Raw genomic sequence first — 206,566 nt, 5'->3', positions numbered from 1 at the left:
TAATTTTTGTATTTTTAGTAGGGACAGGGTTTCAGCATATTGGCCAGGCTGGTCTTGAACTCCTGACCGTGTGATCTACCCGCCTCGGCCTACCAAAGTGCTGGGATTACAGGCATGAGCCACCGCGCCCAGCTGAATCTGCCCTTTTTTAAAGGCATACGAGACCCATCAGATGAGGCACCTAGCTCAACGGAAGTCATGTCCCTGGTGAGCAGAGGGAATGGAAATGTTATTCTAGCAGGAAAACTCTACAGGGGAGAAGAAAGAGGGACTCAGGCAAGTGGATGCAGGTGAGCACATCGCCTTGGATCCAGGCTTTTCGAAAGACTTGAGGAGCCGTAATGTGTTATCTATGGCTGTGTAACAAATTACTCCAAAATGACAATTACTCAAATGACAATAAACATGTATTATCTTACGTAATAAATTATCTCACATAGCTCCTGTGGGTGAGGAATTCGGGGGTAGCTTAGCTGGGTGGGTCCGGCAGGGCTCTCCTCAGGTTCTAGCGAAGGTGTCAGCTGCGGCTGCAGGATCTGAATGTTTGAACGGGGCTGGAAAGTCAGCGCTGGCTGTGGGCAGGAGGCCTCAGTTCCTGAGCTGCTTCAGTGTTCTCATGACACGGCAGCTGCTTTTCCCCAGGACGAGTGATGTGCGAGGAAACAAAATGAAAGCTGCCATGTTTTTGATGACCTCGTCTTGGAAGTCTCACACTTCTGCCACATTTTCATTAAAAGCAAGTCATTAAATATGGCCCCACGCAAAAGGGGAGAGAAAGTAGGTATCATTTTGTTTCCTTTTTTTTTATCACGGCTGCAGTTAAGGGAAGGAATCATTTTTTGAAGAAAGGTATGTCAAACAATTCATACTGTATTTATTTATTATTTCTTGCTCTGTCACCCAGACTGGAGTGCAGTGGCGTATTCATAGCTCATTGCCAGCTCAACTCCTGGACTCAAGTGATTCTCCTGATGGCAGCAGGTGGCCCATCTGGAGCGGCTACTGCCATCACGCCGGCTGCAGCAGGGAGGCATAGCCAGGGCTGCACACTCCACAGGACCGGTGGGAGCCAGAGACAGGTGGGAGCCCAGCCCCTTTCGAGTTGGTGGGGCGGGAGCTCCCCAGGTGCAGCTGCCCAAATTGTGGCTGCAGATCTGGGCCTCCCGCTCCGCGTAGCAGGCAGGAGCCCCGCCCCTCCCCACCTTGGACACAGCTGCAGCCGCTCAAACCACAGCTGCAGACCAAGGCATCCCTGCACTCTTGGGGAACCGAGAAGGCCCCGCCAGCCCTCACGGGCTCAGAAGTGCCTGCTCTTGCTGTCTGGCTTCTCCCTGCTGTTGGCACCTGCTCCAATCTCAGAGCAAAGTTGGGGCTGAGCCTGGGTGCTGTCACAGCCTGGCCAGGTGTGCACATACTCAAAGCAGTGCTGACACACCAGTCCCTGGCCGTCTCAGCCCCCTCCAGACTTTGGGTGCTGACAAGCATAAGAGGGAAGCCAATGGGAGACTGAGGGCAGCTCGCTGCCGGCCTGCAGGCACCTCTTGGCACCTACAGCCTGGGCACCATGAATGGGAACAGGAGGCAGACACATTCCTGGGTGGAAGGGGATAGGTCTCTGGTGAAGCCCCACCTTCAGGCCTGGGAGATCCTGAAGGTTGGGGGCCAGGCTGCCAGGCCCACAGACTGGAGTCGGAACTTGTGCTGCCTTTTCCGGGCCTGCCCATGCGCGTGGGGTCTGGCCACTGTGCACAGTCAGGCGTGCTGACTTTTTTTCAGTAGAGATTAGGTCTCACTATATGTGCCCAGGCTGGCCTTGAACTCCTGGCCTCAAGTGATCCTCTCACCTCAGCCTCCCAGGTGTGAGCCACCATGCCTGGTCAATAATATTTTTAAACCACCATAGCCCTGAATTGCTTTGTAAGAGGGAGTTCCTGGGGCCGGGGGCAGTGGCTCACGCCTGTAATCCCAGCACTTTGGGAGGCCGAGGCGGGCGGACCACGAAGTCAGGAGACCGAGACCATCCTGGATAACATGGTGAAACCCCGTCTCTACTAAAAATCCAAAAAATTAGCCGGGCGAGGTGACAGCACCTGTAGTCCCAGCTACTCGGGAAGCTGAGGCAGAATGGCGTGAACCCAGGAGGTGGAGCTTGCAGTGAGCTGAGATCCGGCCACTGCACTCCAGCCTGGGCCACAGAGCGAGACTCCATCTCAGAAAAAAAAAAAAGAGGGAGTTCTTTTTCTGTGGAATTAAATCTAGACAAATACCCAGATCCCATTATCATAAGGTGAGGGACTTGGATAAGAAGTAATTTCCTTTGCAATTATGCCCTATAACACAATCAGGGCCAAAGAGAAAAATGCAGGAATCCACTGGGGGGCTCTGGAAAAGCTCTTGCTTTGTCCTTCAATGTTCGTGACTTAAGCACTGGCATGATGGCTGGAGCTGCAAAAGCTTTCCCGCAGACACGAGCAAAAGGCCAAGAGTTATCGCTCTGACCTCACTGGACCAGTACCAGCCTGCCTTCTTGTTATGTAACAGAAACAGGCTGGGCGCGGTGGCTCACCCCGTAATCCCAGCACTTTGGGAGGCCGAGGCGAGTGGATCATGAGGTCAAGAGATCGAGACCAGCCTGGCCAAGATGGTAAAACCCTGTCTCTACTAAAAATACAAAAATTAGCCGGGCGTGGTGGCGGGGGCCTGTAATCCCAGCTACTTGGGAGGCTGAGGCAGGAGAATCGCTTGAATCCGGGAGGCAGAGGTTACAGTGAGCTGAGATCGCACCACTGTACTTCAGCCTGGCGACAGAGTGAGGCTCCATCTCAATAAAAAAAAAATAAAAAACAAAAACCCCAGAGAAACAGTCTTCAATCACTAAAGCCTCTGGTATTCAAACGTTCTGTTATTCGCAGCCAAAAGCATTCCTGACTAATGCCATCGACATGGTAGCAGGTTAGGGGAATGAGGGAAGAAAGGAATAAGTTGTCAGCTTTTGATTTTTTTTTTTTTTTTTTGAGAGACAAGGTCTTCACTCTAGTTCCCTTCTGAAATAAATAAATGAAAATGTTAAAAAAAAAAAAAAAAAAAAAAAGAGAGAGAGAGACAAAGCCTTGCTCTCTTGTCCAGGCTGGAGTACAGCAGTATGATCATAGTTCGCTGTAACCTCCAACTCCTGGGCTCAAGTGATCCTTCCACCTCAGCCTCCTGAGTAGCCAGGGCTACGTATGTGAACCACCCCACCTAGTCATTCTTAAAACGTTTTTGTAGAGACAAGGTCTCCTATGTTGTCCAGGCTAGTCTTGAACTCTTGGTCTCAAGGCATCCTCCGGCCTTGGCCTCCCAGAGTGATGAGATTAGAGGCGTGAGCCACAGCCACAGCTTTTGCTTTTTTTCTTTTTTTGGAGACAGGGTCTCCCTCTGTTACCGAGGCTGGAGATTATGGCTCACTGCAACCTCAACCTCCCAAGGCTCAAGCGATCCTCCTGCCTCAGCCCCCTGAGTAGCTAGGACAAGAGGTGCACACCACCATACTGGGCTAATTTTTGTATTTTTAGTAGAAACAGAGTTTTGCCATGTCGGCCAGGCTGGTCTCAGACCCCTGAGTTCAGGCAATCCACTCACCTCAGCCTCCCAAGTGCAGGGATTACTGGCTTAAGCCACCATGCCTGGCCAGCTTTTGAATTTTAAAACCTAAGCCTCAGGTGGGTCCAACAAAACTCAGGCTATAGCCAGGTGCCATGGCTTATGTGTATCTCAGTGCTTTGGGAGGCTGGGGTGGGAGAATCCCTTGAGGACAGGAGCTTGAGGCTGCAGTGAGCTATGATCATGCTACCACACTCCGGTCCAGGTGACAGAGTGAGACCCTTGTCTCAAACAACAACAACAACAACAACAACAAAAAGGCTATGGCCGATAGATTTGGTAGAATTGATGACAAGTAAACAGGCTACCCCATCCTCAGACTACATAAAGATTCCCTGGTCTGGGAATAATAACAGGTTTTTTCGGCCGGGCACGGTGGCTCAAGCCTGTAATCCCAGCACTTTGGGAGGCCGAGGCGGGTGGATCACGAGGTCAGGAGATCGAGACCATCCTGGCTAACATGGTGAAACCCCGTCTCTACTAAAAATACAAAAAAAAACTAGCCGGGCGTGGTGGCGGGCGCCTGTAGTCTCAGCTACTTGGGAGGCTGATGCGGGAGAATGGCGTGAACCCGGGAGGCGGAGCTTGCAGTGAGCCGAGATCACGCCACTGCACTCCAGCCTGGGAGACACAGAGAGACTCCGTCTCAAAAAAAAAAAAAAATAACAGGTTTTTTCGTTGTTACTTTTCCTATGGTGCTGATGGGAATAATAAAAATTAAATTGTTAAACTGAGTTATAGAAAAATACAATTATATTTCCTGTCACATGAGTTTGTGTATGAAGATACACACTTCCAATATAGCAATTCTCATTTGATTGAAAATGTTATTCCTTTCTTACCTTTTGATGTCTTACTATTACAATTTTCTCTGCATGTCCATGGGGAATTGGTTCCAGGACCTCACTTGGATATCAAAATTTGAGGATTAGCCAGGCGCGGTGGCTCACGTTTGTAATCCCAGCACTTTGGGAAGCTGAGGTGGGCGGATCACTTGATGTCAGGCGTTCGAGACCAGCCTGGCCAACATGGTGAAAACCCATCTCTACTAAAAACCCCAAGAAATTAGCTGGGGCCTGGTGCGGTGGCTCATGCCTGTAATCCCAGCACTTTGGGAGGCCAAGGTGGGCCTGAGGTGGGCTGAGGATTACCTGAGGTCAGGAGTTCGAGACCAGCCTGGCCAACATGGTGAAACTCCATCTCTAATAAAAATACAAAAATTAGCCGGCATGGTGGCGGGTGCCTGTAATCCCAGCTACTCGGGAGGCTGAGGCAGAAGAATCACTTGAACCTGGGAGGCGGAGGTTGCAGTGAGCTGAGATCATGGCACAGCACTCCAGCCTGGTTGAAACAGGGCAAGACTCTATCTAAAAAAAAAAAAAAAAAATTAGCCAGGCTTGGTGGCAATCACCTCTAATCCCAGCTACTCAGGAGGCTGAGGCAGGAGAATCGCTTGAACCCGGGAGGCAGAGGTTGCAGTGAGCAGAGATTGCGCCAGGGCACTCCAGCCTGGGACACAGAGTGAGACTCTGTCTTACAAAACACACACACACACACAGACACACACACAAACACACACCCCAAAATCTGAGGATGTTCAAACCCCTGATATAAAATGTGTACTATTTGCATATAACCTACATACACCTTCCTGTGTACTTTAAGTCATGGGTACCTAATAACAACATGCACACTGGCCGTGTGTGGTGGCTCATGCCTGTAATCCCAGCACTTTCAGAGGCCGAGATGGGTAGATCACTCGAGGTTAGAAATTCGAGACCAGCTTGGGCAACCTGGCAAAACCCTGTCTCTACAAAAAATACAAAAATCAGACCAGGTGCAGTGGCTCATGCCTGTAATCCCAACACTTTGGGAGGCCCACGTGGGCAGATCACCTGAGGTCAGGAGTTTGAGACCAGCCTGGCCAACATGGTGAAACCCCATCTCTACTAAAAATACAAAAATTAACCAAATGTGGTGGCACATGCCTGTAATCCCAGCTACTCAGAAGGCTGAGGCAGGAGAATCGCTTGAACCCAGGTGGAGGTTGCAGTGAGCTGAGATCGCACCACTGCCCTTCAGTCTGGGCGACAGAATGAGACTCTGTCTCAAAGAAGCAAAACAAAATAAAAAACATATAAATGCTATACAATAGTTGTTATACTGTATTGTTTAGTGAACAAATGACCAAAAAAAAAAAAGCTTATACATGTCCAGTACAGATAAAAACCAAAGTCGGTTGTTGTCTGAAAATTTGCTTTTCTTTCTGACCTCTTGCTAGAAACAAACTTTTTATCATTTTTTTGTTTGTTTTAATTTGTTTTTTACTTTTATTTTTTTGAAATCTTTTTTTAATCTCCTCCCAGGTTTAAAACCTTGAAGTTGCCCTTCACTTTTTCCTCTTCCTTAGCTCCTCGGTCCCTCTGCTGTCATTTCTTGACTTCTCTACCTTTTAGCTGATCTGTGGGGGAAGGTATTTGAATAGACAATGAGAATAACTGAAAAGCTGGATATTGTTTTAAAACAAACAAATATCCCTCTTAAAGTCATCACAGAGGTGGCAAGATAGTAAGGAATGAGTGGGACAAATCAAATCTTAGAAAAGAAAAGGAAGGCCGGACGCGGTGGCTCACACCTGTAATCCCAGCACTTTGGGAGGCCAAGGCAGGCGGATCACCTGAGGTCAGGAGTTTGAGACCAGCCTGGCCAACATGGTGAAACCCTGTCTGTACAAAAATTAGCAGGGCGTGGTGGCTCACGTCTGTAATCCCAGCTACTCAGGAGGCTGAAGCGGGAGAATCGCTTGAACTCGGGAGGTGGAGGTTGCAGTGAGCTGAGATCGTGCCATTGCACTCCAGCCTGGGCAAATGAGCGAGACTCCATCTCAAAAAAAAAAAAAAAAAAAGGAAAGAAAAGAAAAGGAAGTGGTGGCTGGGCACGGTGGCTCATGCCTGCAATCCCAGCACTTTGGGAGGCTGAGATGGGCGGATCACCTGAGGTCAGGAGTTTGAGACCAACCTGGTCAACATGGTGAAACCCCGTCTCTACTAAAAATACAAAAAATTAACCGGGCATGGTGGTGGTTGCCTGTAATCCCAGCTACTCAGGAGGCTGAGGCAGGAGAATCGCTTGAACCTGACAGGCGGAGGTTGCAGTGAACTAAGAATGCACCATTACACTCCAGCCTGGACGACTCAGAGTGAAACCCCAAGGGGATGTGAAATAAAAAAGTCCAAGTCCGGCCGGGCGCGGTGGCTCAAGCCTGTAATCTCAGCATTTTAGGAGGCCGAGACGGGTGGATCACGAGGTCAGGAGATCGAGACCATCCTGGCTAACATGGTGAAACCCCGTCTCTACTAAAAAAAATACAAAAAACTAGCCGGGTGAGGTGGCAGCGCCTGTAGTCCCAGCTACTTGGGAGGCTGAGGCAGGAGAATGGCGTAAACCCGGGAGGCGGAGCTTGCAGTGAGCTGAGATCCGGCCACTGCACTCCAGCCTGGGGGACAGAGCGAGACTCCATCTCAAAAAAAAAAAAAAAAAAAAAAAAAAAAAAAAAAGTCCAAGTCCAAGGCCAGCAAAGGTGGGGAATTGCATTAGTTTGCTAGGGCTGCCATGATAAAATACCATAGACTGGGGGCGCAAATAACAGAAATTTGTTTTCCCACAGTCCTAAGGCTGGAGGTCCAAGATCATGGCTGGTAGGTTTGGTTTCACCCGAAGGACCCTGTGCTTGGCTTGTGGAGGGCGAGGGCTGCCTTCTTGCTACGTGTTCCTGTGGTCTGTCCTCTGTGTGTGCTTGCTTGCCCCTGGTGTCTCTCTGTGTGTCCTAATTTCCTCTTTTTTTTTTTTAGACCGAGTTTACCTCTTGTTGCCCAGGCTGGAGTGCTATGGCGTGATCTTGGCTCACTGCAACCTCTGCCTCCCGGGTTCAAGCGATTCTCCTGCCTCAGCCTCCTGAGTAGCTGGGATTACAGGCACCCACTGCCACGCCCAGCTAATTTTTTTGTATTTTTAGTAGAGACGGGGTTTCACCATGTTGGCCAGGCTGGTCTCGAATTCCTGACCTCAGGTGATCCGCCCGCCTCAGCCTCCCAAAGTGCTGGGATTACAGGCATGAGCCACTGCGCCCGGCCACATAGTTATTATATAATCCATGTCTGAAATTCCAGTATTGAAGTATTTACAAGTCTGTTCATTCTATCTGTTGTTCATACTGCTTCTACTACATGGTACTTGGATTTTTTGTGTGTGTACTTAGGCATTTTCTCTTTTTCTGTGAGCTGCTTATTATTATTATTGTTTTTTACAAAATTATGTGGGCCGGGCGCGGTAGCTCACGCCTGTAATCCCAGCACTTTGGGAGGCCGAGGCGGCGGATCACCTGAGGTCAGGAGTTCGAGAACAGCCTGACCAACATGGTGAAACCCCGTCTCTACCAAAAATACAAAAAAAATTTAGCCAGGCGTGGTGGCGCCTCCCTGTAATCCCAGCTACTTGGGAGGCTGAGGCAGGAGAATCACTTGAACCTGGGAGGTGGAGATTGCAGTGAGCCGAAATTGTGCCATTGCACTCCAGCCTGGGCAACAGAGTGAAACTCCGTCTAGAAAAAAAAAAAAAAAGTAAGCTGCAGACATCATCTTTTACCCAAGTATGTTAGAGTGCATCTCTTAGAAATGAGAACACTCAGGCCGGGCGCGGTGGCTCATGCTTGTAATTCCAGCACTTTGGGACGCCGAGGCTGGCGGATCATCTGAGGTAGGGAGTTTGAGACCAGCCTGACTAACATGGAGAAACACCCTGTCTCTACTAAAAATAGAAAATTAGCCAGGCATGGTGGCGCATGCCTGTAATCCCAGCTATTTGGGAGGCTGAGGAAGGAGAATCGCTTGAACCTGGGAGGTGGAGGTTGTGGTGAGCCGAGATCGCACCATTGTACTCCAACCTGGGCAACAAGAGTGAAACTCTCTCTCAAAAAAAAAAAAAAAAAAAAAAAAAAAAGAAATAAGAACACTCTTTTCTATAACTATGATGTAATTAAAACATCTAAGAAAATTCTAACTTTGTAATGTTATCTCATAATATTGAGTCCCTTTAGAATTGTATTTCCCCAAAAAAGTCTTCCATAGATTTTTTTTTTTTTTTTTTTTTTTTTTTTTTTTTTTTGAGACGGAGTCTTGCTGTGTCTCCCAGGCTGGAGTGCAGTGGCGTGATCTCAGCTCACTGCAAGCTCTGCCTCCCGGGTTCACGCCATTCTCCGGCCTCAGCCTCCCAAGTAGCTGAGACTACAGGCACCCGCCACCACGCCCGGCTAGTTTTTTTTTTGTAGTTTTAGTAGAGACGGGGTTTCACCATGTTAGCCAGGATAGTCTCGATCTCCTGACCTCGTGATCCACCTGCCTCGGCCTCCCAAGATTTTTTTTTTTAAAGACCAGGATTCAATCAAAGTTTTGCATCTGCTTGTAATGTCTTTTTACTCTCTTTTCATTCATAGCAGTTCCCCTGTTTCCCTCTCTCCCCGTCTGTTTTCCACCTGTGACATTGACTTTTTGTTGCTTTGGTTTTTATTTGTTGACTTTCACTTTTTTTTTTTTTTTTTTTTTTCTTGAGGCAGAGTCTTGCTCTGCTGCCCAGGCTGGAGTGCAGTTGCAACCTCCACATCCCAGGTGCAAGCAACTGTTATGCCTCAGCCTCCCGGGTAGCTGGGATTACAGGTGCCCGCCACCATGCCTGGCTAATTTTTGTATTTTTTGTAGAGATGGGGTTTCACCATGTTGGCCAGGCTGGTCTCCAACTCCTGACCTCAGGTGATCCTCCCACCTTGGCCTCCCAAAGTGCTGCGATTATAGGCATAAGCCATTGTGCCTGGCCTTTTAAATTAAGTTAAATTTTTTTTTTTTTTTTTGAGATGGAGTCTTGGTCTGTGGCCCAGGCTGGACAGCAGTGGCACAATCTCAATCTCAGCTCACTGCAACCTCTGCCTCCCAGGTTCAAGTGATTCTCCTGCCTCAGCCTCCCTAGTGACTGGGATTACAGGCACCCCCCCTCCACGCCAGGCTAATTTTTGTATTTTTGCTAGTGATTGGGGTTTCGCCATGTTGGTCAGGCTGGTCTCGAATTCCTGACCTCAGGCGATCTGCTTGCCTTGGCCTCCCAAGGTGCTGGATGGACAGGCTGAGCCACTGAGCCCGGCTGACATTCACTTTTTGAAGGGACCAGGACAGTTATCTTATGAATGCCCGTAGCCTAGATTTGCCTGAGTGCTTCCTCGTGGCCTCCTTTAATTTGTATCTTGATCTTCCTATACATTTTGTAGTCTGGAAACTAGGCCTAGAGGCTTGATTGGTACAATTTTGCCAAGAATACATCATACTGCACATTTCCTAACACATCACATCAAAATTATCAGGTTGTCCCACTCTTATTAATGTTAAGTGGGATCACTTGGTTAAAGTCATGGTTGCTAGATAGCTTCCCCAAATTGACATTTAAGAATCACAGGCCAGGCTGGGCGCGGTGGCTCACACCTGTAATCCCAGCACTTTGGGAGGCTGAGGTGGGTGGATCACCTGAGGTCAGGTATTCGAGACCAGCCTGGCCAACATGGAGACACTCCATCTGTATTAAAAATACAAAACTTAGCCAGGAGTGGTGGCTCACACCTGTAATCCCAGCTACTTGGGAGGCTGAGGCAGGAGAATATGCTTGAACCCGGGAGACGGAGGTTGCAGTGAGCCAAGATTGTGCCATTGCACTCAAGCCTGGGTGACACAGCGAGACTCTGTCTAAAAAAGAATAAAATTAAATTAAAAATAAGGAATCACAGGACAGTTTTTCAGCTTCTTATAATGTCAAACATACACTCACAGCCTTGTGGGATGGCTCACGCCTGTAATCCCAGCACTTTGGGAGGCTGAAGCGGGCAGATCACCTGAGGTCGGGAGTTAAAGACCAGCCTGGCCAACACGGCGAAACCCCATCTCTACTAAAAATACAAAAATTAGCCGGGCGTGGTAGCGGGTGACTCTAATCCCAGCTACTCGGGAGGCTGAGGCCGGAGAATGGTGTGAACCTGGGAGGCGGAGGTTGCGTGAATTGAAATTGCGTCACTGCACTCCAGCCTGGGCGACAGAAGCGAGATTCCGTCTCAAAAAAAAAAAAAAATACACTCACTATATGAGCCAGCAATTCCTCATGTAGGTGTTTTTCGAAGAGGAATAAAAACCTATGTTCATACAGAAACTTGTACATGAGTTTATAGTAGCTTTATTCATAATTGCCCCTAACTGTAGATAACCCAAATGCTCTTCAACTGGGGAATGGATAAACAGACTGGGATGCATCCTTATGATGGAATGATACTCAGCAATGAAAAGGAAAAAAATACAGACGCAGACACCACCATGATGAATTTTAACTGCATTGTGCTAAGTGTAAGAAGCCAGACTCGAAAGACTACTGCATTCTGTTGGATTCCATTTATATAACATTCTAGAAATAGCAAAAATCAGAGGAACAGAAAACCCTAACGCTAAACCAAAATAGAAATTTTTAAGTTTAATATTGAGAGAGATGTTTTCAGTGACTGACATACTCATTCAGTACTTTCCTAGTATCAAGAAATCTGGAAAAGTTAAGTGTCAATCAGAAAGACTCTAGGCAGGCCGGGCGCGGTGGCTCAAGCCTGTAATCCCAGCACTTTGGGAGGCCGAGACGGGCGGATCACGAGGTCGGGAGATGGAGACCATCCTGGCTAACATGGTGAAACCCCGTCTCTACTAAAAAATACAAAAAACTAGCCGGGCGAGGTGGCGGGCGCCTGTAGTCCCAGCTACTCGGGAGGCTGAGGCTGGAGAATGGCGTGAACCCGGGAGGCGGAGCTTGCAGTGAGCTGAGATCCGGCAGAGCGAGACTCCGTCTCAACAAAAAAAAAAAAAAAAAAAAGACTCTAGGCAAAGGTGGAATCAGAACGAAGGGAAGTGCAGGAATGTTCCACGGTGCTCCTAGTGAAGCTTCGTGAATGGAGCGGATTTTGTTAATTGCCTAATTAACATTCATTCCCCTCCTTCTTTCTCCTTAAAAGCACCAAACTTTGGGGAGGTATCCACCTTCCTCCACAAAGCCATATGCTTTACTACACCAGTTATGTTTATCTCACATCCTTTGGCAGAGACTGGTTTAGGAACAGAATTGTGACTCAATTCAGACTCGATTCAGATGAATTTTGAAGGAATGTCTCTCCCAAGAGACTTCTAGGAACTATGTCCTTTCTCACAGAAGAGACGAGATGATGCTTCTTCTTTTGCATGTCACTGTACCTGGATGTGATGCTTCAAACTACTGCAGCTGTCCTGCTACCAGCCTAGAACAAAGCTCAGGCAGACCTGGGAAAGTCAGGAGAATCAGAGGCAGAGCTGGAGCCCTGTGGTGCCAGACATAGGCCCTACCCTATGTCCTATATTTAAGCTAGCTAAATTGGGTTTTCCCGATGTAATACCCAATACCCTAAACAACTTAATGTCCATCCCACAATATAATATGTGTTTTTGGTGGTAGCAAGATTGGCCCACCTGAGAGGTGCTGAAAAAATAACTGAAATGTTTTTATTCTTTGAACTTTCTTTTTATATAATAATTGCTATGCACATCACGTCCCCAAACTTTTCGTCAATTCATTTTGTCTGGGTTCAAATCCCAGTTTCACCTCTTACATTACACATGTTTCTTTCTGTCTGTCTGTCTTTTTTTTTTTTTTTTTTTTTGACAGTCTCACTCTGTTGCCCAGGCTGGAGTGCAGCGGTGAGATCTCAGTTCACTGCAACCTCTGCCTCCCAGGTTCTAGCGATCTTATGCCTCAGCCTCCTGAGTAGCTGGGATTACAGGTGTGTGCTACCACGCTCAGCTAGTTTTTGTATTTTTAGTAGAGATGGGGTTTCACCATGTTGGCCAGGCTGGTCTCGAACTCTGGGCCTCAAGGGATCCACCTGTCTCAGCCTCCCAAAGTGCTGGGATAACAGGAGTGAACCACCGTACCTGACCAACAGATGTTTCTAATTTTAATGAAGTCAACTTTATTAGTCATTGCCATTATGGTTTCTGATTTTATGTCTTTGTTATAAAATCTTCCCCTTCCTCAATCTGGACTTTCATGATCCACAACTTCAAGGCTGTGCAGTTTTGTCATGTTGTGTGCAGGGCATTTCCTGGGACACAGAGTGGATGACATCCCCTTTAAGTTGTGCAAAGCAATTCTATTTGAAATCACTAGAATAAGCCCCTATATTTTCTTGTGAAAGTTGTCAAGTTTTGGCCAGGTGCAGTGGCTCACGCCTGTAATCCCAGCGCTTTGGGAGGCCAAGGCGGGCAGATCACCTGAGGTCCGGAGTTTGAGACCAGCCTGGCCAACATGGAGAAAACAGTCTCTACTAAAAATACAAAATTAGCCAGGCGTAGTGCTGCATGCCTGTAATCCCAGCTACTCAGGAGGCTGAGGCAGGAGAATCACTTGAACCCGGGAGGCAGAGGTTGTGGTGAGCCGAGACTGCGCCACTGCACTCCAGCCTGGGCGACAAGAGCGAAATTCTGTCCCCCAACGCCCCCCCCAAAAGAGAAAGTTTTACATTTTGTTATTCTCATTTAAATCTTTCAGAAACATATAATTTATTTTTGTATCTGATTTGGGATTGGAATCCAATTTTACCTGGTCCCAGGGTCCTAGTGCATCCTATCCTCCACTGGTTAGGATTGCCACTTCTGCCAGTGTCTGTATATATTTGTGTCTGTTTTTGGACTCTCTATTCTGTACTCTATTTGTTTACTCCCTACCAATACCACACAGTGTGAGCAGTCTTAGTTACTACACCTTTATTTTATATATATATATATATATATATATTTTTTTTTTTTTTTTTTTGAGGCAGAGTCTTGTTTCTGTCACCCAGGCTAGAGTACAGTGGCATGATCTTGGCTCACTGCAACTTCTGCCCCCAGGCTCAAGCGATTCTCCTGCCTCTGCCTCCCAAGTAGCTGGCATTACAGGCATGTGCCACCACCCCCAGCTAATTTTTGTATTTTTAGTAGTGACGGGGTTTCACCATGTTGGCCAGGCTGGTCTTGAGCTCCTGACCTCAAGTGATCTGCCTGCCTCGGCCTCCCAAAGTGCTGGGATTACAGGTGTGAGCCACTCCGCCCGGACTATAAAAATTCTTGATATGAGGTAGGGCAAGACTTCCACATGTCCTTTTACTTCAAAAGTGTTTTGATTATTGTTGACTCTTTACTTATGAATTTAAAAATAACCTTACAAAAATGCTTGAGAAACTCTGTGGGATTTTGAGTGAAATTAAATTGAATTTGCTGACTAATATATGGAAAACTGGCATCTTTATAATATTGAGTCTTTCCATACACGAATATAGCTTTTTTTTTTTTTTTTTTTTTTTTTTTGAGATAGGGTCGCACTTCATCCCCCAGGCTGGAGTGCAGTGGTGCAGTCATGGCTCACTGTAGCTTCAACCTCCTGGGCTCAATCGATCCTCCCATCTTAGCCTTCCAGGGAGCTGGGACCACAGGCATGTGCCACCATGCCCGAATAATTAAAAAAAAAAATTTTTTTTTTGTAGTAATGAGGTCTCACTATGTTGCCTGGGCTGGTCTCGAACACCTGCGCTCCAGGCGATGCTCCCACTTAGGCCTCCCAAAATGTTGGGAGTATTGGCGTGAATCAAGGCGCCTGGCCCTGAATATAGGTTTTCACTTTACTGCCTATTCTTGTCTTACTGCCATGGTTAGGCCCTCTAGAATAATACTGAGTAGACATAATGATAGAACACATTCTTCTTAGTGACGTTAAATGTCTAATTATTAATTAGACATTTATGATGCTGTTTACTCTGCATTTTTGGTAGATACATTTTATTAGATTAAGGAAGTTTCTTTATCTAGTTTGTTAAGGTTTTTTAAAAATTTTGTGAATGGGTAGGCATTATATCAATGGTTTTCCTGTGTCTGATCAAATGAATCAAATAATTTCTCTTATTTGTTTTACTATGGTGAATTACATTGACAGAGTTTTTTCTTCTTCTTTTTTTTTTTTAATCTGGAGTCTCTGTTGTCCAGGCTGGAGTGCACAGGGTGCAATTATAGCTCATTCAGCTTCAAACTCCTAGACAGTTGGGATCCAGCGGTCCTCCTACCTCAGCCTCCTGAGTAGCTGGGATTACAGAGGTGAGCAACTGTGCCCAGTTTGAAAGAGCTTTTTACTGTAAAATTATGCTGGCATTCCTGAAGTAAACCCAATAAGAACATATGTACATGTATGTGTGAATATGTGGATTTCTAAATTCTGGTTTAATTTAAGGTATCTGTTTGAGTAGTCATGAGTGCGGATGAGTTCTCATTTATTATTTTGTTTGATTTGATATCAGGGTTATGCTACCCTTATAGAAGGAGCTATTTGTTCCCACTGTTCTTTATCTGGAAGCATTTGTATAAGTTTGGGATAATCTGTTTCTTAACTTTTTTGGTAGTGATCTCCTGTAAAATTACTGGGGTGTGGTTATTTGTGTGGCAGATTTCATTTTGTTAATGGTCGTAAGTCTACGCATAGTTGAGTCCCATTTTGTTAATTATTTCTTCTAGGAAACTGTAATTTATTTTTTAATTCATCAGCATAAAATTATTCATAATATTCTCTTATTTTTCAAGCCACGGCTCTATCTGCCATGTCTTTTTTTCATAATACTGTTTGTGTCTCTTTTTTCTTAATCTGTCAAAGGTTTTATTTTTTTTTTTATTTTTTTTTTTTGAGACGGAGTCTCGCTCTGTAGCCCAGGCTGGAGTGCAGTGGCCGGATCTCAGCTCACTGCAAGCTCCGCCTCCCGGGTTCACGCCATTCTCCGGTCTCAGCCTCCCGAGTAGCTGGGACTACAGGCGCTGCCACCTCGCCCGGCTATTTTTTGTATTTCTTAGTAGAGACGGGGTTTCACCGTGTTAGCCAGGATGGTCTCGATCTCCTGACCTCGTGATCCGCCCATCTCGGCCTCCCAAAGTGCTGGGATTACAGGCTTGAGCCACCGCGCCCGGCCCAAAGGTTTTATTTTTATTTTTTGTTTATTTTTTGAGATGGAGTCTCACTCTGTCATCCAGGGTGGAGTGCAATGGTGTAATCTCGGCTCACCGCAACCTCCACCTCCTGGGTTCAAGTGATTCTCCTGCCTCAGCCTCCTGAGTAACTACGAATACAGGCACCTGCCACCACGCCCAGCTAATTTTTGTATTTTTAGTAGAGACGAAGTTTCACCATGTCGGCCAGGCTGGGCTGGAACTCTTGACCTCAGGTGATCTGCCCACCTCGGCCTCCCAAAGTGCTAGGCCTACAGGCATGAGCTACCACGCCTGGCCTATCAAAGGTTTTCAATATTGTTATTTCAGAGAACCAGCTTTTGGTTTTAAGAGTCCTCTCTTCTGTATTTTGTATTCTATATTATCAGTTTCTGCTCTTTATTGTATTTTCTTCATATTTTTCCTGTCACATTTCCCTGTTTGCTGAGTTGTTGTTCCTTCATTAACTTCTTGATTAAGTGCTGCGCTACTTATTTTCCAGTCTTCTTCTCTAATATAACCAGTTAAGGTTATATATTTTCCTTTAGCTTCTGTTAAAACTCCACAAGTTTTGGGCCAGGTTCTGTGGCTCACCCCTGCTGTAATCCCAGCACTTTGGGAGGCCGAGACAGGTGGATCACTTGATGTCAGGAGTTCGAGACTAGCCTGGCCAACATGGTGAAACCCCTTCTCTACTAAAAATACAAAAATTAGCCGGGCATGGTGGTATGCTCCTGTAATCCCAGCTACTTGGGAGGCTGAGGCAGGAGAATCGCTTGAACCCAGGAGGCAGAGGCTGCAGTGAGCCAAGATCTTGCCACTGTACTCCAGCCTGGGTGACAGAGAGAGACTCTGTCTCAAAAAACAAAACAGGATGAAACAAAAAAGACCCAAACAAACCAGAAAGCTCCACAAGTTTTGAAATGTATTTCCATGACCATTCCGTTTTAAATCTGTGCCCATAAATTTCCTCTTTTCCATCCTGCTCTCTGCCCATGGGGCTGCCTGTGGGAACTACCAGGGGCTCCTTGCTGTGCCTTCTGTCTTCCATTTGGGTTCAGCCATTGAGGATTCCCGGCAGGAGACAGAAGAGGAGATCGAGGTCAGGGTATTTATTTCCCTGGGCTCTTCTCTGAGATTGCCTAAGCTGCTCATGTCCCTTGACAGAAGGTCATTGCTTCTTGCATGGTGGTTTGCTCTACAAAAAAATCTCATTTGGGATTTCTCTAACTTCTGTCTGTTCTCATCTCTTTGGACGTATGGGTTGTGACAGTTCTACTGTTACTAGATCCTCCACTGTTTCTTGTGATTTCCACATATCTTACCCAGGCTGGAGTGCAGTGGTGCCATCATGGTTCACTGCAGCCTGGACCACCTGGGCCCAAGTGATCCTCCCACCTCAGCCTCCAGAGTAGGTGGGACTACACGCTTGCACCACCATGCCTGGATAATTAAAATTTGTTTTTCTTTTTTCAGAGATAGGGTGGTCTCGAGCTCCTGGGCTCAAGTGATCCTCCTGCCTTGGCCTCCCAAAGTGCTGGGATTACAGGCATGAGCCACCGCACCCATCCTTCATATTCATATTCTCTTTTTCTTTTTTTGAGATGGAGTCTCACTCTGTTGCCCAGGCTGGAGTGCAGTAGTGCAATCCTGGCTCACCGCAACCTTCACCTCCTGGGCTCAAGTGATTCTCCCGCTTCAGCCACACGAGTAGCTGGGATTACAGGCGTGTGCCATCATGCCCAGCTAATTTTGTATTTTTAGTAGAGACGGTGTTTCACCATGTTGGTCAGGCCAGTTTGGAGCTCCTGACCTCAGGTGATCCCCAGCTTCGGCCTCCCAAAATGCTGGGATTACAGGTGTGAGCCACTGCACCCGGTCAGTCCTTCATATTCTTTAATAATCCAAAAAAGCTTTTCTTTTCTTTTTTTTTTTTTTTTTTGAGACGGAGTCTCGCTCTGTTGCCCAGGCTGGAGTGTGCAGTGGCGAGATCTCAGCTCACTGCAAGCTCCGCCTCCCGGGTTCACGCCATTCTCCTGCCTCAGCCTCCCGAGTGGCTCGGACTACAGGCGCCGCCACCACGCCCGGCTAGTTTTTTTTTGTATTTTTTAGTAGAAATGAGGTTTCACCGTGTTAGCCAGGATGGTTTCGATCTCCTGACCTCGTGATCCACCCACCTCGGCCTCCCAAAGTGCTGGGATTACAGGCTTGAGCCACCGCGCCCGGCCCAAAAAAGCTTTTCAAGGTTGTATTATTCATCAATTCGTTATTTATTTTTCCCTATTCCCTGGTTATCCATGGAAACTGTCTCATTTTCTTCCCTTCCTTCCCTCCCACCCCGCACCGTGGAATCTTTTTGGCCCCCTGTCTCATTTTCTTTTATCTTATTTTTTAATTTCTAAAAAAATGCCTTCTGGAGTTGTGGATGCCACAGCCTTTATCACCTTTTCTTGCACGGTTAATCTAAATCGTATCATTAAATCTGAATTATAAGACTCTGGAAATAAACCTGGTAAACCTGCAGAGCTCATTGCTGGCTTCTCCATCTGATGGAGGTACAGTAATCACTGTGTTAGTTTTTGTAGTTAATGGTGTTATACCATTTTATGTGGAGCTTGATTTTGCACGGCTGGCTAGTGACTCGGCCTTGAGGATGAAGGGTTAGGGAGACAGAGGTAACACTTTCTTGATTTGACTTTCTTCCCTTGTGTGTTTTTGCACCTCTGCATCAAATGTGAAGGAATCACCTTCTGAAATTCATGACTGGTCCAGGTCCTTCCTCGGCCCATCTAGAGAACGGCAGCAACCTGGAAGGCAGTGCCAGGACCAATCTGTCATTGAACTTAAAATACTTTTTTTTTTTTTTGAGATGGAGTCTTGCTCTGTCACCCAGGCTGGAGTGCAGTGGCATGATCTAGGTTCACTGCAACCTCCACTTCCCGGGTTCAAGTGATTCTCCTGCCTCAGCCTCCCAAGTAGCTGGGATTACAGGTGCCTGCGCCACCACAGCGGCTAATTTTTGTAATTTCAGTAGAGATGGGGTTTCGCCATGTTGGCCAGGCTGGTCTCGAACTCCTGACTTCAGGTGATCCGCCTGCCTCGGCTTCCCAAAGTGCTGGGATTACTGGAGTCTGCTTTCTTTTACAGTAATCATATCTTCCTGAAACTATAGCCCGGCCGGGTGCGATGGTTCATGCCTGTAATCCCAACACTTTGGGAGGCTGAGGCAGGCGGATCACTTGAGGTCAGCAGTTTGAGACTAGCCTGGTCAACATCGTCTCTACTAAAAATAGAAAAATTAGTCTGGCGTGGTGGTTCGTGCCTGTAATCCCAGTTACTTGGGAGGCTGAGGCAGGAGAATCGCTTGAACTGGGGAGACGGAGGTTGCAGTGAGCTGAGATTGCGCCACTGCACTCCAGCCTGGGCAACAGAGCGAGACTCCCTGTCAAACAAAACAAAACAAAACAAAAAAACTATACCCCTTGATTTGACATGGCTATTTAAATTCTCCCCAATAGCATATTTACTCTTAAGATGTGTCAATTCTTCAGATAGCTCATCCCATCTTTTATTGGGCCATTTTCCTCTGAAGATGCAAAATATGTGGGTGGAGGCTGGAAGGTAGGAGGCTAAAACAAACAGAATCGCACGGAATCTCCTTTTTTTTTTTTTGAGACGGAGTCTTGCTCAGTCGCCCAGGCTGGAGTGCAGTGGTGCGATCTCGGCTCACTGCAAGCTCCACCTCCCGGGTTGACGTCATTCTCCTGCCTCAGCCTCCCCAGCAGCTGGGACTACAGGTGCCCGCCACCTCGCCCGGCTAATTTTTTTGTATTTTTAGTAGAGACGGGGTTTCACCGTGTTAGCCAGGATGGTCTCGATCTCCTGACCTCATGATCCGCCCACCTCGGCCTCCCAAAGTGCTGGGATTACAGGCGTGAGCCACGGCACCGGGCCGCACGGAATCTCTTTTAACTTTATGGGCAAGGTGGGGAATCATTAGATTTGAGCGCACCCCACTCATGTAACTGTTTTACAAAATAAAGTTATTCAAGTAACACACGAATTTTTTTTTTTTGAGATGGATTCTTGATATATTTCCCAGTCTGGTCTCGAACTCCTTGCCTCAAGCGATTCTCCCACCTCGGCCTTCCAAAGTGCTGGGATTACAGTTATGAGCCACCGCGCCCGGCCAGTAATGCTTGTTTAAAAATAAAAAGATAAATAAGAAACTCGAAGTAAAGTCTGCTTTGACCATCGTGCCCATCGTTCTCCTCTCTGAAGGTAACCATTACCAGCGTTTTGAGCACACTTTTCCAGTCTCCTTTCTATATGTCTTCTCAACTCTATTGCATATACAGAGTTTCTTTTTATACACATGACACCTCTTGGGGTCTCACTAAGACGCTAACGGGAGACGTGATGGCCGATTTATTTAAGGAAAGCAGACTAAATAATCGCTGATGAAAACCCACTGGGTGTCAACCCTGCGCTAGGTGCTTTCTTTGGCATGAAGGGTTCTGGAATTTCACTCGCCACAGTCGGTGAGCTGAGCCATTAGTCTAGAGGCTGGGGGGCGGGGACGGGGAGAGTCGCTTCAAAGCGAGGAGGCAGGGTTTGTATTTTGATGGGACCTAACAGAGCGCGGAGCAACTGCGAAGCAGAAAAAATACCGTTACCGGAGTTGGCCCTGTCAATAAAGCTCGCGAAGCTGAAATGCGAAATATCTGCCAAGACGGAAGCTTCCTTCGGAATGTAGGAATCGACACTGCGCCTGCGAGACTAGCCTTGGAGCCCGGAGAGGAAAGCACCAGCAGTGGCAAAAACGATGCACCGGGCAGGCAGCAACCGAGCAGCCAACCGGAGAGCGGGTAGCGCTCCGGCCCGGTGGGCAAGTGCGCCTGCGCAGACCACTGGAGGGGGCCGGGAGGGGCGGGGCTTGGGGGCGGGGCTTGAGGGGCGGTCAATGCGCCTGCGCACACCGCGCGGCGAGGTGGGGGAGGGCGGTCCGTGTGTGTCTGTGTTGTTGTTCGGCGGCGGCGGCGGCGGCGGTAAGATGGCTGCCCACGGGGGCTCCGCGGCGTCCTCGGCGCTGAAGGGGTTAATTCAACAGTTCACCGCCATCACCGGTAAGAGACGCGGTTACCGGAAGGTGGAGGGGGGGGTCCGGAGCGGGCGGCGGGTCTGCCCCGGGCTTCCCCTCACCTTCAGGCATTCCTCCTTCGGGCTTTACCCACAGCTCCCGTCCTCCCTCCTGAGGAAGAGGCGACGACGGCGTCGGGGTCTCCGGGTTCAGGCGGGAGACAGCCCCCGCGCTCCCGAGACCCTCGTTCTCTGTCTCCTAGTAGTGTGGAGGGAGATCCCCCAGCCCCCCGCCAGCCCAGACCTGGGAATGGGCCGAGTCCGCCGCCCCCGCCGGCCCGGGGACCCGGGGGCGGGAGGAGTGGGGGGCCGCACCCGGGCCACCGCCCTCCTCCTCCTCCTTCATCATCTCCCTTCTCGGTGCAGCCCTGCGGGGCGGTGCGTCTCCTCACCTCCGTTTTCCTTTCTTCCCCGGCCAGGTCATCCTGCCCCGGTCCCCGGCCTGCCCTTCCCCTTTCCGGGCCCCTCGGAGCCATCGCCGTGGCCCTGGCGGGTTCGGGCCCTCCCGCCTTCACGGCGAGGCCGGTGGGTTCGGCCGTGCCCGTACACTTCCCGGGGGATAGGCCGCCAGAAGCGGGGGTGCCGAGGAGGACCCGGGGACTGCGGCTTAGAGGGAAGAATGAGGGGGACCCCGAAGCTGAATCGGGGAGGCCTGGAGGAATCCTGGGTGGCGTTTCCCACCTCCCCATAATAAAATCATAAAGACGGAGACGATGGCGCCGGGGCCTCCTGCTGATAAGATAGGGATGGCGGCAGAAACTTCTTTGAGAGAAAATCTGTTTCTCGGTGTCAGTATCCCCGAAACCCTAGGCCTAGGTTGTTCTCTCCCTTTGGACCCCTGCGAAGGGCACACGCAGATCCTCTTACCGCCTGGAGGAAAGGCCCTAAAGCCATTCTCTGAATTCTGTCTTGTTTCTCTCTGATGGTGCTGAACTTTTCTTGCATGAGTTATTAGAGGGCGGAGCAAATGATGAAGTGCTCTGTGGAGGGATTTGAGGGAAGAGTACTCCAGTGTGCCTGAGTGTAATTTTGCCGTTCTAGTTTGTCATTTTGGAAGGAGGTCAGAATGTTAGTTCCCTTTCTCAACGGATCTGTACTTTATCTCGGAATGTGTTAGATGCGGAGAATGTTTCCATGTTAATGTTCCTAGAGTTTAACGTGCAGTATCTGGTTAAGTAAAATTTTGTATTGTTTTAACTACTACAGGCTGTATACTAGTTAAAGTTTTATATTAAAGCTAGCTTTATTTTTTTGCTTTGCAGTGATAACGAGATATTTGACGCATTGTTATCTAGCTTGTGGGCATGGAACATCAGGTCAAAGTTAGTAAAGTAAAATTTGTAATGAAATTGGGGTGAGGAGTTACATGATAACTTCTCTTAATATTTTTAAACTTTGTGATTGGATTATTGAAGATATAAAGGATTGAATTATTAAATATATAAAGGATTTCGTAATGTCTAACAAATCATTGCTGTGGAGAAGATTATTGTGTATGTAAGTTAGTGTTGATGCGTTATGCTTATATAGAAAAATTTTCGCAGTGAATCTGATAGAGAAGTGAATATCACTATTAATCCTTTCTTTAGATTTCCTAGAGATAGTTTATGATGCCACTTGGGCCTGGCGCGGTGTCTCACACCTGTAATCCCAGTAGTTTGGGAGACGGAGGCTGGAGATTCACTTGAGGCAAGGAGTTGGAAACCATCCTGGGCAAAACATAGTGAGGCCCCATCTATACAGAAAAAAAAAGTGAGCTGGATGTAGTGGCACCGACATGTAGTCCCAGCTACTGGGGAGGCTGAGGTGGGAGGATTGCTTGAGCCTAGGAGTTCAAGGCTGCAGTGAGTTGATCATGCCACTGCACTCCATCCCTGGCAGGAGAGCAAGACCATTTCTCAAAAAACAAAAAGAAGGAAAAAAAGCCACATTATTATTATTATTTTGAGACAGAGTCTCGCTCTGTTGCCCAGGCTGGAGTGCAGTGGCACGATCTCGGCTCACTGCAACCTCTACCTCCCGGGTTCAAGCGATTCTCCTGTCTCAGCCTCCCTAGTAGCTGGGACTACAGGCGCCTGCCACGAGGCCCGGCTAATTTTTGTATTTTTAGTAAAGACGGGGTTTCATCATGTTGGCCTGGCTGGTCTTGAACTCCTGTCCTCAAATGATCCACTCACCTCAGCCTCCCAAAGTGCTAGGATTACAGGTGTGAGCCACCGTGCCTGGCCCTAAAAGCCACTTAATTAATTTTCAGTTTCTTATGCTAATTACTAGTCTTCCCAAACTCTGATTGGTTTAACTCCACTTTACTACTTCTGTTGCAACATTTTTATTAGGTGCACAAAAAAACCAAAGTGTGATGAGGTGAATTGACTCACTTAATTGCTTTAATTCTGTTTCTGTTAGTCTACACAGCTTGATTTCTGGATCAAGTTGGAGGCCCTCCATCAGTAGACAATGATGTCTGAAAATCTACAGAGGGAAGATACCTCAGAGTGTTCCTGAAATACTGTGAATTTCTATTGATAATTTTTGGGATTCTTCTTACAAGTTAGTGATTAACCATTAGAAACACATGATTGGTTTCTTTTTGCCTTTTTTACATGCCTTAAAAAGAATTTTTTTAGAGTTCTCTCCACATATGTTTAAATCGTAGTGTTTATGATTAAAAGGTATTTTACATTTATTAATTGCTGGATGAATTATAGTGACCTTAATCACTTATGCTCTGATTTCACAGAGGTTTTACTTGGAAGCTCAACATTCTTGTAAAAACAAATGCATCATCAAAAATGTGAGTCCTTATTCCTTAGGCAGGAGGGAAAAAAAGAAAAAGAAAAAAATTAAAATAAATGTGAGTCTTATCTTTTCTTTGGCATTTAGAAATAGAACGGAAAATTGAAAGATTTTAGAAAAGTCTTATTTCTTACTGAATAGAACAGATCTCTCTCTGATTCAGTGAGTATGACATAATGACTGAGTTTTGATTTTTTTTGTTTTTTTTTTTTAAGAGATGGAGGTCTCCTCTCTTTGTTGCCCAGGCTGTTTTCCAACTTCTGGGCTCAGCCATCCTCTTGCCTCAGCCCTCCCAGTAACTGGGGCTACAGGTGCACATCAGTGTGCCTGGTTCAGTAATGGCTGATTAAAAAAAGAGATTATTAAAAAGATAATATCATAATAACTTTTTTTGTTGTTGTTGTTTTGAGATGAATTGGGTCTTACACTGCCACACAGACTGAAGTGCAGTGGTCTGATCATGGCTCACTGCAGTCTCCTCCTCTTGGGTTCAGGCGATCCTCCCCCCTCAGCCTCCAGGGTAACTTTCTATATTTTTTGTGGAGACGGGTCTTACTTTGTTGCGCAGGCTGGTCTTGAACTCCTAGGCTCAAGCAGTCCACCCACCTTGGCCTCCCAAAGGGCTGGGATTACAGGCGTGGGCCACTGCACCTGGCTGAAATAATTTTGATAAAAGGGAAAAGAACTAATCCTCCTTCTCACAACAGCAATATTTGTTTTACATATTCCACTTCTTGTTTATATACTTATTTTTACATTGTAGATCATAGTATATACAATTTCTGAGATTTCTTTTTCTTTTCTTTTCTTTTTCTTTTTTTTTTTAAAGATGGTCTTGTTCTGTCACCCAGGCTGGAGTACTGGAGTACAGTGGCACAGTCATAGCTTGCTGCATCCTTTACTGTCTGGGCTCAAGTGATCTCCTGCCTCAGCCTTCAGAGCAAGTTAGGACTACAAGCGTGTGCTGCCATGCCCAACTAAAAGACACAGTTCTGGAATTCTCACTAACATTATGCCATAAACAGTTTTTGCATGGTCAGACTGATAAGCAGGTGGCCAAGAGAAGTTACGACCTTTGTAGTAACCATACTGAGAAGCTATATACAGCATGGTTTGCCATTTATGCTTGCTTTTTGGGTCCCCCCCCACAGAATTTCACTAAGTCACCCAGTCTGGAGCGCAGTGGCGTGATTTCAGCTCACTGCTGCCTAAGAAAACCAGTCTTGTTACTTTTATAGTCATTCCACATTTTACAATGCTACTGTTTGATCTCCTCTGATTTATCATACATGGCTTTGAATTACTGTTGAACACTTTCAGAAGTCATATCAATTCTCAAAACATGAAGGAAAAATATGCGGCTGGATCTATTCTGAAATAGCAATTTTTAAAGAATGTTTTGAAGCTGGGTGTGGTGGCTCACACCTGTAATGCCAAGCACTTTGGGAGTCCAATGCGGGTGGATCACCGGAGTTCAGGAGCTTGAGACCAGCCTGGCCAACATGGTGAAACCCTGTATCTGCTAAAAATATAAAAATTAGCTGGGCATGGTGGTGCGCGCCTGTAATCCCAGCTACTCAGGAGGCTGAGGCAGGAGAATCTCGTGAACCCAGGAGACAGAGGTTGCAGTGAGCCGAGATCGGGCCACTGCACTCCAGCCTGGGCGACAGAGCGAGACTCTGTCTCAAAAAAATAAAATAAAATAAAATAAAATAAAATAAAATAAAATAAAAGTATTTTGAGCCATGCAGTATTCCATTAGCACCAACTTTGGGCTGACATGTACCACACATATAACTAGTGCACATGTATAATCAGAATAATTCATGGAGTGAAGGTGAGGGATACATAGACACTATAGAACAGGTGCAAAATAAACTAGAAGGTAAGGACAAATGTGAGGGCATAGAAAGTAGAGGCTAAGAAGAGTACAAGAGGTTACTGGTAGAGAAATTCATAGAGCTTTGTGCATAGTGGCAATCACATACTTCAGAAAATTATAGAACCTCAGTTGTAGAAGAGGCCTTAATCTTTCAAATTGTTGAGTGAGTACATATTTATTATAAAAATTAGGAACTGTCATGTTTATAGTATTTAGCTTGATGGCCAATTTCCATTCATATTCCTTTTTTTTTTTTTTTGAGACGGAGTCTCACTCTGTGGCCCACGCTGGAGTGCAAAGGCATGATCTTAGCTCACTGCAGCCTCTGCCTTCTGGGTTCAAGCAATTCTCCTGTCTCAGCCTCCTGAGTAGCTGGGATTACAGGCATGCGCCACCGTGCCCGGCTCATTTTGTATTTTTGGTAGAGACTGGGTTTCTCCATTTTGGTCAGGTTGGTCTTGAACTCCCGAACTCAGGTGATCCTCCCGCCTTGGCCTCCCAAAGTGCTGGGATTATAGGTGTGAACCACTGTGCCCAGCCTCATTCATATTCTTTCGTACGGAACATTTCCTTTCTCTTGGGTTAATATTAAAATGTGAGGCCGGGCGCGGTGGCTCAAGCCTGTAATCCCAGCACTTTGGGAGGCCGAGACGGGTGGATCACGAGGTTAGGAGATCAAGATCATCCTGGCTAACACGGTGAAACCCCGTCTCTACTAAAAAATACAAAAAACTAGCCGGGCGATGTGGTGGGCGCCTGTAGTCCCAGCTACTCGGGAGGCTGAGGCAGGAGAATGGCGTAAACCCGGGAGGCGGAGCTCGCAGTGAGCTGAGATCCGGCCACTGCACTCCAGCCTGGGCGGCGGAGCGAGACTCTGTCTCTAAATAAATAAATTAAAAAATATTAAAATGTGATTAAGTTCTCTGTGTCTGGAAAGGTGGTCACAGTATTATAGATGTTAAGATAAAACTTCAGGAATTTTAACAATAGTTTCAATAGGTGATAATTAAGTTTCAGAATTTCTTTTTTTTTTTTTTTTTTGAGACCAAGTCTCACCCTGTCACCCAGGCTGGAGTACAGTGGTGCGATCTTGGCTCACTGCAGTCTCTGCCTCCCCAGTTCAAGTGATTCTCCTGCCTCAGCCTCCGTAGTGGCTGGGACCACAGACACGAATGCCCGGCTAAATTTTTTGTATTTTTAATGGAGATGGGGTTTCATCTTGTTGGCCAGGCTGGTCTCAAACTCTTGACCTGAGGTGATCCACCGACCTCAGCCTCCCAAAGTGCTGGGATTACAGGTGGGAGCCACCACGCCTGGCTGAAGTTTCAGAAATTTAAGGGAGGTAATTTTGAGTTGCGAATGGAATCTTATTAGTAAATTCATTATTTATTGTTAGACTGCTATGTGCCAGGCGTGGTTCATATCTTAAGGATACAATTGTGAGCAAGCCATGGCGTCTGTCCTCAGAAAGCTTAAAGGTTAACAGGAATAGAGACACATGAATAGGTATTAGAATCCAGTGAGAGAATGGTAAGGAGCTAATACGGGAGCACTAAAGAGGGAGGTCAAGAAAGGCTTCCCAGAAGAAATAATTTTTTATATAAAATCTGGAAGATGTTTCTGGTAGGAGGAACGTGCAGAGACTTGGAAGAGAATTGGGCAGACATATATACAGACAGAGATGAGAGAGGTGAGACAACAGGTTTAGGGAATTGATAATTCCAAATGAGTAAAGCACAGCTAGTGCAATAAATGGACTTCAGGAGATAAATGGGAGATTGGATTGGGCCTTGTAAGCCATGTTAAAAAAAATCTTGGCTTTATTCTGAGAATAGTGGGGAGTCAAGGGTTTTATTTAGAAGAGTGAGACTGGGCACTGTGACTTACACCTATAATTCCTGCACTTTGGGAGGCTGAGGTGGGAGGATCCCTTAAGGCCAGGAACTTGAGATCAGCCTGGGCAGCATAGTGAGACCCCATCTCTACAAAATATATTAAAAATGTATTTATTAAAAAGGAGTTACATCTGATTTGGCCTTTTTTTTTTTTTTTTTAAAGAGTTACTTGGCTGTAGTGGAGAAGAGATAGGTTCAGAGATCAGGATTGTATAATCAGTATAATACTGTTGTATTAACCCAGGAAAGATAGATAGTGGTGTCCTGAAAAAAAGTTAGTGGCAGAGAAGTGGACTCCAAAAGATAAGGGAAGAAATCAGAGTTAAAATGAAGTTTAGGATTCTGTTTTGGACACCTAGGTATGTAACAGTGCTATTTATGAAGGTATGGAATAGCAGAAAGGTGTGGGGAGAAGGTGGTTAGCTCAGTTTTGGATAAGTTAAGGTGCTGCTGATAAGACTTCCAAATGGAGCTGTTCAAGCAGGTGAATATTTGGATCTAGAAAGAAGTGTGAGAAATCTGTCATATTGATGGCAGTTAAAGTTATAAAAATGGGGCTGGGCGCGGTGGCTCACACCTGTAATCCCAGCACTTTGGGAGGCCAAGGTGGGTGGATCACCTGAGGTCAGGAGTTTGAGACTAGCCTGACCAACATGGTGAAACCCCATCTCTGCTAAAAATACAAAATTAGCCGGGCATGGTGGCGTGTGCCTGTAATCCCAGCCAATCAGGACATTGAGGCAGGAGAATTGCTTGAACCTGGGAGGCGGAGGTTGTAGTGAGCCAAAATCGCTCCATTGCTCTCCAACCTGGGCGACAGAGCGAGACTCTGTCTTTTTTTTTTTTTTTTTTTTTGAGACGGAGTCTCGCTCTGTCGCCCAGGCTGGAGTGCAGTGGCCAGATCTCAGCTCACTACAAGCTCCGCCTCCCGGGTTTACGCCATTCTCCTGCCTCAGCCTCCCGAGGAGCTGGGACTACAGGCGCCCGCCACCTCGCCCGGCTAGTTTTTTGTATTTTTTAGTAGAGACGGGGTTTCACCGTGTTAGCCAGGATGGTCTCGATCTCCTGACCTTGTGATTCGCCCGTCTCGGCCTCCCAAAGTGCTGGGATTACAGGCTTGAGCCACCGCGCCCGGCCAAGAGACTCTGTCTTAAAAAAAAAAAAAAAAAAGTTGTAAAAATGGATGAGGCAAGGCCTAGTGGCTCACACCTGTAATCCTAGCACTTTGGGATGCCAAGGTGGAAGGATTACTTGAGGTCAGAAATTCAAGAGCAGCTTGGACAACATAGCAAAGAGCCTGTCTCTACAAAAAGTAAAAAAAAATTAGCTGGGCCTGGTGGTGTGTGCCTGTAATCCTGGTTGACTTGGGAAGATTGCTTGAGCCCAGAACTTTGAGAGTACAGTGAGCTATGCTCCTGCTGCTACCCTCCAGCCTGGGTGACAGAGAGAGACCTTGTCTCTAAAAAAAAAAAAATTAGGAAAAGAGAAAGGATGGCATCTTGCAGGAGAGAGTGTAGTGTGGGAAATAGTAGACTCCAGGACACAATGCTGAAGGGACACCAACATCTGGGGGACTGCAAAGAGGAAAGTGCAGAGAAGACTCAGGAAAAACCAAAGATGTAGGAGGAAAACCAGGAGAATATCATGGCACTTAAAACATCAGGAGTGGCCACGCATGGTGGCTCACACCTGTAATCCCAGCACTTTGGGAGGCTGAGGCGGGTGGATCACACGAGGTTAGGAGTTTGAGACCAGCCTGGCCAATATGGTGAAACCCTGTCTCCACTAAATATACAAAAAATGAGCTGGGCATGGTGGTGAGTTCCTGTAATCCCAGCTACTCGGGAGGCTGAGGCAGGAGAATCGCTGGAACCTGAGAGGTGGAGCTTGCAGTGAGCCGAGATCGTGCCACTGCGTTCCAGCCTGGGCAAGATGAGAGTGTGACTCTGTCTCAAAAGAAAAAGAAAAGAAAAGTGAAAAATTATTTTGTAAACGGAATAATGATTACTCTCTTTTTTTTTTTTTTTTGAGACGGAGTCTCGCTCTGTCGCCCGGGCTGGAGTGCAGTGTCCGGATCTCAGCTCACTGCAAGCTCCGCCTCCCGGGTTTACGCCATTCTCCTGCCTCAGCCTCCGGAGTAGCTGGGACCACAGGCGCCCGCCACCTCGCCCGGCTAGTTTTTTGTATTTTTAGTAGAGACGGGGTTTCACGTTGTTAGCCAGGATGGTCTCGATCTCCTGACCTCGTGATCCGCCCGTCTCGGCCTCCCAAAGTGCTGGGATTACAGGCGTGAGCCACCGCGCCCGGCCAATAATGATTACTCTCTAATTTGTCCTTTGTTTAGCTAACACAATTAGCTTCAAGGTGGCTCTCTTCTGTCCCTGTGGCACTTCAGAATCTTAGTGTTGATACAATTCACGTAAGTGCTCCAAGGTGCTTTGGGTTTATCCACTCACCCTGTCAGGTGGATAAGTCAGATGGGGGTTGAAGGCCAGGCAGGTAAGCAACTGGTCTCCAAGACTGGGATGGTCCTGCTATGCCCCACCTTATGCTCCCTGAGGCTCTGAGCCGAGTTTCAGGCCTCTGCCATGTCCCTACTCTTCCATGCCCCAGCTCCACAGTTTCCCAAGGATACAGTGAAGCCAGCTGGCACCTGATGGTCAGGCAGGAGGGGAACAAGTACCCCAATGTCCATCACAGCCAAGAAAAGAGGCACAGTGGCCAGGCCACAATCTGGAGCGGGTGAGGGGGCCAGCTCCGCCCATCCCAGTGGGATGCCTGGCCCTGAAGCTCCAGAGAGGGTCCGCTCGCCCACACAGGCACTATCCACACGCTCCTCTCAGGGACCGGCTTGTTGGAGGGCTTGTTGCCAATGTTCTTATACATGATAGATGCTCAGTAAATGTTTGCTGGCGTGGAAACATTTACGCGTTGCGGCGGCCTGCCAGTTTAGCCCACGTGCCTGGCCTTCTGCCCTCCCTCCCCAGGGCAGCTGTACCTCAGCCCCTTGTGGTAGAGATGATCCCCAGACCAGGTGGTGACGGGCCCCGCTAGGTTGGGCTGTTGTGTCCTCTGGCTGTGGCTTGGTCAGGCTGGCGTGCAGCCAGGCGAGGACTTGGCGGGCTGGGCTGCCTATAGCCTAATCTGTTTTTAGTCTCCTGTTTTCCAGAATGTCATGTAAGTGGAATCACAATATGTAGCCTTTTGAGTCTGGCTTCTTGCTCTTAAGCTTTTGCATTTGAGATTCATTCATGTTGTCGTGGTTCGTAGTTCCTTCCTATTTATTGGGGAATAGTATACCATTGTATAGTTATACTGTGGTTTGTGTATGCATTTATCAAATGAAGGATACTTTCCAGTTTGGGGATATTATAAATAAAGCCAGAAACAGTAGTGTACAGCTGTGTGAATGTCTTTTGAAAAATACCTAGGAGTGTGTTTATTGGATCGTATAATAATAGTTATATTAACTTTCTAAGAAGCTGACAAAGAATTTGTGGCCTTCTGGTATAGTGACTTTCTAAAGTCACTTTGGAAAGTGTAGTGGCTTTGAGAGGCTGTGGGAGGATTGCTGGAGGCCAGGAGTTTGACGCCAGCCTGGACAACAAAGGAGACCCCTCCCCATCTCTATTAAAAAAATAAGAATAGGCCGGGCGCGGTGGCTCACGCCTGTAATCCCAGCACTTTGGGAGGCCGAGGCGGGCGGATCACGAGGTCAGGAGATCGAGACCATCCTGGCTAACACGGTGGAACCCTGTCCCTACTGAAAAATAGAAAAAATTAGCTGGGCGTAGCGTCAGGCGCCTGTAGTCCCAGCTACTCAGGAGGCTGAGGCAGGAGAATGGCGTGAACCTGGGAGGCGGAGCTTGCAGTGAGCCGAGATGGCACCACCGCACTCCAGCCTGGGCGACAGCGAGACTATGTCTCAAAAAAAAATTAAAAAATAAAAATAATAGTAATAATAAAAGAGAGTTCCAGTTGTTCTGCATTCTTGCCATCATTTGGTATTTTTAGTTGTCTTTTTTTTTTTCTTTTGGTACAAGATCTCACTCTCTTGCCCAGGGTGGAGTGCAGCCGTGTTGTCGTAGCTTTCTGCAGCCTCAAGCTCGTGGGGTCAAGTGATCCTCCTGCCTCAGCCTCCTATGTAGTTGGGACTACAGGCACACACCACCATGCCCAGCTAATGTTTTATTTTCTGTATAGATGAGGTCTTCCTGTGTTGCCCAGGCTGGTCTCAAACTCCTGCCTTGGTCTCCCACAGTGCTGGGGTTACCGGTGTGAGCCTCCACGCCTGGGGTTTTTTTGTTTGTTTGTTTTTTGTTTTTGAGATGGAGTCTCACCCTGTCATCCAGGCTGGAGTGCAGTGGCGTGATCTCGGTTTATTGCAACCTCTGCCTCCTGGGTTCAAGTGATTCTCCTGCCTCACCCTCCCAAGTAACTGGGACTACAGGCGCCCACAACCGCGCCCGGCTAATTTTTGTATTTTTATTAGAGACAGGGTTTCACCATGTTGGCCAATCTGGTCTTGAACTCCTGGCCTCAAGTGATCTGCCCGCCTCAGCCTCTCAAAGTGTTGGGATTACTATGAGCTACCATGCCTGGCCATTTTTTTTTTTTAAAGCTATTTCAATAAGTGTGTAATGGTATGTCATTGTGGTCTTAATTTGCATTTCTCAGATGACTAATGATACGGGGCATTTTTCATGTAATAACGTACCATCTATAAATCTTTTTTTTTTTTTTTTTTGAGATGGAGTCTCACTCTGTTGCCAGGCTGGAGTGCAGTGGTGCGATCTCGGCTCACTGCAGCTTCCACCTCCCAAGTTCAAGCTGTTCTCCTGCCTCAGCCTCCCAAGTAGCTGGGATTACAGGCGCCCGCCACCACACCCAGCTAATTTTTTGTATTTTTAGTAGAGATGGGGGTTTCATCATGTTGGCCAGGATGGTCTTGATCTCCTGACCTTGTGATCCTCCTGCCTTGGCCTCCCAAAGTGCTGGGATTACGGGTGTGAGCCAACGCGCCTGGCCACCATCCATAAATCTTTCACGCCCCAACCTTTAATTATTAGATTCAACAGACATAAAATTACTCTATCAAATTGCTGTAAATGTTTCTGAATGCTTCCACTGGAATTTGTATTTTTATCTTGTCACAGACTAGTAAGAGATAGCTGGTCTAAGGACTACCGTTTGGGTAGCACTGGCCTAGGTGATGGCAGAACAGGAACTGGAACTCGGGCATCTTGGCTTCTAGGTGCATGCATTTCCCACCATTAGCACTAGTTCCCGCACCACTGGTTCCTTTTGTGAACTGATGAATGTTTGCCTTATCTATCCCCTAACTTAATAATTCGATTTCGTGTTTTTTGGTATGCATTTAAAAATGTTTTCAATATTTGAAAACTTAAAAACTCCAGGATTAGAGGCTGAGGTTAAAATTTCAGCTTATTTCTCACAACTATCATCCACTCCCATATCCTTGGCAAGTAGTTTAGCTTACTTTGGTATCATTGCTGGGGAAAATGTGGAACAGAAAAGTAACCTCTTATCCCTGTCATTTCTGTACAGGGATGAGGATGATTGTTTTAAAAGTCTCTGTGACTGCTGTACTTTGGTTTCTGGATGGTAGTGAAGAGATGATCACTGTCCTTCTTTTGGCACTGAGAGTAGTGTAGACAGTGTGCGTAAGAATATAAACTAGAAGATAGCAGCATGAAAATGGCCATCATAAATTGTGTGCCACGGCTGGGTTAAGTAATGCCCTTTGGTGCCATTCATTAGCAAGTGTAAGACAGATGGAGAGAAGGACAGATAAAGGAAGTTTCAGAAGGGGGTTCATGTGGTGAGAAACAAAGTAGGACTCCTGTCATGGGGTATAGATGACTGGATTAGATTAAGCTACCCTGCCGCTGCCTACAATATTGGAGCCTCAAAATAAGCCCGTTTTTAATTTGTTTTTTCTTTTTTTGTTTTTGAGATGGAGTCTTGCTCTGTCACTAAGACTGGAGTCAATGGCGCAATCTTGGCTCACTGCAACCTCCACCTCCCAGGGTCAAACGGTTCTCTTGCCTCAGACTCCTGAGTAGCTGGGATTACAGGCGCGCATCACCACGACTGGCTAATTTTTTTGGTACTTACAGTAGAGATGGGGTATCACCATGTTGGCTGGTTTCTCCTGACTTCAGGTAATCTGTCCACCTTGGCCTCCCAAAGTGCTGGGATTACAGACGTGAGACACCGTGCCCAGTCCCAATAAGCCCATTTTTAACAAGTTTGCAAATAGTTTAAATCTGTAAACTTGTCAAACTTGTTTTATTAGCCCCCGCTTAAAAAACAAAAAAAAAAGTTATGTTCTTCTAACTGCAGTAAGATAGAAGTCCAAATTCTTTACAGCTGATCCATCAGTAATTGTTAAGTACCTCTCGGGTATATAGGTAAAATGTAGGTAAAATGTGTAACTTCACTAAACTTGTTTATCACTGTTCCTTGCCTTACATCATTTAGCCCTCCTTACTTTTCAGCCTCTTCCCTTTCAGTTAACCTTCACTTCTTCATATTCCTCTGTGTAGCTCAGTGATAGTGTTATTGGCAATTGCAGTAGGACAGTTCTATCCATTCCAGAAGTTGAACACTTTTAGTTGCCTTGCTGACAAATTACAGCAAATTGAGTGGTTTAACACACATTTATTCTGTCATGGTTCTGGAGGCTGGAAGTCTGAAATAAAGGTTCGAGTAGTCTTTTGGGGGACATTTTTCAGTCCACCACATCACCCCTGGCTTCTCTCCACGAAATTCCAGTAGTGTCCCCAACTCCCCAGGCATGAAACACCAAAAATGGTCTCTCATGTTACTGAATGCCTCCAGGGCTTCGACACTGAGAACCACCGGAACCTTTAATTCTCTTTCAGTTAGCTCCTGTTTCTAAAATGATTCACTAAGTGTTACGCTAAGAACAACTGATGATACAGGAACAGATGGCTTAGTTTGGCTTTATTTAAGAAAGTGAATGGTATACTTTGCTTCATGGACTTCTTTCTAGCACTACCTTTGTTCAGACTTACCAAGATTTAGCATGTGCTTCCTTTTTAAAAAATCTGCGTATGTAGTGGCACTTTTTTTGGAAAGCTCTTGCAGGTCACTGTCCTGACAGAATCCAAAGATGGAAGTCATCCTGTCACATTATTTATTTATTTATTTAGAGATAGGGTCTTGCTCTGTTGCCCAGGCTGGAGTGCAGTGGCGTGATCTTGGCTCACTGCAACCTACGCCTTCTGGGTTCAAGTGATTCTCCCACCTCGGCCTCCCTAGTAGCTGGGACTACCGACACCCACCACCAGGCCTGGCTAATTTTGGTTATTTTTAGTAGAGATGGGGTTTCGCCATGTGGGCCAGGCTGGTCTCCAACTCCTGGCCTCAAGTGATCCGCCCACCTTGGCCTCCCAAAGTGCTGGGATTACAGGCATGAGCCACCACGCCTGACCTCAGATTGTTACCAGTGGTATGGTAGCACCATCTCGGGAATATGCTCCCTAAAGGTTAGGTTCTCACGTTAAATGGTTGTGTGAAGACTGTAGAAAGGATGGCAAAATAGTCTTTCCCCATCCTCTAACTCTGGACCCTGAGTGTTGACATCATCTGCCCCAAAATATTACAGTTGTTATTTCCTTTACTATAGTTTTATTTGTTGTGCGTTGTAATGCCATTCGCTGTAGAATCCTTTTAATAAATTCTCTTGTAATGTTTAACTCTATAGACCTATGAATCTTAGAAATTTTAGAATACATACTGTACTTCTCTTTATATCAGCTTCTATATCAGCTCTCAATGCTTCTCAGTCACACTGGAGTGCTGTTACAGATTTCTTTGAAGCAGATCCCTTGCATGTATCATTTTGTTCTCTATGCATACCATTCACTTTCTAGTGTAACAGTTTTTTGCTGTCTTCATTGTACTGCTCTTAAAAAAAATGAGTGTTTAACTTGAATGAGACACATGTTCATAGCATCAGATGAGTGAGAAAAAGAAAAATGAGATGTCTTTCTCTGCCTGTTTACTGTCAAAAATGTATTTCTCCATAAGCTATATATATTCACACTTTATACGTCCATGTCATTTACATATAGAGTACTGTAAACTTGGGACTGTCTGTCCATCTCCCTCCCTCCCTCCCTCCCTCCCTCCCTCCCTCCCTCCCTCCCTCCCTCCCTCTCCCTTCCTTCCTTCCTTCCTTCCTTCCTTCCTTCCTTCCTTCCTTCCTTCCTTCCTTCCTTCCTTCCTTCTTTGTCTTGTCTTCTTTTCTTTCTTGAGACGGGGTCTTGCTCTGTCACCCAGGCTGGAGTGCAGTGGCGTGATCTCGGCTCACAGCAACCTCTGCCTCCTGGGTTCCAGCGATTCTCCCGCCCCAGCCTCCTGAGTAGCTGGGATTACAGACTCCTACCATCATGCCCAGCTAATTTTGTGTTTTTAGTAGAGACAGGGTTTCACATGCTGGTCAGGCTGGTCTTGAACTCCTGACTTCAAGGGAGCCACCGTGCCTGGCCAGTCTATTAATAGCTAACTGCTAATTGAGAGGTATCCCAAGTTCTTTAATGTGAATTTTTTTTTTTCTTTAAGAGACAGGATTTTACTCTGTCACCCAGGTTGGAGTGGTATGATCATAGCTCACAGCAGCCTCAAAACTCCTGGACTTAAGCAATCCTTCCACCTCAGCCTCCCGAGTAGCTGGGACTATAGGCACTTGCCACCACGCCTGGCTAATCTTTTTATTTTTTGTAGAGATGGGAGTTTTTTACCATGTTGCCCAGACTGGTCTCAAACTTGTGACCATGTTGCCCAGACTGGTCTCAAACTTGTGAGCTCAAGCAATCTGTCTGCCTCCACCTTCCAAAGTGTTGGGATTACAGTGTGAGCCACCACGCCCAGCTGAATTCTCTCTTTTTTTTTTTTTTTTGAGACGGAGTCTCGCTCTGTTGACCAGGCTGGAGTGCAGTGGCCGGATCTCAGCTCACTGCAAGCTCCGCCTCCCGGGTTTACGCCATTCTCCTGCCTCAGCCTCCCGAGGAGCTGGGATTACAGGCGCCCGCCACCTCGCCCAGCTAATTTTTTGTATTTTTTTGGTAGAGACAGGGTTTCACCGTGTTAGCCAGGATGGTCTCGATCTCCTGACCTCGTGATCCACCTGTCTCGGCCTCCCAAAGTGCTGGGATTACAGGCTTGAGCCACCGCGCCCGGCCTGAATTCTCTTAATTCACAGTAGCGCTTCATGAAGTTGATAAATCCTCATTTTATGACTGAGGAAACTGATGCCTAGAGAAATTAGTAACTTACTCAGAGTCACACTAGTGAATGACAGAAGTAGGAGTCAAACCCAGGTTTATCTGAGTAGTTTCCGGGCTCTTATTAACTCATGTCTATTCTGTACTCCTTAGCATGAGTACAGAAGGGAATTTGAAGAATATTTTCTCTTTGTTACTGGGCGTAAGACAGGGCAGAGGCAGGCCGGGCGCGGTGGGCTCACGCCTGTAATCCCAGCACTTTGGGAGGCCAAGGCAGGTGGATCATGAGGTCAGGAGATCGAGACCATGCTGGCTAACACAGTGAAACCCCGTCTCTACTAAAAATATGAAAAAATTAGCCAGGCGTGGTGGCGGGCGCCTATAGTCCCAGTTACTCCGGAGGCTGAGGCAGGAGAATGGCGCAAACCCGGGAGGTGGAGCTGGCAGTGAGCCGAGATCGCGCCACTGCATTCCAGTCTGGGGGACAGAGCGAGACTCCGTCTCAAAAAAAAAAAAAAAAAAAAAGGCAGGGCAGAGGCAAAGGTTTTTATACATTAATTTTAACTTCTTGCTGTGTCTGTGGCTCCAGGTGCTTAATGTCTTTTCATGCCCTAAGTTGCCCTCACGTGGTACTGCAGGCCTTTCTGACCTCGTCCCTGAAAGGCACTTGTGACACTAAAGCTACTTACATCCCTCTTCTTCTAAATCAACACCCTTTTCCTCTATGTATCAACTCTAAATTCATTGTTACTAGCTTCTAAGAGAAGGCAATATGATTGAATTAATTTAGATTATGAAATGATTGATACATCCTTAACTCTAGTAAGTCTTCATATTTTTAAATAGGATGTTTGTTTACCCAAATTAATCTCTGAATTGGAAGTATTTTAGGCAGCATAATAACATGAAAAAAAAATAGGCACTTAGGAAAAGACTTTTGGGCTCGGCAGACTAAAATGTTGACAGGCCTGCTGCTTGAGGATTGACTTCACAAGTTCTGATTCTCATCAGAACCCACAAATTCTCTAAATGGTTCCCCTGGCAGTGGCATTGGAGTTCTGGTAGGTGAAGGGTGCTGGAAAGGGTGGCAACAATATTTGTATGCAGTGGCATTTTTAAGTTGAATTTCCTTTTTTTTTTTTTTTGAGACAGTCTTGCTCAGTCGCCCAGGCTGGAGTACAATGGTGTGATCTCAGCTCACTGCAACCTCCGCCTCCTGGGTTCAAGTGATTCTCCCACCTCAGCCTCCCGAGTAGCTGGGATTATACGCTCCTACCATCGTGCCTGGCCAATTTTTGCAGAGACGGAGTTTCACCATGTTGGCCAGGCTGGTCTCGAACTCCTGACCTCAGGTGATCTGCCCCCCTCAGCCTCCCGAAGTGCTGGGATTACAGGCGTGAGCCACCATGCCTGGTATAAGTTGAATTTCCTATGACCAGATAAGTTTGTGAGTGAAAGTAGCCAGCATTGGTTGCTGTTACGGCAGAAGTGAGTTTAACTTCACCATCAACATGTTCTTTCTGCTTTTTTGTGGTGCTGTAGTGCAGTATGAGCACTTAGACAAGAGCCACAATAGTGTAAACTTGGCCACTGAGTTCTCTGAAAAGAAAGTTTGGTCCATACCTTGAGAAGCTAGTTTTAGGGTTCATTGGGAGGCAGATGTTAACAGATTGTGCATCTCTGCTAGAACAAGCAGCCAACAGTAGTCTTCCTGTAAGAAACCTTTAATTTTCAGCTGCTGTCTAAATTAAAATGGTAGAGTACAGTAGTCACTGAACTTTTTTTTTTTTTTTTCCGAGACGGAATCTCGTACTGTCTCCCAGGCTGGAGTGCAGTGGCACGATATGGGCCCACTGAAAGCTCCGCCTCCTGAGTTCACGCCATTCTCCTGCCCCAGCCTCCCGAGTAGCTGGGACTGCAGGTGCCCGCCACCATGCCTGGCTAATTTTTTGTATTTTTTTAGTGGAGACGGGGTTTCACTGTTAGCCAGGAGAGTGTCCATCTCCTGACCTCGTGATCTGCCCGCCTCGGCCTCCCAAAGTGCTGGGATTACAGATGTGAGCAACCACGCCCAGCCTTTTTTTTTTTTTTTTTTTTTTTTTTTGAGATGGGAGTCTCGTTCTGTTGCCAGGCTGGAGTGCAGTGGCGCAATCTCAGCTCACCGCAACCTCTGACTCCCTGGTTCAAGCGATTTTCCCACTTCAGACTCCCAAGTACCCGGGATTACAGGCACATGCCACCACACCCAGCTATTTTTTTTTGTATCTTTTTAGTAGAGATGGGGTTTCACCATGTTGGCCAGGATGGTCTTGATCTCCTGACCTCGTGATCCACCCGTCTTGGCCTCCCAAAGTGCTGGGATTACAGGCGTGAGCCACTGTGCCCAGCCCACTGAACTTTTATAGAGTAGCATTTAAGAAGTATGATAATATGGCCGGGCGTGGTGGCTCACGCCTGTAATCCCAGCACTTTGGGAGGCTGAGGTGGGCAGATCACAAGGTCAGGAGATCGAGACCATCCTGGCCAACACAGTGAAACCCCATCTCTACTAAAAATACAAAAATTAGTTGAGCATGGTGGTGGCGCCTGTAATCCCAGCTACTCGGGAGGCTGAGGCAGGAGAACCGCTTGAACCTGGGAGACGGAGGTTGCAGTGAGGCAAGATGGCGCCACTGCACTCCAGCCTGGGCAACAGAGCGAGACTCTGTCTCAAAAAAAAAAAAAAAAAAGAGAAGAAGAAGTATGATAATACAACACAATGTAACTGGAGACAGTGTACAAATATTAGGGAAACACTGAAAGCCTCAGGTTTTATGAATAAGAATATGGTAGCGGCCGGGCGCGGTGGCTCAAGCCTGTAATCCCAGCACTTTGGGAGGCCGAGGCGGGTGGATCACGAGGTCAGGAGATCAAGACCATCCTGGCTAACATGGTAAAACCCCGTCTCTACTAAAAGTACAAAAAAAACTAGCCGGGCGTGGTGGCGGGCGCCTGTGATCCCAGCTACTTGGAGGCTGAGGCAGGAGAATGGCATGAACCTGGGAGGCAGAGTTTGCAGTGAGCCAAGATCACGCCACTGCACTCCAGCCTGGGCGATACAGCGAGACTCCGTCTCAAAAAAAAAAAAAAGAATATGGTAGCATATGTGTCTTGAAATTGTTTATCAAATTTGTGCTGTTTTTGCCCGAAGAATTTGTATTTAGTTGCATAACATAAGGTTGGCTGTGGGGATATTAGAACTTTTCCTTTCCTTCAAAAAGTTGCATTTGTGTTTTTGTTTTGATATTTCATTTTTTAAAGTGTTTTGTGATATTTAGAATGTTAAATTTGTATATACTACAATTTAACTTTTGGTTCAGCTCCACTGAGAACTTAGGAAGAAGTAACTGGGATGACAAAAGTGAGATCTGGGCTAGTTGAGTGAGCTTTTAAAGTTTGAGAGACAGAAGAGCTAGCAGAGACAAGGGTAGAAATTATGACTTGCTGGAAAAGTATATATTTGTTCCTGCTTCAGAGTGAGGAGGGAGGGGAAATGTTCAGAACGTAACAGAAAGGTGGGTGTTTGGTTTGTTGTCCCAACTGCTATCCAAATCATGCAAAGATAGGGCTTTATAAAGTCCTACCAAGGGAACTGCCTAGATGATGCCGGTAGGTCCATGTGGCTGAGGGGATGGTACAGAGGTGAGATGAGAGTAGAGGGATATAAAATGGGAGGGGTAAGGAACAAATCTTGTATGCAGCTTGAGAGGGATTAAAACTTTTCCAATCAGTAAGACAGAACCGTTGAAATAGGAAGATAGACAATTGAACTTACATTATTTTGCTGTGTTGGAGGTACACCTGGCCCTCCATATCCGTGGGTTCTGTATTGGTGAATTTAACCTGTGTATTGAAAATATTCAGGGAAAAGACCAGGTGCAGTGCAGTGGCGCATGCCTCGTAATCCCAACACTTTGGGAGGCCAAGGTGGGCAGATCACCTGAGGTCAGGAGTTCAGGACCAGCCTGGCCAACATGGCAAAACCCTGTCTCTACTAAACATACAAAATTAGCTGGGTGTGTTGGCAGACACCTGTAATCCCAGCTACCTGGGAGGCTGAGGCAGGAGAATTGCTTGAACCTGGGAGACAGAGGTTGCAGTGATCAGAGATGGTACCACTGCACTCCAGCAAAAAGAAACAAAATATTCAGGGAAAAAGAAAACATTGTTGCATCTCTACCGAACACTTACAGACTTTTCTGTTTGTTATTATTTTCTACAGTATAACAACTGTTTACATTGTATTAGGTACAGTGTAATAGTATTTACATTGTATTAGATGCTATAAGTAATCTAGAGATGATTTAAAGTATAGATTGTTTGCAAATACTGTACCATTTTGTATGAAGAACTTGAACATTCTCAAATTTTGGTATTTGGGTGGTAATGGAACCAATGCCCCATGGATACCGGAGGGATGACATATTATATATCAAAGGGGGCCAAGAGGTGTGAGATACAGTAATTCATGTAAGAGATGTTGAGGGCTTGAGCTAAGACGGTGGCAGTGGACATAGGAAAGGCTGGATAGGAGTGGTATTAACTAGAAGGAACTATAGGCCTCTTTGGTTAACTGATGGGATGTTCACTTGGGGGAGTAAGAAGTCTAAGAATGTTTCTCAAATTTGAGTAATGTATGAAGCTCTTTGGAAAAACGTCCCTGGTCCTGTGTAACTTAAATTACCATATATGCCCCGATAAAAGGCAGACTCCAAATGAAAGGCAATTGTTTTTCTCTAATTTCCCAAAAGGGTGTTTGTTTTTTCAATTTTTAAAATTGTATTAACATATACATAACAAAATTTATCATTTTAACCTTTTTTTGAGACTGAGTTTCGCTCTTGTTGCCCAGGCTGGAGTGCAATGGAGTGACCTCAGCTCACTGCAACCTTTGCCTCCTGGGTTCAAGCGCTTCTCCTCCCTCAGCCTCCCTAGTAGCTAGAATTACAGGTGCCCACCACACCCGGCTAATTTTTGTATTTTTTAGTAGAGACGGGGTTTTACCATGTTGGCCAGACTGGTCTCAAACTCCTGACCTCAAGCGATCTGCCCACATCAGCCTCCTAAAGTGCTAGGATTACAGCTGCGAGCTACCGTGCTTGGCCCATTTTAACCATTTTTAAGGGTACAGTTCAGTGGTATTAAATACATTAATAATGTGTAACCATTACCAACGACCCTCTCTATAACTCTTTGTCTTGTAAAACTAAAACTGTATACCCATTAAACAATAACTCCCTATTCCTCATTCTACCTTCCTCCAGCCCCTGGCAACCATCATTCTACTTTCTTTTTTTTTTTTTGAGACGGAGTCTCGCTCTGTCACCCAGGCTGGAGTGCAGTGGCCGGATCTCAGCTCACTGCAAGCTCCGCCTCCCGGGTTCACGCCATTCTCCTGCCTCAGCCTCCCGAGTAGCTGGGACTACAGGCGCCTGCCACCTCGCCCGGCTAAGTTTTTGTATTTTTAGTAGAGACGGGGTTTCACTGTGTTACCCAGGATGGTCTCGATCTGACCTCGTGATCCGCCTGTCTCGGCCTCCCTAAGTGCTGGGATTACAGGCTTGAGCCACCGTGCCCGGCCATCATTCTACTTTCTGACTGTGATTTTTAGTGCTCTAAATATCTCACATAAGTGGAATCATACGGCATTTGTATTTTTGTGACTGGCTTATTTCACTTAGCATAATGTCCTCAAGGTTCATTCATGTCAGAATTTCTTTCCTTTTTAAGGCTCTATGATATTCCATTGTATGAATATACTACTTTAGTTTATCCATTCATGTGTTGGTGGGTACTTGGGTGGCTTCCATGTTTTACCTACTGTGAATAATGCTGTTATGAAAATGGGCATGTAAATACCTTTTTGAGACCCTGCTTTCAGTTCTCTGGGTATATCGCCAGAAGTGAAATTACTGGATCATATGGTAATTCTGTTGTTAGTTTTTTGAGGAATCACCATAGTTTTCCACCCTAGTTGTACCATTTTATATTCCCATCAAGAGTGCATAGTGGTTCCAGTTTCTCCACATCCTCACCCACACTTGTTATTTTTTGTTTTTTACTAGTAGCCTTTTTAATGGGTATAACCTGGTACTAAAAAAACAGTTGACTGTCAACTATGTGCGTTTTTAGAGATTTAAGTGAAATGATCAGGTGCTTTCTTGGGTAATTTTTATTGATTTAACATTATTACACACATTGTATATTCATGCTTTTTTTTTTTTTTTTTTTTTTTTTTTTTGAGATGAAGTCTCGTTCTGTCACCCAAACTGAAGTGCAGTGGTGTGATCTCAGCTTGCTGTAACCTCCGCCTGTTGGATTCAAGAGATTTTCCTGCCTCAGCCTCCCTAGTAGCTGAGATTTCAGATGCCTGCCACCATGCCTGGCTGATTTTTGTATTTCTAGTAGAAGACGGGGTTTCACCCTGTTGGCCAGGCTGGTCTGGAACTCCTGAGCTCAAATGATGCGCCTGCCTCAACCTCCCAATGTGCCAGGTTTACAGGCACGAGCCACTGCACCTGGCTGCCTTTTTTCAGTCATATTTTATGAAATGAGTTTATTCAGTTGTTTTCATTTGCACCTTAAAATATATCTTTATCAGTTTTCAGAAAAGGCTATAGCTACTCCATGTCATCTGCTAGTTTATTTGTTTTTGAGATGAAATCTTACTCTTGTGCCCCAGGCTGGAGTGCAGCGGCTCACTGCAACCTCTGCTCCCAGGCTAAGTGATTCTCCTGCCTCAGCCTCCCGAGTAGCTGGAATTACAAGCGCCTGCCACCACGTCTGGCTAATTTTTGCATTTTTAGTAGAGAAGGGGTTTCACCATGTTGGTCAGGCTGGTCTTGAACTCCTGACCTCAGCTAATCTGCCTGCCTCGGCCTCCCAAAGTGCTGGGATTACAGGTGTGTGCCACTGTGCTCGGCCATCCGCTAGTTTTTTGAAGCATGTTATTTTCACTTCTTTTTAAATCTATCTTAAATCCATTAATCCAGCGTATCCATTTGCTATTTATTTCCACAATGTAACCATACTGCTTTATAAATTAATTTTAAAACATAAGTATATGCACAAAGTACAAAATTAAATTGTTATGAAAGGGTTGCCAGTGGTTTTGACTAAGGCCTGCTCCCTCTTTCTCTAGTGTATAGCTAATGAGTTAAAGTACTATGAGATATCACTAAGTTTATCAGACACTGATCACATGCAAGCAAGCCTGATGCCAGGTGCTGGGAGATACCGAGGCAAGAAAACCAGTTCCTCTGTTCAAGAACTGTCTATTCTTTTAGGGGAGCCAGAAAATAAACCAGCATTTACTAGTAGTATATCCATGGATATAATAGAACGTTATCTCGGGGATGGGAATGGGCAGGTAGGCTAGTATACAAATGAACAAAGTAACATTTCTGTTGATTTCAGCATGCATGAACTAGATGAGGGGATGATGGGGAGGATAAGGGCATTCCAAGCAGGTAATGAATTTGACTATAGTAAACTATGTAGGATGAGGAAGAAGAAAGGCAAAGCCAGAGAAATAAGCTGAGGCCTGATCCAACAAAGGGCTTTCCAGATCATAAAGACTTGAATTTATGCTGCAGGCATCAGAAGAAAGCCGTTAAGGGATTTTTTTTGTTTTTGTTTTTGTTTTTGTTTTTTTGAAACGAGGTCTCGCTCTCTTGACCAAGCTGGAGTGAAGTGGTACAATCTCAGGTTCAAGTGATTCTCCTGCCTCAGCCTCCTGAGTAGCTGGGATTGCAAATGTGTGCCAACACACCTGGCTAATTTTTGTATTTTTGGTAGAGACAGGGTTTCACCATGTTGGTCAGGCTGGTCTCGAACTCCTAACCTCCTAACTGCCTACTTTGGCCTCCAAAAGTGCTGGGATTACAGGTGTGAGCCACCATGCCTGGTCGCCATTAAGGGATTTTAAACAGGAGGATGATACAATGAGACTTATATTTTGGAACACACCCTCTGCAGCAAGGTGGAAGATGGAATAATGATCAGTTAGGAGCCTGTTGAAGTAATTGAGGTAAGTATTAAGGATTTGCCTTAGAGACAGTAGTAGTACAGAAGAGAAAACAAATGAGAGACAGTAAGAGTAGAGTTAGCACTTCCATTTCTTGCAGTAAGGATAATGTAGAGTGATAACATGAATAACCCTGCTGCTGAGAAAAACAGTGCTGAAGAATGTATGTATTCAAAAAAATTTTTAAGGCCTAGTGTGGTGATTCACTCCTGTAATCCCTGCACTTTGGGAGGCCGAGGCGGGCGGATCACCTGATGGGCAGATCACCTGAGGTCAGGAGGTCAAGACCAGCCTGGCCAACATGGTGAAACCTTGTCTCTACTAAAAATACAAAAATTAGCCCGGCGTGGTGGCAGGCACCTGTAATCTCAGCCACTTGGGAGGCTGAGACAGGATTGTTACAGTCACATTTCCCATGTGGTCTTGAAAAACTTCCGAGTCAGAAATGTGTTTGAAGTGATCTCTGCTGGTGCCCGTGGGTGCCTTGAAAAGTCTGTCAAATCCTATCCTCTTAGGATGAAATGTGCCTTCAACCCAAGCTTCAGAATTCTGCAGGTTAAAATGTCAAGGCACATGACATCACAGTTAAAAAACACAAATCAGACAAAAACTGTGGCATAGTGAGCAAGATCCAGCAGAAACATGAGATAGTGACCTATAGAAACTGTAGAAATTTTATATTTTCCCTTAGTGATTCCAATAAGTTTGGTTAATATGCTTGAAGAAATGAAAGATTGAAATAGGAGTATGAATTAAGGATCTCCAAAACATGATCAAGCAGATGAGGAAGTAAACAAAAACAGAACTTCCAGTTATAAAAAATTAGCTGAAATCAAAAGCTCAGTGAGCAAGGGAAGAAACAGATTGGCACAGCTAAAGGGAAAATGTGTGAACTCGAAATAGCATTGAAGAGATTAGCCACAATGCACACAGAGAGCTAAAGAGACAATACGCATGTGAAAGAAAGGTTGAGACATAAAGGTTAGAGTGAAGAGTTGTAACGTACATCTAATTGGAGTTACAGAGGAAATAAGTGTGAATGGAGGGTGAGGCAGCGATCAAATAGAAATTGCTGCGACTTTTTCAGAATTGATAAAAGACAATCTTCAAGTGGTAAAAGTCCACTGAATCCCAGAGAGGATAAATAAAATCAGCCCTGACAAATCAGAGTGAAATTGCAGAAGGCTAAAGACAGAGGGTCTTAAAAGCAACTAGAAACAACAGATTGCTATAAAAACATTTTTCTGTAGTCTGGCAACTGATTTCCCAGCAGCAACAACAGAAGCCAGAGGACATTGGAATGCTGTCTTCAATATTCTGAGAGAAAATAGCTGTCAGCTTTGAAGTGGAATACCCAGTAAAACTGTCAGGAATGGCAGCGAAATAAAGACATTTTCAGGCAAAAACTTAAGAGCATTTACCATCAAGAGAAGGAGATTCTAAGGGACGTAATTCAGATAGAAGAAAAATCATCCCAAATGGAAAGCTTGAGGTGCTTTTTCGTGGCCCTAAAATGTTCAATTTACATTCTATCATTAGACATTTTTGTTGTTTCCAACTTTTCAATATAAACTGAAGCTATGCTGGACATGTGTATGAACATGTTTATGCATATAGTATTTTATGTAGATTTTATTTTATTTTGACTAGAAGCCGAAATTACTGAGTCAAAAAAGGAATGAGTATTTTTGTTTCTGGAATACATGTTGTAAAATTGTTTTCTTAAAGGACCTTACCAATTTACATTTCGTTTAGCAGAGTCCGTTAGCTTTACTTTATTTACAAATGAGTTAGTTTGTAATAGGGACATTTTTAAATGATGAAGATTGACATTTCTTACCAGATTTTGACTTAGTTATGTCTTAGACAAAAAAATGTTCCTTCTCACTTGTTTGTCATTGGTATTAAAGATGCCTTTTTTTTTTTTTTTTTTGAGACAGAGTCTCGCTTTGTTGCCCACGCTGGAGTGCAGTGGCATGACCTTGGCTCACTGCAAGCTCTGCCTCCTGGGTTCAAGCGATTCTCCTACCTCAGCCTCCCGAGTAACTGGGATTACAGGTGCATACCACCATGCTTGGCACATTTTTGTTTTTAGTAGAGACGGGGCTTCACCATGTTAGTTGGGCTGGTCTCCAACTCCTGACCTCGTGATCCAGCCGCCTCGGCCTCCCAAGGTGTTGGGATTATAGGTGTGAGCCACTGTGCCCAGCCTGACGCTTTCTTTTTAACAGAAACAGAAATGCTAACTGAAATGTATTCTTTCTAACAAAGCATTTCTAACTTTCTAGAACGTAGTCTTTCATTTTTCTTTATCTTTTTTCAGCTTATTCTCAAATATATACTTTGGTCATTTAAAATAAATGGCCAAAAAAAAAAAAAAAACCCAGAAGTGGCCAAAAAATGCTTTAATATTTAGTTTTTGTTTTATTATGAAGGATGATTACTCTTTAATGCTTCTACATTCTTTTCTAGCTCTGTGTATTTCACTTCAAGAATGTGTGCATTTTTTTTCTAGCTCGGTGTATTTCACAAGAAATTCATTCTAAAAGGGAAAATACTTTTGATTTACTTGGGAATTCTAATACGAGCTGAAAAAAGAGGCTGTCTTTTTTTTTTTTTTTTTAACGTTTTTCCTGTCTTTTTACTGTTTCAGGTGCAAGTGAAAGTGTAGGAAAACATATGCTTGAAGCGTGCAACAATAATCTGGAAATGGCAGTCACTATGTTTTTGGATGGTGGAGGAATCGCTGAAGAGCCCAGTACCAGTTCAGCAAGTGTCTCTGCTGTCAGACCACACACAGAGTACGAATCTAATGTGTATTGTCAGGAGCTATCCATTGCCTACATTAAGTAGTTGCGTTTTTATCAAAGCTAGGTCAATTCTCTGGTTTTGAAATAAATGAAAGGCTGAAAGCCTCTGAAAAAGTATGAAGTGGAAATTTTTGTAGTAACATACGTTCGATTCTTTAGATACTGTCTTGCCTTATTGAATCCTCAAAGGAACCATGTAGGCTCTGTGAAGTCGGGGAGGTGGGGTTGGTGGGAGTGTGTGGTGCTGCTCTGCTGGGATTGGCCCGTGGCCAGCAGGGCCTGTGTGCCTCATGGCAGCAACAAATAAACAAACAGAAACCTTATTGGATGGCATTATCAACATTTTACCAATAAGGAAGCAGAGGCATAGCCATTTCCCCAAGCTACACAGCATTAAGTAGCAGTAAAGCTCAGATTTCCCAATTATAGATTTTTCTACATTCACAGAAATGTTTTGAGTTGCCATGAAAAATGTTTGAAACTAGGCTGGGCATGGTGGCTCACAGTTATAATCTCGGCACTTTGGGAGGCCGAGGCAGGCTGATCATGAGGTCAGGAGTTCGAGACCAGCGTGACCAACATGGTGAAACCGTGTCTCTACTAAAAAAAAATACAAAAATTAGCCAGGCGTGGTGGCGGGTGCCTGTAATCCCAACTACTCGGGAGGCTGAGGCACAAGAATTGCTTCAGCTCAGGAGGCAGAGGTTGCAGTGACCAGAGATCATGCCGCTACACTCCAGCCTGGGTGACAGAGCAAGACTCTGTCTCAAAAAAAAAATAAATAAATAAATAAAAATAATATCGTGTAGAGTTTTTTCTGTTAATGTTGGCCATGTATTTCACTCCCAATATAGCTCAGACTTTTAACAGAAATCAGTATGAGAACCTAATACTTAAAAAAAAAAGTCCAGGTGTGGTAGTTCATGCCTGTAATTCTAGTACTTTGGGAGGCCAAGGCAGGAGGATGGCTTGAGCCCAAGAGTTTGAGACCAGCTTGGGCAATATAGCAAAAACCTGTCTCTACAAAAAATAGAAAAATTAGCCGGGTGTGGTGGTGCGCAGCTGTAGTCCCAGCTACTTGGGAGGCTGAGGTGGGAGGATCACATGAGCCTGGGAGGTTGAGGTTGCAGTGAGCCATGATTGTGCCACTGCACTCCAACCTGGTTGACACAGAGTGACCCCCTGTCTCAAAAAAAAAAAAAAAAAAAAAAAAAAAAAAAAAAAAAAAAAAAAAAAAAAAAAAAGATTAAAAACAAAATGGCAAATATTCATAGTTGATTTGGGAGAGCATATTTATCCTCATTGTATAAAACATGTTTTCTCAATTGTGTTGAAAAATAGTTTTGGTAAATGAATATCTTTTCCTAATGAATTCCCATATATATATTTTGGCTTAGATAGTTTGTATTGCTAGTTGATCAACATTCGATAATGGCTCCTAATTCCTAAAGTATGATTTTCTTTATTCACTTTTTTCTATTCCATCCTTCCATTCTTGGTAGCTGACAATCTTGGTACAGATACCCTCAGATAATGTGGTAATCAAGTCTTTTCATGTAAGGACAACTGTACTGCTTAATCCACCCCTCTAATTGATGCATTTATTCAGATTAAAGTTTGTTTATAGAACAATTCAGTTGTCTGAGATTGAGACAATTGTGTGTGTGTGTGTGTGTGTGTGTGTGTGTATATATATATATATGCTGTAAAGCGAGGTATAACAATAATGGAAGGTTTTGTTTAGGTAGAAGTTTTCTTTCTTTCTTTTTTTTTTGTTTTTTGAGACAGAGTCTCTATCGCTAGGCTGGAGTGCAGTGTGGTGATCTCGGCTCACTGCAACTTCCACCTCCTAGGTTCCAGTGATTCTCCTGCCTCAGCCTCCTAAGTAGCTGGGACTACCGGCACACACCACCGTGCCTGGCTAATTTTTGTATTTTTAGTAGAGACGGGGTTGCACCATGTTGACCAGGATGGTCCCGATCTCCTGACCTCGTGATCTGCCCATCTCGGCCTCCCAAGGTGCTGGGTTTACAGGCATGAGCCACTGTGTGCGGCCAGTTTTCTTTTTTTTTTTTTTTTTCAGGCTGGAGTGCAGTGGTGCAATCTCGGCTCACTGCAAGCTCCGCTTCCCAGGTTCACACCGTTCTCCTGCCTCAGCCTCCGGAGCAGCTGGGACTACAGGCGCCGCCACCGCACCCGGCTAATTTTTTGTATTTTTTTTTTTAGTAGAGACCGGGTTTCAGCATGTTAGCCAAGATGGTCTTGATCTCCTGACCTCGTGATCCACCGGCCTCGGCCTCCCAAAGTGCTGGGATTACAGGCGTGAGCCGCCGCGCCCAGCCAATGGCCAGTTTTCTTTTCTTTTTTTTTTTTTTGAGACGGAGTCTCGCTCTGCCGCCCAGGCTGGAGTGCAGTGGCGCGATCTCGGCTCACTGCAAGCTCCGCCTCCCTGGTTCCCGCCATTCTCCTGCCTCAGCCTCCCGAGTAGCTGGGACCACAGGCACCGCCACCTCGCCCGGCTAATTTTCTTGTATTTTTAGTAGAGACGGGGTTTCACTGTGTTAGCCAGGATGGTCTCGATCTCCTGACCTCGTGATCCGCCCGTCTCGGCCTCCCAAAGTGCTGGGATTACAGGCTTGAGCCACCGCGCCCGGCCGGCCAGTTTTCTTAAGATAATTAGCTCTTTTTTAAAAAACACAGTCTTCCTCTGTCACTCAGGCTGGAATGTAGGGGTGTGATCTCTGCTCACTGCTCTCAATTCACTGCAACCTCTGCCTCCCAGGTTCAAGCAACCTCAGCTCCTCAAGTAGCTGGGACTATAGGCACATGCCACCACACTTGGCTGATTTTTGTATTTTTTGAAAGATGGGGTTTTGCCTTGTTGCCCAGGCTGGTCTTGAACTCCTGAGCTCAAGCAATCCACCTGCCTTGGCCTCTCAAAATGCTAGGATTGCAGGTGTGAGCCACCATGGCTGGCCGGCCTGTTTCCTTTTGATGAAAGGATTGACAGAGCTTCCTCTTATAGATGTATTGTCTGTTTCTTCAGATGATTGACATTTTGTGTGTGAGCACCAGGAAAGAGTACTTAACATAATTTTGAATTATCCTTTAGTCACGTGGTTTGTTGGAAATTTCTTTAACTGGTTGTTCTTTGATTACAGGATGTTATTGTTGACAAATGAGTATTCCTACTTCGTTTCATAAAGGATGTTTTGGAGTTCCAACGCTTAAATATCAAAAACAAGGTCTTTAGTTGTTACTATTCAGAACACCTGAATGAAAACCATTAGGGCTAACATAAGTTTATATGGAATTTACATGCTTATATAATACTTATTATAAGCAGGAAGATAATGAAAATTAGGAAGTTACTATTTGCTGTGAACATTAATCAGCAAAGTTCAATACTTGAGTTACAACTATAAAACTATTTCTTTTTCTTTTTCTTTTTTTTAGAGATGGAGTCTTGCTATGTTGCCAAGGTTGGTCTCGAACTCCTGGGCTCAAGTGAGCCTCCCGCCTCCTCTCCCAAAGCACTGAGATTACAGGCATGAGCCACCATGCCCAACCTAAAATAAAGTGTTCTTTAAAGGCACACATCATTTTTACAGTGTATCTGAATGAGTTTTTTGTTACTGGAAGAGATGGATTATCAGTAAACCCTGTGAATGTAAACTTTGAAGAAAATAGGCTTTTAAAAGATGAGTAATTACTTTTTTTGTTCTGTATATTAGGATCTTTTTAGTAAATAATCCAAGATCATACCTGTTAGCCTCTTTCATAATTAGCATGAAATTCACTGCCTTTTAAAGTTTATTTTAATATGTCCTTATGATTTAATTATTCTTTGATGTAGTAGTAATGTGATATTGCTTCTATTAAGCCTATATTTTTCTATTCATTTCTGCCTGATTTTTTTGGGGAAAATTTTTTTCTTTTTTTCTGACAGAATTTAAGGTAGGAAACTTGAGAGGGAAAGGGAAATTGTTTTTATTTCTAAACCATTTGAGCTATATATTCCAGGTACTCATTTCCACTTGAGCTTTATGTGGAAACCATCTAAAACTCACTTATCAGCTGGATGCAGTAGCTCACGCCTGTAATCCTAGCACTTTGGGAGGCTGAGGTGGGTGGACTGCCTGAGCTCAGGAGTTCAAGACTGGCCTGGCCAACATGGCGCAACCCTGTCACTACTAAAAATACGAAAAAAAATTAGCCAGGTGTGATGGTGCATGCCTGTAGTCCCAGCTACTAGGGAGACCGAGGCACAAGATTTGCTTTAACTCAGGAGGTGGAGGTTGCAGTGAGTCAAGATCGTGTCAGTCCACTCCAGCCTGGGCGACAGAGTGAGACACTGTCTCCCCTGCCAAAAAAAAAAAAAACAAAATAACTTAAATTTATCATTATTACTGTACTTCTAAAAGTCACTAAGTTAATTTGAATATATTCACAGTAATTACAGAAAGCAAACAGGTAACAGAAATATTCACAGTAATTACAGGAAGCAAACAGGTAGCAGAAAATAGTTTTCATTTTTTATTTTCCCATTTTTTTTTAATAGAGAAGAAGTTCGTGCCCCAATTCCTCAAAAGCAGGAAATACTGGTGGAACCAGAACCATTATTTGGTGGTAAGTTCACTTTTTTCCCTTAGCTTTATTTGATTTTGTTCTTTAGGATTTTAATCAAACCATCAAAAGATGTGAAGGCTTCCTAGGAGACTGTTAGAAGTGTAGTGTCAATTCTTACCTTGTTTTTCTATAGTCCTGTCAAGAAAGTTGCACAGTTGACTCATAAAGAGTGAAGCAGATGTTTCAAATTGATATTTGTTGGAAAAGGCCAAAAGGAGGAACGTTAGCAAGAAGAATTGCTGCCTTGTAATGGGAATGCATAATGATAAAAGTTCTGATTATTTCCTTTTCTGGATACCTGCTTGACTGCCAAGTCCCTCCTCTCTAGACAGGCCATACCTTCTCTCTCAGTTTCTAGAAGTGCTAATCCTAATTTGAATGAAGGGCACCGTAACCCCTAATTCATGTAAAAAATTGGGATATTAGTCTGGATAGAGAATAGTGATAGAGAATGGGACATTTAATCAGATTAATTTATAGTTAAATAAGCACGTATTTCCCTTTTGTAAACCAAAGAGTTTATGTGTTATTCATGAGTTTATATAGAAAAAATACAAGATGGAATTATAATCTGGTTGGTCAGACCAAGACAGAAAACTGTATATAGTATATATTGAGAATAATTATGCAGAGAAATACTTTGTGTTGAGGTGGCTCACACCTTTAATCCCAGCACTTCGGGAGGCTGAGGTGGGCAGATCACTCAAGGCCAGGAGTCTGGCCAACATGTCAAAATCCCATCTCTACTAAAAGTACAAAAATTAGGCATGGTAGCACATGCCTGTAATCCCAGCTACTTGGGAGACTGAGGCAATGAGAATCACTTAAACCGGAAGGCTGAGGTTGCAGTGAGCCGAGATCATGCTACTGCACTGTAGTCTGGGCAGTAGAGTAAGACTCTGTCTCAAATAAATAAATACAATTGAGTACAAGAGACATAAACTTTTTTCCCTCCAACTTTTTTTTAGCTTCGGGGTACATGTGCAGGTTTGTTACATGGGTAAATTGCATGTTGCGTGGGTTTGGTGTACAGATTACCACCCAGGTAATGAGCATAGTAGCCAATAGGTAGCTTTTCTGTTTTCTTTCTTTTCTTTTCTCTTTTCTTTTCTTCCCCTCCCCTTTTCTTTTCTTTTATAGACACGGAGTCTTGCTATGTTGCTCAGGCTGGTCCCAAACTCCTGGGCTCAAGCAATCCTCTGGCCTCAACCTCCCAAAGTGCTAGGATTACAGGAGCGAGCCACCATGCCTGGCTTATAGGTATTTTTTCCAATCCTCGCCCTCCATCCTCAAGTAGGCCCTGGTGTCTGTTCCCTTCTTTGTGTCCATGTACGCTCAGTGTTTAGCTCTCTCTTGTGAGAACATGCGGTATTTGGCTTTCTGTTCCTGCATTAATTTACTTAGGATGGTACATATGTAGCCTTCATGGGTAGACTAAGACAGAGGAGGAAATACACGTTGTAACAAAAGAATGAATAAAATTATATGTATGTCTTTTGATTTGATAAAGTACTTTAGTTGAGAGTTTTTATGAGATAAACATTTTTAACTTGGGAGCTTTGGTGTTTATTATAGAAAGAAACAAAAGAATATACTGTCTAGATTCAGAAATAAAAGGCAAGAGGAAAGCTGTAAAGTCTGAGTACTGTAGTGTAATGAAGTGCTTTCTGGCTGTTCAATGCGGATAGTCATTATGCTGTTGATATACCAGATTGCTCATAATTTTACAAATATAAATGCTAGGAATAGATTTGGAGCAAAAGAGTAATGCCCTTGGAAGCTTTATCTTCTCTTTATTGCAAGGAATAATACAGGATCTTTGAGCAAGTGGAACTATAGGAAGTAAATTCTGTGCTATATTGCTTTTGAACAGAGGCAAAAGAATTCCATTTGAAAGTCCCACTTTACTCTTTTTTTTTTTCTTTTGTATTACAGAGATGGAGTCTCTGTTGCCCAGGCTGGAGTGCGGTGATGCAATCCTAGCTTACTGCAGTCTCAAACTCCTGGGCTCAAGAATTCCTCCCACCTCAGCCTTCTATAGGTGTGTGCCACCACGCCTGGCTAATTGTTTTGTTTTGTTTTGTTTTGTTTTGTTCGTGGAGACAGGGCATTGCTGTGTTGCCCTGGCTGCTGTGGAACTGATCTGAAGCAATCCTGCCACCTTGGCCTTGGCCTACCAAAGTACTGGAGTTACGGGCGTGAGCCACCGCACCTGGCCACTTTCTTCCTTTTTTATCTCTGAATTGATGTACAGTAAGGAGGATGCTAAAAATGACTTTTTACAGTTAGGAAGTCATTCTTACCTTTTGTTATTAGATGTTATAACTTGAAATGGGTCTTTAGAAACTATTTTCTTAAGGCAGTATTGATTTAAATCACCGTTCAGGTGTGGTCTCAGGTCCCTAATACCCTTTCAGGTTGGCTATAACGTTAAAACAATTTACAATAATAGTACTAAGGGTTTGTTTGTTTGTTTTTGAGATGTGGTCTTGCTGTGTTGCCCCAGGCTAGAGTGCAGTGGTTGCTCACAGGCGTGATCTCACTAATGATCGGCTCGGGAGTTTTGACCTCTGTTTCCAACCTGGGCTAGTTCACCCCTCCTTAGGCAACCTGGTGGTCCCACTACTCCCTGGAGATAATTATATTGATGCTGAGCTTAGTGTAGACACCTGACTGGCATAGCACACTACAGGCCAGAACTCTTAGGCTCAGGTGATCTTTTTTTTTTTTTTTTTTTTTGAGACGGAGTCTCGCTCTGTCGCCCAGGCTGGAGTGCAGTGGCCGGATCTCAGCTCACTGCAAGCTCCGCCTCCTGGGTTCACGCCATTCTCCTGCCTCAGCCTCCCGAGTAGCTGGGACTACAGGCGCCCGCCACCTCGCCCGGCTAGTTTTTTGTATTTTTAGTAGAGACGGGGTTTCACCGTGTTAGCCAGGATGGTCTCGATCTCCTGACCTCGTGATCCACCCGTCTCGGCCTCCCAAAGTGCTGGGATTACAGGCTTGAGCCACCGCGCCCGGCCCTGGCTCAGGTGATCTTATCTCAGCCTCCTGAGTAGCTGGGATTATAGGCATGCACCATGGTACTGGACATCAAATTATTTTCGTTGTGGTGACATTCAGACTGATAGTTCAGAAACAATGATGAGTCAGACTGTTGGCTTCTTGGTTGAATTCATGCAGTGTCTTCAGACTGTACCACTAGATAGTGAATTCTTCACTGCTACATGAAGTTTACAAAAAAATTTAAAAGGCAGGGCCAGGTGCAGTGACTCATGCCTGTAATCCCAGTCCTTTGGGAGGCAACAGTTGAAAAGATCACTTGAAACCAGGAGTTGGAGAGTAGCCCAGACAACATAGGAAGACTCTTATCTCTAAAAAAATAAAAATAAATTTGTTAGGCGTGGTGGCATGCGCCTGTAGTCCTAGTTGGGAGTCTGAGGTGGGAGGATCGCTTGAGCTTAGGAGTTCTAGGCTGCCGTGAACTATGCACTGCAGCCTGTGTGACAGAGTGAGACCCTGTCTCTAAAAGAGAAATAGGACAGGTGCAGTGGCATACACCTGTAATCTCAACACTTTGGGAGGCTGAGGCAGGAGGATTGCTTGAGCCCAGGAGTTTGAGACCAGCCTGGGCAACATATTGAGACCCCAGCTCAAAAAAAAAAAAAAAGTTAACTGATTTAAAAGCAGTTTTCTTTAATGATGTTCTTGATGAAGCAGTAAAAATGATTAATTTCATTAAATCTTGACCCTTGAGTACACAGTTTTAAAATATAGTTTGAAATAGTATGTATGCACAAAGCACTTTGGTATAATGAAGTACTATGATTACCTTAAGGAAAAGCACTTGTGTGATTGTTAGAGTAGGGAGTTTTTTTTCATGGAACATTCTTTTTACTTGAAAAATCACTGACAAACTATCAGTTTACACTTTGACAGTTGGCATTTTCTTAAAAATGTGAGCTTGTTACTTCAATGCAACTGAGAGTGTTTGTTATCAGTGATTTTAAAAAAGAGGTTTGGCTGGATGTGGAGACTCACACCTGTAGTCCCAACACTTTGGGATTACTTTGGGAGGCCGAGGCGGGAGATTTCTTGAGCCTGGGAGTTCCAGACCAGCTTGTGCTACATAGGGAGACCCCCATCTCTACAAAAAAATTAACAAAAAAATTAGCTGGGCGTGGTGGCACATGCCTGTAGTCCCAGCTATGCAGGAGGCCGAGGGGTGAGAAGATGGCTTGGGCCTTTGAGGTCAAGGCTGCAGTGAACCATTATTGCCCCACTGCACTCCAGCCTACTGGTGACAGACCTCGTCTCAAAAAAAAATGATAAAATACATTAAAAAAGAACTTTCAGGCAAAAAACAGGATTTTAGAAAAATTTTTGTACCTACCTTTGTGAGCTTGATACTTTCCCAATACTTGAAGGCTTTCTGATAAGATCAGTGGTGACATGAAACAGATCTTTTAACATTATTTTTAAAATACTGTATAATGAAACCATTAATATTTGAAATGTTTCCATTACTCAGTAAACAAGTATTTTTGAATAACCAGTGCATGATACTACAGAGTTGTGCATAGGTAAAAGATCCATTCAGACTGTGAGATGAATTGTATTAGATATTTATTGCTGAGTAAAAAGTTGTTCCAAAATTAAACTGCCTGAAAAAAAACAAAAAACAAAGGAAACAATCTCAGTTTCTTTGAGTCAGTAATCTGGGTGTGGCCTTTGGTTAGGGTCTCCTACAAGGGTGTGGTCAACATGTCAGCTAGGCTACCATTCATCTCAAAGCCTGAATGGAGGAGGATCTCCTAAACTCATTCTTGTGTCTATTGCCTGGGGGCATCCATTTTACACCGAGCAAATGAGAGCCTGAGAGGGCAGCCCAAGATGGAAGCCATTCTCTTCTTGTAATGTAATCTGGAAGTGAAATCCCATCAGTCTGCTACATTCTGTTCAATCCTGCCTGTACTCAAGGTATTCACACACAGGGTACGAATACTGGGAGACAGGGAAAATTGGGGGCTGTCTTAGAGACTGCCTACCACATAGTACAGTGGGTTATAATGAAACAGTATGAAAAGCTCATTGATAAGATTTCAGATTCCACTTTGCAGCTGTCCTCTAAGAAACTACCATTGGTTAAGTATTGGTGTACTATTAAAGAAGAATATCCACAATCATCTAAGACTTTAAAACACTCCTCGCTGCTGGGTATGGTGGCACAGGCATGTAGTCTCAGCTACTCTGGAGGCTGAGGTGGGAGTATGGCTTGAGCCCAGGAGTTCTTGGCTGTACGGCCCTATGTTGATTGGGTGTCTGCACTGAGTTCGGAATCAATATGGTGACCTGCTGGCAGTGGAGGACCACCAGATGACCTGAGGAAGAGGAAACGGAGCAGGTGCAGATCAGTAGTGGAATTGTGCCTTTGAATAGCCACTGCCCTTCAGCTTGGGCAACATAGTGAGACCCCCATCTTTTAAAACAAAAAGCCCACTCCTCCCTTTTACAGCTGCATGTCTGCATGAGAGTACATTGTAATTTTCTTTCTGTACTTGAGCTGAAAGAATAGCAGCAGATGTAAAGGAATGTAGAAGCAGATCTGAAGATCCAGATGTCTTCTCTGAAGCCAGATACGAACAGCTGTGTGGATATGTAAAACAGTGCCACTCTTCTCATGACGTTTTTTCTCTAGCTGTCCCTCCCCTATGCTGACTTTGAAGCTCCTTCTGAATCTCTTTTAGCTCTTTATAGCTTAGTCTTTTTGACTTCAGTGACCAGTACTTCTATTATGTGGGCAGTAGAGTGAGGACAGAGGACTGATGTTTGCTTGTGGCAGATGGCTTGGAAGAGCCAGGAGACCACATTGAAAAGGCAGGTAACAGTAATAGGCCTAGGGCTAGAGGTGGTGTGGTCTGAGGAGAGGTTTTTGCTTACAATAGGGTAAATGAATGGAAGACAAATGGGAAGAGGGATATTAGCCCAAGAAGTAAAAGAAATTGGGTAGAAGGATAGCAATAAGAGGAACTAGTGAGTATACCCAGATTGGTGCCTTATAGAGAAGGGGGAGGTTGGAAAGGTGATGTGAAATAATGTGGAATATTGACTAACCTACCTTTGGCAGTTTAAAGGTAGAAGAAAATTACCTTTTATGTGCTACCTTCCTAAAATAATATACTTTCTTAGGCAACTATTCTTATTCTAAGATATCCTTGGTTTCTTTCTTTTTTTTTTTTTTTTTTTTTGAGACGGAGTCTTGCTGTGTGGCCCAGGCTGGAGTGCCGTGACGTGATCTTGGCTCACTACAAGCTCTGCCTCCCAGATTCACGCCATTCTCCTGTGTCAGCCTCCCCAGTACCTGGAACTACAGACGCCGCCACCACGCCCAGCTAATTTTTTCTATTTTTTTAATAGAGACGGAGTTTCACTGTCTCAAACTCCCTACCTGGTGATCTGCCCGCCTCGGCCTCCCAAAGTGCTGGAATTACAGGCGTGAGCCACAGCGCCGCCAAGCCTCCAGCCAGTTTCTTAATTGTTAGAGTTAAAAGGTATCAGATATCCAGTTTTTTTTTTTAATTAATTAATTTTTTTTTTTTTTAAAGAGACAGGGCCTCAGTATGTTGCACAGACTGCACTCGAACTCCTTGGCTCAGGCGATCCTCTCACATCAGCCACCTGGGCAGCTGGGACTATAGGTGCATGTCTCTGCACCAGGGCCAGATAACTAGTTTTAGAGGCATTCTTTGGCAGGTTCTATTATTCCTGCTAGAAGCCATATACATTTGAAATAGGAGCTCTTGATCAAAAATAGTTCCAAGATTGAAAAGTGTGGCATTTCTTGCTTTTTCTTGAATAGAAATGAAGAAAGGAGGGAGAGAGGAAGGTAGAGAGGGACGCAGAGTGCAATATTTAAATTAAAAATAAAATTCAGGCCAGGCTCGGTGGCTCACTCCTGTAATTCCAGCACTTTTAGTGCCGAGGCAGGTGGATCACTTGCGATCAGGAGTTGGAGACCAGCCTGGCCAACATGGTGATGAAACCCCCTCTCTACTGAAAATACAAAAATTAGCCTGGCGTGGTGGCACACACCTGTTGTCTCAGCTACTAGGGAGGCTGAGGCAGGAGAATCCCTTGAACCTGGGAGGAGAATCCCATGAACCTGAGCTGAGATCATGCCACTGCACTCCAGCCTGGGCAACGGAGTGAGACTCTGTCACAATAAATTAATTAATTAACTAATTAATTAATTCAGGCTAGGCGTGGTAGCTCATGCTTGTAATCCCAGCACTTTGGGAGGCCGAGGTGGGAGGATTACTTGAGCCCAGGAGTTCCAAACTAGCCTGGGCAACATAGTGACATGCCTGTCTCTTAAAAAACAAAACAAAACAAAACTGAATGTAGTGCTGCACACTTGTAGTCCCATCTACTTGGGAGGCTAAGGTAGGAGGATGGCTTGAGCCTAGGAGGTTGGAGTCTGCAGTGAGCCATGATCACACCACTGCAATCCAGCCTGGGCAACAGAGCGAGACACTGTCTCAAAAAGTAAAAAATAAAACATGATAGTGTATTACAAAATCTCTTTTCCCAGAGATGATAATGTGATTGTTTAACATAAATACTGATACACATATACACAGGAATCATATGCATATGAATATGTTTTAAAGAAAAATGAAGTTTTTAATATGTTCGGCATTTTTTTGTTGCTCTGTTTTGCCTTTTACTCGGTAGTGCTGGATGTGAATAATTATCCTGTGTAATCACAAACACGAGTTATTGGGAAGTATGTTTTGACACAGGTTAGGGGATTCTATAGTCTCTGTCTAATCTTGATACTAATCATTTCTCAACAGAGAATTATTCTGGTTACGTGCTGGCCAGCCTTGTCATAAGCCAACTTAATAACTTACCCATATTGAGGGAATCATGAAAAGCCTTTATTTAAAGACTGGGTAATAGACACTCTACAGGGGTAGTAGAATACCTTAGGTGGATCTGTTTACTTTTCTGTCATTAAACCATTGTGTACCTGTGAAAAAAAGTTTCCAAAATTAAAAATGTTTTTTGTCTTGACGGTTCTGCGCATGTGTCCAGTCCCTAAAACACAGTCCTTAAGTCTTATGGTTTAGAGTGTAGAGTTACTATATCCAATCCCTAAGAAACAGCCCTTCAGTCTTATGGTTTAGAGTGTCGAGTTACTGCATACAGCAGGGCAGTCGGAGATCGAAGGCTGTAACCTGAACAACAGGGCAGTCGGATCCTGAAGGCTGTAACCTGAATTGGATATCTGCAGCGTGTGTGTGGCTTCATCTCTACGTGGCGGTGTCCTCAAAATCTTCTTTCTTTCTGACGTCACCACTTGGATATTAAGATAGTAAACTTTTTTGTTTTTGAGACGGAGTTTCACTGTTCTTGCCCAGGCTGGAGTACAGCGGCGTGATCTCGGCTCGCTGCAACCTCCGCCTCTCAGATTCAAGTGATTCTCCTGCCTCAGCCTCCCAAGTAGCTGGGATTACAGGTGCACGCCATAATACCCGGCTAGTTTTTTTGTATTTTTAGTAGAGACAGAGTTTCACCATGTTGGTTAGGCTGGTCTCGAACTCGACTTCAGGTGATGCACCCGCCTTGGCTTCCCAAAGTGCTAGGATTACAGGAGGCATGAGCTACAGTGCCTGGCCAGGATAGTAAAGTTTTTTTTTTTGAGATGGAGTTTCGTTCTTGTTGCCCAGGCTGGAGTGCAGTGGCACAGTGTTGACTTACTGCAACCTCTGTCTCCCAGGTTCCAGTGATTCTCCTGCCTCAGCCTGGGATTATAGGCAGGCGCTGGGATTACAGGCATGTGCCACCACGCCTGGCTAATTTTTTGTATTTAGTAGAGGTGGGCTCACCATGTTGGTCAGGCTGGTCTCAAACTCCTGACCTTAGGTGATCCACCCGCCTTGGCCTCCCAAAGTACTGGGATTACAGGCATGAGCCCCCATGCCCAGCCGATAGTAAACTTTTTACACAAGTTTGATCAAGTCTCTTTTAACTGGGCCTGAATTTTTTCATTTGTAATACAAGGTGGCTGAATGGAAGATGTTCAGATTAATTATACGTGAATGATTTGAAAGTTTTTAAACTTTTTTATTTTTTGAGGGAAGGCACCATTATGAATCTGAGTGTTTTAAAGCAAGAAATACTGCCGCTTCGGCAGCACATGTACTAAAATTGTACATGTACGAGACAGAGATTAGCATGATACAGAGATTAGCATGGCCCCTGTGCAAGGGTGACATGCAGTTCGTGAAGGGTTTCATATTTTTTATTTAAAAAAAATACTTTTAGATGAGGAAATTTTTAGAATTAAGTTTCAAAATTAATTTTAAAATTTTTCAATTCTGTTTTTTCTCCCCTAAAGCTCCTAAAAGACGACGGCCTGCACGTTCAATTTTTGATGGTTTCCGGGATTTTCAGACTGAAACTAGTAGGTATCTATGGACCAGTTTATCATCTCCCTCTTCTCTTCCTATTAAAAAGAAAAAGATGATTGCTGTTAGGCCCAATTACTTTAAGTTTTCACCTTATTTAAAAAGTGAAATTATGGATCCAGGATGTGATTAACTCACCCCTGAGCTGAACTGTTCCAAATTCTAACCTATTTGGTTATAGAAAAATAGTAAAGGAGATGGAGATAGTGTAGGAAATCTGGTAACTGATAAACTTAATTCGTTTGTGAATAAATACTTAAAATGCCTACTATAATAAAATAAACTGATTTGCCTCAGGATCCTGATTTCTGTCAATGAAAGGAATATATAATGAAAATGATTATTGTAAGAGATTGAAAAATAGGAGAAAAAGCCATACCACCCAGAGCAGCCTATTAATATTTTGGCTACAGTTGTTTGAAATATTTTTGTGTGTAAGTTAGAATGAGAATCTTGGTCTTACAGTTTTAGAGGATCTAGTATTGATTTAGCAATGGAATCCTAGAGAAAGGACAGTTATGTTAAGAGGATATATGAGAAACCCTTGGACCATGCTTGATTTTGTTGTTTATTTATAATGAGTTCATTGAGGCACAAATAGGTCTTGTAACTTTGGAGAGAATTAATGGGGAACCTGAACTGACTCAAGTCATCTGGGGAATTCTTTGTCCTCCCAGTGGAAGGTGACAACAGTGGTCATCATCTCTACTGTTAGAATCTTTTTATTATTATTTTTATTTATTTTTAAGATGGAGGCTCACTGTATCACCCAGGCTGGAGTGTAGTAGTGCAATCTCAGCTCACTGCAACCTTTACCTCCCAGGTTCAAACGATTATCTGCCCTCAGTCTCCCGAGTAGCTGGGACTACAGGCTTGTGCCACCACGCCTGGCTAATTTTTGTATTTTTAGTAGAGACGAGGTTTCACCATGTTGCTCAGGCTGGTCTTGCACTCCTGACCTCAGGTGATCCACACGTCTCAGCCTCCCATAGTGTTGGGATTACAGGCGTTAGCCACCGTGGCTGGCCCAGAGTCTTTAAAGATTGAGAACATAGCTAAAAACAGCAGATGAGGCTGGGCGCGGTGGCTCAAGCCTGTAATCCCAGCACTTTGGGAGGCTGAGACAGGCGGATCACGAGGTCAGGAGATCGAGACCATCCTGGCTAACACGGTGAAACCCCGTCTCTACTAAAAAAATACAAAAAACTAGCTGGGCGAGGTGGCGGGCGCCTGTAATCCCAGCTACTCGGGAGGCTGAGGCAGGAGAATGGCGTGAACCCAAGAGGCGGAGCTTGCAGTGAGCTGAGATCGTGCCACTGCACTCCAGCCTGGGCGACAGAGCGAGACTCCATCTCAAAAAAAAAAAAAAAAAAAAAAAAAAAAAAAACAGCAGATGAATTTACATTGCTTTCAGAACTAGATAAATGAGGATGAAAGTTTTCCCCTATGCTTTTTGTTTTGTTTTGTGTTTTTGAGATGGAGTCTCGCTCTGTTGCCCAGGCTGGAGTGCAGTGGCGCGATCTCTGCTCACTGCAACCTCTGCCTCCAGGGTTCAGGCCATTCTCCTGCCTCAGCCTCCTGAGTAGCTGGGACTACAGGTGTGCTCCACCTTGCATGACTATTTTTTGTTTGTTTGTTTGTTTGTTTTTGTACTTTTAGTTGAGACGGGGTTTCACCGTGTTAGCCAGGCTGATCTCAAACTCCTGACCTCAGGTGATCCGCCCACCCTGGCCACCCCTAGAATTATAGGCGTGAGCCACCGCACTCAGCCTCTCCCATGTTAATTAGTTTCTGAATATGTGAAGAAGTTACTTTGATTATGTGACTATTTTCAGTTAATTTTCTTTGTATCCTTGGAATAGGGAATTCCACCAAGTCTTAAGATTCCTCTTGTCTCCCTTTGCATTTTTTTTTTCAGAGTCAACATTAGATCTTTGTATTTGAGGTCAAGCCTGTTGACAGCAGTTCCTTCAATTGACAGAAGTTTTTTTTTTTTTAATGTGATTCATGATTATTTTATGGCTAACTGAAACTTTTTCATCCTTCTGTGTTATAGTTCGGCAAGAACAAGAATTAAGAAATGGAGGAGCTATTGATAAGAAATTAACTACCCTTGCAGATCTATTCCGGCCACCCATTGATTTGATGCATAAAGGCAGCTTTGAAACAGTAAGTTGTTGGAGAGTCAGTGCCTTAACTAGGAATGCTTTTGCATTTTCAATGCCTTTTTAAAAAAATTACTTGGTTTAGAGCCAGGGTCTTGCTCTGTCATCCAGGCTGGACTGCAGTGACACAATCATAGCTCACTTTAGCCTTGAACTCTTGGACTCAAGGGATCCTCCCACCTCAGCCTCCCGAGTAGCTAGGGCTACAGGCATGTGCCACCACACTCAGCTAATTAAAAAAAAATATTTTTAGTAGAGACAGGGTCTCACTGTGTTGCCCATGCTGGTCTCGAATGCCTGGGTTCAAGCAATCTTCCCGCCTCGGCCTCCCAAAGTGTTTGGATTATAGGTGTGAGCCACTGCACCTGGCCTTCAGTGACATTTTTTATTTTTATAAGAGCAAAAAAACATGGTCAGTGTATAGGGAATTGGCATCATAATAAGTATATCTACATGATATGCCTAAAGGTTACATTGATTTATATTTCTACCAGCAATATATGAAATATGTTTCTACCAGCAGTATATGAGATTGTTTGATGAAATCCTTTTATTACCCTTGTGTGGTGTCATTTTAGAATCTTTGCCGTTTTGATAGCTTTTTAAAATATCTCACTTGTTCGTATATCTTTGACTACTACTGAGAATAGTGTGTGTGGTTTGTTAGCCATTTGTAAATTGTTGATAGGTATCTTTTGCCTAAATATTTCTGTGTGGATCCTAGTGTGTTTGAAAAGAGTGTCTCTAATTGGAGAACACATTCACCTTCAGTTCTTCTTGGTTTTATCATGACTAAACCCAAAGAAACACTTTCCAAAGTAAGTTTACTTGGTTGTCCGCTAACTTACAGACTTACTGAGGGCAGAGGCAAGATAATTTTTTTTAATAATCCTTGGAACCCGTTCTCGTGCATTAGGGGGAACACATTATATGTTAAATGAAGGAGTTTAGTAAAGATTTTAGATACTCTTCTGTTGTGGTGTTCACACAGCTTGCCTTTTCGTATTGAATAGTATGTTAATGCTCTTTTGAGTTACAATAGCATTTCCATAGATGTAAATCACTTAAATTTCAGTTAAGTCTTTTTTTTTTTCCTTGAGATGGAGCCTCGCCGGAGTGCAGTGGCACGATCTCAGCTCACTGCAACTTCCGCCTCCCGGGTTCAAGTAATTCTTCTGCCTCAGCCTCCTGAGTAGCTGGGACTACAGGTGCGCGCCACCATGCCTGGCTGATTTTAGAGACAGGGTTTCACCATATTGGCCAGGCTGGTCTTAAACTCCTGACCTCGTGATCCGCCCACCTCGGCCTCCCACAGTGTGGGATTACAGGCGTGAGCCACCGCGCCTGGCCTTCAGTTAAGTCTTACCTGTTAGGATCATGTAGGCCAAAGAATAACTGCAAAATGTATATCAAGCCCAACAGGTGGCACGAACTACTACTTGGGAGGCCGAGGTGGGAGCATCTGTTGAGTCCAGGAGTTCGAGGCTGTAGTGTGTGATGATCGTGCCTATGAAAAGCCACTGCACTCCAGCCTGGGCAACATAGTGAGACCCTATCTTTCCCTTTTCTTTCTCTTTTTTTTTTTGAGACAGGTTCTCATTCTGTCACCTGGGATGGAGTGCAGTGGCAGAATCATGGCTCACTGCAGTCTCCAACTCATGGTCTCAATTGATCCCCTGGTCTTAACCTCCCAAATACGTAGGGCTACAGACACCCACCACCACACCTGGCCAATTTAAAAAGTATTTTGTGGAGAGGGGGGTCTTGTTGTGTTCCCCAAGCTGGTCTCAAATTGCTGGTGTCAAGTGATCCTTCTGCCTTGGTTCCCAAAGTGCTGGGATTACAGACATGAGCTGAGACCCCATTTCTTTTTTTTTTTTTTTTTTTTTTTTTTTTTTTGAGGCGGAGTCTTGCTCTGTCGCCCAGGCTGGAGTGCAGTGGCGCGATCTCGGCTCACTGCAAGCTCCGCCTCCCGGGTTCCCGCCATTCTCCTGCCTCAGCCTCCCGAGTAGCTGGGACTACAGGCGCCGCCACCACGCCCGGCTAATTTTTTTGTATTTTTAGTGGAGACGGGGTTTCATTGTGTTAGCCAGGATGGTCTCGATCTCCTGACCTCGTGATCCGCCTGTCTCAGCCTCCCAAAGTGCTGGGATTACAGGCTTGAGCCACCGCGCCCGGCCGAGACCCCATTTCTTAAACAACCGATGTATATCAGCTGTACATTTGAACATGTTATGATTGTATTTTTAAAAAATTTGTCCTTCGATATACTTTTACACTGTCATACATGAAGTGTTTAGGAGAAGGAATTTCATTGTTAGGTTGTGTGTTAGTTTGCTTGCATTGCCAGAAAGGAATCCCTGAGACTGGGCAATTCATAAAGAAAAAGATATTATTTTGACTGACGTTTCTACAGGCTCTATAGAAAACATGGTGCTGACATCTGCTTCTGGTGAGGCCTCAGGAAGCTTGCAGTCATGGCAGAAGGCAAAGGGGAAGCCGGTGTAACACATGGTACGAGGAGCAAGGGGTCAAGCCATTCACGAGGGGTCCGCCCCCATGACCCAGACACCACCTATGAGGCCCCACCCCTAACACTGGGGATTACATTTTAGTATGAGATTTGGAGGGGACAAATGTCCAAACCATATCAGCGTGCTCTCCAGTTTCAATTTTCTGAATCAGAAAACCATGAAAGTGGTTTGGCTGCATGGAAAAGAAAACCCGAATGATGATAATTTGACGAAACAGTGATGGGTTTTTGTCAGTAATAAGCTTAGAGTTGAAGAAATTATTGGTGTTCGTTCATAATTTCAAAGATGTCAGATTAGATGTCTCCTCAGTTTTCTTCATCTTTCCCTCATGGTCTCAACATGGCAGCTGCCTGTTCTTCCTAGTATTCTGGTGATAATACAGACATTGAGACAGAGAATAGCAGCAAGATGAAAGGCAGAAAAGGATCTTAGTTTGTTTTGGCATGTTTTCTGTTTGTATTAGCTTCTGAGTTGCTCCAGGACGTGATGCAGTAACTAAGCTTGATTTAATTTGGTCACTTTGGAGTGAAGAAGCAGTTACTCTTCTGCTTGCTCATTAAGGGAAAATAGGAATCTCTTTTGATGTTGTCCCCTGAATTGTAGGTTATATCACCTTTTTTGCCTTGTATTTCATGGCCTGTGTTTACCGCAGTCTTTTTTTTTTCACTGATAATATTATGCTTAACCATCTGCAAGATTTTAAATGAAATAAACATTCCCTTCCAAAAGCAGGTATTTCATTATGGTTAATGATGCATGTATTAGTTTTATAAAAATTAGGGAGATAACATGCAAAATTAAGTCATTGAAGTTTAGAAAGATAAATGTTAAAAATTAGAGGGATACTCTTTGGCTGACCAAGGAGGGCCCATAGGTTTGTTCCTCAATATTAGATGTGAATGTGAGCCACAGTTTTGCAAGTTTAGAAACTAGTGTAACTAGAGGTAGATCATGTTCAAGGATTCTTTCTGGCTCATGCTAACCAGATGAGAGAGAACGATTAATTCACTTGTTCACTCAATGCATATTTATTGAGTCCTTGTGTTGCAGGATCTAGTTTTAGGTGATGGAGAGTAAAGGTTTGACTGCATGTGAGAGAGACCAGGAAAAAAACAAACAGTAGCTTATTTATGTATTTATTTATTTAATTATACTTTAAGTTCTAGGGCATATGTGCACAACGTGCAGGTTTGATCCATAGGTATACATATGCCTTGTTGGTTTGCTGCCCCATCAACTCGTCATCTATATTAGGTATTTCTCCTAATGCTATCCCTCTCCCAGCCCCCCAGCCCCCAACAGGCTCCGGTGTGTGATGTTCCCTGCCCTGTGTCCAAGTGATCTCATTGTTCACTACCCACCTATGAGTGAGATCATGGCGGTGTTTGGTTTTCTGTCCTTGCAGTAGTTTCTCAGAATGATGGTTTCCAGCTTCATCCATGTCCCTGCAAAGGACATGAACTCATCCCTTTTTTATGGCTGCATAGTATTCCATGGTGTATATGTGCCACATTTTCTTAATGCAGTCTCTCATTGATGGACATTTGGGTTGGTTCCATGTCTTTGCTATTGTGAATAGTGCTGCAGTAAACATACGTGTACATGTGTCTTTATAGTAGCATGATTTATAATCCTTTGGGTATATACCCAGTAATAGGATTGCTGGGTCAAATGATAATTCTAGTTCTAGATCCTTGAGGAATCACCACACTGTCTTCCACAATGGTTGAACTAATTTACACTCCCATCAACAGTGTAAAAGTATTCCTGTTTCTCCACATCCTCTCCAGCATCTGTTGTTTCCTGACTTTTTAATGATCGCCATTCTAACTGGTGTGAGATGGTATCTCATTGTGGTTTTGATTTGCGTTCCTCTGATGACCAGTGATGATGAGCATTTTTTCATGTGTCTGTTGGCTGCATAGATGTCTTCTTTTGAGAAGTGTCTGTTCATATCCTTTGCCCACTTTTTGATGGGGTTGTTTGTTTTTTTTCTTGTAAATTCATTTTAGTTTTTTTGTAGATTCTGGATATTAGCCCTTTGTCAGATGGGTAGATTGAAAAAATTTTCTTCCATTCTATAGGTTGCCTGTTCACCCTAATGGTAGTTTCTTTTGCTGTGCAGAAGCTCTTTTGTTTAATTAGATCCCATTTGTCTATTTTGGCTTTTGTTGCCATTGCTATTGGTGTTTTAGTCATGAAGTCTTTGTCCATGCCTATGTCCTGAATGGTATTGCCTAGGTTTTCTTCTAGGGTTTTTATGGTTTTAGGTCTAACATTTAAGTCTTTAATCCATCTTGAATTAATTTTTGTATAAGGTGTAAGGAAGGGGTCTAGTTTCAGCTTTCTACCTATGGCTAGCCAGTTTTCCCAGCACCATTTATTAAATGGAATGCTTTTATTATTCAAGGGAATCCTTTCCCCATTTCTTGTTTTTGTGAGGTTTATCAAAAGATTAGATGGTTGTAGATGTGTGGTGCTATTTCCGAGGGCTCTGTTCTGTTCCACTGATCTATATAATCTGTTTTGGTACCAGTACCATGCTGTTTTGGTTACTGTAGCCTTGTCGTATGGTTTGAAGTCAGGTAGCATGATGCCTCCAGCTTTGTTCTTTTTGCTTAGGATTGTCTTGGCAATGCGGGCTCTTTTTTGGTTCCATATGAATTAAAGTAGTTTTTTCCAATTCTGTGAAGAAAGTCGTTGGTAGCTTGATGGGGATGGCATTGAATCTATAAATTATGTTGGGCAGTATGGCCATTTTCACAGTATTGATTCTTCCTATCCATGAGCATGGTGTGTCCTTCCATTTGTTTGTGTCCTCTTTTATTTCACTGAGCAGTGGTTTGTAGTTCTCCTTGAAGAGGTCCTTTACATCCCTTGTAAGTTGGATTCCTAGGTATTTTATTCTCTTTGAAGCAATTGTGAATGGGAGTTCACTCATGATTTGGCTCTTTGTTTGTCTGTTAATGGTGTATAGAATGCTTGTGATTTTTGCACATTAATTTTGTATCCTAAGACTTTGCTGAAGTTGCTTACCAGCTTAAGGAGATTTTGGGCTGAGATGATGGGGTTTTCTAAATGTACGATCATGTCATCTGCAAACAGGGACAATTTGACTTCCTCATTTCCTAATTGACTACCCTTTATAAATTTGTCTTGCCTGATTGCCCTGGCCAGAACTTCCAACACTCTGTTGAATAGGAGTGGTGAGAGAGGGCATCCTTGTCTTGTGCTGGTTTTCAAAGGGAATGCTTCCAGTTTTTGCCCATTCAGTGTGATATTGGCTGTGGGTTTGTCATAAATAGCTCTTATTATTTTGAGATACGTTCCATCTGTACCTAGTTTATTGAGAGTTTTTAGCGTGAAGGGCTGTTGAATTTTGTCAAAGGCCTTTTCTGCATCTATTGAGATGATCATATGGTTTTTGTCATTGGTTCTGTTTATGTGATGGATTATGTTTATTGATTTGCATATGTTGAACCTGCCTTGTATCCCAGAGATGAAGCCGACTTGATCATAGTGGATAAGCTTTTTGATATGCTGCTGGATTCGGTTTGCCAGTATTTTTTTGAGGATTTTCGCATCAATGTTCATCAGGGATGTTGGTCTAAAATTATCTTTTTTTGTTGTGTCTCTGCCAGGCTTTGGTATCAGGATGATGTTGGCCTCATAAAATGAGTTAGGGAGGATTCCCTCTTTTTCTGTTGATTGGAATAGTTTCAGAAGGAATGATACCAGCTCCTCCTTGTACCTCTGGTAGAGTTTGGCTATGAATCCATCCGGTCCTGGACTTTTTTTGGTTGATAGACTATTAATTATTGCCGCAATTTCAGAGCCTGTTATTGGTCTATTCAGAGATTCAGCTTCTTCTTCTAGATTTTCTAGTTTATTTGCATAGAGGTGTTTATAGTATTCTCTGATGGTAGTTTGTATTTCTGTGGGATTGGTGGTGATATCCCCTTGATCATTTTTTATTGCGTCTATTTGATTCTTCTCTCTCTTCTTTATTGGTCTATCAATTTTGTTGGTCTTTTCAAAAAACCAGCTCCTGGATTCATTGATTTTTTTTTTGCAGGGTTTTTTGTGTCTCTGTCTCTTTCAGTTCTGCTCTGATCTTAGTTATTCCTGGCCTTCTGCTAGCTTTTGAAAGTGTTTGCTCTTGCTACTCTAGTTCTTTTAATTGTGATGTTAGGGTGTCAATTTTAGATCTTTCCTCTTGTGGGCATTTAGTGCTATAAATTTCCTCTACACACTACTTTAAATGTGTCTCAGAGATTCTGGTATGTTGTTTCTTTGTTCTCATTGGTTTCAGGGAACATCTTTATTTCTGCCTTCATTTCGTTATTTACCCAGCAGTCATTTAGGAGCAGGTTGTTCAGTTTCCATGTAGTTGTGCAGTTTTGAGTGAGTTTCTTAATCCTGAGTTCTAATTTGATTGTGCTGTGGTCTGAGAGACAGTTTGTTATGATTTCTGTTCTTTTACATTTTCTGAGGAGTGCTTTACTTCCAACTATGTGGTCAATTTTGGAATAAGTGCAATGTGGTGCTGAGAAGAATGTATATTCTGTTGATTTGGGGTGGAGAGTTCTGTAGATGTCTATTAGGTCTGCTTGTTGCAGAGCTGAGTTCAGGTCCTGGATATCCTTGTTAACGTTCTGTCTCATTAATCTGTCTAATATTGACAGTGGGGTGTTAAATTCTCCCATTATTATTGTGTGGGAGTCTAAGTCTCTTTGCAGGTCTCTAAGGACTTGCTTTATGAATCTGGGTGCTCCTGTATTGGGTGCATATCTGTTTAGGATAGTCAGCTCTTTTTGTTGAATTGACCCCGTTACCATTATGTAATGGCCTTCTTTGTCTCTTTTGATCTTTGTTGGTTTAAAGTCTGTTTTATCAGAGACTAGGATTGCAACCCCTGTGTTTTTGTTTTTTTTTTTTTTTGCTTTCCATTTGCTTGGTAGATCTTCCTCCATCCCTTTATTTTGAGCCTGTTTGCGTCTTTGCACGTGAGATGGGTCTCCTGAATACAGCACACTGATGGGTCTTGACTCTATCCAATTTGCCAGTCTGTGTCTTTTAATTGGGGCCTTTAGCCCATTTACATTTAAGGTTAAGATTGTTGTGTGTGAATATGATCCTGTCATTATGACGTTAGCTGGTTATTTTGCTCGTTAGTTGATGCATTAGTGCTTCCTTTAGGAGCTCTTGTAGGGCAGGCCTGGTGGTGACAAAATTTCAGCATTTGCTTGTGTGTAACAGATTTTATTTCTCCTTCACTTATGAAGCTTAGTTTGGCTGGATATGAAATTTTGGGTTGAAAATTCTTTTCTTTAAGAATGTTGAATATTGGCCCCCACTCTCTTCTGGCTTGTAGGGTTTCTGCTGAGAGATCTGCTGTTAGTCTGATGGGCTTCCCTTTGTGGGTAACTTGACCTTTCTCTCTGGCTGCCCTTAACACTTTTTCCTTCATTTCAATCTTGGTGAATCTGACAGTTGATGTGTTTTGGGGTTGCTCTTCTCGAGGAGTATCTATGTAGTGGTCTCTGTGTTTCCTGAAATTGAATGTTGATCTGCCTTCCTAAGTTGGGGAAGTTCTCCTGGATAATATCCTGAAGAGTGTTTTCCAACTCGATTCCATTCTCCCCATCACTTTCAGATACACCAATCAAACGTAGATTTGGTCTTTTCACATAGTCTCATATTTCTTGGAGGCTTTGTTTGTTTCTTTTTACTTTTTTCTCTAACCTTGTCTCCTCACTTTATTTCAGTAATTCGATCTTCAATCACTGATACCCTTTCTTCCACTTGATCAAATCAGCTATTGAAGCTTATGCATGCGTCACGAAATTCTCATGCCATGGTTTGCAGCTCCATCAGGTCACTTAAGGCCTTCTCTACACTGTTTATTCTAGTTAGCCATTTGTCTAATCTTTTTTCAAGGTTTTTAGCTTCCTTGCAATGGGTCCGAACATCCTCCTTTAGCTCGGAGAAGCTATAACCGACCTTCTGAAGCCTACTTCTGTCAACTTGTCAAAGTCATTCTCTGTCCAGCTTTGTTCTGTTGCTGGCGAGGTGCTGCGATCCTTTGGAGGAGAAGAGGCACTCTGATTTTTAGAATTTTCAGCTTTTCTGCTCTGGCTTCTCCTCATCTTTGTGGTTTTATCTACCTTTGGCCTTTGATGTTGGTGACCTACAGATGGGGTTTTGGTGTACATGACCTTTTTTTTGATGTTGATGCTGTTCCTTTCTGTTTGTTAGTTTTCCTTTTAACAGGTCCTTGAGCTGTAGGTCTGTTGGAGTTTGCTGGAGTTCCACTCCAGACCCTGTTTGTCTGGGTATCACTAGTGGAGGCTGCAGAACAGCAAATATTGCTGCCTGATCCTACCTCTGGAAGCTTCGTCCCAGAGGGGCAGCCGCCTATATGACGTGTCTGTTGGCCCCTACTGGGAGGTGTCTCCCAGTTAGGCTACATGAGGGTCAGGGACCCACTTGAGGAGGCAGTCTGTCCTTGCTTAGCACTCAAATGTCATGCTGGGAGAACCACTGCTCTCTTCAGGGCTGTCAGACAGGGACGTTTAAGTCTGCAGAAGTTGTCTGCTGCCTTTTGTTCTGCTATGCCCTGCCCACAGAGGTGGAGTTTAGGGGCAGTAGGCCTTGTTGAGCTCTGCCCAGTTGGAGCTTCCCAGCCACTTTGTTTACCTGTTCAAACCTCAGCAATGGCGGACGCCCCTCCCCCAGCCAGGCCTCCTCCTTGCAGACTGCCACGCTAGCAGTGAGCAAGGCTCCGTGGGCGTGGGACCCACTGAGCCAGGCACAGGAGAGAATCACCTTGTCTGCCGCTTGCTAAGACCTTGGGAAAAGCACAGTGTTTGGGGGGAGTGCCCCGTTTTCAGTGTTTGGGGGGAGTGCCCCGTTTTCAGTGTTTGGGGGGAGTGCCCCGTTTTCAGTGTTTGGGGGGAGTGCTCCATTTTCAGTGTTTGGGGGGAGTGCCCCGTTTTCAGTGTTTGGGGGCAGTGCCCAGTTTTCAGTGTTTGGGGGGAGTGCCCCGTTTTCAGTGTTTGGGGGGAGTGCCCCGTTTTTCCAGGAAGTCTGTCGCAGCTTCCCTTGGCTAGGAAAGGGAAATCCTCCAACCCCCTGTGCTTCCCGGGTGAGGTGATGCCCTGCCCTGCTTCAGCTCGCCCTCTGTGGGCTGCACCCACTGGCCAACCAGTCCCAGTGAGGTGAACAGGTGCCTCAGTTGGAAATGCAGAAATCATCCGTCTCTGCGTTGATCACGCCGGGAGCTGCAGGTGGAGCAGTTCCTGTGCGGCCGTCTTGGAATGTCCCACCACAAACAGCAGCTTCAGAGCTTCAGCAGGTGGAGTCCAGACCGTCAGCAGGTGGAGTCCAGACCGTCAGCAGGACTCGCTCTGTGAAGTGATCGGAGCTGCAGAATTTTTTCTGTCTTGCTCTGCCATCCCCTGTGTCTTGCTTTCCCTTGTCTGCATGATTCAAGTTGGCCTACCACCACATTTGCTTACTAAACGGCATGGAAGGCTGCTCTGCCTGTGGAGTAACCGTTCTTCATTCCTTCACATTCTTAATAAACCTGCTTTCACTTTATAGACTCGCCCTGAATTCTTTCCTGTGCTAGGTCCAAGAACCCTGTCTTGGGATCTGGGTCTGGACCCCTTTCTGGTAACATCGTTCTGGCAACCACAGAAGGGTCAATACTGAGGAAACCCCCAACCCAAAGGCTAACTTTGATGCCACCTTCTGTTGGGACTCGAGTTACAAATGGTGCTCGCCATACGGATGCTTTCAGACTGAGGTTCTGTCTGTTCTGAATGCAAGAGGCCTAATAGGCAGGAGTATCGCCATCCCTGTCAAGCATGAAGTCACAGAGCATGAATCTTTCTCCCTCTGCAGCCCTTAGGATTAAGGTTCTCTTAAAGGGAGGGAGGAACTGTCAGAAGCGTTTAAAACAGAGTGACTCCATTTTTTTTTTTTTTTGAGACGGAGTCTCGCTCTGTTGCCCGGGCTGGAGTGCAGTGGCCGGATCTCAGCTCACTGCAAGCTCCGCCTCCCGGGTTTATGCCGTTCTCCTGCCTCAGCCTCCCGTGTAGCTGGGACTACAGGCGCCTGCCACCTCGCCCAGCTAGTTTTTTGTATATTTTAGTAGAGACGGGGTTTCGCCGTGTTAGCCAGGATGGTCTCCTTCTCCTGACCTCGTGATCCGCCCGTCTTGGCCTCCCAAAGTGCTGGGATTACAGGCGTGAGCCACCGCGCCGGGCCAGCGACTCCATTTTGAATAGGGGCTCGGTAAAATAAGGCTGAGACCTAGTGGGCTGCATTCCCAGATGGTTAGACATTCTAAGTCATGGGATGAGATAGGAGGTCAGCACAAGAAACTGATCACGAAGACAGTGCTGATGAAACGTGTTGCAGTAAAGAAGTCGGCTAAAATCCACCAAAACCAACATGGCAATGAGAGTGACCTGGTCATGCTCACTGCTCCACTCCCACCAGCGCTCTGGAAGTTTACAGATGCCATGGCAACATCAAGAAGTTGCCCTGTATCCTCTAAAAAGGGGGGGAGCCCTCAGTTCCTGGAACTGCCCAACCTTTTCCTGGAAAACTCATAAGTAATCCACTCCTTGATTAGCATATAATCAAGAAATAAACATAAAAATTGGCAACCAGCAGCCCTTGGGCTGCTCTGCCTCTGGAATAGCCCTAGTTTATTCCTTTACTTTCTTAATAAACTTGCTTCACTTAAAAAAAATAAATAAACAGCATGGAAGAGGGAAGCGCTGATAAGGGTACACATTTCCCTTTAAAGGAACAACCTATGTACACAGCATTTCTATTACATTCCATCTACTATAATTTGGCAGCATAGCTACACCCATTTGCAAGGGATACTAGGAAATCCAGATGCTTAGTTAAACATTGGAGGTTTTATAAGTAAGAGGGACAAGGGGAGAATGGGTTATAAGCAGTTTGGTACCAATAAGCAGTTTCTGCCACAGGGAGATAGTGGTAAATTATATAAAACCCTTGCCATTGTAGCGTTTATAATCTAGTAGGAGAAACAGACTATAAACAATGTAAAACAAACATACACAAACACATATATAATAACCGTGAATACATATGTGTATCTTTGATGGAGAGAGAGTGTGACATTCATTTCAAGTTATAGTAGTTGCTTGGAGAAAGAATAAGATATGCCAGGACGCAGTGACTCATGCCTGTACCAATCCTAGCAGTTTGGTGGGAGGCTGAAGGGAGTAGATCACTTGAGCCCAGGAGTTCAAGAGCAGCCTGGGCAATATGGTGGAACCCTGTCTCTACAAAAAAATAGAAAAAAATCAGCTGGACATGGTGGGTGCAGACCTGTGGTCCCAGCTATTCAGGAGGCTGAGGTGGGAGGATCGCTTGAGCCCAGGAGGCTGAGGCTGCAGTGAGCTGTGGTGGTGCCATTGCCCTCCACCCTCAGCAACACAGTGAGACCCTGTCTCAAAAGAAAAAGAAAAAGAAGGAGAATAAAATACAATAAGGGAAGGAGAGAGGGGGGCTGGTTTTTGTTTGTTCAGGGCCATTTTATGTGTGTGGTCTGAATTGAGTTAAGCATCTGGAAATTTGTAGTGTCCTTTGCAAGTAGATGTGTCCATGTTGCCAAATTCTGTGTCTTCTTACAGCCAAATTGAAAGCCAGGTTGATTTCATAGGTTCCACATGTGTTTGTAATTGTGAGGAGAAAGGACTGTATTAGGAAGATTAGAGAAGATTTCTGAAAGGATGAGATATGAATAGAAACCTTAGTGAAGCGAGGGAATACGAACGGTGGGGAGGTCTGAGGGAAGAGTAGATAATACAGTGTGGACATACTGATGTTGGAAGGAGCTGGCACAGTCAAGAAAACCAGCTGAGTGAGCTAAACACTGAGGCCAAATGGTCTGACCTGGGCAAGGGAACGTTTCCTTTGTTTTCTTTCCCCACCATCCTGTGAGCTGTGTGAACACAGGGACCTCGTTTTCTTGACTGTTATGTGTCCACAGGGCCTAAAACAGTTCAATTAGCCTTGATGAAATCGTGATTATGCCAGAAAGAATATTGTGCAGAAAGAATCAGAATAATTTCTGTAATCCTCCCTCCCTCCCTCCCTCCCTCCCTCCCTCCCTCCCTCCCTCCCTCCCTCCCTCCCTCCCTCCCTTCCTCCCTCCCTCCCTCCCTCCCTTCCTCACGATCTAAGCTCACTGCAGCCCCAACTTCTGGGCTCAAGTGATCTGCCCACCTCAGCCCCCCAAGTAGTTGGGATTATGGGCACGTGCCACCATGCCTGGCTAAATTTTGTATTTTTTGTAGAGATGAGGTTTTGCCATGTTGCCCAGGTTGGTCTTGAACTCCTGAGCTCCAATGGTCAACCGGCCTTGGCCTCCCAGAGTTCTGGGATTACCGGTGTGAGCCACGGAACCCTGCCAATATTTCTAATTTCATGAGAGAAAAAAACCCCACATTTTAAATTGGTATCCCATTACATGTGCACCTAGCCCTAAGAGTATTTTGTTAATTTCAAAAGTATTTAGTATAAATGCAAGTTAAAATATGTAGCCGAAAATGTGAAGAAGAGCCTACTTAGTAACTAATTTTTTTTTTCTTTTTCTTTTTCTTTTTTGACAGAGTCTTGCTCTGTCACCCAGGCAGGAGTGCAGTGGCGTGATCTCGACTCACTGCAACCTCCGCCTCCTGGGTTCAAGCGATTCTCCTGCCTCACCCTCCCAAGTAGCTGCAACTACAGGCACACACCACCACTCCCAGCTAATTTTTGTAATTTTAGTAGAGACAGGGTTTCACCATATTGGTCAAGCTGGTGTCAAACTCCTGACCTCAGGTGATCCACCCACCTCGGCCTCCCAAAGTGCTGGGATTACAGGAGTGAGCCACCGCGCCTGGCAATATATAACATTTTTCTGATTAAACTTATATATTGTTTACATTTAACTTTATTCAAATTAGACAAATCATTGAAATTTATAAAATGAATAAGGAAAAATGAAATTGTAATTTCCATTTCCATAAAAAAGTACTGTGTATATTTTATTTTCTTCTTGACTTTATGCATATATATTTACTGAAACATACTAAATTTGTTCAAATCGTACATTTTCGTTTCTTTTTTTGAGGCAGTCTTGCCCTGTTGCCCAGGCTGGAGTGCAGTGGCATGATCCCAGCTCACTGCAACCTCTGATTCAAGCAATTCTTGTGCCTCAGCTACCCAAGTAGATGGGATTACAGGCATGCACCTCCACCCTCGTCTAATTTTAGTGTTGTTAGTAGAGATAGGTTTCGCTGTGTTGGCCAGGCTGGTCTGGAACTCTTGGGCTCAAATGATTGGCCCACCTCGGCCTCCCAAAGTGTTGGGATTGTAGGCGTGAGCCACCGCGCCCGGCCTTCCTGATCTGACTGGTACTGGGAGAGATGTTGGTCTCCCACTGTTTTACTCTGGGGTCTCCATTATAATGGCTTTGAAATGTTGATTCAGAACAGCCTAATCCATTCCAAGGATTCAGTAATCTTCTTTCATGATAATCTTCTTCCATGAGGAGATTATTTTTCTCATGGCCCATTCTCACCTCCAGTCCTTGACTCACATAATTGGTATACTTAGATTTTTTTTTAAGACTCTCTCTTTTTAAATTGTATATATTTAATTATTTTAAATCTTTTTAGAGATGGGGTCTTACTGTGTTGCCCAGGGTGGTCTCGAACTCCTTGCCTTAAGCAATCCTCATGTCTTGGCCTCCCAAGGCAGTGGGATTATAGGTGTGAGCCACTGCTCCAGCCTACTGTACATATTTAAGATGTATAACATGAAGAATAGTAAAATGATTACTACAGTCAAGCAAAGTAACCTATCCTTACCTTCCATAATTGTCTTTTTAGTGGTATGTGTGTGGTAAGAGCACCTAATAACCTACTCTGAGCACATTTTCAGTGTATAAGACATTATTATTAAGTATAGTCCTCGGTTGTACATGAGCGCTCTAGACTTATTCAAGACTCTTTTTTCTTTTCTTTTCTTTCTTTCTTTTTTTTTTTTTTTTTTTTTTTTTTTTTTTGAGGCAGAGTCTCACTCTGTTGCCCAGGCTGGAGTACAATGGCACGATCTCGGCTCACTGCAACCTCTGCTGCCCAGGTTCAAGCAATTCTCCTGCCTCAGCCTCCTGAGAAGCTGGGATCACAGGCGCCCACCACCACGTCTGGCTAATTTTTGTATTTTTAGTAGAAACGGGATTTCACCATGTTGGTCAGGCCGGTCTTGAACTCCTGACCTCAGGTGATCCACCTGCCTCGGCCTCCCAAAGTGGTGGGATTACAGGTGTGAGCCACTGCACCCGGCCTATTCAAGACTCTTTTATTCCCTCCCAATATTGTTGTTTTGTTTGAAAATTGTGTCTTTGGACCCTTCCTTTTAGCAGTAACAACTTTTTAACAGTATCTTCAGTGTGGTTAGTATCATTTCCAAGTTTCTTTTGCTAGTATTAGGTTTCTCCCCCATTGGAAGCTTCATGAAGGCAGGAATTTTTATGTTTTAGAACTGCTATAACTTCAGTGTCTCTAACTGTATCTGAAACATGATGAGTACTCAGTATTTGTTGAATGAATAAATCTGAGCTAATGAAAGCATGAATGTGAGTAAACAAATTTTTAAAAGCACACACACAAAAAAAAGACTCTTCCATTTTAAACTCTGGACTTTTATTCATTTTCAGTTTTGTAAATTTTTTTCTTGTCAGTGTTTTTGGGGCAGACTTCTGTAAATTTACCCTGTTATAGGAATATATGCTCTCTAGTCTGTCTCTAGAATGTATGGTCATTTTTCCGTTTATTTTCAAATACTGTTTCTGTAGTTAAAGCAGCTTAATTATTCATTTATCATTCACTTTTTAAATCTTTGTCCTATAAGGAAGTAAATGGAAATATTACTTCCTATAAGCAAGAAATTATTATATTTGTATATTTTAAAATAAGCCTTTGACCAGTTAAATGCAGCTTCCTGGCTCAATATAAGGATATTTCTTTTTAGACCTTGGGTTTTCACCCATGGAATCAGTAAGCAAATATTAGAAGATCATATATTCTGGGGCTGAGTGGGGTGACTGACACCTGTAATCCCAGGACTTTTGGAGGCCAGGGCAGGAGGATCATTTGAGGTTAGGTGTTCCAAACCAGCCTGGCCAACATAGTGAAACCCCCATCTCTACAAAAAATGTAAACAACAAAAAAAGAAAATAATTTATTCTGGGGGATTCATACAAAAAATGCTATTTGTGAGATGATGTTAACTTTCTTAAAACAGAAGATATTCTCCGTCTTACATTTTTCAATACCCACAAAATGATGTCCAGTGTGTTCTTGGATTGTTATTACACCAAATTCATTGATTCGTAAGATTTTCCCATGTCACACTGATTTGGAGAAGAATATTGTTGTAGGATAAAGTTATTCCAAAACTGTGGTTTCGTGTCACTGTTCTTTCCTAGGCAGAGATTTGAGGCAGCATTTATTTGCTCATTTGCTTTTCTGCCATTGTTTTCCACTCAGCAGCATTTCATGGGTCTTTATGCTGACAAGGGACTGACAGGCAAAAGGCACACACTAATGATTGATATATTGATATTTGTGGTACGAATCGTAGAGTTGTTTGGGGATCATTCTCAAACATTCTTTGACCTTGTAATCCCAATTTTTGAAATCTGCTCCTAGGAAGATAACTCTTAAGAGAAAAAACTCTCAGCAGTTTTTACTAAAATGTTTAGGGTGATTCTCCAATATAGCAAATATGCCTAATAATTAAGATTAATATGATGTTTAAAAATGTTCCAGAAATGATGTTGAAGAAAACAAAATAAAATATGCACACCAATTGCTTTCATTAAAAAGAAGTATATTACCAGCCGGGCGCGGTGGCTCAAGCCTGTAATCCCAGCACTTTGGGAGGCCGAGACGGGTGGATCACGAGGTCAGGAGATCGAGACCATCCTGGTGAACACAGTGAAACCCCGTCTCTACTAAAACTACAAAAAACTAGCCGGGCGAGGTGGCGGGCGCCTGTAGTCCCAGCTACTCGGGAGGCTGAGGCAGGAGAATGGCGTGAACCCGGGAGGCGGAGCTTGCAGTGAGCTGAGATCAGGCCACTGCACTCCAGCCTGGGCGACAGAGCGAGACTCCGTCTCAAAAAAAAAAAAAAAAAAAAAAAAAAAAGAAGTATATTTGGCTGGGCACAGTGGCTCACGCCTGTAATCCCAGCACTTTGGGAGGCTGAGATGGGTGCCTCACCTGAGGTCAGGAGTTCGAGATCAGCCTGGCCAACATGGTGAAACCCCGTCTCTCTACTAAAAATATATAAAAAATTAGGCATGTTAGCACAGACGTGTAATCCCAGCTACTCGGTAGGCTAAGGCAGGAAAATCACTTGAACCTAGTAGGTGGAGGTTGCAGTGAGCCGAGACCGTGCCATTGTGCTCCAACCTGGGCAATAAGAGCGAAACACGTCTCAAAAAAAAAAAAAAAAATTTTGTTGATGGAGGTTGCAAGAGAATAAAATTATGTGACTTGATCTTAAGTTTGTTGAATCCTTTTCGGGTAAAGATGTTTAAACATACATTAAAAATTTAGCCATTACCGGGCATGGTGGGTCACACCTGTAATTCCAGCACTTTGGGAGGCCAAGGTGGACGGGTCATTTGAGGTCAGAAGTTTGAGACCAGCCTGGCCAACATGTTGATATCCTGTCTCTACTAAAAATACAAAAATTAGCCAGGCATGTTGGGGCACGCCTTTAATCCCAACTACTTAGGAGGCTGAAGCAGGAGAATCACTTGAACTCAGGAGGTGGAGGTTGTGGTGAGCTAAGACTGCACCACTGCACTCCAACCTGGGCAATAGTTAGACTTTGTCTCAAGAAAAAAAAAGAAAGAAAGAAAGAAAAAGATCAGCCATTATAACAGATAACTGGATAAAAAAGAAATGAGTTAATTTAAATTTGAGAAGTGCTTGAAATGGACAGTATAGTTATACATGCATATGCAAAGTAAATATATAGAATATATAAATACTGAAAACTCTAGATGTTATATCTGGGCAAAAACTTAGTATTTTTAGTGAAAGACAACCTCTGAACAACTATGGAAACATCTGTCACCAAGTAGAAATTATTTCTAACAAATGTGTAACTTTACTTTTGCAGGCCAAAGAGTGTGGCCAGATGCAAAATAAGTGGCTGATGATAAACATTCAAAATGTGCAAGACTTTGCCTGTCAGTGCCTCAACCGCGACGTGTGGAGCAACGAAGCTGTGAAGAATATTATCCGGGAACATTTCATTTTCTGGCAGGTGAGAAGGAGAGTTAATCAGAAGTTTTGTAGAATTTTACTTTTGTAGTGTGGGATGTTGAGGGAAAGGAATTGGGTTATAATGAATTAAGACATTTAAAAAAGGTAAAACCGGCTGGGGGCAGTAGCTTACGCCTGTAATCCTAGCACTTTGGGAGGCTGAGGCTGGCGGATCACCTGAGGTCAGGAGTTCGAGACCAGCCTGGCCAACACGGTGAAACCCCGTCTCTACTAAAAATACAAAAAATTAGCCAGGCGTGGTGGCGGGCGCCTATAATCCCAGCTACTCGAGAGGCTGAGGCAGGAGAATCACTTAAACCCAGGGAGTGGAGATTTCAGTGAGCCAAGATCGTACCATTACACTCCAGCCTGGGCAACAGAGCAAGACTCCGTCTCAAAACAACACAAAACAAAACAAACTGTACTGTTCAGTAGAAATATAATGTAAGCTATACACATAATTTAAATTTTTCCAGTAGCCACGTTAAAAAAGATTAATCGGCCGGGCATGGTGGCTCAAGCCTGTAATCCCAGCACTTTGGGAGGCCGAGACAGGCAGATCACGAGGTCAGGAGATCGAGACCATCCTGGCTAACACTGTGAAACCCCGTCTCTACTAAAAAAAATACAAAAAAACTAGCCGGGCGAGGTGGCGAGCGCCTGTAGTCCCAGCTACTCGGGAGGCTGAGGCAGGAGAATGGCGTAAACCTGGGAGGCGGAGGCTGCAGTGAGCTGAGATCTGGCCACTGCACTCCAGCCTGGGTGACAGAGCGAGACTCTGTCTCAAAAAAAAAGATTAATCAAAATAGGCAAAATTAATTTAAATAATATATTTGGTTAAATCAATATACCTGTATAACTAATACAAAAATAATGAGATGATTTGCTTTTATTTGGTGTTAAGTCTTCAAGATATGGTTTGTATTTATACTTACATCCCTTCTCTATTTGGAGTAGCCAAATTTCAGGTGCTTCAGTAGCCACTTCTGGGTAGTGGTTGCTGTATGAGACAGTGCAGGTATAGAAGATCTTGAGGTCATTGGAAGCATTTGGCTAAGACTTAGATTTTAGCTTGGGTTTGATACTTTTTAATTCTGTGTTCTTAGACATGTCACTTTAGTCTTCCTAGCTAATGAGATAAGATTAGAGACCTTGTATCATTTTTCCCCTACTGTGAGACAGGGTTTTGCTCTGTCACCCAGGCTGCAATGCAGTGGCATGAACATGGCTTAGCCTTGACTTCCTGGGCTCAAATGATCTTCCCACCTCAGTTTCTTGAGTAGTTGGGACCACAAACATGCACCACCATGCCCATATAATGGTTTTTTTTTTTTTTTTTTTTTTTTTTGTAGAGATGGGGTCCTGCCATATTGCCCAGGCTCGTCTCGAACTCCTGGGCCCAAGCCATCTGCTTCCCTTGGCTTCCCAAAGTGCTGGGATTACAAGCATGAATCACCGTGCCAGCTCAATTTTTTTTATTTTGTGGAAAGTTATAGAAAATAAAAACTTACAAATGAACTTAATTTTTTCCCCTACTGTAAGATATGCTATTAATGTTATTAATTTGCCTGTGTATATTTTACAGGCCCCTAAATTTAATGTAATTTTAATGGTAAAATTCCTTGTATTTTATTCAACAAATATTGATCGAGCAGCTCATTGCTTAGCACAGTGCTGAACTCTAGAGCTTATAATCCTTTTTTCTTTCTTTCTTTCTTTCTTTTTCTTTCTTTCTTTCTTTTTCTTTCTTTCTTTCGTTTGTTTGTTTCTTTCTTTCTGTCTTTCTTTGTCTCTCTCTCTCTCTCTCTCTCCCCCTCTCTCTCTCTTTCTCTCTCTCTCTCTCTCTCTCTTTCTCTCTTTCTCTTTTTCTTTCTTCTTTCTTTCTATAAATAGGGTCTTGCTCTGTCACCCAGGCTGGAATACAGTGGTGCAGTCATAGCTCACTGCAGCCTCTAACCCCTATAGGCTCAAGAGATCTTCCCACCTCAGTCTCCTGAGTTGCTGGGACTATAGGTGCACACCATTAAACCTGGCTAATTTAAAAACAAAAACAAACTTCTTGTAGAGATGGGGTTTTGCTATGTTGCCCAGGCTGGTCTCAAACTCCTGTCCTCAAGCTGTCCTCTGCCTCTGCCCCACAAAGTGCTAGGGTTATAGGTGCGAGCCACCATGCAGAGCCATAATCTTTTTTTTTTTTTTTTTTTTTTTTTTTTTTTTTTGAGACAGAGTCTTGCATTGTTGCTGGGCTAGAGTACAGTGCCGCGATCTCGGCTTGCTACAGTCTCTGTCTCCCAGGTTCAAGCAATTCCCCTGCCTCGGTCTCCTGAGTAGTTGGGACTACAGGCACGCATCACCATGCCCAGCTAACTTTTTGTATTTTAGTAGAGATGGGGGTTTCACATGTTGGCCAGGATGGTCTCGATCTCCTGACCTGTGATCCACTTGCCTCGGCCTCCCAAAGTGCTGGGATTACAGGTGTGAGCCGCCACGACCGGCCCATAATCTTAATACATTGTGATTTATTAAGATGTATATGGTTGAGAGTTATGAATGACATAGGTTGACAGATAACTTGAGCGGGAAGAAGGATACCTCATCTGAACTGGGAAAGGAAGAGGAATGGATTGATATGTTTATGGTAAATTTCCAGAGGGTGCTAAAAGTAGGAAGTTGAAGGAGTTCGAACCAGATGACCTTCATTATCTCTTTCGTGTAGGAGTGAGATCTTAATACATATGCCAGAGGTGTATTTGGAGAGCTAATTGATGTTGGTATATAACAAGGTTATAGTTGGTTCTTTTCTTAGAGGCTGACTTTTTTTTTTATATCAATGATTTAACAGGTTTATCATGACAGTGAGGAAGGTCAGAGATACATACAGTTTTATAAGTTAGGGGATTTCCCCTATGTTTCCATATTGGACCCACGGACAGGTAAGATTTATATCAGCGTGCAACTTTTAACCTATCACTTGTCTTTCAGTTATCTCAATTGATCTTTAATATTTGACTGGATCTGTTTTCAGAATTATAGTAATTTAGGTGAAGGCTTCCTGTTTTTTTTCCCCTTTATATTATTTAAACATCTATTGATGTATGTAGTTAAGACATCTTTTTCTGGCAACATTGGGAGATGGTAGTATTTTATGTTTGTGCAGTTCTGTTCTTTTGAAGAATAACTGATATATTCATCTTACCTTTTTAAAGGAATTTTTTTTAAAGTTTTTTTTGTTTTGTTTTTGGTTTTTGTTTGTTTGTTTGTTTGTTTGTTTGTTTTTTGAGACGGAGTCTCGCTGTGTCGCCCAGGCTGGAGTGCAGTGGCCGGATCTCAGCTCACTGCAAGCTCCGCCTCCCGGGTTTACGCCATTCTCCTGCCTCAGCCTCCCGAGTAGCTGGGACTACAGGCGCCCGCCACCTCGCCCGGCTAGTTTTTTTTGTAGTTTTTAGTAGAGACGGGGTTTCACTGTGTTAGCCAGGATGGTCTCGATCTCCTGACCTCGTGATCCACCCGCCTCGGCCTCCCAAAGTGCTGGGATTACAAGCGTGAGCCACCGCGCCCAGCCTAAATTTTTTTAATCATTAAAATGTTAAGATTGCCCAGATACTAGTTGTGATCCCACCCAAGAAGCAGAGGGTGGAGCTGGTTTTATTAATTAATTGTGTTTTATATAATATTGCTTTCTCTGAATCTCTTCTTCCTAAATGGCAGTAAGTGATAGCAGCAGATAAGATGGTTGCTCTATCATGATGGGTGGGAATCTGTTAGGTGAGTATAATTGATGTGACTTCTAGGTTATGAAGACAGTATATAGCATAAGCTGGTGGAGGGGATGTGTCTTTACAGTACACTTCAATTATGCATATGCTGAAAGGGATACTTAATGAGAATGTTCAGAAAGATTATAGATATTATATTTATATATCCTGGTTTTAATCTTTAGGTCAGAAGCTAGTAGAATGGCACCAGTTAGATGTATCTTCTTTCTTGGACCAAGTGACGGGATTTCTGGGTGAACATGGACAACTGGATGGACTTTCTAGCAGTCCCCCCAAAAAATGTGCCCGTTCAGTAAGTATAATTAGGAGGTAGTGATGGGAAAATAAATGTAATTGGTCATAAGCATCTTACATAAAATGTTTGATGTTAAGATGGTAATGATAAGTGGACAACTGTCACTTGTGGCTATAGCATCTTAGATATCCTCCTCAATTTCCCATTTGAGAGTTCCATCTTCTCGGTGAAATCATGATACTCATACTCCTCCCAGTCTGTCTTGCAGCTAGAGTGCAGGCAGATGCCCCCAGATCTGGATTTAGAAGGAAGCAATGTGAATAGGTTGAGCAGGAGGACTGATCTGGCAAGCCCATTGGTAGAGGGATCTATTTCCTTAGGGACAGCTCTGGGAGGGCTTCTGATAGCCAGGTCTAAACAGCAGTGCAAGTGGTGGGTTTTTTGTGTGTTTTGTGTTTTGTTCTGGAGATAGGATCTTGCTATTTTGCCCAGGCTGTCCTGGAACTCCTGGGCTGAAGCAGTCTTCTCACCTCAACTGCCCGAGTAGCTAGGACTACAGGTACACACCACCATAGCCGGCCGGAAGTGGTGTTTTTCGTTTTTGTTGGAACAACTCTTGTGGTATAGTGGAGCGTTATTATTGGTTAATATAGTTTTAGGGCCTGGCTCTCTGTCCCTCCTAGAATTTATTTCTATACTTAATTTCTAGAATGTACTGTCACTAGGTAGACATGTTTGATAATTGGTATCAAGATTAGTTACAAATAAGAGACTGAACTTGCAAAGATACAGCAATCTCACATAGGTTTTCATGGCTATTTGGGTTTGATAGCTGTAGGGATAAAAATAGTTTTGTTTTATTGGGTTTTTTTTTTTTTTGAGCCGGAGTCTTGTTCTGTCACTAGGGCTAGAGAGCAGTGGTGTGATCTCGGCTCACTGCAACCTCCGCCTTCCGGGTTCAAGCAATTCTCCTGTCTTGGCCTCCCAAGTAGCTGGGATTACAGACATGCACCACCGCATCCGGCTAATTTTTGTATTTTTAGTAGAGACGGGGTTTCGCCTTGTTGGGTAGGCTGGTCTCGAACTCCTGACTTCAAGTGATCTGCCTTCCTCGGCCTCCCGAAGTGCTGGGATTACAGTTGTGAGCCAGCTCGCCCGGCCTGTTTTTTTCTTTAGACAGGATCTTGTTCCGTTTCTCAAGCAGCAGTGCAGTGGTGTGATTATGGCTCACTACAGCCTCCACCTCTTGAGCTCAAGCGATCCTTCCACCTCAGCCTCCTAAGTAGCTGGGACCACAGATGTGCATCACCATGCCAGCTAAGTTTTTAAATTTTTGTAGAGACGGAGGTCTCCATATGTTGTCCAGGCTGGCCTCAAACTGGCCTCAAGCAATCCTCCTGCCTCAGCCTCCCAAAGTGTTGGGATTCTGGGCGTGAGCACCACACCCAGCAAAATTTTTATTGTGTTGTGTTGTGTTGTACTGTATTGTATTGTGTTTTTTGAGATGTGGTCTCACACTGTTGCCCAGGCTGGACTGCAGTGGCATAATATTAACTCACTGTAGTCCTTGCAACCTTGAGAGAACATGGAAAAAAAAAAAAAAAAAACTTGCTAGCCTTGAACTCCTGGGCTCAGTCGATCATCTTGCCTCCGCCTCCTGAGTAGCTAGGACTACGGGTGTGCACCATCTTGCCTGGCTAATTTTTTATTTTTGTGGAGGCAGGATCTCGCTATGTTGCTCAGCCTGATCTGAAACTCCTAAGCTCAAGCCATTCTCCTGCCTTGGCCTCCCAAAGTGCTGGGATTATAAGCATGAACCACCATACCATGCCCAGCCTAAAAATAGTTTTAGAAGATGTGAGGAACACTTCCTTCAGTTATCACCTATAATAAAGTGCCTATTTAAGGAAAAGCCCTTAGGGATAGTATAGAAATTTTGTTGACCTCAGGCAGTCCTGCTTGATTTACAGTTTTTTGGGCGCTTTTTTGTTGTTGTTCCCTCTCTTCCGTGGAATGCTTCATAATGTCATGTTCTGCTTTTGGTAGCATGTTAATGCTGACCTCACAATAAATTGAGAAGTGTTTCTTCCTCTTCTGTTATCTGCAGTAGTGTCTGTAGAATTGTTATTACTTTTTCCTTAATGTTTGATGATATTTACCAGTGAAGCGACATGGGCCTAGAGGTTTTTTTTGTGGAAAGTTTTAAACTACAAATTCAGTCTTATTGGTGGATACCTGACTACTTGGTTATCTGTTTCTTCTTGGATAAGCTTTAGCAAGCTGTATCTTTCTAGGGGTTTGTTCATTTTACTATATTGACGAGTTCATTATAGTCCCTGTGATGCCATTAATCACTATAGAGATTATAGTTGTCCCCTCTCTTAATTCTGTTTTTGGTAATTTTTGGCTTCCCTTTTTCCCCCGACAGTCTAGCTAGAGGCTTAGTAGTTTTATTGATCTCAAGGAACCAGTGGGGGTGTGGCATGTGCCTGTAGTCCCATCTGCTTGGCAGGAATATTGCTTGAGCCAGGAGTTCAGGAATGTGCTGTGCTGTGATCATGCCTGTGAGGTCACTGCACTCCAGTCTTTGGGTAGCAGTAAGACTCTGTCTCTTAAAAACAACAACAACAATTGCCTTTGGGATTTTGGTGGTGTTTTTGTTTTTTATTTTTCTCTATTGTATTTGCTTTCTAGGTCATTTATTAATTTATGTTTTCTTTTTTTTTTTTTTTTTTTTGAGACAGAGTCTCACGCTGTTGCCCAGGCTGGAGTGCAGTGGCGCGATCTCGGCTCACTGCAAGCTCCGCCTCCTGGGTTCACGCCATTCTCCTGCCTCAGCCTCCTGAGTAGCTAGGACTACAGGCGCCCGCCACCGCGCCCGGCTAATTTTTTGTATTTTTAGTAGAGACGGGGTTTCACTGTGGTCTCGATCTCCTGATCTTGTGATCCGCCCGCCTCGGCCTCCCAAAGTGCTGGGATTACAGGCTTGAGCCACCGCGCCCGGCTAATTTATGTTTTCTTTGGGCTTAATTTTATTTTCTTTTCCTGGGTGTATTCTCTTTTTTTTTTTTTTTTTTTAAGGTGGGGAAGCTTAGGTCATTAATTTGATGCCTTTCTCTCTTCTAATATAAGCATTTAATTCTATAATTTTTCGATAAGTACTGCTATTGCTCAATACTATTTTCTAGCTACAAGAGAAATTAGTAAAATGAATTTTTTAGTTGAACATGTTTTATAAACTTAATTAGGGTTCTGTAAGTAAGGAAATCAGAGGAGAATGAAATTCAATAGGAGCCTGATAGTGTCTGCCATGGCCACAATTTTTAAAGTCAAGCTACACGCTATCTGTGCAGTGTCATTGCTGTAAATTCACGATCCACCTAAGCCATTGCATGTCACACAGACACCTCTGCTTGCTTTTTAGGGGCGGTAAATTAGTTTATTTTTAAATTTTCTTTTGGCCGGGTGTAGTGGTTTATGCCTGTAGTCCCAGCTACTTGGGAGGCTGAGGTGGGAGGATTGCTTGAGCCTGGCAGGTGGAGGGAGTAGTGAGCCAAGATTGCACCACTGCATTTCAGCCTGGGTGACAGAGTAACCTGTCTCAAAAAAAAAAACAAAAAACAAAACGTTTTTCCCTTTAATTTTTTGCTACATGATTGCCTGATAGTAAAAAACAAAATGTGGTTTCTTTAGTTTTTTATTAGCAACCCACATTTTTTTTTTTTTACCTATTTATTGTGGAAAATTTTAAGCATATTCAAAGTTGAAGTAGTTTATTGAGCCTCTTTGTATTCATTAGCTTATTTCAGTAATTATCAACAGATGGCCAGTCTTCTTTCCTCTATATCCCGTATCTGAATTATTATTATTATTATTTTTTTTTCTTTTTTTTTTTAAATTTATTATTATACTTTAAGTTGTAGGGTACATGTGCATAACGTGCAGGTTTGTTACATATGTATACCTGTGCCATGTTGGTGCGCTGCACCCATCAACTCGTCATTTACATCAGGTATAAATCCCAATGCAATCCCTCCCCCCTCCCCCCACCATATCTGAATTATTTTGAAGCAAATCTCAGAATTCATTGTTTCATTAATATATACTCTGGGATTTATATTTAAAAGATAAAGGCTTTTTTATTTTTTAAAATACTATCACCATGTCATTATTATACCCTTAAAAATTAGCAGTAATTCTGTAATATCGTGAGATATCCAGTGTTCAACTTTAGATTATCTTACAATTTTTTTCCTCTATAGTATGTTTGAGTCAGGAGTAAGTTCCACTCAAACAACATTATTTTGTGATTCATTAAGTTTAGTAAAATCTATGGCATTAGAACTTTACCGAAAGGGAAAAACTGTAGAAGTTTGCATTTCTCGTTATCATGATGAAAACCTTCATTATAATTAATGGAATTACTAGTTGAAGAATAAAGTGGTGAACAAAGTAAACACTGGTCTCTATGTTTTAGTCATTTTAAAGAGTGGTGTTTTGACTTTATAGTTAAAACTTTTAATTCTTGTCTTTCTCTAGGCAGGTAATACATAAACGTTTCTTGATTTTGTTCATTTTGATTTTTGTTTTGTTTTGTTTTTGAGGTGGAGTCTTGCTCTGTCACCAGGCTGGAGTGCAGTGGCACGATCTCACGGCAGCCTCCTCCTCCCGGGTTCAATTGATTCTTCTGCCTCAGCATCCTAAGTAGCTGGGACTACAGGCGCACACCACCGTGGCCAGCTAATTTTTGAATTTTTAGTAGAGATGGGGTTTCGCCATGTTGGCCAGGCTGGTCTCCAACTCCTGACCTCAGGTGATCCGCCCACCTCAAGCCTCCCAAAGTGCAGGTGTGAGCCACTGCGCCCGGCCTGTCCTGCTTTGTTATCATTTGTGTGTTCACTGGAGTAGCACTTTTAATTTCCTTCAAGAACCTTTCCTTGCATTCACAGCTTGGCTGTTTGGTGCAAGAGGCCTAGCTTTGTGTCTGTCTCAGCTTTCAACATGTCTTTCTCACTAAGCTTAATCATTTTTAGTAGAGACGGGGTTTCACCATGTTGGCCAGGATGGTCTCGATCTTTTGACCTCTTGATCCACCCGCCTTGGCCTCCCAAAGTGCTGGGATTACAGGCATGAGCCACCACGCCTGGCTTCATTTTGATATTTTTAAAAAATGCCTATGATCACTTGAGCCCAGAAGCGCAAGACCAGCCTGGGGACCATAGTGAGACCCTGTCTCTTAAAAAATATATAGATATATATAGGCTGGGTGCGGTGGCTCACGCCTGTCATCCCAGCACTTTGGGAGGCCGAGGTCGGGAGTTTGAGACCAGCCTGGCCAACGTGGTGAAACCCCATCTCTACTAAAAATGCAAAAAAATAAGTAAATAAAAATTAGCTGGGCATGGTGGCGGGCGCTTGTAATCCCAGCTACTCAGGAGGCTGAGGCAGGAGAATCGCTTGAACCTGGGAAGGCTGAGGTTGCAGTGAGCCAAGATTGCGCCACTGCACTCCAGCCTGGGCGACAAGAGTGAAACTCCATCTCAAAAACAAAATAAAACAAAAAACAACAAAAACATATGTGTGTTTGTGTGTGTGTGTATACACACATGTGTATATATCTCTATTCCAATTTGGCTATGTAAGACACAGTCCTTGCTCTTAAAGTAGAAGGGATACAGTCAGCAGAACATAATAATGAATGGCAAGCTATGATATTTCTTATGCTGTTTGACCTGTTTTTTGGTTTAACTTGTTTTTCTTCCTGTGTTTTATGACTCCATCTCACAGGAGAGCCTTATAGATGCAAGTGAAGACAGCCAGCTAGAAGCTGCCATCAGAGCCTCCTTACAAGAAACACATTTCGATTCAACACAGACAAAACAGGATAGCCGCTCAGATGAAGAATCTGAATCTGAACTTTTTTCTGGCAGTGAGGAGTTCATATCCGTTTGTGGCTCTGATGAAGAAGAAGAGGTAGAGAATCTTGCCAAGTCCAGAAAGTCTCCCCATAAAGATTTGGGGCATAGAAAAGAGGAGAATAGAAGGCCGCTGACTGAGCCCCCAGTCAGAACTGATCCTGGAACTGGAACAGCCACAAACCACCAAGGATTGCCAGCCGTAGATTCAGAGATACTCGAGATGCCACCTGAAAAATCAGATGGCGTAGTGGAGGGGATAGATGTAAATGGTGAGTTACATTATAGACATACTTTCCTTCAAACTTGGATATTGGGGCTGGGCGTGCACTCCAGCCTGGGCAACAAGCGTGAGACTCCATCTCAAAAGTTCAAGGTTAGGAGTTCAAGACCAGCCTGGCCAACATGGCAAAACCCTGTCTCTACTAAAAATGCAAAACTTAGCCAGGTATGGTGGCATGTGCCTATAGTCCCAGCTACTTGGGAGGCTGAGGCAGGAGAGTGGCTTGAACCAGGGAGGCGGAGGTTGCAGTGAGCTGAGATCACACCACTGCACTCCAGCAAAACACTTGAATAATTGCTGAATGGCTGTATTTATTTACATATTTATTTAAACTAATACTCTGTCTTAAACTCCTGTATCCCGTTTTTTGTTTTTTTTTTAAACCCTTCCTTTAGGACCAAAAGCACAGCTGATGTTGCGGTATCCAGATGGAAAAAGGGAACAGATCACTCTTCCAGAGCAAGCTAAACTGCTAGTAAGTACAGGCTTGCTGTGGTTCAGTTCCGACCACTGCAATAAGACGAGTCACAAATTGTTTGGTTTCCTGGTGCATATAAAAGTTATGTTTACGTTATTCTGTAGTCTATTAAGTGTACAGTAGCTTTACATCTAAAAATATGCACGTGACTTAATTTAAAAAATCTTTTGCTAAAAAGTGCTAACGATCACCTGAATCTTCAGTGAGTCATCTTTTTGTTGGTGGAGGCTCTTGAAATTGACGGCTACTGACTGATCAGGGTGGTGGGCGCTGTGGCAGTTTCTGAAAATGTGAAGCAGTGAAGTTGCCGCATTAACTGGCGATGTCTTCGACAAACAGTTTCTCTGTGGCGTGTGTTGCCGTTTGCTAGTGTTTTACCCACAGTAGGACCTTCTTTCAAAACTGGAGTCATTCTCAAATTTGCCGCAGCTTTATCCACCAAGTTTATGCAGTATTCTAAGTCTTCTGTTGTCATTTCAACAGTGTTAAAAGCATCTTCACCAGAAGCAGATTCCATCTCATGAAGTCACTTTCTTTGCTCATCCATAGGAAGCAGCCCCCTCCCTTTAATGCCTGCTCATGAGACTGCAGCAGTTCAGTCCCATCGCCATCCTGCGCTTCTAATTCTAGTTCTCTTGCAGTTTCTACCCACTTGCAGTGACTTCCTCCAGTGAGTTCTAAAACCCTCGAAGTCATCCATGAGGGTTGGAATCAACCTCTTCCAAAGTCCTGTTCATGTTGGTATTTTGACCTCCTATGACTCATGAATGTTCTGAATGATATTTAGACGGGTGAATCCTTTCCAGAAGATTTTCAGTTTACTTTGCCCAGATCCATCAGAGGAATCTGTGTTTATGGCAGCTATAGCCTTTGGGGAAAAAAAAAAAAGGGGGGGGGGTCTCTTGCCCATGCTGGAGTGCAGTGGTCGTAGCTCACTGTAACCTTGACTCCCCACCCCGGCTCAAGTGATCCTCCTGCCTCACTCTCCTGAGTAGACCACCACACTCAATTAATTTTCTTTTTTGTAGAGATGGTTTCTTGCTGTGTTGCCAGGGCTTGTCTCAAACTCCTGGACTCAAGTAATCCTCTCACCACAGCCTCCCAAAGTTGAAATTTGGCCCCCATGCCTGGCCAAAATGTATTTCTTAAATAAGATTTAAAAGTTGAAATGACTCCTTGATCCATGGGCTGCAGAATGGATGCTGGGTTAGCAGACTGGAAACAACATTCATTTTTATTTACATTTTCATCAGAGCTCTTACGTGACTAGTGCATTGTCAATGAGCAGTAATATGTTGAATCCTTTTTCTGAGCAGTAGGTCTCAACAATGGGCTTAAAATATTCAGTAAGCCATGCTGTAAATTGATGTGCTATCTTTCCAGGTTTTGTTTTTACAGTTCTAGAACACAGAGTAGATTTAACATAATTTTTAAGGGACCTGGGATTTTGGAATGTTAAATGAGCATTGGCTTCAACTGGAAGTCACCAGCTACATGACCCCTAACAAGAAGGTCAGCCTGTTTGAACCTTTGAGTGCAGACACTGACTTCTCTCTAGCTGTGAAAGTCCTTGATGGCATCTTCTTCCAGTAGAAGACTGTTTTGTCAAACGTAAACATATTTAGTGTCGTTACCTTCATGAATTATCTTAACTACATCTTTTAGATAAGTTTCTGCACCTTCTGCATCAGCATTTGCTGCTTCACCTTGTTGCACTTCGATGTTACGGAGATGACTTCTTTCCTTCAGCCTCATGGACCAACCTCTGCTAGCTTCCAGCTTTTCTTCTGTAGCTTCCTTAACTTCCTTCGCCTTCATAGGATTGAAGAGAGTTAGAACCTTGCTTTGCATTAGGGTTTGGCTTAAGGGAATGTTGTGACTGGTTTGATTTTTCCACACAGGCCACTAAAACTTTCTCCTTTTCAGCAGTACAGCGGTAAGGCTGTTTTGCTTTCTTTTTTTTTTTTTTTTTTTTTTTTTTTTTTTGAGACAGAGTCTAGCTCGCCTAGGCTAGAGTACAAAGGTGCGATCTCAGTTCACTGCAAACTCCGCCTCCCAAGTTCAAGTGATTCTGCCTGCCTCAGCCTCCCGTGTAACTGGGATTACAGGCGCCTGCCACCACTCCCAGCTAATTTTTGTATTTTCAGTAGAGGTGGGGTTTCACCATGTTGGCCAGGCTGGTCTCCAACTCCTGACCTCAGGTGATCCGCCTGCCTCAGCCTCCCAAAGTGCTGGTGTGAGCCACTGCGCCCAGCCTATTTTGCTTTGTTATTTGTGTGTTCACTGGAGTAGCACTTTTAATTTCCTTCAAGAACTTTTCCTTGCATTCACAGCTTGGCTGTTTGGTGCAAGAGGCCTAGCGTGCCTGTCTCAGTTTTCAACATGCCTTTCTCACTAAGCTTAATCATTTTTAGCAATTGATTGATTTTGAGGATGTACAACACTTCCTTTCACTTGGGTACTTAGAGGCCTCCAATGGTGGGGTTATTAATTGGCCTAATTTTAATACTGTCATGTCTCAGGGAACAAGGAGGCCTGAGTAGAGGGAGGGAGATGGGAAAACTCCCAGTAGGTGGAGCAGTCAGAGCATAAAGTTTGCAGTCTTGTGTGGGCCTGGCTTGTGGTGCCCAAAAACCGAATAGTAACATCAGAGAGAATGTTCACAGATACTGTAATAGATAAAATAATGAAAAAGAGAAACACAAGTATTACCAAAAGGTGACACAGAGGCACGCGGTGAGCACTCGCTGATTGAAAAATGGAGCCAATAGAGGCGCTTGACACACGGCTCCCACAAACCTTCAATAACAGGAAGTACAAGGAAACAGGGTGTATCTCTATAGCTAATTGGAAGCATTTTATCGAAGCAGAGATACTAATTCATTGGAGTAAGTTCAGTGAGTTTTGCTTGATAATTCTTTGAAATAGGTGTGGGAGGCCAGGTGCAGTGGCTCCCTCCTGTAATCCCAGCACTTTGGGAGGCCAAGGTGGGAGGATCACTTGAGTTCAGGAGTTTGAGACCAGCCTGGGCAACAAAGTGAGACCCTGTCTCTATTTAAAAAAAAAAAATAGAAAAGAAAAGAAAGAAAGAGGTGTTAGATGTTTAGTCTGATCATAACTGCAAACTGTGGTGAGTCATTTTGTTGTTGGTGGTTGGTTGGTTGTTTTGAGACAGGGTCGCTCTGTCGCTCAGGCTGGAGTTTGGTGGCCCAGTCTCAGCTCACTGCAACCTCTGCCTCCTGGGCTCAAGCGAGCCTCCCACCTCAACCTCCCAGGTAGCTGGGACCACAGGTGTGTGCCACCACACCCAGCTAATTTTTTAAAATTCTTTTTTGTAGAGAAGGGTTCTCACTTTGTAAACCAGGCTGGTCTTGAATTCCTGAGCTCAAGTCATCCTCCTGCCCTAGCCTCCCAAAGTGTGGGGATTACAGGTGGGAGCACCCGGTTGTGAATCTTATCTCTGATTAGTTTATTTTCTTCCCAGATTAACTTAGGTAAGCCACATAAGGTATGTTCCAGTGAAGATTTTTCTGTTTCATGCCTGCATGGAATAGAAACCCAACTGAAATGATTACTTCTGGAAAAGGACGACGGGTTATTTGAAGGGAATAGTGGTGTAGGTCCTAGCAGCTAGAACTGCAAAGTGTTTAAGAACCATATCTGTTTTCCTCTATGTTTCTCTTCTGGGGCCTGGAGGTTTTCTCTTGGGGTTCCCTGCTTCACACCATTCTCTGCATACTGGTGGCTTTTCTTTATTCCTCAGCTCCCACATGGTTCATCATGGTGATGCTGCGGCCGTTTTCATCTAACACAGCTGATGAGCTTTCGGTGGTTTTTGTTTTGTTTTGTGTTTGTTTTTTTCTTCCTTTTCTTGGAGACAAGATCTGGCTCTGCCCAGGCTGGAGTGCTGTGGGGCGTAATCTCGGCTCACTGCAACCTCCGCCTCCCAGGTTCAAGCAATTCTGCCTCAGCCTCCCAAGTAGTTGGGATTACAGGCACCCACCACCACACCAGGCTAATTTTTTTGTATTTTTAGTACAGACGAGGTTTCACCACGTTGGCCAGACTCGTCTCGAACTCCTGACCTCAGGTGATTCGCCCACCTTGGTGTCCCAAAGTGCTGGGATCACAGGCGTGAGCCACTGTGCCTGGCCCATATTTTTTGATGAGATGGGGTTTTGCCGTGTTGCCCAAGCTGGTCTCCAACTCCTGTGCTCAAGCTGTCTACCTTCCTTGGCCTCCCGAAGGGTGCAGGGATTACAGGTGTGAGCAATCATGCCCTGGCACCCTCTGTTTTTAACTGCTGGAAACAGAATCTTGAGTCTGACTAGCTTAGCTTAGCCTGTGAATGAATCCCTTGGGTCAGGCATTCCTGGCCGTTTGCTTTGGCTGGAGATTAATTAGGCTGATTCTTGAAGACTGTGTTACTGAAATGCAAGCAGTGTAGAAGTTTGATGGGAAGCAGAGAGGGAGGTGTTGAGGAAAACTGCAAAAGATGAGAACGGCCCAGTTTCTGAGAAGGCAAGGAGTGATTCAGTGCACAGGTGGCAAGACTGGGTGTAGTGGAATGAAGGACTGGGTGTAGTGGAATGAAGGACTGGGTGTAGTGGAATGAAGGACTGGGTGTAGTGGAATGAAGGACTGGGTGTAGGTAGAATGAAGGACTGGGTGTAGTGGAATGAAGGACTGGGTGTAGGTAGAATGAAGGACCGGTGTAGGTAGAATGAAGGACCGGGTGTAGGTAGAATGAAGGACTGGGTGTAGGTAGAATGAAGGACCGGGTGTAGGTAGAATGAAGGACTGGGTGTGTAGTGGAACGAAGAACTGGGTGTAGTGGAACGAAGGACTGGGTGTAGTGGAACGAAGGACTGGGTGTAGGTAGAATGAAGGACTGGGTGTAGGTAGAATGAAGGACTGGGTGTAGGTAGAATGAAGGACTGGGTGTAGTGGAATGAAGGACTGGGTGTAGTGGAATGAAGGACTGGGTGTAGGTGGAATGAAGGACTGGGTGTAGGTAGAATGAAGGACTGGGTGTAGGTAGAATGAAGGACTGGGTGTAGTGGAACGAAGGACTGGGTGTAGGTGGAACGAAGGACTGGGTGTAGTGGAACGAAGGACTGGGTGTAGTGGAACGAAGGACTGGGTGTAGTGGAACGAAGGACTGGGTGTAGTGGAACGAAGGACTGGGTGTAGTGGAACGAAGGACTGGGTGTAGGTAGAATGAAGGACTGGGTGTAGGTAGAATGAAGGACTGGGTGTAGGTAGAATGAAGGACTGGGTGTAGTGGAATGAAGGACTGGGTGTAGGTGGAATGAAGGACTGGGTGTAGTGGAATGAAGGACTGGGTGTAGTGGAATGAAGGACTGGGTGTAGTGGAATGAAGGACTGGGTGTAGTGGAACGAAGGACTGGGTGTAGTGGAACGAAGGACTGGGTGTAGTGGAACGAAGGACTGGGTGTAGTGGAATGAAGGACTGGGTGTAGGTAGAATGAAGGACTTGGGTGTAGTAGAATGAAGGACTTGCCTTCCTTGATAAAAGGAAGAAAGGAAAACGGATAGAATGTTTAAAAATGAGAACAATAATTTAATTTTATAAATAGTGACTGGGTGTATGTATTGGGGAGACAAATAATAACTGTGTATTTCAGTCTCACTTAATGGCTGTACGTAATTGGGTACAGATTTCTCTCCCCGTCCAAAGGTTTGTAGTGGCCCTTCCACAAGGGCAAGCTTTGGTTATCTGAGAGAACTTACACTTAATAGCTGATCTAATATGATGAAAAGAGAATGTTTTATATTTAATTCACTAATATGCTCTTTCCTTTTATTTCCATCTAATGGCTTTGTCTTTCTCTTGTTTGTATAGGCTTTGGTGAAGCATGTCCAGTCTAAAGGATATCCAAATGAACGTTTTGAACTTCTCACCAACTTTCCTCGAAGGAAATTATCTCATCTGGACTATGATATTACATTGCAAGAGGCAGGCCTTTGTCCTCAAGAGACTGTCTTTGTACAGGAAAGAAATTAACACCATGGCTTGACCTCTCTCAGCTTACCCCTTTTTTCCCTTTTCCTGTGAGATACCATGTCACTAAGTATGCATTTTGGCTCATAGGACCACAGAGCCAAAGTTGGGCAAGCAAGTCACCTTCCTTCTCTTATTTCTTAATCTCTCCTGTAGTCAGTCTCTTTCTCCCCCTTTGTTTCTTTCTCTTCTGTTTTCTCCCTCCCCACTCCGTACTCTTCCCCCTCCCCCTACACTTTCTTACCTAATCTGGTGACCAAATAGAAGTGTAAGAATAAGACCTCTCCTAGTACTGGCAGCAGGAATTGTGTGTCCCAGTAAGTGGTCTTTTGCACGGCACTTTTTTGGGATCAGATGTTAACGTTACTCCCCAGACTCTTTGGGCAAAGGAATGGCTAGATTCAGAGTAAGAACAACCCTCCCTTTTTTGTAAGCCCCCATGTGTAGTAGGGAGAAGAAATTCTCTAACGTGGATTTGGTTTTGTTGTGTTCTTCATGTAGGAAATATCACTTAAGAAAATATCCAGGCTTTTGTTTCTGTGGAAAAAGCATCCCTTGTAATTATTGCTCATCATACCTAAAAACTTTTTCAAAGGATTTTCATGTTCCCAGCTGTAAGAACTATTTCCATGACATGTGTTACTGGCGGAATGAGTGTTAAATATGGAGCATATAGCATGGGGTGACTTTCATTGTCCTAGCTGAGAGAGTTTTCTTTATTACTCTGTATTGATCCTGCTAGTCCAGGAATGGACATTAAGTGAACCTGTCGTGGTGACTGGGATGGGAAGATGCTTGCTGTTTTTGCCAGCACAGCAGATTAGCTCCTTTGGAGCCCTCCATTGTCCGAGTCTGCAGTGATCTGTAGGAAGGCAGCTGGTCAATAATCATGTAGTACAATGGCTTGTAATTGTAACCACTATGGTTATTGATTGTCCTGTGGTGTTTCAGGCATACTTAGGTATGTCCCTGGGGAAAAAGAAAACCATTCAGCTGAGAGTTGCTAACCATGTTCTTTTGGTTAGAAATAATGGTTCATTTTTTGCCCCTGGTTGGAACAGTCTCTGAAAAGCTGTGGTGACTGAACTGAACATGAGTCCGCATGCTGTTTTCTTTCGAAAGGTATCAGAACTGAAAGCCTCTGTAAGGGGAAGACCTTTAAACTCAATTCAAAAGACAACATTTAGTAAAAAGGGGGGGTGGCGGAGGGTGCTAGTCATTTTCAGATGTTGTGGGGTTTTTCTGCCAACAAAACCGAAAATCAAATTTGAGTTGGTGAAAGCTTTCTCCGGTGTTTTTAGAAGAGGCCATCTTGAATCTGTAGAATACCATTTACACACCAACTTCACCCTGTGCTCAGTTCATATTTTGAGCTTAAATGGAATCCTCTGAAGGGGTAGTCGTGATTCTAGAAGTTTTAACTTGTAAAATGAAAATATTAAATGGACCTTTTTGTCAATTGAGGATTGAGATTGATTCTTTTATTCGAGGAACGGAAGTTCCTCAGCTACTGCTTAGAGACCTGTAGGTTTCATCTACTTTACGATTGCTCTCTTGGCAATTAGGGGCTTGGGGAAAAGAAGAAAAAAAGATGCTATGTGTTGCTAGTACACAGTTATAGACTATGGTTTCTAATGGTTGAATTTTGAGGAACCCTCCCAAAAGAATGAGTTATGTATCTCCTCAAGGAAATCATGGACAATTCTGTTTATTCTTCAGTGAGTCCTTTTGAATTAATGTTCTTACATTTTTTTCTAAGTCTGTGTAAGTGCTTATGTATAAGTATATAATTGTATAAATATTTATAAATATATTTATATAATTACAGTTTCATTTCTACCTTGAGTCAGAGTTCTCTCTTTAGATTGGTGACTAATACTTACACTTTGGTGTTTTTTCATAGGCTCTTGAGGCTTAACTAGCAGCTTCTGATTTATTGAGTGAAAGATGGTTTTCATGTTCATTCCTCAGTTGTATCTCTGAACTTGGATAACATACTTGCCGTTTGAAGAATAGAGCTGTATATTATCAAAGGTGCACTGGAGGGTAAAACATTTGTTGGTAGCAGACAAGGTCAGAAATCTAAACATTCAGGGAGGCCCAGGGTAAGAAGAGGAGGTTTGCTCAGCTTTGCGCTCTGATGGTGCCCATCTGTACTCCAGCAAAGTCATAGCTGAAGCCCAGCTCGCTCAAACATGTCAAGTCAGCCGCTTTTCCTGTCGGGCTCTGTTTCATTCTCTTTACCTTCTAGCTTCTCTTGATAGAACAGCTGGGAGAACTGACAACATGTTCATCACTGAGAGGGTGTAGTTCTTTCTGACATGTTCAGCACGTGCATATTCATTGATGAGAAACCAAAGTGACTTTTTCAACTTGGGTTACTGCAGGATGATTAAGTAGAGAGAAAGTGATTTAAAAGACAGCATGGTACTTTCACCCAGCTTAACATGCAGCTGGGTTGTCTACAATACAAGATGTGGTGGGCTTTGTTTTATTTTATTTTGAGGCAGGAGTGTAATTATCTCAGGGTTGATATAGAGGCCCATGGGAATAGTTACGGATTGTGCACGAGAAGAGTCCATAAGGAGTATTGCCTTGCTCAAGAGTTCAATCCACTGACAGAGTAGGCATCTTCCAGTTTGCCTTATTTCCTCTGCAAGTTTCCTTGCTCTTTAGGGCAGAGGTTTTATTGAATAGATTAAATGAGGTCAGTAAGGTTAGTTAAAAATAGTCATTCTTTGTGGGTGTTGGACACAGCTGAAAGAGAGTGTTAAAAAAAAAAGCTAGAGAGGAAAAGAACAAGAAAGATAGACTTCGAGAGTGGTAAGAGAAAAATACAGGGAGATGGAATGGAAACTACTGGGAAGGCCAGGCCATGGTGGCTCACGCCTGTAATCCCAGCACTTTGGGAGGCCGAGGTGGGCAGATCACCTGAGGTCAGGAGTTCGAGACCAGCCTGACCAACATGGAGAAACCCCATCTCTACTAAAAATACAAAAATTACCCGGGTGTGATGACAGGCACCTGTAATCCCAGCAACTCAGAGGCTGAGGCAGGAGAATGGCTCAAACCTGGGAGGCAGAGATTGTGGTGAGCCAAGATTGTGCCACTGCACTCCAGCCTGGGCAACATAGTGACACTCCATCTCAAATTTAAAAAAGAAGAAGAAGAAGAAGAAGAAGAAAACTAGTGGGAAAAAAGTGAGAGGAATACTTTTTTGAATTTGATATCGGAAGGAACTGGAGAAGAGAAAGAACAGTGCCAAATGAGAAAAGAACAGGAAACTTAATACTTGTAACTGGCATGCGCTAGGTACTTTTATGTACATTTTCTTCTTCAGTCTCCCTAAGAATTGTACGAAATATATATTTTCTTCCCATGTTAAGAAAACAGGTATAGAGAACTTATTCAGGATGTCACAGCTAGTGAGTGGCAAATCAGAATTGGAATCCAGAGTCCATACTGTTTCAACATCCATGCTGTGTTCTCCGACAGCAAGAGAATCAAGCCACCCAAATGGTTATCTTCTCATTGTTGGGCTTTGTAAATTAGCATTTAGTTTTGTTCCCATAAATATAGAGGAAGTAGTTGGGTTAAAGTTTTGGGATTTGCAGTATGCCTATAAATGTTTATTTGTGCCATTATTTTGAGAGGGTGATTATTGCTTTTTTAAAATGATGCACTGGTGAAGATGTGAAAGGAAAATTGCTATGTGGCATTATTTGCCAAGAATAAATGAAAAGGGTAAAAAATTTTTTCTTTTTTTAAACATTTTTCAGAAAAGACACAATTATCTTTTTTTTTTTTTTAAAACTATAGGTGAGCGCCACCACGCCTGGCTAATTTTTGTATTTTTAGTAGAGACAGGGTTTCACCATGTTGGCCAGGATGGTCTTGATCTCTTGACCTTGTGATCCGCCCGCCTCGGCCTCCCAAAGTGCTGGGATTACAGGCATGAGCCACCACTCCCGGCCTACAATTCTGTTTTCTGTGTCCCATCCATATCAGATTATTGAACCCTCGGTGTTTATGTTTTTAAATCTTGTATATAATTCTTCCTTGACTTAGACATCAACAACTAGCTATTGAGTTCTTTATAAAAGTTGGAAATATTTTGAAATCTGAGATCTAATTCCTGGCCAGATGTGGTGGCTCACGCCTGTAATCCCAGGGAGGCCAAGGTGGGGGAATCACCTGAGGTTGGGAGTTTGAGATCAGCCTGGCCAACATGGTGAAACCCTGTCTCTACTAAAAAATATAAAAATTAGCTAGGCATGGTGGCTCATGTCTGTAATCCCAGCTGCTGGGGAGGCTGAGGCATGAGAGTCTCTTGAACCCGGGAGGCGGAGGTTGCAGTAAGCCGAGATCACACCCCTGCACTCTGGCCTGGGTGAGGGAGCGAGACTCTGTCTCAAAAAATAATAAATGAGATCTGATTCCTGCCTGTTTTATCCAGTTAGGGAGACACACTACACATGAAATAACTGGAGAGCATGTAAATGTTTACCTATTCAAGCTTAGGAAAAGGGAAGAGTATGTTTTAGTCAGCAAAGTCTTAAGCAAGACTGAAAAGTGGCAAGCACTGTAGCTCAGATTTTCTTTTGACTCACCTATTTCTTTAGCTCCACCTTTCGTAACTTTAGATTTAGGGCATGAAGTTCTGCCAGTAAGGCATAACCAGTACCCAAGTAAGAAAGGATTACTGATCCCCCGGAGTAAACGTTTCTAGCTAGCAGGGATCTCACTTGTACACTTCGGAAAAATGCCAGAGGGAGCCACTAGCAACTGAAAAATGAGGAAGATTTAATTTCTCTACAGGTACAAATCAAATGCGCAGCATAGTACATATTATATGCAGAAAGGGCACTAGGGGTGTAAGTGTACTTGGGTAACAGCTCTGCTAGTTGTTACTTCACACTTCTCTTTCTTCTTAATCTCGGGTTTCTCATCTGAAAAATGAGAGAATTGGACTAGATTAATAGTGCTCAGCCTTTTCTAGACCAGCAAATTAGATTATCTCTGAAGTCCTTTTTCCACTCCAAAATTTTACGCTTCCAGTCTCTCCTCTTTATTGCATATTATCTCTAGGCTAATTAAAAGTGTGCTGGTTAATCATTTTCTTTTTTTTTTTTTTTTTCTGTGTTCAGGTATCATTTGACCAGTAACTTGCTCCTAATCTTACTGTGATGACTGAAACCTCCAAAGAGGAGAGTATAATAGTTATAGGTCTAGTAATAATCTTTTGAACAATTCATTATTTTTTAAAACTTAATGCCGTGTGCCTAATCAGTATTGAGTATGACTAAAATGTAAATGAGAACCAAATATGTCACTAACACTGGCACTAAATTTTATTTTTACTTGTGTACTTAAAGTACTTTACTGGCCTGTTGGGAAGTTGGTTTGTATAAGTTGTAAGATTCACTCCTGGTTTTGGCAGAAGCAACTTTTTAAAGATACAATTAGGCTGACTTTTAAAAACGTTTTTTATCCCATAGAATGTATCTTTATTATGTGATTCTTACCCTCTCTCTGCCTTTTTTGACCATCATTTAACTACTCAGTAGTAAATCATGGGGTGCAGGCTGATGAATTAGTAGTCTTGTGTAAAACTAAAATGTAATGAGCATAGGAAGAACCAGCTCTTCTGGTGAACATGGCAGTTTTCCGGTACTACCAGCCTTGATGAATAGGCTGAAGACAGCTGTGTACTATGGACATTCGACTTCACTGGATTGCCTTGCTTAGCATTTCAGTTATTGTCTTGCCATGAAACGTGGTGTTGCACAGTACACATTTTAGAATAGTGGCAAGAATGTTCTTTAGAACTGCAAATAACCCAACAGTGTACCATGCCAGTATATCGGTTTCTCCTGTTATATAGAGATTTGGTATTTCAGTGATGGTTATTTTGGTTTTTGACTCACCTGTGTGTCAGTCCTGCTACAGAGACAGTATAGAATCAAGAATTTCTTGACGTCTTTTTAAAAATAGAGATTATAATGTCCTTGGTGGTTTTCCTGTGAAGTGAACTTACATGGCTGGATTATTGAATGTGACAGTGAGACTCTTAATTAGAAAGTCTTGTAATCCTGCTTTCTAGTTTCCTTCTCCACCATTCACTTTTAACATTCATTCTCTGAAAATAGCTATGATTTTTAATGTAATTGGCTATGTTTAAGAAATTCCATGTCAAAGTCTTAATATGTAACAATCTTCATTTTTTATAAAATTGAAGGAAATTTTTGGGCAAACTTACTTTTATAGCTCATTTTTTCTCTTAACTAAGGAGAATTCTCTGGTTTCAAATAGAGAATGGCTAGCTCTGTGATGCCCCACTCTCTTTGTGGCCTACCAGTTACTGTTTTGTTGCTTAAAATTGCAGATATTCTTATAAATATGATGATTTTTGGCACAGGCCTTTCTTTGCCATATTGATTTCAAAATAGAGTTGGGTAATCCAATTTGAATTACTTTAATAAACATAATTTAGCATTTCTGTAATGAGAAAGTATTTTCAAAAGATAACCAGATTTACTTCTAGGATTAGAGATGGCAAATACCAGTGATAGTATTTTTCCCAAGAACCATCACATGTTAATCTATAAATATGAGAAGTTGTAGATATTGTCGTACTTAATTCTTTGGCAACAAACAGCAAGTTTTTATTGTTTGTTTAATTGTATTTCCTCTAGAGATCACAATACTCTGGGTATTTTATATCCCTTCTAAAGGTCATTTGGATTTTCAAATGGGAAGAATAGTCAAGCTAAGCTGGACTAAACCTAAGTAATATTTTATCTCATCAAAAGAAGTTATTAATCCAACTGGGTTAGCATGAGTCATTCATTTTTTAGACATGGTAAATGGGAAACATTTCAAATCATTAGATAAATTCTGACCTGGAATCGAATTCTCCCTTTCTTAAAATCTTTTTAATTTGCTTTTTTCATAGGCTCAGTATGGAACTCTTAACTGATAAGGGAGAGATTCTTGATCTGGAACCATTCCCTGCCATTCTGCTTTTTTCTCTCTATCAATCAAGGTAGCTGGCTCCATAGTGCCTGTCACCAGGGTCCATTTCAGGTTGATGACATTAGACCATTTACACTCAGTTGGATACTTCCCTGTTTTCAGCAACATGATTTTACAGGATGCTTTTCTCAAAGCTTTGCATTCTTAATGGAAATATCAAATGGTGTAATTCCAAATATAAATATGTTTATGACACTAATCATATGCTTTTAATGATAACTTTTTGATAACTTACTGCCCTGTAAAGTTAAACCTTACACGGAGTGACTGTTGCCATCAGAAAATCCCTTTTTACCTGCTAATGAGAGTGAAAGTAGTATGTGACCTCCACTTTCAGTGAATGAGTAGCAAGCTTCTCAGAGGGGCTGCTTATCTTACCCGTCTGGGGTCTTGGGACTTGTACTTTCCTGGGTTTGTCCCTCCAGCTGGAAAGGCTGTTGAAAACACTTGCCAGGAAACAGTAAAGCTGTGAGAGAACCTTCTAGTCTTAGGTAGAGAGAAATGAGTACCAGTTGATGCTAACGTGATACTTAGACTTTGAGGGGCTTCCATCCAAGCTTTGGCATGAATCTGTTAGACAGAGTTTTCTTCACTTCTCTGATAATCTTTTTTTCCAGAATGGCTTTTTGTTGTTGTTGTTATTAACAAATTGTAAACATCGGTGTTTTTTTGTTTTGTTTGCCCTTTCGGAAAGTCCTTCTTCGAGTAGGTATTGATGGTTCCATGGAAACTCTCAGCAGTGTCTGTGTAGGCTCTGTGCATGCTTTGTATGAGTTCAGTTTGAACAATGCATTTGGAATCACCTGGGATGTCCAATTCTGGCATGTCTTCATTGATTGTGTTTTTAAACATGTCTCATGTCATTTTCCAAACCTCACTTTACATCTTACTCAGAGAAGTTAATCAAGGAATGAAATTTCTGGGGGGATAGGGATGAGGGTGGGTTGGGGACTTGAGTGAAGTCAACTCGGGGTATTTGCTTTAAAGTGTTTTCTAAAGCAGTTCCTAACAGTATTTAGAGATTCCCTGGGATGTTTGTGTGCTCAGCTTATTCTGGACAAAGTGTGTGGGCGGGGGGGTCTTACTGAGATTTGCATTCTTAGTGCAGGACAGGCTCTAAGTTTCATCTGTGCTCTAGCTTTGTGATTGAATCCAAGAAGATAACAAGGACAGTGCTCCTATTGTAACGTTTCTGGCAAGTGCTCCCTAAAATGCACGTCGAATTGTGTTTTCTGGACCTTTTCTCCCATGGTGCTAGGAGATAGCATTGATTTCTGCAGCTCTTCTCAGTGCTGGGAAGAAGTCTTTGGGATTATTGAGCAAGGGGCAGCCGGACCATCCACTAAATTTGTTTGTTCAAGACACATTAGAGACCCTCCTGTATATCTAGTAAGTCATAATAAAGGTGCTCGGGAAAGCCTTAAATTTGAAGACACATGGAGGCGGTAGAAAATTAACCTTTTAAGAGGAGAAGAACATGCCGTTAGGTAAAGCAGAGCTGTAACTGCTGGCTAAGACTCAATGGAACTTCCACTTGCTCTAAAACCAGGGAAATCTTAGATAACTGGGTGTGATCTATCTATAGATCTACATAGTCTATGGGTAAATAATTTCCAAAAGGAGGATCTTGCTGTCCGTTGGTGATCCTCTGGTTTGGGCTGTACCAAATTGTGAATATTCTTGCTGTGTTGTACCCAGTTGCTTTATATGAATACTGCAACTTGAAACGGGGAGGGTGGGGGGGACAACGGGGTGGGGGAGGGAGGGGAGTGGGACGATAAGTCTTCTGAAGACATCAGCTCACTGTGCTGAGAGAGGGACCAAACTCAAGGAAACCTCTGATCTATACATTCAACTGCTGCATTTTTTTATAAATACATGTAAATGTCCTGTTGTAATATTTGATCTTGGAAATAAAAACAAAAACTTTTCAGTATTAGTTTTTTTGTGGTGGTGTTTTTGCAAGATAAGACTCTCTGGATATTACTTTCAGTAATACAATTTAGATTCCAAAAGCTTGCCCCCCCACCCCCCATGTTCTCATTTAGGTCAGCTCCTGTTGATTCACAAAGGTTACTTTGTAGTCCCCTTGTCAGCCTAATGCTTGCTAGCCTTTTTTCTGCTCTTCCTGGTATTTCACACATTTATGGTAAACACTCTAAATGTTAGTCCAGTTGTTACAGAAACATTGGGTAAGCTAGCCTTGTTAGGTAAGTATGATTCTGTGTTGGACATACTTGGGCAATTCAAGTGTCTAATTTTTCAGACCAGTGGTAATTACTAATAGTTAATTAAGGACTTAGTTTAAACAAGTGAAGGAAAGATAATTAATGGACAAAAAGACAGGAGTTATGATTATATGGTATAATAGAAATTGGTATTGCTGCTGGCTGCAGTGGCTCACGCCTGTAATCCCAGCACATTGCAAGGCTGAGACGGGTGGATCACCTGAGGTCAGGAGTTCGAGACCAGCCTGGCCAACGTGGTGAAACCCTGTCTCTACTAAAAATACAAAAATTAGCTGCGCATGGTAGCACATGCCTGTAATCCCAGCTACTCGGGACGCTGAAGCAGGAGAATCGCTTGAACCTAGGAGGCAGAGGTTGCCGTGAGCCAAGATCATGCCACTGCACTCCAGCCTGGGCGACAAGAGCGAAACTCTGTCTCAAAAAAAACAAACAGGCGTGGTTGTGGTGCCTCTAATCCCAGCTACTCGGGAGGCTGAAGCAGGAGAATTGCTTGAACCTGGGAAGTGGAGGTTGCAGTGAGCTGAGATAGCATTCAGCCTGGGTGACAGAGTGAGACTCCATCTCAAAAAAAAACCCAAAAAAAACTGGGATTGCTGCTTGGCTCACAGTTCTGCAGTGATGGGTTGTGGAAGCATTTCTCATCCCAGTGCTTCCGATGTGCCAAATAACAGGGATGTGTGTGACGGGGAAAATAACAGGGATGTGTGCGACGGGGAAAATAACAGGGATGTGTGCGACGGGGAAAATAACAGGGATGTGTGTGACGGGGAAAATAACAGGGATGTGTGTGACGGGGCCAAACAGATCCATCCTGTGCCCTCAAGAAACTGACTTTCTAGCTGAAAGCACGGATGATAAACATACGTGGAAAAACAGATTTGATTCTAATAGAATTTTAAAAATATACAGAAAAGGAGCCAATAGAGAATTCTTTATTTTTTTTTTTTTAATTTTGAGACAGAGTCTCACTCTGTCGCGCAGGCTGGAGTGCAGTGGCGCAATCTCAGCTCACGGCAAGTTCCGCCTCCCGGGTTCAAGCGATTCTCCTGACTCAGCCTCCCGAGTAGCTGGGACTACAGATGCCCACCACCTTACCTGGCTAATCTTTGTGTTTTTAGTAGAGATGGGGTTTCACCGTGTTGGCCAGGCTGGTCTCGAACTCCTGACCTCAAGTGGTTCACCTGCCTTGGCCTCCCAAAGTGCTGGGATGACAGGTGTGAGCCACCGCACCTGACCTGGTGTTTCTTCTCACTGCCTGCGCCTCCTTGATTGGGTCTTTATGGTGGTGATCCCCAGGACCTGGCCCTCTAACTCTCCCTCGGTGATCTCATTCTCATAGTACCAACCACCGTGTATAAAGCCAATGAGTTCTCAGATCTCTAACTCCAGCCTGTCTCTCCTCCAAGCTTCAGACTCACATGTCCGACTTTTTACACGACACCTACAGTTGGAAGTGTCACTCTTACATCTAAAATGACGCCTCCCCACCCAGACCTGCAATGACACCACTACCTACGAACCTGCCAGAAACTTAAGTCTTTTTCTTTTGCTTATTCCCCCATATCCAGCCCAACAGCAAGTCCTTTAACTTCTACCTCCAAAATGCATAAAATATAACCCTGCTTTTCAGTCTATTGCCATTACTGTGGTCCAAGTGACCTGCTTTTTTTCTTGACCACTGCAATAGTCTCCGCTCTTACTCTCTTCCGACCCGTTCTCCACATATTGGCTTCTCATTCCACTCAGAATGTCCAAGCTCCTTGCTTCGTGCCACCCCTTTTGCCCCCTGCCTGCCAGCTGACTGGCTTTCTCTCAAACCCCGACATCAAACAGCTTCCTGTTCCACAGCCGAGGCGCTTCGTCTGCGTGAGTCTTAGCATGTCACTTTCTTTTATCCTTCAGGTCTCAGCCTAAAAGTAAACTCCCCAACAAGTTATTTAAAGGAGAATTCTCAGCCGGGCGCAGTGGCTCACGCCTGTAATCCCAGCACTTTGGGAGGCTGAGGTCGGGGGCTCACCTGAGGTCAGGAGTTCTAGACCAGCCTGGCAAACAGTGTGAAACCCCATCTCTACTAAAAACACAAAAATTAGCCAAGTATGGTGGCACGTGCCTGTAAGTCCAGCTACTCTGGAGGCTGAGGCAGGAGAATTGCTTGAACCCGGGAGGTGGAGGTTGCAGTGAGCCAAGGTCACACCACTGCACTCCACACCCCAGCCTGAGGGACAAGAGCAAAACTCTGTCTTGGAAACAAAACAAAACAAACACCAGAGTGGGGCGCCAAGGGAGCCAAGAGTGAGAATGTTCAAGAAGGATCCTGTGGCCAACTGTGTCTAGAGTCAAGAGGACAGTGAAGTGTTCATCAGAGACACGAAATTACTGGAGACCAAGAACAGTTTCAGTGCAGTGCTGGAGGCAGAAATCTAGTTTGAGTGGGTAGAAGTTTACAATATGTGTATACTAATGAGAAAACCCTAACTTCCTCTTCAGTGGTCTGGTATAAATGGCAGCCCTTTCAACATAACTTCCCCTTTTTCCTCCCTCCAATTAAAGGAATGTGCTCTCTTGTCAGCTTTCAGTTGAGTTTGGAGTCCACCCACAGGAGGCTGATTAGTCCTGTCACTCTTATCTGGTGAACTCTAGAAAACAGCTGGCCTAGTTGTCTTGCTGTTTCATCTTCTCTCTTTTTCTTCTTCCAGTGAATTCTATTTTATCAGCTTCCTCAATTTCTTGCTCAAATCCCACCTCCAGATCCCACAATATACCCCAGAATGGAACATCTGTCTAGCCTGTTCTGCCGAGTCTTTTCTTTTTTTTTTGAGACACAGTCTCTCTCTGTCGCTGAGACTGGAGTGCAGTGGCGGGATCTCGGCTCACTGCAACCTCCACATCTGGTACTCAAGCAATCCTCCCACCTCAGCCTCCCCAGTAGCTGGGACTACAGGTGTGCACACCACACCCCGCTAATTTGTGTATCTTTAGTAAAGACAGGATTTCACCATGTTGGTCATGCTGGTCTCAAATTTCTGGCCTTGAAACCGCCTTTGCAAAATGATGACAGTGAAAGAGATTCAACTGAACCGACTCCATCTTGCGTCTCACCTCCAAGCTGTCCTCCTTCATTCCTGGGCATAGGCTGAACTAACTTTGGGAGAAACTGAGTTTGTAATTTATAGTTTAAGCAAAGACAGTAACAGCCCTTTCCCAAAGCAGCCCTCCTCCTTGCCTGGGGACTAGACTAACATTAGCCACAGGATTCGAAATTCTGGTTTAGGAGCCATGCAGCTGGAGGACACGATTCTGACCCTCCCTACACGGCTCCTAAGATCAGAGCTCGAGATACTCTGCAGACGCTGCACCTGATGGATCAGCTGGCACCACCCGGATCGATAACCTGGCTGGTCCGATCTCGTGACCCGGACCCAGGAACTGACTTCACGCAGGAAGACAGCTCTGAATCCCCGGGATTTCATCCCTGACCAGTGAGCACCCCGGTCCCTGGCTTCCCCACCCAGCAAGTGTTCCTTAAAACCTGCTCCTCCAATGCTCAGGGAGACGGATCTGAGTGATAAGGAAACTCCGGCCTCCCGCACAGCCGCCTCGGCCTGAGTGACTGTTTCTCTATTGCGGTTCCCCTGTCGTGAAGAACCGGCTCCGTCCGGGCCGCGGGTAAGGGGGGCCTCGGGCGGCCACAGCCTCGAGTGCTCCCCGGCCTCCGAAGTGCTGGGACTCCCGGTGTGGGCCGCGGCGCCTCCCAAACGGTTCAGCCTCGGGAAGCCTTTTGCGGCACGACTGGTCTCCGGGCCCCGGCCCGCCGCTCACGGTGTCCTCAGACTCCCGTCCGCGCCCCCCGGGCACCCGGCAGAGCCGCCGCGGGCAGCCGCCTGCAGCCTCACTCCGCACCGGGCACCGTCCGCCAAAAGGATGCTCCGTTCTTCCGAGGCAGCGAGAGGCTCTCCACGGGGAAGTGAAGACACAGACCCCACGCGGGCCGCAGGCGGCCTGTTCATCTCACCTGCCTGGTTTCTTCAAGAAGTGTCTTGTTCGGCCGGGCGCGGTGGCTCAAGCCTGTAATCCCAGCACTTTGGGAGGCCGAGGCGGGCGGATCACGAGGTCAGGAGATCGAGACCATCCTGGCGAACACGGTGAAACCCCGTCTCTACTAAAAAATACAAAAAACTAGCCGGGCGAGGTGGCGGCGCCTGTAGTCCCAGCTACTCGGGAGGCTGAGGCAGGAGAATGGGGTGAACCCGGGAGGCGGAGCTTGCAGTGAGCTGAGATCCGGCCACTGCACTCCAGCCTGGGCCACAGAGCGAGACTCCATCTGAAAAAAAAAAGATAGAAATTCTTATATAGAAAGCAACTCACAGTTTAGAAGACTTAAACTGTGCTCACTTTGGCAACACATATACTAAAATTGGGACAACACAGAGAAGTTTAACATGGTTCCTGTGCAAGGATGACACGAAAATTAATGAAGGGTTTCAATTTTATTTTAAAAAATTAACCTGTGATAGTCAGTTATAATGATCCCTTCTCATATATGTGCATCAGGGGTTTTCTCAGTAATTGTTTTCATCACTGGAAGTAAAATCTGCATGCAGACACTGTGTGTGTTACTTTACGCATTTGCATGAATGAATTCATTCATCAAGTGATTCTGGAGCTCCTGCCATGTTCCAAGCTCTGTGTGAACATACAGAGCTCGGAACATACAGAGTTAGCCGCTGCCTGCAAGGGCCTCACAGCCATGAAGTGAGAAGTGAGTCACACTCCGGTGGGACGTGGGCAAAGATTTCCTAAACGGACACTAGAAGTATTGACCATAAAAGAAGATAGATGAATGGAGCTGAATTAAAATCAGTATTTTCTCTTCATGAAGAGACATAATTAAGGCCGGGCGTGGTGGCTCACACCTGTAATCCCAGCACTTTGGGAGGCTCAGGTGGGTGGATCACGAGGTCAGCAGATCAAGACCAGCCTGGCCAACATGGTGAAACCCCGTCTCTACTAAAAATACAAAACTTAGCTGAGTGTGGCAGCCCATGCCTGTAATCCTAGCTACTCGGCAGGCTGAGGCAGGAGAATCGCTTGAACCTGGGAGATGGAGGTTGCAGTGAGCCAAGATCGTGGCACTGCACTCTAGCCTGATGGCAGAGCTAGACTGTCTCAAAAATAAAAAAAAAATAAAAAAAAAAATAAAAAAAAAAAGACATAATAAAGAGAGTAAAAAGTCAAACCACAAACTGGGGGAAAACATTCACAATAAGTTTACCTGATAAAGGTCTCATACCTAGAATTATAACGAACTAGAAAATAGTAAGAAAAAAAGATAACCAAAAATGGGCAAAAACCATGGACAGGAACTTCTCAAAGAGGATCTTCAAATGGCTAATACATATATGAAAAGGTGCTTACTCATCAAGGAGATGCAAATTCAAACACAAGGAGATTACATTAAACACCCACCACAATGCCTAAAATTAAAAATGTTTGCAAGAATGTGTTGAAATGGAAACTGCCACACACTGCTGGTGGACATGTAAATTAGTAGGAGTACTTTGGGAATCTGTGTGGCAATATCTGCCAAAATTAAATATTCACCTGCCCTATGATAGCAATGCTATTCCTAAGTATATTCTCTGAAAAATTAGTGCATAGTTCTGTCAAAAGACATGTAGAATAATATTCATAGCAGCATTATTTATAACAGACAAAAGTTGAAAATATAAATGTCCATCAAGAGTAGAAAAAGTTGTAATATCCAATGAAATAATACTCAGCAATAAAAGAATAAATTACATGATGGATGAATCTTGCATATAGAATATTGAGTAAAGAAAGCCACACACAAAAGCCACACTGGGCGGGGCGCAGTGACACACACCTGTAATCTAGCACTTTAGGAGGCCAAGGCAGGAGGATCACTTGGGCCCAGGAGTTCGAGACCAGACTGGGCTACATGGTGAGACCCCATCTCTACAAGAAATAAAAAAATCAGCTGGCGTGGTGATGCTTGCCTGTGGTCCCAGCTACTCGGGAGGCTGACGTGGGAGGATCACTTGAGCCTGGGAGGGCAAGGCTGCAGTGAGCCATGATTGTGCCACTGCACTCCCGCCTGGATGACACAGCAAAATCCTGTTTTTTTGTTTTTTTTTTTTAAAAAAGGAAACTGATTGAATTTATGTGAAATTCAAGAACAGCTGAAACCTAACCAATTATTGTAAGAGCCAAAATGAAAGTTAACACAGGGGACAAGGGATATGAATGACAGGAGACACAATTAAGCCTGTGGGGATTTGGAATGTCCTGTATCTTGATTTGTGTGCTGGTTCACCTGGGTGTACATGTAAAAATTCATCAGATTTTATCATTAAGATTTATGCACTTTAGGCCGGGCACTGTGGCTCACACCTGTAATCCCAGCACTTTGGGAGGCCAAGGCAGGTAGATCACCTGAGGTCTGGAGTTCGAGACCAGCCTGACCAACATGGAGAAACGCTGTCTCTACCTAAAATGCAAAATTAGCCAGGCGTGGTGGCGCATGCCTATAATCCCAGCTACTTGGGAGGCTGAGGCATGCGAATTGCTTGAAGCAGGGAAGCAGAGGTTGCGGTGAGGTGAGATTGTGCCACTGCACTCCAGCCTGGGAACAAGAGCGAAACTCCCTCTCAAAAAAAAAAAAAAGAAAAGATTTCTGCACTTTTACTGTATACATGCATTATAATATCTAGATGTTTAAAACACAATGGGAGCATAGAGAAAGAAGTATCTAACTCAGAGTAAAGAAATCCTGGCAGGCCGGGCGCGGTGTCTCAAGCCTGTAATCCCAGCACTTTGGGAGGCCGAGATGGGTGGATCACGAGGTCAGGAGATTGAGACCATCTTGGCTAACACGGTGAAACCCCGTCTCTACTAAAAAATACAAAAAAACTAGCCGGGCGAGGTGGTGGCGCCTGTAGTCCCAGCTACTCGGGAGGCTGAGGCAGGAGAATGGCATAAACCTGGGAGGTGGAGCTTGCAGTGAGCCGAGATCCGGCCACTGCACTCCAGCCTGGGCGACAGAGCAAGACTCCTTCTCAAAAAAAAGAAAAAAAAAAAAAAAAAAAAGAAAGAAATCCTGGCAGACTTCACTGGGAATGTTTGAACTGAATCTTGAATAGGAGCTTGTCCATAGAGGGTCACCAATCTCCCATGCAGAGAGCACCACAAAAATCCTCAGAAATTTGGTGAGAGTATGGTACAAGATGATAGTGGCCTGGGGCTTGAACAAAACAGTTAGGAGGCTGAGTGTGGTGGCTCACACCTGTAATCTTAGCACTTTGGGAGGCTGAGGCGAACACCTGAGGTCAAGAGTCAGAGGGCAGCCTGGCCAAAACGGCAAAACCCCGTCTGTATTAAAAATACACAGGAGTCAGAGAGCAGCCTGGCCAAAATGGCAAAACCCCGTCTGTATTAAAAATACAAAGATTAGCCGGGCATGGTGGCAGGTGCCTGTAGTACCAGCTACTCAGGAAGCCAAGGCGGGAGGATTGCTTGAGTGTGGGAGGTGGAGCTGGCAGTGAGCCGAGATCACGCCACCGCACTCCAGCCTGGGTAACAGAGTAAGACCCTGTCTCAAAAAAAAAAAAAAAAAGTTAGAAGTCCAGTACAGGAACCATGCCACACGTCGAGACAGCCAAGGGCAAGGTAAGGAGAGTGATGAGGAAAAAGGGGTGGCTGCCCCGCTTGGTGCTGTTCTGCCAAAGAGCCCAGATTCTTTGCGCGGTGGCAGATGAGGACAGGAACAGCTGGGGTGTGGAAAGCGTTGCTGCCTGGGGAGAGCGGAGGGTGAGGTGTTTCTCACGGGTGCATCCAGTGACTCATCAGGACCGTGGAGCTCATGAGGCCTCCTGTTTCCTGCCTTAGAATCACATGGAAATGAGCAGAGGGTGGGTCATCAGGACAGGGCGCTCCAAGGAGGGGAAGCGCCCTCAATGCAGGCTGTGGGCAGGGGCGTGGGCGCACACACGCCTGGGTGACCTCTGCGTATATAGAGAGCCTCCCTGGCCCTCCTGGACAGAGTCCTGGAAAGACAACCTTCAGGTCCAGCCCCGGGGCTGCAGGAGCGCAGCCCCCTCTGAAGAGGCAGCCTTGCTCCAGGTTCTTTCTCTCCCATTCTGAGCCTTGACAGCAGATGCAGGTAAGCAGAGATGAAAGGGTGAGGTGACGGCCAGGGACAGCGCAGCCTCACAGACGAGAGTGCACGTTTCCACTCCAGCGGGCCTGGCTCTGCAGCTTGGCGGCTGTGTGACTGCGCAATTCACTTACCTTCTCCTTTAGCCTCAGTCCGTCAACTTCCGGCCTTTGCACCTAGGATACTCTTCCCTGCCTAGTACCTCACTGTCCATCAAGTGTGGGCATGGGCAGCCCTTCCTGCGGGAGGCTGCGTTTTGCTTCTGCCAGATAGGATTCGGTTCCTCCATGGGCTTCCATGACGCCTTAAGTTGGATGCCTCTGCCTGGTACTTACTGCAACCAGCGGCGAATCCAGAGTCTGCAGCAAACTCAGTCCTTGCCTTCTGGGGGAAAGATTCAGCTGAGGGGCAGAAGTGGGTTTAAGGCAGAGGGAGAGGCCGAGGCAAGTTTTAGAGAAGGAGTGAAAGTTTATTAAAAACTTTCAGAGCAGGAATGAAAGGAAGTAAAGTACACTTGGAAGAGGGCCAAGTGCGCGACTTGAGAGACCCAAGCGTGCTGTTCAGCCCTTGACTTGGGTTTTCTACATGGGGATGGTTCCGCGGTCTCCATCTCTTCTCCCCCGATCTTCCCTTGGGATGCGCTGTCCGCACGCCCCAAAGTCTGCCGCACAGGCACTTGGGAGGGGCCGCATGCGCAGTGGGGTTACTGAAGTCCTGCGCATGCTCACTTGAGGCGTTTTTCCCTTACCAGCGGAGCGGCGCTAGAGGACCGTCACGAACCAGCTAAACTCCGCCATTTTGCTTCTTAGTGCACCTGCTGGAGCGCTGACGCCCAGCCCCTGAGCTCTTATCAGGAAGCTGCTGATCACCAGGTTCAGGTATTTTCCATCTGTTGGGAGACTGCCTTTCCCTGACGCTGGCTGTGACCAATTATTATTTTAGAAAGACAGAGTAACAACTGCCTGACCATCCCCTCACAGTCACCTGAGGTTACTGGGGTCGGGGCCTTCCCCGGCCCTGCTCGTGTCTGCTCTAACACTCACCACACTTCATTAGGATTGCTTTTTGGCCAGCCTGACGCACATGGTGAAACCCGTCACTGCTAAAAATACAGAATTAGCTGGGGGGTGCGTGCCTGTAATTCCAGCTACTGGGGAGGCTGAGGCAGGAGAATCGCTGGAACCCGGGAGGTGGAGGTCGCGGTGAGCCGAGATTGTGCCACTGCACTCCAGCCTGGGCGACAAGCGAAACTCTGTCTCAAAAAACAAACAAACAAACAAACAAAAAACCAGAATTGCTTTTTGCCTTAGCTGCGTCCCCAGTAAACTTTAAGCTCCTCAGGAAAAGGGATTACATCTTTTTCATCATTATATCCCTAGCCCCCAGCAAGTGCCTGTCAGGTAATGATCACTTAATAAAGATCTGACTGAAGAAAGAATGAAAGAAAAGGCTTGCTAGGTGGCGAGGGAGATCCACAGGGGTAGAGAATGTGCGTTCTCTTCCTCCATGGAATTGAGCTGATCACTTCTGTTGTTGCCCTGACATCTAGCCGATGACTTGCTCACCTAGCCAGGACCTCAGGACAGAACAAGGAACTCCCCAAGAGCCTGGTTTTCAGGTTTTACCTTCTGATCTTGCTTGTCTCTTCAGATATCAAATTAGCCCACCTCTTTGCTCACCTCCTGGTTCACATTTTTTGGAAGCGTTTCTCCAAATGTTATGATTTCTAGGGGGAATAAAGTCAGGAAGAGGAGGTGAAATTCACACGACGGCAAGCGCTTTTAGTGTTTGATTGGCGGACAGCCAGCCTCTGAATTCCACTCATTCAAAAGCCATGCTCCAGCTGGTAGTTTTCCCCTCGTTGTCCATCATTTTTAGTTTCCCCTTTAAGACTTTTCTGAGCCGGGCGCGGTGGCTTACGCCTGTAATCCCAGCACTTTGGGAGGCCGAGGCGGGTGAATCACCTGAAGTCAGGAGTTCAAGACCAGCCTGGCCAACCTGGAGAAACCCAGTCTCTACTAAAAATACAAAATTAGCCGGGCGTAATGGTGGGCACCTGTAATCCCAGCTACTCAGGAGTCTAAGGCAGGAGAATCGCTTGAACCCAGGAAGTGGAGGTTGCAGTGAGCCGAGACCGGGACATTACACTCCAGCCTGGGCAACAAGAGTGAAACTCTGTCTCATAAAAAAGAAAAAAAAAAGAAAAAAGACTTTTCTGATGGGAAAGTTTGTGTAGATTGTCAGGGGGTTGATGTTGGTGAAGTGTCTAGACAGGCCTTTCTCAAAGGTGGTGTGATTTGAAGGCACTAAATGCGTTCCTGCACTAGGGTGTCTCCTGGCCCTATGATCTAGAGCGCCCGCTTGAGAGGCCACCACACACCCATCTTTCCTTGGGCCCCCGTCAGTCATCTGAGTGGGCAGTGGGTTAAAGTTGAGAGTTGCTGACACCCTGGGTGGTTAATTTGCCTCAACACAGAATTACACACTGAAAGCCTCGCACTGCATGATGGGACCATCTCGGAGGGAGGCTGTGTGGACATGCGGGGGGCATCGCAGCACTGTGGGCCGCTGTGAGGGGGGCCATCCTCCACAGTCACCCTGCTCTCAGGAGCAGGACAGGCTCCTTGCTGTGACTGAGGAGTCCAGTGGCCTGCCAGCCAGAGGGGTGACAGGGGAAGAGACACCCCATCCCTCCTGATTCCTGACCCCATCCTGCCCCAGGACCCTTGGGTCACCGGGGTAAGGGTCACCGTTGGTTCATATCCTACCCCCACCCTCCCCGTGCACCCCTCCCCTCTCCTGCCCCCACCCTCCCAGGACACCCCTCCCCTCTCCAGCCCCCACCCTCCCAGGATACCCCTCCCCTCTCCTACCCCCACCCTCCCCGTGCACCCCTCCGCTCTCCTGCCCCCACCCTCCCAGGACACCCCTCCCCTCTCCTACACCCACCCTCCCAGGACACCCCTCCCCTTTTCTGCCCCCACCCTCCCCTCTCCTACCCCCGCCCTCCCCGTGCACCCCTCCCCTCTCCTGCCCCCGCCCTCCCCGTGCACCCCTCCCCTCTCCTACCCCCACCCTCCCCGTGCACCCCTCCCCTCTCCTGCCCCCCGCCCTCCCCGTGCACCCCTCCCCTCTCCTACCCCCACCCTCCCAGGACACCCCTCCCCTCTCCAGCCCCCACCCTCCCAGGATACCCCTCCCCTCTCCTACCCCCACCCTCCCTGTGCACCCCTCCCCTCCTCCTGCCCCCCCACCCTCCCAGGACACCCCTCCCCTCTCCTACACCCACCCTCCCAGGACACCCCTCCCCTTTTCTGCCCCCCCCCACCCTCCCCATGCACCCCTCCTCTCTCCTACCCCCCCACCCCTCCCCCTCCTCCTACCCCCGCCCTCCCAGGACACCCCTCCCCTCTCCTGCCCCCACCCTCCCAGGACACCCCTCCCCTTTTCTGCCCCCACCCTCCCCCCGTGCACCCCTCCTCTCTCCTACCCCCACCCTGCCCGTGCACCCCTCCTCTCTCCTACCCCCACCCTCCCCATGCACCCCTGCCCTCTCCTACCCCCACCCTCCCCTCTCCTACCCCCCCCCGCCCTCCCAGGACACCCCTCCCCTCTCCTCCTACCCCCACCCTCCCAGGACACCCCTCCCCTCTCCAGCCCCCACCCTCCCCGTGCACCCCCCCCCCCTCTCCTGCCCCCACCCTCCCAGGACACCCCTCCCCTTTTCTGCCCCCCACCCTCCCCGTGCACCCCTCCTCTCTCCTACCCCCACCCTGCCCGTGCACCCCTCCTCTCTCCTACCCCCACCCTCCCCATGCACCCCTGCCCTCTCCTACCCCCACCCTCCCCTCTCCTACCCCCCGCCCTCCCAGGACACCCCTCCGCTCTCTAGCCCCCACCCTCCCCGTGCACCCCTGCCCTCTCCTACCCCCACCCTCCCCTCTCCTACCCCCACCCTCCCAGGACACCCCTCCCCTCTCCTACCCCCACCCTCCCCGTACACCCCTCCCCTCTCCTACCCCCACCCTCCCAGGACACCCCTCCCCTCTGCTGAGATCCAGACTCCTTTTCATCTGGGACAAGCTCTTTATTCACTGTGGAAGACATGGCTTGGAGGGCTAATACCCAATGGACAGGGCATGCGGTCAAGGCAACTCATCATAACGAAATCGAAGAATTGCAGCCAAAAGTTCCCTCTGGGGAGGGGAGGGGCAGGAGATGAGCATGGGCTGAGATTAGAGGAAGCAAAAGTCACTGAGGGCTGTGGGGTAGGGTGAGGGAGAGGAGCCAAAGCATACCCCCAAACTAAACAGCCTGCTCAGTGTTCTGTCTCAGTGTTTGTCGTCTTTACCATAAGCTACAGTCTGTCCGGGCTCGGTGGCTCACGCCTGTAATTCCAGCACTTTGGGAAGCTGAGGCAGGCAGATCACTTGAGACCAGGAGTTTAAGACCAGCCTGGCCAACATGGTGAAACCCCGTCTCTACCAAAAATACAAAAATTAGCTGGGCATGGTGGTGGGCGGCTGTAGTCCCAGCTACTGGGGAGGCTGAGGCAGAAGAATCGCTTGAACCCGGGAGGTGGAGGTTGCAGTGAGCTGAGATCGCACCACTGCTCCAGCCTCGGCGACAGAGCGAGACTTCGTCTCCAACAAAAAAAAAAACTACGGTCTGAAAAAATAGAAAACACTCGACAAACCAAGTTTCTAAAAAAATTTTGAGTTCCTAAGTTATAAAACTGTTTTTAAAAGGATATCATGAAGATGAAATATAGGATAGTGGTTCCTAGGAAGGAATCCAGAAAGAAGGCAGGATTGGAGAGGACACACCTGGAGCATCAATGATGTGATGGGTAATGACATATGTTTTACAATTGGTTGTGTTTACATGGGTGTTAATTATCCCACACAAGTTACACATATAGTTTACTCATTATGTTTAATTCTTTTTTAATGCAATTTTTTTTTTTTTTTTGAGACAGTGTCTCGATCTGTGGTCCAGGCTGGAGTGCAGTGGTGTTATCTTGGCTCACTGCAACCTCTGCCTCCCAGGTTCAAGCGATTCTCCTGCCTCAGCCTCCTGAGTAGCTGGGATTACAGGTGCACACCACCACGCCTGGCTAAGTTTTGTATTTTTAGTAGAGATGGCGTTTCGCCATGTTGGCCAGGCTGTTTTGAACTCCTGACCTCAAGTGATCTGCCCGCCTTGGCCTCCCACAGTGCTGGGATTACAGACATAAGCCACCATGCCTGGCCTTTGATGCAAATTTTAAAAATATAATTTCAACTTTTGAGATTCGGGGATACATACGCAGGTTTGTTCCATGTGTCTATTGTGTGATGTTGAGGTTAGGGTATGAGTAATTCCCGTCACTCAGGTAGTGAGCTCAGTACCTATAGATAGTTTTTCAGCCCTGGCCCTCCCCCAATGTTTAATTCTTTGTGCTCTGAAATATTTCATTATTTATGTGTGATGTAAAGTAATCCCCCCTTATCTGCAGCTTTGCTTTCCAAGGTTTTAGCTATCTGTGGTCAACTGCAGTTCAAAAAACTTACATGAAATATTTTCAATGAGAAAGACCACATCCACATAACTTTTATTACAGTATATTGTTACAACTGTTCTATTTTATTATTGTTGTTGTGAACTTCTTACTGTGTCTAATTTATAAATTAAACTTTACTATAGGTACGTATGTATACGAAAAAGCATAGTACAGACAGTCCTCTACTTATGAAGGTTTGACTTCTAATTTTCCAACTTTACGACAAGTTTCTAGGGACCTAACTCCATCATAAGTTAACTCCTTACACGTTATGATAGGATTACGGTTTCTACTGAATACTCATTGCTTTTGCACCGCATAAAGTCAAAAGTAAGTTGGGGCCGGGCGCGGTGGCTCACACCTGTAATCCCAACATTTTGGGAGGTGGAGGTGGGAGGATCACTTGAGGCCAGGAGTTTGAGACCAGCTTGAGCAACATAGTAAGACCCTGTCTCTACAGAACTAAAAAGTTAGCCAGGTATGGTGGCGCATGCCTGCGGTCTCAGCTACCCGAGAGACTGAGGTGGGAGGATCGCCTGAGCCCAGATCAGGGCTGCAGTGAACAATGATTGTGCACTGCACTCCAGCCTGGGTGACAGAGCAAGACCCTCCCTCAAAATAAATAAATAAATAAATAAATAAATTAAAAAAAAAAAAAAAAAAATCCTAAGTTGAACCATTGTGAGTCAGGTACTGTCTACTATGTTGCCAGCATTAAATGCCTTTTGGACTTAGGATATTTTGACTTAGAATGGGTTTATAGGAGAACGACCCCATGATAAGTGGAGAAGCATCTGAATATACAAGGTTTGGTATGATCTGTGGTTTCAGGTATCTGCTGAAGCTCTTGGAACATATCCGCTGCAGATATGGAGGACTACTGCGTGTGTGTGTACGTACATATACACATATATACACACATTATACATTATATGTGTGTATGTGTGTGTGCATATATAGAGAGAGCCTCTGATCCATATCATATATATATATATATATATATATATATATATATATATATATATATAAAATTTCCTTCCTCCCTTCCCTTCCCTTCGCCTGCCTGCCTGCCTGCCTACCTGCCTCCCTTCTCTCGCTCTCACTCTCGCTCTGTCACCCAGGTTGGAGTGCAGTGGCGTGATCTGGGCTCACTGCCACGTCTGCCTCTCGGGCTCCAGTGATTTTCCTGCCTCAAGCTCCTGAGTAGCTTGGATTACAGGTGCCTGCCACCACGCCCAGCCTTTTTTTTTTTTTTGAGACGGAGTCTCACTCTGTTGCCCAGGCTGGAGTGCAGTGGCATAATCTTGGCTCACTGCAAGCTCTGCCTCCCAGGTTCATGCCATTCTCCTGCCTCAGCCTCCCGAGTAGCTGGGACCACAGGCACCCGCCACCACGCCCGGCTAATTTTTTTGTATTTTTAGTAGAGATGGGGTTTCACTATGTTGGCTAGGCTGGTCTCGAACTCCTGACCTCATGATCCACCCACCTCAGCCTCCCAAAGTGCTGGGATTACAGGTATGAGCCACTGTGCCCAGCCTATATACACATATTTCTGATTAAGTGCAAAGCAATGTGTTATAGGAGTGTCAAGAGCCTAAAGGGGCCAAGTGCAGTGACTCATGCCTGTAATCCCAGTACTTTGGGAGTCTGAGGTGGGAGGGCCCTTGAGCCAAGGAGTTTGAGACCAGCCTGGGCCACATAAGGAGACCTCACCTGTATTACATTTTTTTTTTTTTTTTTCCTGAGACGGACTTTCACTCTTGTTGTCCAGGCTGGAGTGCAGTGGTGCGATCTCGGCTCACTGCAACCTCTGCCTCCTGGGTTCAAGTGATTCTTCTGCCTCAGCCTTCTGAGTAGCTGGGATTACAGGCATGCACCACCACACCCGGCTAGTTTTGTATTTTTAGTAGAGACGGGGTTTCACCATGTTGGCCAGGCCAGTCTTGAACTCCTGACCTCAGGTCATATGCCCACCTCAGCCTCCCAAAGTGCTGGGATTACAGGCGTGAGCCACCACACCCGGCCAAAAATAAATTTTTTAAAATTAAAAATAAATAAATAAAGAGTCTTAAGGGGAGCCAGACATGTAACAGAACTGCACAGTGGCAACAGGCCACTTCCTGGGGATGTCATGACGCTGAGTTTTTTCAGATCCACATTGACGTGCGTCTGCCCAAATATTACTAGTCCTGTTTTAATTCATATTTATTTATATGTATGAGCTCCACTCTGGTTGCCCAGGTTGGAGTGCAACGGCAAGATCTCTGCTCATTGCAACCTCTGCCTCCTGGGCTCAAGCGATTCTCCTACATCAGCCTCCGGAGTAGCTGGGATTACAGGTGCCTGCCACCACGTCTGGCAAATTTTTTGTATTTTTAATAGAGACGAGGTTTCACCATGTTGATCAGGCTGGTCTCAAACTCCTGACATCAGGTAATCCACCTGCCTTGGCCTCCCAAAGTGCTGGGATTACCACATTTGGGTAATTGCAAGTTTTTAAATTGATTTTTTATTGTGGTAAAGTATGTAACATCAAATTTGTCTTTTTAACCATTTTAAAGTGTACAATTCAGTGACAGTAATTACATTTGCAATGATGTACAACCATTACCATTATCTATTTCCAAAACTTTTCTTCACCCCAAACAGAAAGTCTGTAACCATTAAACTGTGGGCAGTGGCCCAAATCTGGTCGTAGCTACTCTGGAGGCTCAGGCTGGAGGATCATTTGAGCCCAGGAGTTGAAGACCAGCTGGGGCAACATATTGAGACTGCATCTCTAAAAAACCCCCAAAACCACTGGGCGTGGTGGCTCACGCCTGTAATCCCAGCACTTTGGGAGGCCGAGGCAGGTGGATTACCTGAGGTCAGGAGTTCAAAACCAGCCTGGCCAACATGGTGAATCCCCATCTCTACTAAAAATACAAAAATTAGCCAGGCGTGGTGGCGGACGCCTATAGTCCCAGCTACTTGGCAGGAGAATTGCTTGAGCCCGGGAGGCAGAGGTTGCAGTGAGCTGAGATCGTGCTACTGCACTCCAGCCCGGGTGACAAGAATTAGACTCTTCTCAAAAAAAACCAAAAAAACAAAAAAAAAAACCCCAAACCTCTGTAACCATTAAACGATAACTCCCCATTCTGTCCTCCCCACAGTCCCTGGTAACCTCCAATCTACTTTCTTTCTCTGTAAATTTGTTATTTTGAATATTTCATATAAGTGGAATCAATATTTGTCCTTTAGTGTCTGGCTTATTTCATTTAGCATGATTTTTTTTTTTTTTTTTTTTTTTGAGATGGAGTCTCGCTCTGTCGCCCAGGCTGGAGTGCAGTGGCGCGATCTCGGCTCACTGCAAGCTCTGCCTCCCGGGTTCACGCCATTCTCCTGCCTCAGCCTCCCGAGTAGCTGGGACTACAGGCGCCCACAACCGCGCCCGGCTAATTTTTTGTATTTTTAGTAGAGACGGGGTTTCACCGTGGTCTCGATCTCCTGACCTTGTGATCCACCCGCCTCGGCCTCCCAAAGTGCTGGGATTACAGGCGTGAGCCACTGCGCCCGGCCTGATTTTTTTTTTTGAGATGGAGTCGCTTGCTCTTGTCACCCAGGCTGGAGTACAGTCGCGTGATCTCGGCTCACTGCAGCCTCTGCCTCTTGGGTTCAAGCGATTTTCCTGCCTCAACCTCCGAGTAGCTGGGATTATAGGCAAGCACCCAGCCGACATTTAAATTTTAAGCAGTCTGATTAATCATGTTTTGTGGATTGTGCTTTTTGCATTTTATTAAGAAACCTTTATCTAACCCAAGGTCCCAGTGTTTTTGTTTTATTCTAGAAATTTTATAAAGCTTTTAGACCCATGCTCCATTTCAAGTGAATTTTTGAATCTGTTATGAAGTAACAGTGAAGGTAGTTTTGTTTTGCATATGTATTGTTCCAGCACCATTTGTGGAAGAGACTTTTTCCCACTGAATTGTTATCTTCTTAAAAAATCATTTATCGGCCGGGCGCGGTGGCTTACACCTGTAATCCCAGCACTTTGAGAGCCCAAGGTGGGTGGACCACAAGGTCAGGAGATCAAGACTGTCCTGGCTAACACGGTGAAACCCCGTCTCTACTAAAAATACAAAAATTAGCCAGGCGTGCTGGCGGGCACCTGTAATCCCAGCTACTTGGGAGGCTGAGGCAGGAGAATCGCTTGAACCCAGGAGGTGGAGGTTGCAGTGAGCCAAGATCACGCCACTGCACTCCAGCCTGGGTGACAGAGTGAGACTCCATCTCAAGAAAAAAAAAAAATCATTTGTCATGGATTGGGTCTATTTCTGAGCTCCAGCCTGTTCCAGTAGTCCAGTAGTCCATATATGTTTCCTTACGCGGTGACTTCAGTGTCTTCAGTTACTGTAGCTTTATAAGTCTTGAAATCACATGGCGTAAGTTCTCCAGCTTTGTTTTTCAAAATTCCTTTGGCTAATCTTCAAAATTGTTTTGCATTTCCATATAAATTTGGATTCAGGTTGTCAATTTCTATAACAAAACTCTCCTAGGATTTTGACTGAGATTGCTTTAAATCTATGCATCAATTTAGGGAGAACATGTTAGCAATTTTGAGTCTTCTGGTTCAGGAGCATGGTATGTGTCTCCGTTTATTTAGGTCTCCATTAATTTTCTCAGCAATGCTTTGCAATTCTTACTATATAGGTCTTGCAGATATTTTGTTAAATTCATCCATATGTATTATATTTTTATGCTATTGTAAATATATTTTAATTTCAATCCTCAATTTGTCATTGCTTGTATATAGAAATACAATAGAATAGAATTTTTGTATATTAATCTTTTATTCTATGACCTTGCTAAACTCACCTGTTAGTTCTAATAATGTTTAGGATTTTCTACATAATGTGATCACATTATCTGTGAATAATAACAATGTTACTTTTTTTTTTTTGAGATGGAGTCTTGCTGTGTCACCCACCCAGACTGGAGTACAGTGGCATGATCTCAGCTCATTGCAACCTCCGCCTCCCGGGTTCAAGCAATTCTCCTGCCTCAGCCTCCCCAGTAGCTGGATTACAAGCGCCTGCCACCATGCTTGGCTAATTTTTGTATTTTTAGTAGAGACAGGGTTTCACCATGTTGGCCAGGCTGGTCTTCAACTCCTGACCTCATGATCTGCCCGCCTCGGGCTCCCAAAGTGCTGGGATTACAGGCGTGAACCACCACGCCTGGCCGGCAATGTTACTTCTTTCTTTCCTATCTGTATGGCTTTTGCTTCCTTTTATTTTCGTACTGCGCTGGCTAGGACCGGCGCAAAGCTGAATAGAAGTGGGGACAGGCCGGGCACGGTGGCTCAAGCCTGTAATCCCAGCACTTTGAGAGGCCGAGACGGGCGGATCACGAGGTCAGGAGATCGAGACTATCCTGGCTAATATGGTGAAACCCCGTCTCTACTAAAAAATACAAAAAACTAGCCGGGCGAGGTGGCGGGCGCCTGTAGTCCCAGCTACTCGGGAGGCTGAGGCAGGAGAATGGCGGGAACCCGGGAGGCGGAGCTTGCAGTGAGTTGAGATCCAGCCACTGCACTCCAGCCTGGGCGACACAGCGAGACTCCGTCTCAAAAAAAAAAAAAAAAAAAAAGAAGTAGGGACAATGGACATCATGAAGCCACCTTTAAACATTTCTTTTTGTTGGATAGAAATAATCACTGGCTGTAATAGAGGCATAAACAAAATATGATGGAATGCAAACTATGTATGTGTGGACAGGGGTTAGCAGAAAAGGAAACAATTAAATCCTAGTCCCTGGGGAAGATTCCTAAGGAGCAGAGTTTTTAAGCCGGTTGCTTGGCTCATTGGTCTGTCCCTGGAAGGTGGCGGTTTCTGTAGTATTTCCCCCAGCCATCACATGCTGCTGGAGTTCCCTTCCCCATCCCCCGACAGCAGCGCTGCCCCGACTCCTATCTGTCCCAGAATGCTGTCCTCTCCCTGCATGCCAGCACGCTCACGGGCTCACGGACCATCCCCCGACAGCAGCGACAGCAGCGCTGCCGCGACTCTCTCTCTGTTCCAGAATGCTGTCCTCTCCCTGCACGCCTGCAAGCTCACGGACTTGCTCCCGTATCCTGGGGCTGAGCCTTGGGACTGCAGCCCTGTTTGCTGCTGGGGCCAACATGGCACTCCTCTTTCCTAACTGGGATGTGACCTACCTGTTGAGGGGCCTCATTGGCAAGCACGCCATGCTGGGAACTGGGCTCTGGGGAGGAGGCCTCATGGTAAGTGTCTGGGGTTCCCTGAACGCGAACTCTCAAAGAGATCCCGGAGGGGGAGCAGGAAGGTGGCACGGGAAGTGTTTTGATTCCTTGCAGTAAAGTTTATTCTAACAAGCTGGTCTTGGATCTGCAGAAGCTTTAAGAGACAGGAAGACTAACTTGGGACCAGGCAGGTCAGGTGTGAAAGTTAACATCCACACATCACAGCGTTAGATCAGGCTAGTCATCCAACTGTGGGTCCCCGGAGTCAGAGTCAAGAGGACAACTGAGTTCATGGGAGGTGCCCAGCCACTCTATTTCAACAGCTGTGGGCAGCACCTAGAAACAGCTGGCAAAGTAAATTTCCCCATCTCAACATTCTTCTCTCTCCTGCAGGTACTCACTGCCGCTATCCTCATCTCCTTGATGGGCTGGAGATACGGCTGCTTCAGTAAGAGTGGGCTCTGTCGAAGCGTAAGCACCAGATTCCACTCTTCTAACACCGAGAATGTCTCCACCTCTATTACTCTAGAGGCAGGATGGTAAAGAGGCAGTTTTGGTCTTGGGGCCTGAAGTCAGGTCCTCACTGTGACCCTCAGTAATGCTAAGTTCTTTGGCAAGTTGCTTCATCTTTCCAGTTTCAGGCTTTCATCTGTAAAATGGGAGCTGAGCAAGTCAAGGGAGTAGTGCTTAGTGAAGCCCAGATGTCTGTACCAGTGGGAGGAACTGTTATTCTCTTAGTGTGCTGGGCAATATGGACTGAGTTATGACACTGTAATCGTGTCATTGATGGAAATTTTCCTAGTTATTTTAACTAATATTTTCTTAGAACAGGAAACTTTTCCAGAGATCATCTAATCACTAGATTCTAATCTAACCCCTCCATTTTACAGATAAACTGAGGCCCAGAATAAATTTGTAACTTATTAATTATAGCAGCAACTGTATAAACTTGAAAGATCTCAGTATATGTGTGTAACACACACACACACACACTCGGTCTCAGACATGAATCTGTGGCCTTACGGTAACTCCATAGCCTGCTCTGATATCTGCAGCCCACGTGTTGGGAAGCCCACTGACTCAGTGACATGTTAAAAAATTAAATATAGGCTGTGCACGGTGGCTCACGCCTGTAATCCCAGCACTTTGGGAGGCCGACATGGGTAGATCACCTGAAGTCAGGAGTCCGAGACCAGCCTGGCCAACATGGTGAAACCCTGTCTCTACCAAAAATACAAAAATTAGCCGGGTGTGGTGGTGGGGGCCTGTAATCCCAGCTACTTGGGAGGCTGAGGCAGGAAAATCGCTTGAACCCGAGAGGCGGAGGTTGCAGTGAGCCGAGATGGCGCCACTGCACTCCAGCCTGGGCGACAGAGCTAGACTCCGTCTCTAAATAAATAAACACTTGCACATTTCTTTCACTGTCCTCATTCATGCACTGTCTGTTCTCAGTCCCGTCTGGTTTTCCGAGGCACGTAGTTCTGACACTGAATGTGCATCAGAACCACCTGGAGGGCTTTTGCCAGCACATGGACTGCTGGGCTCCTCCCCAGAGCTTCTGATTCAGGAGTCAGGGGGAGGAGGAAGTTTTGCATTTCTAACAAGTTCTCAGGTGATGTAATGCAGCTGGACAGGGACCCCATTTTGGGAACCACTGCCCTAGGCTTACTAGTTCATCTTGAATCTTTTAACTCAGAGTCAAAACTTACTATACACCTTTCTCCAGTCCCTCCCCAACTCCAAACCAGCTTGACATCAATGGGAAGATGACTCCATGACTCTGAAGAAAAACGCTATGTAGGTGTTATTCAGATTTTTAAAATACACATTTTTGGAGGAGGGAGAAAAATATCTAGAACCCTAAGAAAGAATTCAATATGGGCCGGGCACAGTGGCTCACACCTGTAATCCCAGCAGTTTGGGAGGCTGAAGCAGGCGGATCACAAGGTCCGAGACCAGCCTGACCAACACGGTGAAACCCCGTCTCTACTAAAAATACAAAAATTAGCTGGGTGTGGTGGCGCACACTTGTAGTCCCAGTTACTCGGGAGGCTGAGGCAGGAGAATTGCTTGAACCCAGAGGCAGAGGTTGTCGTGAGCTGAGATCGCGCCACGGCACTCCAGCATGGGCAACAAGAGTGAAGCTCCATCTCAAAAAAGGAGGGAGGGAGGGAGGAAGGCAGGCAATATAGAAGCAGGCTAGAAACCTGTCAAGGAAGGAAACCCAGTTATTTTCTGGGAGGGCAGTGAGGGCACACACTGATCGCCACGGGAGCTCTTGGCTGGAGAAATGCAGCAACAGAAGTGGAGTCATTTCAGAGTCTGACTGCAGCTCCTCTCTCGCTGTTTCTCTCCCTGTTTCTCTCCCGTCTTTCCCTCCCTCCCACTTCTCTCCTTCCCTTCTTTCCTCCTTCTTTCCCTCCTTCCTTCCCTGCCTTCCTTCTTTTTATCCTTGATTTGAAAAAGGAAAATCAAAGTTGGGAGCCTGGAACTTTTGAAAATGCACCTTTTCCTCAGAAGAGTCAGAGGCGGGCCTGTGATCACCTGCCTCTTTAGCTCAGAGGCTGAATGGCTGTAATCCGCAAAAGGTTTGTGATGCCAACCTGCCGAGCAGCTCAGGTGAACTTGCTGAGTCAGGGAGATCCGGGGCCAAGAGTCTGCGATTCTCCTTCTTGGTCCTTTCTCTCCCAGCCCTTCCTGGCTCTACCTGGAAACCGCTCACTGGCCTCCCCACTGTAGGTGATGCTTCTATCTTGTGTGCCATGGATAGAATTCTCCCCCGTGACAGGACAGAAGAACGCCTGAGACCAGAGATGTTAGACCTGTGCAGACCGCCCCACAGGCTCCCCAGCCGCGACCCCGTCTCAGCTCGCCGTTTCTCCTTCCCTCCGCAGGTGCTTACTGCTCTGTTGTCAAGTGGCCTGGCTTTACTTGGAGCCCTGATTTGCTTTGTCACTTCTGGAGCTGCTCTGAAAGATGGTCCTTTTTGCATGTTTGACACTTCATCCTTCAATCAGACACAAGCTTGGAAATATGGTTACCCATTCAAAGACCTGCATAGTAGGTAAATGGGTGGAGGCTCGGGCTTAGTCTTTTCAGAGAGAGGGAGAGACAAAAAGACACACAGATGAACTACAAGTTCCTTTGGGTCACACATCCTAGCATCTTGCTCCTCTGATGCTCAGAAAATTGCAAAGGCAGCAGGAATGGTCACCCTCAGGAGCCCAGTCCCATGACCCAGTCAGGAGAGGCTCCCGTTTTCTACTGGGGTTGCCTGTTTGGCTTTCCTTACTTATTGCCCGACCCCTGGTCTCCTGATTCTTTGGGATAGGAATTATCTGTATGACCGTTTGCTCTGGAACTCCGTCTGCCTGGAGCCCTCTACCGCTGTTGTCTGGCATGTGTCCCTCTTCTCCGCCCTTCTGTGCATCAGCCTGCTCCAGCTTCTCCTGTTGGTCGCTCACGTCATCAACAGCCTCCTGGGACTTTTCTGCAGCCTCTGTGAGAAGTGACAGGCAGAACCTTCTGGGCCTTTTCTGCAGCCTCTGTGAGAAGTGACAGGCAGAACCTTCTGGGCCTTTTCTGCAGCCTCTGTGAGAAGTGACAGGCAGAACCTTCTCGTTCAAGCCGGGGTGTTTTCATCATTGGTTGCCTGAATCCTTTCTACAAGGAGTGGGTACAAATTACAAACAAACTTTCCCTTTGGGTATCTCTGGAGAAATAATGACAAAAAAATTCACTGCATGTCGGTTGAATGACAGAATGCATTTTAAATCACATTGTAATCTTCCAGGTGATCCATGGATAGGACAAATAACTAAGTCTTTATAATTGTGTAGGAATGTGTAGTTCATAAAATACCCTCCAGCCAGGATCTCCTTTCAGCTTCTTGACAATCCCATACAACTGGCCGCTTGTTACACGTCGAGAAGCTGAGGCTCACAGAGGGCGGCAGGCTTGCTACACAAAAGCACACAGTGAAATTCAGGTGAAGTCAGCACCCGACCCCCATCTCCTGTTCTTCTGTTGTTGTTGAGACAGGGTCTTGCTCTGTTCCCCTGGCTGGAGTACAGTGGCACAACCATAGCTTACTGTAACCTGGAACCCATGCATTCAAGCAATCCTCCTGCCTCAGCCTCTGACCAGCTGGGACTAGAGGCACACACCACTATACCTGGCTGATTTTAACTTTTGTACGGATGCAATCTTGCTACATTGCCCAGTCTGGTCTTGAACTCCTGACCTCAAGTGATCCTCCCACCTTGGTCTCCCAAAGTGCTGGATGACAGGCGTGAGTCACTGTGCTGGGCCCCAACCCCCATCTTCTAAATTCAAGTTCTCCAGTTATTATGGACTAAATAGTGTTTCCTCCAAATCCGTAGGTTGAAGCCCTGACTCCCAGTGTGACAGTCTTTGGTGATGGCACTTTTTTTTTTTCTTTTTTTTGAGACAGTCTCGCTCTGTCACCCAGGCTGGAGTGCAGTGGCAAGATCTCGGCTCACTGCAACCTCCACCTCCCAGGTTCAAGCGATTCTCCTGCCTCAGCCTCCTGAGTAGCTGGGATCACAGGTGCGTGCCACCACGCCCGCTAATTTTTCTAGTTTTAGTAGAGACAGGGTTTCACCATGTTGGCCAGGCTGGTCTCGAACCCCTGACTGCAAGTGATCCACCCACCTCGGCCTCCAAAAGTGCTGGGACTACAGGTGCACGCCACCACGCCTGGCTAATTTTTTTTTTTTTTTTGATTTTTAATAGAAGTGGGGTTTCACCATGTTGGCCAGGCTGGTCTCAAACTCCTGACCTCAGGTGATCTGCCCGCTTCGTCCTCCCAAAGTGCTGGGACTACAGGTGTGAGCCCGACCTCACAGCTGCTTCTCACACGGCACCTAGACGCAGAGGCCTCCTGCTCTCCTGCTGCGGGGTTTTCAGTCAGGTTAGGCTGGGTGGTGAGAAGAGTCAGAGCGGAATGAAGGACATGCTGGTGGGAGAGTGTGGTACGATGGGCAGGAAGAGGACAAGGCAGGCAGAAGCAGCCTGGGAAGAACCTGGAAGATGGGCACTGGCAAGAAAAGTGGTGGGCAGGCCCCAGAAATGAGTTAGAGAACCCCAGGCTCTGGCCAGGTCCGTGGCTCACACCTGTAATCCCAGCACTTTGGGAGGCCAAAGTGGGTGGATCACCTGAGGTCAGGAGTTTGAGAGCAGCCTGGCCAATATGGTGAAACCCCATCTCTACTAAGAATACAAAAAAATTAGCCGGGCATGGTGACAGGCGCCTGTAGTCCCAGCTGCTCGGGAGGCTGAGGGAGGAGAATGGCTTGAACCTGGGAGGCGGGGGTTGCAGTGAGCCGAGATTGCGCCACCGCACTCCAGCCTGGGCGACAGAGCTAGACATCGTTTCAAAATAAATAAATACATAATTTAAAAAGCAGGGAATGCACCCTAAGTCTCTTTCCTTCCTTTTTTTTTTTTTTTTTTTTTTTTTTTTTGAGACGGAGTCTCGCTGTGTCCCCAGGCCGGAGTGCAGTGGCTTGATCTCGGCTCACCGCAGGCTGCGCCTCCCGGGTTCAATAGCTTACTCTGCCTCGGCCTCCGGAGCAGCGGGGCTTACAGGCGCCGCCACCACGCCCGGCTAACGTTTGTACTTTTAGCAGAGAGGGTTTCACCACGTTGGCCAGGCTGGTCTTGACCTCCTCCTGACTCTGGTGACCCGCCCGCCTCGGCCTCCCCAAATGATGGGATTACACGCGTGAGTCCCCGCTCCCGGCCGCCGCAATGATTTTTGCACCAACCTAATACCTCAGGTCCAAGAGCCTCAGGCCCCGCGTCTATTTCCTCCGACCGCTGAGCGGCCGATACCGCCCAAGGCTGGCGGAAGCGTCCGGACCCGCGACCAGTTCCCGCCCAGCAGCTGGTGCGCAGGCGCGGGAAGGGCGGGGCGGGGCTGGCGGCGGGGCGGGGAGGGGCGGAGCGGGGCGGGGCCGGGCTGGCGGCGGGGCGGGGCTGGCGGCGGGGCGGGGCCGGGCTGGCGGCGGGGCGGGGCCGGGGCGGGGCCGGGGCGGGGCGGGGCGGGGCGGGGCGGGGCGGGGCGGGGCGCTCGCGGGCTTCAGCCAGGCCGGAAGGCGGCCTTGTTGCTCTGGAGACGCTTTCCCAGCTGCCGGCGGCTGCCGCAACCCGCCAGGCCTTCGTCGCGAGCGACGCCCGGACCGAGAAGCCCCGGCCATGGCCACGTCCACCGGGGTGTCCTTCTTGGTGGGCGACGGGGTGCCCGAGGCTGAGAAGAACTCGGAGCCGGAGAACACCTATATTCTGCGGCCTGTTTTCCAGCAGAGGCGGGTAGAGGACGGGCTGTGGCGGGGCGACCTCGAGCGCGCTGGTCTGAGGGGCGGAGCTCGCCTGGGACCTGGGCCACGGAAGGAGCGCGGGGGACGCGCGGGGTCTGCGGGGCGGGGGGCGCGAGGCGGGAGGGCGGCCCCGCTCTGACGTCCGGACGGCCCTCCCGCCGCAGGGGACCCCACCCGCGGCCACAGTGTTGGGGCGCCGGGCGCGTCTTAGGGTGGCGCCGCGGGAATGGTTGGCCCTGGGAAACCCAGGATGGCGTCCCGAGTAAGGAGATGGGTGGAATAGGGGCAGGAGGCCATCGCGTGGGATGCCGTTCAGCCGTGATTCGAGGGTTACCGTGTGCGCACGGGTGCCAGGATGGGCTCCCTCCCGGCGCGGGAGCTGCATGTGTGCAAAGTCCTACCAGGCGGGATCCGGAGGCCCTTAGACCACCGCACGGAGACCTTCCCGGGATTAAGGCTCACGGGCCAGAGCAGAGGGCACTCAGCTGGGTCTGTAACGTCGCTCACTTTACACACTCACGGACACAGATTTAAAAACACGATCCAGTCTCCTCTGTTGTTTGAAACCGGATTGCTGAATCTGATGCTTGGCAAATATGGAAACCAGGAGTTTTGATTATAATGTGATACAAATTTCTTTGTTTATTTTTATTCTTTTGGTAACTCACAGAAAAAGTGATACAAATTTCATACAGAAATTTTCCCTTGGGTAGAATGAACACAGAAAAAGATATGCTTAGTTATCTTGGGAAAAGGTTCTGAATACTCAGAATGCCATTCTGCCGTATTTTTTATTTTATTTATTTTATTTTATTTTGTGAAAGTGTGCAGAACAAGATTGACAACAAATATATATTTTGTTTTGAGGGAGAGGGGAGTATGAGAAGCTCATTACTGGATGTATTGAGTTGCCTAATAAACTTCCAGATGGAGCATCAGTTGGAATGTGTTGAAGTTCAGTGCAGGTCCAGGTTGAAGATACACATGTGGCCTATGATTTGTCTTAATTTGTTTATATTTTATAATAAAAAATATCAAAAAGGATTAAGTGGTACTAATGACAGATGGGAGAAGTTGAGGTGTGAAGGTAAGCTGGGGTTTTGGAGTCACCGACTAGATGTTCACAGATTTTTCCATTCAGGTTCAGGCCCTCTGTGGTGAAAGACTGTATCCATGCTGTGCTCAAGGAGGAACTGGCAAATGCTCAATATTCTCCAGAAGAAATGCCTCAGCTCACAAAACATTTATCAGAAAACATTAAAGATAAATTAAAAGGTAATCATGCTGATAACGGGAAATGACTCATTCTCTTCAAAGACTCAGTGTTACCCATTTGCCCCCTTGTCCATCTTTAAACAAAGGACATTGGGGCCAGGTATGGTGGCTGGCGCCTGTAAACCCAACGCTTTAGCATGCCAAGGCAGGATTGCGTGAGTTCTGGAGTTCAACACCAGCCTGGGCAACATGGTGAGACCTCATGTCGTTTGTTTGTTTGTTTGTTTGTTTTTGAGACAGAGTTTCACTCTTGTTGCCCAGGCTGGAGTGTAATGGTGCGTTCTCAGCTCACTGCAACCTCTGCCTCCCGGGTTCTAGCGATTCTCCTGTCTCAGCCTCCCGAGTAGCCGGGATTACAGGCATGCGCCACCACGCCTGACTAATTTTGTATATTTAGGAGAGACGGGGTTTTTCCATGTTGGTCAGGCTGGTCTCGAACTCCCGACCTCAGGTGATCCACCCGCCTCGGCCTCCCAAAGTGCTGGGATTACAGACGTGAGCCACTACACCTGGCCGACCTCATGTCTATTAAAAAGCAAAATAAAGGCCGGGCGCGGTGGCTCACACCTGTAATCCCAGCACTTTGGGAGGCTGAGGCGGGTGGATCACGAGGTCAGGAGACCGAGACCATTCTGGGTTAACACGGTGAAACCCCATCTCTACTAAAAGTACAAAAAATAAGCTGGGCGCGGTGGCGGCGCCTGTAGTCCCAGCTACTTGGGAGGCTGAGGCAGGAGAATCACCTGAACGTGGGAGGTGGAGGTTGCAGTGAGCTGAGATTGTGCCACTGCACTCCAGCCTGGGTGACAGAGCGAGACTCTGTCTCAAAAAAAAAAAAAAAAAAAAAAGCAAAATTAAAAAAATTAAACATCTCTATTAAAAATAAAAACTTAAATAGAATGTTAGCTGTGGATTCTATCAAATACAACTTCTTCTGTGTCTTGTCTTCTCTAATTATTTGGTGACTTTTACTCATGTAAGTTTTTACAGATGGTGAGAAAGAGTGAAGATGTGGAATAAAACATTACAGGGAACCACTGTCCAAAAAATCTTAGTATTCAGAAAGGCCAGAAAGTACAGGGACGCCTTTCCCCTTATTTCTTGGTTGTTTCTTCCCCCAAGCTGTCAGTTCCTCAGCCTCACATTTAGTACCCGCAGTCCATCTCTCCTCCCTCATCCTTAACTACTTCCCTTACTCAGCCCTCCACTACCCGCAGTCCATCCCTCCTCCCTCATCCTTAACTACGTCCCTTACTCAGCCCTCCACCCTACCAAACTACATCTGTAGAGCATATTTTGTGCTTTTCCTACCCTGTTCTCTTTGTCTCTCTGTCTGTTTTGTTTCGTTTTTGAAATAGGGTCTTGCTTTTTTGCCCAGGGTGGAGTGCAGTGGCGTGAACATGGGTCACTGCAGCCTTGACCTCCTGGCTCAAGTGATCCTCCCCTCTTGGCCTCCCAAGTAGCTGGGTCTACAGGCTTGTGCCACCATGCTTAGCTAATTTTTTAAGTTTTAAATTGTTTGTAGAGATGGTGTCTTGCCTGTGCCCTGGCTGATCTTGAGCTCCTGGCCGCAAGTGATTCTCCCACCTCGGCCTCTCAACGTGCTGGAATGACAGGCGTGAGCCACTGCACCTGGTCTCTCTTGTTAATGATGTTATGCCATCTGAAAAGTTCTTTTTTTTTTAAATCTTTTTGAGACAGAGTCTCGCTCTGTTGCCCAGGCTGGAGTGCAGTGTTGTGATCTCAGCTCACTGCAACCTCCTCCTCCTGGGCTCAAGTGATCCTCCTGCCTCAGCCTCCCAAGCAGCTGGAATTTCAAGCATGCACCACCACACGTGGCTAATTTTGTATTTTTAGTAGAGACAAGGTTTCACCATGTTGGCCAGGCTGGTCTTGAACTCCTGACCCTCAAGAGTTCCGCATGCCTTGGCCTCCCAACGTGCTGGGATTACAGGTGTGAGCCACCGTGCCTGTCCTATTTCTATCTGCTCTTCTTGGAAGACACCATTTTTTGAAGGGAAGGAATATCTTCATAAAAGTAATACATGCTCATTGTAATAAACCTAGACCATACAAAAAAGTATCCATAAAGTTTTTTTTTGAGATGGGAGTTTTGCTCTTGTTGCCCAGGCTGGAGTGCAGTGGCGTGATCTCAGCTCAGTGCAAACTCCATCTCCCAGGTTCAAGTGATTCTCCTGACTCAGCGTCCAGAGTAGCTGGGATTACAGGCATGTGCCACCACGCCCGGCTAATTTTTGTATTTTTAGTAGAGACGGGGTTTCTCCTTGTTGGTCAGGCTGATCTCGAACTCCCGACCTCAGGTGATCCATCCACCTCGGCCTCCCAAAGTGCTGGGATTACAGACATGAGCCACTGCGCCTGGGCCCTTAAAGTTTTAAAATATTAACCAAAGGCAGTTACTATTTAATATTTGTGTTTACTGTTTTTTCTGAATTTGTTTTAAGTTTTAGAAATTAAAAAATACAGAAAAGTACAAAGAAGAAAATAGCAATCCTGTGTATTTCCATCACCCAGGATTAACTGCTGTTAGTATATTAGCATTTTTGTTTTTAGACTTTTGAATGAAGGTTCATTGTTAAGATTTTTTGTAAAAAATGGTACACATTCATTATACAAAATTTAAACACTAGAAAAATAAAATGAGAAAAATCACCTGAATGCCACCACCAATAAACAATCATTAATATTGGTCAGGCACAGTGGCTCATGCCTATAATTCCAGTACTTTTGGAGGCCGAGGCGGGCAGATCTCTTGAGCCCAGGAGTTCAAGACTGTTCTGGCCAACATGGCAAAATCCTGTCTCTTACAAAAAATACAAAAATTAGCCAGGCTGGTGGTGTGCACCTGTAGTCCCAGCTACTTGGGTGGCTAAGGTGTAAGGATCACCTGAGCCCAGGGACAGAGATTGCAGTGAGCCAAGATCATGCCACTGTGCTATAACCTGGGCGACAGAGTGAGACTCTCTCAAAAAAAAAAAAAAACTAGGCGAACATTACAACAGACTTCTTTTCTACATTTTATATATATATATGGACAAATGACAATGGGATATTGTAGACCTGTTTCCCATAGTCATATCATATTCATTCTGTAACTGGATCAGTTTTCTCCTGTTTAGTCCCTTGACCATGTCATTTTCATGGTTGAGTTCTTGATTTCTTTTCTTTTTTTGAGACAGAGTCTTTCTCTGTCACTCAGGCTGGAGGGCAGTGGTGTGACTTCAGATCACTGCAGCCTCGGCCTCTGAAGTAGCTGGGAAGAGTTCTTTATTTCAGCTCTTAGATGATGAGATCTTGTCGTAAGTTGTTTTCAGAAAGGACTCCGAAATGCTGTCTTCCCTGGGTTCTTTCGTGTTTGAGAGCGCCTGCCTTTTGCCTTTAAAGTAGAATATACTATGGGCCAGGCGCGGTGGCTTATGCTGGTAATCCCGGTGCTTTGGGAGGCGGAGCCAGGCGGATCACCTGAGGTCAGGAGTTTGAGACCAGCCTGGCCAACATGCTGAAACCTTGTCTCTACTAAAAATACAAAAATTAGCCGGGCATGGTAGTGGGCACCTGTAATCCCAGTTCCTTGGGAGGCTGAGGCAGGAGAATCACTTGAACCTGGGAGGCAGAGTCTGCAGTGAGCCAAGATAGTGCCACTGTACTCCAGCCTGGGCAACAGAGCGAGACTCCATCCCCCTTTTCATCTGTTTATGTTGCTTAATAACCTGACTGAGGCCGGGCGCGGTGCCTCACGCCTGTAATCCCAGCACTTCGGGAGGCCAAGGCGGGCGGATCGCCTGAGCTCAGGAGTTCGAGAACCACCCTGGGCAACATGGTGTAACTTCGACTCTACTAAAAGACAAAAAATTAGCCAGGTGTGGTGGTGCACCCCTGTAGTCCCAGCTACTTGGGAGACTGAGGCAGGAGAATTGCTTGAACCCAGAAGGTGGAGGTTGCAGTGAATTGAGATCGCATCGCTGCAGTCCAGCCTGGGCGACTTAGGGAGACCCTGTCTCCAAAAAAACAAAAACGAAACAAAACAGGCCAGGTGAGGTGGCTCATACCTGTAATCCCAGCACTTTAGGAGGCCAAGGTGGGTGGGTCACTTGAGGTCAGGAGTTCGAGACCAGCCTGGGCAACATAGTGAAACCCTGTCTCTACTAAAATACAAAATTTAGCTGGGCGTGGTGGTGTGTGCCTGTAATCCCAGCTACTTGGGAGGCTGAGGCACGAGAATCGCTTGAATCTGGGAGGTGGAGGTTTCAGTGAGCGGAGATCTCGCCATTGCGCTCCAGCCTGGGCGACAAGAGCAAAACTCTGTCTCCAAAAAAAAAAAAAAAAAAAAATCCATAACCTGATTGAGTTCTTGTTTCACTGAGTTTATAAGCTTACATTGTTCTAGTATTGTGAGGTAAATGTGAGGAATAACTCTTTGTTCGTTGATTTGTAGTATTTTCTAGGTTGATTTTTTTCTTTCTTTTCTTTTATTTTTTTTTTGACGAAGTTTCGGTCTTGTTTCCCAGGCTGGTGTGCAATGGTGCGATCTTGACTCAATGCAACCTCTGGCTCCCGGGTTCAAGCGATTCTCCTGCCTCAGCCTCCCAAGTAGCTGGGATTACAGGCCTGCACCACCATGCCCCGCTAATGTTGTACTTTTAGTAGAGATGGAGTTTCTCCAGGTTGATCACCGTGCCCAGTCAAATTTTTTCTGTTACACAACTCCCTCCCTCCCTTCCTTCCACTTGAAGTTTCTTTCTTTTCTTAAATATTTTTTGAAAAATTATTTTGTGGACCGGGTGCGATAGCTCATGCCTGTAATCCCAGCACTTTGGGAGGCTGAGGCAGATGGATCACCTGAGGTCGGGAGTTTGAGACCAGCATGACCAACATGGAGAAACCCCATCTCTACTAAAAATACAAAATTAACTGGGTGTGGTGGTGCATGCCTGTAATCCTATCTACTCGGGAGGCTGAGGCAGGAGAATTGCTTGAACCCGGGAGGCGGAGTTTGCGGTGAGCTAAGATCGCGCTATTGCACTTCAGCCTGGGCAACAAGAGTGAAACTCTGTCTCAAAAAAAAAAAAAAGTTTTGTGGAGATGGTGGTCTTGTCATGCTGCCTAGGCTGGTCTTGAACTCCTGGCCTCAAGAGATCCTCCTACCTCAGCCTCCAAAAGTGCTGGGATTACAGACGTGAGCCACGGCACCCAGCAGTAGCTTGTTCTTCTTTGTTACTCTTTTGTTTTTGCGACTGCATCTTTGTTTATTGCCATTTGGCTGCATTTCATTTTGTGGTGGCCATACATCATAATTGCTCTGATACGATGTGGGGATTTTTCATTGCTCTGATATGATGGGGGAGATTTTTAGTTGCTCTGATATGAATGGGGGGATTTTTTTTTTTTTTTTTTTTTTTTTTTGAGACGGAGTCTTGCTCTGTCACCCAGGCTGGAGTGCAGTGGCCGGATCTCAGCTCACTGCAAGCTCCTCCTCTTGGGTTCACGGCAGGAGAATGGGGGGATTTTTAATTGCTGTGATATGATGGGGGGGATTTTTAATTGCTGTGATATGATGGGGGGATTTTTAATTGCTGTGATATGATGGGGGGGATTTTTAATTGCTGTGATATGATGTGGGGATTTTTAATTGCTGTGATATGATGTGGGGATTTTTCATTGCTCTGATATGATGTGGGGATTTTTCATTGCTCTGATATGATGTGGGGATTTTTCATTGCTCTGATATGATGTGGGGATTTTTCATTGCTCTGATATGATGTGGGGATTTTTCATTGCTCTGATATGATGGGGGGATTTTAAATTGCTGTGATATGATGGGGGGATTTTTAATTGCTGTGATATGATGGGGGGATTTTTAATTGCTCTGATATGATGGGGGGTATTTTTAATTGCTGTGATATGATGGGGGGATTTTTAATTGCTCTGATATGATGTGGGGATTTTTCATTGCTCTGATATGATGGGGGGTATTTTTAATTGCTGTGATATGATGTGGGGGATTTTTAATTGCTCTGATATGATGGGGGGATTTTTAATTGCTGTGATATGATGTGGGTTTTTTTTTAAGTTCCTCTCCCCACCATATCTGAGACTCAGATTTTCCCCTCAGAACTGTGATTTAAGGGTTGGGTATTTATTATTCTAGACACATTTCTGTAGGATTCGGAATTGGTGAGAGAAAGGAGGAAGCTCCGCTGAGTTGTGTGCAGTGTTTTTCAAAAACTACTTGGACTCTGTCTTTTAGGATTTTGTTAAACACTCTGTATTAGGCTCATGCCCCACATGGGAGATCGCTGTAGTCTTCAGATGGTCCAGTTTACAATGGAATCTTGGAACCTGTATGTTCATCAGAGAGAGCTGGCTCTGTTTCAGCTTCGCTTATTTCACTTTTTTTTTTTTTTGTTTAAAAAAACTTTCCACTATTCCTCGGTCAAAAAAGTAGAAAGATTTAAAAATGCCCATTCCGTTTTTTTCTCTTCAGAGTTGCTGTTAGTGATAATTTTCAGGATTTTGCTGCTTTAGAATGTAGTTTCTGGGGTAAACAGCTACATGGTGCTGGATCACCTCATTTTGCTCTGGAATCTTCATTTTTTTTCTTGTCTGTCTGACCGAACAGCTTACAGTTTTCTGGCGATCCCATGCCTTCCTGCTGTGCACATGCCCCTCCGTCTTAGGCGTGCGGAGAGATGGGGCTGACCCTTCCTGCTGTGCACGCGCCCCTCCGTCTCAGGCGTGCAGAGAGATGGGGCTGACCTGGTCCCCTCTCACTCAAGGCTCAGCTTATTGGCCGGCCACATCCTCCAAGAAGTCTTCTCCAGTGATTTCTTGCCACTGCCCAGGCAGAGGAACTGCCCCCACTGGCTCTGTGTTCCTGGTGTACATCATGCATGCCACTCCTTGAATTATAAGCATATTGCATTCTCAATTTATTTTTCTATTTCCTTTTCTTTTTCTTTCTTCTTTTTGGAGGTGGAGTTTTGCCCTTGTCGCCCAGACTGGAGAGCAGTGGTGCGATCTTGGCTCACTGCAACCTCTGCCTCCCAGGTTCAAGAAATTCTTCTGCCTCAGCCTCCCAAGTAGCCGGGATTACAGGCACCTGCCACCATGGCTGGCTAATGTTTATATTTTTTAATAGAGACGGGGTTTAACCACGTTGGCCAGGCTGGTCTCAAACTCCTGGCCTCAGGTGATCCACCGGCCTCGGCCTCCGAGAGTGCTGAGATTACAGGCGTGAGCCACCGTGCCGGGCCTATTTTTCTATTGTCCTTTGAGTTCTTTACTACTGTGAGTTCTTTAAGGCGAGAAAAACGTCGTCTTTATTTCTCTGTCTTGAAGGTTCAGCTCAGTAGCTGACTTACAGCAGGGAAAGGAAGGAGGGAGGTTTATTGAGGGACTAGTATGGTTCAGCTCAGTAGCTGATTTACAGTAGGGGAAAAAGGAAGGAAGGAGGTTTATTGAGGGACTAGTATTTAACAGCACTGTTTAGATGCTTTAGATTACTATATCTGGTCACGCGCAGTGGCTCATGCCTGTAATCCCAGCACTTTGGGAGGCCAAGGTGAGTGGATCACCTGAGGTCAGGAGTTCGAGACCAGCCTGGGCAACATGGTGAAACGCCTTTTCTACTAAAAATACAAAAATTAGCCGGGTGTGGTGGCGCATACCTGTAGTCCCAGCTACTGAGGAGGCTGAGGTAGGAAAATCACTTGAACCCGGGAGACAGAGGTTGCGGTGAGCCGAGATCTCGCCACTGCACTCCAGCCTGGGCAACAGAGCGAGACTCCATCTCAAAAAAATAAATACAAAGATACTACTATATCTTATCTAACCTTGTAACAACCCTGGGAGGTAGGTACTGATATTCCCGTTTAATGAGGGGACTTAAACTGGAAAGTTAAATCACTTTCTAAGGTTATACACCTGGTGAGTTACAGTTAGGGTCTGTCTTCATGTCTTCCTGACTCCCAGGCTTACCATCATATTCATTAAGTACTTGTGGATTGAATGTTTTTGTCCATTTCTAGGCAAAGTTGTCTTCAATAAGTAATTTTACTACATATTTGCTTATAAACAACCTTATTTTTTCTTTCTAGAAATGGGATTTGACCGATACAAAATGGTGGTGCAAGTAGTGATTGGAGAACAAAGAGGTGAAGGAGTATTGTGAGTAGCTGGATTTTTCCTTCTTGTTTTATTCATCTATATTACGAGGTATCTGTCCTTTTGACAATTCAGTAAGAGTGTCTTTATAAGAGTGAGGGGGGCCTGGTGCGGTGGGTCACACCTGTAATCCCAGCACTTTGGGAGGCTGAGGCGGGCGGATCACCTGAGGTCAGGAGTTCAAGACCAGCCTGGCCAACATGGTGAAACCCCGTCTTTACTAAAAATACAAAAATTAGCTGGGTGTGATGGCACACACCTGTAATCCCAGCTACTCAGGAGGCTGAGGCAAGAGAATTGCTTGAACCCAGGAGGCAGAGGTTGCAGTGAGCCAAGATCATGCCATTGCACTCCAGCCTGGGTGACAAAGTGAGACTCTGTCTCAAAAATACATAAGTAAAATATCTTTATTATCTCTAAAATATTGTCAGTCCTTAATATCATAAAATATGCCGTTATTGTTCAGATATCCTAGATTGCCTCATATATGTATATATACGTTTTCTTTCTTTTCTTTTTTTTTTTTGTTCAAAGAGACAGGGTCTCATTTTGTCACCCAGGCTGGTGTGCAGTGGCACTATCACAGCTCATTGTAGCCTTGGCCTCCTGGGCTCAAGTGATCCTCCCACCTCAGCCTCCTGAGTAGCTGGGACTGCAGATGTGCACCACCACACCTGGCTAATTTTCTATTTATTTTTTTGCAGAGATGGGTCACACTCTGTTGGCCAGTCTGGTCTTGAACTCCTGGGCTCAGGCAGTTCACCGGCCTTGGCCTCCTAAAATGGTGGAATTACAGGTTTGACCCAACATGCCAGACCTATTATTTTCTTTTTTACAATTTTTTCAAATTAAGATTCAAATAAGGTCTACACATTGCATTTGGTTAATATGTAAATTATGATTTTTTTTTTTTTAAAGACATAGGATCTTGCTGTATTGCCCAGGCTGGAGTGCAGTGGCTATTCACAGACGTGATCATAACACACTACAGACTAGAACTCCTTGGCTCAAGTGGTCCTCCCACCTCAGCCTGCCAGGTAGCTGGGACTATAGGTGCACACCATGGCATCTGGCTTTAAATTTACTTTAATCTGTCATTTTTGCTGCCTCATTTCTCTCTTTCCTCTTTTAATCCTGCCATTTAATTTTATTTTTAAGACGGAGTCTTGCTTCCTCACCCAGGCTGGAGTGCAGTGGCATGATCTTGGCTCACTGCAACCTCTGCCTGCCAGGTTCAAGTGATTCTCCTGCCTCAGCCTCCTGAGTAGCTGGGATTACAGGTGCTCACCACCACGCCCGGGTAATTTTTGTATTTTTAGTAGAGATGGGGTTTCACCATGTTGACCAGGTTGGTCTCGAACCCCTGACCTCAGGTGATCCACCCACCTTGGCCTCCCAAAGTGCTGGGATTGCAGGTGTAAGCCACCATGCCCAGTCATTTATTTATTTATTTATTTATTTATTTATTTATTTATTTATTTATTTTCCTGCCATTTATTTGTTGAAGAAATTGGTTTGTTTGTCCTGTAGAGTTTCCTATATTCTGGCATTTGCTGATTTATATACCTATGGTATTGTTTAGTATGTCTTCTATTTCCTGTACTTCTTGAAAATAAGTAGTTAGGTCTAGTCTTAATTAGCCATAGGTTTGAGGTTGGGGAAAGACTGTTTTCTGTCATCTTATTGCATCTTCTCAGGAGGTACAAAACAGCTGGTCATCTCTTTTTACCTGGTTAAGGTTGATCGTGGAGTTCAGGTACTATCAGCTGGATCCATCTGTTATAAAGTCTCCCATCAGGGCCGGGCATGGTGGCTCACACCTGTCATCCCAGCACTTTGGGAAGCTGAGACAGGAGGATCACTTGAGCCCAGAAGTTCCAGACCAGCCTGGGCAACACAGCAAAACCCTGTCTCTACAAAAAAATACAAAAATTAGCTGGGCATGGTGGCACACGCCTGTGGTCCCAGCTACTTGAGAGGCTGAGGTGGGAGGACGGCTTGAGGTCCTCAACCCGGGAGGGTTGAGACTGCAGTGAGCCGTGATTGTGCCACTGCACTCCAGCCTGGGTGACAGAGTGAGACCCTGCCTCAGATAGATAGATAGATAGGTAGGTAGGTAGGTAGATAAGTGATTACATTGTCTTCTAGTTTCCATTGTTTCTGTTCATAAGTCAGCTGTAAGTTTTATTATTCAATTGAAGATGATGTGTTCTCTCTAGCCACTATTACTTTCTTTATATTTATTCTGCTTGGAGCTCTCAGAGTCTCTTGAATCTATGGGTTGATTTTGTTTTGTTTTTGAGATGGAGTTTTGCTCTTGTCGCCCAGGCTGGAGTGCAGTGGTGCGATCTTGGCTCACTGCACGCTCTGCCTCCTGGTTTCAAGAGATTCTCCTTCCTCAGCCTCCCAAGTAGCTGGGATTATAGGTGCCCAGCACCATGCTTGGCCTTCCAAAGTCCTGGGATTACAGGTGTGAGCCACTGCACCCAACCAGGTTGATTTTTTTTATCAGTTTGGGAAAATTCTTAGCCATTGCCTTTGTTTAAAAAAAATAGTTTTTAGGCCGGGCGTGGTGGCTCACTCCTGTAATCCCAGCACTTTGGGAGGCCGAGGCGGGCGGATCATGAGGTCAGGAGATCGAGACCATCCTGGCTAACACAGTGAAACCCCATCTCTACTAAAAATACAAAAAATTAGCCAAGCATGTTGGTGGGTGCCTGTAGTCCCAGCTACTCGGGAGGCTGAGGCAGGAGAATGTCGTGAACCCGGGAGGCAGAGCTTGCAGTGAGTGGAGATGGCGCCACTGCACTCTAGCCTGGGCGACAGAGCGAGACTCTGTCTCAAAAAAAAAAAAAATTGTTTTTGGCCATGTGCGGTGGCTCACACCAGTAATCCCAGCACTTTGGGAGACTGAGGTGCCTGGATCACTTGAGGTCAGGAGTTCGAGACCAGCCTGGCCAACCCCATGGCGAAACCCCATCTCTACTAAAATTACAAAAAATTAGCCGGGCGTGGTGGTGAGCACCTGTAACCCCAGCCACTTGGGAGGCTGAGGGAGGGGCTTGAACCTGGGAGGTGGAGGTTGCAGTGAGCTGAGATCACGTCACTGCACTCCAGCCTGGGGAACAGAGTGAGACTCTGTCTCAAAAAAAAAAAATAAAATAAAATAAAAAAATCAAGTTTTTATTTTAAAATAGTTTTAGATTTATAGAAAATTTGCAGAGTTTGCATGTACTCCACACCCAGTTTCCCCTATTACTATAAGAATGATAATTACGTTATTGAGACGGTTCTTGCTCTGTCACCCACGCTGGAGTGCAGTGGTGCCATCGTGGCTCACTGCAGCTTTGACCTCTTGGGCTTAACCAGTCCTCCTGCCTCGGCTTCCCAAAACACTGGGGTTACAGGCATGGTCTGCCGCACCTGGACTTCCTATTGTTAACATCTCCATCGAATGGAGCATTTGTTAAAATGAATGAACCAATAGCAGTCCCTGTTGTTACCATCTACATAGTGTGGAACATTTGTTAAAATCAATGAACCAATGTTGATACAGTGTTATCAAATAAAACCTTGTTCTGATTTCTTTAGTTTTTTTCCTAACGTCCTTTTTCTGCTTTAGGATTCTGTCTAGGATGCCGCATTAAATGTCTCTTTAGGCTCTTCTTGGCTGTAACAGTTTCTCAGACTTTCTTGCTTTGTATCACCTTGACATTTTTGAGGAGCACTAGTTAGGTATTTTGTAGAATGTTCCTCCATTGGGATTTTTCTGCTGATGATTAGTCTGGGGTTACAGGTTTCTGGAAGGAAGATCACAGAGGTCAAATGCCATTCTCGTCATATCATATCAATGGTACATACTGTCAGCACGACATATCACTGTTCATGTGAACTTTGACTACCTGCCTGAGGTAGTGCTTTTCAGGTTTCATCACTGTAAAGTTACTCTTTCTATAACTGCGCAGTGGGTTCACCTTGCCCTCTGCCTAGACAGAGCGGATTCAGAGGAATCGCAATGGAGAAAGAGTAATTCACGCATCGGCCTCCCCAGCATTTGAGGAGCAGAGTTTTTAAAGACGGCTCGGTGGGTTGGGGGAGCCACTGAGGGTCCAGCTTTGGCCCCTGAGAGTTTTCAGTGGATTCCTGTGTCCCACTGACTCTACTCTTGTGGGTTTCTTTGAGCACTTCCTTACTTTCTAGCACTATAAGAAGCTCCATTGTGTTCATTCCCTGCCCCAGCCCTAGAATTCAGCCGTTTCTCCAAGGAGCCCCTGTTCAGTGTGTTGGAGAATGGCATTAGAAATGAAGCTCGGGGCCCCAGCGGTGGCTGTTCTCTTTGAAAACACTGCTGCTGCTTCATCCACTCTGCTCGCTTTTTAGGACTTAGGTTACATGTGCGTTTGGTCTTTTCTCTGTATTCCATATGTCTCTTATGCTTTTTACTGATTTTTCTTTTTCCTCTCTGTGCTTCAGTTTATATATTTTTCTTTTTTGAGATGGAGTCTCGCTCTGTCACCCAGGCTGGAGTGCAGTGGTGCGACCTCGGCTCATTGCAAGCTCTGCCTCCCGGGTTTAAGCGATTCTTGTGCTTCAGCCTCCCAAGTAGCTGAGACTATGGGCATGCGACACCATGCCCAGCTAAATTTTGTATTTTTAGTAGAGATGAGGTTTCACCATGTTAGCCAGGCTGGGCTTCTCAAAGTGCTGGGATTACAGGCGTGAGCCACTGCGCCCAGCCAATTCGTATATTTTTCTATTGCTCCCCACTCTTTCTACATTTTAGTCATACTAGTTATTTTATTTTATTTTATTCTGTTTTTGAGACAGTCTCAGTCTGTCGCCCAGGCTGGAGTGCAGTGGCGCCATCTCAGCTCACTGCAGCCGCCACCTTCTGGGTTCAAGCAAGTCTCTTGCCTCAGCCTCCCGAGTAATTGGGATTACTGGTGCCCACCACCACACCCGGCTAACTTTTGTATTTTTAGTAGTGACAGGATTTCACCATGTTGACCAGGCTCATCTGAACTCCTGATCTCAAGTGATCCGCCCCCTTCAGCCTCCCAGAGTGTTGGGATTACAGGCGTGCGCCACGGCGCCCGGCCACAGCAGTGATTTGAAGGTTGTTTTATGCTTACTCTGGTGTCTGGGTCATGTGTGAGTTTGTTTCCCTTGTGTTTTTCTTGATAATCACGTAGATGACTTTGTCTCTTGGCGTGCCTAGTTTGAATCCTAGACATCGTTTAAAAGAACTGTAGACCTCCAGATGATATTATTTTCTTCCAGAAAGGATTTAACTCTTTCTTCTGCTGTGTGGGAAGAGTATTGGCTGCTTACCTTCAGGTACTGAGCTGAATTGAGGTTGGGTTACAGTTTGATCTTTTTAAAAAATTTTATTTTCTTGTGCCAGCTCATCTGAGAGTTGCGGTTTTAAAAAGGCCCTATCTTAAATTCATCATTTTTTTTTGTTTTTTTTTCTTTCTTGATACAGAGTCTCAACTCTGTTGCTCAGGCTGGAGTGCAGTAGTGCGATCTCAGCTCACTGCAACCTCCGGCTCCTGGGCTGAAGTGATCCTCCTGCTTCAGCCTCCCGAGTAGCTGGGACCATAGGCATGAGCCACCATGCCCAACTAATTTTTGTATGTTTTTGTAGAGATGGGGTTTCACCATGTTGCCCAGGCTGGTCTTGAAGTCCTTGGCTCAAGTGATTCTCCTGCCTCGGCCTCACTCTTGTTTCTTTCTTTCTTTTTTTTTTTTTTGAGAAAGAGTTTTGTTCTTGTTGCTCAGGCTAGAGTGCAATGGCACAATCTTGGTTCACCGCCACCTCAGCCTCCCGGGATCAAGTGATTCTCCTGCCTCAGCTTTCTGAGTAGCTGGGATTATAGTCGCCCACCACCAAGCCAGGCTAATTTCTGTATTTTCAGTAGAGATGGGGTTTCACCTTGTTGGCCAGGCTGGTCTCGAACTCCTGACCTCAGGTGGTCCACCCGCTTTGGCCTCCCAAACTGCTGGGATTACAGGCATGAGCCACTGTGCCCCCTTGTTTCTTAATTGTAGCCCTCCAAGTCTTTCAACCAAGAACCTCGAGTGCTCATTTGGCCTCTACAGGCCTCTACCTCCAACAGGTACTGACTTTCAGAGCTTGTCTCCTCAGCATAAAATTTTGCTCTTCATATCATAGGCTTTTTCCTTAGCGTACTAGTTTCCTGTTGCTGCTGTAACAAATTATCACAAACCCAGTGCTTAAAATGGCACAAATATATTATTTTACAGTTCTGGAGGTCAGAAATCCAAAATGGGTTTCATTGAACTGAAATGAAGATGTCAGCAGGGCTGCATTCCTTCTGGAGGCTCTAATAGAGAATCCATTTCCTTGTCTGTTCCAGTTAGAGGCCCCTGAACTCCTCAGCCCACAAGCCGTTCTCTTGTCTGTTCCAGTTAGAGGCCCCTGAACTCCTTAGCCCACAAGCCGTTTCCTCCAATTTCAAAGCCAACAGCATCTTCAACTCTCTGACTCTGACTTTTGTAAGGACCCTTGTGATTTAACTGGACCCACCTGAATAATCCAGGATAACCCCATTTCAAGACCTTAATTTAATCAAACATCTGCAAAGCCCTTTTTGCCATGTAACATAACATAGGCACAGGTTATGGGGGTTGGGACATAGACATACCTGGAGGACCATTATATTGGTCAGGACACTTAGCTTTTTAGGTTCCTACTTACAGTTTCCGGAGTCTTGCACTGTCGCCCAGGCTGGAGTGCAGTGGTTCGATCTCCGCTCACTGCAGGCTCCGCCTCCTGGGTTCCCGCCATTCTCCTGCCTCAGCCTCCTGAGTAGCTGGGTCTACAGGCTCCCCCACCACGCCCGGCTAGTTTTTTGTATTTTTAGTAGAGACGGGATTTCACCGTGTTAGCCGGGATTGTCTCGATCTCCTGACCTCATGATCTGCCCGCCTCGGCCTCCCAAAATGTTGGGATTACAGGCGTGAGCCACCGCGCCCAGCCTGAATTCAGCATGTCTTGAAAAGAAAACCTACCATGTGATAGGCTTAGTTCTACTTTTTCCTTTTTTATGGGATCTTCTTCCCTCCAGACTCTCATTTTACCTCCTTAGCTTTGTTAAGACTGCCGACTCGGCTGGGCACAGCAACTCACTCCTGTAATCCTACCACTTTCGGAAGGCCAAGGCGGGCAGATTGCCTGAGCTCAGGAGTTGGAAACCAGCCTGGGCAATATGGTGAAACCCTGTCTTTACCAAAAATACAAAAAATTAGGGCCAAGCATGGTGGCTCATGCATGTAATCCCAGCACTTTGGGAGGCCTAGGTGGGTGGATCCCTTGAGGTCAAGAGTTTGAGACCAGCCTGCCCAACATGGTGAAACCCCATCTCTACTAAAAATACAAAAATTAACTGGGCGTGGTGGCAGGCTGCTGTAATCCCAGCTACTTGGGACCTGGGGTAGGAGAATCACTTCAACCCGGGAGGTGATAGTTGCCGTGAGCCAAGATTGCGCCACTGCACTCCAGCCTGGGTGACAGAGCGAAACTCCATCTCAAAAAAAAAAAAAAAAAAAAAAAAAAAAAAAAAGCCAGGCATGGTGCTGCATGCCTGTAATCCCAGCTATTTGGGAGGCTGAGACATGAGAATTGCTTGAATCAGGGAGGCAGAGGTTGCAGTGAGCCGAGATCGTGCTGCTGCACTCTAGCCTGGGCCACAGAGCAAGACTCTGTCTTAAAGTAAAATTAATAAAAAATTTTAAGAAGTAAAGACCGCCAACTCTCCTACTAGTTTAATTTTCCCTCAGTAATTGGTTCTCTGCCTAGGCAAGGTCCAGATTCTCAGCCCTGTGCCCTGAATTGGGAAATCCCCCAGGAAAAAAGTCTGCGGCAGAATATCAGCAGATCCCCCAGGAAAAAGTCCGCGGCAGAATATCAGCAAATCCCCCAGGAAAAAGTCTGCGGCAGAATATCAGCAAATCCCCCAGGAAAAAGTCCGCGGCAGAATATCAGCTTACCTCCTACAGTTCACCTCTTTCTGGAATTTTGGCTGCTCTAGGCCTGTTTGCTTTGGCAGCTCTCTGATTCATTTTATCCAGCTTTTCTTACTGTTCTTGGTGGGAGCATTGCCTGCTACAACCTGTACCATTATGCCTCTTCCAAGTCACACCTGTAATCCCAGCACTTTGGGAGGCTGAGGCGGGCCAATTGCTTGAGCTCAGGAGTTTGAGACCAGCCTGGCCAACATGGTGAAACCCTGTCTCTTCAAAAAATACAAAAATTAGCCAGGCGTGTGTGTAGTGCACGTGTGTAATCCCAGCTACTCGGAAGGCTGAGGCAGGAGAATCACTTGAACCTGGGAGGTGAAGGTTGTGGTAAGCCGAGATTGTGCCACTGCACTCCAGCCTGGTTGACAGAGTGGGACTCCCTCTCAAAAAATTAAAATAGAAATAGAAATAGAAGTAAATAAAAGAATTGGGGTCTCACTATTTTGTATTTTTGTCTCACAAACAAAACAAAACAACTCTCGTGTTGTGTGCTTGATTCTGCTTCTTGTCATGTCTTCTCACAAGTCTTAAAATTAAGCGATTCTTGGCCAAGAAACAAATGCCAAATCGTCCCATTCTCCAGTGGATCTGGACGAAAACTGGTAATAAAATGAGGCACAACTGGAAAGGAGACATTGCCGAAAAGCCAAGCTGCGTCTGTAAGGAGCTGCACGTGAGCTGGCACATGTGTGCACGCTGTGTCAGGGCCACGGCCATCTTACCATCGCAAGCTGAAAATGTCACCACCGTCTGGACAGTTGGACGTGTTTTATTGGGAATATATTTTTTCTCTTTGTTTATATGCCCTGCGATAGTAGGCTGGGTTCAGTAATGAATATGTGAGGCCTTTTGTTTCAGGAAAAGAAAGAACCGATATAATATAAGGTATATATATATCTTTCTCTGTAGGTATGGGTTGTGAACTGCCTGGGTTCAAAGGCAAGCTTTGTCACCTAGTTGTATGACCTTGTGCACTTAATTTCTCTAATCCTCAGTTTTCACATTCACTAAATGGGTATAATTATATAGTACCTCATAGGATTCAGTGAGTTAATACACGTAAAACACTTAGACTAGTGAATGGCACAAACTGAGTGCTCAATAAGTGTTTGCATGATAAATCATACACATAGTTTAATAGAAATGTAAAACATTTGTAATTATTTATTATTATTTTTTGAGACAGAGTCTCACTCTGTCGCCAAGGCTGGAGTGCAGTGGCACGATCTCAGCTCACTGCAACCTCCACCTCCTGGGTTCAAGCGATTCTCCTGCCTCAGCCTCCCGAGTAGCTGGGATTACAGGCGTGTGCCACGACGCCCAGCCAACTTTTGTATTTTTAGTAGAGATGGGATTTCATCATGTGGCAGGCTGGTCTCAAACTCCCAGCCTCAGGTGATCCACCCACCTCAGCCTCCCAAACTGCTGGGATTACAGGTGTGAGCCACTGCGCCCGGCCTATTTTTTTCACTCAGCATTATATTGTGAATAGCTTTTCATGTTCTTGGAATTTGTTTTTTTAAGAGCCAGGGTCCTGCTGTGTCTCCCAGGCTGGAGTGCAGTGGCTGTTCACAGGTGTGATCATCACATACTACAGCCCTGGGCTCCAATGATACTTCCTGCTTCAGCCTCCTGAGTAGCTGGGACTACAGGGACACATCACTGTGTCTTGCAAAACTTTTCTTTAAGGTCTACTTAGAATTTCGTTGCCAGAAAACATCATTATTTCTTTTTTTCTTCTCTTTAAAATTCTCTCGGATCCTGAGAAATACCATAATTTCATTTACCAATCCAGTCCTACTGGGCATTTAAGTTGTTTCGATTTTTAATTGGCTTTTATTTTGACTAATTTTTTTTCTTATCCAAGAATTACAGAGAGGAGAATATCCAGTTTCGAGGGAGTTTAGCATTCTGTAGAGATATTTCTGGAGTTATAATTAGTTAGAAGACTGAATTCTAGTTCAGAGTTTGCTCCTTTTTCTGGGACTCTATAAAATGAACAGGTTGGACTAAATCTGTTGGGCTCTTTCTGTGCCTTCCTTGTCCTGTTATTGTGCAGGAGCTGAGCTCATTAAAAGTCACACACAAATCTCTAGTATTGATCCTTATAACCATTAGGCAGGGCCTGAGGCCGTCAGAGTCCCTGGCTGATCACCTCTAGTCGCAAGCAGCTTCATCTGACTCCAGTTTCTCTAGCTGACCCAGTATACTTTCTGGTACAAGCACAGTATTCTGTGGGCACCAACCTGGGAAAGGTTTGGAAGTACAGATCTGTGAGAGTGGACTAAGGAACACTTTTGCTCATGGCAGATATGTGTCGTTTAGGTCCTTGTTGGATTGTTGGTAATTCTTCATTCTTGGATTTTTTAGCATGGCTTCTCGCTGTTTCTGGGATGCTGACACTGACAACTATACTCATGATGTTTTCATGAATGTAAGTGTATTTGGAGACCTCTTTTCCCTTTCTAAGGACGTGGGTGCTGCAAGTCAAACTCCTCACTATTGATTAGGATGGAAAGACGCTGCAGTCTTAGTCATTCATCTTTGACTTCTGGATGAAATGATTTGACTGTTAGTTTTTGTGTTACTAAAGCCGAAACCTAGCGTGCTGCTTATAAGCAAGGAAACTTGCATGTTTACGTATGACATAATTTTTCATGGTTTGAATTTGTGAATAGCATATTCTTTAGTTAGCATATTATTTAAAATTATTTTTAGCCACTCCTCCATAAATCACTGTGTTCTAAAACTCAATCCTGATAATCCTTATTAAAGTAATAATTTATAACTAAAACTTTAAAATCACTTATTTGTTCATTCGAACAAATCACGCTTTGCTAAGTTGCAAACAAATTTGGATGGCAGGGATTCCATGAGCAAAGGTGATTTTTCTTTTTTTTTTTTTTTTTTTTTTTTGAGGCGGAGTTTCGCTCTGTCTCCCAGGCTGGAGTGCAGTGGCCGGATCTCAGCTCACTGCAAGCTCCGCCTCCCGGGTTTACGCCATTCTCCTGCCTCAGCCTCCCGAGTAGCTGGGACTACAGGCGCCCGCCACCTCGCCCGGCTAGTTTTTTTTTTTTGTATTTTTTAGTAGAGACGGGGTTTCACCATGTTAGCCAGGATGGTCTCGATCTCCTGACCTCGTGATCCGCCCGTCTCGGCCTCCCAAAGTGCTGGGATTACAGGCTTGAGCCACCGCGCCCGGCCGATTTTTCTTTTAGTAACAAAATTTATTACTTTATCTTAAAGTCATTTATTAAAATTAAGCAAAAATAAAGAGGAATCTTTAAAAGGAGGTTTCAGGCCGGGTGCAGTGGCTCATGTCTATAATCCCAGCACTTTGGGAGGCCAAGGAGGTCAGGAATTCGAGACCAGCTTGGCCAACATGGTGAAAGCCTGTCTCTACTAAAAATATAAAACTTTGTCGAGCGTGGTAGTGGGCGCCTGTAATCCCAGCTACTCAGGAGACTGAGGCAGGAGAATCGCTTGAACCCCGGAGGCGGAGGTTGCAGTGAGCCGAGATTGTGCCACTGTACTCCAGCCCGGAGACAGAGGGGGACTCCATCTCAAAAAAAAAAGAGAGTTTTTTTTTTTCTTTGCTTCTCGGAGTTAAAACTGCATCTTTTTTGTTTGTTTCTTTGTTTTGATAGAGTCTTGCTCTGTCGCCCAGGCTGGAGAGTGGTGGCACCATCACGGCTCACTGCAACCTCTGCCTCCCAGGTTCAAGCAATTCTCCTGCCTCAGCCTCCTGAGTACCTGGGACTACCGGTGCATGCCACCATGCTTGGCTAATTTTTGTATTTTTTAGTAGAGACAAGGTTTCACTATTTGGTCAGGCTGGTCTCCAACTCCTGACCTCAGGTGATCTGCCTGCTTTGGCCTCCCAGAGTGCTGGGATTACAGGCGTGAGCCACCGGGCCCGGCCAAAAAATGCATCTTTAGATGATACAATTCATTCATTCAGCAAATAGTTCTGAGCTCCTATTATGTGTCAGCTTCTGCACTGGAGGGGCTAGGGATAATGATGAATAAGGCAGGCACGATTTCTGCCTATTGACATCCAGTGGGGGCCACTTAATATTCAAATGAACAATATGTAATAAAGAACTTTAGGCCGGATGTGGTGGCTCACATCTGTAATCCCAGCACTCTGGGAGGCTGAGGCAGGCGGATCACCTGAGGTCAGGAGTTTAAGACCAGCCTGGCCAACATGCTGAAACCCCATCTCTGCTAAAAATATAAAAACTAGCTGGGCGTGGTGGCGGGCACCTGTAGTCCCAGCTACTTGGGAGGCTGAGGCAGGAGAATTGCTTGAACTCAGAGGGTGGAGGTTGCAGTGAGCCAGGATCGTACCACTGCACTCCAGCCTGGGCAACAGAGCAGGACTCTGTCTCAAAAAAAAAAAAAAAAAAAAAAAAAAAAAAACACTTTTTTTGGGAGATTCCAGGAAACATTAGTAGAGACAGAGGAAATGAGAGAGGAGGGCAAATCATGTGCCATTGAGCAGAAAACTGCTGTGGATAACAGGGCTCAGTCTTGTTGGAGAACTCTGGGTGGTGCTGTAGGACAGGGCCACTCACAGGGGGGTGCACAAACCAGCACCACCAGGGCCACTCACAGGGGGGTGCACAAACCAACACCACCAGGGCCACTCACGGGGGTGCACAAACCAACACCACTCTGTGACCTGTTTGTTACAGGTCCATGATGAGGTAAGCACATACATTGAGTATAAGGGTTGGTGTAGAAAATCTTACAGCAATTTGACGAAGTAATCTTTTGTGCAATGAATCTAAGAAAAAAAACTGGGGCTGTATTTTGTATGTTCTTTTTTTCCATTTCATGTTCTGAGTTATCTATTTTTATTGCATTTTACAAAAGCATCCTTCCATGAGAGACTGGAAGTTAAAAACAAAGCAGGTCCTTTATCACAGCACTGTTGTAGAACACAGTTCAGAGTTATCCACCCAAGGAGCCAGGGAGCTGGGCTAAACCAAAGAATTTTGCTTTTGGTTAATCATCAGGTAGTTGAGTTGGAATTGTTTTAACCCCATCATTACCAGGCTGGAGGTGAGGTTAGTGGTTCAGGAATTGCTGAGGCAGGTGGAAATCTTGTAAGAAGTGCCTAAAAAGTGTTTTAAGCAATTTGGGCTCTGGAAAGCATTTTGTGATTCTGAACTAAAAGATGGACGAATAAATTTTATCAATTAAGAACAAACACCCAGAGACTTTCTCTTATCCAGAATTTATGACAAGGTCCTGTTGTTCTTATTATCAGTGGTACTTATAACATAGTTTCTTGGGATGAGTAATTTTACTCATCAGTTTACTCCAAGAAACTCAAAGCATTTCATACATTATGTCTGCGATAAATCAGGAAATATGTGAATAATTATTTTATGAATATGTATTACTTAAAGTTCATTAGTTCACATTTTATTTCTACATTCAGAAAATCTAATTCTTTACCCATCCTAACCTTTTAGCAAGCAATTTTGTAGTTACCCTCAGGCAAGCAATAGCATAGCTATACTCTGGAAACCCTTCACTTCTTGAAGAAGGAAAAAGTCTTCCTGATTGAAAATTGGTGGCTGAGCGAGGTGGCTCATGCCTGTGATCCCAGCACTTTGGGAGACCAATGTGGGTGGATTGCTTGATCCCAGGAGTTCAAAACCAGCCTGGGCAACATAGCGAGACCTCATCTTTACAAATACACAAAATTAGCCCGATGTGGTGGCATGCCCCTGTGGTCCTAGCTACTCTGAAGGCTGAGTTAGGATTGCTTGAGCTCAGGAGGTCAAGGCTGCAGTGAGCCAAGATCACACCACTGCACTGCAGCCTGGGTGACAGAGCGACACCCTGTCTCAGAAAAGAAAAAACAATGGAGAGATCTGAGATGGTGTTAGTTTCGATTGCCTGTGCTGCTCTCATTCCCTCTTGAGTACTAACATTCTGGATGTGTGTGTGTGTGTGTGTTGTATTTGTTTTTTAGGACAGTTTGTTCTGCGTTGTAGCAGCATTTGGCTGTTTCTACTACTGAGTGAATCTTTGAAAAGCTGGGAAAAGACATGACCATGAAGAAATCTGAACTTTTTAATATTGTTAAATATCTTGACAAAATAAAGATGTTACTAGTTTGACAACTGAATCTGTTGTGTTTTAGGCCTTATATTTTTAATGTTTTGATTTTGTTATCCTATGTCTTTCCCTTTCCTTTCCTTTTCTTTTCTTTTCACAGTCTCGCTCTGTCGCCCAGGCTGGAGTGCGGTGGCACAATCTCGGCCCACTGCAACCTCCACCTCTTGCATTCAAGCGATTCTTCTGCCCCAGCCTCCCAAGTAGCTGGGACTACAGGCAAGTGCCACCACGCTCAGCTAATTTTTTTATTTTTACTAGAGACGGGGTTTCACTATATTGGCCAGGCTGGTCTCAAACTCCTGGCCTCATGATCCGTCCGCTTCAGCTTCCCAGAGTGCTGGGATTACAGGCGTGAGCCACTGCACCCGGCCCTACTGTGTTCTTGTTACACTTGGAACACAGAGAAAAAAGCAGAGGAAAATCCACTTCAATTGTTCAAACATAACCAATGGTAAAAAGTTTGGTATATTTTCTACCAATGGTTTTTATTTCCAAGGTTTTAAAAAAACATATAATTTTGTAACCTCATTTTTCATTTCTCATGATGTTATGAACAATTTTTATGTCATTTTATTTGCATTATGATTTTAAGATGCATGACTTAATAGCGGCATTTATTTCAATAGGTTATACCATTGTTACTTTTGCCAGTTCCTTATTGAGAGTCTGCTTATTTCTGATTTTTCACTATTATAAAAAATAAAGACATGGCTTTATTTGTGCATAAAGTTTTCCCTACATTCTTTAAAATAACTTTTGACTTTATTTATTTATATTTTCAGAGAATGGGCCTTGTTTTGTTGCCCAGGCTGGGGCACAGGGGTGGGACTCTAACTTGCTGCAGCCTTGAACTCTCAGGCTCAAGTGATCCTCCCATGTCAGCCTCCCGAGTGGCTGGGACTATAGGCACGCCAACACACATGGCTGTTTTAAAACATGTTTATTTTTATTTATTTATTTATCGAGACGGAGTCTTGCTCTGTTGCCCAGGCTGGAGTGCAGTGGTACAATCTCGGCTCACTATAACCTCTGCTTCCTGGGTTCAAGAGATTCTCCTGCCTCCTGAGTAGCTGGAATTACAGGCAGGCACCACCACGCCTGCCTAATTTTTGTATTTTTTTTTTGTAGAGATGGGGTTTTGCCATGTTGGCCAGCCTGATCTCAAACTCGTGGCCTCAAGTAATCCGCCTGCCTTGGCCTCCCCAAGTGCTGGGATTACAGGTGTGAGCCACCACAACTGGCCAGTAATTAATTTATTTTTTGAGATGGAGTCTCACTGTCACCCAGGCTGGAGTGCAGTGGCGCCATCTCAGCTCCCTGCAACCTCAGCCTCCCAGGTTCAAGTGATTCTCCTGCCTCAGCCTCCTGAGTAGCTGGGATTATAGGCATGTGCCCCCACGCCCAGCTAATTTTGTATTTTTAGTAGAGGCAGGGTTTCACCATGTTGGCCAGGCTGGTCTCGAACTCCTGACCTCATGATCCGCCCACCTCAGCCTCCCAACAGTAATTTTATTTTTTATAGAGATGAGGCCTTGCTATGTTGCCCAGGCTAGTCTTGAACTCCTGGCCTCAAGTGATCCTCCTGCTTTGGCCTCCCAATATGCTGGGAGTACAGGCATGAACCACCGTGCCTGGCTGCTTATTCCTACATTTTGAATTGTTGCCTTCATCTTTCTCACACAGTGTTTTTGCTCAGCTCTTGCCATCCTATGTCTTACATAGCTTATTAGCCTAAACACCCATCCATTTTCTTTGTCCACAGTGTCAGGGTCATATGAAATCAATCCTCTGTATGAAATTCATCCTCCCTTAAGACTCTCTGAGATTCTGATGTTGGTTACTATCTAAACTCTTATTTTTGTAGTGATGTTCCCCGTAGAGTCCCCGGTGTCTCCTCCAGCTAACTGTCCTTATTTGGGGTACCTTAGTCTATCCACCATGTTCAAAGACATATTCGAAATTCAGATTTAAATCCTTTTTCCCCCTGGAGGCTCCTCAGCAGATGCACAGTTATACCCATCCTCTTTCTTCTCAGCCACTTTCAAGTTAAGCATGTTGACCAAGCTTGTCCAAGCCGCGGCCCAGGACAGCTTTGCATGCGGCCCAACACACATTTGTAAACTTTTAAAAAACATCATGAGGTTTGTTTTGCGATTTTTTAAATTAAAGCTCATCAGCTATTGTTAGTGTTACTTTATGTGTGGCCCAAGACAATTCCTCTCCTACCAGTGTGCCCCAGGGAAGCCAAAAGATTGGATATTCTTGATGTAGACCCCCCCCCAAAAAAAAAAATCCAAAAAAGCAAAGCAGCAACAACAACAAAAAAGTTAGCTGGGCGCGGTGGCCTGTGATCCCAACACTTTGGGAGGCCGAGGTGGGCAGATCACTTGCGGTCAGGAGTTTGAGACCAGCCTGACCAACATGGTGAAACCCCGATTCTACTAAAAATACAAAAATCAGCCGGGCGTGGTGGCGTGTGCCTGTAATCCCAGCTACTCGGGACAAGGCACGAGAATCCCTTTAACCCTGGAGGCGGAGGCTGCAGTGAGCCGAGATCGCGCCACTGCACACCAGCCTGGGCGACAGAGCGAGACTCCGTCTTTAAAAAAACAAAAGTAAAAGAACAAGTAAATAAGTTAAAAATGTCTTTTACTTCAGTTCAGTTGGTAATTAAATAAATAAAAATTTTTTTTACAGCCTTCTTCCATAACATTGTGTAGCCACTTACACCTACTGATCAAAAGGGATCCTTCCCAAGGTTCATTCTAGCAAAGGAGAACGTTTCTTCCCCCCATACACCCCCCGGCAGGTGTCTTGATCCACTCCTGCCCAACTAGCTCCCAGCGGATCCCTGGGGATTTGTTATTATTACTATTATTATTTGAGCCAACCTGGGTCAGAAAAAGGAAGGGGGTGGGTCAGCCGCAGGTTCTCAGCGGACGGGGCTGGCGGTCGGAAATTCCCCTTCCATCCCCACGCAGGTAAAAGCTGACGCTGCGGCGAGGCGGCCGCGGTCGGGGCGTCTCCGCGGAGGGCTGCGCGGTGGCGGCCCGGGTGCGGGGTGCGGGGTGCGGGGTGCGGCGGGAGGACCTCCGCGCACAGGCCCGCCTGCGCGGACGCGGCCGAGCTGGGCCACAGGGGAGCCGCCGGGCAGCGCGTCTTGGCGGACCGGCGAGCTCTTGCGCCCGTTCACATCGTATCCCTCTTCAAGGAGGCGTGTTCGCTGCATTCTCCGGTTCCGGGCGGAGACTGACCCGGGCCATTCCGTCTCCGGTCTCTGGGATTTCTGACCGGTCACTTCGTCCCCGGGGCCTCTGAGGAGGCGGAACTACGGTGTCAGGAGTCGCGGTTTTCAAGAAGTCGTGGTCGGATTGACGGGTGGGGGAAGTAGGCGGGACTTCCGGCCGGCTCTTCCATCTGCTGCCTTTCCCGGGCGTCTCCCCGCAACCTCCTCAACTTCCCTAGTCCGTGACGCGGCGCCGGGCAGGAATCCGAGCGGAGCGGGCTCGGGGAGCGTGAGCCGCGGGTGTGCACCTCTCCGTGCGTCTCCGAGAGGACACTCTGTGGGGCTGGGACCGCGGGGCGACCGTGACCGAGGAAGAGCGGTGAGTGACAGCGAGGCGAGTGGGACCGGGGGCTGCGAGGCCACTGTGACCGAGGGCCGGTGACAGCGGGGCACTGTGACCCGGGGGAGGGAATGCGAAACGCGCGACCGCGAGAGCGCGAGGCCGGGGCTGCGACGGCGCTTGGACCGAGGAAGTATGAGGCGGTGACTGCAGGGGACGATGGCCGAGGGGCCGGGATCGATGGGCGGTGGCCGTGGGGGACCCTGACCGCCACGCGAGCCGCGGCCGCGAGGGGACTGCGACTCAGAGCAGTGACTTGGAGAAGAGGGTGGGGTCAGTGGTGGGCGATGCCACCGTAGGGTTGTGTGTGGGCACGGGCCGCGATGGGCTGTGACTGGGCAGAGAAGGTCGTTGGTGGGAAGGACACTGGTCTGGAATTGACAGACAGGCCTGAGGTGAATTTTCATGGACAGACCTCACCGCTGAGTTACAGTTTCTTCATCACTGAGTGGGAAGTTTGGACTAGTTCAATGTCTCCCAGACTACGGGTTTCTTCCCAGTACTGAGCTGGGAAACCAATTCAGTGCATGGAACTCTTTTTCTTTTTTCTTTTTTTGAGACAGTTTTGCTCTTGTCGCCCAGGCTGGAGTGCAGTGGCGCAATCTGGGGCTCACCGCAACCTCCGCCTCCCTGGTTCAAGCGATTCTCCTGCCTCAGCCTCCCTAGTAGGTGGGATTACAGGCGTCCACTACCACGCCCGGCTAATTTTTGTATTTTTAGTAGAGACGGGGTGTCTCCAGGTTGGCCAGGCTGGTCTCGAACTCTTGACCTCAGGTGATCCACCTGCCTCGGCCTCCCAAAGTGCTGGGATTACAGGCGTGAGCCACTGTGCCTGGCCTGAACGTGTACTTTTCTTTTAAAAAGTTGAATAGAATAGAAACTTTCAGTGTGTTTACATAGCAAGGGTAAGTATTGTTTCATGTGATTTGAGTTATGTGTGTATGAGATTATGATGTAAAATAGATTTTGTACATCTCAAAGGGTAAGAAGCAAAATGTACTTTAAAAGTTTGAAAAACATTGGACCAGATTATTTCTGAGTTTTCTTTTGGTTCTAAAATGTAATGATTCTCTGACTAGGAAACTGTCTGGAAGTACAAAGATGCAATTGGGAACAGGCTGTATTAGATTGGCCTAACTGGAGGAGGCTTCCTGAATGTAATTGAGGTGACTAGCTCTGAGAGCTGAAACTCGGGATCTCAGTTGGGAGAACCAGAAATTATATTGAAATAGGGACACTGGGTGGGTGTGGTGGCTCATGCCTGGCATCCCAGCTACTCGGGAGGCTGAGGTGGGAGGATTGCTTGAACCTAGGAGGCGGTGGTTGCAGCGAGCTGAGATTACACCACTGCACTCCAGCCTGGGTGAAGAGGGAGACTCTGTCTCAAAAAAAACCAAAAAACAAACAAACAAACAAAAAACAGGACAGTGATATTTATAGAGGCAGTGAGGATTTAGGGGTTTGTAGTATGAGGAACTGCTAATGGGGAACTGGAAGCTTTGAGCGTAGGAACAAGGGTTGGGAAGGAAACTCAAGATAGGGACAGAAAATATTCTGCCAACAATAAAATGGAAGTAGGAAGGAAGATATGAACTCCAGAGCCTATTTATCTTGATATTTAGTGATTTGGCAAGTACAGAAACTTGCTAGTAAGAAGATATTGAGAATGGGATTTGGTGCAGTAATAGCAGTAAACAAATGATGACATGATGAGAAAGAAAGGTGGACAAAATGATGATACCCGCGATGTCAGTGATGGTGAGTGGAATGCCACATGGGAGAGACCTCAGTGTACTTGGTTGTCTAATTCAGTGGTTTGTATGCTGGAGGCCAAGCCTGACATGCTAGGAGTGATGCCACACTATGGGTAATGTAAATGAAGTTTTAGCTGCTGACTTTATTTCCTACACATTCCCTTTCTTTAGGGCTGTTAGTGATGTAGATGAAATTAAAGTGAATGTTACTACTTCTCTCTTACAGCCCTTTTTATTTTATTTATTTATTTATTTATTTTTGAGACGGAGGCTTACTCTGTTGCCCAGGCTGGAGTGCGCTGGCACGATCCGAGCTCGCTGCAACCTCCGCCTCCTGGTTCAAAGCGGTTCTCCTGCCTCAGCCTCCTGAATAGCTGGGACTACAGGCATCTGCCACCATACCTGGCTAATTTTTGTATTTTTAGTAGAGACAGGGTTTCACCATGTTGGCCAGGCTGGTCTCAAACTTCCAACCTTAGGTGATCTACCGGCCTCAGCCTCCCAAAGTGCTGGAATTACAGGCATGACCACTGTGCCCGGCCTTACAGCTCCTTTTAGAAGGTGCTACTGACGGTGCCACCAAGTGCTTTTTATAATAGGAGAAGTACGAGGTCATTCAATTCATCAGACACTGTATTAATCTGATAACCACTCCTGCCTCTACACTCTGTAATAGGGGAATAGGGTTCAGATAGGTTCTTGAATGGCAATGAGTTGAGAATGGTGGGGGATAGCCTTTTCTTGGCTAAAAAAGTTGGCTAGTTACACCTTTTTCTAGCACATTAGATGTTTACTTGACTTACATTCTACTTAACTAAAAGGAACTACCCAAGGATTTCTTCTAGAACAGCATATATGCTTCAAGGTAACAGGCTATAGAAGAGGCTTGGGATTCTGCAGTACTCCCTCTGGGATCTCTTTTCTTTGCGGAATGAAATGAATCTTTTTGTAGGACAAAAGATTTGCTTTGCAAATTCCCTTTGAAAACTAGCATGATGGCCTTGTTGATAAAGAATGAGCTTCATTCCCCCTCAGTCTGTGATTCTTCCCCCATAAGCAGTGGGGTTTTATTTTCCTTGGGGACCTGCTTTTTGAATATGTGATCCCTCAGGAAGAATGATCTAGTTAGATAGAGCCCTGGATTTAGCAGTCCCTGGTTACTTTCTCTGAGATTAACATTGACTCGCCCTGTGACTATGTATGGAAAGCATTATTGCTTTCTCTTGTTTTAGATTTTCTAACCATGGCCAGAGGTAACTGTTCTTATGATTAAACAGCCCTTCAATAATCTGAAATATATGTGAACTTACCAAATTTTATATATAATTTCATAGAGTTTGTAAACCATCTGACTCCATTTATAATTCAGAGCTGCCTAGCCTTTAGGTTAGACAGGATTTCCCTAGGGATCCGAATAACCTCTCCGGGAGATGTTGAAAGTGCTGATAGAGTTAGTTTTTGAAATGCTCAAATAAAAAGCAAGCATAATTTTCCATTGTTATTAATCATGGATAATAGCAAAATATCTGTTAATAACAGTAGAGTTCTTACTCAAGCATCACGCTTTTCTAAGTATTTACGTAACTCTGATCTGAAGCAGACCTTCTGACTTTTCTGCCAATAGAAATTTTCCTGTCTAAGTCAAGCAGAAGTAGGTCTCCTTCACATCAAAGTTTGTGTCACCTTGAAATAGATTGGAAAGAATACATTTTTCTAAAAGTCATTTTTTTCTTGGATTTTTTTTTTCCAGTTAGAGAAACCCTGAAGTCAGAGTACTTGCCAGTTATCACAGGACCGTGAGAGTCCCTTTTTTGCTCAAGATTGTGGCTGGCTGCTTGTACATCTTTGACATTGTCACACATCAAGCACATGAGAAAAAGGGGTGGCTTGGGAGAGGGAGGGGTCAGGACTCTAGGCCTTGTCAACCCTCCTGCTCATCTGCTTGGCCACTTCTGGCATCTCCTTTTCCCTCCGTCCTTGAAACTCTTTCCTAGGCATAAACCTTTCTGCTTTTCGTCCTAAACGTCTCTTTTCACAGTATTCCTGTCAAATGAGTACTTGGACATGTGTTTCATATGTGATTTGTTAATTGCTTTATGGATTATTTGTGGCAGAATGTGAATCCTAATTCCTTTCTACAATTTAGCCAGTAAATTCCGGGAATGTACCTTTTTACATTTGCAGCATGTGCCGAAGTGCCACCTCAGAAGATAAAAAGAAATGAGTCTCATATTTGGCATTCTTTTAGGTTTGTTTACCTACCTTATTCATTAATGTAAATAATTGAATTACCTATGTTTTACCATTCGTAAACCAGGTTAATAGATATATATTAATAGCAGGCTTTCTGTGTGTGTCGTTTCCCTCCTTTCTTTCCATTTATTTATTTATTTATTTTTTTTTTTGAGACCAAGTCTTGCCTTGTTGGCCAGGCTAGAATGCAGTGGTGCAATCTTAGCTCACTGCAAACTCTGCCTCCTGGGTTCAAGCGACCTCCTGCCTCAGCTGGGATTACAGGCGCCCGCCACCACGCCCGGCTAATTTTTGTATTTTAGTAGAGACGGGATTTCACCATGTTGGCCAGGCCGGTCTCAAACTCCAGACCTAAGTAATCCACCCACCTTGGCTTCCCAAAGTGTCGGCATTACAGGCGTGAGCCACCGTGCCTTGCCCCTTGCCTTCTTTTGGGAATTCTCTTGTACCACAAGTTGAAAGTTATGTTAGTTTGAGACTTTCTGTGTTTGGACTAGGATGACTGCCAGTGAGCCAGGGGAGCCATGAATCTGCTAGGCGGTTATGTCACATTCACAACTACTTGCAAACCAGTTTTAAGGTGAAGGCTGCCAAAAAATAATGACATGTGGTTCCTGCTCTATAGACAATGAGCGTATAACCCTTAATAAAAAAACAGGTAGTTTTTTTATATACAGAGAATTACACTAAATGTGATTATGTTTCTTTATTTTTTGACTGCAGAACAGGAATCTTAATCTTTTTTGTGTTATGGACTCCTTTGGCAGTGTGGTGAAAGCGTTTAGAGTTCCTTTTTGGAATATGTTTTCATATGCAAAAATAAAATACATAGAACTATAAAGAAAACCAGTTATATTGAATTATGTTGATATATAGTTATCAAAATATAACAAGTATAATATGATATGAAAATATCCATGATTTCTACTGGTAACAAATCCATTTGTCTAATAAGTCTTCTATTACTGCTGTAGCTTATGTTCATAACTACAGTGATAATAGAGATATGGTCTTTTTCATCCGAATTCGCAGACTTCCTGAATTCTGTTATAGACCCTGCCTTAGAGATATGAGTTTACAACCCACTCTAGGAAGATCACATTCTAAACACAAGAGTTTACTCACCAAATATTCTGGTAGAATAGTGGCAGAGTAAAATTGTTCAGCTGTAAGAACTATTCCATGTGTCCCTCATGGTTTTTCTTTCCTGAAATATCCTACTGCGTGTCCAGGCTGAGGAAGTATAAGCTTTATTATGTGTGCCAGTGGCTAACCCAGGGTCTGGCTCAGAGTAAGTGCTGCTCAGTGTTTGTTGAATAAGGGTTTCTCTGACGAAATTAGAGGGAAGAGATCCAGTTCAAAGCTAAGGTCTTAAATGTGATAGTTTATAGGGCTCATGACAAGTCACATTGAGCTTTAGTTTAGAACTAATCTGTCTGAGAAGCTCATGTTTTGAAATTCACTTTTACTTTTATAAATTCTCAGCCTGGTGTGATAGTTCATACCTGTAATCCCCGCACTTTGGGAGGCTGAGGTGGAAGGATTGCTTGAGGCCAGGAGTTTGAGACCAACCTGGGCAACAAAGTGAGACCCGCATCTCTATAAAAAATTAGCTGGGTGTGGTGGCATGGGCCTGTAGTCCTAGCCACTTGGGAGGGTGAGGTAGGAGGATCACTTACACCCAGCAGTTCGAGGCTGCAGTGAGCCATGATTGCACCACTGCACTCGAAATAATTCTATTTCTAACACCGTTTTTCACTTTAGATTGGGTAAATTTAGGTAGAATTTGCCACCAAATTATTAATAAAGCTGGTCCTGATTTCATCTAGGATGAGAGGTAGCAACTTTTTCAGTAACGGGCCAGATTGTAAATATTTTAGGCTTTGCAGGTCACACAGTATCTGTGACTACTCAGCTCTGCTGTTGTAGCACAAAAGCAGCCATGGACAATAAATGTAACAGTGAGTGAGCATGGCTGTCTGTGTTCCAATCAGATTTTCATTACAAAAACAGGTAGTGGGCCATCTTTGACCTGCTAGCTATAGTTTGCTGACCGCTGATCTAGGAGATTTTCTGGTTCTTTTCCCTACTTTCGGTTAGCCATATACTCCCTCAAGCTTCAAAGGCCTTTACGCAGGGGCAATGTCCTTACACTGTTATCTCCAGAAAGACCTGAGTGTGCAGCAAGATGATATGACTAATGAATGCCAGGAATATTAGCTGCACTTTAACCCTTGAGTTTCCAGAGCGTGCCTCTTAGAGCACCAGCTTATTAAGTGCCACCATGGCATAAGCAGGTCAACATCCCAAATGGAAAGTATGCTTGCGAACTCGGCTTTGGAACTGGGCATTGGTGTGCTGGTAGAAAAATACTGAGCACTGGGTTTTAGTGGGGAGGATAATGTAGGCCTAGAGATGGGGAAGGCAGGAATAGAATGTAAAAGAAAAATTATGTCTCATCTTTTTGCAAATAGTTCCTTGTAGTAATCGGTCAAGTTTGAGTTAGATTTTTGAAATGTGGAATAGCATATGTAATTGCAACTTGCTACTAAAAGAGCTCTCCCTTAGTGGCAGCTTTACTTTCTGTGGTTTCAGTTACCCCCAGTCAGCCACGGTCAGAAAATAGTTGTGTATGATATAGTAAGATATTTTGAGAGAGAGAGAGAGAACAGCCACATTCACATAACATTTATTAGAGTATATTGTTTGTTTTATTATTAGTTATTGTTGTTAATCTCTTACTGTGCTTAATTTATAAATAAAACTTTATCATAGCTCTGTGTATATAGGAAGAAAACAAAGCAGAGTCAGCCCTCTGTGGCCATGGGCTCCACACCTGCAGATTCAACCAAACTTGGATCGAAAATATTCAGGAAAAAAACAATAAAAAAACCAATACAACAATTTAAAAAAATGCAGATAAAAACCCAATATAGTATAATAGCTGGTTACATAGTATTTACTTTGTATTAAGTGTTGTTAGTAATCTAGAGAAGATTGAAAGTATATAGGAGGTGTAGATTATATGCACATTTGACACCGTTTTATATATATAAGGGACTTTTGAGCATCTCTGGATTTTGGCATCTGCAGAAGATCCTGGAACCAATGCCCTGCAGATTCCAAGGGACAACTGTCCATATAGGGTTCCATACTCTCCAGGGGTTCAGGCATCCGCTGGCATCTTGAAACATTTCCCCTGTGGATAAGAGAGGACTCTGCTATATTTAGATTGTTACGTAGTTCAGGAAGCAAAGTCCATCTCCTCTTTCGCTTGGTAGGTCTGTTTGCAATAAGGAAGTTGAGTGGAAAGGATTGGATAGGAGTCCCTCAAACTGCTTGTAGGAGCCTTTCATCTTTGAGACTCAAGCATAGACATGCCAGCACCTAGATTCTGTCTCCTTCAGGACATTCACATTGGAAAAATACGACTAGGTGTATCCTTAGTATCTCCTCAGTGCTACCCCACCCCTCCACAAACACATTTTCCACTTGTCTAGCAAAGTTGATGTACCCAAGCAGGCATCTATTGGAACATGGAGGAACAAGGCAAGCAGTGTGTGCTGGTAGGTGAGTCAGCAGAAACCGAGCCAGATTTTTGTGAGTCGGAGTAAAAATCACAGGCACAGATACTGCATTCTGTGTTTTGAGGGCACTTTGGAGACACTAATATACTTAGCAGGCAGGTGTTGGGGGTGGGTTTTTGTGTCCGTATTTAGAATCTGTACTCAAATTTCAGTGGTGAAGATAAGGTGACTTATCTAGGGAGTGAATAGGCAGCAGTGTTGGAAAGATCGGGCCTTACAAATGCTGTATTCTGGCTGTCAGCCCTTTTTTTTTTTGCTTTTTTTTGAGGTCGAGTTTCACTCTTGTCATCCAGGCCGGAGTGCAATGGCGTGATCTTGGCTCACTGCAGCCTCTGCCTCCTGGGTTCAAACGATTCCCCTCCCTCAGCCTCCTGAGTAGCTGGGATTACAGGCACCTGCCACCATGCTCGGCTAATTTTTGTAGTTTTAGTAGAGACCAGACTTCACCATGTTGGCCAGGCTGGTCTTGAACTCCTGACCTCAGGTGATCCTCTCACCTCGGCCTCCCAGAGTGTTGGGATTACAAGCGTGAGCCACCACACCTGGCCTAGCTTTTTTTTTTCTTTTTCTTTTTCTTTTTTTTTTTTTTTTTTTGAGATGAGGTCTTGCTCTGTCACCCAGGCTGGAATACAGTGGCATGATCTTGGCTCACTGCAACCTCTGCCTCCGGGGTTCAAGCGATTCTCCCACCACAGCCTCCCAAGTAGCTGGGTTTACAAGCACACGCCACCACTCCTGGCTAATTTTTTGTCTTTTTAGTAGAGATGGGGTTTTGCTATGTTGGCCAGGCTGGTCTTGAACTTCTGGGCTCAAGCAATGCATTTGCCTGGGTCTCCCAAAGTGCTGGGATTATAGGCTGGGATTATATACGAGCCACTGTACCAGACTGTTACAGCCTTTTTGACAAAGAAAATGTTCTGAAGGATGAACCACTAAACAAACAGGAAGTGCTGGCCCATCCTAGTAGGGCTCTTGACGGAGGTTCTCTATTCTATCTCCAAATACTTTTCTTTCTGTCTCATTCCTAAGGGTCTGTCTGCAGGGCATTAGGTAATGCACTGCCCCGTGTTCACCTCCTACTGTATTGGCTCTGAGGAGGGCGATCATTTCCCAGTCCCATTGCCCGCTGGACAAACAGGGATAGTAAGGCAGCCTGTGTGTGTGCATGTATTTTTCCCCCTTTGAATGTGGATATTTAAAGCCACCTCCTTTTCCAGAACCATCACTGTACCTTACTTGAAAGGTATTGGTTGATTACAGAGGCACACTTACCATAAACTGAGAGTCCAAAAAATATTGTTCCTCATTGTTGGAGGTGTTCAAAATGGTTATTGGGCAGTTATCAGTGTTGTAACGGTGGTGTGGCTTTAGGTACACCTAAGTTCCAGTGTAACAAATTAAGAAGCCAACACGATGTTAGGAGGTATTTACTGTCTTCAGTGCGCCCTCATCCTCCCACATACCTTTTCTCTATACTTTCTCAGTAGCAAAGGTGATGTGTCCAGGCAAGCATCTTTTGGAACATGAGGGAGACTGGGGGTAACTTGTTCCATGATTTTAAACGTCAATTATTATTCTGTATGCTTTGGTGCTGCGGTTATAAGTTAGTAGATATGAGAGAACATTGGGATGGCCTAGGAAGGCCGGTGAAAAATGAAAGAAAACTCATGAGACCTACAGAGTAAAAGTTTATTATTGTTGTTATTATTTTGAGACAAAGTCTTGCTCTGTCTCCCAGGCTGGAGTGCAGTGGCATACGATTTAGGCTCACTGCAACCTCCACCTCCCGGGATCAAGTGATTCTCCAGCCTTAGCCTCCCAAGTAGCTGGGATTACAGGTGCCCGCCACCACGCCCAGCTAATTTTTGTATTTTTAGTAGAGATGGGGTTTCACCGTGTTGGCCAGGCTGGTTTTGAACTCCTGACCTCATGTGATCCACCCACCTTGGCCTCCCAAAGTGCTGGGATTACAGGCATGAGCCACCACACCCAGCCCAGAGTAAAAGTTTAAACAGCAGTAGTTCTAGACAAAAGTCATGAGAATTAATCTTTTCATAATTTCTAAATTCTTTTAGGGTTATCATTATGGAATATCTGTGACCCAGATGTTTTCCATCTCCTGAGAAGTGTGTAAGGTAAAGAAGTGTCTTACACTAAAACCCAAAAAGCAGTGGGTATGTTTATTTTAAATCCAAAGAATCTAAAGACTTCGATTTAAAGAATAGTGTAAAATACAATGTAAAACCAAAAAGTCATCTTTAGAAAATATAAGAACTGTATGTAAGTAGATAAGGAATAGTATAAACACATAATAGTGTAAGATGGTAAAGAAAAATACTTTTTATTTTTTGAAACGGAGTCTCACTCTTGTCGCCCAGGCTGGAGTGCAATGGTGCAATCTCGGCTCACTGCAACCTCCGCCTCCTGGGTTTAAGTCTCCTGCCTCAGCCTCCCAAGTAGCTGGGATTGCAGGTGCCTGCCACCACGCCTGGCTAATTTTTATATTTTTAGTAGAGATGGGGTTTCACCATGTTGGCCAGGCTGGTCTTGAACTCCAGGCCTCAGGTAATCCGCCTTCCTTGACCTCTCAAAGTGCCGGGATTACAGGTGTGAACTACTGCACATGGCCTTTTTTTTTTTTTTTTTGAGAAAGGGTCTCGCTTTATTGTCCAGGCGGAGTGTAGTGGCATGATCATGGCTCACTGCAGCCTTGGCTTCCTGTTCTCAAGTAGTCCTCCTGCCTCAGCCTCCTGAGTAGTGGGCCTAGGCACGTGCCACTACACCGGGCCATTTTTTGTAGAGACCAGTTCTGTGTTGCCCAGGCTGGTCTTGAACTCCTGGGCTCAAGTGATCTGACTGCCTCGGCCTCCCGAAGTGCTGGGATTACAGATGGGAGCCACTGTGCCCAGCCCCTCCTTTGTAATTAATAAGTAATCTATGGGGAGATACTTTGCAAACTGCAAATATCCTGTTCCTCAGCAAACTTTCACCCCATGGTTTTAGAATCCTGAAGAGCATTTTTATATCATAAACATTTTTTTAACATCTTCTCGGATACCAATATCATAAACATTTTTGAGGTAGAGCTCTGTGTGTTTTCCATGCCTTAATTGAAGCCTCTTTGAGAAAATAGTTTGTACTTAATTTTTTTTTTTTCATTTTTTGAGATGGAGTCTTGCTCTGTTGCCCAGGCTGGAGTGCAGTGGTGCGATCTTGGCTGACTGCAACCTCTGCCTCCTGGGTTCAAGCAATCCTCCCACCTCAGCCTCCCAAGTAGCTGGGATTACAGGAATGCACCACCAAGTCTGGCTAATTTTTGTATTTTTATAGAGATGGGGTTTCACCATGTTGCACAGGCTGGTCTCGAACTCCTGAACTGAGGTGATCCGCCACCTCGGCCTCCCAAAATGCTGGGATTACAGGCGTGAGCCATTGCGCCTGGCCTTTAATTTTTTAAATTGATGAATAATAATTGTTTATGCCACCACGCCCAGCCGCATTATTATTTATTATTGTCACCGTTCTGTGCAATAGATCACTGCAGCTTATTTCTCCCCTATTTGTTGTTGTTGTTGTTATTGTTGTTGTTGTTGTGATGGAGTCTCGCTCTGTTGCCAGGCTGGAGTGCAGTGGCGTGATCTTGGCTCACTGCAACTTCTGTCTCCTGGGTTCAAGCGATTTTACTGCCTCAGCCTCCTGAGTAGCTGGGATTACAGGTACGCGCCACCACGCCCAGCTAATTTTTTGTACTTTTAGTAGAGACAGGTTTCACCATGTTGGCCAGGATAGTCTCGATCTCTTGACCTCGTGATCCACCCGCCTCAGCCTCCCAAAGTGCTGGCATTACAGGCGTGAGCCACCGTGCCCATCCTATTTCTCCTTTCAAAACTGAATTTTTGTACTCAACATCTCCCTTTTCACTCTCCACCCTCTTCTGTCCGTCTCTCATAACCACCATTCTACTCTGTACTTCTGTGAGTTCCACTCTTCGATTCCACAAATAAGTGAGATCATTTGTGGTATTTGTCTTTCTTGTCTGGCTTATTTCACTTAGCATAATGTCCTCCAGGTTAAGTTTGTACTTAAAAATTATGATACAGTACTTTGTAAAACAGTGAGTACTCATTTTTTTTTTTTTTTTTTTTTTTTTGAGACAGAGTCTTGCTCTGTCGCCCAGGCTGGATTGCAGTGGCCAGATCTCAGCTCACTGCAAACTCTGTCTCCCGGGTTCACGCCATTCTCCTGCCTCAGCCTCCTGAGTAGCTGGGACTACAGGCGCCCGCCACCTTGCCCGGCTAGTTTTTTGTATTTTTTTTAGTAGAGACGGGGTTTCACCATGTTAGCCAGGATGGTCTCGATCTCCTGACCTCGTGATCCGCCCATCTCGGACTTGAGTACTCATATTTTTGACTGCCTGATATTATTGACTTCAGCCTGACGCCAAATTGCTGATTATATTTCTCATAGTGGATTTTGTGTCTCTACACTTAGAAGAATTGAGCAGATACTTACAGAAGAGTACTGTGCAAATTAGATGTGCAAATTAGAAAACTGTCATTAATTGGATGGATTAGGCATTTTGAGTAGTTCACTCAGACCACAGAGATGAGAGTACTGACCTCTGAATATTATGAAAGAATCGTTAATAACAATAGCGAAGGCAAGCTCTGACCATCGTCACTGGAAGAACTTAGAGTCCAGTGTATAGTACCCTTCCTCCATTGTAATTTGCATTTGTGAGGAAAGGACATTTCTAGGTGGTGCTCATCTTTCACTTTGGACTCTGACATTTTTTGATGTTGGCCTAACACTTAGCCATGACTCATGGGGTGTCACCTTCAGTCTCTAAGAATCAGGCCAGGTTTCTTGTAGATCTTGTCATATTGCCACTTGGAATTTAGCCGGAGGAAAGAAAGTAAGGCATAATTGCAGTTGTTTAGATGAACATCTCAGTCAGGCTTATGAGAGGCAATAGGGCAGAGTAGACCGTCCTCATTCTCTCTGGCATTTGTTTTCTACCTGTTTTGAAGATTCTTCTCTGAACCATATCTTGTGCAGAGATGACAGTTGATCATAGAGGTTCCCCTACCCCCAATTTCTGGCTGATTCCTAAAATTTCATCAGTATCAAGAAAGTAATTCATTTGTTCAAATTTTATTACTCAAGAAAAATGCAACTATCCCTGCAGGGAGCTAAAAAGCCAACGTCTAAATGATGGCAGCGGTGGCCTGTCTGGATGGGCTACTGCCATGATGCCAGCTGCAGTCGGGGAGGCATGGTCTGCACTGCACACTCCATGGAGCCAGTGGGAGCCAGGAATAGGTGGAAGCCCTGCCCGCTTCCAGGTTGGCGGGGCAGGAGCAGCCGTGGCTACATACCTGGGCATCCCTGTGCTTTTGGGGGCCCAGGAACCTCCCCTGCCCCTGCAAGCTTGAAGTGCCTGCTCCCACTGCCTGGCCTCTCCTTGCTCCTGGTACCCGCTCTGATCCTGGTGCCCGCTCTGATCCTGGTGCCCGCTCTGATTCTGGTGCCCACTCTGATCCTGGTGCCCGCTCTGATTCTGGTGCCCGCTCTGATTCTGGTGCCCACTCTGATCCTGGTGCCCTCTCTGATTCTGGTGCCCGCTCTGATTTTGGTGCCCGCTCTGATTTTGGAGCAAAGTTGAAGCCAAGCCTGGGCACTGTCATGACCTGGCTGGGTGTGCATGTGCTAGGGGCAGCGCTGACACGCCAGCCCCCTGCTGCCTTGGCCCCCTCCACATTTTGGGTGTCCAGGAGCACAGGAGGGGAGGCCAAGGCGGAGCTGAGGGCAGCTTCATGCAGGCCTGCAGGCGCCCCTTGGCACGAATAGCCAGGGTGCCTTGATAGCAGCAGGAGGCAGAGAGGCTCCTAGGCGGAAATGGGCGGGTCTCTGGTGAATCCCCACCTTCAAGCCAGAGATGGCCTGAAGCCTGGGGCTCAGGCTGCCAGTTCTGTGGACTGGAGTGAGAACTTATGGTGCTTTTTCCAGGCTGCCCATGGCTTCCCAATGGGCCAATCAGCATGTACTTCCTCCCCTCTGAAGCCCATGAAAACCCTGGACTCAGCCAGACTTGACAGGATGGCTGACTGCTGATAGGAGCTTCCCACTCCAGCTCTCCTCTCCACTGAGGGCTGCAGAGACAAAAGGATGACCTGCCTTCAGATAGGAGCTATCCACTTTGGTCCCCTCTCCGCTGAGGACTGCACAGATGCTGGGACGACCTGCTGTGGAAAGGAGCTACCCACTTGGGGTCTCCTGAGAACTATTGTGTTGCTCAACAAAGCACCTCTTCACCTTGCTTATCCTCCAGTTGTCCATGTACCTCATTCTTACTGGACATGGGACTAGAACTCGGGATCCACCAAATGGCAGGACTGAAAGAGCTGTAACAAACAGAGCTGAAACATGTCCCCAGCTCCCCCCACCCACCACTTGCCACGTTGTGAGCAAGAGAAAGAGACGAGAGGAGAGAGAGAAGAGAAGAGCTGCAGCCCTTTGGGAAGCCCAGACCTAGGAGCTCCCTGAGGCTGGGCTGTGACCCCCTCTTTGGAGCTCTGTGGTTCCTGGCATCTCCAAGCTTCTGGGCACCACCATGTTCCCCAGTGCCTGCATTGGAAGCTGCTTGTGGTATGCCTGGTTCAGCTGCAGCCTCTCAGGGAGCTGGCGCCTGGAGCTGCCCACCCCCTGGCAGCTGGTGTGCCTGGCTGTGCGCAGTGGCCGGAGCCTGTGCTCACTCGCCTGTGCACCGCTTGCCGCTCCGTGCCTGGCTTGCCCTTGGCGCGCGTGGAATCTGTGCTGGTGACACGAGCTGAGCATAGCCTGCCAGGCTGAGTGGACGGAATGGGCCCAGCGGGCCTGAGCAAAACTCAGGCAAAGGCGCCACTGGCCACGGAGGTTTCTGGCTGGCGAAGCGACACCCCAAGTATTCTGTGACATAAACATGAAATATAGAATATTCAGAACTTTGCTGTAATAGCTAGTTGCTAGGAACTGTCTGCTAAATGAGCCAATAATAAATAAGTTTACCTTTGGGGGAAGGAGAATCCCTGAGGGAGTTTTAATAGCTGGAAACTATTGAGGTGTTAAGACCCTGAAAGAGGAAAGGGAAATGAGTACTGAGAAAAGAAGGGGAAGGGCCAGGTGCAGTGGTTTACACCTGTAATTCCGGCACTTTGGGAGGTCGAGGTGGGTGGATCACCTAAGGTCAGGAGTTCAAGACCAGCCTGGCCAACATGACAAAACCCTGTCTCTACTAAAAATACAAAAATTGGCTGGGTGCAGTGGCTCATGCCTGTAATCCCAGCGCTTTCGGAGGCCGAGGCAGGTGGATCACGAGGTCAGGTGTTCAAGACCATCATGGCCAACATAGTGAAACCCCGTCTCTACTAAAAATACAAAAAATTAGCTGGGCGTGGGGGTGGGCGCCTATAATCCCAGCTACTCAGGAGGCTGAGGCAGGAGAATTGCTTGAAACCAGGAGGCGGAGGTTGTAGTGAGCCGAGATCGTGCCATTGTACTTAGCCAGGGTGACAGAGTGAGACTTTTTTTTTTTTTTTTTTTAGAAAAAGGAGGAGAAGGACATTTTAAAAAGACGTTATGCTGGCCCTAGCTATTCTGGAGGTTCAGGTGGAAGTATTGCTTGAGCTCAGGAGTTTGTGGCTACAGTGTGCTCTGATTGTGACTGTGAGCAGCCACTGCACTCCAGCCTGGACAACCTAGCAAGACCCCATCCCTTAAAAAAATAAAAGTAATGAAAAAGGAAATAAAAACCGTTATGCTACTCTACAACTTTCATAGAACTAACCCTGGTGAAGTGGTCACTGAAATCTGTAGAGCATTTAGAGTTAAGACATCAACTCGTGCTGTGGTTCATGCCTGTAATCCCAAGTCTTTGTGAGTTTGAGACAGGAGGATCCCTTGAGGCCAGGATTTCGAGACCAGCCTGGGCAACATAGCGAGGCCTGTCTCTTAAAAAAAAAAAAAAAAAGCTATGTGTGGTGGCATGTGCCGGAGTCCTGGCTGCTTGGGAGGCTGAGGCAAGAGGGTCACTTGAGCTAACAAGGTTGAAGCTGCAGTGAACCAAGATCATACCACTGCACCCCAGCCTGGACAACAGAGTGAGACCCTGTCTTAAAAAAAAACAAATAGAGTTAAGAAATCCATGTTTTGTTAATCCAGGACTTGTTGAGAGCCATCCCTTTACAAAAGGTTCTTTTCTCTACCTGCACCTGTCATGCCTTCACATTGCCTTATACCTGTCGTATCGATGATATGGAGGGTAGTGGGAGAGTCTATGTAACTATCTTTCTCAGACAAATTATTCCAATCTTTTGCATGCAATCAGGATTTAAAATTAGCCGTTAGTATGTAGGCTGCACTGTGAGGGGGAATGACTTCCAACTTCAGGCAATTCATTGTGGCCATTGTTCCACAGAGAGGCATTTCAGTATTCCTACTAGAGCCTGTGTTTTGTGAAGCTTCGTTGTTTTTGCCAGATGCCATTGGCTCATCTTAGTGAAGTACATGCTATAGAACTGATATTTTGCTGAGTGTATCCTTGTGAACATTTCGGAAATACTGGTGACAAACTCTTTTCCCACCCCAATGAGAAAATTTTTGTTTTCACTTTCTATGACCAGTTAAAAGAAGATGGATGCACAGTGTTCAGCCAAGGTCAATGCAAGGAAGAGGAGGAAAGAGGCGCCTGGACCCAATGGGGCAACAGAGGAAGATGGGGTTCCTTTCAAAGTGCAGCGCTGTGCAGTGGTAAGTGGAGATGAACCCGGCAGGGGGAGGGTAGAAACCGATACAGCGTTGATGATATCAGTGTTACACGTCTTCTGAAATAATGAAAAGAAGGAATAGTAAGTGTATTTCACAGTCACTGGAAATCTTCTGCCTTTTTACTAGATTATGACTCACAGCTCAGTTGTAGGAGCTTTACCTGGATTTAGAAAAAGAAATGTTAGGAAAATATGGAAGTTGCGTGTGTATTAGGCTAAAACTATTGAAATATGGCCAGGTGCGGTGACTCATACCTGTAATCCCTGCACTTTGGGAGGCTGAGGTGGGCGGATCACCCGAGGTCAGGAGTTCAAGACCAGCCTGACCAACATGGTGAAACCCTGTCTCTACTAAAAATACAGAATTAGCCGGGCGTGATGGCACATGCCTGTAATCCCAGCTACTGGGGAGGATGAGGCAGGAGAATTGCTTGAACTCGGGAGGCGGAGGATGCAGTGAGCCAAGATCGTGCCATTGCATTTCAGCCTGGGCAACAGAGACAGACCCTGTCTCAAAAATAAAAATAAAAATAAAAAATAAGTAAATAAATAAATAAATAAAACTAATAAAATAGAAAAATTGGGGCTCTAGGCAGTGTTTTGATCTTTACATCATCTCGTGTCTAGTGCGTTTTTTCTACTGTTTTTTCTCTCTATATCATTCCTCCATTCTATTACTAGTTGTATCTTGAATGAGAACCTTTTTCCATTTATGCCTACCTTATGCTCCTTTATCTCTGGAAATGTATCTCTGTATTTCCTAATTATTGCCAAACCTTAAATGAAAGACCCCATTCCACACTGCCTACCCTGTCTCAGCTTGCTACCCTTCTAAAACTTTCCATAATAAAAACATGTCAGAGAACACATACACAGTTGAAGCTACTGTTGTTAATATTAGTATGAAATCTGTGTTTCAAAATCCCAGTGACAGAATTGTATGTTTCTTTACCTATATTGACCATTAGCCATTGATCAAACTCAGTTTCCACTGGTTAGTTCTAGAGCTTCCCAGCCCAAAGGGAAAAATCTATTCTGAAACAATTAATAGTTACTCCAAGTGAATGCTCTGTCTTGAGCAATAAAAGCAAATAATACCCCACAAATAAACAAGTGCCTGCAGGGCTGATATTGATCATAAGGGCAAGTATATATATTTGTTTCCTGTTGCATTTGTAACAAATTACCATAATACAAATATACAAATAAATTATCTTACATTTCTGAATATCAGAAATCTGAAATGGGTCTCAGAGGACTAAAATCAGGGTGTTGGCAGAGCTGGAGGGTCCAGGGGAAAGTCCGTCTTCTTGCCTTTTCCAGCTTCTAGAGGGTCCCCATATTGCTTAGCGCTTGGCACCAGCCAGTGCTTACATCACTCTGACCATTGCTTCTGCCATATCTCCTGCAGATTCTGAATGTCCTACTCCCTTTTCACTTACAGGGACTCTTGTGATTACATTAGGTGTACCCAGATAAACTGGAATAATCTTCCTGTCCTTCAAATCCTTTATTTAATCATATCTGCAAAGCTTCTTTACTATTTTTATTTTTATTTGTATTTTTGAGACAGAGTCTCGCTCTGTCGCCCAGGCTGGAGTGCAGTGGCGCGATCTCAGTTCACTGCAACCTCTGCCTCTTGGGTTCAAGTGATTTCCCTGCCTCAGCCTCCCAAGTGGCTGGGATTGCAGGTGCCCACCACCATGCCTGGCTTACTATTTTTATTTTTATTTTTAGAGTAAGGGTCTTGCTATGTTACCCAGGCTGGTCTTGGACTCCTGAGCTCAAGCAGTCTTCCTACCTCGGCCTCCCACAGTGCTAGGATTACCAGGCGTGAGCCACCGTGCCTGGCCTGCACAGTCTCGTTTGCCATGTGTGGTAGAACAGTCACAGGCTCCAGGGATGGGTGTGGCCATCTGTAGGGGGCGTTATTCTGCATACTATAGTAAATAAGCTCAGAAAATGACTCAGCAATCAGCGAAACAGGGCATTGTTAGTTTCTGAATATTTCTTAGAGAATTCAGATTGAAGAAATGGTGGTACCAATTCAGCAGCATCACTTGGAGCAGGAACAAGTTATAACCAAATAGGTGATACTGTCAGCTAATCAGCCAATCACTGTAGCTAGGAATAGAGCAAAGGAAGTCAGTCTTTTCAGTGGAATGAGCTCTGAGAAAACTTAAATTTCTTGGTCTTTAAAGTCTGGGGAGTCTTTTTTTTTTTTTTTTTTTTTTTTTAATTCTTCTGGGGAGTCAATGCTTTAAATTCCTTTGCTTCATCTATTCATGTGAAATCAGTTCAGTGACTTGCTACCTGTTCCACATTCCTCCCTGAAACACACAGGCTATTTAGCACAGGCGAATGGTCAAGGAGCCACCCAACAGCCTGGACCAACGTTGGTGAGGAGGGGTGTCTGCTAGTAAACGTGCCTGTCATCTCACTGTGCGCCTGTACTTTCTAGCTGTGACTCTCCTTTGAACACTGTAACAAAAACAAGACTGTTTTCTTTTTTTTAACGGCTTTATTGAGTTATAACTGACATATCATTTACAGTATACAATTCAGTGGTTTTTAGTTTAGTCACAGAGTTGTGCAGCCATCACCATGACCAGTTTTAGAATTTTTTCCTTTATTTTTTTGAGACAGGGCCTTGGTCTGTTACCCAGGCTAGAGGGCAGTGATGTGATCATAGTTCACTGCAGCCTCAACTTTCCGGGCTCAAACAGTCCTCTCACCTCAGCCACCCAAGTAGCTGGGAATATAGGTGCACGTCACCATGCCTGGCTAATTTTTAAATTTGCTTTTGTAGGCATGGGGTCTCACAGCGTTACCCAGGCTGCTCTCAGTCTCCTGGATCAAGTGATTATCCTGCCTCAGCCTGCCAAAGTGTGGGATTGCAGGCGTGAGGCACCAGGCCTGGCCTGGGATATTTTTATCACCCCAGAGAGAAGGCGTCTACTCAGGAGCAGTCACTCCCCGTTTCCCCCCAGTCTCTCCCCGTTTCCCCCCAGTCTCTCCCCGTTTCCCCCCAGTCTCTCCCCGTTTCCCCCCAGTCTCTCCCCGTTTCCCCCCAGTCTCTCCCCGTTTCCCCCCAGTCTCTCCCCGTTTCCCCCCAGTCTCTCCAGCCTCTGGAGACCACTAATCTGCCTTTTGATTCTGTGGATTTGCCTGTTCTGGGCATTACATACAAATGACATCATACAGTATGTGGTCTTTTGGGGCTGGCTTCCACTGAACATGTTTTGAAGATTCATTCATATTGCAACATCTATAAGTACTTAATTTTTTTGAGACAGAGTCTCGTTTTGTTGCCCAGGCTGGAGTGCAGTGGCATGATCACAGCTTCCCAGGTTCAAATGATTCTCCTGCCTTAGCCTCCCGAGTAACTGGGACTATGCAGGCGCCACCACTCCTGGCTAATTTTTGTATTTTTAGTAGAGATGAGGTTTTACCATGTTGCTCAGGCTGGTTTCAAACTTCTGACCTCAGGTGATCCGCCCACCTCAGCCTCCCAAAGTGTTGAGATTACAGGTGTGAGCCACCACGTCTGGCCAGTACTTCAATTTTTTTTTTATTGGCAAATAACATTCCATCATATATCACATGCTACTTTTTAGTTATTCATTCTCCAGTTGACATTTGGGTTGAGTAAGCAAGATTTTATTGCATTTTTATTTATTTATTTTTTGAGACGGAGTCTTGGCTCTGTCACCCAGGCTGGAGTGCAGCAGTGTGATCTCGGCTCACTGCAAGCTCCGTCTCCTGGGTTCACGCCATTCTCCTCCTGCCTTAGCCTCCCGAGTAGCTGGTAGTACAGGCGTCCACCACCATGCCCGGCTAATTTTTTGTATTTTTTAGTAGACACAGGGTTTCACCATGTTAGCTAAGATGGTCTCAATCTCCTGACCTCGTGATCTGCCCGCCTCGACTTCCCAAAGTGCTGGGATTACAGGCGTGAGCCACTGGTCCCAGCCTTTATTGCATATTTACAATGTGCTGGTATGGCAGTAGGTGGTAGAGGTGTAAAGATAAACAAGACCTTCCTTTTATGAGATGTGAGGATAGAGTAGAATTCTATAGCCTAGAGCTCACTGTTTTTCTTTTTTTTTAATGGGAACTCGCAGGCCAGGAACGGTGGCTCACGCCTGTAATCCCAGCACTTCGGGAGGCTGAGTTGCGTGGATTACCTGAGGTCAGGGGTTCGAGATCAGCCTGGCCAACATGACAAAACCTTGTCCCTACTAAAAATACAAAAATTAGCTGGGCGCAGTGGTGGGTGCCTGTAATCCCAGCCACTCAGGAGGCTGAGGCAGGAGAATAGCTTGAACCTGGGAGGTGGAGTTTGCAGTAAGCTTAGATTGTGCCACAGCACTCCAGCCTGGGCAACAGAGTAAGACTTCGTCAAAAAAAAAAAAAAAAAAAAAAAAAAAAAAAAGAAGGGTTGGAGACCTGCTGTGTTGCCTAGGCAGGTCTTAAACTCCTGGGCTCAAGCTGTCCGCCTGCCTCTGCCTCCCTGTGCTGAGGTGACAGGCGTGGACCACCACACCTAGCTGAGCTCTTTAGCTTTAGAAAAGCACTTTTCTTGCAAATAAAGAAAGGAATAGGAAGGATCACCAAGTATTAGATACCTGGGTTGGCGGGTCAGGATGAAATGGATAGAAAAGAGACAAGAGTTAAGAAGGAAAAACTTTATGGCTATTTTGTCTATAAGTATAAATCATTTATTGATACAGATGTTTCTAAAGGTTCAATCAAAAGGATCACAAAAGTATTTATAAAACGTAAGACATTTAGCTTATCTTAATATATATCAGGCTGGGCGCAAGTGACTCATGCCTGTAATCTTAGCACTTTGGGAGGCCAGGGAGGGCAGATCACGAGGTCAGGAGTTTGAGACCAGCGTAGCCAACATGGTGAAATCCCGTCTCTACTAAAAATACAAAAAAAATTAGTGGGGTGTGGTGGCGCATGCCTGTAATCCCAGCTACTCAGGAGGCTGAGGCAGGAGAATGGCTTGAACTCGGGAGGCAGAGGTTGCAGTGAGCCGAGATTGTGCCACTGTACTTCAGCCTGGGTGACAGTGAGACTCTGTCTCAAAAAAAAAAAGCAAAAAAAAAAAGAATCCTTAGAAAGTAAAAAGTGTAATGGGACAACAATATCAAATTCTAGTCTCATATTATTTGAATTATGTCCATTTTCCTGTTAGTGTGGATGCTGGAATCTCTCGTTTTCACTGAAATTTTGAGGAATAGTGAAATAATGTGTGTGAATATAGCCTGGAAAAAGTTGTTATGGAAGCAATATTGCATTCAGGGACAATTCATAATTTGGGGACTGTTGATTGCCATTATAACTTTTAGCTGCATACATTTGGAAAGTTTATATAGCATTTTAGAAGCTAACCTCTTAGATTAATAGAGGTTAATCTTGTTAGCATGCTGAAATCTGTGTTCTATAGGATACAAGAGGAAATGAGCTAGTGACAAATTTGTTGAGTGCCTGCTTTTGTGATACATTGTGCTAATTACTTTGCAGATGCTACTTTGTTTAATCCTCATAGTAAACTTGTAGGGCAGGTATTGTTTTCTATTTTGTGGAAGATGAAACAAAAGCTTTAGAAACTTGCTGTGATTTCACAGCTATTAAATGATAGAGTTGGGATTTAATCTAAATTTTTCAAGTTCTAACCTCATGCTCTTTCATTTATACCTCACTACCAGATAGTCTTAAGGCTTGAAAGCAATACTGTGGGGTTCCCTTGAGGTTAAAATGAACGAGATGTATTTTAGGAGAACATAGACATATTTAGTCCTACTTTTATAAACCTCAGCTTCTAGAGACACTGTTCTTTGTGAATAACAGTGTTTTAAAAAATACTACCTTTTCTAGCTGGAAACAACTCTAGAAAAAAATATTTTGCTGGTTTATTATAGCGGCACAGTGTTAGTTTCACTCCCTATACTTAGGAGAAACGGGTTCAGCACAAACCCCAGCCAGGAAGGACAGCTGTATTTGTCTTCTACCTGGGAACAGACACAGAATGTGAGAAACACTGAAGAAACAGTTGTGAAAGATAAGATACGTAAAATACCTTTTTTTTTTTTTGAGATGGAGTTTTGCTCTGTCGCCCAGGCTGGAGTGCAGTGGCGTGATCTCGGCTCACTGCAGCCTCCACCTCCCAGGATCAAGGAATTCTCCTGCTTCAGCCTCCGGAGTAGCTGGGACCACAGGCGCCCACCACGGCGCCCAGCTAATTTTTGTATTTTTAGTAGAGGCAGGGTTTCGCCATGTTGGTCAGGCTGGTCTCGAACTCCTGACCCCATGATCTACCTACCTCAGCCTCCCAAAGCACCCAGGAGCTGTTTGCCTTCCCAGTCTCCTAGTGGAAGTGGTATGAAAATGCACTTATGGGTCAGGCACAGTGGCTCACGCCTGTAATCCCAGTACTGTGGGAGGGCCAAGGTGGGCGGATCACTTGAGCTCAGGAGTTCAAGACCAGCCTGGCCAATATGGCGAAACCTTGTCTCTACTAAAAATACAAAAATTAGCTGGGCATGGTGGCGGGTACCTGTAATCTCAGCTACTCGGGAGGCTGAGGCAGGAGAATCACTTGAACCCGGGAGGCAGAGGTTGCAGTGAGCCGAGATCATGCTCCTGCACTCCAGCCTGGGCAACAGAGCGAGACTGTCTCAAAAAAAAAAAAAAAGAAAACGAAGAAAATGCACTTAGGAACCTTGGCAATTTGTCACATGATATAGGGGTGGCTGTTTTGCCTTGCTGCAGAGGAGCCATCATTCTGGACCCAGTTAGTTGGGACTGTGCTTGGATTCCCAGCCAGATTGCTCAGTCTGAACCTGAAGTCACCAGCAAGACATTTATTTTTCATGCCATAATTTACCCATTTTGTAAAAGGTTGCAACTTTCATTTGTCAGTTTGGAATACCATTTTTTCCTTCTTTCTTATGTTACAATGTTTTAGGAAGAATTTTAATCACATCATATTGAATAACTGATTTGTCTTTAAAGCTGCCTTTTTTTTTTAGTATTATAGTGTATGCCATTGAGTTGAACTTTCTTTTCCTTCACTTTCCTTCTCTTAAGGGCTTACGGAAACCAGCTCCTTTTTCTGATGAAATTGAAGTTGACTTTAGTAAGCCCTATGTCAGGGTAACTATGGAGGAAGCCAGCAGAGGAACTCCTTGTAAGTAAATACCTACCTAATTTGTTGTTTTACTGTTGTTTTTAGCATTCCATTGTGTTTATCAAATACACACCTGCTTTCTACATACTTCCCTCCGATTGCTTGTAAAGACCAGCGGTGAAGGGGTTCTTCCCACCTGCCTTGATGTTCCATTTAGAAGGGTAACTCTACTCCATAAACTTTCATTTTTTTCTTATTATTATACACCTGTTTCCTGGGCTGTTGTTGTAGGTATGAGGTATAGTAAAGCAGAAACAATACGATATTATATTAGCCTGAGCTGAGTTATGATCTTATCTGTTTCTATAAAGTCCAAATCATATGTCAGGCTGTCACATTCTTCATAGCCTTCAGAATTCCCCACCACCTCTCTACGCTCTGTCAGCTGGCTATGATGCTGCCGATTGATAGAGAACAAAAATATCCCAGGTTGGGAGATGCTCATCACTTAATTTTATTTTTACTGATATTATAATTTTCCAGGTTCTAAAAAATACTTTATTATTTTCAAAGCCCTTGCTCTTTATTTGTATGCTTAATTTACATCATTAATTAGCAGTTTTTGACCACATAAATTACTAACATATATTCAAGATGCTTTTCTTATGTGGGGCAATTGGTTTTAGAGATCACTGTAAAAATAAACTTCCGGCCGGGCGCGGTGGCTCAAGCCTGTAATCCCAGCACTTTGGGAGGCCGAGGCGGGTGGATCACGAGGTCAGGAGATCGAGACTATCCTGGCTGACATGGTGAAACCCCGTCTCTACTAAAAATACAAAAAACTAGCCGGGCGTGGTGGCGGGCGCCTGTAGTCCCAGCTACTTGGGAGGCTGAGGCGGGAGAATGGCGTGATCCCGGGAGGCGGAGCTTGCAGTGAGCCGAGATCAGGCCACTGCACTCCAGCCTGGGAGACACAGCGAGACTCCGTCTCAAAAAAAAAAAAAAAAATAAAAAAATAAACTTCCAAGAGCATTTGTTATGAATACAGAGTCTTACAGCAAATATTCTTTCTTCTCTGTAAATTCCCCCATTCTCCTTTTTTTTCCAATCCTTTTTCACTCTGATTACTATACTAAGTGTTCTTTCTACCCTGTAAATATAGGGCTGAACTAAGACTCAGGCAGACACCAGGGAATAAGAGGGAGTTATAGCCACAAATCTGTGCATTTAGTATATTTGTGGTTACTTCTTAATTGTATTGGTATGTTTGCTTTCTGTTGTAACTAAAGAACAGTGAAATACAAATAGAAGTGGGCCAGGAGTGGTGGTTCACACTTGTAATCCCAGCACTTTGGGAGACCGAGGCGGGCGGATCATCACTTGAGGACAGGAGTTTGAGACCAGCCTGGCCAACATGGTGAAACCCTGTCTCTACTCAAAATACAAAAGTTAGCCAGGCGTGGTGGCAGGCCCCTGTAGTCCCAGCTACTCGGGAGGCTGAGGCACGAGAATTACGTGAACCCACTGCACTCCAGCCTGGGTGACAGAGTGAGACCCTGTCTCAAAACAAACAGAAAAACAAATAGAAGTGATGTACAGTGTCATACCGGGATTTTTTTTTCTTTTGAGGCAGAGTCTCACTCTGTTGCCCAGGCTGGTGTGCAGTGGCGCAATCTTGGCTCACTGCAACCTCTGCCTCCCGGGTTCAAGCGATTCTTCTGCCTCAGCCTCCCGAGTAGCTGGGATTACAAGTGCCCGCCACCCCACCCAGCTAATTTTTGTATTTTTAGTAGAGATGGGGTTTCACCATATTGGCCAGGCTGGTCTGGAACTCTTGACCTTGTGATCCACCCATCTCAGCCTCCCAAAGTGCTGGGATTACAGGCGTGAGCCACCGCGCCCGGCCAATACTGGGAATTTTAGCACTTACCCCTTGGCCTTATCTTGGGTATACGTATTGTGGGTTTTGGGTCCTCAACAAAAAGGAGGCTAATTCCAGAGAATCCTTTCTTTTTGAAAAAATGTTTAGATATAGTTCATATTGATCACAACCCTCTGATTCCATGATAAGATTTTTGAGTTTGGCTTCCTTTATTTGGGTAATAGGTAGGCTCCTGGAGGCAGGGTAAAATGACAAGGAAAACCAGAGACTATGAATCAGAGTGTAATGGTAGCCAGGTCTCATTTCAAAACGCCAGAAGATAGTTCAGGGTTCCCATTCAGATGAGATAGTAGAGGCTGTTGAAAGCAAGAACTTCTTACATACTCTCTAATGATACACATTTACAATCAGCTATTCATTTAGATTTGATCCGATGGGTTGCATTACCCAGTTTGTTGCTAATTTGTCCGTATATCATTTGTGGTACATAAAATTTGAAAATATGTGTACTGTTTCCAAGTTGGTCTTTTGTTTTGTTTTGTTTTGTTGTTGAGACAGAGTCTTGCTCTGTCAACCAGGTTGTAGTGCGGCGGCGTGATCTCAGCTCACTGCAGCCTTTCCCTTCTGGGTTCAAGCAGTTCTTGAGTCTCAGCCTCCCGAGTCGCTGGGACTACAGGAGTGAGCCACCGTGCCGGGCCTGTTTCCAAGTTTTAAAGCTTATAATTAACAAGTCCTGACTAGTATAACTTTTTAATTTTAGAATTATAAAATTTTACAAATAAGTCGTTTTCAAGATTATCAACTTTATAGTTTCTTCATTATGTACATAAAGCAGTTATAGTCCATAGTAACTAAGAAGTGAAGGCTCCCCTACAGTAAAACAGATAATTAGTGGGATAGAATTGCAGCTAAAACCTCACCCTGAAATGGTGCTACTCCTTGTAAGCATTAGAATAGAAGGCCTTCAGCAAAGTAATTGTATTTTTGGTGGAACAAACTGCCACAAATTAGCCTATAAATTTGCCAGCTTAATTTGAACTCTGGGTTTTCTCTTAGATCTCATTTTGTCTGACTGTTGTATGTTAAATCACCAAGCAGCTAACTGCATTTATGTCAGTGCAGGACAAGGAATAAAGCAATGAAGAATGCACATGCTCTAGGGAAGTCTCCACACCTCCCTCCTGCTCCCCACGTTTTTACGAGGGAGGTTGTATAATCTAGGAGAAGATTCTCCACTTAGAGAAAAACAAATATGATTTGAGAGACAAGAAGGTCAGCTCTGGGAATCTTTTGGAAGATGAAAAAAATCAGCAATATGTTTAACTCAGAGAAAGGAAGGAAAAGGGAGAGTGTGAAGGGCAATGGAAATCTGTTAGGAACAGAATGTTTCAGTGGTAGGTATTTGGGAGAATAAATACATCCAAAGAGATCATTAATTGGAACCCAGGTTTCTTCTGCCTAAAGGAGGACATATGGTTACTTAGTCACCAGTGGTGCAGCGTATAGTATAATTCATGATCCATATAAACCATATAATTTATCATCCAAATCAGGACAGTTTTGAGCATGAAAGGGAGTTGCTGTTAATAGTATACAGAGGTTGAGTGTGGTGGCTCAAGACAATAATCCCAGCACTTTGGGAGGCCAAGGCAGAAGGATTGCTTGAGGATAGGAAGACCTATCCTCAAGACCTATCCTTAAGACCAGCCTGGGCAATACAATGAGATCCATCTCTACAAAAAATTTAAAAATTAGCCAAGTGTGGTAGTGTGCATCTATAGTCCCAGCTACTCAGGAGTCTGAGGTGAGAGGATCGTTTGAGCCCAGGAGGTCTAGACTACAACAAGCCATGATTGCACCACCACACTTCAGCCTGGGTGACAGAGACCCTATCTTAAAAAAAAAAAAAAAAAACATACATGCATATACATATACATATACACACACACACACACACACACACACACACATATATGCCGGGTGTGGTGGCTCACACCTGTAATCCCAGCACTTTGGGAGGCTGAGGTGGGTGGATCACAAGGTCAGGAGATCGAGACCATCCTGGCTAACACAGTGAAACCCCCTCTCTACTAAAAATGCAAAAAATTAACTGGGCGTGGTGGCACATGCCTGTAATCCCAGCTATTGAGGAGGCTGAGACAGGAGAATCACTTGAACCTGGGAGGCGGAGGCTGCAGTGAGCCGAGGTCACGCCACTGCACTCTAGCCTAGGCGACAGAGTGAGACTCCATCTCAAAAAATATATATATATATAAAAATATATATATATAAAATATATGCATAATATATAAATGATATCAAATATGTATTATATTACATTATATAATAGAAACATTAAACATTATATTAAAAGGATATAATTTATATAAATATGATTATATGTACTATAATATACATTAAATCAGGGGTGTGGTTATCCTGGCCAATAGCCACTTGGTAAAAGAATGGCTAACGCTAACTTTCTTCCCAGACTAGTTCAACAGTGACCCCTTCTGGCCGTTTGGTTAATATGTCAGCCTGGGTTTGCCAAAGGCGGGATGGAATGGTGGCCAGTTGAGACGTTGGTAGGCTGGGGAAGCACTGGAGAGAGCAAGAGGAGCATCTGGGATTGGTCTGAGAAAAGGTTCAGTGATCTACTTGGCCTAACCTAGGATGATTAGCTGTGCTGCAAGCAGCCACTTGATCAACAGCCTTCTGTGCTATTGCCGCCATCCAGGCAATGAGAAAATTTCCCTGCTCTATGCTGTCTAGTAGCAAAGAAACAACAAAATAGTCTTAATTTGCATATTCTATCCCTTGTGTTTCAGGATCAAATAGTGTGAGACTGTAGCCCCTCTGGACTTGTTTAGGAAAAATGGAGGTATGTTAGTTACTTCATGGACATGACTTCTGGGATACTTCAAAAAAAAATTTTTTTTTTTTTTTTTAATTTTGAGACAGAGTCTCCCTCTGTCTCCCAGGCTGGAGTGCAGTAGCGCAATCTCAGCTCACTGGAACCTCCGCCTCCCGGGTTCAAGAGATTCTCCCGCCTCAGCCTCCCGAGTAGCTGGGATTACAGGCGCCCACCACCATGCCCAGCTAATTTTTGTATTTTTAGTAGACACAGGGTTTCACCATATTGGCCAGGCTGGCCTCAACTGCTGACCTCAGGTGATCTGCCTGCCTCGGCCTCCCAAAGTGCTGGGATTACAGGCGTGAGCCACCATGCTCGGCCCAAAAATCTTTTTAATGTATTATTTTTTAATAGGCATAGAGCCAATGCAGTGACTTCTGGGATATAGAAGGGGGATTATATGCTCAGATTTTGTTTTATTTTGCTTTGTCTTATTAAAAATTATCTTTTTAAAAATAATTTTTTTCTTCTTTTTTTTAGTTGACACATGGTGGCAGTAAAAAATAATTTTAATAGAGATAGGGTTTCACTGTGTTGCCCAGGCTGATCTCAAACTCCTGGGCTCAAGCAGTCCTCCTGCCCTGGTCTCCCAAGGTGCTGGAATTACAGGTGTGAGCTCCTGTACCCGGCCTGCTTTCTCTCATAGATGAGAAAACTGAGGCATAAGGAAGTTAAGGTTACAGAGGAAGAAAGCTGATTGGAAAGCTTGAGCTATGACCCTTCTGACTCTTAAATCCGTTAAATTAATTCTTAGTTTTCCATTGGATTGGTATATTTAATGTAAAATTTTTATTTCCTGTATTATAACATCAATACAACCAGCCTGGGCTGGGCGCGGTAGCTCACGCCTGTAATCCCAGCACTTTGGGAGGTCAAGGCAGGCGGATCACTTGAGGTCAGGAGATTGAGACCAGCTTGGCTAACATGGGATACGAATATAAAAATACAAAAATTATCCCGGCATGGTGGCTTTCGCCTGTAATCCCAGTGACTTGGGAGGCTGAGGCAGGAGAATAACTTGAACCTGGGAGGCAGAGGTTGCATGAGCCTAGATCATGTCACCACCCTCCAGCTTGGGTGACAGAGCAAGACTCCATCTCAAATAAATAAGTAAATAAATAAATACATAAAATACAGCTAGCTTGGGCAACATGTGAAACCCCATCTCTACAAAAAATATAAAAATTAGCCGGGCATGGTGGTGTGTACCTGTAGTCCCAGCTACTTAGGTGGCTGCGGTGGGAGGATCATTTGAGCCTGGGAGGTGGAGGTTTCAGTGAGCTGAGACCATGCCACTGCACTCCAGCCTGGGTGACAGAGCCAGACCCTGTTTCAAAAAATCACATCAAATGAAATCAATATATTCCCACAGTTTAATATCCATAAAGTACAAAAAGGGCATAAAGTAAAATATCTTCCTCTCAAGACCTGTCTCACAGCCACCTGGTGTCTCTATAACAGGCCACCAATATTACCCATTTCTGTGAATAGCTAAGTAAATTGTTTATATATCCTCCCACCTTTTAGTGGGTGTATTATGCTATATTCAATCTTCCATTGAAATGTAGGTCATTTCCTATAAACTGTACTGCAATGAATAACGTCTGTATTTACTGTGAGAGAATTCCCAGAATTAGAATGGCTGGGCCAAAGCTATAAGCATTTGTCGTTTGTCTTTTGATAGATACGACCTAATTGCCCCTCTTGGAAGTTGCTGATACTCCTTTCAGCAGTGTATTATTTCTTGGTTTAAAATCTACTTGTTTATCAATAAAGTTTTTGAAAACAAAACTTCATAAACCTCCTGAGAACCAATTCTCTTCTCCTTGTTTCATTGCCCTGAAGAGAGGAAGGAGATGTACCTGACCCTCAGCCTCAGTGTACCTGACCCTCAGCCTTAGTGTACCTGACCCTCAGCCTCAGTGTACCTGACCCTCAGCCTCAGTGTACCTGACCCTCAGCCTCAGTGTATCGGACCCTCAGCCTCAGTGTACCTGACCCTCAGCCTCAGTGTACCTGACCCTCAGCCTCAGTGTATCGGACCCTCAGCCTCAGTGTACCTGACCCTCAGCCTCAGTGTATCGGACCCTCAGCCTCAGTGTATCTGATTCTCAGCCTCAGCACAGTGTATCTGATGACACTTTGACCTGTCTTTCCCAAATGATGTAAATGCTCCTACTGTTATTTTCTGCTGCAGTAAAATAGCTCTTCCTTTATTCACATAAAGGGATAAGTTACATGGACTCCTTATATTTATTATTTAAAGCATGACGAACCATTATGCTGATCTCGTTTTTAATGTTTATTTGGCTTTGGAATTAGCCTTGTTCCCCAGGAAATCATTTCCTGGCTTCTAAGTTGACAGCTCTCTTATTAGTTGTGCCTGACAAGTTTGGTACAACCAGGCTACCAGAGGCAGTTCGTGCAGATGATGATGTTAAAAATCTCTTTATAGGCTGAGTATGGTGGCTCACACCTGTAATCCCAGCATTTTGGGAGGCCAAGGTGGGATTGCTTGAGTCCAGAAGTTCAAGACCAGCCTGGGCAACATGGTCTCTACAAAAAATAATAATAAAAAAAAATTAGCTGGCATGGTGGTGTGCATCTGTGGTCCCATCTACTTCGGAGGCTGAGTTGGGAGGATCACTTGAGCCCAGGAGGTCAAGGCTGCAGTGAGCTCTGATTGTACCACTGCACTCCAGCCTGGATAACAGAGTGAGACCCTGTCTCAAAAATGAAAAGGTGTTTATAGTCAAGTTATTTTTCATAACCCAACCTACCCCCAAATTAGGGTGAATACCCAGAGAACATCTAAAGAAAGGAGTATGCAATGGGGCAGGGCGCGGTGGCTCACACCTGTAATCCCAGCACTTTGGGAGGCTGAGGCTGGCAGATCATTTGAGACCAGGAGTTCGAGACCAGCCTGGCCAACAAGGAAAAACCCCATCTCTGCTAAAAACACAAAAATAGCCAGACATGATGACATGCACCTGTAGTCCTAGCTACTTGGGAGGCTGAGGCAGGAGAACCACTTGAATCCAGGAGGTGGAAGGTGCAGTGAGCCGAGATCATGCCACTGTACTCCAGCCTGGGCAACAGAGTAAGACTTGGTCTCAAAAAAAAAAAAAAAAAAGTATTTTTGTGATCTATTCTTTCATTTGGATTTAGGTGAGCGACCTGTGAGAGTTTATGCCGATGGAATATTTGACTTATTTCACTCTGGTCATGCCCGAGCTCTGATGCAAGCAAAGAACCTTTTCCCTAATACGTACCTCATTGTGGGAGGTAAGAAAACATTTGATGACTTCAGGTGCAGTGCAGAAAAAGATGATAGTAGAGTCTGTATTTCTCTTCTGTCTTTATAACCTGAGTACACCGGCTCTTATTTCCGTTTTTAAGTGAAGGATGTAGTACAGCCTCTCTAAAACATGAAATATATGAGGTACCAGCAACCTAAACCTGGAGAGAGGAGCTTCAAGCTCATTGACTGTGACGTCTGACATTTATCTCACTGTTTGTAGCCGAGTTTCTGCCAGTCACAGGAGCAACAATGACTTCTGTTGCCCAGTTAAAAAACATTTGCTTTAGATTTCACTTTATTACTTTGAATCAACTGGAATACAAAAGTCTGCCAAGGAAATGTCATGTGGTCCAGTCCAGTGTGAATAAAATAGGAACACATGTTTAAGGACTTAATTGATACAGACATGCACAGCAGGTTGATTTCAGAGTCGAAGATCTTGGTCACCTGTTGTGCCGTCTCTTCTCCAGAGTATGAACATACTATTTAGTGAGTGTTGCTCCTGAAGGTATACGCTGCATTAGGAGAAGCGTTGTTACCCAGGTTCAACTGCCTTTAGAAGACTTTTCTTCAGTTGGGGAAGATGGTTGCAGTCCTAAGCAGTGGGAGAAGATGGGAGAGGTCAGTGGCTGAGGAGTGGCTAAGCAAAGAGGACTCCGACCCACAGTTTATGATGTGGTGAACTCAGTTTGCAGCGATGAGCTCACACACAACTTCAAAGGCTTCACGGTGATGAATGAGAACGAGCGCTATGACGCAGTCCAGCACTGCCGTTATGTGGATGAGGTGGTGAGGAATGCGCCCTGGACCCTGACACCTGAGTTCCTGGCCGAACACCGGGTAAGAAACTGGACACATATTTCCCTTCCTTGTTCCAGAATCCCCTCAACTCTCACGACTGCTGGCACGCAGGCTGGTTTTCCACTAGCTCTGTTTGACTTCTACCTCATATATAAGTTTCATAGGAGATGACAGTGATATTACTAGTGATAATAGTCATCCCTGACGTTTATATGGGGTTGGATGGTTTGCAAGCACTTTTACATCCATTCTATTCCATTTTCTCCCCACAACAATCCTGTGGTGTGGTTATCATTTCCACTTTACATGTGAGTAACAAGTCCTAGAGAAACCAAATAACCTGCTCCAAGTTACACCATTGGCAGAGCTGGGAATTGAACTTGTCAGTTACGAGACTTTTCACCCCACACCACAGGCATGTCTACCCTTAGAACGTGCCAGTCTCCTGAGAATATCCATAGCCCCAGGCGAACTCTGAAGACGGTCACATTACCAGGAAACAAGACGGATTAACATAGACTTTTCTTGGCTTAAGTTTCATTTCAGGGCTTTGGTCTTAGGCTAGAAATTGGGTGGAATCAGAAACCAAGGATATTTCTTACTGTTTCTCAGTAAGTTATTATCAACCCCTTACCTCCTTTTAATTCTCCCACATTAAAGTAACAGATTTCAGCCAGGTGCAGTGGCTCATGCCTGTAATCCCAGCACTTTGGGAGACCAATGTGGGAGGATCGCTTGAGCCCAGGAGTTCGAGACCAGCCTGGGCAACATAACGAGACCCTGTCTCTACTTTTTAAAAAAAGCCACAGGTTTCCTGCAAAAGGTGGGTATAAAAGATGAGAAGGATTGATTAGGCCAGGTTAGAGGTCCCCACGCCTGAGGAAACAGCAAGCATGTTGTCAGTTCTCTACAGGGGCGTGTGGAATGTTGTAGGTAAATTGTTGAGTGAGGCAGAAAGAATAAAGGCAGCCAAAGGGCTTCTAAAGCAATATATGGGTAGGCCTGAAGAGGGGATATTTACTGTAACTATTGAGGATTGGGACAGATCTTCTATAATTCTCTGACTTTTCTACATCAACACTTAGCAGCCAGTGGCTCCAAAAGTGGTAAGCAAGCTTATTCTCAGCATCATAGCCCGCAGGCCCACACAGAAGTATGAGGTTAGAGGAATTTCTGTTTGTTTGTTTGTTTTTTTTTTTTTTTGAGACGGAGTCTCGCTCTGTCGCCCAGGCTGGAATGCCGTGGCGCGATCTCGGCTCACTGCAAGCTCCACCTCCCAGGTTCACGCCTTTCTCCTGCCTCAGCCTCCCGAGTAGCTGGGACTACAGGCGCCCACCACCTCGCCCGGCTAGTTTTTTGTATTTTTTAGTAGAGACAGGGTTTCACTGTGGTTTTGATCGCCTGACCTTGTGATCCACCCACCTCAGCTTCCCAAAGTGCTGGGATTACAGGCGTGAGCCACAGCACCCGGCTGGTTAGAGGAATTTCTAACTCTGCTTTTCTCTTTGTTAACAGTATATACTCAACTCTAAGTTTTGCTTTCCCATTCTTTTTTTTTTTTTTTTTGAGATGGAGTCTCGCTCTGTTGCCCAGGCTGCAGTGCAGTGGCGCGATCTTGACTCACTGCAACCTCCACCTCCCAGTTTCAGGCGATTCTCTTGCTTCAGCCTCCCAAGTAGCTGGGATTACAGGCGCCACCACCACGCCCGGCTAATTTTTTTGTATTTTTAGTAGAGACGGGGTTTCACCATGTTAGCCAGGATGGTCTCAATCTCCTGACTTCGTGATCCGCCTGCCTCAGCCCCCCAAAGTGCTGGAATTACAGGCGTGAGCAACCGTGCCTGGCCTTCGGCCTCCTGTTCTTTACTTTGTGCCTATGGATCCCTGACAAGTTGTTCATGAGTAATTGAGATGCTAGCTGAGGGTCTCTGACATAGTCCCAGTGAACATGCTTCACACTACAGTGGTCTCTGGAGGTTGGTAGAGTGATCTTAGTAATTATCAGCAAAAGGCTGGTGGCCCATTCAGGAAGGAGTAAGTGAAGTTTAGCATGTCTCTGAACAACGTTATTGATCCCCAGTGTCATTCGTCTCTTCTTGCTCTTGCAAAGGATATTCATAGTAGTAAAATGGCCGGGCGTGGTGGCTCACGCCTGTAATCCCAGCACTTTGGGAGGCCGAGTCAGGTAGATCACTTGAGGTCAGGAGTTCATGACCAGCCTGGCCAACATGGTGAAACCCCATCTGTACTAAAAATACAAAGATTATCCTGGCGTGGTGACATGCACCTGTAGTCCCAGCTACTCGGGAGGCTGAGGCAGGAGAATTACTTGAATCCAGGAGGCAGAGGTTGCAGTGAGCCGAGATCATGCCGTTGCACTCCAGCCTGGGTGACAGAGCGATACTTGGTCTCAACAACAACAACAAAAAAAGGTAGTAAAATGATAGATCCTGAGGATAAAATGTCTTTTATGGCTTTGGGTTTGTATTTCTCAGGAGTATAGATGTATGTATTCCAGTCATAGGGCTGGTGGTTGCTATTTTTATATTCCCTCTTTTCTCACGGACTGAGAGAAACCAGTTAGGAAAGAAGTAACCTCTTTCTCATATTTTTTTTTTTTTGGAGACAGTCTTGCTCTGTCACCCAGGCTGGAGTGCAGTGGTGCGGTCTCAGCTCACTGTAGCCTCTACCTTCCGGGTTCAAGCAATTCTGCCTCAGCCTCCCAAGTAGCTGGGATTACAGTCGCCGGTCCCCATGCCTGGCTTATTTTTTTGTATTTTTAGTAGAGATGGGGTTTCACTGTGTTAGCCAGGATGGTCTTAAACTCCTGACCTCGTAATCTGCCTGCCTTGGCCTCCCAAAGTGCTGGGATTACAGGTGTGAGCCACCGCGCCCGGCCTTTCTCATACTTTTAGAAACCCTTATTTGACCAAATCCTTCCAGACCCAGGACAGGGAGATTTCCTTCTTTCCTAGGCTCCACCCACTAACTGGTTCACCAGCAAACCCTCTGGCCCTGTTGACCACAGCAAGATGACTGGTGTCCAGAGTGAGGGTAACGGTTCTAGTAGACTAGGAGAAACAGCGAGAAAAGCAGCTGGCTAACTTTCTATTTATGCTCCATAAATCATTAGGTTGGGTGGTTTGTGAATAGATTGTAGCCTGACCTCTGCTTATTGTCCTTTTTCTGGGCCTAAGAACATTGACTGGGTCTTTCTGAATGGCAGTTATCGTGGGTTTTAATGATGTTTCCTTATTTTCAGATTGATTTTGTAGCCCATGATGATATCCCTTATTCATCTGCTGGAAGTGATGATGTTTATAAGCACATCAAGGAGGCAGGTGAGTGACCTGATGTGCTTCCTCACTTTAGGGGATCTCAGGGCAGCTGTAGATGTTCAGCCGTGTTGCTACTTTACAGAGGAAAATGTGTACATTAGAAATTCAACATCCTCTTTCAGGCCACATTTTGGATAAAAGGTAAAGATGAGCATAGCATTCATCAATTCTTCATCATCAGTTCATGACATCCATCAATTCTTGGTATAAACATCTACTTTTGGTATCTCTCTTAATTTCAGGAAACGCTTTGTCATATTTTTCGTAATATTAGGGCTATGTAACTCTTCTTTGCCTTACCTCTGGACTTTCATTCAGTCTTCCTTCTGTATATCAGTATCTCTCCGTTTCATTTAGTAATAACAGATTCTGCTTTTTGAGGAAAGGAAAGGAACGTTGCCCCCAGTTTCCATTTAGTCTTAATACCTGAGCTAACCAGAACCTCACAGTGTTTGTCTGTATGTGTTTCTGAGTCAGGCATGTTTGCTCCAACACAGAGGACAGAAGGTATCTCCACGTCAGACATCATCACCCGAATTGTGCGGGACTATGATGTGTATGCGAGGCGGAACCTGCAGAGGGGCTACACGGCAAAGGAGCTCAATGTCAGCTTCATCAACGTGAGTTCCAACCGCACCCCAGACTTCCCTGACTCTGTGGGATACGTATTGCCTCTCACTCCATCTTAGCTGAACTGGCTTTGCAGTTAGCTCTAATGATCACTCCCAAAAGTTCAGTGAATGAATTACCACTATGTTAACTGTTTACAAAAAGAATGAAACAGTTTCTGCCGTTAACGGTCTAGTACCAACACATTGGTATAAAGCCATACAGCCAACAAAATAAATAAGAAAGAGTAATTTAGATAGTACAGTATTTCTGTTAATAAATTGAAAACTGTGTCTCTTAAACTTCCTTTTTCTTTTTTGGTTGGATGATCTTTTGGAAACCTCCTTAAGCCTATGAACCCTGTCCCCGTGTGGACAGTGACACACGACACACCACTTCCCCGCATAGACCTGAGTTTTAAATTTTGATTGATGAAAGCTTAAGTTTATCTTAGCTTACTATTGCCTTTTAGAAACTCTGTATATTTTACTGGGCTTGGTGGTTCATGCCTGTAATCCCAGTACTTTGGGAGGCTGAGGCGGGAGGACTGCTTGAGGCCAGGAGTTTGAGACCAGTCTGGAGGCAGCATAGTGAGACCCCCATCTCTAAACAAACAGGCAAACAAAAAAACTCATATATATATGTATGTAGTGTATATATATGTATGTAGTATAGATATATTCATTGTTTTTGTAAACAGTTATATATATACTGCAGTATATATATATATACACACACTACATATATATGTAGTATTTCTTTCTTTTTGAGACAGGGTCTTGCTCTGTTGCCCAGGCTGGAGTGCAGTGGCATGATCTCGGCTCGGTGTGGCCTCTGTCTCCTGGGTTCAAGTGATTCTGGTGCCTTAGCCTCCTGAATAGCAGTGATTACAGGCTTGTGCCACCACGCCTGGCTAATTTTTGTATTTTTTTTTTAGCAGAGATGGGGTTTCGCCATGTTTCCCAGGCTGGTCTTGAACTCCTGGCCTCAAGCGATCGGCCCTCCTTGGCCTCCCAAAGCGCTGGGATTACAGGCATGAGCTACCGTATCTATCCGACACCATACATTTTGTATGTAAATTAGACCTCGATAAAATTAATTTAAAAAGAAGAAAGCTGCTAACTTTAATGTCTCCTACATAATCAGTTTAACCATGCTCCCCCACCTGCTCCCATCTCTGTGAATTGTGCTATGAGAATGGATAAAATGATTACATCTAAATATGATTTATCTAGGCAGACAAACACTAGCTCTTGTTAATTTATTTACTATAGCTTTATTTTTTCCCATAAAAATCAGGTGTTTAAAAATTCTAAACATATTCCCTTTCCTCTTTATGATCTGGAAATTATGAGAGCACTTTTTCTTTTTTTGAGATAGAGTAACACTCAGTCACCCAGGCCAGAGTACAGTGGCGCAATCTTGGCTTACTGCAGCCTTGACCTCCGGGCTCAAGTGATCCTCCCATCTCAGCGTCCTGAGTAGCTGGGACTATGGGCACAGGCCACCATACCCAGCTAATTTTTTATATTTTTATTTTTAGTAGAGATGAGGTCTTGCTATGTTGTCTAGGCTGCTTTCGAGTTCCTGGCCTCAAGCAGTCCTCCCACCTTGGCTTCCCAAAGTGCTGGTATTACAGGCATGAGCCACTGTGCCTGGCCAAGGATACTTTTCATTTGACTAAAGACTCCCCTCCCCTCCGCCACAGGGTTTATACCGTTTTCCTTTTCTTTAGCAAAGTCGGTAGGGCCAACGAGTGTCCGCATTTCGCAGATGAGTAAATGGACCTTAAAACACGAAAGCAGCAAAAGCGGAAACACAGCTCATTAAAATAATAGAGTCAGCCAGCGACAGGGGAGACGCAGTTCGATGAGCGGATGAAGCGGAAGATCAGTGTTTTCTCCCTCGATCCATCGTGATGCGTTATTCTCGGCAGTGCTGTGCAGGGATCTTTAGCTGCCTCTGTATCTCCCTCGATCCATCGTGATGCGTTATTCTCGGCAGTGCTGTGCAGGGATCTTTAGCTGCTTCTGTATCTCCCTCGATCCATCGTGATTCGTTATTCTCGGCAGTGCTGTGCAGGGATCTTTAGCTGCCTCTATCTCCCTCGATCCATTGTGATGCGTTATTCTCGGCAGTGCTGTGCAGGGATCTTTAGCTGCCTCTATCTCCCTCGATCCATCGTGATTCGTTATTCTCGGCAGTGTTGTGCAGGGATCTTTAGCTGCCTCTGTATCTCCCTCTGGAATGAGGTTTGGGTCATGCTGGGCATGTTTATGTTCCAAGTTTATGTTTTATCTTTAAAACTCTGACGTTATTTGGCTACCTGCCTGTGACTGGGTATAGCCTATATTTTTAGTTTATTCCCAAATGCCCACAATATTAGCATTACTATTTTGTGTGTGCATCCACAGCATATCTTATCTGTTATTATGCTAATGACATGTGGGGTAGATTAAAGCAAAGCAGTATTCTAGACTGAAAACAGTGTCAGTTGAGTGCTTGAGCCATGTTTTTTTGTTCTCTTATGGTAGAGAAGTTGGGCATAGCATTATTTCTCAAAATAGTTGTTTCTTTATCTAGGAGAAGAAATACCACTTGCAGGAGAGGGTTGACAAAGTAAAGAAGAAAGTGAAAGACGTGGAGGAAAAGTCCAAAGAATTTGTTCAGAAGGTGGAGGAAAAAAGCATTGACCTCATTCAGAAGTGGGAGGAGAAGTCCCGAGAATTCATTGGAAGTTTTCTGGAAATGTTTGGTCCGGAAGGAGCGCTGGTATGTTCTTCCCCACTGGACAGTGTAGGGAGCTCCCATGTTGTGGAAAGAATTACAGAATCATCGAGCACAAAGGGACGTCGACAATTAAGGAGTGATCTAGTCTAGTCCCCTTATCTGGGCAGAACTGTCTTTCAACTGTCCCCAGCAAGGTTTTTGAAATCTTTACAGAAAGAGGTTACACATTCTCCTAGATAATTTTGCCAGCTCTCTATCAACCTTGAAATCTGGTGACAAGAGAAGCAAAACGCCTTGCCCAGCTTTTATTTGTGGTATGATTTTAGATAGAAGGAAAGGAAAGAATAAAGAATAATAAAAAGAAAGCAGCCTCCACTCCAAGTAGCTGCAGCATGAACCCCAGGTAAGGTGGGAATTCTATCTTTGAGGAGTAGCAGTCTTTTCAGCCAAATAAAAGATTGAGCAAGTGAGTCCTAGGTTAGATATCAGGAAGGATCTGTCTGTGAAGGTGTTTGGATGGATTAGAATAATCCTAGAACAGATTATTCGGGAAGAATGGGGAATTTCCCGGGTAATGATAGCAGGTGAGAACCGTTAAATCAGTAGTACAGCATAGACTGCCCTAGTCCCAGATGCTTCAGTGACGGTTCAGTGGGATCCGCGGTATTGCTTCTAACTCTTCCTTTCGGTCTCTCCAGAAACACATGCTGAAAGAGGGGAAGGGCCGGATGCTGCAGGCCATCAGTCCAAAGCAGAGCCCCAGCAGCAGCCCCACTCGCGAGCGCTCCCCCTCCCCCTCTTTTCGATGGCCCTTCTCTGGCAAGACTTCCCCACCTTGTTCCCCAGCAAATCTCCCCAGGCACAAGGCTGCAGCCTATGATATCAGTGAGGATGAAGAAGACTAATTTTCCTCCCTCCTTTCCTCTCCTCTCCCTCTGTCCCATGACCTTCGAAGCTCTCTGTTGAATTCCAGACTGTGACCCCAACACTAAACCTAAGGACAGCTACAAAGGAAAGACAACTGGGGCAAGAGGACCCTGGACTGGGGGAACCAGAACAGCCTGTCCTCCAAGTGACGTCACTCGCCCACACGAAGGAGGGGCTGCACCTTAGAAGCCTGCTCTGCACCCATTTACCCTCCCCGAGGGCTTTGTTTCACTGTTTGTGTTCACGTGATCTCAACAGGGAAATCGTCATTTTTATTACGTTTTTTTAAAATTAGTCTTTCAAATGTAGAACTAATTTTTTGCCCGAGGAGTGGGCAGAAGAAGGAGGTAGTGTAATACGCAGAGGCCTTTCCTTCCCAGTACACTATAGCATTTGCCTTCCGTTCTGAAGCGAAGTGGCTTGCCAAGCCCTTCACGAAATGAGCCATGCTGATGGGTAATCTGTGGAGAAATATCTTAATTTTGATTTCCTTCAGGAAAAGCTAACAGCCAAGTTACAGTCACAAATCCCCTCAACGTACTGCTGTCACCAGTGTCATTGTGGCTGTAGGAAGGAGATCTGAGCCTAACTTGTCTCACTCTCTGAGGAGTTTCTTACTGGACCCAATGGGGGCCATGAAGACACTGACGGGGACGGAAGCATGGCGTCAGCTGCAGTGTTTCTGCTGTGTTCATCTTCTCAGAAATTCTGTGTCTGCTGTGTTCATCTTCTCAGAAATTCTGTGACCCGGTTCTCTGGGAGCCTTTGTGAGTCTCTTTCCTGCCATCTACCTTCAAAGGAAGGAACGCTTTTCGGGTTACGAGGATGAGGAGAGGAGCGGGACAATACTCAATCCTATGCCAAGTCAGTTGAGATTCGTTTCCTACTGGGAGGAGGGCCTGGCCCTGCTACTCCTATTTGAATGTTATTAACGTTACCTAGGCTTTTACAGAGGATACTTTGTAAATGTCTGCCGTTGGAACTTGATGTCAATCCCTTTTGGTAATAGCCATATTGAATAGAGAGATTTGCACAGAATGTAGAAGCAAAAGCATAGGAAACACCTTCCTTTCTGAAGCAACAGCCTCATCATCTTGACCTCTGTCCCTCTTAAGAACATTCTTCACTGGAACCAGAGCTCCACAGAGTCTTTCTTTTCCTCGGAGAGCCGCGGCTGGCAGGGACCTCCCTCCACCGCCCTCCAGCAAGCCACAGAGCATGCCCTCACGGGACAAGATGTGGTAGGTTTTCTCCTTTTCTCCCCACTTCTCACACACGCCTGGTGGTTGTGGTGCCATCTCCATGTTAGCTTGCCTGGGGGGATTCAACATTCCAATCGAAGGATGCTAACACCTAACACCTGTGCTCACGCCTAACACCTGCCCTCACGCCTAACACCTGCGCACACGCCTAACACCTGCCCCAACGCCCAACACCTGCCCCAACGCCCAACACCTGCCCTCACGCCCAACACCTGCCCCAACGCCTAACACCTGCCCTCACGCCCAACACCTGCCCTCACGCCCAACACCTGCCCCAACGCCTAACACCTGCCCTCACGCCTAACACCTGCCCTCACGCCTAACACCTGCTGTTGAGCATGATCTAACTTTCAAAGCCCTGGCCTCCTGTCTCCTTAGCTACTTAGCTACATGGCCTAGCAGATCATCAGCCATCAGTAATCCTGTGGCTAGATTCAGGGGAAAATGGCTTCTGTCCAGGCCCCACCCCCTGTCACTCATAAATACCCCTTGTGGGGGTGGAGTTTTAGTGTTTTCAGCTAAGAAAACCACATTTCCTCTTTTCTTGCCTCTCCGCTAGGACTGTGAGCATCTCCTAGTCCACCCCTTAAACACTTTCTGGTAACACCTGTTCTTCCACCTGAGGGTCAGAGGCTGGAATCATTGCCTGCACAGCAGGACTATCTAGGTTCTTAAAACTTGGATCGCCCAGGCCAGGCGCGGTGGCTCACGCCTGTCATCCCAGCAGTTTGGGAGGCTGAGGCTGGTGGATCACTTGAGGCCAAGAGGTTGAGACCAGCCTGACCAACATGGTGAAACCCCGTCTCTACTAAAAATACAAAAATTAGCCAGGCGTGGTAGTGCGCACCTGTAATCCCAGCTACTTGGAAGGCTGAGGCAGGAGAATCCCTTGAACGGAGGCGGAGGTTGCAGTGAGCCAAGATGGTGCCACTGCCCTCCAGCCTGTGTAACAGAGTGAGACTCTGTCTCCAAAACAAAACAAAACAAAACCACACACACAGAAATAAAAAGAAATAATAAAAATAAATAAATAAAAATACTTGGATCACCCAGAAAGTTAGAGCGTCACAGAGGAGAGGGAGAATGAAGCCTCTTGTTATCCTGATCGCCTATGAAAATGACATTTCTAACTCTTCTCTTGAAGCGCAGTTCTTACTGTCAAAACTGGTCATACAGGCTTTGGCCTGGAGTCCTGTCTTTGAAACAGTTGAAGTTAGTGTTTTCCCGTGTTCCCCAGCGTTATATAGTCTCATCTTATCTGCGCCAGCCTTCGCGCTCTGGGAATTCTGCCTGCTTCCGTCTGACTGACTCTCCCTGGGGTGGAGAGGCAGTGAAGCCTCTTCTGAAGCCCATCGACGTGGTTCCTCCGAGTGCACATTACGCAAGTGTGTTTGGATAGACCGAGAGATGCCCAGAACGTGGTTTTCCTCCCTCCCCACGGGAGCCACACCTCCTACATACATAGTCTGGGTCCCAGATGTTTGGCCCTTTTCCTCTGCTCTCAGTGGGCTGCTTTTGGCATGCCCTGGGCTTGGAACGGACCTGCAGGCTGACAGACCTCTGAGACTGCTAGGGCCAGCAAACGTACATGTTCTTGGGAAACTCCCTTTCCCCTTTTGGTGAGTTTCTACCACCTCAGTCTAATCGTTTTTTCTGAAGCTGTTTGTTTGACTGAAGCTGAAGTCTTTTATGGTGTGGCATATTAGATACTTTGGGGTAAATGTGGTCTTAGGTGCTGGACAAGCATGGGTAGACAGAGGAAGCTGTTGGAATGTTGCATAATTTGGTCATCTGTGCCTAATTAAATGAGGTTAGAGGTGTGTACACCACAACAATGCCTGGGATCTAAATCTTCAGATATTAATGTTTGAGGCTATGGAGCCGTTTCCCTGATTCCCGTACAAGAAAGCAGCCAACATGGATGGGCCAAGTGTGGCCAAGATGACGGAGCCAGAAATGCTGGCCTTAGAGTAGAGCCTCTGTGTGTGAGACGTAAGAAGGCCAGAGCCCTGCAACCAGAGCTGAGGAGGTGCCAGCGCAGCCACTGCCTTCCAGGGGCCTGGACAGAAAGCTTGCTCTTATGCTAGACTCAGAAGCACTGAAGAATGGAGGTTGAAACTTTAGAGGACTAGAAAGGGATCATTTGTGCTGTTGCAGCTATTGCTGATAGCTAGAGCCAAAGACCATTATTTTGCTGAGGCTTGGGTGAGAAAGGGATGTGAGGAGGTTGAAAATCCTGAAGAAGAGAAAAAACATGAGGGAGGTTGAGAAAACTTTTGACACTTTCTGATCGCCGGTAACTCCTTAGGCTGCACCTGAGTGATGGTGGTTTTTTTGGAGGCTGCACAGCTGGTCAGACCATCTCTAGATGTTCTTTCCACAGTGGTTCACAGGGCATCGTTCTCCCTTCCTGGATTATCTTGACTATGGGTAGCTATTTTCAAGAGCTCTTTGCCTTTTTAATCCTGCTCCAGATCACTTATCCAAAATCTTTCCAAATCAATTATATTTTGCTGCTTTTCTTTAATTCCCTAAAAGCCATAGCTTCTAGATTTTCTATCAGCACACAGTCTCACCAGAAGTTGAACCAATACAGGTAGAAAAAGGAAGCCCCCCATTAACATCGGGTTAATGGTAGAGCCAATGTTTTTAACTGGTGGTATTTTTTTAAACTTACCAATATAAGTATTTTTAAAGGTTCTATTTTTCAAAGTCATGACAATGATTGTTCTTGTTTTCTCTCATAGAATAGACTGCCATGGGATAAAGAGTGGTCCCTAGCTTCTATTTTTCCAAGTAAATAAGTAGAACATGTTCTTGGGATTATACCATTAAATGTTAATTTTCTTGAAGAAGAAAGATTGTTGTCTGCCAGGATTTTATGTTAGCACTCGGATTGAGGCAGAAAACGGAAGCACCAAGTTTAACACTGGGATGGCGCGGGTTGTGTTCCTGGAGGTTTGAAGTGGGCCTTCCTGCCTTTTGAGGGGAAAACTGACTGTTTTGAACATATCCTGGATTAGTTGGGTTGTTTTGTATTGAGGATCCCTAAAAGACAAGAGAGTCTTGGAAAGGGCTGCTGGCTTCGTCGTGAACGTTCGTCCCATCACCAGTGTGAGTCGCGAGGAAGTTTTCCTCAAGTGGGGTTCAGTCTCTAATTTTCCTGTCTGTTATTAGTTTGTTCTGAGTTATTTTGGATTTTGTTCTTTAGCCAAATAAAGGCAATGTGGTTTTACCTCATGTTCCGTGTCCTGTGGTTTTTTGTTGTTGTTGTTGTTTTTAGAGACGGAGTTTCGCTCTCATTGCCCAGGCTGGAATGCAGTGGTGCAATCTCGGCTCACTGCAACCTTTGCCTCCCGGGTTCAAGTGATTCTCCTGCCTCAGCCTCCCGAGTAGCTGGGATTACAGACATGCGCCACCACGCCCAGCTAATTTTGTGTTTTTAGTAGAGACGGGGTTTCTCCATGTTGATTAGGCTGGTCTCGAATTCCTGACCTCAGGTGATCCACCCGCCTCGGCCTCCCAAAGTGCTGGGAATACAGGTGTGAGCCACCGCGCTTGGCCATATGCTGTGTTTTGACCTGTGTGGTGCATTTTATGGATTTGGGACTTTTACTTGGACTCTCGGTGCCTTTGCTTCCACACACTGATTCTCTCCTCAGAAATCAAGCTCCATGACCACAGCATCAGGAAATTCCTTTTGTAGCTTGTCACCGAAGACTCAAAAGCCATTGTCCCACAAAGCGAGGCTGACCCAGACCCCAGGGCCCCGTGGGGTTGGTGCTCTAGTAGCACATCTGTCAGGGAAAGGTCACCTTCCGTCTGTTCTCCAGAGGCTCCTGGCTTCTTCAAGACTTTGGGCTGGTACTATTTGCCTCACCAAGTTCTCCTTTTCTTATACCAGACACAATACTATATACTCTTCTT

General features: G+C 45.2%; 4 protein-coding genes, 1 long non-coding RNA gene, 2 other non-coding genes and 1 pseudogene across 27 annotated transcripts; 7 read left to right on the top strand and 1 right to left on the bottom strand.

Moving 5' to 3' along the window:
* Nucleotides 1–20,152: 20,152 nt before the first annotated feature.
* Nucleotides 20,153–21,753, bottom strand: LOC126947978 (collagen alpha-1(I) chain-like; annotated as a pseudogene). The gene has a single exon (XR_007723279.1). The product of XR_007723279.1 is annotated as a collagen alpha-1(I) chain-like (transcript).
* On the top strand, nt 20,733–107,466 carry UBXN7 (UBX domain protein 7). Of its 2 annotated transcripts, XM_050779179.1 has the most exons (11): nt 20,733–20,866; nt 47,446–47,593; nt 52,164–52,231; nt 61,632–61,697; nt 63,758–63,870; nt 81,635–81,781; nt 84,623–84,713; nt 85,721–85,848; nt 91,579–91,978; nt 92,385–92,464; nt 98,334–107,466. In XM_050779179.1, exons 1-11 carry the CDS (start codon nt 20,794–20,796, stop codon nt 98,493–98,495), a joined length of 1,476 nt encoding a protein of 491 aa, XP_050635136.1. In that variant the 5' UTR covers nt 20,733–20,793; the 3' UTR covers nt 98,496–107,466. The 2 variants fall into 2 exon arrangements, with proteins under 2 accessions (XP_050635136.1, XP_050635137.1); XM_050779180.1 differs by lacking the exon at nt 61,632–61,697 and having other exon boundaries at nt 20,769–20,866.
* On the top strand, nt 61,432–61,536 carry LOC126949466 (U6 spliceosomal RNA). Its single transcript, XR_007723757.1, has one exon. It is a non-coding gene; the product is annotated as a U6 spliceosomal RNA (small nuclear RNA).
* LOC126948001 (uncharacterized) lies at nt 92,481–98,325 on the top strand. Of its 13 annotated transcripts, none has more exons than XR_007723290.1 (4): nt 92,481–97,163; nt 97,415–97,458; nt 97,706–97,773; nt 97,819–97,918. It is a non-coding gene; the product is annotated as an uncharacterized LOC126948001 (long non-coding RNA). The 13 variants fall into 13 exon arrangements; XR_007723289.1 differs by having other exon boundaries at nt 97,392–97,458; nt 97,841–97,918; XR_007723285.1 differs by having other exon boundaries at nt 97,392–97,458.
* Nucleotides 107,467–112,160: 4,694 nt separating the features above from the next.
* On the top strand, nt 112,161–112,267 carry LOC126949420 (U6 spliceosomal RNA). The gene has a single exon (XR_007723724.1). It is a non-coding gene; the product is annotated as a U6 spliceosomal RNA (small nuclear RNA).
* Nucleotides 112,268–121,720: 9,453 nt separating this feature from the next.
* On the top strand, nt 121,721–131,436 carry TM4SF19 (transmembrane 4 L six family member 19). Its single transcript, XM_050779216.1, has 6 exons — nt 121,721–121,821; nt 122,323–122,383; nt 127,552–127,753; nt 128,126–128,203; nt 130,627–130,796; nt 131,064–131,436. The coding sequence occupies exons 2-6, from the start codon at nt 122,361–122,363 to the stop codon at nt 131,242–131,244; spliced, it is 654 nt and encodes a 217-aa protein (XP_050635173.1). The 5' UTR covers nt 121,721–121,821; nt 122,323–122,360; the 3' UTR covers nt 131,245–131,436.
* A 2,365-nt stretch (nt 131,437–133,801) lies between these two features.
* Nucleotides 133,802–157,720, top strand: DYNLT2B (dynein light chain Tctex-type 2B). Of its 3 annotated transcripts, XM_050779232.1 has the most exons (6): nt 133,802–134,061; nt 135,215–135,348; nt 143,466–143,535; nt 144,451–144,569; nt 153,946–154,009; nt 157,565–157,720. In XM_050779232.1, the coding sequence occupies exons 1-5, from the start codon at nt 133,952–133,954 to the stop codon at nt 154,005–154,007; spliced, it is 495 nt and encodes a 164-aa protein (XP_050635189.1). In that variant the 5' UTR covers nt 133,802–133,951; the 3' UTR covers nt 154,008–154,009; nt 157,565–157,720. The 3 variants fall into 3 exon arrangements, with proteins under 3 accessions (XP_050635189.1, XP_050635191.1, XP_050635190.1); XM_050779234.1 differs by lacking the exon at nt 144,451–144,569 and having other exon boundaries at nt 157,570–157,720; XM_050779233.1 differs by lacking the exon at nt 144,451–144,569.
* A 3,405-nt stretch (nt 157,721–161,125) lies between these two features.
* On the top strand, nt 161,126–205,877 carry PCYT1A (phosphate cytidylyltransferase 1A, choline). 5 transcript variants are annotated; one of them, XM_050779192.1, is made up of 9 exons: nt 161,126–161,315; nt 177,591–177,717; nt 184,836–184,935; nt 192,840–192,956; nt 193,661–193,812; nt 197,036–197,114; nt 197,589–197,731; nt 200,304–200,492; nt 201,149–205,877. In XM_050779192.1, the coding sequence occupies exons 2-9, from the start codon at nt 177,601–177,603 to the stop codon at nt 201,353–201,355; spliced, it is 1,104 nt and encodes a 367-aa protein (XP_050635149.1). In that variant the 5' UTR covers nt 161,126–161,315; nt 177,591–177,600; the 3' UTR covers nt 201,356–205,877. The 5 variants fall into 5 exon arrangements, with proteins under 5 accessions (XP_050635149.1, XP_050635150.1, XP_050635152.1 ...); XM_050779193.1 differs by lacking the exon at nt 161,126–161,315 and adding an exon at nt 161,451–161,604; XM_050779195.1 differs by lacking the exon at nt 161,126–161,315 and adding an exon at nt 161,451–161,609.
* Nucleotides 205,878–206,566: the final 689 nt, after the last annotated feature.

The sequence above is a fragment of the Macaca thibetana genome, chromosome 2 (assembly GCF_024542745.1).
Source record: "Macaca thibetana thibetana isolate TM-01 chromosome 2, ASM2454274v1, whole genome shotgun sequence".
NCBI lineage: Eukaryota > Metazoa > Chordata > Mammalia > Primates > Cercopithecidae > Macaca > Macaca thibetana.
The sequence above is the reverse complement of the archived record's forward strand: the minus strand, read 5'-3'. Positions and strand labels throughout refer to the sequence as shown.

Bases quoted from the DNA above. Each gene is read 5' to 3' on its own strand.
- TM4SF19 (XM_050779216.1), top strand. From the start codon at position 122,361: ATGGAGGACTACTGCGTGTGTGT. The intron at 122,384-127,551 runs GTACGTACATAT...TCTCTGTTCCAG, and splicing joins GAGGACTACTGCGTGTGTGT to AATGCTGTCCTCTCCCTGCA. The intron at 130,797-131,063 runs GTAAATGGGTGG...TCTTTGGGATAG, and splicing joins TTCAAAGACCTGCATAGTAG to GAATTATCTGTATGACCGTT.
- DYNLT2B (XM_050779232.1), top strand. From the start codon at position 133,952: ATGGCCACGTCCACCGGGGTGTCCTTCTTGGTGGGCGACGGGGTGCCC. The intron at 135,349-143,465 runs GTAATCATGCTG...TTTTCTTTCTAG, and splicing joins CATTAAAGATAAATTAAAAG to AAATGGGATTTGACCGATAC. The intron at 144,570-153,945 runs GTAGCTGGGACT...TGGATTTTTTAG, and splicing joins CTCCCACCTCAGCCTGCCAG to CATGGCTTCTCGCTGTTTCT.
- PCYT1A (XM_050779192.1), top strand. From the start codon at position 177,601: ATGGATGCACAGTGTTCAGCCAAGGTCAATGCAAGGAAGAGGAGGAAA. The intron at 197,115-197,588 runs GTGAGTGACCTG...TTTCTGAGTCAG, and splicing joins TAAGCACATCAAGGAGGCAG to GCATGTTTGCTCCAACACAG. The intron at 197,732-200,303 runs GTGAGTTCCAAC...TTCTTTATCTAG, and splicing joins TCAATGTCAGCTTCATCAAC to GAGAAGAAATACCACTTGCA.
- UBXN7 (XM_050779179.1), top strand. From the start codon at position 20,794: ATGGCTGCCCACGGGGGCTCCGCGGCGTCCTCGGCGCTGAAGGGGTTA. The intron at 84,714-85,720 runs GTAAGATTTATA...TTTAATCTTTAG, and splicing joins CATATTGGACCCACGGACAG to GTCAGAAGCTAGTAGAATGG. The intron at 92,465-98,333 runs GTAAGTACAGGC...TTGTTTGTATAG, and splicing joins CAGAGCAAGCTAAACTGCTA to GCTTTGGTGAAGCATGTCCA.